Consider the following 288358-nt stretch of genomic DNA (forward strand, 5'->3'; position numbering starts at 1 on the left):
CAAAGCTATGGGCTGTGCGCTGTACACTGAAAACTGGATTTAACGTTTAAATCTGCTTGTTTTAATTTCTGTACTTTACCTTTTGATCTGAAGGGCTGTCGTTTACCTCTTGCAAAGTGGAAATAGCCTCCTTAGTCCAAGGTCAGAGTAATCATCAAAATAGCCACCCACCTATACTGCAGCTGGTCTAAAGCAGTCATTTTTTTTTTTACAGGATTAAAGCAGGTGAATATTTAGAATTAGCCAAATTGACAGATATAATAAGACAAAAACCAAAAAGTGAGTGAAAAAAGAATGTGAGTGCCTAAAGGAATACCTTAAAAGCCAAGGTTCGAGGACAGAAATTTGGCTGAGTCTGGAATAACCTTGTGAAGTGAGAGGATAAGAAAGAGGGATTTATATCTAGATGCTAGGATAGAGTTGATAAGGAAAACAGGAAGGCATAATGAGAGGTAAAAGAGGTGCTGTGGGATTGGTGGAAGTCAATGTTTGTTTTTCTTTTTAGTGCTTATATTATTAGCTTGTAAGATATGGATTTGGGTTTTTTTTGTACGCTGGTTTTTGTGTTTTGTGTATTGTTATTTTTTGATATTTTTCGTGTTGTTGAGTGGAAAATACTAATAAAATTTATTATAAAAACAAGCAGGTGATGTAAGTTCAGAGAAAGAAATGGCACACATTTAAAAACAAACCACCTCTTTAGCACTGTTATGTTCCCTGACAGGACTCCTCAAACTTTAACAGCTGTGCAACAGGCAGAAATTCAATAGGTGCAGATTTTCCCACTTTGGATCTATAGTGATGGGGAAAACTACAGCTGTTAAATTTGTGCATGATGATGACACAAAAGGTCTGTCAGAACAAAAGGTGACCAAGACCGCATACAAACTACACATTTAAAGGACATTTCTGCTTCAGGAAACCTGGGAGCTGCCATTTACCTCTAACACAGCTGCAATTTCCAGTACCCTAAACAAGCTACTGTTCCCAGGATTCTCTGGGGCAAAAAAATGTGTTTTCAATGTACTGTACATGCAGTCTAGGTTTCAGCCTCTTTATGTTTTTGCACCCTGCTCTTCCTTCAAGTATCTCAGAGCAGCATTTAGGTTGAAAGTAACACGGACTGCCCCAAATCTTCCATGGAGTTTTACAGGCCCATGTGAACCAGCTGAGGATTCTCACACAGGACACTGCAGGCATGGAGACAGTGGACTCAGCTATACAGTTGCAAAGAAAACATTTTGAGTGTGTTTTAAGTGCAATATACAATGTGACACTAGATGGCGATGGTGAGCCTTATGGAAAATTCAATGTACCCGGTATTTTAAAAACCGCTTTTAAAAAAGCATTTTCAGAACGTTTTTTTATGTGTGTGTATATTCCACCAGTCTTCATTTTGAAGTAAGCCAGCTGAGAGCCGACTAGCCGTCTCCCAGGCCTAGATAAGAAAATGTGGTAAATTACACTTTTTACGTAATATGGTAACTATCGATTATTGGGTTATATTTATGTATACCAATTATAAAATAAACCATTTGAAAATATGTTGGCCAGCCTCTTTCTTTCATGCCTGTCAAAAATGACAATATGAAAAATATACCATAGTATTTAAGGTCCACTTGCTAAGAGCTAGACAGATGGACTCCTGTGTACCATTGTACCTAAGGAAAGTCACCAGAGGCTTGGCTTAGGTTTGAAAGAGTCACATTCTGTTCCTCTTGAGCCTTGTACTTTGAAATCTGATGTGATATATTTAGTCTAGAAATGAACAGATGGGCTGTTTGTACTTGGTACTTTAAATTCCCACAATATTAAAAATGATTGTATAGGTTTTTGACATGGTTTAAATGAATGATTTCTCATTATATAACAAGAGTGGGGTTTTGCCTTTCCACTATTAAGATCTTTTAAATTTTTGGTTAAGAGTTGCTTTTCAGTTTGCCCCCCCCCCAAATTAACTTATATGGCCACTGCTAAACATTGTGATAATAAACATAAATATTGTGCTCAAGTGTTGCCCTTATAACCCCCCTCTCTTTTTCCAGGCAAGAAGGGAAAACATCAATTTCAACTGCATATGCCAAAATCAAATCCTGTTTTGAGTACCCAGCTTTGTGGTTATGTTTGGCTTTCGGTCACTTTGGAAATATCACAAAATATACACCGTATTGCATAGATGGGGAGCCTGTGGTCCTCCGGATGTTGCTAGACTACAACTTCCATCATCCCTGACCAATGGCCATATTGGGTGTCCTAACAACTCCCAGCATCCTTAACCAAGTAGGATTATTTGGAGGACGTCATAACTGTTAAAGTGGTATAAGAATGTTTTAAATGTAATGGTGTGGATGCTGCCTGTCTCATCTGCTTTTCTCGGGAGCAAGATTCCTTCCACTCTTCCAGCCTTTGCCCTTTTCTTCAGCATTACTACATTTCCAGAAATGCGCAGAGCGATATCAAGCAAACCAGCCAATACAAGGAAGAAAAGCTGGAACAATATACATTGAGAAAGGAGCTGGAAGGTATTTCATTAGTCATGCAGTCCTACTAATCTATACCTAAAGCACTTCTAAAACATACATTTCTAGCTTTTGCTCCAAGATCTCCCCGTAAGGCTACAAAAAAGCACCTTTAGGGAATTTATTGCGTTAATGATATTTTATGAAGAATAGGTTTAAGATCCAAGCCAATAGTTAGCAATATCTGTGCACAGAGCAATGTGTTGCAGTTCCAATAAATTAAATGTATTTCTTGGAACCGCAACACATTGCTCTGTGCATGGATATTGCTAACTATTAGCTTATATTCCTCCCTTGAATGGAACAGAGTTCACCTTCAGGGAACAGGGATTTCCTGCCTCCCCATTCCCTTTGCAACCCCTCTGGAAACCCTGGAAGTCAGCTACTAATGGTTGGTGGGACCAGTGGAAATAATGTGTGAAGAGTCAACAGAAATCAGCTGCTGAATGGAGGAACAGCTTAGGATCTGAGCCATTCCCCTGACATCCCTTTTGCCATTGTCTTGGACAGCCAGTGTGGTGTTTGTACTATGCCTGGGGAGACCCAGCTTCTAATTCCCACTCCCTCATGAAGCTCACTCATTGGCCTAGGGGCAGTCCCTATCTCCCAGCCTAATCTGTCTCAGAGAATTGATGATAAAGTATGTGTGTATATGAAGAGAAAACAATGCACGGCACCTTGAGCAAATGGGACAAAAGGAATAAAAGCTTGCATTTCAGTTCCAATTTGATATGTAAGTGGAATTTCTTCGGCTCCCTTTATTGCTGTTTTCATGTAGCTCATAGAAAGCAAATATGCTTATTGTACGCAATGTATCATTCTGAACAATATATCCTCAAAAGGCTTATTGCTAACAGCAGTAATGCTGATGGAACATTACTTCCAAGCTAGGTTAATCCTAAGAAGATGAGAGCATCTTTTCCCCAATTATTGAGATTATATTCCTGTATTAGGGGAGGATATGTGTAGCAGCAAAATCACAATGGAACTCGCAACAGAATAATCCAAAATGCTGAAAAAATAAGTGCTCTGCAGCACAATAACTCCGTTATGGAACTCTGAAGAACGCATTAGGGATAAAAATGCAATCCTGTAGTTCTGAAAGCTAATGGAATTTTAAACAAAAATGTTTTTCCATGCCCCCAAAAGCTGTTGGGTATTCTTTTGAATAAGATCCCATTAGTAAATAAATTATAGATGCTTTGATGAATGTTTAATCCACTTTGCACACATACACCCCCAATGTCATGGTCTTCTAACCATTTGTATGATTTCTCTTACAGGTTCTGGAACGTATACTTTGTCCAGGGAGAAGTAAGGTCAAATCCCTCCTCAGCTGTCTGTGGGGCAGTCACTTTATGACAATAAAGTGGGGTAAACTCTATCCATGAATGCTTTGGAAGATGGGTGAGATATATTAGTAGCAGCAGTATTAATAAATAATAAGCACTTTTCTAAGGATTGTTACCTGTTGGGGAATGAAATGTGAGAATTGTGGATATTCTGCAATTTCTGTGTTAATTTTCCACGGTAGTTTCCAAAAAGTTTGGGTAAACAGATAAAACATCATATTTTAAAGCAGCATTTTCAAAGTGCTGCTCAGTTTATTTTAACATTAGCTCTGCAGGACTGAGAAACAGACTGACTGTATGAGCAATCCAAGTTGTTGCTGGAGAGACTGCAATATTTCTATAGGCATCAATAAAAGTACCTTATAATCTCAGGATCCTTTTGCAGTGTTGCAAGATGGTAGAACATAGCATGAGATCATGGGGTGCAGCTCTCTATATAGTACAGCCAGTTTGGTGTGTCAAGATAGTTTTGAGCAGCACCTCTAGATGACATGAAGAGCAAAGCTTCCTTTGTTCTGAACTGGAAGAAGGAACATTTGTGAACTCAGCCTCCTGGGCCCTGACTGAGGTGGGGAAACACTGCATGCTGAAATAACCCACGTATCTGGATCAGGATGGAGAACAATGACTGCAGAAATCAAATCTGTTTAGAGGTGCTCTAACAATTGTTTCAAGATGCTATTGTGCTTATGTCCTGCTTCCAGGCTTCTCACAGGAATCTGGTTAGCCACTGAGAGACAGGATGCTAAACTAGATGGGATTTGTTTTTTTGTGTTCTTTTTGGTCTGCTTTAGAATGGCTCTTCTTTTGCAGAGATTGCTTACGAAGTGAAGGATTAAAAGTCAAATTATCTGCAGCTCATCTTCTGCCAGCTACTACTAGGAAGGGGGATAAAGTCTATGGTTGAACCCTTTGTGGCCTATTACAAGTCATTCTAAACCTTCAGTGCTGGAAACTGTAGAAACTGTTTCTACATTTATCTTTCTTTTATGTGGTGTGAAGCGCACATCCATTCTACCCCATGACAGAGCCAGTGGTGGGGGAGCAGGTTAGTGGTACCAAGCACTCTGCAAAGGTAACATATGAAGTCACCCTAATTATCCTGCATAGAAAATGAACACCAACAATCAGCTGGTGGCACAATTGCTGTCTCCTTCATTAACTCATTTCTCTCAACCTAACCAGAAGACAAAGGATAGTGTCACATGAGGTTTAAAGTAGCTCTACTGTTCTTGGTATGTTAACAACTATTGTGGGTGTTAACATAAATTGCCTGTGAGAGACTCCAAGGCAATTTAAGTCCAATGTGTGAAAATACCCAAAGCTTTTTTTAAAGCTCTGTTTTCTTCTTCTGCTGCTGACTCTTGAACTAGAACATCATGCAATTCTTTCATCGCTCCTCTCTCCAACTTAAAATCAAGAGTGAAAGTCTTTTCGAAAACTGTTTTAACTGCATCAGGACTGGTTTTTTTCAATATACTTAAATTTATAGTTCTAGCTTGAATCTCTATAGAGTATCTGTTACTTGAAAATCATATGTAAGAAGTGTGAAGTGTTATCTGAATTAGAAATATGAAAATTATGTGCATATTCCCTAGGCAATCTGTTATCTGAATGCTTAAAATTATAGGGTTGTATTTTAAATGATGAACAGTATGACCCATGATTCATTTACCAACTACTGTAAACCAAGAACTAGCATTGTAGGAGGCAACTTTAACATATTGGAACTCTTGTCTACCACTTAATTAAATTATGCAATCAGGAAACAGGTACTATATTGCAGCTTGGGGTGATTTGGAAGGAAATTAGCATAGGCAGCAGCTCCTAACAAAAATGGCACTCCATTAATTGTATCACACCAGGGACTTCAATTGCACTGAAACCCTGCTGTAACAAGTCAGCGTGATGGGTGCATTGTGGAAGTTGTTAGGACACCTTTGCTGCTTTTGTCCAGTTCTGAACTTCTTGCCATGCTCTTGAACTCCCAAACCATGGCTCTTGAGGCTCATGCCTGCTTCTGCTAAGCCTAAGTAAATATCTCTTGTTCACTTACAAGTAAGAGACTCTGCTTGTGTGTTTTGGGGTGGGAGCCAAGACACCCTGAAGAATTTAGCATTGTCAGCAAACATAGCCAACTCACTGCTCATCCCTAACTACTGAAAGTTTATGAACAAGTTTTAAAAGCACAGGCCCAAAAACCAATCCTTGGGGGATTCCACTTCCTACATCTCTCCAGAGAACAGTCCATAAATTCCTATTCCCTGCTTCCGGATACTTAACCAATTCCTGGTCCACATGAGCACCTCTCCTTTTATTTCATGACTGCTAAGCTTGCTCAGGGAACTCGTTTCTAACTGAACTGTCCATTTATCCATTTTAATCTGTTTTACTATCTTAACTTTTGTATGTTTTAAAGTATGGTTGTGCTCTGATGAAGATAAAAACTTAGTCCTAAGTTTAAAAAGAATTTCTAGCTTGCCTTAGCTAGGGTTGCCATATGTCTGGGATTTAACCAGCAAAAATAGCATCTGGGGGGAATTTTGGAAAATCAGCAAAATGTCCAGGATTTTGAAGTTGATTGCTCAACAACCTTGATTTTCATTTTCATTTTAAAAAAGGCTCAACAACTTTTCCATCCTGAATTTCACTTCTAGAACTATGGCAAAACAGCAGCAGTCCAGACACTTGCCTGGATACCTCCTCAGAATGCCTCACTCTGAGGTGGGACCCCTCTTGGCCCTTCCTCAGTGTGAGGTGGACAGCCTCATAGATTCCTCAAAGGCTTTATGGTGGCATCAAGGCTGCCGCAGCAGGTGAGACAACAAGCAAGCTTGCCTCAAGAGGGGCCATTTCCCATTCTTGCCACCTGAGGCAAGTGTCTCAGCTTGCCTCATTATACCACCAGTCCTGTCTTTGGGCATGCTAGCTCATCATAAAAGTAGGGAAACACATTTCTCTTGTATTTTGGGGAGGCATTTGGGTGAGTAAAGCACTTTTCTTCTTCCCATTCCCTGCCATCACACAAACTAGCACGTTCTGATCCTATAGCTACTTGCAAAGCTAATATTGATTTCTGTCTTTTGGCTACCCAATTTGTATCATAGTTCTGCTTCCATTTTGCTATTCAACATGGAACAGCACAAAAAGTCAGTTGGAAAGTGAGCCGCGCATTCAAAATGGGTAATAAGCTATGCTTTGCTAAACCACCTATCCTGAATCAAATCAGGAGGGATAAGCTCTGTAGATACACCACCCCTGCTTCTCTATCCCCACTAATTGAGTTGGTGTTTCACTTTAACGGCGGGTGGGCTCTCTGAGGTGCAGTTAGCTGTCCTCTTAGTTCCTATTAATAGGGAATGCGTTCAGAGACTCGCAGCTTCAGTTGGGAAGAGCACATCATATGAGCATACTGCTGGAGGCAGAGAATGTGAGTCAAAAGCTCCCGGAGAAGTAGCACGCGTAGCAGAAAAGTCCACAGTTCTGTGGATTTCAGTCAAATTAGTTTTACAAGAAGTCGCTTGCCTGAAATTTCCGAGCCTTTCCTTTCATGCAGTAGAATCCATTTGCGAAATCCTAGTATTTCTTGCGAGCAAAAAAACCTCTCAGGCGGCCTGAGGCCCCTGTAAAAAAAAACACAAACAAACACACACGCAGCTGGAGAGGGCTTTGCATTGCAGCAGCTCAAGGCAGTCATGCGGAACAGGTTGGAGATCCAAGACTGGGCACATTTCTGTGCAATGAAAGAGAATATGACATTTGTGCTACTATAAATAGAACATGCCTTTTTGGTCCAAATTAAAATGCTGAGCATCCATTTCTTCCCAACTCCTAGATGAAAAGGCAAACATAATCTCAGTAGAATCTGGTATCTACAAGTTGATGATAAAAAAGTATAGTCTTTTCATTATGACTCATTGTTCCTAAATGTGATTGCAGTGGGGGGGGGGGGCGCTGAGGGCGAATAGCATGATGTAACATTTGATAAGTCATTTGGGAATCATATAACCCGTTTGCATCACCGGACAAGAGAAAGTAGGCTTTGGATGTGACAGAGGGGGCTGGCCTGAAACATGAACTTGCCTCTTCTTTGTCTCTCTCTTCACTCCGTTCTCAAAACATCACTGGCTGCATTGACAGATGGCTGGAACTGCAGCTGCTGAACCAGCAGAAGAGCTTCCTTCGTTTTTCCATTGAAGGCAGCTTCTGCATAGGAAACTAGAGCTCTCAGGTTGAAACAGTGATGAGGGACCGACTGCATGCTACTTCAATATTGTGATTAGAAACAATATATTTTTATATATATAAAAAAAATACAAAGTGGGGGTGGGACAATTATCAGAATTCCATCCCGTTTCCCCATTGAATTGCGCTTTTAAAAATACATATAAAAATCTGCATGATTTGATCTCTGATTTCTGCAGTAATAGTCCAATGCTCTGTCTAGGATGCCCGACTTTTCTCTTGGTCAGAGTACTGAAATAAACTATGCCTGCTATCCAATAAGGTACAGGATCCAATATGGGATCCAGAGGGCAGCTTTTGCTTAGTTGCTTCAGCAAAGGTTGTTGAAAATTACCTGGTTCCAGTGGACCTGCTTTGGGTTGTCAAAACACCACTTGCAGAGCAATGTTTCTGAGGACTGGCCCTATCATTAGGCAGAGTAAAATGCATGTGTCGGGCCACAGAGACAGAGGGGTGTTGATTCCCCTGGCCATTCCTCTTGAGCTGTTCCCATCCTCCCAACCTGGTGCCCCAGCAATGCTGGTTCTTGCATCTTGCTATCCTTTGCAGCCTGTCTGTGTTGTCTAATCACCTTCTACCAATGCATTACAATCAGTGCCATTGGGGAACACTCCCAACTAAGTAAGCAGGCAGACTGGTAAACCTGCTCAGGCCATGTGCTCCGGCATGCATTGTGTGTGCACATGTTGCTATACTCATGCGATGCACACTGTTGCATAGGAGCAGCTGTTTGAGTGGGTAAAGAGCGCAGGAACCAGGTGGAGAGGCAAATGAATGGCAACAAAATGTTGGTGGCCAGAGCAGCTGTGTTTGCAACATCATATTATTATTATTTGATATTAAATTTATATGTTGCCCTTCATCCAAAGATCTCAGGGCAATTCAAAACATAAAACATAGTGTGCCCTGACCCTCTCAGCTAGCTTACTGCCCTCAGAAGGGTATGTTCACATTACTGCTTACTCTGCATCCAGTGTGCTCCTACTGCTAGTTTTTGAAGCCACATTCACACAACTTCAGCCACAATCCATACCAGTCCTGTAGTTTATTGCCAAAGGTGTTGCTTGCTGTGTTTTCCCTTCAAACCAATTGTGAACTTTTGAGACCGCCATTGCACACGTGAAAATGAGTCCCCATGTGTAGATCACAGCATCACAAATAAGATCTGGGAGGTTGCAGGGGTGGGGCAACCAAAAAGGTCATGTGGGTCAAACGAAGACATCACAAAGGCCCCTCTCTCAGGTGAACTGCACTGTGCAAATGTGGCATGAAATGCGGGGCAGGGGGAGAATGACCTTGCTGTGTTTTAAGCTGCTAATGTGAACATACCCTAAGGTTCACCAGGCAACCTGGGTGGCTGTATTTGTGTGTATATATGTATATGTGAGAGCGAGAGAGGGACACAATATTGTCCTTCACGTCCAGCAGTAAAAGAAAGTTGGGCCAGACCTGCGTACTGGTATTGTGCAGCGCTCAGGCTTGTGGAATCTTTTTTTTAAAAAAACAGCTAAAAAAATCTAGCAAATCCCTTACAGATCAGCCAGAGATATACTACCAGTAGACCCCAACCCACCTTCTCCTCCCCACCTTTCTTTTGCAGGGTACCCTGTCCAATGCCTCCAGTGGAGCTTCTAGGATAGGTTAGGCTGGCCTCAACTAGAGCCAGGGCTTTCTCGGCTGTGGCTCCAATCTGGTGGAACGCTCTGTCACAAGAGACTAGGGCCCTGCGGGACCTGACATCTTTCCGCAGGGCCTGTAAGACAGAGCTGTTCCACCAGGCCTTTGGTCAGGGCGCAGCCTGACCCCCTCCTCTGGCAATCTGCACAGAATCTTGCTTAATGGTTGCCATCAATTTGATTTTAATTAATTTTTATAATGAAAAGTTTTTAGAATGTTGGATTATTTTGATTGTTGTTAGCCGCCCTGAGCCCAGCTTTGGCTGGGGAGGGCGGGGTATAAATAAAATTTATTACTGTATTATTATTATTAGGAGCCAATGAAAGTGTCCAAGAGACAGGATAAAAAGGAAATGCCTCTTCACCTGGAGGCGATATTCACGCCCCACTTTTCACCCCCCCCCCCTTCTAACCTCTAACTTAGCTTGTGGGCTAGCATGAGTTGTGCGTGTCTGCCTTGTCTCCCGGGCCAGTACAAACCAGCGTCTCTTGTGCCCCTTATCTGCAACCAGCACCTCTTGATCCCGCCCCGGAGCCTTCCTCCTCTTCTTCTTGCACCTCCGTGAAGGCTGAGCTCTGCAGACCGCCCATCTTCCACGCTGACCCATCGCCGCGATCCTCCTCCTCCCCCCCCCCACACTTTTTGGCCAGCTGCCTCCAGCGAGCGCGCACGTGTCTGTCATTAATCTAATCACCCTCCCCCACCCCCGCCCCGTCAGTCAGCCGGCACGAGCCTGCGCGGTCCGTGTGACTTAGCAGCTGCGAGGAGCGCGAGAAAAGTCCGGCGCGCGAGACAAAGTTCGGTGGAGGCGCGTTCCTTGCTCGCTTGCGACGCCTCACGCGACGACGGCTGCTGCTTCCTTCTCCTCCTCCTCCTCCTCTTTCGCGCCCACTCGCGGCTGCCACCCTGCGGGTGGTGCACCCAGACTGAGCCGCAGCCGGGGCACGCCGCTGAGGCAGCCGCCTATCGCGGGGCTGAGGCGGCCAGCGCGCAGCCTCTTCCTTTGGCCGGCCTGGATTGAAGCCTCCAGGCTCCACCGGGCTCTGCTGCTGTTGCCTCCGCAGCAGTAGACGCCGGCGGTGGTGGCGTTTGTGGAGAAGCGGGAGGAGGCGGCGGCCAAGAGACGAGGAGGAGGCGGCGGTTATGGAGCCTGAGGCAGCAGCGGCGGAGAAGCCCAGCGACCCCGAGCCGGCGTCCTCCTCCTCCTCGTCTTCCTCCTTCCAGGCCCGGCTGTGGAGAAACCTGCAGCTGGGCGGCAAGAGCAAAGGCGGCAAAGCGGCAGCCGCCGAGCGCCGCAGTGCGGAGACCTCGCCGTCGCTTCCTCGCGCTCGAGCCGAGCAGCAGCAGCAGCCGCCTGAACAGCCGGCGGCGGCCAAGGGGGATTTGCTGAGCGGCGGCGCCGTCAAGTGGAGCGGCTTCAGGCGCAGGAAGCACGTGCTGGACCGCGTCTTCTCGTCGTCCCAGCCCAACCTCTGCTGCTCCTCGGCGGAGCCCCTGGAGGCCGTGAGCAGCGAGGCCGGCTCGGCGCTGCGCCGCCTGAGGGAGCACATCCTGCACCACCACCACCACCACCAGGGCAGGGGGCAGCCGCCGTCGCCTCAGGCCCGCCGCCCCGACGACGCGCGCCCCGCCGCCTCCTCCTCGGCGTCGTCTTCGCTCTGCCCGTCGCCGGCCGCCCCCGCCCGAGCCGACAGGGGGCGCGGCGGGGATGGCGCCCCGCAAGCCGAGAAGGGGGAGGAGCTTCCCCCGACGCCGCAGCCCCGGCCGGGGGCGCACCTGTCCCACCAGAAGAGCTCCTCCCTGCCGGGCACCGCTTGCTTGGAGCAACTGCTGCAGGAGTCGCCCACCAAGGGCAAGGCCAGAGCGAGGGAGGGCAGTGGCAGCCCCGCGGTGAGTCGCTGGAGGGGAGGGGGCGACGTTTGGCTCCCCGCTGCTTGCGTGGATGCTGGGGGGTTTCCCCCTTCGGTTTGGGAGGCAGAGGCTTTTGTTTTGGCAACTCCCCCCCCCCGGACTCGTGAGGGTCAGGAAAGGGTTAAAAGGTTCACGTGCTTCGCGTCTGAACCCGGATTTGTGTTTCACTTAAATGTGATGGGGAAAGGACAAAGAATTAAGTTATTTCTCCATGCATGCAAAGACGGGGTACTTGATTGGGGACTTCCATGACAGTACTAGATGGTACACAGGAAACTTTGGCCTAAGTTGGCCATGGATTGGTATCCATACTCAAGGGTGTACATGTAGTTGTGGTTTTGTATTACATAACCATAAAAAGTAGGCAAACTAGGTGCCTTTGTGTGAATGTGGCAAGGACCACGAGAGTCAATTTTTATCTTTTTGAGGAGAGGAGTGCATTGGTGGCTGTTGCTCCAGCCACAGTTTCTCGGTGTATCAAAAGTGTACACCCTTGGCCCAAGGGCTAGGTGTTAACTTAGGAGCAGTTCAACTTGACATATTTGGGTAGCTTGCTGGATGTTCAGCTTTTTCTGACCCCCCCCCCCGCATTTGCCCTGTAAAATAGCAACTTTGAGCACTAGTTTGCTTCCCCCCCCCCCCAGTAGTTCTGTGGTATCTTCACCAAGATCACTTGGCAACATTTTCTTTGCAAAGTTTTCATGGGGGGGGGAGTGGAGGAATTTTGGTTCAGGTGTTCTTTACTTCTGGAGAAAATGTTTCACACTTGGTTATGTAGGAAGGTCCAGGCAGGTGAAAGATGTTAACACCTGTACACATAAGAATATGCAGTTGGCTCGTTTTCTTAAACAGCAGGTTTGTACACTGGAAACTGGTCTTGACATTGAAGTAATCTACATGTGTGTTTACTGGAGTGCAGTTAGCTTGGATGTATAACGTCTGACACTAGAGAGATACAGAGTGTAGATTAGAGTTGGGAATATTTGCAGTGGTTGCAGCATTTGGATTTTCCCACCCTATATGATGTCAGAGCCTTTGTCAGCAAATAAGCTCTGAATAAGATTGATGTCTAAATCTGAATGAAGAAATGATGGCTCAGGCAGGACACATGCAGAGAACCTATGCTGCTTCTGTGCAGGTAACTTATTTCATTCATGCTTACTGTGAGATTGGTGTGAGATATTGAGTGCATATAGACTTACTCTGATATTTGCATGCAGCTACATGCATGATGTTTAAGAAAACGAGCCAACTGCATATTCTTATGTGTACAGGTGTTAACATCTTTCACCTGCCTGGACCTTCCTACATAACCAAGTGTAAAACAGCATGATGTGCAAAGTAATTTGTAGTGTCAGTATTTTGAGACAGCCGCAAGGCTACTTGTTCCATCCACTTGTGCAATCAATCCCCTTTTAGAAACAACATATATAAATATTTTGAAGATGAGATGATTTCTTATAAAAGGAGATATTTGTACTCCCTAGGTTAAATATTCCTTAGCTAAACAGAAAATGTGCACAAACCAGAAGGAGTACTACCTTCACTACCTCTGAGAGACATCTGCCTCTCCTCCCTCCCAATTTGGATTATATCCACTTAAATGCCAACAATATTCTTAACCTTCATAAAGGAAAAAAATGGCAGTCGTATTTGGGTAATCCCCCCCAACTGACTTTCATTGTATCTTATTTTATTTATAACTACAAGTATTTATAAACTGTCAGGTCATGAAAAAATGTTGTGGCAGTGATACATGTGCGCTTTAAGAGTAAGACCTTCTGAACTCAATAGGATTTACTTCTGAGTAAACATGCGATTAACCTGCTTCCCTCCATCACTTTTTGCTTGAAAAAGCATGAGTCAAAATTAGATGTATTCTGGGTGGGGGTGGGTAAAATGTCCTGAAATAAACCAATGGGTGGTGTGTTAGAAGAAAGACAAATCTGTTTCTTTGGGTTGGCTTTTGTTAGAAAAATCACATGGAAAATTTTTACTCCAATATGCTAACTTACATGGATTTTTTTAAAAAACGCCACCTTACCCCCCTCCATTTTTAAGATTAATTTGGTTGCCTTGTAATGTCTTTTGCCCCATGTGGTTCTTTGCAGAAAGAAAACTGTCAGTAGTAAGTGGCTGAACTATGGGTACGTTGTTTATTACTACGCAGGTGACAATAGATTAGAAGAACCATGATATTTTTTTGCAATGAAAACTATACCCCGGAGTGGATTTCAACCCTGTGTTTCATATAAAGAATTAATAACGTTGGAAATCTTGGTCTAGGACCTGCTTAATTGGTCACAATGCCTTGGAAATTAAGTGTATTGTTAACCTTATGTGCACAGTAACATGTACAAGTAACACTAAAATCTGTGATATTTCCTTTTTAGACTATTTGCTGTAGTTGTCACTAAATTTGTACACTACCCATCCATTCAAATTCTCTAAAAGCAAGATAAAATAAACCAAAACAGCATAAAGCTCAGCAACTCCCCTAAAAATATGTATAATAAACTATATGTTTCTGAAGTATAGACTTAATCCATTAACTCTTGATGTCAACGAGATTCTCATGGTCAGTTGGAATGCTTCAAGTAGCAATTGGAGGGCTGCTGTCTGAAAGCATTATTACTCATGCTCTAATTCTTAGCACATTAACTTGGAAGTTAGCTCTGTTGATTGAAATGGAGCATGCTTCTAGGCAAGTGTGTATAAGACAACATCCTTTACTTTGCTACATCATATTATCTATGCTGCAGAGTTGGTTTCTTAAACCGTACATATATATTTAACACTTCTCTTTAGATTTTAGAAATTCCACTCTAAACACAAGATTAAAGATGAAACAGTTGTAAAAAATAGGTGGTGTTTCTGTGCATTTAATTTAGTTTGTCCTGGAAGCATAGTAGCAATGGGAAGGCACATTATGGTAGGTTTGTATGATGGAAAAGCTGAAGCTCATTAGAAGGATTATGAGAAATCAATGTTCTTTTTGCAGTTGTCTTTGGGGGGGAAATCCTTTGTACACCTTGCTTGGCATAATTATGCCCTGATAAAGGGTACAATTATAAACAAATGGCACTAGTTGCATAATCTGTCTTCTGGAATCCACTCTTGCTGTTCTTGTGAGCATAATTTATTACTACTTTTGTTTACTCTTAATGCCTATGTGGTTACAAAAATCAATTATACTAGCTCCATCTGTGCACATACTTCTTTTTTCTTGGAGAAAACTTGATAGCTGAATACATAAAATCCTTGCAAAGCATTGTGTCTTGGAAGCTCTTTAGGGCACTGTCAAAACAATGGGAGTTGAACTTCAAGTAGCAAGCTTCCGAGGTCTCTAGACTCTAAAATAGAAAAAGTGAGAGATAATCTTAGGCAACAACTTTGAATACATTTGTGTTTTTCCCTTGGTTTCTGTAAACCTTCAATTTGCTTATCGAAGGTTCGAATCTCCACAACAGGGTGAGCTCCCGTTGCTCGGTCCCTGCTCCTGCCAACCTAGCAGTTCGAAAGCATGAAGTGCAAGTAGATAAATAGGTACCGCTCCGGTGGGAAGGTAAACAACGTTTCCTTGTGCTGCTCTGGTTCACCATAAGCAGCTTAGTCATCCTGGCCACATGACCCAGAAGCTGTACGCCGGCTCCCTCGGCCAATAAAGCGAGATGAGCGCCGCAACCCCAGAGTCGTCCGTGACTGGACCTAATGGTCAGGGGTCCCCTTACCTTTACCTACAGCTATACAAATCAAATAGGTTTGGCTGCTAGTAGTCATGGAAATGGATGAGGCAGGGGCAAGAACTCTGCAGGTGCTCAATTCTTGATTTTGAACTGTGTGTGGCAAAATAGCTGAGGAACATGGCTTGGTTCATCACCTGATTTTACTCCCCAGAATTCAATAATTTGATCTACGCATTGAAAGTGAGTGGGGCAACGAATAAGAAAAAAATGCATTGGTCAGGAATAGAACATATCTATGTGGCACTATTTCTGGAAGTTGCATTTGCAACCTTAGGATTGTACATCATGATCTGAAGACCCCACCTGCACGCTTCCTTCGTTATAAGTCTGCATTTGAGTTGTATAGCCTGGGAGAGAAGAAGTTTGTAGCTCAGGGTGATAGGTTGTTCCACCTCCCCTGAGGTGTACCATTCCTGTGGCAGAGAATCTTTCGCTGGCAGACTTGCTTTTGAGTATTCTTCACTTTCTTCTTGTTGGCATTAAATTATCTCCATCCAGGAAGCATAGTGGATGAGTTTTGAATATCATTGTTATATGCCTATCTAATTTGAGCTCCTTACAGAAAAAGTAGCTTACATGAGCTTTTTAACATCCCTAATTGTGTGTGCACTCAGACCATTGCCTACTTAAACATTACTGTGCGTGTGTGAATGTAATGGAAACTGACTGACTTAAGGAGAGAATTGGAATCTTAGCATATGCAGAAGGGCAAATCTCTCAGATGTGTTTTGGCATTTCCCCCCCCTCCTGTTGCCTCAGTTCAGTATCTTAATAATGCTGAAAGAGCCTTACTGGTTCAGAGCAAAAGTTCACCCAGTTCCACATTCTAGACTCACAGTGACTAACGAGATGTTCTGCAGACGGGACTTCTATGGCCATGAGAAGAACAGTGTTCTCCCCATTTGTGCTCCCCAGCAACTGGTATTCAGATGCACACATCTGTTCTGCCCTGTGCTCCATTTAGAAGAAGAGCTGGATGTAAATATAATGCCGCCTTCAGTATCACAAGGGGAAATCAGCCTACTTAAGGGTTATTGGCTTGCTTCTAGGGAGAAGAAAGTTGGATAATGTACACCGAGGTCTAATACTTACTGGGAACCAATCTTCTGAGTTGTGGTGCTGAACAAATTAATCTCATGTAGTGCCTTGGAAGGAATATTCCCACCCCTCCCTAGGAGAGAAATCCTTTATTTACAGACTGTGTGTGGCAAGGATTGGAAACTGATGATTTAGCAAGGATCTCTTAAGCCCCTACCTGACCTTCCAATCCCAAAGAGTCTTTACCACCCATGCTTAATGATGCATGCCAGCCTTTCCCCCTCAGGGACTTGTGCAAAGAAATCAAAACAGTTTCCTCTCCAATGTAAATTGCTATAGAGGTTCCAAAGTTTGCTTCTTCAGCACTCTGAGATTAAGAGCATCATGCTCTACCAACTGGGCTATTAGGGGGTAGTCTTCATTTTCTGTTGCCTGTGATTTTAACACCCCACCCCACCCCCACACAGAGTCTCTCTATATGTATGTATTTTTGGCCTTTCAATCTTCATTCAATTTGTCACTATTGTTAGTGTTGTCTCTTAGGACCTTAATGTAGCCCACGGCAGAAAATTACATAATACCCTTGCCATGTGCTCAAGGTTGACATGCTATGATCAACGCATTCAGTGGAATGAGACAGAAGATTTCTGAGTTGGCAGTGTGGATTGCACCACCAGAGTGAGGCTGAGTTATGCATTCCTTCAAATGTGGATCCTGTGGCCTTCACGATGCTACCACTCTTGTAATCCCTGACTATTGGTCATGCAGACTGGAGCTTATAGGACATGGGAGTCCATCAACTTCTGCAGGGTTGTAGGTTTCGCATTCCTGGTGTAGAATATTAGCATTGCCAATAGATGTTTTTGTGCTATATAGAAGGCAGAAAGGTTGTTTTTATATGGGGTGCATGTTTAAACTTTTGTGTATTTTGATACTTGTATGAACTTTAATTTGTAGTAAGTGGTTGTATACTAGCTCTCTGTTTATTGTGGTAGTTGACTATTTGTATGGAATTTCTTCTTTGTACAGGAGAATTTAAGAGTATAAACCTTCACCAGCACTTGGAAGGGATGCAATTTAATCCATCACCTCAGAATTTCACCTCACCATATTGCTGCATGTGTTGACATGACCTAAGATATTAGATAACACAAAGGAGGTAATCAGTTGCATGGAAAAGGAGAGTTAAGTAGCGTATTTCATATGGCAGTCAAGGGAACCGCTAGGAAGTAGAGCTCCAGTAACAGGAGACAATAAGGTGAAAGATCTTGAATCTGAGCATGTTGCACATCAAATTTTCACTTTTGCACATGCATATTTTTGTCAAACTAAGAATTTGGCAAGAGGGTTTTTTTTTGCCCACCCAACATGATTAACCTACCATAGGAAACTCAGTCTTAATGAAACACTTGGAGAGTGAATTCTGAAACAAATTGTGAACATGATGGTATTTTTCAGGATGTTCTTCAGGGATCCTTGTCAGTGTGGTGAAATGTTGCATACAAAATGTTACAGCTATAAATAGATTTTCTCACGAACACTCATTTCATTGCAAGTAGATGTGCCTTTCTAGCTCATTTAAAATCAGCACGTAGTTCTGAAACTGACAGCCTGCCAATCAGCGGATACAGTTCAGTCCTCTACTCAGAAGTCCCATTGAGTTCAGTGTAGTTTACTTCCAGATATAGGACTGCAGTACGAAACTTGCTGTGTTCTGTACATGACTAATGTGTTTGACTAATATATATATCACATTCTTTCCAGAAATATTCTCTTACATGGCAGAAACAAAGGTTGGTGGGGAGGGGCAGTTAAGCGAAATGGCGTTGGGGAAAACGGTGGGGAAATAAACAGCTTCCCCAAACACTACTTCTCTAGTCAGATTCGGTGCCCCCTGTGACTAATTTTGCGGGGTTTGTTTTTGGAGGCTTAAATGAGATATCTTTCTTGCTTCAGTGTGACTCTATCTCTGTTTTGTGGGAAGCCTGCAAGCAGGACATGAGCACAACGGCACTCTGCCCACCTTCGATTACTGCCTCTTGACAGTGAATGTAGAGCATAGCCATTGTTGCCCAGGCTCTCTTCTAAGATACTAAAAGTCAGGTGTGGGAGCCAGTGTGGTGTAGTGGTTAAGAGCGGGAGACTCGTAATCTGGTGAACCGGGTTCGATTCCCTGCTCCTCCACATGCAGATGCTGGGTGACCTTGGGCTAGTCACACTTCTCTGAAGTCTCTCAGCCCCACTCACCTCATGGAGTGTTCATTGTGGGGGAGGAAAGGAAAGAATGTTAGCCTCTTTGAGACTCCTTCGGATAGTAATAAAGCGGGATATCAAATCCAAACTCTTCTCTTCTTCTTCTTCACTTTATGGGGCTGATCTGGCCTGTTAAGCCTTTCCAAGTGGCCCTCCAACCCTGATCCATTGTTTTGGTATTATTGCCTTTGGCAGCAATTCTCTTCCCATGTCACCTTTGAAACTAATGATTGCTCTTTTCCTGGGTTGTCACTGGAGAGAAGAAGCATAGGAGAATGGAAACAAGGGGAAACAAGTAATTTTTATGTTGGGTGGGGGGGGGATTAGTTGTGCCCATTTTTGTTTCGTCCATGTCCACCACTGACCTGCAGCCTCATATGGTCAACCAAGAATCAATGTGGCCCCTGGGATGAAAAGGTTCCCCAGCCCTTGTTATATAAGCTGTAAAGAGCTCAGACCTGGATTTCCATTTTTCTTTTCCAACTGATGTTTGACAATCTGTGGCTGCTGAGGATGTTCAAGCCTCACTGGAATGTTTTTGGATGGACTTTCTCCTTAGATGCTGAAACATATATATTTTTTTACGTTTGCATACATGGTTCCCCTGATCATGCTGATATCTTCCTCTTGTTTCACAATGACCCTGTATTTTTGGCTCTGTTCCTATTGGCACTCAATCACTTGTTTTGGTTATTAGAGAGAGTGATAGCTGCAGTTCTGAACAGATTGCTTTAACTAATTATGTTATGCTGCTTTATAAAAAGTCCTGTCTACAGGTTCCTTTTTATTCTGTCCATACCATTATTTTATAAAATGATCCAATTATAGTGCCATATTGGAAACGTAATATTCAGTTTGGTTCTTCATGATAATATGCTTGGGGGGGGGGGGGAGAATTAAGATAAAAAAATCCCTGTGCCAAATGTTTGTTCTTAAAATATATTTCTTTCTTGGCTGCATTTTGCTTTAGGGCATTTATTCATTTAAAATGTTTCCTTTGCTTAAATTTTACAGGAAATCAATTAATAAATAGCTTTCATTTTACTTATGAAAGACCTGTCTAACTGCATCTGTCTGCAGCAGGGTTATTAACTGTAATGACACAGGTCAAAAGAACAATGAATAGCAATAACCAGAGCAGTGATTTTTGTAACTTTCGTATTGGATTTCATCTAGAAGGTGCCTGCTTCATTTTGCAGGATATAAATCTGTGAAATTGCTAAAGCATCATACTAAGTCTGATTTCCCTCTGAAATCAATAGGACTTGTTGGGGGGGGGGTGTCGGGAAATGATATAAGGGAACAGGGGAGCAAAATGTATTGCTCCACTTGCTCCTGTACTACAGAAGAGCGATTTGACATGCTTTCACAAGGATTCTGTGGTAGACTACAGTTACCCTTTGGCCACCCTCTGGCTAATATTTGTATAATCCACTGTGCTGTCATTGTTGTTTCTCTAGAAAATCTTCTGGATGCAGATTCTTGATTCTCCTTGAGGCATTTCTCCGATGTTGCAAGTGAATCTGTGGTATATGGAAATGAACAACTGCCTAGGTGTAATTCCTTGCAGTGGAGAGAGAGCGAGCTTGTGGACTTAAAGCACACAACTGCTTTCCATCATTCAGGTTGGGCTAGAATGATCCTCGGGGAGCCTTCCAGCTCTGATTCTATGATTCCAGTTGTGCTTTATGCTTCTGGCCCAGTGTGAGCCACAAAAGTGGTGTGTCTGATGCAAATAGAAAGCTGCTGATGGGGGGTGGGGGGAATACACTGGGGTGGCCTGATCTTTTTCCTACCTTAAATTTATTCTGCCTTCCCAACTTTCATTGTGGCATTTGGTTGAATCTAGAGCATAAAACCAATTTACTTTGGCTCCTAGCACACATTGTTTCCCATAATGATCAGTCCTTTGTAAGGTGCAAAGAGAAGCTAATCTTTTTACTTTCAATATTGTTTCTCCTTTGGGACCATTTTTATTGGATTTTATTTTCAGTATATTGCAAGCTTTCATCCTCTTTGATGGTAGGTCAGTGATGATGTATAATTTTATGTGAAAAGTTCAGTGTATTTGGTTCCTTTTATAAAGAATTTCTTTCTTTTTTGCTGAGAGCTGCTCTGGCTTCAGGGGTGGAGAAGGAAGTCCATATAAGAACTGTCAGAGCTGGCTCCTGGTCCCAGCTCACAGAGGACCAACGCTAGCCGGTAGTAATGCACAAAAGTCTTTATTGAAGTACAATTTCCATTTCCAAGCCGCAGCGCCCCAGCTCTACGTCTAGGGTTTAGACCGGCGAAGCTCCATCTGAATCTCCGCCCCCTGTACACCAGTTTAAGACTCTAGCCTTACTCCACCTCTTCCGTCTCTCCTTCCTCCTCTGGGTCCTGCTACCCCCCGGGGTCCCTTCCTTCCTGGACTCTTCTGACGCAGACGTTGACCCCCCTGACTCCTCCCGCTCTCTTCGGCGGGCTTTAGGACCTGGCTCCCTATCCGGGCTGCCAACTGTGCCACCCTCCTGTACATTTGAACTTGGCGCGCGCGCCCAGCCTTCAACCTTCCTCTTGACCGTTTCCTCGCTCCCCGACGGAGGCGTGGTCAATCCTGCCTCATGTTCTCCCGCTGGCAGCGCGCCGCCTGATCCCGATGCCTGGGACTCCTCCCCCCTACTGCACTCTGGTGTGGACGCTGGTCCGGATTTCCAACTGCTGCTCTCTGAGTCCCCTCTGGCCCCTTCTTCCTGGGGTGTCCCCCTGGGCACCCCCCTTGCCTTGACCATGGGAGCCCCTTTCTGTGAATCATCCGATTCACTGGAAAGACTCAGAGACCTCGGACCGCTGTCATCGCTGACATTTCCTTCGGACTCCTCCCCCTCGCTCTCCATTTCCTCCCTTTCCTGTGCCTCTGCTCCTGAACCCCTGACAAGAACCCTGCAGTATTCTCCTGTCTAAAGGGTAACACACATTATATTCGGCTTACATTGTGCATATCTGAATTTCACTGTAGATAATCAGGACCGAGGAAACTTGGGTCTTAATTACCTCTTACTAGTGAGCCTCGAGAGGGACACGGGTGGCGCTGTGGTCTAAACCACAGAGCCTAGGGCTTGCTAATCAGAAGGTTGGCTATTCGAATCCCCACAACAGGGTGAGCTCCCGTTGCTCAGTCCCTGCTCCTGCCAACCTAGCATTTTGAAAGCACGTCAAAGTGCAAATAGATAAATAGGTACCGCTCCGGCGGGAAGGTAAATGGCATTTCCGTGTGTTGCTCTGGTTCGCCAGAAGCGGCTTAGTCATGCTGGCCACATGACCTGGAAGCTGTCTGCGGACAAACACCGGCTCCCTCGGCCTGTAGAGCGAGATGAGCGCGCAACCCCAGAGTCGTCTGCAACTGGACCTAATGATCAGGGGTACCTTTACCTAGTGAGCCCTGAAATGTCAATAATAGATGCATAGCTTCCTCTCTCCCTGACTCCGTGGAGAAATCTGCCCCAGGAGTGGGTTGGGGAATAACATTCTCTCACATTGCTTGCAGTAGTTGGGTGCAGGGAATGAGGTGAGCTGCTGCCTGTAAAACGCCAGAATAATGAACTGTGAAGGTGACTTCATTCATCTCTTGGAATTTAGAAAGAAAAAGCAGTGCCTGTTTTCTAGGCAGTTGCTGTTGTGGTTTCTGTTTTGAAGCTGCATCCCTTGCTGTGGAATTGTCAACCCTGGTGTTCGTTGGACATTGAGGTGGCTCTGTAATGACAGTTGCTCTGAAGATCTTCAGACTTTTATTATGCTTTGTGGATTTACAGTGTAACCCTATGCATGTTACATTGAAGAATGGGACTTACTCTCAAATAAATGTGCATGTGTTTGCAGCCTTAGATTTCTTTTCAGAATAATAAGTGTCAATATTTAAGATAGAAATTCTTTAGCGAAACTCTGACTGTTGGATTAGCAGCCTCATATAACTAACATGCTTACAGCTAATTAATGCAAGAAGGGGTTAAGACCATAGAGTAAGCTGTTCTGCCAGGTCATTCCACCTCACCTTGATAAGGATGGTTATCAAGCCTTTGTTCTTCTCATTCCACCATGTGAACTCTACCAATAAGGTGGTCTTAAGATGGTCACTCCAAACTAAGACTCCATGGCTTAAGCAAGCTATCCTTGTGTTTCTATACAAATAATTTTGAAACATTTATCACGTTTGGAACCTGTGTTTTACTGACTATGCGTTCTTAACTGCTGTATGGAAAAGCACATAAATCTGACCTTGGTTTGTAAGTAAACCAATTTTAACTTACCAATGTATGGTCTCTTTCTATGTTAAGGGAAGAGTGGAACTTTGGAAGCAACTTAGCAGGGGATATTTTAAAGGTTAAACAGCCTATATTTTTGCATTTGACTTTGCTGCATGTTTGTGATTTTAAATCTCTGCTTGGGTTCTCTCACAAAAGAGCACTTGTCCCAAACCTGGATCTTGCCATCCAGATAATTCACCTATTTATACTCGGTTTTTATCTTTAACCAAGGAAACACCAGCACTAACTTAGACAGTACAAGCCTTAGACTTCTTTGTGGTGCCCCATGCTGGGGGATGTAACAAACAAGTCAGAGGCTCAAGTTGTTATCCAGTCCAGCCTCTCCTGGGTGTCAGGATGAGATCCTCATAGTATATGCAGTAAATATATTGTCCATGTTTTCTGACACTTGGTTTATAATTACTTGATTATAAAAACACAGGTTTTTCACACTGCAGATAACCTTATTTTAGGAGTGGTCTCATTTTGGTACTGCCATCCTTCTGAACACTGACTTCTAACTGCAATATAGGTATTTGCCTCCCCAAGGAAATTAGTCTAGCCAGATGCTACTGCAGATACTCTCTCTCCCTGCCCCCATCCTGTGTATCAGTGAGTTGCACTTGAGATCTTATCTTCTGCTTGTTTAGCAATTTCCACTTTAGCAATTTGCACTTCAAGCTCCTTATCCATTTTCTTGGATTGAGACCAGCAAGGAAACCATATGGTATTATTTTCAACAGGAAAAAACCCAACCCCAGCCACTTTCCATATATAGATCAAAAGAAATACTGCATGCCTTTTTAACTGAATTACATATGAGAGAGTTACTTACAGTTATGGCTTTGCCGCTCACATTTGCAGCAGTAGAATTGCTGGGCGAATGTACCTTTGACAGTGTAAGATGTTCATGTACAGGTAGATCTATAATAATTACTTTGGCTGCTGAGTGCAGCAAGATGTACTGAATTCCTGGACTAGTGATTCATGGTAATTTGTTTGGTGCTTTTTGGAAAGAAACTCAGGTGCAATCATTTAGAAGCCAAGCCAAGAAAAGTAAATATATAGATATAGATATATACATGTGTGCTAATTTATCTCTGCTTTCTTCTTCAGTGATTCCATTTTATGGGGTTGTGACGGAGCATTCTTAAAGCACATACCATTCTTTAGCAGATGCTGCATATCTTGCTGATTTAATCTGCACTGGATTTGTTTTAAATGAAGAGTGGCATATAAACTATCAAAAATGTGTTGAGGGGGGAAGCCTTGGCTTGGGGAAGCTTTTGGGACTGACATGTATTCTGAAAATGGTGTGTTGGTACTATTGACAAGATGTTCAGAAGCCAACCTTCTGCTTTCTTAAAAATAAAAAAATTAAGCTGCTTAGAGACATAGGTACAAAAGGGCTATCCATTCTTTCCCCATAAAATTGTGCTTGATACTTGAAGAGGGTGTATGCTGGTACTGATGCATTTCAAGGAATACCTAGTTTGCTTTTAGTTAGCCAATCCCTCTCTTAAAACTGGTTTATCAGTCACTTGGCTGACTCATTTTTGTACAGGGTATTTTACTGCTTATATAGAGCTACTATTCAAAAAGGCCTTCAACAACATTACATGTCTGGATTTCAAAGGCTTTCTAAATCAGAAATACACAGTCAGCAGTTTATTAATAGGCTTGCTATGTGTCAAGAACAATGTTCATTGAGAATACAAATGTCAGTGGTACCAGCAACCTGTGGTCTATTTTTATTTATAGGTGAAATGTTAGTAGCAAGTGTGTTAACTCTGCAGTAGCTGGCCAAGTGAAAAGCGTATGTAAAGTCGCTGAATTTATTCAGTGCTGAAGAGATCAGAGGTTCAGCAGGTGTTGGTTTAGGCTGCTCAGCCTCCCTCTTGCTCAGCCTCCTCACATAACAGCTGACTTGTGGGTAGTGCAGCCTCCACAGCCGCTTTCCTGTATGTCCTCCAGCCTGCAGTTGGCCCTGGAGCTTCAACTCTGGATATTTTGGTCTGCATTGGAGAGAGCGCAGGGGAGATAGCTGGAGAGCAGGTAAAACCAGGTGTTTAGAGGCTACTCACAACTTACACAAATTTCGCTTATGCACATGGGGGCCTGGAATGTAACCCCCACATAACTGGCGAGTCACCTGTATTGATAGGATTTGCCTTAGGGAACCATAATACTATTATCAGAGAAGTTCTTGAGTGTCTGTGTTGCTACTATATTAACCACCTCTGCTTTATTCTAGCCTTCATTTAGGGATAGAATTTGCCTCTCTGAAGAATTAAGAAACTGCTGATTATAGATAAAATCTCTCAATCCTTGCTCCTACATATATGCTTATACACACGTGTACTGCAGGCCATGGGATCGGTGTTCATGTATAGGAAAGGGTTCAGTGCATTTGGAGATTATCTCCCTTTATAAGAACACTGCTATTGCTAATTCCAAACGAGCAGTGCAATTTGAAAGGAAAAAGAAAACTTGGCGTGAACTGGCTTGGGGGTGGGGAGAAAACCTTGGGTGAGAAGGGGTCAGAAATAAAAATAAAATTCCGTCACTAGGCACAAGATCTGAAAGATTTTCTTTAAATGAAACAGGCAGGCTAAAGACTGCCTCCCACTTTATTACAGGTTTGCTCAGTTGGAACAGATTTACAGGGGACCCAATGATTCTTCACAGTACAACTCTTAATAGTGCTCTGCATCGAATTCTACACAGGAGACCCTGGGGCTTTTTTTACTTTGAAATTTGTCTTCACAGCTGAATAAATAGCTACAGAGGTGGCAATTGTATTGTACCAGCCCAGCACTGCAGGGTGTGATTTCTTGTGAAAGAGAGCAAATGCAGTTAGTATAACCACAATGTTTCAGTATTTATGTGTGCCTGTATTTGCAAGGAATATATTTTGGGAATAGAATTTCAATGGGGGGGGGGGGGGAATACAAAGGGAAGCTAACAGTTGGCCCTTAACCAAACTAAATCCCAAGGTGCCCTCTGTAGTTGACTAGCCATATGGCAGTTTGCTTTCGCAACTGCAGAAGCTGTCAAGCAGCCTGCACATAACGTACACATGGAATTGCAGCGAAGATGACAAATGAGGGACTTGTTCCCATCATGTTTGTGCTTTTGCCACAGGAAAGTTTAACAGAAATAAAAGTGTTATCTTCTCACGTTCAGTCTCCTAAAATACAAAGTCTGCTGAATAAATTCTGTTTCCAGTGCTGGAGCTTAAGGCAATGCAGAAATATACTGTATGGTTCTTTCAATGCCACATTAGATGCCTGGATATAGAGAGAGCATAAGGAATACAATGAGTAGGGGAAACACAGCGGTGTGTTACTGTGTGTCTGGTGCTGTTTTGTTTTGAATATGAATTAAGGAATTGAAGTAAACAGCCTCTCCTGCCCCTCCACCTCTTCTGCCACAAATCTTTCCTGCATTTTTGTGTTAGTGTGCAGCTAGCTATGCTTCTAGGGATGCTGTGTCAGAAAGGAAATAGGGGAGACTTGAGGCGCTTCCAGATGGCCCAATCTGCCAGCTATATAGACTCATGTTCCAGTTTTCAAGTGAGGAGGGGGAGCAGAGTGTACGGAAGCACATCACCCTCCCCTTCTTCTACTGTGCTAATTAGAGGTTTATAACAGTGCACAGATTAAGGCAAGGAAAATAGGGGGAACTTATCAAAAGGAGCTTTCCTGAGTAGAACTTCACCACTTCCTTCTCCCCCAAACTCATGGAGAGCTGTAGATGGGATAAAGGAGATGGGGTTTGGCAGCTTTTCCTTGACCCCCTCGTACGTTTACATGTAATTAAATGAATACCTAAACAGAGCTCTGCAAAGGCTCTTGTCAGTTTCAAGTCAGATACGGTAGTTGGGACAAGGGCCTTCTCCATGGCCACATCCAAACTTTGCAACTTCATGTCTAAGGAGGTTCCTCTAACCATCTCCTTGTTGGCCTTTCAGCGCAGTCTCAAGATATTTAATACTTTCTTGGTCCTTTAGGTAAAGGTAAAGGTACCCCTGCCCGTACGGGCCAGGGTTGTGTGCCCATCTCACTCAAAGAGGCCAAGGGCCAGCGCTGTCCAAAGACACTTCCGGGTCACGTGGCCAGCGTGACATCGCTGCTCTGGTGAGCCAGAGCTGCACACGGAAACGCCGTTTACCTTCCCGCTAGTAAGCGGTCCCTATTTATCTACTTGCACCCAGGGGTGCTTTCGAACTGCTAGGTTGGCAGGCGCGGGGACTATTGCCTATTCCTGTTGGTGAAAAATAAAGCATTATACTGGGGAGATAACAAATGGTGAGAAGTAAACCTACTCACCATTGCATATGCTGTGTGGCCTTGGCACCACTAGCAGAAACTTGACTGGTTGCTGGAGGTGATGGGTATCTCTTCTTCCAGTATTGAAAATCTCTGAGAGGACCAGTGTTGCCTCTTACCTTAATGTCCAAGCAGGAGCCAAGTTTGGGCAGGATGGGGGTGGGATTTGAGGGGCAATAAAAAACACTGAAGACTAGATTGTACAAAGGTGAGGTGCAAGTATTGTACTGTTTGTAAAATTGCAATTGTACAAATAGCTTCAATAAATAGAATTTATGGTGTGTGTGGGGGAATTCTGAGCTTCTGTGGTCTATGCACTGGTAACCTTCTACAGTGGTACCTTGGGTTAAGAACTTAATCTGTTCTGGAGATCCGCACAATTTCTGTTCTCATCCTGAAGCAAATTCTTAACCCAAGGTACTATTTCTGGGTTAGCGGAGTCTCTGACCTGAATCATCTGTAACCTGAAGCATCTGTAACCTGAGGTACCCGCTGTAGTTTGATGACTGCATTGTACTGTACATGGGCTGCCTTTGAGAATAGTCCAGAAACTTCAGCTGGTGCAGAATATGGCAGCTAAGCTGTTAACAGGTACTGTGCGCTCTGATTGCATTATGCTATTTTTTGCCCATCTGCATTGGCTGCTGATTCTTTTCTGGGCCCAATTCAAGGTGCTATATTAACCCTATAAAGCCCTGCCTGACCTGAGGCCCAAGTACCTGGCAGAACATCTCTTTCACATATGCATCTACCCAGGCCTTAAGGTTGCTGTAAGAGACTCTCCGCCACCTGCCAGTGCCTTCTGAGGTGTGAAAGCTGGCAACAGGAGAGAAAGCCTTCTCAGTGATGCCCACCCCCTCTGTGTAATATTTTCTCCAAAGAAACTTGTCTTGGTGCTCATCTAATGTCATTTCAGTGTCAGCAAAGACTTTACTCATTTCTCTTAAGGAGTGCTTTGGAACATTTTTGCATAAAATGCAATTGCATAGAATGTTATGTTGTACTGATCAGCTATATGATTATGCTGTTCTGTTAGGTTCTGTAATAAGTTGTACATTACCTAGAGGCTGTAGCAATAGGTAACTTCTAAATTTGTTAAAAAGTAACTTTAGGTTCCCTTATCAAAGTACATGTATACTGTGTGTACATTGTGAGACAAAGCCCTATATTCTGATGTACCCTAGGTGTCTGGGATTTGGAATCCCTACTCAGGAAGCAGAATTTTGGGTTTTGTCTTCAATACACTTTGCCAGTTTGATCCTATTTTTATAATAGGCTAGCTGGTCTAAACTGACTAGACTTTTTCTTCAAATGGAAGTTCTGAACCATTAAATGGAAGCACAGAGATGGGGCTTCCTTACACTCTAAGACATGGGTAGGCAAACTAAGGCCCAGGGGCTGGATCCGGCCCAATCTCCTTCTAAATCCGGCCCGCGGACAGTCCAGGAATCAGTGTGTTTTTACATGAGTAGACTGTATCCTTTTATTTAAAATGAGTCTCTGGGTTATTTGTGGGGCCTGCCTGGTGTTTTTACATGAATAGAAAGTGTGCTTTTATTTAAAATGCATCTCTAGGTTATTTGTGGAGCATAGAAATTCGTTCATTCCCCCCCCCCCCAAATATAGTCTGGCCCGCCTCAAGGTCTGAGGGACAGTGGACTGGCCCCCTGCTGAAAAAGTTTGCTGACCCCTGCTCTAAGAGACTGGTCTCAGATTTCCATGAATATGTGAGGCTTCTTCTTGCTTCCTTTGACTCTTCAGAACCATCCCAAAATGCAACATGATTAAAACTTCTAACTTGATAAACTAGGATAGCATTATAAAATTGATGATCACTGTTTATCCGTTAGTTTACCAAACACTAACTATTAAGTTGTGGGTGAACATATCAGACGACACAGCGATTCTTCAAACAGCTCTTGTTTATTCACAGGCCAGAACAGAACTGTACTGAAGGGCTCAGTCAGCCTGCTTATATAGAGCTCCAGTACAACGTAACTGTAACAATTTTCTAAAACTATCCAATCACTGAACGTCACTTTCGATCCCTTATTTGCATAGCTATCTACAGTATCCCCCTGCTGGCCCAGGGTGAGAACTTCAGTACATAACACTAACTGTTTTGCCTGGCCATAAACTTTACAAGATTCTAGTGGAGGCTGTTTGCATGTATCCTTCATCGTTAGAATTCAGTATGCAAAAGTACTCCACATGTAGTTCTCAGGGGCCAAATTGAGATTGGGAAATGGCTGGGCTAGCTCAAGACACCTTGCACCAGGCTACTTCCAACACTTCAGCACGGCTTGCTCATGGCTGGGCCTGACACCTGTATGCTGTACCACTAAAAATACACTTTACAATGTTGGAGTAACGGGACAGTAGCGATGGTGGCACCTGCATACATTATAGGAGCAGAACAACCTATGCACACTTGCTGGAATGCATCGCCTGGCATTCTCTCATCGCCTGAGAGACTGTGACTAGGCCAAGAGGACAAGGCAGGCTAGGCCAGCGACAAGCACAGACTCAGTCAGGTGAGAATGTCCTGAGGACTTGGGAGAACAGCTCAGGGACTCCCCATGCTTTCCACAGGCATTAGTTGCCCTGGGGCAACTTTCCAAATCTGTCTAATGATAGGAGTGGCTCTGTGAGCACACAAAACCCGCCTAGTGGCAAGGGATATCGGTGACTAATCCCTTCAGCAGGTAATTTCCAGAGTTAAAGCTGCACTGCTGTGTTGGATTTCTGTTGGGTGTGATCAAGGCAACCTGTTCCTGCCAACTGCAATTGAGAACATTGGGCATGTATGAAAATAAACCATGTTGTATGTTCAGGAACATTTGCCATTGTAATGTTGAACCATCAGGCAGGGTAGTATTTACATCTTAGGAAAATAACACGTGTTTTTCCATCACATATAACATCATTAAATCTCCAGTCACTCCTTATCTGGCTATAGGTATGCCAAATCTTGGTATCACAGGTTTTAGATCTAAAAGAACTTTTCTTGTTCAACATACTTTTTGTTTATAAAATGTGACTTCCATAAAATATCAGGGTGGTGTGCAGTATGTATACAGTATAATGTAAAAACATAAGCAGGCACTGCTTTCCTCTTTATTTGAGGCTGCCTGGAATAAACCACTTTTTGCACCTTGTTAACATTTGTCATGTTCCTGAAAAACAAATTTGTTGAACCTCTAATAATGAGAATGGAATAGTATTACCTTCTGTGAACCAAACAGGTATTCTTGCTCCCTTAACTCTACGGACTGGATTGTTGTCCTTCCATTTTCCCACAGTTAGGTTTTCCAAGTTATTTTATTCTGATGTATCAGCAAATTTTAAACAAATGATTGACTCGTTCTGAGTTATAGGTATGTTTTTTTCCTGATTGTAAAACATTTTGGACTATCAGAAAGAGAATGCATCCCTTTATTCCAGTAGTATATATAAGTAACTTGAAAGAGCTAAGCCAGGTTGTACACCTGTGCTATTTTTTGATGACTATTTGCATTAACTGCAAGAAAAACATGCAAAGTATTGCAAATCTTCCTTGTTGACAGCACAGTAAGTCTCATGTTCTGCAATCTAAGACTACTTCGTGTAATTTGACAAGATAAACACTTAACACACTCCTTTTGTGTTTTCTACAGTTTGTTCATCTGTTGATTTCATCTACATAGTCTTACTATACCTACTTGGTGTTGTTTTTTTTAATCTGTTGGTGTTATCAGTAATCTTTTAGGATTATTTTATGTAAATCACTTAGAGGCCTTTTTATTATTAAACAGCGGATGGTCTGGTTAAATAAATAAGATTTACTGTAAGCAGAAGATCCTAAGCCCCAAGTGGCCCAAAGGAGGACCTGCGTAGCTTGACAGTTCAAGGCAGTAACTGCATAATCAAAAGGTCATGGAGGTGCCCCTTTAGTTAAGGTGTGTTGCAACAACAACAGAAGTTACACCATTTAAAGTCTAAAATTCTATATCTTACAAAATGATGCCTGTTGAGCTTATATCTTGAAAATTCATCAAAACCATCTGCCTGATTAGGTCTTCCTAACGTCATTAAATTTCAAACTGAGCAAATTACCACAGGTTCAGCAAGTTTAAAAGGTCTAAAAATTGACATGTTCATCTTTTTCATTGCTGTTTATATTGGCTGATATAGTATATATTTCTTTCCCATTTTGGTGGAAACTACTGATGTACTTCCTTCAGGGTCATCAAGGAAGATACACTTTCATTGGTTTGGTAAGTTCTGAGCTCAAAGTTACTAAGGGCATGTTTGCATTAACATCTCAGAGAGCAGTGAAATGGGTTTCTTATCCCCCCCCAGTTTGCTTCACAGGGCTCCCCCCTCCTGCTATTCAAATAAGCCTGGCATTACTAATGTCAGATGCATTTCTGTTTATGTCTTGAGTTTGTTGTTTAACGTTCTTTGAAATTTCTGCTTTGCTAGGTATGGAAAAAGAGAACCTTTCTAAATCCTAACACTTTCTTTGCTTCACTTCATTCTGTCAGTCTCTGATGTATGATTCGCAAGCTGCCTTCTTGCTGAAGCCTTGCAAACTTGATGGTTCTAGCACTATCCTGATTTTTCTCAGTCCCTAATAAGTGCTGAACTTCAAGTCAAGTGATTAGTGCCAGTCTTGAGAAAACGTTAAAGTTTTGTTTGAGATGGGTATTGTCTATCCAGAATTAAGAAGCAGATGTTCAGAGAAAATATTTGTGGTGCGTGGAGAAATCACAAATGGAATATCTTTAGGAAAACAAGGCTTACTTTGGTTTAGAATTCTTTTTTAGAAAACAAGTCCTTCACTAATTTCACACACTAACTATGAGTAAAGGAATTAGTAAATGACTAGGTGAAGTTTGTTAACTGTTACATATGCTTCAGGTTACAGACTCCACTAACCCAGAAATAGTACCTCGGGTTAAGAACTTTGCTTCAGGATGAGAACAGAAACCATGCTCTGGCGACGGGGCGACGGCAGCAGGAGGCCTCATTAGCTAAAGTGGTGCTTCAGGTTAAGAACAGTTTCAGGTTAAGAATGAACCTCCGGAACAAATTAAGTACTTAACCCGAGGTACCACTGTACTGGGTTCTCTTTTCCCTTTTCTTGTGGGAAATGTGTTTTACACAGTTGCTTCCAGTACTCTTATGCGGTTTAAAAAATTATATCTTATTTACAGTACTTAGAAATTGCTTTTCACAGGAGCTCAAATCAGGTAATGTAAAATCAGCAAAGCAGAAACCGCCTTCAACATAATTAAAATGTAATATTGGCAACAATTAATTGTGTTTCCAGCTGAGATGTCCAATGCATCATTTCCCTCTGTCTTGTGGGATGATTGTCATTTTTTGCAGCCTGATGATGTGGACAGGATAGGTGTAGCTTTGGATCCAACCACGTGCTCTCTGGATCCCTGCCCATCTTAACTGTGTGGCTAGTTGGGTTCTGGGTGTGGTAAGTGGATCACATTGAAAAGGCATTTTATTTTACTGTTATTAGTTTATTAAGTTTGTATACCATCCTTCATTCGAAGATCTCAGGATGGTTCACAATGTAAAATTGCAAAATAAAAACACAACATGCATCATAAAAACAAGAACAAAACAAACCCATAGCCCTGCCTCCCATAAACACATTTAAATTGACATAGAATGTTGATCATGGTGCCTGCCATCTTGGAGGAAGCAGCTGTGTGTCTATTCTGTAAAAGCTTTGGATCTGATAGCATGTAACAAGTACTGTCCAGTTGCTAATACTCAATTTTGGGATAAGGTGGTAATGAGGGTCATGGTGGTACAACTATTGATGTTTCTTGAACCTGACTGTGCCTAGTGTTTCTGATTACAATTCTATGATTCTATTCCTTTAAGAAAGGCAGAGTTGGAAGGGGCCACGAGGACCATCTAGTGCAGCGCAGGAATGTTTTGCCCAACGTGGGGCAAATAGTTTGCCCCAACTGTGAACTTAAGAGTCTCATGCCCAACTGAGCTATCCCTCATCGAAACATGTCGATAACACAGGAATCTGCTTGGTTCCGCAGATTCTCCTTTTGGGCTGTAAAGTTTCCATTTTACCTGCTGCATTTGAAGCTCCTTTTCAAGTTGTGCTACCATGTTTACTTTTCAACCTAATTTCCCCCATTTAAAGAGTTGATTAACTCGTTTTACATGTATGTGAAAGTAAGCAATGTGTCTTCCCATACCATAGGTGTATGTGGATACAAGCCATTGTGGTTCCCCCAAAGCAAGGAATTGCATAGATGGAGAGCAGAGGTAGATACTGTTTGAGCATTTTTCTTGTTTTTAACTTGATTTCCAGATGATAAATTTAGGATTGCACTCTTAGGGGGGCCCTGTAACAAGGCATAGTACCGAAGGCAGTTTCTAAAGCATGTTCAGTCCTAGCCGATTGCTAGATGAGTTTAAACCTTTTTTAAAAAAACCTTTATAAATTATTATTATTATTATTATTTTATTAATGTTTTTAGAGTTATAACCATTCTTATAGTAGCAGACTCTCCTGAGCCTGCAAACATTTTGCAGCTTTACAGGGATAAATAATAGTTCATTCCTTTTACTTTCTGATGTTCTTCTACCCATGCCTAGAGCAGTGACACATAAACTGGAATATCTAACTTTTGAAATTTATAATCCTGTGAGAAGTACAGTTTGTTCAATTCTCAACTTGCTGTTTAAGCAGTGACTAAGATAGCATTTAGAATTTATTCAGTTTATGACTACTTCTCTCTGATTGTAGGATGTCCAATTCTACAGGAAGTTCAACTGGACTAGAACAGGATTCTTTTAATGTCATTGAATCCAAACCGTTTAATAAGTTTTGACTAATGTGTGCAGCCACCCAAAGTGTAATTAATCATAGAAACCTAAAGCAAATATCTAGGGTTCTTTATAGGTTTCTTTATAGGCTTCTAAAGGCTTTAGCCAGCCACCTCTGTTGTAAGGGGAACAGTTGACAGAATCTTTGTCCTTTGCTTTTAGGGCTACATTATTTCTTTTTTATATTAATAATAGTTTTTATTAAAGATGTTCTTTGTTTACAAAAGTACGTGCATTGTCTCTTTTTTCAGGTTGTGTTTTCTACAGACCAGTTACATTTGTTATAAAACATAAGTGTTGCATGCAGTATACCAAACAGCCCCTAGGCCACCCCCAACCTCTCCCACTTAACAAGGAAATATAACAAGCAAATAGAAAAAGAACCTACCCAAGTGATGTTGACTCTAACCCCCCCTCCACCAAAGTAAAAGAATATAAACTTTTAAGGCTACCTTCTACTTTCAAGCAGGCTGTGAAGATAAACACTGGCAGCAAAACTGAGAAGGGAGATATCATTTCTGTGCACTGTAAAGTGCCTCTTATAGCTGTTGGTGGGGGTGGGGGGAGCTTTCAACAACAAATTTAACAGCTCCAAAAGTTTTACCTGAAGACCAGCATTACACACAACACAGTTAGTAATGCTGTGTTCTCTTGCCTTTTGTGGTGGGTAGGCTTGCAAAGTTCCAGGCAGCCTCAATGCCCAGGCATCAATGTAGGAAGGAAATATGGGTACAGTACGTGGGTGCATAATTTTTGAGTAAGCAAAGGATTGTATGGCTCTTCTGCTGTAAACTGCTGTTGCCTTAAATGTGTCAATAGCCACATAAGGGCAGCATGTTCCTTATGGTTGCTCCTACCATGTTCCAAGTACAGTCATACCTCGGGTTGAATGTGCTTCAGGTTGAGCGCTTTTGGGTTGCACTCTGCGGCAACCTCAGAAGTAACAGAGTGCGTTACTTTCGGTTTTTGCCACACACGCAGACACTCAAAATGATGTCACACACATGCGTGGAAGTGGCAAAATGCGACCCGCACACACACAGACGTGCCATCACGTCTTACATTCCATTCCGGATGCAAACGGGGCTCTGGAATGGATCCCGTTCGCATCCCGAGGTACCACTGTACTTGTATGAGTTGAAGCCTTTCTGACGTTATTAGAGTGGGATACAAAAATCAGTATAAAAGGTAGTCTCTGTTCTCATGCTGACAATCTAAAATGACATGACACATGAAAAATGAATGGGAGGGAGAATGATATATTTAAGTAAAACAGTTTAAATGTATATTATGTGATAAGATGATAGCAGTATGTTCGGGAAAAGGACAATAGGGATTTTGAAAAAGAGTGGGAACCTTTTATATTATACTTACAGAAACAAAGAAATAATATTGACCTGATGGTAGGATTTAAATAAACATTCACAACTTTATGGATAGGGAGCAAATAATGTAAAAGGAAAAATATGATATTTGTAGAAAATAGAAGATTATACTAATGAGGTGAATAAATCAGAAATGGAAGTTGAGGGAAGTCCAAAAGGGGGGAGGCAGAGATGTTATGTAAGTTGTATGTTATAAGTATATTTGTCATGAGAGAAAAGAAAATTATTTTTTTTAAAAAAAAATGATTGCAGTATGAAATGCATTATTTTCAACTGCACATCATAATATGAATTGCATTTTAAAAAATAGCACATGAAACAAACTGGACTGGTTGGTTCTGGTTTATCAGACCAGACACAGCTGAAAAAATGGCAAATAATTCTTTAAAAGGAAAAACAAGGCTGAAGCAAGAAACTACTGAACCAAGCAAATGCCTGCCGATATTAGTCTCGTAGCCCTTATAAGAAACACTCTGATATGGGTTCTAATGTGTTTTGGTCTACAAATATAAACAATGGTATGAGGACTAGCAATAAAACACAGCTTTAATCTACAGAGTGACAGTGTGTATAGCAGTTTCAATCCTTCCTCTGCTGTAAAAGCCCACGTGACCTTAGGACATCTCCACAAGTTATTTTTAAAATATTAGTAACCCATAGTAAAGAATGGTTATGTCTCTAAATTATCAACCACTATGGCAAGCTGTTTCTCATGTCTAAGGCCTGTTGTTGCAAAGCCTAGTACCCACAGTAGTTAAAGAATCATGGTTTTAATTGCTTGAACTGAAGTACAGTGGTACCTTGGTTCCCAAACTTGATCCATTCCGGAAGTCTGTTCCAAAACCAAAGTGTTCCAAAACCAAGGTGTGCTTTCCCATAGAAAGTAATGCAAAATGGATCAATCCGTTCCAGACTTTTAAAAACAACTCCTAAAACAGCAATTTAACATGAATTTTATTATCTTATGAGACCATTGATCCATAAAATGAAAGCAATAATCAGTGTACTGTACTATAAAAAAGACAGTATTGTAGATGATAAAAATTCAAATTATTATTTTTTCTTACGTGCACTGATGATAGTCATTGTTTGGATGGGGGGCTTTTATCCATTTCTGCAGTCACACAATCAATCCGTAGCTGAACTGGGTTCCACACAGTCACGAAAACAAAGTCACAAGCCGCAGTCAAAAAAACGAAGTCACAGGTCAGTCCCATAAAATGAAAAACAAGTCGCAGTCAAAAAAATGAAAAAGCCACAAAAATGCAAAAAATAGCAAAAACAAAAGCTCCAAATATTCTGTGTTCCGTGGGTGCTCGGGACTCAACAGCTGACACTCAACAGGAAGCCTGTGATTAGCAGCGGGGGACTCAATTTACAAACTGAATACACTCAGCAGGAAACGGAACATGTTCAGCTTCCAAGGCAAAGTTCACAAACTGGAACACCTACGTCCAGGTTTTTAGCTTTCTATTTCCAAGTTGTTCATAAACTAAGCTGTTCTAAAACCAAGGTACCACGGTAATAAATCATTGCACAGTAAATGCTACACTGGCTGATACCGAGAAATATGTTCCCTCAGGTTCTAGAAATCTAATCCATCCATCTGCTTGCTGTGAACTGTTGGAGTCAGTATAAATACTTACTTGCACACAAAATTATGCCCTCACTTATATTGTTACTAATGCACATTTTTGGAAATGTCATAATTGCACAGGAGTGGAACATTTTATTGTGTTAACCTTAACTAGAGTACTTAAACACACTGCTTTATTTTGTATTTAGCCAAGAAAGGAACACAATGATTTGATTTTTAACAACCTTGATTTGAAATAACTAGCCAGATTGTTTGTGTCAGGGAGTCCCAACAAGTTTTGTTTTGTAATTCCTTAAATACTTAGTTCCAATAAGGTTATTAAAATACAATACTTGGTATTGGGTGGTTTTTTGGGGGGGAGGGGTACAATTTAATAATGCAATCCTATTCATGTCTCAGAAGTAAGTTCTGCTTAGTTCAGTGCTGCTTCCTTCCTGGAATGAGTGTACAGCATTGTATTATAAAACCATATTTTGAAACAGTAGGCAATTTTGTTTCCATAATATATATATATTCTTGCTGTTCTGTTTTTGAAGGCTGGTTTGGGGGGGGGGGGGGACACTGTGTTTTATTATTAAGCCTCTTGCACACAAACCCCAGTATATCACTATGTGTTGATTTTCCTTGTGGTCTTATCATTGGATTCATTCAGCATTACATTAAACAGGTAACTACTTGTTTCCAAACTTTAAAAAGGTTAAGTTGCATTTAATTCTAGATGTTTACATGCTTATAACCTCTGACATGAAGCCTTGGTTAGGACTCTTCCCTAATGCTTCAGCATTGCCAGTCATCAGATTAATTATGGTTCACATACCAGAATTAAGTACATGCAAGAACAATGAATGTCATTAATTTTAAAGAGAAAAAAATAAGCTTCTCTATGAATATTTATAAATACTCATATTTAAGCTTTGTTTATCTTAAAAATGGATTTTATCTTCTGTTGTTGTTTAATTTATATTCTGAACTAATTCTTGTAAAAACAGCAGGAGGACTCCAAACTATGGGTGATTTTATTTCATAGATGATTTTTAAAGGCTAGAGGTAAATGACAATATGCATGCAAAACAAAAGAACCTGCAAGGTAGTTTTATTAGCTATTCTAGGAACAAGACTTGAGATGTTACAGCTCTTTCCATTTACTCACATTTAATGCAATATTCAGTACCTGGAGAGCTGCATCAATAAATCTGTATTTAAGATCTGTCAAGGTTTAACTTAATTGTGCACTTTGTCTTTCAGTTAAGCTTTTACCGCCTGTGTATGTTCAGCCCTCTGTATGTTGAGCCTGAGCCTGACCCCCCCCCAGTAATTTCCTTGTGCATGTGGTTGCAACCAATTTAACCATGCAAATGCCCAAAGTTTAAATCTTTTGTTTCTTAATTACATTAACAGGCTTTTGACAGCTCAACTGTTTAGATACTCACAGAGTTAAATGGGCTTGAACTTCTACTCAGTTGGGTATAGAATTTCAGCTTTAACTTCAGCCGAGTTATGCTTTAAAGTGAACTGGTTATGCTCACCCACTTCATCATGAGCACCTCAAATTCAAAAAGTGGTGGTTTCCAAGTTAAGGTAAAGGGACCCCTGACCATTAGGTCCAGCCATGGCCAACTCTGGGATTGCGGCGCTCATCTCGCTTTATTGGCCGAGGGAGCCAGTGTACAGCTTCCAGGTCATGTGGCCAGCATGACTAAGCCACTTCTGGAGAATCAGAGCAGCGCACGGAAACGCCGTTTACCTTCCCGCCAGAGCGGTACCTATTTATCTACTTGCACTTTGACGTGCTTTCGAATTGCTAGGTGGGCAGGAGCAGGGACTGAGCAACGGGAGCTCACCCCGTCACGGGGATTCGAACTGCCAATCTTCTGATCAGCAAGTCCTAGGCTCTGTGGTTTAACCCACAGCGCCACCCATGTCCCAACAGGTTTCCAAGATACAACACCTTTAAAAAGAAACACTAATCTGGAACTCACATGTGAGTTAAATACCTTTTTCTGTGTAGCAATACAGAGAGCATGGTTCACCAAGGGTACCAGTCCTATCCCCCTCTTGTACCCCTCCTGTGGACACACATGCCACCAGGCTTGGCTTTTATTGGTTGATTCATACTGATCAAATAGCAAGATGTTCCTTACCTTGCAGCATCAATTTTAGCTTTATGTTTAAGTGAGGAAACCCTTGTGGTGTGGCCATTAATGCGTTTACCCCAGCAAGAATCCTAACACAAAACCTTTCTGCCAAGAAATAACCTTTCATAACAATCTATATACAGTGTCTCTGATGTCCTGTTCCCCTCAGTACATATACTGTAGGACAGCTCAGGGTTTTCTTTTGTTTTGAACCTTGAAACTGAATGGCAAATTTATATTTGATTAAAAATTTATTAAGGATGTGTGCCGATTTGTTCTTACTGTTAGATACCCTTCTGTGTGAGGACAACATTGTGGCTTTCATCTTGCATCTATAGATAGATCGAAAGGGAAATAAGTTGCATCCAGGCTGAAGTGAAGCCTTTAATGTCATGGGAAGGCTGCCATTCTATTAACAATGAAAAAACAAAACTAAGATTGAGACTTCCTATAGAAGGCAGTTCTCCTAAGGCACTTTCACTCAGCATAAAGATCTATCCCAGTGTTTCCCAAACTTGGGTCTCCAGCTGTTCTTGGACTACAGCTCCCATCATCCCTAGCTAGCAGGTGATGGATGATGGAAACTATAGTCTCAAAACAGCTGGAGACCCAACTTTGGGAAACCCTGATCTATTCAAACAAGTTGGATCTAGGGGCAGATGCACACCCTTGAAGTACAGGTGTAAGGAAGATATGGTTCTCCATGTACTCACATCTCAGTTCCCATCATTCCTAACCAGCATGGTCAGTAGGCAGAGTTGTAGTTGAGGAACATCTGGATGCCAGCAGGTTCCTCACCAATGCTGTAATAGATTAAGGAGAGTTCAGAACCAGAGCACTTCATATCTCAGGAACACTTTGGATCTCTTCCTAACAAGGTGCCATCTTGTTTCATGATCACATTGTCTCTTTCCTTACCTTTCCCTGGCCCTCACTCAATTATGTCTATTTGGGTCATGAGTGGCTAGCTTTCAGTTTGCCCCAATTAGGACTGTTCAACTCAATGTGTGATGTTACAGTGGCTCCAGGTTGCATTACAGCTATAGTATAGTAACACTTGCTTAGAGAAGAAATTAGTGTAACTATCTTGAGCACTCCAGGCAGGCGACAGTAAAATGCATAGGTCATGAAAAAAGAAACTGGTGGAAGGTTTCTTTTTCCGTTGAGGATCTTTCTGAACTTCTTACCAAATGCATATTAGATGTTGACTGAACAGAAGACCTCAAATTAAGCGAACTGTTAATGGCATTTTACAAACTATAACTAGCACCTTGGGATGTACAGTGGTACCTCGGGTTACATGCGCTTCAGGTTTACATACGCTTCAGGTTACAGACTCCGTTAACCCAGAAATAGTACCTTGGGTTAAGAACTTCGCTTCAGGATGAGAACAGAAATCGAGCTCCAGTGGCTCGGCGGCAGCAGGAGGCCCCATTAGCTAAAGTGGTGCTTCAGGTTAAGAACAGTTTCAGGTTAAGAACGGACCTCGGGAACAAATTAAGTATTTAACCCGAGGTACCACTGTATTGGCCACCAGTATAACTGCTGTAACCTTGGAGGTGTGCGCTCCCTGTCACCAGCCACATTCAGCAGCTAGTGTGCAGTGTTCTGAAGCAGCTGACATTTCTGAACTCTATTCAAAGGCAGCCTGTTGAACATGACCACGTTGCACTAATCTGACCCTGATGGAACTAAGGCACATGTTAGTATGGGCAGATCTGACACCTCCAGTAACAAGCATAGCTGGCACATCAGCCTCAGCTATGCAGAGATGTTCCTGAGTGCAAATCCATCTAAAATGGGTTGTGCCTCTGTTTCCTGAAGTGCCTTCTACCAACCAGAAACATACCTATATTGTTTGGATTTGGCTTCAGTTTAATTGTTCTCATTCCAGTCCAGTACTGACACAATGCATGGATTCAGGACATCATAAGCAAATTTGGATTAAGATGGAAAGGAGAGTTAGAGTTATAGTCATGTGCATATTAGTAGTACAGAACTCCAATACTTTGGGCAAGCTCAGACCAGTGGTTTCTTGTACACGTGAAATAGTATTTTAAACCACTAACAGAGAATAGCTTTGTAGGTGGTTATTTGAGGAGAAGTGATACACTAGCATTTGGTTTTTAGACAGCCAAGAACTAATCAACATAGCCACATCCTAGACCTCGTCACATAATAGAAAAGCAAAGAGGGTGAATGTTGACTTCTTTGAGTATGATGGAAAAATATAATTGTCCCATAATGTTATTCTACTTAAGAGTTTAGAATGAGCCTCACCATTAACAACATATGAAAATGTAAACCCAACAGGGGACAGTGATATGTAGGAACAGGTACTAGGAAATATGGACAGCTGCGGCATATGAGAGACTCACCCCAAAAGTCTGACTTATGAGTAATTCCCATTGAAATTAGTAATTGCCTTATATGAAGTCTGTTTGCCTGATACAAGTTTACCTGAAAAAAGTTTGAAAATGCTTTATTCAGCTAAAACTTTAGAGCTGAGGCACAATCATGACTATAATTTAGTTCAGAAGTCTTGGGAGTAATTATATTACTGGCAGAATGAAAAATGTCTGCAAGTGGAGAAATTATAGAACACAATTTTCTTTTTCCTATTTGAGCAGAGGTTCATTAAAATACAGCATTTTATCAGAAAGGAGGAAAGAATAAACTGAATAATAGATCCTAATGCAAGCTTCATCCTTATTTTGGAAGCCCAGGTTATTGCAGATGTATGAGTCAAATATTTCTATTCTCCAATTTATTTTAAAATATTCAATATTTTGCAGGAATCTGTGCCACAGAAATACTAAAATTGTGTATAAATTCTTCAGAAAAGTTCAAAATTATTCAATGCTAGTCATATTCATTGTACACCAATTTAAATTAATTAGTATGTTCAACATCAGTTCATTAATTTCAGTGTATCTACTCTGAGTAGAATTTAGTTGGATATAGTCCTCAGTTGGCAAACGTAATCTCCTCTTCTTCTTTTTAACAGTCTGCAGGCGTGTAGTTCTTACTTGGGTCCACTTCTGCTGTATTCCATCCTTGGCACACAAAACAGAGAAGTGACTGTTCTGGTTTGAAGCATTCACATAAGTGGCATATTGGGCATGTTGCCATGTTGCCACCGTCTTTCTGATTCTTTTCTCTTCCTGTCCCCACCCCTTTCTCTTCATACTAGACTCAACCGCCTAATGGCACAACTCATTCTTGGCTGAAGCAGTTGCCTTAATAATAGATGGAATGTCATTGTTTCATTTTAAAATGATAAACAGTCTTTTGAGAGAAGATTAAGCACTGAAGCTGATTTATATGATTTACATTGCCCTTTTTCATGTCTGTGAAGCCTAGCATTTGGGTCATACTTGACTTGATAGTCCATCCTTTTTCTTCTTTCTGATTCAATGACATAGACATGCATGTCAAAACAGTGAGCCATCATCAAGCCTCCATTTCCATCCCATAAATTTGGAGTACTGCAGTGGGGCAGGGTGGATGGAGAAAATATATTTCAGCAATTGTTCAGGTGACAGCAGTTCTGAGTGAGGAGTAGAATTCTAATTAATAATTCAGTTTTGCAAATAATTCAGCTTTTTTGGGATGGAAGTACCACTATAAGAAAAATCATATTGGGCCATGTTCAGCTAAATCATTGTGCTAGCAGAAGCTAGAGCAGCTATTCCCAGTAGTGCAATGGGACTACAGTGCCCTCCCCAAATCCCTCTGGAAGGGATTTGGGTTGGGAGAAACCCTAGAACCTTGTGCAGAGGAAGGAAAAGAGAAATTGTTCCATCGGGCAAGCAGAAATGTTTGCACTGATAGAACACTGTTCTCAGCACTATGAATAATAAACCACAGAGTTTTTGTTTGGGTGAGTGTTTCAACACCAGAGTTGGATTAAAGTTAGGCTTTTTCAGATTGGTGCATTTCTGTATCTGTCTGTCTCTCTCTCTCCCCGCCCCCCACCCCAGATTGCTGTCTCTTTGCATGTTGTTCTCTAGACTTGCATCACAAGACAGGGTCTTCTCAACTATGGAAGTCTTTCCCAGCAAGATACCTTCTTTGCAGGCCTTTAAGTGAACAGCAGAGGCTTATTTATTCCAGGTGCCTTTTGGGTGGGGTTTAAAATATTGCCCCCAAAGATTTTTTTTGTAGTGTAGTTGAAACATAATGATAACAGGAACAGTCTTTATTATCTCATTACAGAATGACATTTTGTGTGTGTAGCCAGGGTTTTTTTCAGTCAGAACTTATGAGAATTCTCATTGCCATTATAAAAGAACAAAGGAGGCGTTCATGGTGAGTTTTGGCACCTCTTTATCTAGAAAAAAATAGCACTATGTGTAACTTTTGCTGGTTCACTAAGCAAGCCTCTACAGAAGCTCAAGAGGGACAAGGTACAGTGGTACCTTGGTTTGCATACGTCTTGGTTTGCATACGTTTTGGATTACAAACACGTCAAACTCTGAAGTGCGTGTTCCATTTTGCAACCTTTTTTTGGATTGCAACCCAATTTTTTTGGATTACGAACAAATTTTTTTGGGAGGCCTCATTGCGAAAGCGTGCCTTGGGTTACAACCTGTTTTGGTTTACAAACGGACCTCTGGAACGGATTATGGTTGGAAACCAAGGTACCACTGTAGAACTGAAAATTACAGAAACCCTCCTAGTGGTTGTTTTTATCATGGCACCTCACATAACTGGCTTCTTAAGGCTTTGCTGATTTTAAATAATAGTATGCTGGTGTAATTATTTTTCATGATAGTTGGGTTTATGACTTTTGTGGTTTTGTATTGTATCATGTGTGCAATTTGTTTATTTTTTGTGTTTTAAATATCTATTGGGAAGGTAGCCAACCTAACAAGTTGGTTTATGAATCTTAAGCATTCATACCCTCTTTTGTACCGAAAGCAGCCTGATGCACTTTTATCACATCGTCAGTCAACAATTCCGCTGACGCTGTTTTAGAAGACTGAAATCATGAACTAGCATTGCCTGTAATGGGTGGTCAGTCTGTGGACTGGGTGCCACAAATGGTAGGTGTTGGTCAGTACATTTTTTGTTGGGGTACTCAAGGGTACAGCAGCTTCTCTCCCCTCCCCCTAATTTTTTTTAAAAGTGTGACACTTACTGTAACAACTTCATGCTGAGTACCAGTACCTTTTTATTTTTTATTTTAAAAAGCACTGGTGTTGGTGCAGACATAGGTTTATGCTGACTTAAGAGAGAGAGTTTCATGACAGAGCAGCAGAAGTTGGAAGATGTCTGCTTTCACTGTTACATAGTTAATGGGAATATTACATCCGCACCAGGTCTGAAAGATGGAAAGGTGGAGAAAGCTTTTAATGGAGAAACCTTAAATTGCCTTGCATTCCTCTAATAAGAGATGCATTCGTGAACTTATTTCTGGAATGTATATAATTTTACCTTGCTCTTCAACCTTAAAATGGGTAGTTCATACAGATTTCTTTATCGCTACCATTCTGGTAATTACCGGTTGGCAACTTAACACTGCCAGAAAAGGGAACACAGATTTGCATAAAACTTGCATATGTTAACTTGCATGTATAGCTGCAAATTTAGAAATCACTGTAATTTAAATACGTACTGTATTTCTGCTACCATACTGTGGAAGACTGAGGGCCAGGTAACCTGGGGATCTATGTGCCTGTATGGACTGCAATCTGGGTGCTAATTGTGGATGGATAACTTCAAGACACCTGCTCTCCCTTCTTATTGGGTCTTCATCTTTAAACCAGACTTGAATTGGATGACGCTTCAAATAGGGGGCAGTCCTCTGTAAATTAGAACACAGGGATGTCCTGGGTAATTAGTCTGCAGTAGTAATTAGCTTGCCATAATAAGCATGGAAGTGAAATGACATCTTTTGAATCAGATCCTCTGTGTTTTAGCCATATATTTTAGTGCATGTTAGGATTAAACCAGTGTGCTGGTACTTACCATGAAGTTGTTATAGTAAGTGCCATACTTTTAATAACGGGGGGGGGGGGGGGGAGCCTCTTGGGCTTGCTGATCGGAAGGTCAGCAGTTCAAATCCGCTCGATGGTTGCAAGCTGCCATTGCTCTGTCCTAGCTTCTGCCAACCTAGCAGTTTGAAAGCACACTAGTGCAAGTAGATAAATAGGTACCATTGCGGCGGGAAGGTAAACAGCATTTCCATGTGCTCTGGCTTCCATCACGGTGTTCCGTTGTGCCAAAAGTGGTTTAGTCATGTTGGCCACATAACCTGGAAAGCTGTCTGTGGACAAACGCCTGAAAAGCAAGATGAGTGCCGCACCCCATAGTCACCTTTGACTGGATTGTCCCCAGAAAAAAGCACTGGCTTAAACCATTATTTTTAAGATCTAATAACATAAGTAAGGTAATAGGCTATATTTGTTCATGGTAGGATATGCTGTGTCTTGGGACTTCTGCCTGTTGAATATTTATGTGAATATTAAGCATTTTGAAAAGTAATATTGTGTTCTTGCCCACCTGTTGAAAACATCCAACAAAACTGGTCAGCATCTCATGTTCAGTGTTTGGAGACGCTAAAAGATGTAGTACAGTGAGATGGGAGATTAGATTCGTGAGTCATATCCTTTTAAAGCTGTGAAGCAACTGTATTCGCACTCTATGGTTTCCTTTTACAGTCCCTCCCAGTGACTGCAGTTCAGAGCAGCAAGCTGTGTGCTAAGAAGTCACTGCTGCTAGATGGAGGCAAACAGTATGGTTGGGGGATAACCCATTTATAGGAGTAATTTTAAGTGTTGATGGATGGATATTGAAGCCCAAACATCATTGTTTGATTCTCCAAACTGAAAAGAGGGAACATGTTGCCATCTGAGAACAATAAGGTAATTTTTACTTTCCCTCCCTCCTACTTTAATCTGTTGCTAGTAATTCTAACAAGGCTATATTTAGGGATTAAATGGGTACATTTTATGTGTTCTTGGTTTTTTTAAAAAATAGTTATAAGAACAAAAGATTTAAAGGTGCTACGTCTGTGAAAAATTATAACAATGTAAATGTTTTCATAGTTATTAAGCCTCTTAAGAGAACCATGTGAAACCTACTTTTTACTACATACATTTTTTAGAGCTTTTCAGTACTGCGTCTGGCTTCAAATGTATTGATTTAAAAGATTGTCAGTTTAGGTTTTTTGCACAGAGATGTAAGAGTTCTTGCTGCTATAAAATAGTGATACTTCAAATAATGTCTCATCTGTATTTGCTGAGAGTTGAAATCACTAGGATGTTTATTATTTAAATGCATCTAAGGCTGCGGTCCTATATCACACTTAGCCTGGAAATAAGCCCTATTGGTGTGGCTTTCTTCTGAATAGACATGTGCAGGATATATGAAGTTGCTAGCAGGTATAGTTAGTATGCATTTAAGATACTTAGCCTTTTATTGAGCGGATTACTAGCAGTGCTGAAACAAAACAAGCTTCTCAGATGTCTATAGTTTACTGGCAAAATCTAAACATATGCTACTGACTACTGAATAGGCAATAGGAGAATTTGAATATTTTTAAAGTGTATACAAACTTAGCTGCTGGATGTTTTTAACATATTTTTGCTAGTTTGATTTTCTGATATCGTAGACCTAAAACTACTAAGATTTTTGGTTTTGGAAGATATTAGTAGAATTCATCTAAGCATGCCTGCAAAAAGCACTAGAGCATATAAGTAGGTTTGAAGAAGAGAAGGATGCACACCTTTAAAGAAGCTTTATTCCGAAATGTAACAATGACAGAATAATCATACTAATCTTCTAGATGAATCAGATATAGTGAATTCTACAGCTCTGACTGCTTGCCTTTTAAAAAATCATTGCCAATTAAAAAATAATGGTTCTGAATTTATCTTAACTTGATCAGTAACCTAGAAACTAGAAGTAGCTGTCAGATTGGGGTAATAATTCTGAGACTGTTCTAAACTCAGCTTTGTTTGGGCATTCAGGATTCCTTTATGGCTCTGATGCACTTAAACACATGCAAAGGATTGTGTATATGGCCAAATTCTGTTTTCTCGTGCTGAAGTGTGATTAAAGTATGGGGTGGGTGTAAATTAAATAGCTCATTGCTTTGACAAAGCTCATCAAGAGCTCAGCTGTTCACATGGATCATGCATCATTGGTTTGGGGCTTGGGTGCCATTGAACTGATAATGTGATAATATCATCTGTACAGTAGTAAGAGGATTGCTATGATAACAGCCTCAGTTGCTACATTTTGTACATCCTACTGACATGGGAACTTCTTGTTGTATATTGTTTTTTGACCCAAGTCACCCTCATTTTAAGATTATCAAATGAACTATCAAACAATACAACTTAAGGAAGAGCAGAATGTACCAGGAAACAAAATGTGAGCAAAGAGAGAAGTAATGTCTTCCCACATATTAGTTTCTAATAATAATATCCATAGTGGATTTAGGAAATAATTAGTGAAACTTTATACAATGGGTACTGACTGTGCTTTATAGACCTTTGTTCTCCTTCATGTTAGTTGCTGCTAGAATGGAAGTCGCTAGGAAGTGGAGGACAGCAAATACTTTAACTTATGAATCTTGGTTTTCACAGCTATGACATTTTACCCTGGCATGGGGGGGGGGAAAGACTTTTAAAATAAACTTAGTGAAGGGTACAGCAAAGGCAACAGACTATCATATTGTTTGGAACATGTTTGTAATGTATGTTTCAGGATAATCATGCTTCAGTATCCACGTCAGCTGCATTTCTTAAACTTTGGGATTGTGACTAATATTTTCCAGTAAGTAATAGCAGCTGAAAGAGATACTGATTAGGTGTTATTTTAATTCTCAAGTCTTCCCATTTGAATGACGATAGTCCTCCCTGCTCACCAGTCTATCTAGGTGAACTTGAGGTGGGGGAATGTATGCTACTATTGTTAGTTTCTGCTTTATCAATATTGAACTAACGTCTCTTTTTTTGCATCATTGACCTATGTATGCTCACTGCATTACCCACCTTGGACAATCGGCAGGTACTTCTACATCTCCACTTAATACTCTGCTTTTATACTTCTAATTAAAACAAGTATAACAAATATTTGATAAAGTGATGCCTCTGAAATTTCTCAGTACTGGGAACACACAACATAGATGAGGATATGATGGAGTAGAAGGACAGGTACCTGCAATCTGGGGGCCTGGCATCAATTTTTATATTAGCCGCCTTGGTTGTCTGCTTCACAGAAGGGGCAAATGGGGAATGGAAGTTATTAAAACCTGACGAAAAGGGGCTTAATCACTAAAGCCTTCTGTAACCTATTCTGAGCCCCTGGAACAGAATGTACCAGGGGTGGGGGATACTTGGTACTCTAGATGTTTTTGTAAGCAACTTCCACCCTCCCTGATTATTCAGGGTTCTGGCACACTTCCACTTGCCTAGAAAGTATAGGTCCAAGAAGTTTCCCACTTGCCATGTGCTTTATATGCACAGATCCAAGTGGTATTTTGTTTGTCCCCGGGAAAACCTCCTGTTTATTGCCAAATTGAAACAAATGCCAATCGACATTTGTTCTGATTCAGCAGTAAACAGCAGATTTTCGCTAGGTGAAAGTGTCGGGACAAGCAGAAGTGCAAATGAACACTCACAGTTGGAGTCCAGTAACATCTGAGAGCCAGAACTTCTATCCAGAACTGTGACTGTGTAGCTGAAGTGCAAATGTTGCTGAACTGTTTATGCAAGTTGCATCTATGAGTCAAGTATGGTAACAGATCGCTTTATGTTGCTGCTACAAGGCTCCAGCAAACAATACCAGGAAGTGCCATACCACTGCATGTTTGTCAAGCAGCAGTCTGCAACAGATGTCCAGGCCAGCATGACAATATTATCAGATTGAATGCTCACATTTGTGCTGTAGCTGATAAGTCTTTGGTTACACATCTGTTGATCCAGCAGAACTGTGCCTCCGGTGAGCTCGAATTTAACTCCACTTCCAGTCAAACTAGGAGGAAAAATAAAATATTGTTTCAGAGCCCTATGTAACATGTGCTGGTCTTGACTGGCCCTGCAATGTGCTTTGGTTTTGCTAAGTGGTTGAGCTTATTTTTAATTTTTTTTAAAAAAAGATTCCTGCACCGGTAAAGAAAACATAATAAAACGGATATTGGAAGATTGTAATAGCTGCTGGAATAGCACAGCCATTTGCTGCAAGCCTGTTTTCAAACACACAAATTTTGTGAATGAGGGACAAACAGCTGTCCAACTACAATCTTAATCCCCTTGATGTTGATGACTGGAGGAGGTTGAGATGGCATGTTGGTGCTCCTCTGCTGGCCACTACAAGTGAATACCAAGCTCCACCCAGGTGTCTAGAAGACTATCACTGGCCCAAGCTATACCAGCATGCAGCAGGTACAGCATAAAAGTAAGAGAAAAAGGCCCACCGCTTCCTTCTAGCATGAGCTGGAAGGACTTGGAGTGTTGTGTTGAATCAACCACTTTCTTCTTTCCCACCCCTACTTAATAGTTGCTCTGTCCTTTCTCCACTCCTCGCCTAATTAATGTTGAACTTGAATGTGTCCTTAATTGTAATAGACACTGTTTATTCTCAGTGATCAAGCACTTTAGATCAGGGATGGCTAGTCTGTGGCTCTCTCAACTACCACGAGCCCAGCTAGCATGGCCGGTTATCGGGGATGATGGGAATTATAGTCCAACAACATCTGCAGGACCTGAACTACTTAAGTTGCCTTCCACATCACATGACATAATATACTTTTTGCTTGACCAGAATTTTTGAACTGGCCAAATGTTATTTTTGACGGCTCCCCCCCCCCCTTTTAAAAAAGAGCCCTGCTGACTTGTTCTTACATATTGTGAGGGGTGCTGACCATGTGGATAACCAAGATATGGTTAATGCATCCTGGTGTGAGAGAATAATCCACTGCCTTGAATGAGTCCCATGTTCTTCATTTTAGTTTGGTACTGTGGTGTGAATAGTTCAAACCTCATACCTCTGGAATAAGTTGAATGTATTTTTGAAATTATATTTTTAATAAGAATTTAAAATTTCAAGAAGTATTTTTATATCATTGAAATGAGTGGGAGGAATAGCATCACCATGTTTGGAAAAGGATATTGAAAACTGGACCTAGCCAGTCTGTGTTCTATACATGATAGCTTGTATTATCATTAATGGACAGCCTGAACAAAATACAGGAATTCAGCGTTTAAACCAGTAGAAAATGTGACAAAACCTTTGGTTATCAATCAAGTGTAGAATTGCTTAATAATCCTTAAAATTCATTTTATAAATATATATATAATTTATAGCAAGACAATAACAAAATAAAGTTGCTTCTGAATGTGAATTCAAAAATTATATTCAAGTAATCTAAGTAGTCTTATAAGCTCTGGTATTGTGAATTTTTAAAAGATCCATGCAAAATACATTTGTAGCTTCCTGGATCCTGCTAGGTATGACTTGAGTAATTTGCACATTACACCTAATTTGCTTGACTGGGAGTTAATTCTTCTTCTTCTTGGATATTTTGTGCTACCCCTCACTTCCCTTCCCATCCCAGCCTTAGGCCTGGAGCTGGAGAGGGAAGCCAAGGGTTTTGTTGTCACCTTGCTCTAGGTTTAAGAATTTCAGTGTGAGATCAAAATCAGGGCTCCATCCTTTGGAAGAAGGACATTGTCCTGGTAATCACACATTTTAGTTGGCTGCTAAAGCCAGCTAAAGTCCATGTACCCTCCATAAGAGACCTTAAATGGTACAATTAATATTTATATAGAATTTTGGAGTGCTCAGAGTACTTGCTGAAATGGTTTATAAACTTTAGCAGATGTTTCAGTGGATTCTTTTTATTGCTGATCTGCTGCAAAACTGCAATATAATGTTGAATATGTCTAATGATATGTTGGCTGTGTACCATTACTACTATTGATATGCAATTTATATATGCAACTCTCACAATGCTATGAAACAAACAAGTCAAGACTACCTTATGTCATTTTATATTACAATGTTGTTTCTAATTCCCTCCTGTAATGATAACAACTTGTAAACAACAGCATTTATTACTCCAAGGTAATAAATTACTGTACCTTACTGCAAGGTACATAGCTAGCAGGCAGTGGATCAGACATACATTTCCTGGCTAGCATGTTGATTGCTGTTGTCACCAAGGCAGTCATACTTATATATAAACTCGGCACATCATTTGAAAGCTGGATGGTGAACAGAAATCAGAGTTTTAGTACGTACAGTATTAAAAAAAATTCTACTTTTATCTTGTCTATCCAGATTTTTATAAATATATACATATAGAAGTTCAATGAAGTAGTGTTTTAATTTTAAATGCCATTTTCACTTAATCAGTACTGACCAACTGAATAGCCTGGTCAAGACGTAATGTTAAACTTTGGTTTAGTGTTTCTGGTACTGGCCTTGGGTTTGCAAGCTGCCCTCCTCTCTGGCATAGGTGCAAGAAGGAACTGGGAGTGCTTGTTTTAAAATTAAATTGAGTTTTTTCATGTCCAATCCAAAGGAACTCTAATTGGTTTAGCCTATGACTGGTGAGCAAGCTGAGGTAATTTTAACCTGGGTTATTTCCCCTTTGTAAAGTTAGCAGATGAATTAACTTGCTGTGCCAAGTGGTAGTCTATCTGACCATGCTTTGTTGCCTCCATACGAAAACTGTGACTGCATTCAGATGTAAACCATACTTTGTTGTTATGAGAAAAAACTTAAGAGGTCTAACTCACACACTTCAATCCACCTCTCCTCTGGTGCTGCCACGGAAATTTCTGCTTAAGTTTTAGATGAATTGCTGTTGCCTGAACCCTAATATGTGGTTCAGATAACTACTGTAGTGGAAACAAACCAGCCTCACAGATTATGTTCTGAAGTTGGTTGGCTTCCATTAAACATAGCTAACCACAGCTTTTCAGAGGTTGCGTGACAAAGTAAACTTTAGTTACTTTAAGACGGAAGTGAATGATTCTGCACTGGAGAAGAAGGGCGGAGGAGCAAAAGTCTAAGCTCAAGACACTCTCTGTGGCTTCTTCATGTAATGTCTAATCAGTGGTTTGGTATAACAACCAAATCAGCCCACATTGTACTGAAGCAGCAAACTTAAGGCCAGAGGCTTAGAGTTCTATACTTTTTCAGGGTATCTTAATGCGTGCAAAAAATTATGTTGCTACTATGTTCTACTGTGTTCTACTTCTACTATGTTCCACAACCTACATTTTTTTATTATTGCTGTTTGTCCAAGCGCTCCAGCAGACTACAGGCTTAGTGGTGTTATGGAAAAATCTAGGTGCGAGGCTGCTCAGTCACCCAGCTCATTGGGCAGAGCCCACGGGTCCCTGAAGAATAAAGGAAGGAGTCCAGTCACCAACCGGAGCAAATATCTGTAGACCAAAGTTTATTGCGCTACAGGTTCAAAGAGGAATTTTGAACCCCGATGATGGGGTGACAAGGACTTTAAAAAGTTCCTATCTTATCCCAGCATACAGTTTGTTAAGCATCATTGCTACACTAGAAAAGGGGAGGGTTGTACATGATTAACATAGGAGGAATGTGCTGGGGCAACAGGATACGTATTGGGAAGTACATTCTAAGCACCTTCTAAAAGGTACAATAGATCTTTGGTTTGCAAGTCCAGAGGAGGAGTGCAAGTCTGGAGGAGTGCCTTTGCCCAGCAATTGATACCTATGAGTACCTTCCTGTGAGTACGTGACCTCCCGCTGGAGGGATTATGGCGGGGACCGAGTGGTTTCCAAGTCCTTGGCCAATGAAGCAAATTGGCAGTGGAATGAAAGAAACTGGCAAAGGAGTTGATTTTATATGATTTTTAAAGCTAGAGAACTTTCCTCAGCTGTCAAGTTGAAAGGATACATTTATCCATAATATTTGTAACATGTAACAACTTTAAAGATGTGCCCCCCTCCGTAATTTCCACAACAGTGGAGATTCCACTAGATCAGGTTTCAGATTCAGGACCTATTTTTAACCCAAACATGCACTTGAGGAACCATTTCTTAATATTTTAACATATATTTGCATGGTGGCAGTGTTCCTGTTTCAACCTACCTTGGATCAGGCGGCAATCACTAGTAGGTTCTGTTCCAATCGTAAAGATTAGTGTGAGCAACAGTGTTACTCAGATATGAACAACAGAATAAAATAACTACCGTATTTTTCGCCCTATAGGACGCACCGTCCCATAAGGCGCACCTAGTTTTTTGGGGGGGAAATAAAGGAAAAAAATTATTTCCCCCCCAGGCGCGGGGTTGGGGAAGCCCGAGCTTCCCCCGACCCCAGCCCCCAAACAGGCAGCTCTCTGCAAGCCGTGGGAGCCCAGTGCTGGCTCCCGCTGCTAGCGGAGAGGTCCGCGTAGACTGGACACGCTGAGCTCAGCGCGCGCAGGCTTCAGCATGCAGGCACCTCTCCGCCAGCAGCGGGAGCGCTCCCGCTGCTAGCGGAGAGGTCCGCGAAGCCTGGACGCGCTGAGCTCAGCGCGCGCAGGCTTCAGCATGCAGGCACCTCTCCGCCAGCAGCGGGAGCGCTCCCGCTGCTAGCGGAGAGGTCCGCGAAGCCTGGACGCGCTGAGCTCAGCGTGCGCAGGCTTCAGCATTCGGGCACCTCTCCGCCAGCAGCGGGAGCGCTCCCGCTGCTAGCGGAGAGGTCCGCGAAGCCTGGACGCGCTGAGCTCAGCGCGAGCAGGCTTCAGCATGCGGGCACCTCTCCGCCAGCAGCGGGAGCGCTCCCGCTGCTAGCGGAGAGGTCCGCGAAGCCTGGACGCGCTGAGCTCAGCGCGCGCAGGCTTCAGCATGCAGGCACGTCTCCGCCAGCAGCGGGAGCGCTCCCGCTGCTAGCGGAGAGGTCCGCGAAGCCTGGACGCGCTGAGCTCAGCGCGCGCAGGCTTCAGCATGCAGGCACCTCTCCGCCAGCAGCGGGAGCGCTCCTGCTGTTTGCGGAGAGGTCCGCGAAGCCTGCATTCGCCCCATAGGACGCACCCAGATTTCCCCTTCATTTTTGGAGGGGAAAAAGTGCGTCCTATAGGGCGAAAAATACTGTAAATATAGGAAATAGCTGATTGCGGGACTCCTGTAACTCTTTCATTCTTTGCTTTGAAAATAAAGGAGGTGTTGCAAAAAGGGATAAGCATAATTACTTAAATCTACCCACACCACAAAATTCTTCAGGCCTTAAATTCACAGTTTGGCTCCTTAGGTGTATTGCTAACTTTAAGTAGAAGTATTTATGAATATGAAACATTCATGACATATTAAGATCAGGAGTAGCCAAAATGGTGCCCCCCAAGACAATGTTGCACTCTTATCAACCAGTGGTCAGGGTTGATGAAAGTTGTAGTTCAGCAATATCTGGAAGAAGCCATATTGGCTGCCTCTGTCTTTGAGTTTGAACCTTGGGAAGAGGAAAGCACTTCAGGTGGGTGGTTTCTGTGTCTGGAAGTTTGGTCAGTTAGTTGCCAGTTCTGGACTCCCTCTGAAAAAGCCAATTAGTAGTTTGGGGGTGCTCCTGGGCCCATTCTTATCTCTAGAGGTTCAGGTTGCTTCAGTGGCTAGGAGTACCTTTTGCCACCTATGTTTGGCATGCCATCTACAGGCATTCAGGACAGGGATAAACCTGTCCATGGTGATTCATGTGTTAGTAATCTCAATACTAGATTACTGTATTCTAGATTCACGTGTAAGTGAAGCAGCTCCTGGGCCTTGTTTGAAAGCTACAGCTGGTACAAAATGCTGAAACTAGAGCACTGGTGGGAGCAGTCTATCATCAGCACATAGTGCCAGTGCTTAAAAGTTTGCACTGGCAGCCATACACTATAGGGCTAAGTTAAAGGTTCTCGTATTCATTTACAAGGGTCCATGATACCCTAAGGACCACTCAATGCTTTATATCACTTCCTAGTCATTTTTAGTGGTCCCTCATGGCTCAGACACATGGCTCATATTCACCAGGATGTGTGTGTTCAGTATTGTAGATCTAATTCTGTGGAAGTCCCTCTTGATTGGTCTCAGCCAGGCCCTCTTTCTGTTGACCTGGTGAAGATGTTTTTTTAGTTCAGCAGGCATTTTATGAGGGTTCCCCCTCCCTGATCTTATGTTTCATTTTAACTGACTTTATGGTGTATGAGAAATCCCTTTTGTACACTGCTTAGAAACTGCAGTATTGGTACATAACTTATTAAGATGAATAATAGTTACACGAATACATAACTTTGCAAAACGGCAAATCGGATTAATATTGTTGGGCATCATGTATGTATTTTCTTTGTTCTTTAGAGAGCCAATCCTACTGGAACTAGTAATGCAGAATTGCCTCTGGCTGAACCCGGAATGTACCAGTTGGACATTACGTTAAAAAGAGGTCATAATCTAGCAGCTCGTGATCGAAGAGGTAAGAATATGTTGATCAAGCACTGTTTTTACATAAAACACTCTGCAGAGGCTGGAAAGGTTAACCTACCTTGGCTAAATTTTATACATTTTTATTTTAATATTTGTGCACTGAACATGCTGCGCTTGTAACAATCTCCAGCGGAGAAGCTTTGCTGGTCTGTTGCACCAAAACCAACAAAAAGCCTTGTAATACCTTAAAGTGCACGTTAGCCTATGATGAAGCAGCTCCTTATTTATTTATTTCATACAATTTCCATTTGAGTGTAAAAAAATTCCCTGGAAGCAGTTTACAAAAAAATATAAAACGATAAAACTATCAATAAGAAGAATTAGCAACAACAGTTTACAACTTTCAAAAAGTTAAAATAACAATAGACTACAAACAGATTAAAACTTGCAGCTACTGTATAAATATCTGGGTAGGCTTGTCAACTAAAACATTTTTAGCAGGTACTAAGAAGGCCTAATATTGATAGGCAGGGAATTCCAAAGTATAGGTGCTGCCACATGGAAAGATTGAGTTCTTGAAAAGGCAGAACAGGTATTATTTGGCACGTGTAACAGTTCCCTGCAATTATGTAAAGGCTTCTACTTGCATTCAAACTAATTAGGTTGAATCAAAAGCTCCTCGTTTTCTGACAAATGGAGGGCATTTTTGAATCCAACCTTGTATGTTGAAGGCTCTGTGATGATGGAAACCTTTGGTTATATGAAACAACGAAAAGAAATATAACGGTTAATAATCAAGATGGCTTCCTGTTGAAATTTAAATATTAACCAAAATTAAATTCTGAATTCATAGAAAGATTTGATACTGTACTTTCAGATACAGGCTGAATAGGCGCTGGGAAGAAGCTAGCTCACCACAGAAAATATTAGCTGTTTTTAGATGGTCCTGAGTAGTATTTATTTTGCTGCGTCAATTTATTACTTGAATTTAGGCCAAAAAGGTTAGGCATCTCTGCATTTACCACTTCAGGATTTTTTTTACGGTCTTGTTTGCATTTGATTATGTATAGTAATATGACTCTTGCATTGCTTTCTTACTTTGAAATCATCTTTCTTTGGAATAACACCCCCCCTTCTGTCTTGACTCTACACCAGCCTGAGCTATCTCTCCCTCCTCCTGCACCTTTTCTTCATTCTCCGATCCTGCAGCTTATCCTGCCTCTGACTTTCATCTCCTGGCTGTTAAAGGCTCCCCCAGATCACTGATCCCTTCTTCCAAGTCAGACTCCAACTCTGCCTGTCCTGGTGCCCAGTCATCAGCATCCAGTATCCTCAGTGTCTAGCCCAGGTTTAGGCAACCTAAGCCCATGGGCCGGATGTGACCTAATCACCTTCTCAATCTGGCCCACAGATGGTCCGGGAATCAGCGTGTTTTTACATGAGTAGAATGTGTTCTTTTATTTAAAATGCATCTCTGGGTTATTTGTGGGGCCTGCCTGGTGTTTTTACATGAGTAGAATGTGTGCTTTTATTTAAAATGCATCTTTGGGTTATTTGTGGGGCATAGGAATTCGTTCTCTCCCCCCCCGCCCCAATATAGTCTGGCCTACCACATGGTCTGAGAGACGGTAGACCAGCCCATGGCTGAAAAAGGTTGCTTACCCCTGGTCTAGCCAGACCCTGATGCCCTGAAGCTTGTTTGCTAGCTATTCTGCCACCATCACCACCTGGAGTAAGTTAAAAGTGCTCCTCACCTGGGTGCCTGAAATGTAACTGGAAAGTGATGGAGTGAGGTGGTGTGCCAAGACCGAAAGCTTCAAATGGTATTTGCTTAACTCTCTTACTTGGGGTTGAGTACCACTGTGAAGCCAGGAAGAAATTGCTGCTTTCAGTCTTACTTCTGGATTTTTTTGTTAATAACATCTGTCTTGAAACCACAGTAGCCCTCTGAATTGCTATTAAAATGGAAAAGCTATTAATGTTTGTCACTGTAGCCTTGGATTTTCCGAATGTCACAGGCATGCAAAACATTACTTGTGAATATGTAAAATCTTATGTAAAGAACTCCTTGAACAAAAACAGTAAATCTCCTTTGAGTGGTAGTTAGATAATCCCGGTGCTCTGGGTTTCATTTGCTTCAGAGATAATGCTTTGGGCATATAATGAGGAATAATTCAATGTGATAGTCTAGTCATTGTAATAAGCTTAACACATTCTGAATCACTTTTTATCTGTATTGCAGCAAATAACAAATTGCCTCAAATAGATTTATTGCTGACCCTCGTTGAGTGGCACTGAAAGCATTATTTTGTGAATGCTGAAAAGGCAGTGTTTTGATCTTTTTAATGCATAACCACAGAACAGGGCCTGCCAGACTGCCTAGTAAATGAAAACACTTTTATACTATGCAGTGTGTGTGTGTGTGTGTGTGTGTGTGTATATATATATATATATATATATATGCAGGTTTTGGTGTCCTCGGGTGTCTTCCCGTGTAAAAGTTGGGGTGTCTAGGCGACGTTTCGACGAGGTCTCACTCGTCATCTTCAGGCTGGTGCTTTCGGCTTCTTGTTACTGGAACAGAGCAGGATCTCAGTGTTTGAGTTCCTATAAATACTGTTGAGGAGGTGTGGTGTATAGCCTCCAATGTTCTGGGCAGAGAGGAGGTTCCCAGGCTAGTGTGCCTTTTCTTCTTTTGTTCCTTAATTACTTGAGGGATATCTTGAGTGATTTCTTGAGTGATTTCCTGAATCCCACTTAGGTGGGTCATTAGGTGTGGATTAGTTGCTAAAGCCTTCGTGTCTTGAACTCTTGAACTTTGTGAAGAGTTTTTCTGAGAAGATGGCTGTACTGCACTTGGTTGTGCTCTGGCTTGGCTTCGTGTATAGGGGCGAGCTGTGGTTTTGTGGCCTGTGCCAGCCAGATCTGTGTAGGGATTGCAGGGGGGTGCAGCATCCGGAGGTGCCACCCTGGTTTGGCTACTGGATGGTGTCTGTAATTTATCTGTGGAGAGGGTCTGGGTTTGGGTCTGGTGTGGTTGATTGGTGATGGCGTTCTGTGTGCCTCTGGATCTGGTGTCAGATTTTGTGGGGAGGGCTAATTTCCAGATGTCTGGCAAGCGGGATGTGTCGTCACGCTTGTTCATGTTGTGAGGGTGTTTCTCTATCTCGATGGCTTCCATGATTATTCTCTTGTGGTGATGTTCCATGTTAAAGAGCAATTTGGAATCTGCAAAATTAATTTCGTGTCCTGTTTCTTTCATGTGTTGGAAAAGAGAGGAAGTTTTTTCTTCTTTTTTGACGGCATTCTTGTGTTCTGCGATCCGTGCATTTATTCGTCTGTTTGTTTGTCCAATGTACGTGGCTGGGCAGACTTTGCAGGGTATTTCATAGACCCCTTGGTTTTCCAACTGAATTTTATCCTTGGGGTTTCTGAGGATATTGGCTATTTTTTGGTTGGTGCAAAAGGCTGTTTTGATATTGTGTTTATGGAGGATTTTGCTAATTTTATCTGTAGTGCCCTTGATATAAGGAAGGAGGGCTATATCAAGGGCACTACAGATAAAATTAGCAAAATCCTCCATAAACACAATATCAAAACAGCCTTTTGCACCAACCAAAAAATAGCCAATATCCTCAGAAACCCCAAGGATAAAATTCAGTTGGAAAACCAAGGGGTCTATGAAATACCCTGCAAAGTCTGCCCAGCCACGTACATTGGACAAACAAACAGACGAATAAATGCACGGATCGCAGAACACAAGAATGCCGTCAAAAAAGAAGAAAAAACTTCCTCTCTTTTCCAACACATGAAAGAAACAGGACACGAAATTAATTTTGCAGATTCCAAATTGCTCTTTAACATGGAACATCACCACAAGAGAATAATCATGGAAGCCATCGAGATAGAGAAACACCCTCACAACATGAACAAGCGTGACGACACATCCCGCTTGCCAGACATCTGGAAATTAGCCCTCCCCACAAAATCTGACACCAGATCCAGAGGCACACAGAACGCCATCACCAATCAACCACACCAGACCCAAACCCAGACCCTCTCCACAGATAAATTACAGACACCATCCAGTAGCCAAACCAGGGTGGCACCTCCGGATGCTGCACCCCCCTGCAATCCCTACACAGATCTGGCTGGCACAGGCCACAAAACCACAGCTCGCCCCTATACACGAAGCCAAGCCAGAGCACAACCAAGTGCAGTACAGCCATCTTCTCAGAAAAACTCTTCACAAAGTTCAAGAGTTCAAGACACGAAGGCTTTAGCAACTAATCCACACCTAATGACCCACCTAAGTGGGATTCAGGAAATCACTCAAGAAATCACTCAAGATATCCCTCAAGTAATTAAGGAACAAAAGAAGAAAAGGCACACTAGCCTGGGAACCTCCTCTCTGCCCAGAACATTGGAGGCTATACACCACACCTCCTCAACAGTATTTATAGGAACTCAAACACTGAGATCCTGCTCTGTTCCAGTAACAAGAAGCCGAAAGCACCAGCCTGAAGATGACGAGTGAGACCTCGTCGAAACGTCGCCTAGACACCCCAACTTTTACACGGGAAGACACCCGAGGACACCAAAACCTGCATTCCTGTACCCGTGAAAATCTACGAAAGCATATATATATATATATATATATATATATAAATAAAATAAAAGCAGTGTTTAGATCTGGGCTGTGGGACTGAGTGTTAATTGTAGAGTGGTTCCCCACTCCAGCACCAACTCTGTAGGGTAGTTTCATAGCCCTAGGGAACCCAATGCCATCCTTTCTCTTTACTGCCACCACCAGCGTATGGGTCACCTAGGGACAGGGGTGTGGGACTCCAAGTGTCTTCTCAATAATGCAGGATCAGCCAGCTGAATTTCCAGGTCTCTGGCATGGAAACTCCCACTACCTCATTTCTGCTTTCCCAGGCATTTTAACAATCCGTAACATGGTACAGCAGCCTAAGCCATGCGGAGAGTTAACAAGCCTTTGAGCGTATTCAGAAACTGCTATAGCCCAATTAAGCATTTTATTTAAAAGGAGCATATGGAAAAGGGATTTGGGGCAGGGAATGGCAGGTAGGCAGTTCAGCATTGAAATAAAACACTACACCACAATATTGGTCTAATTAATCCTACACTTAATCCAAACTAACATTGCAAGAATTTACACACTGTGGTTGTCTCTGGTGCGGGAAGCTTCAAACATCAGTTGCAGGTTGGGAGTTTGAGAGGGACAAAGTAATATGGCCACCATTTTAAAGGATTTATTACCCATATTGGTTTGGAAAGGCAGCTGGTTGATTCCTGCCAGATGCCAAGTCAGGTAGAAGGGAACTGACACCATTTGAGGAGTGGGAATTGGTAGACCCTCCCCTGAGAGCAGAGGAAGATAAGGAAGATGGTTATCGTGCATGGAAATTACCACCAGTTTTCCCCATCTACCTGCTAAACAGACTTAATCAATAACCTGCAGATGTGACTTTGCTTACCTATAATGGAAGCTGGATATCCTTAAAATGACAGAGTAGGGGACTTCAGAAGTACTTAAGAGGCACTGGAGATACCTAGCATTGGTGTGAGATGAGAGATGCAGTAGTAAGGCTTGGCTAGGTGCTTAGAAGACAAGAAGGAAGAAAACATGGATGCTTAATGGGCAAAGTCAGCGAACTCTCCTGTTCTCCTGAATCATTTGGCTGTATAATAGGATGAAAAAAGATACTGAATGGAGGCATTCAGTACTGATACTTAATGTACTAGGGAGGTGGGTGGGAGAGACAAATACCATATTGGGAGAGCAAGGTAGATGTGTAAATAATTGATGATAGGGATGAACTGATTTGCAAACAGTGATTTCGTATGATAAATGATTTCTACACTTGTTGGTTTTGATTTCTTCTTACCCCTCTGGAGTCTCTAGTGTGTTTTGTGCCATTACAGAGGTTCGTGCTTCTGCAGTTGTGTCACGTTTTATTACGGTGTGCCTTTGAACTGGCTTCATGCTTATCCTAGGTGATGTCATTCAAGCAAAATTACTATCCTGCAAGTAGTAGTTTGCTCTGTGATAAGTTAGGATTAAAATATCAACAAGTGTCTGGGGACCCATCAATTTCTGTCAATTGGAACCTGCAGTTTCCCTTCCTATTCTTCTGAACCAATTGCCACTGGAAGTCGGCCCATATAATTGAGACGAGACCTGGATTTTATTCAATGGTTTCTATTTGACAACTTGAAACGATTGCTCTGAGAGTAATAAACCACTGCATATTTGAAGTACAGTATAAAAATTGGCATGAAATCTGAGAGCTCAGGTGTATGTTAAAGGAATTGTACCAGTCATAAAAAGGATGTTGGCACTTAACAAACCTTCGATAAGAAGGTCTTGTAGAAGTTGATAGAGTAAGGTAGAATAATTTTGTTCTTTGAAAACTGAGTTGAATAACAAAGGGATGCATAATGTCAGGTGGCAAATGTGTTATTCTTATTACAGATTAAGAGCTTATTTGCATGAAAAAATCCACACTGCAAGATATTTCAGTTTCTCTTCTGTATGATTTTTGTAAGCAGATATGTTCAGTGGAACTTGCAGATCATAATTTGGTAGGCATTATAGAGTATAGGGACGTGGGTGGCGCTGTGGTCTAAACCACTGAACCTAGGGCTTGCCGATCAGTAGGTCTGCTGTTCAAATCCCTGCGACGGGGTGAGCTTCCGTTGCTTGGTCCCAGCTCCTGCCAACCTAGCAGTTTGAAAGCATGTCAAAGTGCAAGTAGATAAATAGGTACCACTCAGGCATGAAGGTAAACGGCATTTCTGTGCGCTGCTCTGGTTTCGCGGCTGAGTCATGCTGGCCACATGACCTGGAAAAACTGTCTGCGGACAAACGTCTGCTTCCTTGGCCAGTAAAGCGAGATGAGCGCTCAAACCCCAGAGTCGTTTGTGACTGGACTTAACTATCAGGGGTCCTTTACCTTTACCTTTTTTATAGAATCGTAGAGTTAGGAGGGGTCCCAAGGATCATCTAGTCCAATCCCCTGCAGTGCAGGAATCTCAACTAAAGCATGCAGGCAGAAGGATATAAGAGTGGCAATTGACATTAAATTAGCATACGTGACCCACCCCAGTTTTTTGATGCTAGTACAAATGGAATAACAGGTTGTGGCAGGCATGGTAATTTTCATGCAAAGCAGCTGGTCTAATGTTGACTATAGATTTGTCTTTATTTTAATGCAATGTTGCATTAAGAAACCCCCATCTCCTTTGTACAAGATTGTAGTCTGTAACTGAGGTATCTGTTATAACGTGAAAATACTGCCACCATGTGCCCAGACTTGTTGTTGCTGCTGTAACTATTGTAGCAAGCTGAAAAAGACTTGCACTATTTAAAAAGAGCAGTGTGTTAGAAAGCTAGACCTTTTGTGTGTGCATTCAAGTTAGTATACTTAGTTCACTGATTCTGCTTATGTGCACTTTGAATTAGAATGTTTCAGGTAATTTAATTCATAGGGTATACTTGTTAAATGTTTCTTAGGTGCAAGTCCTTTAATCTAGAATTTAGCATTTTATGGACAAAGTCACACAGCGAACGCCATGCACTTATTATGTAGTTTTACTTGGGTCTAGATTCTGGCAGTTCCCTCACTGTGAGAAGTGAGGTTCCTAGAAGCCAGGCAGAGGGCCTGCCCTGTAAAACGCCCTCCTATCAGATGTCAAGGGATACTATCTGACTATCTGACTTTTAGGAGACATCTAAAGGCAACCCTCTTTAGGGAAGTTTTTAATGATTGATGCTTTACTGTGGTTTTAAATAGTTGGAAGCTGCCTGGACTGGCTGTGGCAACCCAGTCAGATAGGTGGCGTATAAATTGTTGTTGTAGTAGTAGTTATCATTATCATCATCATCACCACCATCTGCTGCTGCTGCACTTGCTAGTTTTCTAAAAAAGATAAGGTCTGCCATCTTGTTTTAAGGTTTTTCTTTATAACTTTCAGAAATCATGTTGTTGTTGTACATCATCTTGATTTTTGTTTCAGGGACAAGTGATCCATATGTCAAGTTTAAAATTGGTGGAAAAGAAGTGTTTAGAAGCAAAACTATCCACAAGAATCTTAACCCTGTATGGGAAGAAAAAACTTCAATCATGATTGAACATTTAAGGGAACAACTGTACATAAAGGTGAGCTACATGTGATTCTCCTTAAAAACAGGTAAGTACAATGTTGTTGTATCACTCCACACAGTTGCTGTAGTTTTTCAATGGAATGTTATACAGCTTGATATTGCCATAATAGAAATTCAAGTTATGAAAATATATCATAAAAATGCTTATTAAATTTATAATGTTGTGCCCTGACAATTCTCATAACTGTTCAGAACTCAAATATCTGGTACATTCTTTGAAACATAGGCCAGTGTTGTGCTTTGTTGTTGTTTAGTCATTTAGTCATGTCCGACTCTTCGTGACCCCATGGATCAGAGCACGCCAGGCACTCCTCTCTTCCACTGCCTCCTGCAGTTTGGTCAAACTCATGCTGGTAGCTTCGAGAACACTATCCAACCATCTCATCCTCTGTCGTCCCCTTCTCCTTGTGCCCTCCATCTTTCCCAACATCAGGGTCTTTTCTAGGGAGTCTTCTCTTCTCTTGAGGTGGCCAAAGTATTGGAGTCTCAGCTTCAGGATCTGTCCTTCCAATGAGCACTCAGGGCTGATTTCCTTAAGAATGGGTAGGTTTGATCTCCTTGCAGTCCATGGGACTCTCAAGAGTCTCCTCCAGCACCAAGTGTTGTGCTACCCAGACATAAAAGGGAATGGCAAAATAGAAATGTAAACCCTAATGAGGACAGTATACAAATAGACCTAATGTCCAAAACAGTTTGAGACATCACTGATTTTGTAGTTGGGATATTCCACCAGGGGATCTCCTTGTATAAGTATATAAGAAAAGCCTGCAGGATCAGGCCAATGGCCCATCAAGTCCAGTATCCTGTTCTCACAGTGGCTGACCCAATGCCTATGGAACCCCCCAAGCAGGACCTGAACGCAACAGCACTCTTCCCGCTTGTGAGTCCTAGAAGTCCTAGAAAATGCTTCTGATAGTAGAGGTAGTGGTTAAAAGTCATTGATATGTATAGGCAGGATGGATGCGTTATGTTGTATAATGTTTGCTTTCGCTAATATTCTCAAGTAATTGTTAATGGAATCCCCAACACTGAGAAATGCTATTTTTTTTGTTCACCTTAGGTCTTTGATTATGATTTTGGGCTTCAAGATGACTTCATGGGATCAGCGTTTTTGGATCTCGGCTCACTAGAGCAAAATAGGTATCATGTTTTAAAGCTACTGAAGTAGATAATGATGTTTTGGGCAAGACTGGAGACGAAGATCAAAGCAATGCTACACTGACGGTGTTATCACCAGTTACTGCTGTTGTGAAGGGACACCCCATACATTTTAATTCTTTTTTTAATGAATTTTCATAGACTCATCGTTCCATTGCCATCTTGCACCATTTTTTTCTATACCTATATGTGTATATATTAGGGGTTTGAACTGGCCACAAGATTAGGTTTGGACTGCAAGTTCAGTTTTCAGAAACAGCTTGCTTTGGACCAAGATGCTCTGCAGGCTGCTCAGTTTAGCTCAAGGTCTGTCCAAATTCACAAAAAGCCTTGTCATTGCTCCCTTTCCCTAGAAGGTCTCTGGCCAGGGATGTGTCAGTGCTCCTGGAAGAAGAGGCAGCTGCCTAAAAACAAGGGAGGTAGAGTTGCAGCTTCACCTGCATAATGGTCTTCTTGCTGTCTCCCCCAAACATTGTTGAGATGCAGTGAAGCCCCCCTCTCCTTTTGAATCCAGACAGGATGGAGATGGGACGCGGGTGACGCTGTGGGTAAAAGCCTCAGCACCTAGGGCTTGCCGATCGAAAGGTCGGCGGTTCGAATCCCCGTGGCGGGGTGCGCTCCCGTTGTTCGGTCCCAGCGCCTGCCAACCTAGCAGTTCGAAAGCACTCCCGGGTGCAAGTAGATAAATAGGGACCGCTTACTAGCGGGAAGGTAAACGGCGTTTCCGTGTGCGGCTCTGGCTTGCCAGAGCAGCGATGTCATGCTGGCCACGTGACCCGGAAGTGTCTCCGGACAGCGCTGGCCCCCGGCCTCTTGAGTGAGATGGGCGCACAACCCTAGAGTCTGTCGAGACTGGCCCGTATGGGCAGGGGTACCTTTACCTTTACCTTTAGGATGGAGATCAAGTGCTGTGTATTGCATGGAACTTCTGCTTTCCTCCCTTATCACCTTGCAAACCTAGGTGATAGCTTACAGGCAGAAGGTAGCAACAGGCACACCATTCTTGTCCCTTTTTAAACTGTATGACCTAATGGAGGCAATATGATGAAACTTTTGTTTATTTATTTCGTTTCTAAACTTGGTTTCCTAGGTCAACCGAAGTTACGTTGAGTCTCAAGGATCCACATTATGCTGACCAAGATCTTGGAACTATATTATTGTCTGTTTTGCTGACACCAAAAGAACAGCAACGGGAAGGGGTAAGTGTGGATTGAAACAAATTGTGTAGCTTCCCCCCTTTCCTAATGGGAAGTGTGTCACTTTCACAATGTTTCCATCAGTGAGCATTATTAAATGAAGCCATTTTCTTGTGGGTTTTTATATATTATTCCCCAGTAAATATTGAAAGGTACTGATCAGTTTTGGGATGCATTTGACTACCGATGCCTTGCTCTGGGTCAGCCCCTCCGTTTAATGATATTGGTACAGATGGGATTTTGATAGAATGCAAACATACAGTGGATTCACTCAGAATTTATTAAAGATAAAGAATTTTGGATCTAGTGCTGTGGTGTTCAAACTGCAACATTTCAGTCCTATTATAGTAAAATCTTACACAGTTATGAAAACTAGTCAGCTAATTGGTTCTGTGTAGAGCTTTGCTGCTGAAACAGGCATTTATTTGGAGTCGGTAATGTTGTTATTATGCCAGAACATTCCTGGACTAAGGGCATAAGTGTAGTCAGGAGCTAGAAGTTGATTATCGGTAAAAGCACCAAGAATAAATATATGAAATGTATTTCCAAGAGCACAATTTTAAGTCTAATGTAGCCAGTAAAGGCTTAACATTTTCTTAAAAGACAAATCAAATCAAAATCGCTTTTCATACATTGCCACTCTATACCTATGGTTTGGGAACCCAGTACCAAGTCAGTGCTATGATTTGTTTCTTCTTGCTTGGCAAAGGGAAGAGCAGATTAGCTGCAGTTTGAGCACTAGCATGCTGCTCTTTCATGGTAAGCCATAGTTTCTTTCAGACAGTGTCTTCTCTGATAAGCTTTATTGTAATGTGCAAAAGCTGCCTTAATGTGAATTAGCATGGGATTTCAACGTTCAAACTGTAAGTGTTGCTATTTGGGGTTGTGATGTTAAGTACTCAAATAAGTGTCTACAAATACATGATGATTCACTTTCTACCTCTGCAGATATAAAACCAAATTGTCCAAATTGCAGGTTATTTTATAGAGTTCAGTTTTACCAGATTGCCTAGAAATTCAAGAGAGCAACATTTCTTAGTGAATTTTTCTTTTACCCCTTGAAATGAATTGCTAGGTTTGTGTGCTGGAGTTTATGCAACCCCAACTCATCTTTTCAAAACTTGGCTACGTTTTTGTTGTTGCAGTATATTGGAATTGGAAATATGTAACATGGGAAAGCTTTCGTGAGATGTTTAGCATTCTGTCCTGCACTCTAAAATATTAGGTTTACTGTGACTGTCATTTGTGGACTGTAATAAATCTTTAAAATCTCTCTATATCGTGTAGTCAAACATTTTAAAATGGCAGCTTGAGAACAGTTTCAGGAGGCCCTGTTTTACACGTAGTATATTCCTAAATATGTCTACTCAGAATCACATTGAGCTTAATTGGGCTTAAAAGGGACGTGGGTGGCACTGTGGTCTAAACCACTGAGCCTCTTGGGCTTGCTGATTGAAAGGTTGGAAGCTCGAATCGGTGCACTGGGGTGAGCGCCCGTTACTCTGTCCCAGCTTCTGCCATTCTAGCAGTTCGAAAGCATACCAGTGCAAGTAGATAAATAGGTACCGCTGCAGCGGGAAGGTAAATGGTGTTTCCATGTGCTCTGGCTCTCGTTATGGTGTTCCATTGCACCAGAAGTGGTTTAGTTATTCAGGCCACATGACCCAGAAGGCTGTGGACAAACAACGGCTCTCTTGGCCTGAAGCGAGATGAGCACCACACCTCATAGTGTGGACTTTGACTGGACTTAACCATCTAGGGGTCCTTTACCTATTTACCTTTTACCTTAATTGGGCTTATTGCCAAGTAAGTTGGTATAAGAGTGTTGTCTTTAATATATGTGGGAGGAGAAGAAATTAAAATTTATTTGATGGGTGCAAAATGCTAGAAATTGATGCACGAGACCTAGCTAACTGGAAGGGTTTTGGTGCAGTTAGTTTGTTGTGTAGCATGATGAAATGTTTAAGCAGTGTTCTGTGAGTAAGTCAGTGTGGAAAGAAGGATTTATCATACAGCAATGATAAATTAAAAATAGATGCTGTATTACATAAGAACAGTTTAGAAAGCTTTCTAAGCTCTGTATTCCTTTTGATGACTATTAATTGAAACTCAAAACCAATAGTATGTTTTTTGAGGGGAAAGTATTTCTAAAGTAGACCTTAGTTAAACTTGGCAAATAACCTATTTTACTGTTTGTGCCATTACATACACTGAAATTTCCCTTTCTTTCTCGTCTCAGTCTTCCATGCAGCATCTTCATGTTCACAGGCTGCTCAGATATTCTATTGAGTTACTCTGTTTGAAATACCACATACATTGCATTTCACATAGGAGACACCTTATTTTCAAGAGGAAAGCTTGGTTTAGTAAAGATGGTAATCAGTAGCAAAGGAATGCACTTAAACACTGTAGGACAACATCCATCCTCTGGTTCAGAGGTTCCATACTATGGTTTATGAGGTTCTTTTGGGTGGTCTGTGACGTATCTGTAAAAAAAAAAAAAAAAAGATGGCTTGTATTTAATTTGAAAAGTTTTAAAGTCAGTTGGCTCAGTTGTTGATGTTAAGGCAGAGGGCCTTCTCGGTAGTGGCGCCCGCCCTGTGGAATGCCCTCCCACCAGATGTCAAGGTAATAACTACCTGATATTTAGAAGACATCTGGAGGCAGCCCTGTTTAGGGAAGTTTTTAATGTTTGATGCTTTATTGTGTTTTTAATATCCAATTGGGAGCCGCCCAGAGTGGCTAGGGTGGCCCGGCCAGATGGGAGGGGTATCCGTAATAAATAATAATAATAATAATAATAATAATAATTGCAACATACAGGCAAGGAGCATATTTGTTTTAACTGTTTTACTTTTATGTGGGCTTAGAAGCCATATATTTTAATTGGAGGACAGGCACATACTTTGCTGCCTCCATTGCATCCTCAGTGTACCATCCAGTGGAACCTTTCCAGGTACTGCAGGACCTCTTACAGTCTGGACCAAATGAGGTGGTAGCTCAATGTGACACGTTTGCAAAGCATTTTGAGGACAATGCATCCACCACAATCCTGACTCTGCTATTCAGCAGATGAATCTCAAGGGTTGTCCAGAGCACTCTCTAGTCCTGTTGCGTTGGATGAGTTTCAGTTAGTAAGGCTCAAGGATGTGGCCAAAGTGCTTGGATCAGTCAAGGTGACCGCTTGTGCTATGGATCCCTGCCCCTCTTGGCTGATAAAAACTAGTAGGGAGGGAATAGATAGCTGGGCCAGGGAGGTGATTAATGCCTCCTTGCCAACGGGGTGGTCCCTGCTTGTTTGAAGGAGGCTGTGGTAAAACTACTCCTCAGTAAACCCTCTCCGGATTCAGAAAATCTAAGTTAACTACTGGCCAGTTGCCAGTCTCTCCTTCTTGGGAAAGGTTCTTGAATGGGTGGCCATGGACCTAGATACAGGCACTCTTGGAGACAACTGATTTTCAAGATCCATTTCAATTGAGGTCACGCTCAATCTATAATCCTCTTATTTTAGAGTAAAACACGTTGGGCTGTTTGTTTCTGTAGAAGTACCACTGAATTATAAAATTGGTCTGTGGGAGGGAGTTGTAATGATTTTTAAAGGACTTAATTGGATGCAGAGCAGAATGAATGTGGAAAAAGATGTGCAAAGTTTATAGCATGGTTTCTTGTGATGTATAACTGGTTTAGTAAAACTTTGTGTTTGTTTTAGAACTAGCAAATCCTCAGTGGAGAGCTGAATGTAGATTTGGATCTAGTGTTTAAGGTACATACTTTGGCAATACCTACCTATAGTAAATTCTGGTCTGCAAAGAAAAACCTCATGTTGCTTAGTTTATTTAGGGTTCTACCAACCTATTGGCATTTGAGAGGTCAATATGTTATCTCTATAATTCTAGTATTTGTGCAATTTCTTTCCTAATTTTGTTTATCGTAACTTAGTTGCAGTAGCACTAGTTCCAATAATTCTCAATTGGATGTCTGGTTTTGCTTAAGTAGTATGAACACCAAGAAGATCCAAAAGGTACCTTTCTATTTGGATTGACTAATCTGTCCATTAAAAAATTGGTAAATTCCAGGGGGAATAAACTATTGTTTCTAATTAAGCAATGGAAGTAAAATAGGGAATAATGAACACACAATCTAAACTATTAAGGCTACTATCCTATGCACACTTACTTGGGAGTAAATCCTACTTAATTTAGCTGGAGTTACTTCTGAGTAGGTATGTATAGGATTGCACTGCAAATCTGGTAAGCAGGAAAAAAAAGATGTATTCACTGTATGTTATATATTGTTTATTGTTAACTAACATGTTTCTATATGTAAGAATAATGCATGGCATGCATTGTACTATTGCATGTACTGTTTATAGCTGTGTCTTGTTTTTGATTTGCTTATGCATACTTGTGTCTATTATGTGCATACTTTGCTAAAATGAGTGCATGAGTGGACTTTTTTTGTTTATGTGTTGGTTGTTTAGCAGAGTTCAGTGCAAAGATTTCATCACTGGAGAACTCGCAGATTAACAGTGAGTTCATTTGAGCAGCTTGCTGTCTTATCTTCTAGACCTATAATCTGCTTGATTAGCGTTAGAAGATATAAAATCCTCAGAAACATATGAGTGATACCTTAAATCCTGGGATATAACTAATTCAGCGCCACTGCATCTCTCAAACATTAAAGGGATTTCTCCCTTGAAAAGGGGAATTCAAAGCTGTTGCATAATTTTGGAAGGGGGAAAAAAGTGACACAATCCTTATTGAGAGGTGCCAGCCTTAAATCCAACACCTCTAAAATACATTTAATGTATTTATTTCTATACCATTTACAGGCTCCCAAAGTGGTTTGCATTAATATGTGGGTACAGGGCTGAATCCAAGGCAAGCATAATGGAACCTTTATTCCTTTTCACTCCTCTCTCCCCCCCCCCCTTGCATCATCTCCAGAACTGCTCCAGAAGGTTGGAGAAACCCCAAAAACAGATTTGGGGGCCATGCAGAGTGGGAGAGAGGGAAGAGGAAGTTGCATTGCACTCATAAAAGTGATTACTGCTTATGCACTGGATATAACCCAGTGCCCTGAAATGTATTGTTGCAAGCCACCCCAATCTCGTGAGTGGTGCAAGATTCCAGGTTTTCCAGCGCTTACCCAGAGTGTTGGTTTCTTTTTGGAATGAGGCACAGCAGAGACTCTGGAATTTTTAGGATATATGGTTTGTTTACACATATAAACAACCTGAGCATACAATGGTGGGATTCACAGCATTAAGGATCTTGTTTCTCCCATGGCCATAGCCTTGGATTCCAACAGACATCAAATATTGCTGTGTTTGTCTTCTACTTGCTCCTATTCTTCTAGGTCACATCACTGCAAAACTCTGTACTCCAAATTCTGGCTTTGTCTGTTGAGGGAGGAGGCCCCACCCATTTGCCCTCTCGTACCAAGCTCCTTAATGGCTCATCACCCCAGCTATCACCTCACCAGGAGGTTAGCCTGGCTATTCCAAGAAGTAGAAGACTTGATTAAATTCTAACACTTGCTGGATCCAGGGATTAGAAGGGTCTGGCACATAGCTTAACACCCGAAACTCATAACAGTATTACAAAAAGGAAGTGACCAGAATACCTGAGTATATGTTCCATTTAAAACAAAATGTTTTGGCTCTGAAGTTTCCTTGACTATTACTACAGCGTTTCTCTAATTATATTCAAGTAATCATCATATGTTTCTGTTGTTAAAATGCAAATTAATATTATCAAGGCTGAAATAGAATTAGATTTCTAGCTAGGCTACAGGCTTCATTATTCACCTGTATTATGGTTTGCAAACCTATCCAAGCCAATGACCATTACTTTAATCAGCTAAAGTGTCATCCTATGTGATGTACTTCCATTGATTTAACTAAGGACATTCTCTGTAATACGTACTAACCCTAATTGTCTACAGTGATTGCTCAAATTCAGTGCTTTAACTAATTTACTTTTCTGTAATTTTTTTGGCAAATAATATCTTGAACAATAAAAGAGAGAATAAAGCAACTCAGATGAAACCATTAAGAATTTGAAAACAATTTTTTTGTTTCCTCCAGCGTTTTTGCTTCCTAACAAACTTTTTAAATGTGTCCACATTTACAGAAGTGGTAGAATTTTGAATGTACTAACATTTTGCCCCCTGTTTACATGGAAGGTATTACCCTTAACTCCAGGTGTGTGTGTGTTTTTTTGTGGGGTGGTGGGTTTTTTGGGGGGGGGGCGGCAATCTAGTATCCAGAAGGAAGCACATTCTGCCAGTTTTCCTATGTACAAAATAAGGCCTCTTTTTATTCAGTCTCAGTCTGTTCTAAGTTCCCCGTGTTGAAAATTGATTAATTCCCACTCCAGCTGCCAGATAATCCCAAAACCTGCTTCACAGTCAACCCCCACAAAAAAAGCTTGTAACACAGCCTTCTCTCCAATGAGGAGCCACAGCTCAGGAGTATAGTTCATATTTTGCACATGTAAATTCCAGGTTCAATCCTGGCATCTCCATTTAAAAGGTTCTTAGATAGTAGAATGGGGAAAGGCCTCTTGTTTCAGATCTTGATCCGTCAGAGTACATAATTCAGAAGAGCTTGCATAGCAGGGCTCGGATTCTAAAGTATTTGTGCCACGAATTAAAAGGACAGGTTCTACTCACATTTTGTGGAGGTGCTTTTCATTCACGAAACCTTATGTTCTAAGCTTAGGTGTTAATTCGGGGGGGGAGGGGAATCATGCTTTTCTGCACTCTTTGCAGGACATCTAAGCAAGGTTATCAAATTTTTGTTCCCCTGCATTTTCTGTGTGGTTCTTCAGCCTTGTTTGAGATCAAAAAAATCCAGCAAGAACAATACAGCAGCATGATCTCTACTGTAGAGGTGGAGAGATATTAAAGGTAAAGGTAAAGGTACCCCTGCCCGAGGAGAGATATTAGAATGGCTCAAAATGACACACTCTGTGACTGGAAGGGCCTAATCTGTGAACATCTTTTTAATCAAACCCACTCATCTTCATTGCTGATGCATAACAATTAGCTACATTATTGTAATTGGAATAAGTGGCCTTCAGTCTAAAATCACTAATTTTAATAAAATCTAAAAATTGAGATAATTAGTTGAGTTCATTGACATTTGTACCTCTTTTTTTATTGATCCCAAACGTCTTCCTATTACTTTATCTTGTTTTTCTTTTTCATCATGAAATAATAGGAGGTTGGCATCTCTCTGAAATGTGCTGTAGTGTGAATGTTGCTTGTAGTTTGATTTCAGTCATATGTAGTTGTTTGGAATGTGTTTGGCATTTCTGTGTGTGCATTGCTCCTTTGGAAGACAACTGGCCTCCAGTGCAAATAAGTAAAAAGTTATTAAAATGCTCTATTTCATTTGCAGACAATGTTAATGAGGAAGAGTTGGAAAAGATCAAGTAAGGTAATTCTTAGTATGTGGTCTTTAGAAGAAATGTGGTGCTCTATATTGTGTCACTTGAATGGAAAGTTGTGACACATAGACTAGGTCCGCCAAACTCAGTTTATAATTTCGACAATGAGGCCTTTTTAAGTGAAAAGGATTTGTTATATAATGCAACACTATTGAACTTCCTTCATCATTGTAGAACACTGAAGTACATCTAACTAGGCAGTGGTCAGGGAAATCCATTTATATTAAGACCTGTTTCATATTTTGTGCTCATTTTTCTTAGTCAACACAACCTAAACTAGTGAATGCATTTTTCATCAGGTGGTAAGGAATTCCCAAAAAGTATGCAGTAGAAATGTAGGTTGAGATCAAATGGAGACCCAATTCTGCAAGCAGAATGAACTCTCAGTTGCATAATGCAGACCCCAAATCGTCTCTGGAGAGTTTGGTGACCTCCAAAGCACATTTGGAAAACTGAAAGGTTTGGAGGTAGGGAAAGAGGAAGGGGAATTTTGTGTGTCTAACACATCGCTTCCAGAATTCACGTTACCATTTTCCATAATGTGGTTTGTAGTATGAACAAGCTTTGAACAGGCAACTAAATATATTCACCTGAATAGGTCGGTGGTTTGGCCTTCTTGCCACTTCTTGCAAATGATACAAAACACACATGGTTTTATTTAGTTCTAACATTGTGCTGTGAGATATATACAAATTGATCAGTGGATTATAAACTATTAAGTAGTGTGTGCACCTGCACACACATTCATTCGGCCCTGCATCAAACTTTTCTCATGCTACTTGTTTTTTTAAATTCACTCTTGACATACCGGTAAATAATCTCATGCCATCCAGATGCATAAAATGAAGGCTAAGTTTTGTTACCAGTCCACAGACCTAATTTAGGAATAAAAATGGTGGTAGGCATGAGTCTTCATCCCTTCGTGGTGAAGAATATGAGGTTACGATGAAATGGGTCCTATGTCTGCAACCTCTGTTGCATATATTAGATATTTTGCACAACTAGGCAAGGATCCGCAAAGTGCATTATAGCTGCAGCTTCATCTTCGGTACTTGTTGCCAACGCCAAAATGTTGCATTTTTGTTGTGTCAATCTATATAGGGAATATTCCTCAATCTACTTTACTCTGAAGTTGCACGAACACTCGCATATAAGAGTTTGCGAGAGGTTAAACCAGGGATAGCCAACTGGTGCCCTCCAGATGTTGTTGGACTGCAGCTCCCATCAGGCTCAAGCAGCAAAGCCAGTTACCAGGAATGATGCTCTCCAGATGTCATTGTAGTCTTGCAACATCTGGAGGGAGGGACCACATTGGCTTCCCCAGATTAAATAATAGATTTGCTTACTTAAACCAGAAATCATGAACCTCAGATTTCTATTCATTTTTGGCTTTTAGAAACATTTTCTTGCAATTGCTGGTACACACTTGCAGGCCTGCTGCTTTTATTTTCATAAATGATCCCTTCTCACTACCACTTACAGAATTCTGTGGAGAAATGGCAGTATTAACTGGGCTTGTGCAATTCCACAATCATAGCAGCACCTGTTCCAATTACCATTGGTGCCAGTAGTGGTCAGCTCTGGGTTTATCCATGTGCAGCCTGGTCTTCAGAGACTCTCTTATGTACCTAACAACCGTCAGGAGGGATTATGGAGAGGGCAAATGCAACTGAGTCGCATTTGTGAGCCAAGCCTTAGAGTTGCTTCCTATTTTACCTTTTGCAAAAGAACATGCATTCTTCAATACTCAGAAATGTGCACAAAATGTGCAGAATGTGCAAAATGCACATGAGCTGGCTTTAAATTGTTTGGGACTGGAGTATCTGAAAGTCTGCCTCTTCCTATATGAATCTGTCTGTTGGTTATATGACACCCTGCTTTTTATCCCATTTAAAACGGTTTCCTGGTGAGGATATGAAATGGGGCAACGTCTGTGGCATTCCCTCCTGAAACGTTAAGACCAGTTTTGTTTTATCAGGCCTTTAATTATGATATATAAATTTTAATTCTTTCTCTGCCATTTCAATCACTGTTCTCTTGTTCATGTGAGATGACATAAGGTGGGAGTTGAGCTCCCCCTAGTGGTTGAATGCAAAATCACTGTTCGAAATTCAAATAAGCGTCTGGACTTCCATTCTGCCCAGAAAATAGTTCAGTTCTGCCTTCACCCAGTGGTTGTCATGCACTTTTTTGCAGCTTCGTGGCTCTGTTCTTTATTAATTGTATGTGTGTTAATCCTTCCACCCCACCCAGTTCCCTCTGTCTCCTTCCTGCTGGCTCCTGTTCTCCCCCCCCCTTAAGGTTTTTTTAAAACAGCAAGAAAGAGCCTTGTGTATTTGCTGCTTTGTTCCTCTACTCTGAAGACCAGTCTCAGTCTGGCCCCCAAACCCTCCACTGTCCTAGCTAGTCCTCACCATCCAACCTCCATCTCTCTTTTCAAGTCTCAAGTTTACCCCATTCCCACCCAAAACTGCGCTGTAGTTTTCAGCAACTGGCATTCAACTGACATTCAGCAACTGGCATACCACAGACAATTTTTATTTTTAATCTCTTCCCTTAAATAAGTGCCTTCTTTTAAGATGTATCTCATATATTAGGGCAGGGAACCTCTTTTGGCTCGTAGAAAATTAGAAATGCTGTCTACCTTAGTGCTGTGGACGACCACAGTGCTATGATCAGAGAAGTCTCTGCTTGCTGCCTTCTATTGTCAAAGAACTTACATCTGATCTTAGCACTGTGTTAGCGCTACATTGGAAATAATGCATCTCAGCACCTGACATCATATGATGTCAGATGAGTGGAGTTTGCCACATGGCCAAATTCAAAGGCTTAGTGGGCCTTATAAGACCTACAGGCTGGTAAAAGAATTGACAGCATTAACTGCTTGTTTAGATACAGACCTCAAAATAAAAAGATGCAATAAAGAGTTCCATGTTTACATGATGAGCTTAAAGTGGCGTAGATTGTGGTTTGTGGATCTATTAATCTACATTGTATTGTAGCTGTGAAAGTGAAGTATCTGATGAAGCAGGTGCGACAGCTGGCAAAGCTCAAAACATATTGGCAGGGTGTAGAGCAGGATGGCCCTCCAAATATTGTTATACTACAACTCCCATCATTCCTGAAAATTGGCCATGTTGGGTGGGCCTTATGGGAATCAGAGTCCATAACATCTGGAGGACCAGAGATTAACCACTTTTGTGTAGCGCCTCTATGGTTTGTAGCTTGAACAGTCTCTCATGCTGCAACTTACTCCTCAACTAAAAAAAATTACTCTACATTTGTCTATTCACTCTGGATTGGAGACTGTGGGGAGTGGGAAGAAGGTGCAGGGAGGAGGAAACCCTATTGTGCAGAGTGAAATTAGTATATCTAGTATATTTCATTCGTTTTGTGTGTAATCAGCTTTTGGGTTGGCAGATGTGAATTGACAGGTTGAAATGCCAGTAGAAGGGTTTTGGTTTTTGATTTTGGTTTTGGTTTTGCAAAAAACAACCCACCATGACCACTGTTAGGTTATCTCTTTCTGCATCATCATGTGGCCACCCAAGCTGTACTCATAATTCCTAATAGGAGTTTCACTTGGGACATTTTGACATGAAAAGAAACTACTGAAATATAAAAAGAGAATGTTTTAAGACCCAAATGGTGTCTAACCTTTAGAAATAATGCCACAGAACCAGGTATAACATCCCATCCCATGGAATATTCTTACCCCACCCTGCATGTGGTTTCAGGGACCAGCACCAGATCTCAGCAAACCCAGTGCTACTAGCCAGTCCACATCAGTCAGTGATTAGATAGATAGTCGCCCGGGATTGACTGGAATCAGTGTGGGTAGCCTTGGTTTAGATTAGTTTCCTTAGGTCAGGAAGAGAATCAGGGCTGAGGGCTGTTTGGTAGATATGATGGGAGAATGGCAAACTTGTTGAAAGGATTGCCATCTAGTTGCCTTCCTGCATGCTACATCGCTAACGAGACTGGGGAAGCTAGGCTCTAGAGAGAACATGGGAAACTCTTAATGGACAACCAAACAACCAAGCCTGTATGAGTTGGAGCTTTCTTTCTGGATCATAGCTGGTGGTAGCCCTTTCATCTCTCCCCTCCTCAGGAAAAGGGAAATTAGTGGCAGCCAGCTCTGCCTCTTAAGGGACTGTACTGTGTACAGTGATGTGGTAGCCAAAAGGGAAAATAAATCAATGTTATGTAATGAAACCATAGTCTGTATAGGGGTGTACATACATATAAGGTTATAATGCCCAGAAGAATGTGAATAATTTTGAACTGACCAGTGTGCTGGTGGTCTGAAAGCACGAAGTGCATGGGATCTAATCTTGAAAAGGCAACCGGGTATAGATTACCTGTGATAGGTATAGCCAACATGTTGCCCTCCAGGTGCTACTGGACCTCAACTCCTATTATCCCCTGCCAGCATGGCCAAGGGTCATGAATTATGGAAATTGTAGTCCAGCATCATCTAGAGAGCACCATGTTGGGTTTCCTCTGACCTATGATATAATTCATGGCTACATAAGCAGACAATGTACTGATGAGTTATGCCCTATCACTATAAAAATGATGATTACACTGTGCCAATTTTGCAGGGAAATCCAAGTTTAATATATATTTTAAATTTGTTCTTTGTAAGTTTTTGGGTATTCACTTATGCACTTTCTTTAAATAGCCATTCAGGTGGGAAGCAAATCACGGGGTTATGGTTTGCTTGTGCTCAAGCTAAATCAGAGTTCTCTCTATACCTAAAGTTTCAGACCCAGAGTATACGTCTGTCAGACCTGCACAGAAAAGCTCAGCTGTGGAGAGGGATAGTCAGTGTCACTTTGATTGAAGGTCGTGAACTCAAAGCCATGGATCCAAACGGGCTCAGTGATCCCTATGTGAAATTCCGACTGGGACACCAGAAGTACAAGAGTAAGGTAACTTTGTTGAACTGTTATTCCAAATGGTGGTGGTTTTAAATGTATTTGCAGCATTTTGAGTGTTAAACAGAGTCACTGAAGTCCAAGGATTCTTGTTCAATCAGCAATGTTGTAGTTGTAGTAGACCTAAATCTAGTTACTACATATACCTTAGGCAGGCCTAGCCAACATGAAGCTCTCCAAATACAATTGTCATCACCTGCAACCATTGACCATGTTAGTTCAGGCTGATGGGAACTGTAGTACACAAGATCTGCATGTTTTATATGTCTAATGGGGATTTCAAGTTTTTCTTTTTAAACCGCAGACACTTGGGCCTCTGTGTACTTATGTCTTGAGCTTCAAACTGGTTTGCCATGGATAGGATTCTGTAGTTCAAGAACCATATTCCTGAGCTACACCGGATGTATGCACCTAGCTTTATGGTTCTTGAACAGTGACCCTAGTTCTAAAAGGACATTTGGGTCTAGACTGGACAGGATCTAGAACAGTCAAACCTTGGTTGTCGAATGTAATCCATTCCGGAAGCCCGTTCAGCTTCTGAAATGTTCAACAACCGAGGTTAAGTGGTTGCAAGAGCTTCCTACACTCAAGCGGAACCTGCATTGGACATTCAGTTTCTGAAAAACGGTTGACAACCGGAGCATTTACTTCCAGGTTTTTGGCGTCCGGGAGGCGAAACGTTCAATAATGAAGGCGTTCAGGAGCCGGGGTTTGACTATGTATTACTTTAGTTATGCCCAAGAAAAATTTGTTTCTTGAAGTTTTGGGGAGCTAGACTGGGGATAGGTGGTCTTCTGATTATTGTTTATATGAAATAAGTTTTTTTAAAATATATATATATATATATAAATTTTTATGGATAAGCACTCTTTTGTTGAAAGCCTGTTTATGAATACTACAAACAAAAAAATCCTATGCTGAGAAAAGGAATTCTATGAAGGAAGGCATAGCATTTGTTACATTTTACCTGTATTCTTCAGGAAAGGTATGGTGTGGGAAGTCATGCTTGAGTCTATGCCTTTTAAAAGACTGGGCAAGAAACAATATAGAAACTCAGCAAACCAACTTCTTTTCCTATGCAAATGGTAAAAAGAACTGGTATATGCTGTAGCTAATCATTTTATCCTGTTACTTTTTAAAAGGTAGCTTTGCTGAATTTTTATCAGTAAGAAACTGACTTTATTAGCACACATCTAAGGGAACATTTTGGGGAACCTGAAAAAAATCTAAAATAAAGCATACTACATTTAATCTTTAGTGTACCTTATTTCCTACATAAACATTTGAAAATGTCTGATAAAGCTGTTGGTTTGCTGAACTATTTCTTAACTATACCAAAAGAATATTCTGTTGTTCCAGGAGGTACAAGTTTCCATAACCCCCTTTACTTTTTTTCCAGATTATGCCAAAAACTTTGAATCCTCAGTGGAGAGAACAGTTTGACTTGCATCTCTATGAGGAACGAGGTGGAATTATTGATATTACAGTGTGGGACAAAGATGCTGGCAAAAAGGATGATTTTATTGGCAGGTTTGTCTAATTACAAACAACTTGTATTCCAAGAATGAGAAATGATTATTTTATTTATTTGTTTGTTAAATTTCTATACTGCCCTTCATCTGGGCACCACGGGGCAATTTACAATACAAAAACACAAAAATGCATAACACAGTAACAAACAAAAACCAAAAAAGCTCCTCATACACAGCTTAACTATACTGACTCCAACTACAAAAGTTGAGGCTGCTGAACAGACTCTTGGGCTGGGGTGTTGCTTAGGGGTTTTTGTTGAGGGTCTGTTTTTTGCTGCTTTTATTGATATATATATATAGAGAGAGAGGGAGATAATCTTTTTAGATTTTATGATGGCGCTGTGGGTAAAACCTCAGCGCCTATGGTCGGCGGTTCAAATCCCCACGGCGGGGTGAGCTCCCGTCGTTCGGTCCCAGCTCCTGCCCACCTAGCAGTTCGAAAGCACTCTTAAGTGCAAGTAGATAAATAGGGACCGCTTACCAGCGGGAAGGTAAACAGCGTTTCCGTGTGCTGTGCTGGTGCTGGCTCTCCAGATGCAGCTTGTCACGCTAGCCACGTGACCCGGAAGTGTCTCCGGACAGCGCTGGCCCCCGGCCTCTTGAGTGAGATGGGCGCACAACCCTAGAGTCTGTCAAGACTGGCCTGTACGGGCAGGGGTACCTTTACCTTTACCTATGATTTATGTAGAAATTGTTTTAATTCGTTTGTTTACCTTTTGATCTTTTATTTATTGCTTATGACTACTTTTCTCCTCCTGAAGATGTCTCGCAAGGCAGCTGGTAAGGATTTCTCCTCAGGGTTTACTCTTAAAAGGCCACTTTGGTGCTGCAAACACAGCAAAAACGATACAGGAGGCAGCAGCAGTATGACTCATTTCATTATGTTTGTAATTATTTTTTCCCATGTTGTAGGCTGCCTTGAGATGCTTTTAACATGCAGCATACAAATAAAATTATGGATGTAAAAAGATCGTTTAATTAGAGAGGAAGTTTTGAATTGATACTGCAAACTGCCCTGTGATCCTTGGATGAAAGGCGGTATAGAAATGTAATAATTGATAATAGCAATGAATGATAATAATGACAGTGATTTCATATACACTTGTGCTACTTTTATGGGGGGGGGTACCCTAGAAATTATCTGTTGTTGACTTTTTCCATTTTATATGGGAAGAAATTTCCTTGACCAGTAGGTGGCAGATCACACCAACTGAAAGATGTCATTTTTCAAAACTCAGTTACAAAAGAATCAAGATGCAGGAAGTTCCACTGATGACATTTGAAGAGGGAAAGATGATTGGCTATTTTGTCATGACGACCATTAATATGCTTCAGTGAAATTGTTCAAAGCAGTCTACTTTGTTCAAAGCAATATTTTTGACAAGGAGGATTGTTTGAATGAGTGTCTATCTCTCTTCCAAGGGAACACACAAGAATCACAGGATCTGTGTGTGGGTTTTTTTTGCACTTTCCCAAACCATGCTTGTTGTGCTGCTTATGGTTTCCACACCTGGGTTCAGCCAGGCTAGGCTTTCCTAGGTCTCTATGGTCAGTGAAGTGATAGGTAGTGAGGAATCACAAATGTCTCTCACAGAAGCAAACTTACCACCACCACCAACACGTGTGGTAGAGGTCGTCATTGTAGTTCCTCTGTGTAGGGTTCCGTCAGTTTAACAATTGATAGAGGTTACTAGAAACAATGCTTTACTAGAAGAAGAAGAAGAAGAAGAGTTTGGATTTGATATCCTGCCTTTCACTCCCTTTAAGGAGTCTCAAAGCGGCTAACATTCTCCTTTCCCTTCCTCCCCCACAACAAACACTCTGTGAGGTGAGTGGGGCTGAGAGACTTCAAGGAAGTGTGACTGGCCCAAGGTCACCCAGCAGCTGCATGTGGAGGAGCGGAGACGCGAACCCGGTTCCCCAGATTACAAGACTACCGCTCTCAACCACTACACCACACTGGTGGTGCTGCATAGTTGTTAGTAAAATTCCCCATACTTACTGATTTGTTTTTGTTGTTGTTGTTTACTCCCACCACACCTGTTGTGGAGCTAAGTGGAGCCTGGAGAGGGAGAGCTTATTAGTAAGAAGGTAGGCAAGGAAAATAGTCTGTCGCTAAGCAGAGGGGGGAAGGAGGGTCTGCAAAATAGCCACTGAGCATAGCTTTCTTACTGTTCTTTCCTTGTATGTCTACAGCCAGATGGGTAGCTGGATGGAGCAATGAAACACTAGGATTAAGCCTGGATAGCTGGTCCATATAAATAAATATAAATAATAAATAAACATTTATTTATATCCCACCCTCCCCTGCCGAAGTCGGGCTCAGGGCAGCTAACATCAAATATATAACATTGGTATAAAATCAAACAATAAATTACTTCCTAAAAACAGGTCAGAATCAAATTAAAGTCTAATTACTGCTTCCCGCAGGGTTAGGGTTGGGAACAGTAAGTGCTCAATGACCAAACATGGTTAATGCACAGCAAGATTTACAGGCCAACATTGTAACAGATTATGTGATCTGTTAGCTGCAAACAAGTCATAGGTCTGAGAAACAAACCATAGCTAAGCTAAACAAGCAATGGTTTTACATTGCGTCCAAATGCAGCCATTGGGCATGGACTATTGAAAGTTTGTTGTGAATAGCACATGGCTGTTAGTCCAAAAACTAAGTATGGTTGAAAGGTATTTCATACATGAGAACTGTTAATTGGTTATCCCTTGTTTTCTGCTACTCCCTTTTGACCTGTTCTATCAGTGTGTGCGTGCATCTGTGTGTCTGTGTGTTTAATCTGGGAATTAAACACACTGTGAATTATTCACACTGTGAATAATGTAAACATCATGACTTGTTGTTTTTTTCATTTCAAATTTTTACTGTTTTGAAGTAACAGCCTGAGCACAGCCTCTTAATATTGTTATCCACTCTTGTGTTGTTAGTAGGCTTTAATGGTCGAAGCTCTATTTTAAAATCTATGAGCTGGAATTTTATCTTTCAGAATGAATTTTCTCTAATTTATACATACGGTTAAAGGTCTGAAACATCCTGCCTGTTTGCCATGAACTTAATTTTCATGCAGTACATAAGGCCAGTCTTGACTGCTCATTATGCTTTGGAGAACAGCTTTTTGCTGTTACTCGAACAGTGTTTCTTCCTGGGCAGGTTGAATTCTCAGGTGTTTTACCAGGCTGCTTTCCTATCCACTACCTCATGCAATTCTATCATTAGTATTCCTGTAGTTGCTTAAGAGCTTCAGAGAGAATCTCCATTCCCATGCAACCATAACAGTGTGATAGGCGCCTCCCTAATCCTAGCAGTTCTCCATTGCTTACCCTTTTTTTGGCTCCATTGTTATAATGGATCCAGTGGGGCTAGAGAGACTTTGCTTGTGTTGCACAAATGCTGATATGTGGCAATTGCTAGTTCCTGGCTCTAGCACTAGGGAATAGATGGTGCTGAAGCAGAGTTACACCAGTTATTTTCCAGTTTTGTTTCTACCCATATCCATTTGTGTATCTCAAGCACTTATTCTATCATCGGTAAAAGATGGGTCATCCTAAACCTTTTGCTTTCCAGTCTCTTGGCCGCCTTCTCCTGTCAGTTCCTTTTCTCTTTTATGTCAAGTACAGTACCAGCAGTGTTTCCACTGTAGTCTTATGGCACCTTGTTGTGAGAAAAAACAGACTTTTTGTCAGGTAAATAGTTCAAATGGAGCCTCATTCCAAACCCTTGTTATTTCTTATTTTATTTTTAAGTATTGGGGGTGTCTCCTGCCCTGAAGAACAGCCCTCACCTTTTGTACAGACAGTGTCAGCATAAATTACTGTGTCCACAAAAACATAATAATGGATAGCTATGCAGCCCAAAGAATGTAGTCACAAAGTATGGCTATATTATGGCAATTGTGAAACATACATCTCCACTTGCATTGTCTTTTAGGCAGCTAATTTTCATCTGCTAATATTGAAGTAAAATTTTCAAATGAAGGAGACTGTCTTAATCTCCATGTAATTATTTAACTTTCTGTCACCTGTGCTTTTGAACAATCGTGACTCTGCCACCTATACAATGATAAGCTAATAAATCCTTGTGATTGTTATAAATTTAACACGTAAGAGTAATCTGGCCAAATTGGCTGCTGACAGCTGCAATATATTTCCGGGAATGAGTGCTGTCGGTGGACAAGTTGTTTCAGCGAGCATACAGGATAAGTAAAATCCCATGTTGTGTAATTTTATTCTCTTGGAGTTATTTACAGTCCCATACTGCAGGATTTATAGTGTTGTTTATTAGTAGGAAACCATGCATGTTTATCTTCAAAATGACATTGATTTTTGCTCATATTTTTATGTTGAGGGATTACTGGTGGCTGATTCATTTTCATTTTCTGTGAGTCATCACTGTCCGTTCTCAATAGCTGGCAGCTCTCTGCATTTTGGCAAAATGTGTGACACATTTGTATTGTGTGTGGCGGGGTGTGTGTGTGTGAGGTGAAATAATCACAGACCACCATTAAATTTAACTGGTTTAGAAGTGTATTTCTATATGAACAAGGTCTTGCATCATTTTTGTCCGACTTAACCTACCGTAAAGGCTGTGGGAACCTATGCTGAAATAAGATTAATCACCCCATTTCCCCCTGCACTGTACATACTCTGTTGTTACGGTTTTACTACAGGACCATTTTCAGAGCAGAGGCTTTTGGCACACACATGAATGGAGTAAGAAATGTGTCTGTTTCATATGAATTATCTCACAATAATTGTTGTTCAATACCCTAAAATGAGCCTTGAGCATTGCTGCACCAGGGCTCCCCCCCCCCCATTTGTTTGATGTTACAGGTGGGGCAACCATTTATAGAAGGCAGGTGACAGACCTGTTCTATGTTCTGAATATATGCAAGTATTCTTTCAGGTTTTTTTCTGGACAATTAAACAAGCAGAAATTTGTTGCTAAGAATGCATGCTAAAGACAAAAATCCACTTGCTCTTAGTGCTCTGCTGTTTTGAAATGTGACTTTGAATCTATCTATCCAAGAAAATAAATATGGCTGTCGGGAACTTCGGTGAACCCGTCCGCTCTTTGCCCAGGTGTCTCCTACCTACGTTCAGCAATGGGTAAAAGACTGATCCTTTATATTTATTCACAAACCCCTTCCTATAGAAATTTTAGTGTGAAAAGAAGCTTGTGTGTATGTGTGTATTGTGCAAGTACAAATGCATAAGCACGCCAAATGGTCCGTGTATAGGCTTCACTGCATAGAAATGTTCTTTATGCAGGGCAGGGCAGCCAATCAAAGTGTCATCAATTTCAGAATATTTAAGAATATAATTTTTAAAAAAAAACAAACAATTCAATGATATGCTGCACGTGAACACTTACCAGTTAATCTCCCTTGAAAAATAATGTTTGACTTCAGCCCGGTAGAGAAATGGTGCAAAGTTTCACCATGTATGCTATAAAAAAGACACATGACAATGTCATCGATCCCTTATTTTAATAGATTTGGGGTTTTTTCCTGTTGAACTGTATTTTATGTGCTAGTCAGGTGGATCGGTGCATATGAGCACTTGGCTATGATTCTGAGTTGTGGAGGCTATGCTGTACTGTGTTTATATTATACATTTATGCTATGCTTCATGTTAATGGAAGTTCATTGTTCTTCTAGGCTTTTATGTTAGCTTTTAATATTCAGGGTTTCTATTATGTCTGCTTTGTTTAAGGATAGGATGGTCCTGTGCTGATTTCTCTGGCATGTTTTCTATTCGCCTCCTCCTCTCCAGCTGTACTAAGGCACTCCCAGTTAAATATACTACAAGTAGGTGTCCCAAATTGCCCTTGACCCTATTCTGTAAAATAACTAACAGAGTGATTAATCCATTGCTGGTGTCCGGACATCTTTTCTGATTAACAAGTAGAGCCTACCTTGTTTTCATGCTTGCAACTGAAAACAACAACTTGCCTTTCAGAGGGAAGTTTAGAGATGGGAAAATCTGTTCATTTTGGTTTCTCTCTCTTTTTTCCCTACGCTTAAGTTCCGTTCCGAATCAGTTGGTGTTTTTATATCATTGTTATGAACATTCAGTAGCCTTTTAGTGCAATTTTCTCATAATATATACATCTTTGTATGCAATTTTGTCTAATGTACACATTTTTTTGCAATGAATTTTCCCTTATGTAAAATAGTTTTGACTGTTATGTCACCAACAGATGCATTTTTTTATGGGCAGTCTACTCCGATATGCATTTTTGTACATGTTACTTTGCTGAAGAATTTCATAGGCTACTGTTTCATTTCTCATATTGTTTCAAAAAGTGTGAGTTAATAGGTTCACCTGAAATGCAAACTGAATAAACTTTCTCCACCATTTGTCTCTGCAAGCAGTTCAAACAGTTAAACCTTATTTGGGAATGCGGATGGGAGAGCTTCTCTTGGTTTGATTTGGAACTAGGCTTGGGAAACCAAGCTACCCTCGCCAAAATAAAACTATCAGGAAATTGCTCAGATTTCCAAATTCAGAGGCTTTTTATGCTTCCGGTGCTGACATCCAGAGCACAAAAAGCTGTCTGTCCTTTTCCCTTCCATCTTCTTAGCTTTCTTCCTCCCTGCCCCAGTGCCAGTAACGCTGCAACACAAGGATAGATAGAGATGCACAACATTGGAATATGACCCAAGATAGAAATGGTACTTGGTTCAGAATACAGTAGAGCATTACAACTTAGACATGTATTTTGATGGATTTTGCTGACATCACTAAAGATGTTAAGACATTATCTGAGTTGGTTAGAGTGTGAGGCTCATAATACCAAGGTTGCAGATTTGATCCCTGTACAGGCCAGCTGCATATTCTTGCATATTTTTTGGGGGGGTGGACTAGATGACCCTTAGGATCCCCTCCAATTCTATTATTCTATTATTTGGATAAGAAAGGTGCAACATTTCAGTTCTAGCATTGTGCCTTTTAAGCATCTTTCGCTTCAAAAGCAGCTATATAATTTAGTGTATTTATATATAAAGAAGAAGAAGAAGTTGTGTTGTCTTTCTTATGACGGAATGAGCTGAACAGCAAAAGAACAGGGTCTTGAAATACTGCCTTCTAAACCCCAAGACGGCTGCCTTTGTTTGTGTTTTGCATAGCTGAGTGCGTGTCATTCCACACTGCTCTTTCGAAGGCAGCCACATGCTAATCAAAACATTTGTTTCTAGGTGCCAGGTTGACCTGTCGACCCTGAGCAAAGAGCAAACTCATAAGCTGGAGTTGCCTCTGGAGGAAGGGGAAGGCTTTCTGGTATTGCTGGTCACCTTGACTGCCTCAGCTGCAGTCAGCATCGCTGACCTCCCAATCAATGCCCTGGAGGACCTAAAGGAACAGGAAGAAATACTAAAGAGATATGTATGTAGTGCCTCTCTCTTGCTCTTGCTACGTATGATTGCAAATGTGAAAAACCATGAACTATATATTCAGCGATGAATGGGGGAAATGGCCTGTTAGCCCTAAAAACCCATCCAAGCTGTTGCTTTTTCAGAATGTTTATTTAGTACTACAGATTTATACTAGCCAAGTTAATATCTGCAAGTAATGCTGTTTATAATGTCCCAGTGCATTGCCCTAAAGATTATTCTATTGGTTCTTGCCGATTAGTTTTTGTTCAGTGCTTTTCAATTCCAGTCACCACGTGAATTTACTTTGTTGCTGTTCTCAAATGAAAAATTAGTGCCATAATTAAAAAGTTATGCCACTGATTCCCCCCACCCCAACAGTAAGTCAAATAGCTTTAAGAGTCCAATAAATAAATGGACCAACTTTGCTATTGTTTAGAGAGTGTTATGATAGGTTTTTCCTTCATTAATGCATAAGAATGGTGGTATGACCTTTCATAAAAATAATTGTGCTAAATTTTAAAATTGTGCTCAGATATTTTGAAAACAAATATTTCCCAGCATCCTCATAGCATGTTGGCTTCTGTGTAGTTTTGGTAAAGCAACAGCAAGGGGAGCTCTTACTCCAGCATTTATGAATACTGAACTCACTAAAACTGACTTACTAGACACAAAGAATAAAGAAGAAAGCTATTTTCACCTAAAATTACAAAGCTTTTATTGTACAGTGCTGCCAGGTGTTTAGAGGGCTTCTCTAGACACTCTGCCATTAAACCCAAGCTCTGACTAACAAAGGGCTGTTTAATTTTTTTTAATTTTAAAATATTCCTATTCCCTTGCTGACATCCTTTCAATAACTGAATTTAATAAAGATGTACCTTATCAGGCTCTGCAGATAACATGAAGTGCTAGTACTAATGCTGTACAATATTCTTCAAACAGATTAGCAGGATGTGCGCTTCAGCAAATTTATTCTACCTATCTCCACTGAATCAGCTGTCTGCTGGTGCTTGTACAAATCATACACCAATAGTGTTATCATAAACACAGTTTAATAGAGGTGACTTAGCAAGGCTAAACATTATATTTCCTAAACCAACTGAGAGCTAAGATACAGTGTACTATGCCTGAAAACTAATAATTACGAGTATTATTTCAGATTTTGGTATCAACCAAGACAGACTGGTCTGTCAGACTACATCTTAATAGATATAATGCATTTCTGATGGATTAATTGCAGTGATACACATTTTGATACCAAGTAGTGAGAATAATATTTTTTCTGCATTATCAGGTTAATGTGAAACAAGTGATACTGTAGATACTGATAATTTTATAACACCACAGAAATTGTCATATATTTCACAACTTTTTTGAACCTTGAACCATTTTTTTTTTACCCCCAGAATTGTGTCTCTGGTACTGTTGTTATAAAAACAGGATTGCATTCTGTAAAAAAGAAAAAGAAAAAAGCCTGGCATGTCAATTTATCACAATGGTTATTTCAGGCATTGTTATGTTTACTTACAAACTTAACTACCCTTTTCCCTAACATGACGCATACATACATAGCTTCAGAAAGACAGATTAAAGAACACAGTATTGCACAGTATTTGTGGAACTCTTGCCATTCCTATATGTTGTCACCTGTTTTATTTCCAGCGTTCGTGCTGCCACCCTTTTAGGGAATATACAGTGAACTATTGCTGTGCAGCTAGAAAGATTCAGGAATCCTTTTATCATCTTTATTTTATAGATTTTTTTTAAGCTTTCCTAAAGAGACTTTTCCATTTTAAAATGTATTTTGTGTCTATTCTTGAGACAGAAACCAGTAAATGAGCTGACCTTGCCATCAGATCAAATAGCCTTGCAAAATGACTCTATTACTGTCATTTAACCATTTGTAGCTGAACATCAGAGCCCTGCAAATTAAACAGGCATTACTGTTTGAACCATTATTTTATCACTATTGTATGAAAAGCTTAATTCCTTTTGGGGTGGGAGGAAGGAGGGCCATAATGGGTAGCAGACCAAGAGAGAGATTGTATGACCTTTTCAGAACGGGTGTGCTGAACCCCTGCTCCCCCTTGTCACAGTTTAAAAACCAGAGAAGCTAGTTTAGTGAAGAAGTTGTTAGCATTCCATTTTTATTATGACATTTCACAGTCATCCGATTTAATGTCCCTTGACCGGATTGTCCACCGTGAGACGATGGGCTTGAAATGTTATTTAGAGCATTGATAAAAGGTGAGCAGTTCTAAGATGACAGCGAGTCATAAGGCTGGTGGTGTGACATTAATTTTCTCCATAACAAAGATGGAATAAGACGTCATGGTGACAAGCTGTCAATCAGTACTGGCCCCTCAGTGTATCTCAATGCCATAGGATGGGGTATTGGTTCTCCCATAATAGAGCTGAACTGAGATGCTCTCCCTGACAGCTGCTGCAGCCATACAGAAAATATATTATACAGCCTTTCATTAAAAAAATAAAGAGGACTCATCTCCAGAGCATTTCAATCTTTTCCCATCTATTGAGGGCTGAAAGGATTCACAGCAAATCATAAGATTTCACTGCTATGGAAATTTCAGGCCTTCGATACCATCCAGGTTTTGAAGCCTTCAATAATAATCATAAATAAGAAGGCTGACAATCGGCTGATAAATCATTACTTTAAGTTGCATGTTTAAAGTAATGTATTAAAGTAATTTGCTTTTCACAAAATCCTACAATAATATTCTATGGTATGTCACTGGCCCAGATTGTCAGAATGTGCAGTAAATTGCTCCAAATCAGCTGACTAGCTGAATCTAAGTTCAAACTATAATTACCCCATAGAGCCCTGACAAATAGTACCAAGTGAAATACTGCAATCTCTCCCTCCACCCCCACCCCGTGTGTGGGTAATGTGAGTGCAGGTGGAACAAAATTGAATTTGTGCTTTTGCTTTTATCTTGTAGGAAATGTGAGATAAATATAGTTTCAAAACCTACAGAACAAACATGTAATTTCCACATGCCTGCCACCCTTGTTCTACATATGTGAGAACTGGAAAATATCTGAATTTAGATGCAAGCTTGACAAAAAAAGGCCGCCAAACCTTCTTGAGAATTGTAACAAATGACACACTACCAGCAAAGCATCTGTATTCTGATGCTATCTGTAACATAACTTTCAGAATCAGGCAGTTTGGAATCCTATAAACAGTGTTTGTTTAGTTTTGGTCCTATGATTAAACACAATTCTGATGATAGACAAATGTTTTCAAAAATTTGTAATAAATGGGCATGTGTTTCCATAGAAAGCAATAGATATAAATGCATTTATATGTGAAAATTGATGTGCCATATAACTGCAGCGCTTCGGCTCAGTATGCCAAGGTCAGACCTTCTCTGTACGCAATAAGCGTCTTAGGGGATTTATATTGTGGGCTTTGTGTCTGACTCTTATTGGTAAAAATGTTTGTCTAACACTTTAATAGTTGATATTTCAAGCAGAAAATATTCCTTTTTTCTTGAGCAATATACCACTAATGATTATCCATTAAGCAGCAACATAGTAGAAAGGAAAAGTAATGTCTACTTCTATTAAATCCAACTTTGCTTTAAGTTGGCACATTAAAACATAAAGAAATCCTGTTTACTCTTGATATATCCGGCTTGGGTTTTATATATACATAATATACATATATGCACACAAGTCTTGTTTTGGAAAAAAATAAAAGTTTGTTATAAAACATGATGTTGCTTTTGGAAGAATGATCAGCTATTATATAGTTTCCTTTATCTAATATATAGTTTTATACAAAAAGTGTATGAGAAATTAATGTGCACAAAATTTATGATACTTTTTTTTGAAGAAGTTGCTCGTTTTTTCTCCCTATGTCTATTTATAGGTTAAATACAAGTTGTTCAATGCATTAGTGATATTTTTGCCAAGAGATTTGGAAGCTGTTGTGAATGGATCTGCTTTCTCTAGCTGCATAAAGATAGCTCTAGTCTTGTTTAAGGTATCCCCTAAAACCAGAAGACATTTGCCATTTAAACACGGGCTTCTGAACTGCATCTCTAGAACTGGATATACCTCTGTCTTAGGGTATACAGAAATATCTTTTGATGCGTTGTGACTTGGGGCATTCTCTTTCAGCATCATTTTGGTGCACTATTTATTACAATTAAATATTGATATATTCAGAATAAATAATGCACTAACATGAAGCTGAAAGATGAGTGCTGTGGTTTAGATCTTTTAAAATCAAATACTGGGAATGGAAATAGATATTTCCTACACTGAGTGGAAACTATACAGTACTGAAAACACATAGTTGATTTCCAAGAATAAGATTTAAGAATAATCAAACAACCATTATAAAATGTGATAGAAGACGGAATCGCATTTGCCTGTTTTCCCTCCCTTTGCAAGCTCTTCCTAACTTCATAGTTTTTTTGTGTGTGTTCTAGAGTCTAGTGCGGATGTTTCATAACATGAAGGATGTGGGATTTCTCCAGGTGAAGGTTATCAGAGCAGAAGGTTTGATGGCAGCTGACGTTACAGGCAAGAACTACTTCAATTTTTGTGGTGATAGTTATCCTATTGAAGCATTTCTGGTTTATAGCCTTTTTCAAAACTAGCACTCTCGACAGGGTAGAAAACTTAAGTTTGCTAGGATCTTTGCAAATGAACTCTATCTTCTCATATTTGTCTTTGTGTGCAAATTTGTTTCAGCTACTTAACGCTTTCCCAAACCGTATGTGAATTGAAACAGTCATCATTTGAAATATGCATGTCTTTGAGTTTTTGAGTGCAGTTCTCTAGTTAAATGTGTACATATACTAGGGTAAAGCGTGCATATAAATGCATATATTAGTGAAAATAACATAAACCACCTTTTATTAGGGGAATTTGCTTTACAAAAATGTGTGTTTTAAAATAAATTTCTGGTGAATTTCCGTGAGCACCTTTAATTAAAAAATTGCAAACTAACGTGGAAACTGAATTTAAGATTAGAAAATTGAGAAATCAAAATTAACGTATTTGCCCATCCTTAGTTTGGACTTTGTACAGCTCAGAACCTTACTGAAAATAGTAATGGAAAAGGATTTTAATGAAACAATGCATCACAGCCTCCAAAAGGTTTCGTGTTGTTAAGCTTCATTCCCAGTGGGCTACAGCAGATACAGAATAGTAAAACAAAATGGAGTCCAGTATTTTGCAAGATAAAATTCACTTGTTCTTGGCAGGGCAAGTTCATATGTTAGTCAAAAACAGTATTTTAAAAAATTGTAAAGCAGAGGAGGGCTAAAAATACAGCTTCAGAATAGTATGTTTCTGATGGATGTTCCTCTGAAAATGTAGGATATCTGCATCAGCACTCTGGATAGCATCATCATGCCTGTTGCCATATTTATTTATTTATTTTATTTTATTACATTTGTCTGCCTCCTTTCTTCAAGGTGGCACATGTGGAGTTCTCTGGTGGTTTCTCATCTGTGTTGACAAGGCACAGACCTGTTTGGGTTCTGCAGGAATCCAGAATCGTAAATCTTCTTACAAAGTTGCAAGCATCATGTATCTTTACATTTGTCCAGAGATATACCTACTTGCCAAAATTTCTAACACACATTTTCTTCACGGGCCTTCTTTAGAGGTTTAACAGCTAATTCCACACCCACATACCCACTGAATGGATGGATGGATGGATGGATTTATGGCACCTTTCTGCCAAGGCAGTCTGCAGTTTTAAAATACTAAAAACAAATTGACTTGAGTAGGCCTTGAAGTTGTCTTTGTCTCCTTCCCACAATGTTCACTGGTTGTATGACAGTGGGGCAAGTCTGCCAGGAGGAGTAAGCTTTGGGGTTGCCTTTGTCTGTCTGCATCCTCACAGGGTAGATTGTGTCTATTGCCCCTTCTTGGGCAGAGAACGTAATGATAGTAATATCATAATTAGTTATTTATGGCTTTACGTTTTAAGATTTGTTGCATTCAATTGTGAGTTAGCTTAAGGGTTTTCTGGTGCAAAAAGGCAGGTAGAAATATTGCATGTGATGGTGGAAGCAGGTAGTCTTCCATTACTGAGTCAAGTGGAGGTTAGTCTGTTGCAGTTGCCTGCTTCTTCACTGATGGGATATGGGATCTTGCTCATTTCAAGGATGAGCAGTGGGATTCCCCCCCCCCCCAATCTGTTGCAGTACTACTATTATCTATGCAGTACATTACAAGGTGTATTTCTGCATGCTGGACAGATCTTCTGTGTTTGCAGGAATCCCTAGCTTGTTCATGGTGGGCCATTTGGATTAGGATGAATTGTGTATTTCAATGTGTTTTGGTTTTAGCTAGGTTTGGTAATGGAATGGTCACATTGCTTTCTTTTTGTCTTTAGCGCCAATATGCAAAAATCATCCTTATGTAAATAAGCATTTTACATCACAAATGTAGAAACGTTGGGGGTGCATACATAACCATTCTAGCATGTGTTCTGCTTGCAGAAAATCTTCCAGCTTGGTTATTTGACAAATAACATCCATACATCACCTGATATACACAATAGAAATAGACAGAAAAATCATATTTCAAGATGCAGCATTTTTTCCTTCTCATATTTTGTTTTGTGTTCCATAAAGCATTGAATTCCAAATTATCACATTTGCTATGAGGTAGAAAGCATCAGAAGGACCTTTTGTGTGCTTTCAAGTTCAGGTTTGAACAATACTTGCAAGAAATTGATTATGTGTTAGTTTATGTTATTAGATTGGTTTCAGTGCTTTATGTTCACACCTGCAAGTGTTGAGTCTTACACAGTTTTAATGCTTCATCTTATATTGAGTATATTGGTAATGCTTCTATGCAAACAAGTATTGCATAGGCAATGGTGATGTTTTGGTTTTGTGTCCAGTCTTTCTATACAAGTATTTCACAGACAAACATAAAAAGAGTATATGCAGAGGTGTACATAAATAAATGTTGATGCATGATAATAAATAATATAGTTGTATGTATGAATTAGGCTGCAGTTCTGTGATAACTTACATGGGAGTAAGTCTGGGTTAGTTCCTGGTTGGGAATTTCATGTATGCTGCCTTGAGTTCTATAATGGAAGAAAGACAGAATATAAAATGTAATAAATATATCGGAGGACCTTGCTTCCCAGTAAACTAATACTAATACTAATTTCAAGGTTTTCCAGTATTTAAGAGCCAAAATATTAACCTAAAAATTGCATAATTTTGCCTTGGGATAGACTATCATATTAAATGCCTGAAAATAAAAAGTAAAAGCAAATGTAAAATTTGATTAGATTTTGCTGAATTCCAAAATATTCTCTCAGTAATCAAAGAGGAGGATTTTAAAAAATATTTTATTAAGCTTTTTTTTTAGCAGGGGGAAGCATTTCAAAATGTACACTTTTGTCACAGTTATATTTTCTAAATGAGTGAATAAAAAACACAAATTATAACTGAAATGGGCCAGTCTTCTCCTTTCCACAAAGCACACACCCTTAGTTAGCTGAATATTACTAGAGCCAGTTGCTCCAGTTCACTGTTACTAAAATGTTGCTATCAGTAGAAGAGTATTGGGTAGTGTGCTTAAATGTAATAGGCATATTTAAAAGATTCATTGACTAGTTATTCAACATTAAACTACAACAATAATTTTAATTTTTAATCAAGTAATACAGACTTTCACAGTCTCCATGTGTGGATAAAGCTTTTAAGGGATTATATGGGGTCATTATTTCATTTGGAAGAATGGCTAATGAAAATGAAATGGCTCAAACTATGGCTTATCATGACCAAGCAAACTTGCAAGCATCTGGTGCAAAGATCATGGATCCAGCAATCCTACCCTGGTTTTGCTTTAGCTGTGCTACCCACCATCAAGCTATGGTTTGGCTGAACCTGGTTCATGGTTTGTCCATATAAACCATGAGCTGTAACCAAGGTTTGTTCTTGGGTTACTCTTCATGGTTCAGGGGAAGCAAACCACAGGAACTTTGTGAACTCTCATGCAGTTACTAACAGCAAACCTTTAGCAGTGCAGTACCACAGTGTTTTGGAATTGCGTTACAGTGAACATGGTGATTAAGGAAGATACAGGCTAACACATATAAAAATTGGGGGTGGGTGACAGCAAAATCTCGTAGAAGAGCTTACATGAATGAAATCACTTTCCTGAATTAGGAGGAGTTGCTGTTCACACAGCACCAGGTTGGAATCACACAGGTTGGAATCAGCTCTTCAATCAGCAGAAAAGACTTCTCGCTAGCAGAACGTATCTCTGGATCCAAGCCAAAGCTATGAAGAACCTGGACTGCATTGGTTCATATGTAATGTGAAACTATGTTTTAATGCCAGGAGGGGGAAGCTGCTCAGGCAGTGGAGCAGAGGAGTTGAAGAGTGTGCATTCTCAGTTCTCAGTGAGTTTCCATTTGCAAATGCTATCATCAGCCCTAGGTTTTCACCATATCTTACAAAAACCATGCCCTTGTAGTTATTCATGCACATTTTTAGCAGATGGAAATACCATGCAATAGACCACATTGCTCTTCGTTATAGTATTCTTTTAAATGCTGCCATTATTATTATTATTATTATTATTAATAATAATAATCCAGCAATCCTACCCTGGTTCTGCTTTAGCTGTGCTATTATTATTATTATTAATAATAATAATACCCCACCCATCTGGCTGGGTTTCTCCAGCCATTCTCAGCGGCTTGCAGCACATATAGTAAAACGTCAAACATTTAAAACATCCCGATACAGGGCTGCCTTCAGATGTCTTCTAAAAGTTGTGTAGTTTTTTTCTCCTTGACATCTGATTGGAGGGCATTCCACAGGGAAGGCACCACTACCGAGAAGGCCCTCTGCCTGGTTCCCTGTAACTTCACTTCTCACAGTGAGGGAACCGCCAGAAGACCCTTGGAGGACCTCAGCGTCCAGTCTGAGCAATGGGGATGGAGATGTTCCGTCAGGAATTTTGTGACTATTTAAATATAATTTTGTGACTATTTAAATATAATTTTGTGACTATTTAAATATAATTTGGTGACCATTTAAATATAAATGGTCACAAAACAGCTCACAAAGTTGTTTTCAAAGTTGAAGGATGGGCCAGTATGTATCGTGTGAAAGACATGTTATACTGTGGATATTTCTGTCTGTGTTTGACTGAAACTTGAGAAACAGAATATATTATTTCAGTGATTTGATTATTCAGTTGCTGTACTTAAACAAAGGTATGTAGAATTAGGTGATACAAGGGAGTAGGTCATCACTAGCACCAAGCTCCATCTTCAGTATAGGCATAGCAGCAAAACATTGGAATTTTGTTTTAGATCTTTCCAACCTCTTATAGTTCCACTGCTAAAACATGATTCTGTGCCTCTGTTCTGTGGAAGTTGGCTAGTTTTAAGGCATTTCAATGAATGTTTCAGTTGTAATGGCATAGACATCTCATGGTTCCACTACAGATCCAGAGACTCATAGGACTGGGATGTTGAAAACAAGAGAATTCTAGTCCCCCAAAGTCAGGAAAATATTCAGTGAAAGGACCCTATATTCATCTTACCTTCAAATCTCATGGTCCTGAAACAGGCTGTGGTATTTGAGGAAGTATTTTATCCTTTTCTCATCTTGTCAGATAAAGAATTAGAAAATTATTTTGGGATAAATGCATCACTTTCCCCACCTTGGTAGCTAGTACAATCATGCCAATAACTATTAAATACACATTGCCAACATATGCAAATCCTTTTTTTGGGACACCTACCAACGTGTTGGCAGCAGAGAGATTCTTGATAAGGAGAACAATACAAAATGAATGAACATTATTCATTGGGTAATATGGCAAGAGAGTGAAAAAATGGTTATAGTTTATTCAGATAAATTTACATTGATAATCCTAAAGCAGGGTGTTCTTGAATGAAAGAATGTGGAACTTGCCTTTCTATAAAGTTGGCACAAACCACCTTAGGCCAATTGCATTCTGATGTGAAATAATTCTCTAGCCCTCCAGTGGGAGTTTGTTTGTTTAATAAGATGTAGATTTTTTTTATCAGGTGTTGTCATGATTTATTTATTTTTTAAAAAACCTAATACTTCTGACAGAAAATTAAGAAGTAACAGTAAAAATTATGCTGAATCTTGTATCCAATGTTAAGCGAATCTTATTTTTCTTAAGAAATAAGGATAACCTGGTCTCATTAGTGAAGTTAAATCTAAGTTGCATTTGACAGGCTGCCTGGGAAACAGTTTATTATTATTTTTTGCTATCTGTGGGTTTTAATTAAGATGTGTTCAATTATAGTCTCCTCACACACTCACTCCCCCTGCTTGCTGTGTCACAGACTGGTGATCAGGGCGCTTTCAGATGGTCCGGCCCATGACTTTGACCTTCTGCGCGGTCCAGCGTTCCCTGGGGAACCGTTCAGCTCATGAGGTCTGATTTCACACTTCCAGGATGCCTCGGCTCTCTTAACAATGACAGGGAGACAAAGCCCTTTAGAACGGGCCGCACGGGGACTTGTTTAAATTGGAAACTAGAGAGGAGTCAAGGAACAAGGTTATGGACTATAGAATAGTGTTTTTAATAAAGAGCTCACAGCTCTGGTTCAGCTCAAAGAAGGTTACCTCTGTACAATTAATTGAGCCATTTATTTTGGCTTCTAATTTTTCACAGAATGGTATGATAAATATTAGCTAAAAGGCAAACGAGATATGATGTCATGCATTTCAACATTAATGTGGGCTTTTTAAAAAGCAATCAAAGATATATTTGCTTGGATTTCCCCCCCATTTTCTTAATTGCCCAAGGTTTGGGATTTTCCTGGATAAAAGATGGAATTTGCTTGACGGCTTACTGTTCTTGGATTTATTATCCTTGATGTTTCAATGCTTCGTGTTAGAGGCCAAAGGGAATGTAGCATGAAAGATGCAGTCATCCTGAATGCAAGTAAAATTCCCGGAAAACTGAATGTTCTTACTGCTTAGTATCATACTTTTGACTTTCATTTACGCTATTGTTGATGAATCCTGCATAACAGTAGTGTAATTTGTCTCAAACAAAAAACAGCAGTCCAGTATTAATTTCAGTTACAAGGGTAGTGTGCTGTTCTAGCTGGGTGGGAGAGCCAGCAGGCATCAGACAAAACACCAGAAGTGGCAGGTGAGAAGGTTTTGGATGGAGATTTGGCAGTTAGCAGTGAACAAGTTTGTAGCTACCAAGGTTGTGAGCTAATTCTGCAGAAATGCAGTAGCTCCTTGACTAGTGCACACATTGCTCAAACAAAAGCCATAGTTTATTTGAGTCTGGTGTAGACTTGATGACTCCTGAAATCCTGCACCTTGTCTAAGAATGAGGAAATTTAAAAGGCAACTCATTCAGTCACTATTGAATGATTTCATACTGCATTGCACATCATCTCAACTGGAAGGGGTCTACAAAGAGTGAGTATTATTGTGTTTGAGTGTGGAGTTATGAGTTTTCATTAGAAAAATCTTAACAGTCCTCTTTCTGGAGAGGACTCTGGCAATACATGGACTTTGATGTTCCAGGAGTGTTCCTGACTATGTTTCAGACAGATACGATTTTTTTTAACTGGTAAGCAATGCTTCAGTAAAAGTTTTCAGGTTGGTTTACATTTAAAAGATACAAAATAATAAACAATAAAAGAATAAAACTAAAAAACAACTGCATAAAATATCTTATAGGTTACACGTTTTGGGGAAATGAAAAGGTTTTTTAACTAATGCCAAAATGAAATTGACGTAGATACCAGGCAAGCCTTCCTGGAGAGATAATTCCATAAGCAGGGGGCAATGACTGAGAAGGCCCTGTCTCCAGAAAGTGACTTCCAAAAATTATTGAAAAGGCCTCCGCAGCAGGCTCCTCTGGCTTTTAATGTCTGTCGGAAAGCAGAGTCACAACACCTGGGCATTTATGTTACTAAGAACAGTTCATTTTCCTAGTTTTTGCTGTATGCTGCCCTTTGCTTTGCCTTCTTTTTCAGTATGAAAACACTTGGGATATTAAGATGGCTGAGATATGATCAGGTTGTTGAAAGCAATCAACACTTTGTGGTTAATATCTGAAAATGTGAAGCTAACAAGATGCAAACTTGTTTTAAACACTGATGTTGACTACATATGTTGAATGGAAAACTCCTAGCCTATTTGTGTTAGGAACTTCCCAAATGTATTATTAGAAGCTCCCGTTATCTGTAAATGCTTTCTTTAATATCTGAAATGGAGCAGTAGATTTTTTGCATATATTCACACAAGTAGGGCAACCCATCCCTTAGGGTGTCTTCCATACCTGTCTCCTAGCCCTCTTGCAGTTTTGAAGAATGCAGAAAAAGTAGGTCAGCTAGATATTACCAAGTCACAGAACCTGTGATTCACTTAGAAATACCTACGCTCATGCCTCAAACCCCTGGAATCAATGAAATCAGTTGGCAGATCTCCTGTTACTTGAACTCTTCTTTTGTCCAGTGTAATCCTTTGCTTCCTCAGGGTGGATTTCTTTTCCTTCGCCCTGATCTATCATCTGTTGCTTTGAGCTGCGTATCTGAATTCCGCCATCTTCAAAAAGAGTTGCATATGAAAAAGTGGAAATGTCTGCCTATGTTTATAAATATAAGTGGAAAGCATTGTAAGTGTAGAATGAGATTTATTTTTTTTAAGGTGGTGTGGCAGTATTAAGCTTTTTTAAAAAAAATGTGGGGGCTTATTGGCAAGGAAAACCTTGGTACTGGGGTGGCAGTTACGTGGCGCAATTCTTTTATGTTTATAAGTTACAATTAAACAAGAAAGGACAACCTGTTGCCTCAATCACTTCAGTGCAACCTATTTAGTGACCCCTGCGATGACCAAGATAGCGAGGTCAAGAGCTTCATGTGCACTTCTGTTTCTTCAGCAGTGGCTCAGATATTCCACAATCCAGTCAACCCCACAAAATTATGTTCCTAATGCCTACATTTCCCTCATGCATCTTGTTTGTCTTGGATGCTTGGTCAATCACACTTCCTCAATTCTGCAAACACCTTTCATTCTCTTTCTGCTACTTATGGCAAGTCTCCACATCAGCAGTTAACTTTTATCTTCGTGCAGCACTCATGTCTGTGAACCTCAGTCCTCTAGTTCTTTGCTTCTAAAAGCTCCAGGTAGTTGCATTCTCCCATTGCCTGTGATGGTTATCATGCTGGGTTGGGTAACAGTGCCACTTTGTGGTTGAAGCCAGGAATTAGAACTTGAGGGAAGCTGTCAGCTCCCATAATTCACTTAGCTTCCTGCTTTCGTTTTTATTGAAGCTTTTTCATAAAACTATACAGTAAAAAACTAATCAAAATTTTTAAAAAATAGAAAAGAAAATGCAAGGGTAAATCTTAACCCTTGTCTCACACAGAAAGGGGGAGGGTCCTTCCAGCCCTCACCTGGGAACTTCCCTTTCGTCTCCCATCCTCCCACTCTGGGCATCTTCCCTTCCTGCCTCTCACACAGGAAGAGGCCACTCGTTGGCCATTTGAAATGCAGCTGCTGGCGGGAACTTGAGCCAACTACCCAGGCGGCTTGGAGGAATTCCCCCAATTGCTGCCTGGCCATGTCTGTTCCATTCTAGCTGCCCAGGGATAGACACTGAGCACCCACTGCCAGATCCAAAGGCATATCCTTCCTCTGTCCTCCTTTTGTCTGTTGGAGTCCCTCAGTGCTTGTGTTTGACCCTCTTCTAAAGAAGACCAGTGGACATTGCCTGTAGCTTTCAGTACCACACAATATGCTGATGACACCCAGCAATTCCTGTATGGTGGTACCTCAGGTTACGAACTTAATTCGTTCCGGAGGTCCGTTCTTAACCCAAAACCGTTCTTAAGCTGAGGATCGCTTTCGCTAAAGGGGCCTTCACTGACACCCCACCACCGCCACATGATTTTCATTCTCATCCTGGGGCAAAGTTCTCAACCCGAGTTACTATTTTCGGATTAGCAGAGTTTGTAACCCAAAGCGTTTGAAACCCGAGGTACCATTGTATTCCAGAACTTTATTCCTGCATTCAATCGCACATCTACAGCTGCCTGTCTCGTATTGTCACTTGGATGCTTCTGTCATTTTAACTGTAATACTTCAAAGACAGAACATCTTATCTTCCTTCCCAAGACCTCCTCTCCTTATACATTCTCCATCCACTCAATTTAACAGGTACAGAGCCTCAGTTTTCTTCTTCCTCTCCCTTTTTTACTTCCCATATGCAATTTGTGGCCAGCCTATAATTCTTCTTCCCTTTGCATATAGCGCTGCAAAATTATGCTTCTTCCTTTCAGTGAAAATTGGATAATGCTCTGGTCCTTTCTCACTTGCCCTATTTCACTTGCTACCTTATGCAGATTATATTACTGCAGTGCATTATATGTGGGGCTACCTTTGAAGGCAAATTCAGATTAGACAGACTCCTAGTCTTCTAGGGCTGCTGCCAGTCACTAGATAAATCAATGGCCTTGACTTGGTATAAGACAGCATCCTAAATTAGGAAACTACAGTTTGGAATGCACTCAGATGCAATGTTGTTATTGGCATCTATCTGTCTCAAGAGACAATGGAGCACCCCTCCAGAGGTGAAGTCAAATCACTGGAGAATCACAATGCTTGCTGTGGCCGAAGAGACCAGAAACTTGTAACTGCTGCCTCCAATGTTCTTTCTGCTGTATTAGCAGCACCAAAGTGACCTCTCCGGGACACAAGCCTGTGTAGTACATATGAAGGTCCTGGGCTACCTAGATGACAAGACCCCCCTATTGGCCTCGCTGATGTGGTGTACAGAAAAGCAAAGCAATGCATTTGGCATCACCTTTGTCACCAGCTTGGCTGTAGGAGTTGCCGGAATGACATCTCGTCCATTCCTATGCCCGTTTGAAGGTGCTAGTCTTTTAAAGCTCTTCATGACGTGATACCAGGGTACATGAAGGATCACTTCTTTCCATATGTCACACACTAAGCACTTCATCAGAGTCTCTTCTCTGGGTTGAAGTTCAACATGTGGTCACCAAGAAAAGATCCTGCTCATTAGTCTCACATAGAAGGTACATACATGTTGCAGTCACAACAAAGAAGTAAAGTTTCCAAATACGGTAAAAGATCGCACCTTAGGACAATTTGCTATACATATGTCTTTAGGTTTGTGGGATCATTTTTAAAGTAACTAGATATTTATATCCATTTTTTCAGAAAATATGCTTATTATTATTTATAAAATATATATACCACCCTTCATCCAGAGTGGTTCAGAATATTAAAAGACAATATAAAAAAACAACAAAATACATAATAAGAATAGGAGAAAAGCAAACCAGTCATCCCACCCACCCACATAATGAGAGATGTGGAAGTGATTTTGTGCAAATCTAATATTATTTTAAGGCTTGTAATAAATACTCATAATCATTTTCACATGGTGGAAGACCTTAGACATTAAGCCCCTGCATTATTGATATGCCTATTGTGCACCCCTGATTTAATCATGCCTATATTTTGCATGTTAAAATTATTAACCTATAATATTGATTCTCTTGTCTATGCACCGTGAGGAAGCTAAATTGATGTGATTATATATTTGGAACGCATGAATTTGTGTGTTGCCAGACTAAATCAACACAGTGAAGAGTATTTTCGTAACGGTAATGCTATTATGATATGTTAAAATTATTTGTGACCTTAACATTAGCTGCTGAGAGTTAATTATAAAATAGATTTTAGTTGTAGTAAAAAGATGAACTTTGGACTTATTACTACAAATATATAGGCACACACCCCCATGTGCATTTTTGCAGACAGCTTGAAATAAATAAATAAATAAATAAATAAATAAATAAATAAATTGGCTTTCCCTTGCTTGGGACTACTGCTTGAGCAAGGGAAGACAGCCGCCTTCTACTCACCTCCGTGCCCCCCCATCCTGGCACCAATTCTTCTGGACACCTTCCTTGGCCCTCACCCTGCATGGCCAGCTGTTGCTACTCTGGGCACTAGCTCCCCTCAGCCAAGCAGGAAGGCTTGGGATAGGTCGGTCAGTGGCCCTGAGTGATTTCCAGGTTGAGTTTCAGTCTCTCTCTCTCTCTCTCTCTCTCTCTCTCTCCACGCACCCTCCACACGTTACCTGATTTCACTTATGTGAGTGGGGCCCTGGAATGTAACACCCATGGGGGGGGGGCGCTGTACTGGCCTTTGTTGTTTGTTCAAGACCAGCACTGGAGGCCCTTCTCCAGGTTCCCCCTTTGAGAGAGGGTTGAAGGTTGTGGAAAAGGGAGAGGGCCTTTTTGGTTTTGGCCCCCTGGTTATGGAATACTTTCCTCAGTGAGGCCTGCTTGGTACTATCATGACCATATTTTTGATGCCAAGTTAAGATCTTTCTTTTCTCCCAGGCGCCTGTTGATTTGTGATATAGTGATTATACTGTTGTTTGACTGGTCATCATAAATTGGTTGGTGTGGTTGATGCTCTTAATCATGGGTAGGCAACCTAAGGCCCTGGGGCCGGATACATGAGTAGAATGTGTGCTTTTATTTAAAATGCATCTCTGTGGGTTATTTGTGGGGGCATAGGAATTCATTCATTCCCCACCCCCCAAAAAATAGTCCGGCCCCCCACAAGGTCTGAGAGACAGTGGTCTGACCCCCTGCTGAAAAAGTTTGCTGACCCTTGTAATACTGGTTTTATCTGGTGATGTCTTTAGGTATTTGTGATTATGTGTATTTTATTGTTTGTTTAAATTGTGATGGCTTTACTTTAAATTTCTTTTGTTTCACTAGTGGTGGTTGATGAATTCATTCTTCAAGTTTGGGATAAATGATATTTTTTGCAAAATAAAAGCATCAACTGCAGTTGCATATTTAAAATAATTTTTATTTGCCATTAAAATTCATAATGTGCACATTAACCTGTGATGGCGTTTGAATCAATATTGCCGTTTGGAAGATGTGATTCCTGGACAGCTTTGCTAAATATTGATTTAATTGTCATTTGTTTAAGGTATGAAACAAATTGCATGGCTTACTGATATTGTTAATCTGGCCCCTTTGAACTGCTGAATCTATGGGTTCATGTAATACATGGCATTACATTACAAAAATATTGAAATTATTGTAGAATACAATTGTCTTGTGCATTAGATTTGCTGGATTGCTGCAAGATCCATCAGGGTTTTCCCCCCAACCATTTTACCATCAATATTAGATCAGGGGCATTAGATCAGGTCTTACCACTTCTTCCCCCCCTCTCCCTTTCAATTTATGCCAACATGTTTAATGTGGTAAAATTGAGCTTGTGTCTATTGGCTGTTTGGCAGTGTATTGTGAATGGGAAGAGTTTTCTTGATGGAAATTCACTGTGTTGTCTGAAATATGAATTCACATGGAAATTGGCATTAATACATTGTTGTATTACGTTGGATAATTATAACACTTAACTTGGCAACATAGAGTTCAATGAGATTTACGCTCTAGTAAGTATTAATTTAAATATTTGTAGAATTGAAGTCTAAATTAAATTAAAGGCAACATGAATGGTGAAATTAGTTATTTTCAAAGGGAATTAAAATTGGTATATTACTAATGTTTTATTTCCCCCCCAGCACAACCATATTTCATTACTCCAAAATTAAACCTAAACCTTGCTCTCTGCATTGTGCAATATGGATTTGTTATCAAAACTAGGCCCTGTTTCCTTAGTTTTCTAACTGTCCAAATAATTTTTGATCTGTTGATCAGCATTTGACACTCTAAAACTTTAAGTATGTCTTGTTCCACTGCAGAATTAGTGAGTAAACATGCAGGTTGCTTTCATTGTTATAGTGTGAATTCAAGTTGCTGTACATAGAATGTAAAGATAATTTTAAGTTGCAAAGTATTCATAATATTGTTAAATGATCTTTTCCCAGGTAAAAGTGATCCATTTTGTGTAGTTGAGTTGAACAATGATAGACTGCTGACCCATACGGTGTACAAGAATCTTAATCCTGAATGGAACAAGATCTTCACATTGTAAGTCTTAATGTTTCGCTTTTGAATTTTACTTGTATACCTGGCTAATCATTTCAAAGCTATCAAGATAAAGCTAAATTTTTTTGATTTCTTAAGTGGAGCAAGAGATTTCATTGGAACGAACAGAAGTATAAAGTAGATAATTTCTCTCTTTGATTTTGCCTTCTGAGTGATGATACTCCAAATGTCAATATACTTTGAAGGTACCATAGTATACTGCTGTGCAGCTACTAGGCTGAAACTTTTTAATGTTCATTCCAATAATTTTTAGAATTTATTGGGCAGTTTTACCCATATTCCTGACCACCCATACTGCTGCTACCGAGTTGATGCTGAGGAAGATGTCCAATATAACCCCATTCATGTTATTTCAACTTTAAATGTGAGTAAGCAAACTCACCAATACTGGACTCAGAATAATGCTGATTTTCTTTCACAATGATCCTCTCTTGCATTTAGAACTGTAGGGCAGAGTCTGAGAATCCTGAACATTTGTTGACCCTCATAATAGTATCTTGAATGCTAGGCCTGTTGGCTCCTTCATTATATTGAGATTATTCCTCTGAATTAATTTTAGAGGGGAGGGGAGGAACCATAGAGGTAAACAAAAAGTTAGAGTGGATAAAGTGGCAGTGAGTATGGAAATATTATTGGAGCTTTTATATATTGTTTTCCTTGGTGCATTTATCCTGGAGGTGTGAATTTGGTTTATTAACTTTAAAAGGTGAGCAGGATGAAATTCTCATTGTCTTTACTAAATCAGTGGTTTATGGAGGGAAACTGAAGGCCTGTCGTGATTATAGGTGAAAGCCATTGCTCAGTAGTACAGCACGTGAAACCTTGCCTGATGACAGAGGGTTGGGCTACACAGTCTGCTGAACAGCAGATTGTTGGCACACAACCCTTCAGCTCTGTTACTGTGATTATTCACATAATGAATGGGAGCTGGATATAGGAAAGAATATTAAGAGGCTTATTCTTCTGTAAGATCTTATTTTCCCCCTCTTATTAATTATGCTCATTCCTTTGCTTTTTGTAATGTTCTGATCTCCGGTCTGTTGGAGTGAAGATGATATTTTAGATTAAAAGCCCTAATCAAAGGGGTTTCCTCTAGCATCGGGGCGCTGTGCTAGATGGAGTTGCATTACAACTTTAGAATTCTGTGAAACTTCTATTTATGAAACACTCTTTGTGATGGAAAATTACTTCAATACTTAATAGTTTCTCAGTGGCAATATTTTGAAACATTTAAAAATTAAAGAATCAGGCATCTTTTTTTTTCTATGGCTGCTCCAACTGCAGTACAACACAAAGCGAAAGTAAATCTGTTTCAGGTTTGTTTGTTTTTGCTGCTTCACTATCCACTAAATGTTCCCAGCTGGAAGCTTTAGTCTTATGTGTGTTCAGGCAGTCGCCTTCTACATTTTTGGTTTTATAAGAACCAAGTTACCGGTAATACTTACCATGTAGCCTGTAAGATCTATTTAACCCCCTTCCCCCACTTTCTTTGTGAGATTGAAGAAACACAACAATAAGCTATCAATTTAATTGTTATCATTATTGTTATTTGTTTGTTTGTTTATTATCTGCCCTTCACCTTAAGGTCCCAGGGTGGGGCATAACATTAAAACAGAATATTAAAACTGTCTAAAACACCTTACAATCAAAGAATAAGGTGAGTCAAAAATATACACCTCAAGTGTTCAATTCCAGGGTGAAGAGGTGTGTATTAAGGGGTGCATCCCCATTCAGCATTCTGTGTATTTGCAAAATATGCTGCATTCAGTGCTAATTTTGTTTATATGCAAAAGTTCCAACAATCAACCCCCATTATTTCATTATACAACATCTCAGTTAACTATTGCAAATTATCTTGAATGCAGTATATCATGAGTCACACATCTTTAATCTTTGATTTTTGTCCCACTCCTTACTTGTATATATTTTTCAAAGTTGATTATGCCACATTCCTCTATGTATTACCTGGATATGAAGTGCTAATTATTTTTCCAATGTAAATATCAGTAGCACCTAAATATTTATAAAAGTACACATGGAGCTTGTTTAGACATAAGGGCCAAGCTATAGTTTAGCGTAAACATGAAGGCTCCTGGGCAGGCATAGGAAAACTCAGCCCTCCAGATGTTTTGGGACTACAACTCCCATCATCCCTAGCTAACAGGACCAGTGGTCAGGGATGATGGGAGTTGTAGTCCCAAAACATCTGGAGGGCCGAGTTTGCCTACGCCGGCTCTTGGGAAGAAAATTCCATGCAGCTGCTTAGTTCTTCCTCTGGTCCTGATGGTGTAAGCTAAGTCATTGTTTGACTTAGTCATCCAAATTTGGGGTCATGTCTTCTCTAGACAAACCATGATCTTGGAACAAAAGCTTATTCTTAGGGTTTGTATGGAGAAGAAGCATAGCCGCAAGAGGCCTGGAAGAGGCTTGCATCAGGCACAATCTCCTCTTTGGGGACCCTCTCTCATTCACGCTAAGCCATAGTTTGGCTCAGCACTGCATGCCAACTATCTCATAATTAAACCATATTTAAAGGTTGAAAGACTGAACCTTACAAATCTTCAGGTTTGCACATTTCATCCCTCCTCTGGCACAGCCATGTGGGCTTTAGGAGGATTTACTTCCATCTTAGGTTAACTGTGGCTTGCAATGTCATCTGAATGTGGACAAGCTGTGGTCAAACTTAGCTATAGTTAGTGAAAACAAACCAGCTTCTAGTATTTAGGAAAATAACTTTTTTTTTTAAGCCATAATTAAGACTAACCACAGTTTAGGGGCTCATATAACTTGCCCAAGCGCAACATGCTAAACAACCAAAGAGAAGGGGGACGTGTGTGAACCTGGTAGCAGGCTAGACCTAACATTCTTTTCCTACTAAACCATGATTTATGTTTACATCTGAATGCAGCCTAGCTGGCATACAATTTAATACCAGAAAGTTGAAACTCTGTAGCAGTTTAAGGAATGGAGAAAGTGAGAACTCTGGAAACATCTTAATGGCATCTAAATCTGGTGGCGACAATTGGATTGGGTTTTTTTGGGGGGGGGTCTATATGAAACCCACCAAGGATCTGGTCATGTCCATTTTAAATTTCAAGTGCTTTTTGATTGTAATCTTACTTTCTAACTCTGCAAACGTATCACTTATTCAGTACACTAAATCAGGGTAAGTATTAATGAAAGGCTTTCTTGTGCTTCTTGTAGGTTGTATAATGCATGCCCAGTCATGAAATGATCGGTATCATGCCTGAGTCGCATTCCTGGACATTTCTATTTCAATTCATGCCCTCTTTTTAACTCCCTTTTTCTAGTTTACACTTCTAAAAATTCACACAGCTTTTCATTTTCCTCTAACTTTTTAATGCATTTGCCTTGATAATGATTCAGTTAGATGACTTTCCTACCTCTGTTCTGCCCTATCCCTTTCATAGCAATATTAAGGATATCCACTCAGTTCTTGAAGTGACAGTTTATGACGAAGACCGAGATCGGAGTGCTGACTTCCTGGGCAAAGTGGCTATACCATTGTTGTCTGTAAGTTTATTATTATTATTTGGTTAATGCACTGCTCTGTATATTTTTATGCTCGTGGAAAAAAAAAATCAGGGCTGTCTGTCATTTTTCAACCAAGGTCTGTAATAAGAACACTAAAAAATTTAACATACTCAATTCACGGCCATGTTGAATCCCATGATAGTTAATTTTTCCTGACAGACTTGGTCCTGGTAATGAACAGGTACTTGTCAGAATTGCCACAGTTGTTTTGGGTTCTCTGTCAGTTTCAGCAGCTGGGGGTCAAAGGTCACTGAGGGAGTGTATTCAGCGGAGACTGCGAGACAGACGGCTGTCATGTCCTTTTCCCGCAGATTCAAAATGGTGAACAGAAAGCCTACGTCTTGAAAAACAAGCAGCTGACAGGGCCAACAAAGGGGGTCATCTATCTTGAAATAGATGTGATTTTTAATGCTGTAAGTCTTAACTTTGCCTTTTTTGTACTGCTAAAGAGTTCAGTTTCATGAAAGCTTTTGTTCCTGATTTGTAGAGAATTTCTGTCATTCCTCATTTTCTCTAAACCTTGATGTATGCTGCAGAATGCTCTTCTGCCACTGGCTGAGACACCCACTTTGCTACTACTGCTGCTAATGTATACACAAGCATAAGTTTCTCTGCCTCACATTTCTGGATTATAGTCTTGGCCCCATGACTTTTAAATGCTACAGTGATGATTCTATAGATATTTGTGCAGTTCTCAGTCCCTAAACAATATATTTTGATATATAGGTGAAAGCCAGCTTCCGAACGTTAATGCCCAAAGAACAGAAGTATATTGAAGAAGAAAACAGAATTTCTAAACAGGTAAAGAGTTGGAAACTATTATTTATTCCCAATAGACAGAATATCAAGTGAAACCTTATGACTGTATTTTGGCAAGCATTGATAGCTAAGAGAATAGCACATCTCATTTATATTGAAAAACTTATCTGGAGTTATCAAAGAAAATTTGCACAAATGCAGATTTTTAAGTCTTCTAAATCCCTTTCTGCCAGATTTAGTTATTTGTAAAATGTGTGCATGATAACTCTAATTAAAGTTGTTAGTCTGCCCCCATGTATCAGGTTATAGCACAGGTGGCTGTAAACTTAGTCTAGCATAAATTTTGGTGGCCAACTTTGACCTGGAGGAACTCCCATATTGTTTTGGATTATGGTATGTATCAGCCTTTTGTTCTCTTAGTTCTCCTTTTAAGGTGCTTATTAGAAACTTAACTCAGTCAAATATATAAAATCCCTTTGATTCTGCAACATGATTGACAAGATTCTTCTTTTTCATGTATGTTTACTAACGAATTGCTGCAATATTTACCAGCAGTAACTGTTTTCAAAAGTGCAATCCTACTGAATGCTTTCAACTTAAATAATTTTTAAAATCTTGCAGCCATGATGTTCATGTTTCCTTCTGGAGGATAAGAATGTTGGTCACTGAAGAGTCAAACACTAAACAACTCTTCTTTGTAGAATCTTATTTGTGTGCTTTTCAGTGTTTTATAATTATTGCATGAAATCATCAGTACAGAGATTTTATAAGCAGCAATATAACACTTCCATTACCAGAAAGTAAGCAGGCATGCCTTGCGGTGTGTGTGTGGGAGGGGGGGGGGAATATACAATACCTATTCTTCCAGACGTATAGGTGCTGCTCAGAAATGGCTAGACTCATATGCAGAAAAATAGTAGCAAGGAACTTATGACTATTACTAATCAATGAATAGTATCAAATCTTGGTTTGTAGTATAAGAATCTCCTTAGAGCAAGTTCTTTTCTTAAATATCAGAGATCTTGAATTAGTGAATATAACCTAATACTGTAAAATGTAAGTTTAGTAAAAGTTAGTGAGTTCGTCTCCAGATGAACTTCGTGGTACTCAACTATTCATTTTAAAACATAATTTCTTAAAAATCTACTTGTTCATTCTTTTCATGAAACGTATTGTAGTTTCACAGCTTACATGGAAAAAGTTACTTCAATTTCCTCAGAGATAATTACTCAGAACTGCATACGTGGTTTCTCAGCAGTCATTTCTTTAGTATCAAAAATTGATTCAGCCAACTCCAGTGCAAAAAATCTAGGTTCATATAATAAATCTTTGGATCTCAGTTCTTAGAGTGTGCTTAAAGATTGGGAAGGAAACATTAGTAGGTACAATTGTACTGTCATTTAAATTATTTTCATGCTGTATAGCAGAACAGTGCAAGCCTACAACTACTGATAATACTGATAAAAATCTAGATAATGAGTTTTCCCCTTTACTGCAATACAAAATATTGTCTGTACAGAACAGTATTTTCAGTTGAAATGTGTTGTGAGCAATTTTCATAGCTAAAACGCACAAACTGAGCCGACACATTCTACTTTTCTTTCCTCCAGCTTCTTCTAAGGAACTTCATGCGGATGAAGCGTTGTGTCATGGTTCTTGTAAATGCCGCCTACTATATAAACAGTTGCTTTGACTGGGATTCACCACCAAGGAGTCTTGCTGCTTTTGTGGTATGATATTAACCTTAATATTAATATATGTGTATACAAAAAAATAAATAAATGTAATGGTCTCATCAATAGGACATATATGAAAGATCACAGTCAGTACCTAATAATCAATCTGTAGTTTAAAGCCAATATTAGAACATCCAGGGCTTCCTAGAATTGGCTTTCTTCTACTATCAGTGACCTCTAATACCCTAACCTTAAAACTCCAGGAAGTTTAATGCCAGTACATTCTTCTCTCTAATTCCAGTGGTATAGGAAACTTCAAAGTGCTTGAGTTCACCATGGCATCATAGCCATGCTCCCAATGATAATCTATAAATGTAGGCAGGTGTATTGATCCTAAATAAGCTCTGTATAGGCATACTTGCATACACATATACAGTGAGGGGGGGAAGTATTTGATCCCCTGCTAAATTTGCCCATTTGCCCTCTGACAAAGAAATGACCAGTCCATAATTTTAATGGTAGGTTTATTGTAGCTGTGAGAGACAGAATAACAACAGGAAAACCCCCAGAAACCCAGAAGACAGAAGACGGAGATGGATGTGCATTATAGTAAGTGAAATAAGTATTTGATCCCGTTGCAAAAGATGACTTAGTACTTGGTGGCAAAACAGTATGGCACACATACTGCCATTTTACATGCTGGTGGAACCAATTTTCAACTGATTAATAACAAATGATAGAACAACTGTGTATTCCCCATCACATATTCCCCATCCCTCTGCTATTACAGCCACCCCAAGTTAACAACACTGGTAAATGTGGTTGCTGCAGATGGGTGATGCCATTATCACTTGTTTCACAGTAGGAACAAAGTTCAATACCTTTGAAGTCATGTCCCATGTGAACATTGAGGACCTTTAATATTCCATTCTTTGGGTATGAGGTTCTAAAGCTAAGCCATTCATACCTGCCAGCCTTAGACGAAATATCTGACTGTGTGAGAAATGGATCCTCAGTTGTTTATGTTATACATATCCACCAGATCTGCCTCCATCCAAAAGAACTTCCCACCCAGTATTTTCTGTGTGTCAGTTTAATACAATTTTATTCAAGACGTCTTAACTTAGACGTTTTTCTTCTACGTCTTCACTTCCTTGCCACGACACCAAATAGGAGCATTTTGAGGAACAAAAACAGATGCTCCAAAAACTTGCAACTTCTTTACGTTAGTCATCTTGGACTCCTTTAGGAGGAAGGGTGAAACGGAAATTTAATAAATAAATAAATAGACAACTGATCATTTTAAGATCTGAGAAATGTGATAAGAGACATTCCAGAAGCCTTGATAAAAGGTTATGCCTGTATAGATAAGTTTCAGAAACCGTTGCGTAATAACTTTACTCAAAATGCTGCTGCTTTTGTGTGTTTACTTCCTGCATTAGCTCTGGGAGGTGCTTGTGACATAATGGCATAATGTTCCTTTTGCCTGATGAAGGGAAGCACTCGTATAGGGCATCCTCTCCCTTGTGGTCTCCTGAGCTGGAGTAATAAAGGGTGTGACCATTTGGCTTCTGTAACATTACTTCTTTAGACAATACAAGGTGTAGCTTAATAACAGAACCAATATGTTGATATAGGAACAATCTTTATTCTGCAGGATATACCCGTCGTGGCAGTACTTGTCATTATTTTATTTTTATTATTTAAACTTGTATGCTACTTTCCCACATAAATGTGCCCAAAGCAGCACATATGATTAGAGGCAGCATGCTTTGAATACCAGGGGCTGGGGAATCAGGTTCAGCATCAGCACATAGCACAGTCAGGCAAATGCCCACCACCACTGATACCTATGCAGGTGGGCCCTTTAGCTGCTTGGCATTGAGAAGAATTCCAAGTGATTGCAGTGAGGAAGTCATTTGAATCTTTTGCTAATGACTTTGAATGCAGCATTGTTCCAGAGTGGTTCTGCATTGAGGGTGCTGGGAAGAATTAAATTGATAGCTCTTGCATGCTGTAGCAGCCTGGAGATTCTGTTAGCCCCGAATAGCAAGGGGAAAACACCAGCAGCACAGGATCCTTTCTGATTCCTCCCTCTTCATTGATCAGCACAGAGAAGACTGCCAAGCAGTTGCAAAAAGGGACCATCAGTTGAATCCCTCCTCGCTGTCTTTGATGTTGTAGAAAACTGGGTTTAGGTGAGATTAAATTCACTTTAAGAAAAGCAGCCAACTTTGAAATCTGTACGAGTGACCTTCTAGATGAGAGCACAGTCAGGTCCTCCAGCATCTTGCTTCCAATAGTGGGCAAGCAGATGCCCATGCGCTGCCCAAAGGCAGGAAGTAGAGGCAACTGCCATCTCCCTCTTGTTCTCCACAGGACCAGGTCTGAGGTGACCTTGGCCAGAGTGTCCTCACTGGGCCCCCCAAATGGCCCTGTCTTGGGGGAACTTACCAAGCAATGGGGGCTATGAATAGTGGTGCAAGCAGTGCCTTGAGAAAGCCACCGTTCTTGAGCAAGCTGTAGTCAAAACAAAACTACTATGAAAGAAAATTAAATTGTATTTCCCCCTGCTCTTCAGATGTATCCATCTATCCTAAATATTTTTATGGTTTATACATGCCCTTTAGAATCTTATTCAAGATCTACTGTAGGATCAACTTTGTGCCTCAGGTGTAATGAACATGAATGAGTAACGACCTGTTCTTTCTTAGATGCTGCCTGTCCTTTTACAGGCACTGTTGCTTCAGAACTGACAAGCTAAAGTCCATCGGTGCAATGGACTGTATTTTTAATCTTCAATAAAGTCTCTTCTGATCCCTGTTCCTGCCCTGCCTCTTTTGAACCTATTAAGTAATCTGCTGTGATGTCACAGCGTGGCATTGGAGATATCACAGCCCATCTGTCTTCCACAGCCTCTGATGTCATATGTGGGTTGCCAGTGTTGGTCTAGGCAGAAGTGCTGAGAGGGTCTTGTGAAAGACACATAAGTTGACAGGCAGATTAAAAAATTAAACACTTTCATCTTTGCATGCCGTGGTCTTTAGAACCTCTTTACACCTTTTTGAGAGGTTTCAAAGCCTTTTAATAGAGGCAGATAGCACATGACAGCTTATACCCTAGAGTTTTGACCAAGATCGTAAACCAGAACTCAACAACCTACAGTGTTGTCAGAAAACCGCAACATGTACGTTATTATTGTTGTTGTTGTTGTTGTTGTTGTTGTTGCAGTTCTGCATACAGTTCCACATTGTGTCCCCCTGTGAAATTTCTGAATCTTAGGCAGGTTGATTAGCTCCAGGAATGTAACCTAAGGGTACAGTTGTGCAAACTAAAGGAGCACATCTTGAGGTTTGAGTTAAGGAGACATTGGATTTAAATAGTCCCTTTATCATAACATGAGATTTAAATGTTGCAGCACTTTGGGGCGGAGATGCTGAAAACCACCGGATTTCCTATTTTAATATCCCTATTGCCTACTCTATATTTTATTTGGGTGAAATCCAACATAGTGCATGCAGCAGGGCTTCCTCTGCTCCTGACTGTTGCCCTGCCCTCTGGATCAGATTTTGAAGGTGGACAGGGGGCTGCATCAGGGTGGAGAGGAAATAGTCCTGCTGCACAAGCAGAAATCTGTTCTGCCTGCTGTTGGGCACAACTGGATATCACCTTTTGTTTTTAACACTTGGAGAAAACAATAAGTAAAAGCAACTTGAATATTTCATTCATGAGCTGTTCTATCAAATGCATTGCGGTGCTTAAATTAATCAGTTTTCATTACTCCTACGTAATTTTAGCAAGAAATGATTATTACATAAATACTTTACGCAGTTTTCTCAACTGTGGAAATGGCAAGGTTTGTCTTTAGAACAACCTAATGAAGATACTGAAATGCTTTCTAAATTGGGTTCCGTTTTCTCCAGGCTCTTGATTCATGCACCTGTGGATGTGGGCAATTGCAGGGAGATACAGGGCAGGAGATGAGGGGCCGTATGCAACCTCTTTCACTGTCACTTCTTACTTTAATGAGCCAAAAAATAATTGGACAACTAAGCTATCAGTAAAAGGACACACTTCAACATGAGTCAGTGAATTATTTTGCAGGACAAACTTTAATCTTTATATATGATTGTGGATAATTTGTGGTACCATTTATCCAGCTTGAATTGTTTTAGCCTTTTCAGTTGTTATACAGTAAGTACTGCTATGTTAACATTAACATTTGATATTTTACACATTTAATTCCTGTACTGTTGTGTGTGGTCTTCGGGGAAATGCGCTCCGGTGCTACAAGAGAGAGACAAAGTATTGATCAGCTAACATTTCAGCTACATTTATGTATGTCGCAAAATTAATGAAAATGCCAGACAAAAATGTCAGAGTGCACAAAAAGGTAGGATTTGAATTTTGGTAGTTTAGTGAAAAGTTTAAGAGGAATGTTATCACATGTCTGTTAGCCTACATTGTGCAGTTCATAACACAATAGCTAAAGGGGAAACACACATTTTACTGGGGAAGCACTGATCATGAATCTAGAAGGAAATTTAGAAGGAAATATGCAGTCCTGAAAGTAGGTGATGTTCCCAAATTTGGGAAATGTGAGTTCATTTATTCTAACATGGCTCAAAATAACAAATAGTATTTGCAAAAATGGTGCCTACATTTGCCTCTTCAGTTGGGGGAGTTTTGCAGTCCTCTCCTTTCTACTGTAGCTTATATTCTTCTAAAAACTACTTTTGAAAGTAAAACAAAACAAAACCCAGTAGTAATAATAATCTTTCTCTGGATTTTCCTAACCATTTTTGAGGCATCTGAACAAGGCCAACTCATTCAATATTTTTGTTCATATTGTCAGAGCCAATGCGAGATACTGTTCTGTGTGAGGCGGGCATAACTTCTAACCGCTACTGCTGCTGCCCCTCTTCACCACTGTCTGCTTACCCATTTAACATTTTTAACGTCACTAATGCAGTGTCAGTACTGGCAGTGTCCCCAGCTTCAGTCTCCCCTCTCTCTGGGCAAGGTGTCCCAGGAGACTGAGTGCTTGTGCTGCAGTGGCTTTATCGCCATAGCTGAAAATTCTTTTTAAATTATAAAAGTTTAGAAACATTAAATTTAAGAGAGCATGTTTAACTGCTGTGTCAAAGCCACAGTGAGGCAAATGCTCTCCTATTATCAGTTGAGAGATAAGGTAGCGGTTGGTGGGAAGTAGTGGGGGCTGCAGTGGTGAAGGAAAGGGATTGGGCAGGGTATCGCTCTGGAAAGCCTATAGGACCCAGGTGTGCATGGATAGCTTTGTGGGCTGACTTCTTTGGGATTTCCAAGAGAGACTGTTCTGACACATTGGCAGAGGTAGTTCTGTTGTCTTCTGGGCTGTGAGCATGGACCAAGTGACATGCATCATTTGCTATATGATAGTCTTCTTTTAGTTATAGAAAGTTTTCCCAATCATGCAACATGAGTATAGCTTTGAGCTGCATAATCTGACAGAAGAGAATTCCTTTTGCCGGAATCTAAAGGGTTGCGTGTACCGTTTAACATTTTCACCATTGCCCTTTCCACCACCATGTGTGTTAGCTGAAAAGCTTGTGAGTCAGAGGCTCCTCCAGTGCAAGAAAGGGGGAGATATTGGAAGGGGCTTGGTAATGCACACACCTATGTTCACATAGAAATGCTTTCTGTTCTCAGACAGGAGGACTCCTTGGAGACACAGCTTTAAGCTGAAGAAAATGGCTTGCCATCAGTGCTGTTTTTCTAGAAAAATGGGTGCCAAAACTCACCATGAACACCTCCCTTGTTCTCTTATAACAGCAATGGTGCCTACCTGCGAGGTGCCGGAACTGAGTTCCGGTGAATTCCTGCTGAAAAAAAGCCCTGCTTGCCATACTGATTTTATCCTGATCAGTATTTAAATGCCCTATTGCCCCCCCCCCCCCCCAGTTCTGCTAGACGTTTTCTTAGGGATGACTGAAACAAAAAGTGCAAGCGAAGTGCTTCATGGTGCAAGCGAAGTGCACAGAAATTCTTTTTCCTTCAGTAAATTGTGTGCCAGTGACCTAACATGGATGGTAAATGATCAGATTTATGCACAAACAAAGCAGTATTTAATGGCAGGATTTGGAGACGTATTCCCAACAACTTTGGTGTGCCTAGTGGGATATTTGACTTTGGGCAGTAGAATTCTGTGCCATTTCACACATTGCATCTGCAGACAGGGAGGGGAGAAAGAAGAAAGGGGGGAAGTGATTCTATTTTTTTCCTGAAACAACTATTTAAATACATCTTTGTTTTGCACCATAGATTTTACTGGTACAGAATCAAACATTTTTTTCTAATCTAAACCCTTGTCATCCCCTAGAAATCACTGCTATCCTTTCCGAGAGGGGAAAGACAAAAACCTCTTTCCCCCCCAGAAGGCTAACACTAGGTAAAGGAGGCAATTTAGACCAGGGAAATACGTAATTTCATACAGTTTAAACAATGATCAGTAATAATTTTTAAAGCAGGATAAATGGGAGATGTGGCGTATTTTATTTGATTAAAGAGTATTTAATAACGCAAGTAGACAACTGGCAAGGAAACAGTTTTGAAACGTGTCATGTAAGGAAATACTTTTGCATATGGAATGTGTAAAGCTATTTCCTGCGTAATTACATCACTTTAATCTGCAGTTGATCATACATATAGTGATTGTACAATAAAAGATCCCATCCAACAATAAGCGTGCTTAATAGCTAAATATTCCAACCGAATGCAAAACAGTAAGATAGAGAAATATATATTTAATATGAAATCCCTGCTTGGTTTAGGAATAGGAAACATGCTCAGTCAACTCTTTTAAAAAAGGAATATCAAGTGTGCAGCCAAGGAAGAGCTTACTTATCCTTCAGTTTTTCAAAATGTTCTTCCCTGCCAAACCAGTGCTTCAGATCAGTTTCCTTATATATGAAGGAAAGAATTATCTTGATTCTCAGCTTAGGACATCTACCACAGGTAAACATGAGTGTTGAAAGCCCCCCCTTCCTCTGTTTCCAAGTCTTTCTGTGTCCCTTTTCAGGCTCATCTACTTGTTGCCCTAGGCCAATACTGCTTTGCTGACCCGGTCTTCTTTGATGTCCCTCACTAACAGTGTCGTTTTCCCCATTTGTTTTCACATTTCCAAGGGCTGCTTTTGTGCTGACTCTTCGGTCAGCAGGTGCAATTCCCATTGACAACAATTCTTCATTAAAAACAGAGTGCAATCTAGGCTGTATGTTTGCCTAGATTCCTTAATTAAAGAGTTAAATAAGTAGCCGGCGAAAGTTTTAGAGAAGTCTCTAGGACAGGCAATAGTCTTTTGCTCATGATGTGTGCAATTCTCAGTGTTAAATTAGACATTAGAGCTAGGTTATCATTGAGAAAGAGTAGATCTTGCCTTGTTATTCAAAGCAAGCACCCAACTTGCTTGAAAAGCCAGAGGAGCTGGATGTTGTTGGACAGCAGATTTGAAATTAATCTCTTTCCAGAAGAGAGTAATCTAATTTACAGTGTGAGAAGCTGGATGATTAGAGGTGGTTTTGTGGGGTTTTTTGCCTGAAATGGAGATTTCTTTCAGAAGTATTTTTCTGTAGAATGTAGAATTGGTGGGAAATGCTGTTTCGTGGGGAAAAAATGGATGTTTTCAGAACTGAAGATCTGCATTTTATAATCATTAATGCATTTGAAGGAGAGTACATATAATACTCTACAAAGCAGAATGTTGATCAAATTCATGATACATTTTTAAAAAAACAAACCCTAACAGTCATTAGCTCAGAAAAAGTGAACTTTCTGTTAAAGGGCAATGCAAAATTGGAATACAGTGAAACTGCAATTAATGTCTACCTCACAGTAGCCTTTATTGCTTTCCAGAACTATATTGTCAACATGATTAGGCATGTCTGTATTCATATTATAATAGATCACCTTCCTTAACTAGAAATAAGTCATTAATGGGCCAATTCAAGTTTTCTCTGCCTCATTAAAAAGATAAAGCTAAAAAACCCCACCTCTTTTTGACTAATCTTGTATCAGTTAAATCCTGCATATTTATTACTTACAACATAAATATTCCCTCATATGGAAGAAATGTGTAGAATCCATTCTAGGATGTATTTGACTTCCTAGTAAAATGCAACATTTGATAAAAATCCAAAGTATTCATGTTGGCCAACAAGGAAAATCCAAAAATCCATAATGGCATTGTCGTACTCTGTGTTTTGGATTGTTTGAGAATTTTGCTTTGAACAGCTTTTGTGTTTCCCCATGTAAACTTAAGCAAGTAAGAAAATGGTGTGTGTGTGTGTGTAACCATTGGATCAATTTCAGCCCCCTCCTCCTAATTTTTCTTCCATAAGAATCTGTATGTCACATGTCAATAAGTAATGCATATTACTCTGCTATAAGATTGTCACCAACTTTTCTCTGTTAATGAAAGCAGTGTGTGTGGGCAGCATCTCTCTCTCCCTCTCTCTTCTCTGCCTGTTTATAATGGGTGGGGTGGGGGAAGAGAGTCTTCTCTTTCATTCTCTGTAGTGTTTAATCCCAGTGATTCTCTCCACATCATCCCTGCCAGGGTGGTTTAGCTAGCTAGCAACATTTCATTAGCTTCATTTCCTCCCCACTTTTCCTGCCATAACGCTGTGCAACTCCCAACCCTTCACTCTTTCCTTCTCTGCATTCTTCCACTTGTTGTGCATAAGATCAAGGCAAAACTTGCACACTGGAGTGCTTTCAGAGCTATGATGGGATAGTAAAATCTGTTTATTCCCCCCCTCCTCCAAAAAAACCCAGGAATTGGTAGGAGGCTTGTGTGCCTACACCAACCAAATTGGCAAGCATACAATGGCTCTAGTTTAAAACAAAGCCTATTAGAGGTACAAATAATTATTATTTAATCTCCCTTGGTAACTTGTGGATTATTGGAATTCTTGATGAAACAGTCTGCAAGATTTTGTATTGACTGAAAGAAACTCTAATGCAAAAGAACAACAACCCACTATATGCTTAAGATGACTGCAGATTTGAGAAGTAGTCTGCCTCCCTCATGTCGTACCATTAGCATAGAAAGCATGAATTAATAAAAAATGTCACAATGTTACATAATGATAACAATTAACAGTGTGAGGACTCATTAACAGTACTCTTAGCACTCAACTTTTAAGTAAATTGTCACATTTCTAACCATGAATTTATAACACTTCACAGATTTAGTTTCAACCAAAAAATTAATTTGGCTAGCTAAATGCTGACACTTTTTTTATGGCTGATAGCAATTAAGCATTTTAGATGCATTGTATAGTATTCAAACCTGTTTATTTTCAAAGCTTAGAAAGAACTGTGAAACTAATAACAACTGAGTTATGAGAATGCGTTGTTTCTTTATGTGTCCTAATGCTACAGTTGTTGTTCACTGTATATCATCTTACTATCAGCCTTTATAAAATGTATCCATTTCAGCGATGGATCATTTGAGCATGCCTATGCAATTCACAATTGAAAACTCTGGCAGCCCTATCTAGTACTACCAAAATGATATCAATGAACTGGATGGAGTTACCTACCACAGGAACAATTACCCGATCAGGGTCAAATACCCTTCCACCTTTCTACCTGAACACCTGCAAATTGAGCTGTGTCCCATTCAGAATTTTAAGAACAGAGCCATTGTCAGGGAAGTAGTTTGTTTCTGGGAGAAAATTATGCCAGTTCTCTTTTAAATGAAAGACAAGTCTGTTGTTACTTAAGGGATATTAGGCTTCACTGCATTTTTGAGGAAAACAAATTTGCTGTAACTTTATCTGTAATGTAGTACTGAATAGGTGCAAATAGGCTCTACATTGTATGTAGCAGAGCAGGGGAAATAAGGGTTTGTTAAAACCATAAAAGGGATTTGTAACCATTATATTTCTAAGGAACTGCTTTATCAGAGTCTGGGTTATAGGGGAAATGTTTTAGTTACAGCCTTAACATTAAATGCTTGCCTTGTATTTTACTCAAATGTAGTCTAAAAGAAGCAGGATTTTGTCTGTTCTGCTCACTTTGTGAAATCACAAATTTCCTGAAAGTAAACAGGCTTATAGTCTTCCATTTAGTGTTTTTAGCTAGCCAAGGATTACAGCACAGACTAAACCAAATTAATCATTCGCAAAACTGAACATTGATTTGTTTTGTGCTATGACTTTAGTTTATTCATTTAGTAAATAGCTGCTGATTTCACTATTTCACTTTTTATTTTTTAAAAATACAACTTTAAGTGCAGTTAAAATGCATCAGCGCATTAATTTCCCATTTACTCAGAGAAAATATTCAAAGCTAAATATTTTCCTTAGTGTTTCACTGGGTTATTTTACTTGGCTCATTCAAAATGCCTTTTGTATCTAATATTAACAATACATCTTGACTTCACCATAGCAGTTTATTCTTATAGAAAACAAGACAAAACAAATGGTATAGAGAATACTTTGTCTTCATGAAAAGTGTGTTGCTGAGTCGTCTATCTTAATTTCTTTTTTTTTAAAGTACAAATGTGAAGTGAAACTACTAAATTTATTGAGAGATATTTGTGAATGGAGTCTACCTTATATATTTCAGGAAGCAGCCCTGAGAGTCAGAGGAAGGGCAGGTGAACAGTTGTACCTGCTAAAACCAAGGGTCAGTTAATTAAACTCAGCAATTTTTCACCATAGTTTTCAGGATCATGCATGCAGATCCTGTAAACCAAGATTCATGTGAAATTGCTGGTTATGAAATAAAGGTAATGGAGATTTGTACACTTCAAAAGACTGAACCTGCACTTCTCTGTACACTTACTTGGGAGTAAGCTTGTTGAAGTTGGTGGGACTTGCTTTTAAGTAAACATGATTAGGAACAACCTGTAACGGTGTGAATGTTTACTTAAAAAACAAATCTCACGGAGTATTTGAGTATTTATTTCTGGGTTAGAAGTTTATTTTAGGACCAAACTATTAATCTGTAACCTTATGGGAAAAAAATTGGGAGTAAATTCCACTAAAAGTCAGACCTGCAAGTAAACGGGACTTGGCAGTAAAAGTGCAACCCAGAGCCCTTTTAATAAGTGGGATTTCAGTATACTGAGAATAAAAGTGTTGGTTGCCTGAACAGAATCATGCCACATCTTCTGTGCCCTTTTCTGTCAGTAGCAAGATGCAAAAAGCGCTACTTGACTGACAGAATGGATCCATATTTACCATGATGTTGAAGCTGTCTGTATTTAGATCTAGAAATAAAAGTTATCCTTTAAAATGGCATTATATATGTTTCTGTTGTAAAAGTTAGAAAGTATAATTTAATTGCCATACCACTAAAAACCATTTTATGTCCAGGATGGATGAGGCACAATTTTAGTGAGATTTAAAGTACAAAGCAGCATAGGCAAACCAGATTAAAGAATGATTTATTATATTTGGGTTTTCACTTTTATTCACCTTTAAGACATCTATTTTAAAAGAAAGTTTAAAAATAATCTTGATAACCAGAACAAATGATAAAAATGAGACATCGAATTCACAAAGGCTTTATAACTTTATGACAAGTAATTCATCTTTTGGGGTTAGTATAGCATTCTGCACCAGCATATGACTCATAATTGACAATCTCAGTTGTATTTTTGTTCTTTTATGGATTTTAAAGACTGAATAATGCTAAAGATCAGAAATCTTTTGGAAAACCCATGCATTAATTATTATTTTTCAAGAAACATTGTTAAAAGTTTTTAAAGGTAGTGATGCTTGTTTTTATGCAGAGAGAAATTTTGTGGGAAGACAGAGTTGTCATTAGAAATATGGAAATAATTCATGTCTTAATTCATACGCATTCTGAATCATGGAGCTTCTGAGAACTAATGTAGAATTTCAGCAGAGTTTATAAGCACATTGAAGTAATCTCTAAAAATATGTAATTGGCCAAGATTTGATGTTCACATGTGAAATCCAGTTTTAAGGCTGACTTTTCCTCTTAGTATTTCAGTGGGCACAGTTCTCCCGTATAATTTAAGGATCTGTGTTGATCATTTTAAGACTAGCCCTATTCATTTTAAAATCTGTTAAAATATTTTTTTAGTTTGTATTTTGTATTTTCCTTAAAAAATAATAATTATAAATTGTTGTAAATTTCAATACAGTTGAATTGGTTTTTTTCTAATACAGTCCTTTTAAAAGCCTGTAATATTGCCTCCCACCAAATATATTCACCATGATTACAGTACAAATAAAAATGGCACTTAAAAAAAGTCAGCCCAATAGAGAAGTTTTTGCAAAGTAGGCATAATGCATTTTAAAAAATTAAATATTAAGTAAAAATGCATTTCTCAGTTTCAAATTGGAATCATTTCATTATAATGAACACATTTATGTATTTTTTTATTTTAAAAGTTTGCTCTTTAAATATTTCCAAAACATTTTTTTAAATTGTAATTAGATTATTAGGTCAAAAATCTGCAGATTTCCATCCTGATTTTTTTAAGCTGAATAGAATAAATTTACAGCAATATAAAGTGAATGTTTTTTTAAAAAAATATTCAGCAGTGTTTGCATTTAGATGGCACCCTTTCTTGATTTTAGACTCTTAAATAAGATTAGTGGAATTGAACTGTTACTGTAAAATCTGTATGCATACAATACTTCAGGCTGCAGTAGTCTTAAAACAAATATTAAACCTATTGATAGCTCTTTTGAATTATTTTAAAAAGAGTTTGTTTAATCAGTAATATGTATTGACATAGTTAATTTGCACATTTAATAGAATAAGAAATGTGAAGTGAAAATGTTGAATTCAGCTCACAGCTGTTTTACAGAGAAAAGCCATCTCATACCGATGTTGTAAACTAACGAAGTGGGTAAATTCTTTGGGTGATATTCAGCTAAGTCATATTCAGAGTAGACCCCCATTGAACTCTGAGCATGAAGGACAATGGATATCACCCGTTGATTTTAATGGGCTTACTCTGAGTATGGCTCTCATTGGATATCACTCTTCATCATTTGCACAAAAAGCCTCCAACACGTATAGATTTCTGCCCACCATTTAATAAAATTCATTATTATATGTAGTTTGGAAATATTTTTAAGATGCTACTGTGTCCGTTAGTGACAAAATGTAGTGATTCTGTACAATGCATTAATTGTCTTTCTGAAACAGGTGTAGCTGATGCCCTGATTATGCTTAAACTATTCTAGGAAATAGTATTTAGAAGTCAGCCTGATTCAAAGGCTCCTTTTGTAGTTGCAGGAATGCTGAGATATTCGTAGAGTTCTTCTGCATGTAAGTGATTTTCCCATTCACTTTCCTGTTAAGAGGAGTTCTGGCTAGGCATCTCCTCTACATCCCCTCTCCTTGATGGAATTTCAATGTAGAAGCATTAGATCATGATCAGTAAGCACCAGCGGCGGAAGAGTATCAGTGTCTTCCCCCACCCCCAATTTTTAAGCTTGCCTATATCTTTGTTGTAGAATGCTAGCTTGCCTTGTTTCCTTGAGTTCACTAACTGCACTTTTAGAAAATGCCAAATAAGAGAAACTCATAAAAGCAAATGTGTGTTAATATTGGATTAACGGGGATGGAGGGAGAGAACAGTTTAAATGTTGGGATGGGGAGCTAGACAAAAAATAAAAATAAGGCCATTCTAAAAACTCTGTATAATAAGCAAAACAAACCTTTTATACATCTGCTATGTCGATATTTTAATATGGGGCGTTGTGGTGATTTTTAAAATTTCCGTCTTGTCTGTTGAACAAAATAACCATTAAATGTTGTTCTTCTTTTGAGCCTGTAGGTAGCACTGTTGCCTCACAAAAGCAATGATCTGTCAAAGAGGCACGGCCTGTTTTATTTATTTATTTAATCTTGGTAGCCTAAATCCTAGCTAGCAGTACATTTGCATAATTTCCAGACTTTCATGATGATCTGTGCTATTACAACAAGTGGCCTAAATATTGTCTTGGCCTTGGTGGGTCTCTCTTTCAAAGATGTTGTGTTCTGTTCTTTCCCTCTGTGATCTGATGGAGCCTCAGCTCAGCACCAAAGCCCAGTATGCTATTTGAAATCCCGAAAGTTACAGTGATAAGCTATCTGAAAAGAAAATTCTTTTTTAATGCATTGCTTTTCAGATACAAATGCATCTGTGGGGTTCTCTCTTAACGTTCTGCATTCCATTTTCTTCTTTATACAAAACACTATTCAGCACTTGCTTTATTTTCAACTCACTAATGAGGTAAATGAAGTCTCAATCTCTTAATCTTGCTTTTCTTTTCATCTCCGGACACGGCCACCTACAGTATTTCCATTAACTTGTGTGAGAACTGGATTGGTTCGTATGAGAGTGGCATATAGCAGTAGTAAGCGGTCCCTGCACGGCGCTTACACCATTTATTAACTAGTACTCTGAAGTTAGCAGCATGTGTGAATAACAGTTGCTGTTTGGAGAGTTCCCTGGTAAATGCTGTGAATGACCGCTGTAGGGTGAAACAACATAATTCAAAGCTTGCACGTTCGTAATTCTCCCAGAAGGGATGCATTGTCTTAAAATTTCCCAGAATGGCTAGTAAACAGAACACCAGCTACCAAAGTGCATCTTTGTCCAAGGTTCACATGGCTTTACCAGTGGCACTTTGAATAATCAAAATAGCCTTTTTTTTTTACCAGGGGGTTTGTTCTGCCCCTTAATACGTACTTTCTTTTAGATCCATTATACCCATAATCAGTATATGCTACCAAAGGAGATTTAGTTATTATTCTAACTAGCAATCATAGCTTCCCTGAATGAAAATTTGGAGCTTTATTCTATTTTATTAACAACAAAGCAGAGAAAAATACTGTTTTGAAGTTATCATAGATTTGTTATATCTTGTCTCTAAGGAAGATGGCCTTTAACGATTACAATAGTTTCCTTTTATTCATTTGTTTTTTTGGTTAACATAAGGCAGCTGTGAGTGTAAAATTCATTGAAATTCACTAAGTGGGATTCAAAAAAAACTTACAAAGGCCTATTAATGTGCATCTTTATTATTCCTTTGTCAGTGTGCTGCACCATGGGAGACTTGAGAAGGGAACACTACAGCCTTCTATGAACAAGCTGTTTTCTAATCATATTATCTGTGCATTTGTGCGTATACTAGAACATGCAAAGTCAAATGCAGGTGGGAGGGAGCTAACCTTTGACTCACTGTAGCAGCAAAAATATTTCAGGCTATCAGCATGGGAGTTTTCAGCTTTTCATTGTCTCAATAGAATAGAAGGTATCTTTATCTTGAAGGCGAAGAGCACAAATAGATCCCCTGTGTATGCTGTACCACTGTTTGCATGGATTCTTATAAAATGTGAACCTTGCAATTTGAAAAATTAGTGAGGGAATTCAAGCATAAAAGAAGCCGAGAAAAAGTATTATGCTATCTTATCTGAGTGAATGCAATAAGGTTAACAACGAGAGCCTCTCTTGCCTTTTTGGGGGGTGTATGTGATAGGTTCTCCTTTCTCTTTTTCTTCTCCCCCTGCTGCCTCCGCCCCAATTTTCACTGTCACTAGCGAAGTTAGAACAACTGGTGTTCACAAAAATGTTCATAGCTTTATTAGTCAGAGAAGGGAGACCATTTCCATTGTAGAGGGCCCCAAAGAATGAATAAGAGCTGTTGAATGCCTGGGCTCCATTGAACAGGAACACAAACTGATGTAAAGGAATCTTCTATCTATACATAATGAAATCTTCACAATGTTTTCATTTTTTCTTCCTTGTGGAAAGCGCCCAATACAATATGCTCTAGCAATAATGATTTTTTGTGTGTGTGTCTACAAAGTTATAAAGCTTTTATTTACATGAGAAATAGCTAAGCCAAGTAGGTATCTTAATTTTGAAAATAAGTAAATAAAAAACTGCCCTTGCCTAGTAATTTGGCAAAGCAAAAAGAAATGGGGGGGGGGGAGGTCTGTTGGTAACCGTAAATGCTGCTAGGATTCAAAGAGTTACCAATCACTTTTGCCAGCTCAGTAAGCTTTGCTGCTTTCTTATTCTGCCTGCAACATAGATGCACTGGGTGGCAGTCCAGAAGAGGCTTCAACATTTCAGGTGATGCAGGAGGGCTTCAGTACGAAGGTAGTGGGCTCAGAAGCCCCTGACTCAATTGTGCTTTGTAGAAAATGTAGACTTGGATGTAATTTAAGCAGTGGCAAAACACAGGTGATATTATGATCCTATATTATTTAGCTGAAATAGTGGTCTTGTAGCCCTTTAAACATTAACAAATTGATTGTGACATAAGAATTCATGGTCTGGAATCCACTTCATCAGATGCATGAAGTGTTATCTTCAACTGGCAGGTGTATATACATATGGGTGTTGAGAAAGGAAAATTATAAATAGTAGGGTCAAATGGTAATGAAATGCAAAAATGCAACAGTCTGTGTACTTTGACCCTACTGTTTACATGTCATGCATCTGATGAAGTGGACTTGAGGCCACTAAAATTTATGCCATAATAAATGTGTTTAGTCCTGAAGGTGCTGCAAAACCTTTCATTGGTTTTGCTACAACAGATTTGCACGGCTACCCTTCTGGAAACATTTACATGGTGTGGCTGAAGGTGTTGTAGATGTGGTGGTGGTGGTAGTTGTTGCTGTTATCTTCACCAGGTTGTCCAGGGCTGGCCTTAGGGAAGTCAGTAGTCAAATGTAAAATGTAGAGTACTTGTGTTGCCACCCTCTGGACCTCTCAAGGAGGAGGCACACAAAGAAGGGTCTTGGAAGATGATCTCAGGGTCCAGGTAGGTTCATTTGGAAAGAGGCGGCCCTTGAGGTATTGCAATCCTGAGCCATTTAAAGCTTTATAGGTCAAAACCAGCACATTAAATTGGGCCCAGAAACTAATTGGTAGCCAGTGCAGTCGGACCAGGATCGGTATAATATGCTAAAACTCTCTTGCTCCGGTGAGCTGCTGAATTCTGCACTAGCTGAAGTTTCCGAACCATCTTCAGAGGCAGCCTTACATATAACGCATTGCAGTAATCTAACCTTGAGGTTACCAGAGCATAGACAACAGTAGTTAGGGTATTCTTTTCCAGATAGGGGCGTAGCTGGGCCACCAGCCAAAACTGATGGAAGCCAGTCAGGGCCACTGAGGTCACTTGAGTGTCGAGCGACACCAAAGGATCCAGGAGTAACCCCAGGCTACAAACCTGCTCCTTCATAGGAAGTGTAACCCCATCAAAAGCAGGCGATCTCCCACCCATCCGGTCTAGGGAACCACCCTCTAACAGTGCCTCAGTCTTATCTGGATTGAGTTTCAGTTTGTTGGCTCTCATCCAGTCCATTACGGAGGCAAGACACTGGTCCAGCACTTCCACTACCTCACCTACAGATGTAAAGGAGAAATAGAGCTGAGTGTCATCAGCATACTGCTGACAATGTACTCCAAAACCTCTGGATAACCGGGGTTGTTTCCTGTAGATGTTAAACAATGTAGGGGATAGGATTGAGCCCTGCAGAACCCCGCATTGAAGATTCCACTGGGCTTAAAAGCATTTCCCAAGCAACACCCTCTGGGAAGGACCTTCCAAGTAGGACTGGAACCACCGCAAAGCAGTGCCACCCACCCCTAGTTCGGACAGTCGCTCCAAAAGGATACCATGGCCAATGGTATCAAAAGCCATTGAGAGGTCAAGAAGAATTAACAGGGACATGTTTCCCTTGTCTCTCTCTCAGTAGAGGCAACCAAAGCAGTTTCTGTGCCAAAACTGGGCTTAAACCCCATTTGAAATGGATCCAGAAAATCAATTTCTTCCAAAAGCGCCTGGATCTGGTCTGCAACCACTCGCTCCAGAACCTTGCTCAGGAAAGGGAGATTAGCAACTGGTCAGTAGTTAGTTAGGTTTTCCAAATCTAGGGAAGGTTTCTTAAGGAGTGTTTTTACCACTTCCTCCTTCAAACAGGCAGGGACCACCCCCTCTCATAAAGAGTAAAGTTACCAGGCGTCCCCTTTTCCCGGGGACAGTCCCCGGATTTACAAATCAGCCCTCATACAAAATCCATTGAAGTTGAAAAGTGTCCCTGGATTCATCGAAAAAAATCTGGTAACCTTAATAAAGAGGCATAGTTCACCTTCCTGACCCAGCCAGCTGTTTCCTCCCTGCTGGTTTTTATCAGCCAAGAGGGGCATCCTGACTGATCTGAGCACCTTGTCCACATCCTTGAGCCTTACCAACTGAAACTCATCCAACAAGACTAGACTGTGCTCTGGACACCCCATGAGATTCATCTGCTCTAACAAGAGAGTAAGGGTCTTGGTGGATTCAAGCAATTTTATCCTCAAAATGCTTTGCAAACAAGTCACAGCAAATGTGGGAGTTTTTTTGGGGGGGGGCTATTGAGCTGTTTTTATTCTGGTTAAGTATTTTGTGGTTTTATATTTTGACTTTATTCTGTGAACCACCCTGAGACCTCCGGTTATATAGGGTGGTATATAAATTCAATAAATAAAAATAAAACAAATAAATACTTGTTCCAACAGAAAATAACCCCTCTCTTTTTCTAGATGAGTTTTCACAGCGCATCTTGTAATCATAATTCAGATACTTTACTGGCATAGTTATAGTATGCATATATGCCTGAGTATATACAAAGGGATGACTCCAAGCATTTGCTAGGATGTGAGCAAAGGACTATATGTTCTGCTACCCAGGACATGCTCAGATCACATGCTGTGAGTCCTTTGTGTCTCGTATTGGGGACAATGTGTTGCACACTCTGACCAGAGGCAACCAACTTCAGTGGCTTTAAAAGAGGATTAGATCAATTCATGGAGGATAAGACTATAAGGGCCTGCTATGCTAGCCAGTATATTCCACTGTTTGCTGCCTTGGAAGTCAGTATGCTCCTACAAAGCAGCTTCTGGAAACCATAGGAGGAGAGAGTTCTGTCACACTCAGGCCTGTTTGCAAGCTTCCCCTGGCATCTTGTTGGCCACTATGATAACAGAATGTTTAACTAGAAAAAGGGCACTAGCTGGATCCAGCAGGGATCTTCTTACTGTCTGTCTTATGTGAACACTACACCTCTCTGCTTTTGAGATTCTTGCTATAGCACGCTATTCAATTCCTATGTTCCTGTCAGAGTTGTTGGATATCCTTGTGCACTGTACTAACATTTCAGGAAGGCAGATCCTGTGGATGCCTGAAAATGTAATGTGCTTCCAGAGAGCTCCAGGAATACAAGTATATATATACAAATAACATACTGTAGTCATTGAGGCTTTAAATTTCCATTTATTTTAATCTTACACCTCCTAAGTTACGGAAGTATCAGAAATTGTGAAATGCCAAAATTTTGTTGGGTTGACTGTTGATATCAAGCTGAATTCCTGTGATGGCACACATTGGGAATTTCTGGTGTATTTTGGTAGGAGGACTGGGAAAGTACCCAAAATTACAGTGACTTTCCAAGGGTTCAGACAGGTATGGGTTAAATGAACCAAGGCAACTCTACATATGTTTGAGTCACAAAATTGTACCAAGCAAATGTGTTTGGGTTAGTGTCTCTCTTTTTGCCACATAGGCTATATACGACAAAGTAATGCAAAAATAACTTTTGGGCCTCCAGGGGGCCAAAAGTTACAAGTCCCGTCATCCCTGGTCATTGACCATGCTTCCTGGGGTTCATGGGAGTTGTAGTTCAGCAGCATCTGGAGGCCCAGAGGTTCCCCACACCTGATGTGTAGACAATTATTCTTTGTGCTTCAAACCCCAACACTGAATAATATGCCCACAGGGTGCCAAGAAGTTATGTGTGAAGACCCAGATTAGGCAGGACTGTACTTTCACCTGCTAGATTCATTTTAGTTTTCAAAAAGCAGGTCTCGTTAATCCAGACTTGTTTTACTGCTTTATTTTGAACATTCTGCCTGCCACCGACTGCTATATATTTCTGTGTTTGCTTGTCTGTCTTGGCGTTCTGATAGCACACAGTGATTCTCTTGGAATGATCCTGACTTTTCTCCTCGGATGGTGAAAGCTTGAATCATTCTAACCATTTCCTTTCTCAATTGGCTTTGCCTTTTCTTTTCTTACATTTGCATTTGCCTGCCTTCCGCAGCACTGTTGTATTGGCTAGGCAGATGATAGGAGTTATAGTCCAGAACATCTAGAGGGCACCAGGTTGGGGAAGGCTGGTAAATATACACTTGTTTTTCTGAGTCTGTGTAAATGCTGTGAGACCCGAGTGGAAGCTGCTTTTAACAATGCTAAGCTTGGTGTTAATTAACCAAAATAGATTATCCCCTTGCCTCTGCCGTTGCATTTGTGCTAACATTTGGTTATTACCCTTTGCTACGGATTTCAAGTTTTATTTTCATGTGTTGAAGCAAATTCTCACACGGTCTTCAAATTATCTCCTTGGGGGTGTTTTTCCTGAGTTAATCCTGACAGAATCTTCCTGCCAGATATGCCCATCAACTCTCTACATACAGGAACCTCTGTGCTTCAGGCTGTATGCAAATTTAATGCCCATCTCATTTCTGTTTCTCTTACATGGATGACAGATATTGTAACAATAACCTACACATTTCCCTATGGGGTTTCGATTGGATTTCCGTATATAAGAGTGCTTATATATGTTTTTGTTTTTTTGTTTTGCATGTGTGTTTCAGTACAATATTGGTAATGTATATATGGGGGGGGATGTGTGTTGTTTGCTTACATTTATGCATAGGTAAAATGTATATGAATGCATGTGTCAAGGCAGTAAACAGCCAAGGAATATCAGAAATGTATCTAGATCCCAGGGAGACTAATCAGTTACTAAAAAATAGATATGGTGGGGGAAAGTGATAAACAAGGAATGATAAACACGGGATGTATACTGGAAAATAATTCCTAACATTCGAGGGTTTCTGCCTTCATAAGGAAAACAAGAAGCAACAGCATAGGAAATGAGCTTTTGTTTTCTGATGTTTCAAAACCAGCATAGTGAGGGCAAATGATATACCAGCAATCACAGAGTTTTCTTTACATGTGTCTGCAGTCGTCAAGGCAGACTTCAAGTGTTTGTCTGAAACTAATTTTCATCCTAAGTAGCTTAGAAGGATTGGGATCAGTTTAACACCACCTGCTATATTATGTATCTTAAACGGGAATGGTCCTCATTAAAAAGAAAAGAAAGAAGCCTAAACTTAGATGGTGTGTGCGTGCGCCTAAGATGGGGGGAAAGGTTTCAAGTGGAGCTGCTTCATATTTTACTGTGCCCCTTGCACCAGCACCTCAGGAGAATGCAAGGTTGCTGTTGAACTCTCAGCTAGCCATGCTAGTGTGGTTTCATGCCACTGTACATTTGGGTTGCTATAATTGGAGTCATTGCTACATCTTGGGAAAAGAGCTGCTATAATGACTTCATTACAGCAGTGGCAAATGCAGCTCCCACAGTTAGTACACTTGCTGCTTCTGCTTGATCATAGTCCAGCTGCAAACCAGATTATGGTCTCACATGGTCTGAGGTGCTCATATCAGGTCCACCCTAGAATATGAACAAGCGCTGAGAGACTGGCTGAATCATGGAGACCATTCAATAGTGGTTCATATGCTTCGTAATTATACCACACTATAATTATGCAGATCAGGTGATTTGGGGAAACGAACAGTATGGTGCCGCTGTCCAAAAATTATCCACCATGAAGTTATCACCCAACCCCTAGAGTTTCTGTGCTTTTAAAAAAATGATGCTTCATACATATTGGCACGATGGCAAGTATACTTTGCTATTCTGAGGAGGAAAGTGGTTAAAGCTCATTAAGACAGAATTTGTGTTTTTTTTCCCTGATGAAAATGCTACTGATGGAATATTGCTTTTTGGTATTGGGAAAATGAGAAAGGAGCTTCAACCATAGTCGAACTGTGAAATATTTGTCACTAGCAACCTCATACCTAGCGCTGCTCGGGAATTCTAAGAAACAAAAAAATCAGTGCAGTTGTGAAAGGTTAATTTTGCCATCTTGATTCAAAATGGTGTCCAGATACTGATGAAAACAAGTTACTTGATCTCAGGAACCGTAATAGATCTAAAGAAGTATGTAAATGCATAGCAGACAAATAACTTTCTAAAATATATAGTATATATCTAGAAGGCACATGAATTGTAGATTTTTCACAAATACTGAATAGCCACATACATGGAATTGGGGGTGCAAGTAGACTATTTTTTATAAAGAAAGACAGTTGAAATACACATAACACCTTCTCTGTTGGTAAAGGGAATCTGCAGATATTTCTATAATTTGAAAAAACCTGCAATATCTGTGTATATACCATGGGAAGCAAAGCCTCTCTCTGATCACTTTCACCTCTTAAAAACTATTGTCTGTGTATAAGTAGTGAGGGAGAAAGCAGCAAGTTGCTACTGGATTTCGCAAAAACATCTTTGTAACAATTTCTTAGCTGTTCTTGGGTTTGCTCTTTTGCTCTTTTTGCTCTTTTGTGGTCACATTTTACAAATCGCTGATAGTAAAATTGTTACTGTGCTCAAAATCTGTCTTTCAGAATAAATATCTGTTGGTTTTGGGAGGGTCTGACTGATTAAACTGAGAGCAAAACCAAGAATGGGGATTTTAGAAATTTGTGAGAATCCCAGCACAAAATCCTCATTTCTAGTTTAATTAGATTTATAGGGAACAGATTCAATTAAAATATAATTGCATGTGTTGTGTATACTTTGAGACTGTTTTCAGTAATTTTCTTTTCCTCTACACCAACTTTGTGAAACATGATAAAAATATCTCATGACTGAAACATTTCAATTTAGTACATCTAGTCAGGACGCTATGTATGCATGTGTGTAATTCTACATTTGTTCATGTTGAATAATATATGAGTAAAATATATGGAATAGTAGTATGATTTAGAAGAGGTGCTTTTGACACTATAGATACACAGTTTGATTAGTGTAATAGTATGGCAGTATATTTTCATTAGAATATTTCACAATGCACTTTGATGGAACATACATTCTATCAGTAGAATTTTGCTTGTGTTATGTTTCTGTGCTTTCTACATCTTTTTTTTAAGCTGCAGGTAAATCTCTAGGTGCATATCTGAAACAATGTAAATATTCAAAAAACTAAAAGAACCTGGTTCTTGGGCAATTGTACTATATTGCTGCATTCATCACTGATTTTATTGCCTCCAACATAAATTGTACAAGTTTCAATGCTATTCGTGTAGTTCAAATTTCCAACTGGGGCTAGCCATTTATATTTCCTGTTTTGCAAAAATCTCTAGATTGTTTTCCTCTATCTCTGACACCATAGAGCTACCTTATATTGAACTGGGATCACACGGCATCATGCATGTTGAATTTTCTACACAGAAGTAGCTTCCATGTAGGGAATTGCGTGAATCCCTTCATTGCAGTGGGGGCAGGGCATTTTTCATCAGAACAACACTAGGAGGAAGAGTTTGAATCCCCACCTCTGCCCATCAGACTCCCAAGCATGATTGGAGTCTCAGCCAACTGTTCTTTGCACTTCTAAGATGATTTGTGCAACACAGACATTAAATATGTAGGCTCTAATATCTACTGCTCTGGCAAGTTCACCAGTCTGGGTTACCATCCTGTAGGGATTACCTGAATGTGAGCTGCTGAAGGAACCTTCCTCCTGGCATTAGTTGAGAGGTTTTAATATTGTATGTTGCCTCAGTTGCCTTTGGAAAGAGAGGCGACCTATAAATAATAGTACAGGAAGCCACGCAGAAGCACAGAATCAAAAGGTGTTTTGACAGCTGTTCCAAGAAGTGTAGCTAAGCCTTTACATCATATCACAGGTTCCCTTTCGACTGCTTTTTCAGTTGCTTCAAAAGCTCTAAAATCAACATTTTTCAGACACAACCCCTTTCATACACCAGGGATGGGTGAAATGATGTGGGATAGTGTCCTCAAGCTAAACTAGATTTGGGGGCATAACATATTTCAAACTCACAGGCAAGGGAGTGGGTTTGGGTACTTGGTGCTGCACTCTTTCCATTCAGATTCTTACAAAGTTGGGCACCACCTCCACTCTTTGCATGATTCCAGGGGATTCCAGGCACTCACCCAGGGTCTGTATTCCTTTGGAGAATTGAGACACGGCAGAGACTGTCGTAGCTTTAAGAAATGTAGTTTATTCACCTAATTACAGCTTCAGTGCACGTGGAGGGAGTCCAGATCTTACAGCATGGTCATTTCAAGAGGGGCTTGTCTCGCCCACAGCAGTGCAGCCCTGGAGTCCAAGCCATCTCTCCCAGCCACAGCTGAGATTTTTCAAAACTCTGAATCCTTTGCTTTTTACACATCTGAATATACACAATACAGGCTATATGGCTTGTAAAATGAACGTTTGTTGCTGTTCCGAGATGATCCTTGTACAGCTCTTTAACTGCCTTAATTTTCTGAATTCCTTTGTTTTATTCTGTAATGTGAAGAGATGAAAACTGGAAATCATTTGTAAGCAATGTAGAATTTCCAATTCTGGACATAATTTAGCTTAATCCAAAGACTTACTAGGAGAAATACATATTTGCATTTAAAAAGGAAATGGAAGACAATCAGAGTGACCCTGATTGGGACCATGGGGAATAGGTTTAATGCCTTGCTCCTACCCAGTGCACTCCATATGAATTTCCTGCCACCAGCCGCTATTTGTTTCTGGAGCGTTGCTGCTATTCATGGGGCAAACAGAAACTTCAAGAAGCAAGTTTTGGGTGGGGATTTAAGAGTGAAGATTCATCGCCCATATATCATCTTAATCCTCATCGCCCCCTCCCATGACTACTTTAAAACAAAACATCCAATAACACATTTCTTGTATCATCTAGTCGTCTTCCCCAAAGTATGTTTCTCTGAAGTTTGTGCTAAGTAAATAGTGTGAACTAATCAAGGAATAAGAAAACCATTGACAGTCTAGTCAGACTGTGCTGTCCAGAGAATGTACAGGTAATGTGGGGAAGGGGGAGCATATCAAGAGATCTCAGTCATATTCCTACAGATAATGTCAGGGAATCAGATCCCTCCCACAGTTGGCAGCCAAGAATTAGATAAACAAGGAGAGTTCTTACCAAATATTTTATTCAATATCCACAGAGAGAGGCTCAGAAAAAGGGCCTCTCACAGTAATGGCATTGCTCTGAGTAAAGCCCCTCCCCCTCCGTTTCTCCTATTATATGTCATCCCTACGTTGGCTGATCTGTGCTTTCTGCCTCTGAGCTTTCTGTTCTCCTACTTTCAATGCCCTCCAGGTTCTGGGAGAGGGCAGGTCTGGAATACTTTCTAAACATGCTGAGTCTGTCAGCTGTCTCTCCCCTGGTGGTGCTGCTTCTTCCTGCTCCTCTCCCAATATTTCCTATCTTTTCCCCTCTGCAGTCTCTGAGCTGTGACCTCCCACACACCACTGTTGTAAATCTATACTGTCTTTCTCTTCTCTGGAAGGTTCAGGCTGGGGAGGTGGTGTCCACCATTCCTCCCGCTCCTTTGCCCAGCCCCTGACAGATAAGTAGGTCTAGGTCTGTGTAATCAGATGAGAAGAATCCTGCAGGATCAGATCAAAGCCCCATCTAGTTCAGCATCCTGTTCTCCACAGCAACTAGCCAGGCTGTGGGAAACCCACAAGCAAGGCATGAGCACCACTGCATTCTCCTGCTGCTATTCCCCAGTGACTGGCAAGATCCTGGAAGTAACATCCAAAACATGCCACCCTGAGTTCCATGATAGGAGGGAAGAGGGAGGAGGAACAGAGTTGTCTAGCTGTATTTTTATAAAGAACATATTCCATATAAATTTAGCTGCAGAATTGGACAGAACTGGCTAAATGTACTGCCGTGTAGTTCTGAGTCAAATTCTTTGCTAATGTGCCACTTATATGTAGCATGTAAAAGGGTTCTAGTTTTTTCTGCTTTATTATTGTAAAGAATATTTGCCAACATATGTTGAAATGTCAAGTAAGCAGATGTAGAAATTAACTCCAGCATCGAAACAGTAATTTGAGAGGTGACATTCTTGAATAGTAAAGTACTTAAAAAGCAAAGGCTTTTACGTGAAAACTTGTATGCCACCAAAACTGAAGTTATTTGCAGCCGTTGACTGAATCAGTGACTTGCAAAGTTAATATTCTCTGACTCAACGCTAACGCAGGCCCTGTTTTAATACCTAAATGACTCAACAGACCAATCCAAGGCATACACTATTTTTTACATTAAGCAAACAATAAATGCTGTAAGTAAAAATTAAACACAATTTAATTGGAAGCACCTTACATGAGTTTCAAATGGAATGTCCAAGTAAGCATTCAGAGCCAGAAGAATCTGTTCAAGCATGTCCACCCCCAGGAATGAATCTGAAAATTGGAGGCTAAAGCTTACAGATTTGTGCTCATGACTTTCAGCTTTTTATTTTACCTGAAACTATCTTTTTTTTGTAATTTGGAACTAAATCAGTGTATGATGCCATAAAACAATTACTTTCTTGAATACAAAAGTGCCGCCAATTTGTTGAAAGTGCTCTTTTAAAAAACACCTAAAATGTTGCTTTGCATCAGGATCCTTCTAAATTAAAGAGAGCACTTAAGTTTTGTAACTTTGTTGGACAATTGTTAAGGAACTTTACAAGCCACAAAGAATCAGAAAGCTCTCCAACCTGAAAGGCATGGATAATGAGAGGGTTTTTCCGAAAGCTTAATAGGGACATAATTGAATTACATAATAACTTCTTATAGATTGTGATTACCCCTCACATCAGCACTACATTGAAAATATAACTTGACTTTCAGGGCGTACATAATAATAAAGCAAAAAACAAATTGAGAATGGGCTATAAGAGTAATGTGTTCGTTTAGCAAATAATTAATGTACAGAATGGTCTGCTAGGTAAAATGACCAAGACAAAGGCCCAAGAAACAATTGGCAACTCTGTTGGGGGAAATTGAGTACTAAAAAGAGATAAGCTTCAATGAACCTGAAACCTTTACTACTTAGACATTATTTGATCCAGTCATTAATGCAAGCCAGCTGCAATTTGATACTAGTGTATTTCTACCATGAAAAATAATGCCAGTGCCTCTTGGTTGGGACTGTAAATCTGAGTGAGTAAATGAGTGTTGAACTGCAGTTAAGTGCCACGTTGACTGACTTGGATTCTTTAAAATGTTTGTCAACTTAGTAATGTATGGAAGATCACTTACTCTTTGAAGAAATCATCTACCTGAAATTGCTGTGATGAGCATATCTTAATAGACTCTTATCCAACCATATGCATATGAAAATTATGTGTCTTTGAGTGTTTTCTTATGTAAATGTTAAGATTGTATCAAGGAGTATATCAAGAGAACCCATGGCACAAATCAGAAAGTGTGGTCTCGGATCAACACTGCCAGAACAGCAATACACAACATGGTTGTGTCCTTCCACAAGAACATGCATGGCACCATCCAGTATGATGGCTTATCCTCTGACATCTTACTTATAAAGAGCTCATTTGCCCCAGTGCAACAAAGCATGTCTCTCCCGTATTGGTCTCTACAGCCACAGCAGGTGCTGTAACTCTCCAACAGTTTGACTTCACCCCCAAAGATGGGCTCCTCTATTGTCTCCAGAGACAAATGGATTCCAACACACAAAAACTCTGGAATGTTGATAACTTGGTAACCTTTGTCATTGAACCAGTATTTTTCCTCTCTCCAAAGCAGGGAGCTATAGAAATTCTCAATTTGTTGTAAACAAAGATTTATCTATCTTTTTCAAAACAGGTAGCTACAGGTGGCACGAGAAGATATAGGAGGAATATTTGAAATTTGGAAAGCATTTAATCTCACCCCATTTCAAGTCATGTTCCAATGCACTTTTTCTTTAAACATGGTAGCCACTTTCCCCTTCAAACTTCACAATAATGAAAGGTTACATGTATGTATCAAGTGTTATATTGCACTTCGTTATATAGAAGCTGGCAGCCATCTAAAACTCTATGAAAAGTTTAAGAATAAAATAAATGCAGTTTATTAAAACTGCAACTTTAGTTTAAATATTGATAGCAAGTGGAACAGAATGAAACCTTTAAAAAAAACCCACATACAGAATACTTCTGGTTTACAATATTAAACACTAAACCTTACATGAAAAGTTCATGCTTGTCTTATACCTGATGTTGTCAATTAAGGCATGTGATCTTGGCTTAGTCAAGAAGAAAGTTAGATCCAACGTGAGCTTCAAGCGCTAGGCACAGTCGGCTTTTATCCTTAGCTAGTGGGCCAGATCAAGAACTTCCATGCTCAGGTCCACTGGCCAGACTCTGTCCAATCGGCTGCTTATGATTGGCCAGTTTAAACTTTAGACTAGGAGGGCTATCCCACCCTGCAATGCGATCAGACAGGGAATTTGCAACAGCTGGTTCCTGGGACTTGACTCCTTGCAGCCCTGGGAATGGAGGGCAGCCCGCGAGGGTTTGCAGCCACTGTCCACTGGAGCAGGGTAAGTGGCCATTATGTTACAACTAAACACATAAAATTTCCTTCCAGTATTAGGCAAGATTCATTTGATGTTCTTCGGCTTATCCAATTTTAGTATGAAACATTAACTGGAGATATTCCACATGAAGAACTGCAAAGTTGATGGAGCCACCTAATCAAAACAAATTTACCTTGGCAGATTTGTCAACATCAGTGAAGTCTGCTTTTAGCTAAGGCCCTAGAAGTTTTGCAGAATTTCTTGTTTTAATATAAATTTGGGTTCCCACCCCTTCCCTTTCCCCACTTACAATCGTGTAAAGACATTTCACATCATTTTATAGAAGTTAAAGATGAAAGTGCTGTGACTTTGCTTTGAAAATACTGACAATTCCACAATGCAAGCCCCAGAGTCTGTAGATACAAGCATCACATTAGCAGTCCACGAATTACCGATGAAAAATTCATGCCACTGTAGTAACTTTCATATTGGCAAAAGTCAGACAGAAGTGAAAACAGCATATTTAACAGAGAAATCTGTAAATATTCACATAATGATGATGATCTCTGAGACACTTCGCTCCCCCTCAACTGAGGATTGCATTGTACACAAAAAAGAGGAAGGAAAAGTCTCTATCTGCAGCCCAAATTAATGGTGCAGCTTTCTGTATCACTAATTCCTTGTCTGACTTCCATAAAGCAGTGTGTGCTCAACACACAAGCATGGTAGACCTTTACCTTGGTATTGGTTGTTAGCATCACATTCTCCCCAACCCTCTTCAAGAGGTGAGCCACTGCTGTGGCTGCTTTGACAATATGCTTGTCCAGCTCAGCATTGATGGAGAAGTTGCTGGTTATGGTGGAATCTAGGGAAACAAAATCATCTACAGCTTGGGCTGTAGAGCTTCCTGGAAGTGCACTGTAAATACTGTGCCAGGTTGAACAGACCCCCGTTGTTCCTTGAATGGAAGTACAAACCATCTTCAGTTGAGCTGAAGGCATAACAGAGCAACACGGCAAAGTATATGCCAAAGAGAGTTGGAGCAGAAACACAGCTCTGTTTCACAGCACTCTTTATAGAGAAAGCATCGGAAGATGAACGATCATATTGGAAAGTGCCATGGATGTTCTCGTGGAAGGACACAATTATATTGTGGAGCTTAGGTGGGCATCCTGTCTTATTGAGCAGTATGAAGAGTCCTTTTTGGCTGACAAGGTCAAAGGCCTCCATCAGGTCTATGAAGGTGATGTACTCCTACCACACTTAACTGTAGCACGATCTTTGATAGAGGAATATGTTTTTTTGCTGTAAGTGGCTAAGATCTTTTTGCTTTGAACATAGGCAAGAACCTTCTTAATCCAATGAGAATTAGGCTAAAGCTATTCCACTGTACGTTCCATTAAGTCTTTAAGGTGCCACAAGACTATGTCCCTTATTCTACACTTTTTTTAGTACTTTAGAAAAATCTCACAATAGAGACATTTTTAGAGATGCAAAAATTGCCACTATAGTGGGTTGAGCTGACAGAATTATGTTAAGGCCTAGTTTGCATGACACATGGAGGCTCCCAGAGAGGAGCTTGCAGCCACTGCCATGGGATAATGGCTGGATGGAATGTCAGCTCAGGTGCCTCTGCAAGAGGAATTCCTTCCTTCCTCCTGTACTGCGTTCAGGCATTGTTCCCCCCACCCCACAAACAGCCAAGTGGGTGACCTGCACTTGACTGCCACCTTAAATAGGCCAAGCACAGGCTGTGCACAGCTCCCAAGCCCCTGCCACTGATTGGCTCTGTGGGCGCTGCCCACCCATACCTGAGAGGATCATTGTGGCCGGGGGTGAATGGTAGCTGGTAACCATCTTCTCCCCTTGCTACACCAAATGATGAAGCCCTACCTGGACCCACCACAGCTGCATCATGCATCAAAACGTTTCCCACCCAGAGTCCCAGATGAGCTATTATTCCCTCCTCCTGTATTCCAGGCATTGTTTGACTCCAGTGATGTCACTGTATAATCATATCTGGTTTGACTGCATGATCATCACCAGGTTTACTGATGTAGCTGCAAGAAGGGAACACAAATTCTAAAAAAATAGCTGATACTAATCTCATAGAAGATTGAATCAAGTGCTTTGTGTGGATGGTTTCAGCATCAATTTTATTTCATTTTTTTCTCAAAGATGTTGTAATTAAATATATGGAAATGATGCATCTTTTATTATTAGCTCTTTCTCCATTGGTTGTGATTCTTCATTTAAAGTTGAAATCTTAGGTTGCCCAGCAACAATGCAGTCCTGTGTATTTATCTCTTATTAAAAACAAGGTAGCTTTCTATTTGCACAGGTGTGTTTAAAATGGCTGGACAAGAATCATTCTACAATTTTAAGAATTAAAGGGTGTTTTTTGTGAGTCTAGACTCCCACATTTTATACATTTTTTCCATTTTATACATTTTAGCATGTATGGTTTTATTTTGGACTCGGGCTTGGTGCGGATCATTTTGGATGTTCTAAATGTATTAGAATTATGTGATCATTGGTTCCCAGAAATATAATAAAATGAATCTGAACCCAGACTACCACATTATGCCTACGTTTCCATAGTGTTATAAAGGATATAGCAGTTACACTCCCTTCTTTTTTAAACGCCTATTTGCTTCATAGGTTATGGTCTACTTTATGGTAGTAACTGAAAAGGGTGAAGCATGACTGCTCATAAGGAGGCAAGTCATCTGTGCATGGAGTTGTTTTCTTTTTTTTAAACGTAGCTGTTAATTTTTTACATTTATTGGTCTTGTTTTTATGGGTTCTGTATGTTTTGTATTTTTTCTGATTATTTTTATTATTATTTATTTCGTTGTTACCCAATGTGGAATTGAAGAATTCAGTGAAGAGTGGGTTAACAACAACAACAGCAACATTGACTGTGAATTTCTGTTTGGAAATAAGGATGGAGGACATTCCTTGATAGAGATGATGCATTCTACTGGAAAGATCAGGCAGGCCTTTTGCCTCCTCTCTAGGAGGAGGAGGAATCCTCTTTCACCAGACCAACTGGCAGAGTGGACAACTCCCCGACCCCTAAACGATTATTCAACTGGAACCACATTGATGACTGGAACCTAACTGTTACAACGCTACGGATAACAGGAAAGAAAACGGAGAACTAACAAAGGAGACAGAAGTAACAAAAGAACTTGCCCTAACAAGAAAAGACAGAAATCTCAATTAAGGAGCAAAAACCTAAGGAAGGGAAAGGAAGCCCTAACAGTATGTAAGGCAGCAACAGAAGGCATAACCCACACTCATGCAAGATTGTCGGTAGAGGCAGGAGTGGAGGGTGGAACATACTAGATCTCCAAACAGAAATTCATAGTAAGAACACGTTTACATTTTTGTGAGATGAGCCTGGAGAATATTCCTTGACAAGGGACATATCAGAGCAGTTTCCTAAACCAAGGCAGACTTCCTCTGCCCCCCACCCCCATTCCTTGTTCCTCTCAGTGTTTTGGAGAACCTTTGCACTGAAAGCATTGTCCAAGGAGGCATCATCCCTATCAAGAGATGTCCTCCAATTTTGTCTCATAAACAGGCAGTAGTATAATTTTAGGATTATAATCTGCTTTATACCACTGCAGAGGTGTTATATTAATTAATTAATTATCCATAAGTTTTAATAGATGACTTCATTGATTATATCTGCAGAAACTTGCATATAAATAAAAGTCACCCTTAAATAAGATGCATGGCAGGTACCATGTTAAGAGACCTTCTCTGAAAAAGAGTCAGAAGAATACCTTCTAAGATAGCGTCTGTATATGTTTGTAATACATTTTCTCATTTGCTGTACACCACTTGCGGAAATTTATATATTAAGCAGTAATATTTTAAAATAAAATGAATCTGCCTTGTGGGTTTTTCCATGAAAATATGTTTTTAACACAAGTAAACATTTCTTTTAAGTCTCCTTCTTTAAGTCTACTGTGTGATTGGTAGTTATTATAATATTTTTGTTAATCGACTAATCTGTTCTTAATTACAGTGAACTGGGGAGGGGACGATATTTGTTTTCAAATACTTGTGCCTTGTTTCACTTCTGAAAAGATTCCTTATATCAGCTTACGTGAACAAATGAACTGTAACGTTTATAATCTCTTTAGTGTTAATGTGGCTACAGAAGACTCAAGTTTTATTTGCTAGCGTCTGCTTTGTTATCCAAGCTCAGTTGTTAGGGCGCCAAAGCTATTTTCCTATCCCAGTAGTAATCCAAATGCTGGTCTCAGTTGTTCCTTTTTACTTCTAAACCTGTGCTGTTTAAAGTACACTTCCCAAGAAGCCTGTAAGTTTCTCAATACTTGACTGCCCTCACATGAATCCTTGGAAGGATCATGGTGGCAAGCTGCTGCTGCTGCTACTACTAACGTTAATAACATTGAAAACATTGTCTTGCGTGAGTCCTTGAAGCTTTGGGACACTTCTTTGCCAAAATTACAAAATTCACAGGTGGCTCTGCCGCTATGAGAGAAACGGTGTCTAAACTCTAGGCTTTAAAAAGTATAATTTTTTTCTTTTTGCCTGAGAAAAAGTGGGTTGCCCTGTGTAAGAACTGCTGAAAGCAACAGATTTAAGGACATGTTTAATAGTTTTTTTCTGTGCCAGAAATGGGAAATTTTAGTGTATAATACTCTATTTTGCATATTGTCATTCAAGGAAATCTAAATAGCTTGTCGTTCTCTTTGGTTCCAGCTGTTCCTCTTTGTGACCTGGAATTTTGAGCTGTACATGATTCCTCTGACACTGTTGCTACTGTTGGTGTGGAACTACTTCCTGATTATTTCAGGGAAAGATAATAGACAACGTGATACGGTAAGCATCTCTTAAGCTTTTTTGCTGCGGGGGCAAGGAAACTGTGAAAAACACCAGAGACCTGGTGCAAAGTTGTAGATGCTGGAACATAAAATCTTGGCATGTACCTCCTTCCAGCACTTCTCTGATGAAAATGGGGACAATGGGTGGGGTTCAGGGCAGAGTCTGGGAACCCAACAGCACTGACAGTGGCAGGGCAACACAATCTAGACTTGGAAGTGCAAGGGGAAACTAAAAGCACATGAGAATATATGGCTCCGGTTGACAGAAAAACAGTGCTGTATGCACATCAAATAACAAATGCATATTTATTAAAGAGTATTGGTCTAATTTTATAAAACACAGCAATAAGTGACCAGCTGAAGTCCAGTTAATAGATGGTAGATAATAATTATGTACAGGCAGCTACCATTTTGCACAGGGGTTCAGTTCCTGATCCTTGCACGCGTTGGCAGATTACACCCTGTTGGCAGCCCACCCTGTTCTGCCACCATTCTGCCTTCTTCTGAGTCCAGAAAGACCCCTGTGTAGGCGGACACGTGTCAGTTGGGTGCGTGTAAAATGGTTGCTGCAATTAGAAGCATTTATGAGTACAGGTAACTTGCAGCTTGGGTGCATTTAACTTACACAATTTCAACTTTATGCACCTGATGGATGGCCAGTTGAAATCACACAAACTGAACACAAGGAAAGTGGAGAATTTAAAAATATTCCCAGTGTGGAAAGAGTTTTTAAGCTTTCCACCTTGCTTACTGGGGTTTAGGAGGCCTTTCTTGGGGGATGAGACCCATTCAGCGCACTAGTTCCGGAAGGTAAGATTACCCCTACAGGGGTGGTTCTAAGGGGTTATTTTGACATTCACAATAAGTTGCAAGTTACCTGTACCTTGGAGCACATGTACGTAGAGGGCTGAGTCCAACATTTCATTGGCCCAACGTACCCAAATTCATGGAGGTTGTCTTTATATTTCAGTGGCTGTTAGCCACAGTGGCCGTATTGACCCTTCATGTGCTTCCTGGAGTCAAGAATAGGAAACAGAAAGGTGGGCTAGATGAATCATTGGTTTGATTCACCAAGCTTCCTTTTCTGTTCTTATTCCTCTTTAACATGCTGATATGCATTAAAGAAAATTAAAATGCAGCATCTCAGAAGGCCTTTGCCCATAGAATGCCTCTCCTACATAACAATCTCAGTTTCCCAATCAATTCCAGCATGAGAGTCTGTAATAATGCTTCAGATCAATGACATTATTCACCAAGTTGCTGTCTGATTATGACAGATGGACCAATCTTATCTCATCACTTTTAAGTGGCAGGGAAACATTTTCCACCTATATGTATGCTTTGTTCTACTTTGTAGTATTTTTAACTAATTTTCTAATGGCTTAAAATGTTCTTTTATTTCTGAGTGTTACTACGTGTCCAAGAGCAAATACCATTAATCTTTTTTTGTCTCAGCCTAGAGACAAAAAGGTTGCCTTTTTACAGCAATTTATAAAAATAAAATAAATAAATAAATGATGGAGAGGGGTTTGCCTTGTGGGACAAGGAACGGTGCTTCTTCAGTTGTGGAACATCTTCTTTGGAACTCAGCTTCTCAAAGAAACAGTCTTTGTTGTGTATTACATAGGTGATACTGAGTTACGAGGAAGGACCTCAGTAGCGTGTTCTAGATAGGGATATTTCTATTTAGAAATATTTATTTCTCTTTATTTCTACTCTATTTATTTCTCCTAATGATAAAGCTCTTTGGCTTGTGAAGGGCCTCCCCCCTTTGTGGCCTCTTTCCCTTTCATTCATTCTAGAACAGGCATAGGCAAACTCCGGCCCTCCAGATCTTTGGGACTATAATCCCCATCATCTCTAGCTAACAGGACCAGTGGTCAGGGATGATGGGAATTGTAGTCCCAAACATCTGGAGGGCTGGAGTTTGCCTATGCCTGTTCTAGAAGGTCAGTCTTGGAGAAAAGGAAACAGAATGGAACTCAACTTAGAATAGGTCAAAAGTATTTATGAGCTGAGCTGAAATTGAAAGGGATATTTGACTCTAATTACAAAAGCTCACTATGTGTTTTTGAACTGTCACCACCACCCTCAGTTCTGAAACTCGACAATAAAACAACTGTTATATATTTTGGTCTTCTCCCTAAGTTTCTGCCACTCTTTCTTTATCATTCTGTTAGTAATGTAAATAGAAACTGCAACACAAAACAGTGGTGCCACTGATATAGCCCAGGTGTGGGTCACAGCTTCTCAGTTGAACACTATTTTTAAATTATTCATTTGTGGGGAGGGGTTTCAGTTTATCATAATAAGCTGCAGCTTTTCTGGTATCTCAAGGTAGTTATCAAATTAATAAATCAAATATTTGATTAGGATGCAGTTCTATGCAGAAAGGATGGCGATGGGCCTTCCCCATTTATCTTTGCAATGCAAATAAGGAAGTCCCAGTCCCTACACTTCTTTGGTTCTGCAGTTCACACAGAGTTCCTCATTCATGCACTACACTTCCCTGCCCCCCATATAAAGTTCCCTTTGTTGTTGTTCAGTCGTTTAGTCGTGTCCGACTCTTCGTGACCCCATGGACCAGAGCACGCCAGGCACTCCTGTCTGCCACCGCCTCCCGCAGTTTGGTCAGACTCATGTTTGTAGCTTCGAGAACACTGTCTAAAGTTCCCTTAGAGCAATTCAACTCTCACCTCCTGTGTTTATGCAGTGTTTTTCTCATGACTGAAGGCTAGTTTTCAAACAGGGCAGTCCCCATGTTTGAGGGCAGTCTTCTTTCAGGGCGAAAATCCTATATTGCTCCCACAAGCAATAGAAGGTGTAAACACATGGTTGAGGCTGACTGTGTAAAGCATGTCTCCATCCATATTATGACTGCTGGGCAGTCCATTTGTGCCCTCAGACTCTGAAGTCGTGCCATAGGTTTGAGCTGCCCAACTAAGGCCTGTAGTCCTATCCCTTTTATCTAGCCGATTGAATGCAATAGGACATACTTTTGAGTAGACATGGTTAGGATTCTCTTGTATTTAATGGTATTAATAGGAAGAAGTGAAACTATGTTTTCATAACTGTTTATGTGAAACATGCTTAACTGCTAAGGTCCAAGTTCCTAACCAAGGATCCCAGTGCCATGATTCTAAAATCTCACTTGATAAACTATATTAATTCATTTATCCCAATCATGCATACTTTGAAATCTCCCTTGAATTTATGGGTAATTGTAAATGTGCATTTTGAGGATATGTGTACAAGAAAATTACAATGGACTTTAAAATCCTTTAGATGGAGACATAGTTCAAATAAACATTCAATATACTGCATAGTTCTTTGTGAAAAATGTGAGAAACAGCACACGAACTCATTAAAGATATATACAAGTGTAGATTTGCAGTAGTCTTGGTATTAACTGTGCTAGCATAAAGAGCACATTAAGCTAACAATTAAAATTGCATATTGCAAATTATGTTGGATTTACTGTAGTGCCTGTTTATACTACATAGATCTCAATTGTTTTAAAAATCCGTTGATCATACAAGGCTATTATGTAATGAATTGAATGCATCACAAGTGAAATCCCCACTTCCTATGAGATGTCTGCCTAAAATTACAATATTAACATTTCCCTTTCCCAGACTAAAGCAATGAAACTTTTGAAAGCATTTCTTAAAAGATAAAGATGCCTGTCTTTCCACTGCAAAGTACCAGTGCTGCTTTCTTTCAACTTGCTGCCTTATGTAGAGCAATATATTCAACCTTTAGTGGCAAGCTCATCATATTAATTATGACATCTAATGGTTCAGTTACCTTGATGACTATGGTAGATGAGATAGCCCAAGGTCAAATGTTTAATAGCGGCTTGGTTTTATTCATGCTGCCATGGGTTTTCCAAATACTGTTGCAGATATGCTATGCAATTAACATCAATTGTTTATAAATGCCTTCTAGAATTTCTACCTGTGTGTAGAAGCAGGCTTTACATGCCTAGCCTGGGGATAACATTGTGCACAGGAAAGCACATCCTACATAGGTTGTGAGCCTGGTAACCGCAATACCTTGCTTAAGCAGCTTGAGCCTGCCTGTGCTCTGTCCACAGGTGCATATGTTTATCTTGAAGCTGCCATTCTGTAAGAGATGGATGTTTTGTTTCAATTACGGCATTTTAAAAAGTTCTTCCTCCACTGTTCTGTGTGAGAGAAGCAGATGCCCTGTTGTGAAAATGACCACATAAGACTCTGATATTAGGCTTATTGACTGTAGGGAATCTTCAGCTTGACCTAAAGTACTTTCAGATGACCTGCAATAGTCTGAGTGGTTTTACACATCCTCTTCAATCCATGCACATTCAATAATTTTATATTATAATTATGTGTAAGCATTGTAAATCAACTGACACGCAGACACATATTGTGGTTTAGATTTTGCAGAGACAAATGGGAGGGCAGGGAATTAAATCAGCTCCAGATTCCTCACGAATCCCTTTGTGTCCCTAGAGTAGAAACATTGACTCAGGACCCAGTTCTGTTCCCTTTATTGAATAAAAAAATAGTGTCAGGCCACGGTCTCATATTATTTTAGGTCGAAATAAATATACAGTATATGCAAATATTTGTTTTGGTAAGTTATGTTAACTTCTGTGTACTTTCAAAAAACAGGTGTGCTCTGAATGATGTCTGAGTGCTCCAGAATTATCCAGCATTTCACTAGTTCAGATGCCTACACTTTTTATTATTTTTCAACTATTGAGAATACCCACATGACTTGTGATTTTCTGTAGCTTTCATTCTTTATATTATGCAATTTATTCAGAATTGTTGTATGGCTTTTTAACTTAGGCATTTTTCTGTAGCTTCTTGGTAAATATTAAAGTCAGCACTATTCTTATTATATATGTGCAGGACCATGATGGTGGTACAACAGTTAATAAAACAGGACTGCCTATCTTTGTATGGGAAACATTTTTCTGTGTTGACTGCCAAGTGACAAAAAGGGCCATTCTGCATTTTATTCATTTCAGAGGTTTACTCGGGTTTGACACCCAAGTGAAGAGTCCATACAGAGTTTCTGTTACCCAAGGTTCCCTAAGAAACATTTCTTTATGAAAAATGATTGCAAATAAATGTTGATAGCATTCATATTCCATATGTTTAGGTGTAGGGCATGATTTAGCCAAAGTTAAGTTCTTTTAAGTCATATTGATGTCACAAGGAGAGCTAATCAAATGCCTTTTCTCTAATTTAACTATCATGACCATAAAGTGCTAAGTAGCCCTGTGATTCTGTAAAATTGCCATATTAATATGACCCTACCTAACAGGAATCTAGTTGCAAAGAACAATAATATTAATATACTAATAACCCTGACTACATGCAGGGGAAATATGCAGCCATGTGCTAGGTTACATAATAATCTGGGCTGATCAACATAGATATGACGGTTATGTGGAGTGAGCCTATTTTGTTGTGTGTCTGTTTCTACATATAACATTGCATGCATTAGCACACTTGCACATCTACAAACTTTCCTCTTTTCACATGTTTTTCGTGTGAAATATCCTTTCACATATTTAAAAGTGCCATTGGTTCGGGGTTATTAAACCGTATTACATTTCAATTGGAGTTATGTCAGCTCCAGAATTTAAAGTTAACTGTGTCCTTGGGGTGTTTGTTTGTTTGTTTTTTGGTGTGTAGGTCGACTCTGTTGCTTGAACCATCTGGGGCTGTTCGTTCTGCAGGGAGCTGCTTTCTGCTTGTAGTCTAGCATGCTGTGGTCTGGTTTGCAAAGGCTGATCTGTGGCAGGCCTACTTGGTTGGTTTTGTTTTCCCTCCTTGTGTCTTTGCATGACACAGAAGGTGAAACACCTAGAGAAACACCAGTGGAAGTATTGAGTTGAGGGCCATCAAGACCAGTTTGATTGCCATAGCCAATTCAAAGGAAACATAAAGCCAGAATTGAATGGAGCCAAAACTAGAGTATATTCAGGGTGGTAGGGAATTGAAGTTAGCACAAACCTAGGAGGCAGCCAAGGGAGAGGGATGGATGTGAAGCACCAGGTCCCACCTGCCCCTGAGGTTTGGCTGGCCAGACCTTTAGTGTGAAACCCCTTCTTGATAGAGGTTTGGCAGGAATCATTCCCAATCATTTTAGACATCTTTAAAAGAAAAAGAAAAACCTGTGTTAATCAAGCAGGTCCTTAAAACCCAAGATCTTTAAAACCTGAGACCTGCAATTTCAGTTGAATTTGGGGAAACCACTTGAAGCATCCATTGTGTCAAGCTATTTCAATTGCTTTTGTTTGATTTGCTCCTTGCAAACAGCTGAAAGTCTGTAAATTTTGATGATAAACCTGATTTGCAATGGGAGTTGAATAATTTCAATTACAACTGTATGAAAGTGCAATTTATAAATATTTAAGTGAAATAAATAAATCTTGGCTACATGGGTGGGGGGTCAGACAAAGGCCTGAGTCTCATCTGGAACCTTTTAACTTTAGGAGGGTAACCAGTGACCTGTAAAGAACAAATCCTTCAGTTGCAAATACCTGATTCAGGAAAATAACTCAGAGACCCAATGGTGTTGGTTCAACACTCTATGTATCTTACTGAGTATAAACTGGATGAACTTCTGTCTCCTTCCAACCAGTGAAGGCTGGTCTATTAAGGCAAATGGGGTGCTGCCCCGTCAACCTCAGTCTTCCTTCAGCCAGTTCACACTTGTCATTATAACCAGTTCAGGGTGGGGAGCTTCATCCCTCTTATTCTCACACAGTGAAGATGAGGATGGGGACAAAGCTAGAATTTGTTGGTTCTGCCTGTCAATTGGACCTGGCTCCACCCACTGTTGGGTTCCCTGCCTTCCATCTTCCCTGTTCCAATGGACATCAGTCACCACTGCTTCTACCTATATAATTACATGATTTCAATGTATTCTGCATATTTCAATTGCAATTATATCTGCTATGTTGGGATGGATATGGGCATCTAAGCAACTTATGTGTCATGTTGTCTGCTGCCTATTTCTGTTGCATTTGTTATGTGTATACTATGATGCTTGCATTCTGGCAGGAGGAAATGATATATGGTCTGAATGCTGTCATACAAATAATTCTGTCTTGCTTTTTTGTCAATAAATACCTTGCAAAGCAGAAAGGGAAGAGGGTTCTTGAGCCATATTGTGTAATTTATGGCTAAACAGTAAGCACAATAAAGAAACTCGTGTGTAATATGTGAGACCATCTTATGTGTGCTCTTAAGTGTCATCTATATTCGTATAATAATCATGGATCAGCACCAGGAATTAGGTTCTTTCAATATCTTCCACTGCTATGTGTCATATACATCTGTGACAAGTGACATTACAGAAGGTCATGTCACTTTTAACTGCTTGCATTAGAGCTTTCTGATTTCCCCGGTGCCTTTCCTTTGTTTGATTAATAATGCTGGATTTCAAGCAAGGTTGCAGACAGCAAAATTTAAAGCACAGATTCTGAAGCAATGTTAAGCATTCCCCCCCCCCCTACATAAACCTTAAGTAAAATACTGTTTCCTTAATGTTTGCCCTATAATATTTTTTTCAACTATTTAGATGCTATGCCATCCAAAGGTCTGAGAAGGAACAGCTGTGCCTTATAAAGCAAAGCTGAAATGATCCTGAATAACTACAGAATAAATGCAGTTGAAATGTATATGCTGTGGAATAAACTTTCTCTCGAAAAGTCGGCTGCATTACTTGCATTGCCCCCAATAACACATGAGTTATTTGAACAGAAAGATAGAACCAAAGGCAGAGGATGGAGGGAGTGTTGTTCTCTCACCCCTGAGAACCACACTTTGGTTCCTGCAACACCTTCAGGTGATCCTTTGAATCAACAATGAAAATGAAACATTGATGGCCTGCTCCAACACAAACAGTGGTAGAAGCTACATTAACACTCTTATTTTTGGCACTCCTCCTGTGCTGCTCTTTTCAACTTATAAGGATAAAAGGAAGTATTGCTGTTTAGTGGGAAAGCATTGCTAGGAAAGGGATGGGGGGAAACGTTAAAAAAAACACAAGTAAAAATAATGGTCTCTAAAAAGTATTTGTATAAGTTCTTCACACAACTCGATAGACTTCCAAACTGCAGTTCACATAGAAACCTAGCATCAGTGGCGTAGCGTGGGGGGTGCAGGGGGGTCCGGTCGCACCGGGCGCAACATCGGGGGGGCGCACTCGCACTCGCAGCTCTCTGCCCCTACCTGGCTCGCTCACTCTCTCTCACCCGATCCGAGCCGCCGGGTCGCCGCCCACTGTGGAGGGGGGGGTGCCAAGTGTGCGGTGCGGAGAGAGAGCGATGGACTATCTGGGGGAGGGACAGTGCAGCGGGGGGCGCAAATTACTTGCCTTGCCCCGGGTGCTGACAACCCACGCTACGCCACTGCCTAGTATATAAGGGCTTCAGTAGCGTGTGGTCAGTGGACTAGGGGGACTGGGCTAGTCCCCTAAATGTTCCCCTGGCACTTCCTTCCCAAAGCCTGGGAAGTTTCTGTCTGGCTTAGAGAGGAAGATGTGATGCCTCTGGCCTGAACTGTTCCCCTATGGAAAATTTCACTGCATGCGGCTGAAGGGTTCTTCCTTACTTTCTCCATGACATGTTCATGAATTCCATTTCCTATTAAGGACAAGCAAGACCTTCCCATCACCACTTATGCTCCCTTCCACTTCTCAGCAATATGGGGAGAGAGATGGCTGGGAAAGAGAAACTGAAAGGATAGAGGCAGGCATGCTTTATTTAGGTTTTTTAGCTTTCATCAAGAGTAGTTGGGAGGAAATGATCAAGGTTACCTACCCCCGCAGTATTATCAAGGAATGGGTAAAAAGACCAAATAGATTTTCAATGAGAGTTTGCTCATCACAAATAATGACCAATTTGGGATGGAGATTATTCATTGCCACAATTTATTTCTAAAAGGGGAAATACTTCTTTCCGTCTTCTGACCCTTCTCTAGCCTACGCTGTGTATATCCATTCTCTTGCAAGCCTTAGCACTCGCCCCCCCCCCAGCTATTTAATAGAGATAACTACTCACAAAGACTAGTCAGTTTAATAGGCAAACTTCTCTATCATCAAATCACATAGATGGCCCTGCTTATAATCTGTTCTGAGAAAATGGCTAGGATTAATCTCATGTGTAGAAACAACCTATGGTACAGATTTTCCTGAATCTTATACCTAGGTAGTAGTTACTTTGAATATTTTTAAAAAGCCTTCTTACACACAGAATTTAAGAAACCAGGGTATTTTATACGGTTATTGTTAGTAGTAGTATTTATTCATCTTTGTATCACAGGTCCATATCAGATATATCTGTGCCGTGCATACTATTTCAATTGGAAACCAAAACAATGAAAACAAAACAATTTTGAGGCGAAATACATTAAAGAAATAACCCTAGCCTTCTGCATACACTGTATTGTTCATGTGAGAGTGTTGTGATCACCTACCTTAAATCTAAACTGTGTTACAAGAGTTAAGCATGCAAAGGCTCTTGGTACATATTGGCTGTTAATACATATATCAGAAGTCATGATAAGTCATAAAACAAGCAATAGAGAATTTCTGGTTTGCACATTCCCCAGCCCTCCATTCGTCTCCCCATTTCCTACAGCCAGGAGGATGTGTTTGGGCTCTTTCACTTCCCCTTTTGATCAACTACAGCATGTTACTTAGTTCAGACTTGGAATTGTGCTTAATTTTTACTATGGTAGCTTCCAGTAGCTATGGTTTGAAGATTGTTTGAAATAACCATATTAATCTTAACCGCAGTTTGTTTGTCTTGATAGTATGGCAAAGCACAGTTAAGTAAAACCAAATGCAGCAGTTTCTGGATAAGCAGGGGGAGGGAAGAAGGGAGTGAACGAGCCTGATGCTCACTGCAGCTTGTTGCCACAACAGACAGTCGGTCATGGCCATATGGCCATAGTGTGATCATGCAAAATATGGTTGCAAACTGTCTAGTAACTGCAGTAATACTATAAATAATACAGTGTCAACATGCAAATAGTGTCCTGTTAGGTGAAGGTCGCAATCTTTCAGTGGTTGAAAAAAATCTACTGTTTCTTCAATTCCATTTCTATGCTTCTCAATGTGTGCCTTTTGTATATCTTAGTGCTCTAGCACTCAGTTAAGGAGTCCTTGTCCTTGGACTCTTTACCTTCAGGGACCACCTTTTACTTTGTTTTTGGTCTGCTATATATACAGTTGTACAGCTTGCTTTTTACAATGTTAGTTATGTTAGTTTCCACCCAATCATTGCAAATCTCCTTTCAGTTCAAGGATCAATTGCTTGGCAGGGCTATGAGAGTCCTGGAAAGGAGATCACAGCTGCTTCACTCCTTTCTGGTTGCTTTGCTCTAGGGCTGTGCTGACCTAAGCCATAGTTTGCCTTAGTGTGCCATCAAAATCCTAGTTTTGGCTCTAACCATGAGCCATAACGAAGGTTTGTCCTATATAGGTTACTGCTAATGGTTTGTCCAGAAGAACTAAACCACAAGTCTGGGTTCAGATGACATGCTAAACCAAACCATGACTTAGCTGAGTGCCAAACAGCAGCAAAGTGACAAGTGTGGACTCGGCATGCACATTCATAATGAGCCTTGCTTTTTTCTTAACATAGCATTCCAATCAGGGCACCACCTTGATGGGATTGTATACAGGACGAAGCTTTTCAGAGTATTACCATAGTTTGAATCTGTAGGCTAAATTTTCCTATTGTGCATTTATTTGGAAATATTTAATAAAGATTTCCAACCACGGAAGGCTTAATGATTTGGCAGAACAAAACACTACCTTGTTGACTCATGACAACTACTCCTGTTTGTGTCTGCAGGTAGTGGAGGACATGCTAGAGGACGAGGAAGAAGAGGATGACAGAGATGACAAGGTAATTATCTTTCCTAGCACTTGGGTACCTGGGGATGGGAGAATTTAGACATGACACTGTTCTTGCAGACAGTTAAAAAGGAGCTGAAGTGTTTTTAGTCCAGAAAATTGGACAGAGCTGTTTATCATCCTAACAATGCCAGTGTATATTGTAGGAAGGGAAAGAGGACTATAAATCCTCCCTTTTTTGTCCAGAGCTGGGTCAATTTTTTTTCCTCCTACCAGGAACAAAAATAATTCAGCTTGTCTGGAACTTGATAGCTGTTGTGAAGATAACTGCAGTGACAACTGTTTTTGAAGGACAAAAATTTGTCCTGTCTTGAGTATTACAAATAGGGCTGTACTTACTTGTGGGAAGAAATGTTGTGAAAATAGAAAAGCCACACTGTTTGAAGGTGGTCTATTGCCATCTATAATTTTCTGAGAATTACTTGGCAGAAGAATGTTTGGTGCGTGTTTCACTCCATATGATATTTAAATAATCACAATTCTCGTGGGCCTCTTACAGATGGATTTGGGATTGGTGTTGTGCAGCCCAGCATCAACCTAAGGGACTATGGTAGCTCTTTTAGCCCTTGAGAATGTTGCTCAGTTCCTAGGTTGCTGGTCAGGTTGAGGATTTGCCACCACAGTAAATAACAGCTAGTTTATACAGGTTATTGAAGCAAGCAATAGGACTGCATGGTTGTCCCTAGAGGGGAGGGAAGAGGCACAGAGAGGAAATTAGAATGACCTTGTAAGAGTGAAGCAATGTCATTAGTTGGCAGGACTGGTTTGTGGGGAAGTAAAAGTACAGCAAGATAAATGTTTTGTTGTGTTTTAAGTTTTGAAGTGAGGGCATTTATAGAGAAAAGTATTCAGATTCTTTTAAAGCACTTCACGTTAAATACAGAAAACATTGACCTTTACGAACGTTCTTGTACTTCTGTTGTAATAAAGCACTGACTTTTTTTAAGGCTAGAGAAAGAAAGAAAAAGTATCTTAATTTATGCCTTTGACCTTTGTTGCTAGTAGAGATGTACAGTTCTGTACCGCTATAAGAATTCGTAGGCTGGCAGCTACTAAACATTTCAAGTGTCAGAAAATTCACTGTGATTAGTTAGCCCTTTGAACAATTAAGGTCTGTGTTTTGAAAGATGAAAATTTGGACTATTTCCTTATTATCTTAACATTCAAGAGCCAGAGACAGCATTTTTTCCCTTGTACACATTTAAATCATTTTGATACAAGCTGCAATCATGAAATAACGTCATACCTAAATTTTCTTTGTGCAAAGCCACGTGTGCTTTCTTTCAGTAGTGTATATGTCTGGCAACAGAATATGTGATTTATTGTGAAGGTCAGCCATGTAGATGTAGTGAGCTTGTATATTAACTCAAAAGCATTTCTCCTCTGATAAACGTAGGTCTGCTATCCATTTGTGAGTATTTTCCTCCTCTTGTTCATATTTCATTATAATTATAGCATATTATATGGGAATGTCCAGTAATTTTTGTATCCATAGAAATATCTGCAACACCTGTAAAATGTATACACATAAGTACTTCTAATATACCCTTTGTTTAAATAAATCTTAGCTACTTAGTAATTAAGGAATTGACCCATTCTTTTTGTTACTAAGTAATCAAGAAAAGTATTTTATTGTCTTGTGTAAATTACTTAACAAGCAAACCATACTAAGCTAAAAATAGCATACTATGTGGAACGGTATTTGGCAGTCTGAATCCAACAAAATGGTTCCAAAATACTTCTTGAATATAACTACTCAAACCATGAAGATATGAATTCCGTGCTATTTATTCTTATGGGAAAACGTTTAGACTGAATATTCACAATATAATGTTCATAAGTGTCTGGGTTTATGTAACCCTATAGTTCGATGCAAATAATGTACACAGTATTATTTTGCAAAGCATTCCTAGAGACTAGACACTGTATTTTTGGAAGAGAACTTTTACATTTGCAGAATTTTAGAAGGATTAGTTTTAGTTCTCATCCATACCCTAAACTAGACTTGTATTGCATGGATAATTGTGTGTAATACACAACAAGAGTGAATTCACACATTTTAATGGTGTGTATAATACAGTTTTGAGAGAAAACAAATGTAAATTCTGCAGTGTTGATTGATGCTGACCTCTAGCTCTCATTACTTTTCTGTTTTCTCATTTGGTAAAATAGCAAAGTGAGGTCAGTGGGTCCCCTTATAGAATAAAAGTCAAAAGATTAATAAATGTGCCAAAGCCTCACTTTAATTGAAGCTGAAGCATATGTTGCAAGCATATAAAATATGTCCCAGATGTTTGACCATGCCAAGTAACTTAGTTTTCCCCGATTACCACAAGGCAACTATTAGTCCAGTAACCTTTGGACTTGGGGGTAAATAGGGTATTACATGGCAGACAACAAGAGCACCTGTTTTCCATTCAATAAAGACCTTTGGCAAGCTTTGCCTAAACTGCGCCATATGTTTTCACTTAGCAGATAGTTGGGTGATTATGAAAAGTGTCTTTCCTCAGAACTGGTATAGATATTTGCCTCTTACTCAAAACGAATGGATAACTCCTTGACTACTTCTAGAAAGCCTGTGTGGGCACTCCCTGAAATAGGTTTTCAGATGAAAAGGGTTTTCTCTTTGACGGCCCCAAAGAAACTGTAGACTCATGAGCAAAATAATTAACCTTTCTGTTTGTTAGTAGCCTATGAGGAGCTTTTAAGTGGCTGGAAAAGTGTAGTTCTGATAAATAATCTTGCCCACTCAAATATTACTTCAGCATTGATCGCATTACATTGTTCTGACTTGCTCTTCCACTGATGTTCAAGTCATGTGCCATGTAACACTCTTATCTTGTTTGCTGTTATCCTGTTTAAAACATTCTAAATATTACAGTTGAATATTCAGTTGGTTAAATTCAAATCAGTGGGTGATAACCAGTGTCAGTCATACTCAGAGTAGATCCATGGAAATAAATTGAGTCTGTTCATTTTGACAGGCCTACTCTGAGTATTAATAACATTGGATATAACCCAATAGGTAAAACTCAGTACTGCTAGACTAAGCCCCAAATGTTGCAGAATTCCAATTTCCTACATATGTAGCTACCGCTTGTTCTGCAAATTCCTCCCTCTGATCACCTATTCCAGCTGTGCCTGCAGCTTAAACTAAGGGGTGTGATCAGCTCTGCTAGTGTTTAGTCAGACAGTCAAATAATTTGAAACTCCAGATCACCTCATCAACATAAGAATACCTGCCTGCCTTGTGTGATGGTAAAGGCCATGACCTATTTGATGCCCGCTGGTTGGATCTGGAATCCTTCAGAAAGGACGGGATGGAAAAATCAGATGCAATAAAAGATAACAGAAAAATTGTTTGGTTTCCATAACCCCTTGGTCCAAACAAGCTACTCTTATAACTTTGACTTTCCCAATATGTACTTAAATTGGTGCTGGTTTTACTTGGGACAGTAAGGAATTAATCATGCCCATCTTCAAAGCCATGTCTCTTCACAAATTTTACAACCCTGTTTCTAGGGGCTGTCACTCAAATTAAAAATGTCTTGTTTCTTGTGTTAAATGCAGAATTAGCCATATTAACATTTTCTTCAAAGTATTAATAACTAAAAGACACTCTAAGCATCACTTTTGAAAGCAGCCTTGATCTATCATAATGCAGCAATCGTTCCTGATCTCACATTAAGGCAATTGACATCAAAAGCAGCACTGTATGGTTCTGAATTAACTTGCAGTAGCCATTCTGAGTTCAGCATTGAGAGATCACATTTGGACTTGTGTTAGTCTCTCTGGGACTGTGGGTTTGCAAACTATTGAATACATTACTCTGATTCTTGCAAGGAGCTTTTTCTCTCTCGTCAAATATAATATACATAACAGTGATCAATTTATTGAGTATTCCAAGTATAACACAAAGTCATATTGAAGGCAGTTCTTAACTTTATTAACTGTTTAGGAACATAAACTAAATTAGATTTCTCTCTTTACTAAAATGCCCCTGGATTTAGGGAACTTGTACTGAAATATATAGATAAATGTTCTAAGAATGGGTTTACAAAATAACACAATGGAAATATATTTGCTGGGATTTTCTGAATCTAACGAGGTTATGTAATTATTTATTATAGAATTAAACATTTCAATTACTGTATGTCCAAGCTCTGGACAAGGACATTTTAAAACTATAGCCCTGGAATATTAAAGAGAATATTAAAAATGAACTGCTTGTTAAAAATAATGCTCTGCCCATCTCTAGTCACGATAATGTTTCCTTAACACACACACACACACAAAAGGTCAGCACTAAGTTTGCCCTTGTTTGCTTTCTTTCCCATCAGTTGCATTCTGACACTTTTGCCAAAGGTACACATTTCCCACAATTTCAGATGTCCGCTTATGTCCTTAGTTGGCACTTAAGTTCCATATTCCAAGTGATCAACTTTCTGATATATAAGCACAGTGGCTTAGTTCGAATGTGATGCTAACCCAAATTATGGTCTAGCACAAGAATGCAAGCATGTAGAGAGATCACTGTCACTTTGCCACTTTGTTCCCCTCTGACAGTTTTGCTGCCATGCTGAACTAAGCCCTGGTTTGGTTTGGGGTGAAAAGGAATCCTTCTGTGGAATGTATTTGTTCATACCTCCCACGAACCTTCCACTAACCAGCTCCACCCATCATATCAGAGTTTCTGGCTTGCAGATGGGCCTGAGCTTATACAGGCACACCTTGCACTTTACAGATATTGCTCTTTACGAGGACATGGGTGCAGTTGTGGGCAGCTCAGCTCCTGCTGCCTGCTGCTCCTGCTGCCATCACCCCTCTTCTGACCTGGCTAGGGCTAGAGCTTGGTCCCCCCCCCCCCTGCAGCCAGCAAGCCTGGCTTAATAGACTATACTATAGTGTAAACATAACTTTTATATGCACTGGGAAACTTTAAAAAAATGGTGCGACTCACTTTATTGTGATACTTGTTTTATTGCGGTCGTCTGGAACCAAACCCGGCATATCTCCGAGGTATGCCTATACATTTTTCTTTTCGGAAATTAGCCATTGGCTATATAGGTGTAATTCATGCTGGTGAACAACCAAGATGTTAGAACTAATGGCCATGGAGGAAAGGAAAATTAGATCTGGTCTTAAGAATTTTCCTTCTCTGAAGTTTTATTTGTTTAACTGTGCTATATTCTTTGGCTTTCTTACTCTTCCAAATAGGGTCATATACTGGAAGATTAGTAATAACTGCTCCCATGCAAGCTAATTCTGTGGTGGTTCTGCATTGTGGAAAAAGGTGTGTTCTGGTTATTCTTGGAAGCTACATATCTCATGACATTTTAACTGGCAGGGACTTATTTAATTTGTTTGGGTGTAGTATTTTTTTAAAAATGGTGCAACTCTGATTCCATAACGTTAATCACTCTGCCTAATAAATGGTGAGTGCCAACAGGATTGAAGCTCAGTTGAGACCACAGACAAACAAGAGGGCAAAACTATTGTGGACTATGTTCAGTAGCCACAGAATATTAGAATGGCAGCAAGGAAGTTCAGAAATGGTTCTGTGACCAGCCAGGGGAGAATAGTAGAATGCCTTCCTTGGTGTGAACATCTGGTTAAAACCCGAAACAAGAGCATTCCTTTTAGTAAGAAGGATACACGGCAACATCTTGTTGTACGTCCCACTTGTTTCCTGTCTGTTTTTCTGCAAAAATATTTGTGTTGACTTAAGATGTTTTGTCACTATACACCTGAGAAAGGAAAAAGGGGGGGGGGTAACTTCTTAACATGCTCATATATAAATATGTTCAAGAATGGATGATCAATGGCGCAGTTGCTGATGTTTTCAAGGGGCTCCAGGCTCTGACCTTACTTTTCTTTTTTTAGGAAGTTAGGCAGCCCTCTCAGAAAGAAACTTAGGAGGCAGGCAGGTTCAGTCAGCCTCACTCCTTCCACCTTTCTGCCTTTTTAGCCAAGGAGTTTCTAATTAATCAGATTAGTTTGTAACTCCTTTGTTTGGGATATGACACTTTCAGTGACTTCCACATTCTATATACAAGCAAGCACTATAGCCACCGAGGGAGGAAAGAAGTCGTTTCTCTGTGTTCCTTCAACCGCCTGCTGCCCCCAGAACCGGGAATGTGCAATTGCAAGTGGATTTAGAATAATTGAAGAAGGGGGCAGAACATGTACGCTCATAACTTCTGGTCCCAGTTCAAATTAAGTGAAGGGAGTTCACTCATCTCTACCCAAAATGGCCTTGCTTGCCATCAGTGGTATCTGCAAGACCTGGCAAGATGCTTTATGTGCATTTTCGAGGTGGTAATTTTTTTTAAAAGAGTATCAATATGCGTAGAGGTAAATTACAACACTCTTTCAGTTTCTATATATCTTGTAGTGGCTGTTTCCATTCACTACTCAGCATTGTGGAAGTTACTCAAGAAGATACCTAATTCATATATTAATACTTCATTGGAATAATCAACAATTCTTTCTTTCTTTTTGAACAAATCAGTATAGTGTGTATGCTTACACATTTCTTTGGGATACATCATTCCCATTATTCTTCAGAAACTCATTCTTCTAAATATATACATTTGGATATATGATTTAGAAGATGAGCTATCTAGCCCTCTTGTATGGCTGGAGCACTTTTGTGAATAAGTAGGTTACGTTTCTTAATCTTTTCAAGGGTTTTTCTTTTTAAGAGACTTTCCTTTTCAGTGTCGCACCCTCCCCCACAAGTACATGTCTTCTGCTTTTGCCCTGTGGAAAGAAATTAGAACTGTGATTTGGTATGCTAAATTACCTGTACTAAAAACTGTAATTTGCAATATTAAGTCATCACTGTCATAGTTTTAGAGTTCTTTCCTCTTAAATCAACCAGCCCTAATTACTTTTTTATTATTAAAGATGTTCATAGTGGCAATGAAGCTAGCTGAAAGTGTTAGTAACAGTAAAGTGTATTGCCCACTTAAACCTATTCCAAACAAATTGTATCCTTTTTTGCATTATAAGTCCATAATTTCAGTTTAAGCATTCCCTCCCCCCCTTTTATCCTTTATCTTTCTAATGGCATCCAAGCATTATAATATGATATCATGACATTGCATCAAGTTGGAGGGGTTAGTTAGACATTGGTATGTGTATTGAGCTCAGGATAATGCTATATAACGTGCACAAATATGCAAAGCTTTTAATTCTACTTTCCAGCAATCCCCTCTATTGGCTGCATCACCCTTAAAACTGTTTTTGAAGGTAGGGGGATCCTCTGAAATGAGATATTGCATGGAGAGCTGCAGTCGGTACGGGGGATTGCTGAAAATTTGGTGCCTTGCCATTTGTGTGTGGAAGCTCTTTCTGCTAGCCCAAAACCACCCTTGGATACTACTAGAGCTGGACAAATGTTTCAGTTTTAGTTTCTCCTAGCTTCTCACTTTTCAAGTTCAGTTCACCTTTCCAAAGCAGTCTGCAATAAAGAGGGGTTCTCATGAAAAATCAGCCACTTGGGTGTCTATTTCTCCTAACTTACACCTCTTTGTATGCAATTTGCCTAATGTGAACATTTTTGCAATGCATTTTTGACTAATGTAATGCATTTCTGTATGTTATTTTCACTGTTATATGCATGCTTTTACCCTAGTATATGCATTTTCGTTGCACATTACCTGGCTGTGGAACTGCACTGAATAACTCAGAAAGGGGCAAATTTTGAAGTATGCCTATGTTTCCGTTTGCGTATCGTTTTGCAAAATGCAAATTAGGCGAGTTCGCTTTACATGGGGGATTTCTACCCCTTCTGCAGATACAACCTGTTAGGAATGGGCCTGAGTGAGGAAGTTCCCAACTGTTCCTACCATGTTTCTTGTTCCTGGTTAGAACAACTCAAGGAGCAGTTGAAGGTCCCACGTAGCCTCTGCCTCTGCTACACTAGCTATAACAATCAGCACTCCTCCCTTAAGACAGAAGCAGTTATTCTGTGTCCCTAAACAAATGGTAGCTTTATCCATGATAACATTGCATTCTGTATTTTTGGTGCTGCTTTGCTAATTCTTATTCTCCATTTAATAGACTGCCTATTTGTAAGATTTGTTTAATGCTTCTAAACATAGCTTCAGTGTGTTCTAGCCTTTTTCCCTCCTCCCCCTTCTTCTTTAGGCTCCTTTTGTATTTAGCTCATTCCTTCTCATGCTTGTGATCTGTGTCCTTATTCCAGGCAGGGCAAACCCCTGTATTTTCTAGTCTACTGAGATCCCATTCCTGCCAAAGGAAAGGAAGAAAGAGAGGACTATATTCCTTGTATCTCCCTTTTCTTCTATGAAAAATCTTGCAACAAAGAATACGGCTCCTTTTCCCTGTAGTGTGAAGAGATTTCAGACAAAACACTTAACCTGCATCCAATCAGGATTTGCTGCCTCTGGTTGCCAAGGGAACTTCTTTATATTCACATCATTTTAGCATAACTCAATGACTACAGTTATTTGCGGTGACTTGGTGGGAAAGCACTGCGCGTTGGTGACTTTTCCAGTGTTTTCTCTAGTGTTTTGGTTAAGCCTTGCTGGAGAATATCCATTATTTCTCCGTAACACATAGCTAACAGAAAATGGCCGTTGTAAGGAAACGATATAATACACACACAAGTGAAACATGCACAGGAATATTACCCATTGTCCAGAATATATAGTGAAAGTTGTTATTCATTGCATATTTGGTGAAGGATCCGTTTTCTAAAACCTAGTTCACCTTGAAGCTTTTTGCAGCAGCGACGAAACGATTCCTGAATCTATCCCATCTGTGGTGGGGAAGACCAAAAAGGAATGTTGTCTGTGTAATGTCAGAGATCAGTATCTGCCTCTGTTCTGAGTCATAATGAAAGTCAGTAGTGCTCTGTATAATACATATAGATAATGCATGAATATATCCAGTGGAAATCTGGTAGCCTTCCATATTAACTTCAGTATAATATGTTGTGGTTGTGTATTGAGCATTCCTTCTGAATCTCACCTGGTACATTTCGGAGAATAAGCATGTAGACTGCAGAATATATTTATTTTTCAGGTGTGGCTTTGTTAATAACTGTTAAACTTCATCCAAAATTGGCTAATGGGCAGAGAGAAAACTCTCTCCTGCCCAGTCTACAGTGCCATTGATCCTCATCCAAACAGCCCAAAAATCATATTAAGACCTCCAGCTGCCCTTGCTGCCTTTGTCAGCAGCTAGAAAAGACATTTATTAGGTATATGGCAAGCTAGTGCCATTAATTTTCTTTGTGTAGCTAGTTAAGAGCCCATTAAATTTCACAGGTAAAGGGAATACAGAACATGCCCTGAATTCATCTCTTTGTGGGAATGAATAGGCTGTGTATATAAATGGAAAAACGTGTTGCGTAAAATTATATGGGTCTCTGCTCATGAACAGATTTCAGATCATATTCTGTTTAGGCTAAAATTGTGCATCTTACATCCCAAGGGCTTGTTCACACATTCCTGTTAACTGTTTGATAACTGCAGCAATGCCTTGTATGCGTGTATGAACCAGCAGAGAGTTAGATACAATTTTAACATTACTAGAAATGTTGAGCTGAAGCATTTAGCTGCTAGTCATTCCATGTAATCAAGTTACCAAGCTGATGCTGCAACAGAATAACATGGTTGCCCCAATGAAAACTGTTCAAGTAATATGCCTGCATTTGTGAATCAGCCCTAAATGTCTGGAATCTGACAAAATGTCTGTAGCCATCTAATCTTCAGCAAACCTGCAAGCATCTTAGGGGTGTGTGTTAATAAAGTTGAAGCAAGCTACTAGGCTTGAGAAGAACAGATACACACACACACACACACACACACACATTCTTTTGAGGGATGGGGGAGAGAAAGTGCAGGAGGCTGAATATGTTCTGTCTTCCACTCCTGTTCCAAGGATCATAAAAATTTCACAACCCTCCCCCGCCCCGTTTACTTAGCATTGCTGTGCCCTAGATCTGACAATATATACCTCCAGTAGCTATAATGAAATCCATGGAAAGGAGGCACAAAGAATCGGGGGGGGGGGAGGGGGGAGGAAGACATCAAATGATGGCAGCTTTTATTCCCTGCTGTTGAACTGAAAATGGGTAGATAGTTTGCAACCAAGGCTGGGGGAAAAAGCATTTAAACTTTATTTACAAGACAATAAATAATACAAAACCTACCTGACAAATACTGAAGATGAGTGCTGTCATTGAATTCTTATATTGTAGCTGGTGATATTTTCTTTGAGACTCGCTGAAATGAGCCATAAGTACTATTTTGGGGAGGAAAATGTTTTTACAGAGGCCCAAACAGTGCCATTGTTGCGGAAACATTGTGTGTTAGATGTGCAGTCAAAATGCTTGCCTTTATCACATTTACGTGATGTATTAACTCCTCCATTTGTACACGGGGATATCAAATTTGTAGATTCAGACATTGTAGAGCTGCACATCTTTGTCCTGGCCTTTGTCCTGCTGCCCCAGATAGCTTACTCTGAGATCTAAATAGTGACGCGTTTAAAACACACAATAAGAGCTTAGTTTGGAACAAGGATTTCACCACAAATCTTAGCAAGATTAGCATTAGCAAGATGTGATTTGTGGGGGTCCCAGCCTGAGCACGTTCATGTCCCTTGCTAGGAGATTCCTGCATTGTAGGGGGTAGGACCATAGCTGTCAACTTTCAGATTTGAAAATAAGAGATCAGCAGCCTCACCTGTCCCGAGGATAGTCTACGGGATATCTAACAATCTGGGATAGCAACGGGAAGCAGCAGGAAATGGAGCTGGAATAAGGGAATTTCCCGCCAAAAAAAAAAGGGGGAAGCTATGGGTTAGACTAAATGGCCCTTCAGTCCCTTCCAGCTCTAAGATTCTGTGATTCTATGAAATGCCAGGCTATGTGCTACAGGAACTTTTAAAAATATTTGCATGACAATGCTGCTAGATTTTTCTTAAACTCAGATAGAGCTGACTGAAGTGCCATATCACATTAAGGAAAGTAAACTGCATTCCATTTCCAAAGACTTAATTTTCAAACATGTTACTCCCTCCAATATTGAACTCTGGTAGAGAGCAAACAGGATAGGAGGCAAAAGGGGAACCACTGAGAAACAGGTGAGATGTATTTACATACTTGGATGAACTCGTAAGGTGACATCTAGAAGATTTTTACTTTTTAAAAAAACCCAACAGGGAGAAAAAGCACACATGCCTAAAACAATTCATTGGGGAGTGGGAAGTAGTTAGGTCTGTTTGAGACATCTTAAAATGTGCTAGAGGGCACACGAGTGGCTTTTTGGAGCCCGAAACAGGAGCAGTCTGGATGTAGTTGGACAGCAGCTCCTGTTAATCTGTGACATGGACCACATGGGTTGACAGGGGCTGGAGTCCCAATGATTTCTGGGACGCCACAGGTTCCTGACCCGTGTGTTAGGATGTGAGGATGCACTTCAAGATTTTAGGCTACAGATTACCAGGGAGCAAGCCCATTGAACATAGCTGAATTTACTTCTGAGTAAAGCTATATAAAGTAAAGCTGTATAAAGTAGTGTTCTTAACTGTGTAATCTCAGATGCAGTTTTTCAGACACTTTTAATCATAGGATTCTTTCAGAATTAGAAAAACAAGTAAGGACTTAATCCTTGCAGCAAGATTTTGCATCTTCATAAACATGGCATTTAGAATATATCCTGCTCCCTTCTTACAGATTCAGAAGACTGGGATCTCTGGTTGTTTACATTTCTGATTGTTTTCTTCAGCGTTCTGTAGTTCCCATGGCTACAAAAGCCATTTCAGGAACTCATAGATTCCGAAGCCATGCTGATAGAATTCTGCAAATTCTGTTTCCACTGCCCCTCCACAGAAATTCTGCCTCTGGGACTAGATCTTCAAATCAAACCCTGAATTAAATGCTTCCAAACAGAAGTAACACTTCATTCAGCTATCATGACGTTAATCGTAGGCTAGAAATATGCATGTGACTATTACAACAGGTCCTCCAGCTCTCAGTGGTGTATGTCACTCTCTGGAATGCTCTGTGTCTGAAAAAAGGACTAGAACTTTGTGAACTATCTGGTAAGGCAGGCCAAATTCTGTCATTAAGGGGGGGGGGGAGAGAGAGCCTGCACTAGATGGTTTTGGTTTCTTTCAGCAGGTAGCCTTTCTGTAATATCACAAACTGCTTTAGAAAACTTTCCTCCATTTCATAAGCAGTTTGCCGTATGGAGAGTCTACCCCAGCCAGCCAATTAGGAGCCCTGCTTGGCCTCCCAGAGGAGAGGGCAAAAGTAAATAATGTGCATCACTTTTTGTTCTCACCTTTTTAATACATTAATATGTTTTGAGGGGAAATCATGACCTGCTGATTTATTTATGAGTAACCGAAACGGCAGAAGATTTTTCAGAATCTTGACGAAACACCCATCTTGAAACTTGCACTGTATTGGATTTAGAATTATTTGGGTAGTATGTGGAATCAACAAGGTCTATATATTTCATTCTGCTATGTAGCATATTATACCACCTTATAAAAGTTACTGCAGAGTAGTTAAAGGAACAAATTTTTACCTCACACACACTGAATCCCTTTTGATTTTTGTGAATTCCAGATAAGCAACAAGATTAACCTGATAACTCTTAATACTTAATTCCAATCTGCTCCCCTGTAAAAACAAACAAAAAAACCCCCTTGCTTTTGTTAAACTAACCACACACAAACATACAATGGAAATTAAATAGCTGTAAAACTGTTGTTTGCACTTTTGCCCAGTATTTAAAAGACAATTATTTCCAGAAAGTTGGCACTTGTAACCATACAGATGATAAAATTGATTCCAGTTACAGTCCATCTTTGTTTGGACAGGAAATACCAGTAGTGTTTGAAAAATGGATTATTAAGGACTTTTGGTTCGCTGACGGTGGCTCACACAGCAGCGTACTAGGAAAAAGTGTAGCATTTCTCCAGCCCAGATTATTTTCTCTGCAAATCTTTGGAACAGGAAATAAAAAACAGCTAATGGTTCATGGGGCATGTGGAATTAGTTTAAGCAAACCTCAACCCTTCTCCTTCTGGCTGCCTCCTCTTTCCTATGCTGTTTTGTCTATGCTTGCCTCAGAATATGTCAACAAATTTCCTTTAAGCTCCAAAGAGGAGTGAGCAGTGGGAATGCAGGCAGTATAGTGGTCCTTTCCATTAAGGGGGAAAATTTAGAACAGATGTGCATTCAAGAAGGTACAAGTTGGTCTTGTTAAAATATTTGTAAAGAAAAATAGCTTCAGGATCTTCCAAATAAATCTCTATTGAGCTCTAGAGATATGAGAAAGGGGTATGGTTTTTGTTATTCTGATAGCATTCTTTCCACACAATACTTGATGATGAATCAAGATACGCTTAGATCTGGGAATCTAAACTGAAGAGGCATAAGTAGGAACAGAAAACAGTTGTGACTTGAGGCTGGATTATTGTTTACTTAGTAGTTAATGAACAGAATAATTGTTTCATGGTCCTCTTATATCATCAAATTTGCTGGAAAGAATGCTGCAGCAGCAAAATGAGTAATTAAAATAAAATCCTATATATCCTAGAGGTCTACAGCTTTGGATACAACTACACAACCATGCTTACTATATGTAGGATTCCTGAATGAGGTTTTTCCTTAGGAGATAAACACTTAGGAAATATCAGGGTATAGTTTGATGTATGTTATCCAAGTGGCATGGATCATTAAGAACAGGGTTTTGGGGCTAGTATTTTCACAGGGAGCAAGGGAAACAAAGTGACCCTTGCAAAGTGTTTTTTTTAAAATGCATTGTAATTTCTAAGCATGAATAGTATCCAAATGTATATTGAATCATTACAATTAGTTCAGTAATATTTGGGTACTTAAATGCTAACTGATGATTCATTCTTCCAGTTCATTCTAAACAATGGTGCAAAAAATGAAGCCAGTATTATTTTAATAAACTATTACGTATTAGACCTTTTTAGACCTTTTTAGACTATTATGTATTAGACCTTTAGACATATTGAAACAGAACAGAACTTTTCTTTTTTTGTAATGTAGCTTTTATTCATTTTCATGTTTAAACTGTTTAACATGGTTGCATTGATATTAATCTTTGCTTACAGTAGAGCATATGACGTGAAACAATTACTTAAAAATAAAAATAAAACAACAATAAACATTCAGATAAACTTTTCTGAATATATTAACAAAGTTGTGGCAAAGTGTATATACCAAAATTATTACAGTTACTACAGAGAACATAACTTTTATGATACTCCTTGCAGTTTGGTCTTGTCATGTCATCGGTCTCTGAACATTTTTAAAGTTTGCATGTTGTGTGTTTAAAACATGCTGTGCATTTATAAAGCTTTTATCATCCCAACTAATGATTTGGCTCCATGTTTTGGACATAGAGTTTTGAAGTTGGGGAAGAAGGAAAGAGGAACAGGAGGAGCTCAAGCTTCTCCTCCCAAAACCCTATCCGATCCTGCTCATGACATCCATGGGCCTTTAACACATATTAATATGTTTTAGGCTTCATTGGAATGCCGGTTGATATAGTAAGGCATATCATAGTTCAACGGCGAAAGTCAATTAGTCTTATTAGTCTTAGTTTGCCAAATCAGTCATTTTGTACCATGATTCCACATTCTAGTTTATTGGCCAATTATGTTTGCCCATTTGACATCATGGATGGCAAACCATGTTTTGTCTGCACTGAACCATTGTGCATCAAGTACTGAAGTTAATTTATCTCCAAAATGTATACTTTTACTTCCCCATGATTAAGAACAACATACCACCACTCTTTTCTAATACAGTAGGGGAAAGGCACAGAAACATTGCCGAACCCTGGAAAATTGAAGTGCTTGTCCTTAGAATCCAGGTGTGTCTGGTTTTTTTACTTCACCAAAGAAGCTTTTATTATCTTGAAATGTAGATATACTCCTGTCAGCAGCAGAAAATGCATTTCAGAAATGTGAGCTGGTAATATACTGATACTTATCTCTTACCAAAGTGCACAGGATATGAAATTGGCATCCTCAACATATAATAATAATAATAAACCAAGTTGCTGAATTATTGGAACATATATCTAAGAAACTGATACAGTGACAGATGAAGGTAGCCACTATTGCGTACTCGTTTTATATGCCCTCTGTGCACAGAGTTCAAAGTACAGGAAAATAACCAATTCCACAATGTGTGTGTGATAGATACACACACACACAAAAAATTTTAATGGTGGCTTCCATGTGTTTCTAGGGAAAACTGTAATAATTCCAGTATGACCAGCAAAACTTGCCTTTGATTGCTGATTTGGCCTCTTTCTCATAATCCTTAGGACAGTGAAAAGAAAGGATTTATGAATAAGCTCTATGCCATCCAGGAAGTGTGTGTCAGTGTCCAGAACATCCTTGATGAAGTGGCTTCCTTTGGAGAAAGAATAAAGAAGTGAGTGTTGACACACTGGCGCTCAGTTGCTCTCAGATGGCGTTCACATGCCCGCGTTTCCCCAAGGAAGTTGTGAAAGGTTACCTGTTTTAATTTAGACAAAAAACATTGCTATGATGTACATTGCAAAATAACATTATACATGTTTCGCCGCTGTTTGTAATTTTTATTGGGATTTTACAAAAAAATATGTAGTACAGAACAGAAATAGCAGTGCATCTCTGAAGGAAGAAATAATTCTGAGTCATAGTTCATATGCTTAACACTTCGTGGCAAGAGAGACCATGCAGATGGCCAAGCTGCCCCTGACAGTCTTGGGAATAACTGGTATCATCCTGCCAAATGGCAAGAGCACATTAGGTGCTGATGTGGGGCAAACAGGTTATTTGTATGGGCTCTTGGGCAACTTCAGCATAAGAGCCTGAGAAGATGGGGTGGGTAGAATCAAAAGGATTTCAGAGACTTACACCCATTCCTAAAGAACTCACTTGAAAGCAGCACTGACTGATTTCAATGAAAATGGGTGTGTTTAAAAATCAGAGCCTTGTGCAAGGGCAGCAGGTTGTGTTTTATCTCTCCTGCCTGTCCCGCGGCACCGCCATCAGACCTGTTTGGGGCAGGATCTCACCAAGCTCTGAGCGGTGAGAAGTTTTAGGGGTTCCTACGTGTGCCCTGTGTTGTTTTTATTGGAATGAAGGTAACTGGCGACTTCTGGCATGTATGTGAAATCAGGTTTATTTATACAGAAACAGCATAAGATGGAAGGTTCACTCATCCTACTCTGCCATTTGGTTCTTAGGGGACTCCAAGATTCCATAGCACTGGGTTTTTCGTAGAGAGCAAGTCTTGCATTTCAGACTCTGTTCCAAGGCTACAAGTCTACTGTTGTCTTTCAGATGGAGAGGTTGCTGGAGGAGATGACCTCTAACTGGGGAAGCAGGGGGAAGAAAGACATAGCAAGATCACCTCTACTTCACCATCTCTTTAGTTATGCAAAGGGACATTTTCTCAACTAAAGGGAATCTGCCAGGCTAAATTTGTCCAATCATTCTGACCTCTTCAGTAGTCTCTCTTTCTGCAGAATACAACCTTGCAACTATTTTTAAAAACCGAAGGGTCCCAGAGTATTTTATTCCCCTTCCTCATTTCATTTCATTACAATACCATGTTCAGTTTGGCAGTGTGTCAAATTGCTAAGAAGTTGGTAGGAAGGGATGGGAGGAGACAGCATGCCTTACTTCTGTTAATTTTTTCATTCAGCACATTCAATTGGACTGTTCCGTTCTTGAGCTGGCTGGCAATCGTTGCCCTCTGTGTGTTCACAGTCATCCTGTATTTCACTCCACTGAGATACATTGTCCTTGTCTGGGGTAAGTAAAGCCTTTCCTTCCCCTCCAAACCTGTCTATGCCACATAGAACAAACTGTTTATAAGGGATGAGTTATATTGTCAGTAGTTTTCTGTATTTATGATCATGAAGCTACTACATGATGGAAACAGACAGGTTAGTTAGAAATCACAACTGTGTAAAGATTTAGACTCACCTGCAAAACACATTTTTCTTGCCCAGCATCTTAGACTTAATCATGCTATAAACATGTATCCATGAGGATTCTTCATATATCAAACTGTAGCTTTGTCTAGATATAACTCTGATTTATTTTCACCACTTATATAAAAATAGTGGCATTTCAATTTATATAGCACATTTAGGACAATATTCTTTTGTTTAGCCTTTTATCAAATGGAAATATATAGAGGCAGTTCCTATGAACTAGCAATGAGAGGTCACCTTTAAATGAACAGAAAAGATACATGTATATTACACAGGCTGCTTCATACATTTTTTGAAGTGTGCATTTGTGTGCATTTTAGAGCAGGAATAGCCTACATTGTGCCCTCTAGATGTTATTGGACTGCAATTTCTGCCATCCCTGACCATTGACCATGCTTGCTGGCCATGATGGGAGTCCAAAAGCATCTTAAGGACACCATGTTGGCTAGTCTTGCTTTAAAGTAACCAGCAGTGTAGAATGGCATGTGATGAGCGAGGGTTAAAAGGTGTTTCAATTAAACACTAAACTTGGGAGGCCTTTAGTTAGTAAAAAAATGTTCATTTGATTTACTGGTTGGGACCAGAAGGCAAAATCAAAATTCCCTCTGCCCCAAGCAAGAAAGGAAGAAAAGTGAGAATAATAGGAGCACTTGGCAAGAATGGGTTTGTAGCCAATTGTGTCTTAATATCATTGTAAGAGCCACTGGACAATGTATTAATATGATTTATCACTTTATTTAGGGATCAATAAATTTACAAAGAAGCTCCGAAGTCCATATGCAATCGATAACAATGAAGTACTTGATTTCCTTTCCAGAGTTCCTTCAGATGTGCAACTGGTATGCATTTGATTTTGATCTTATACTCATTAATTACTATTATCAGGCAGTGTTAATTTTACGTGTACAGTGGTACCTCGGGTTACATACGCTTCAGGTTACATACGCTTCAGGTTACATATGCTTCAGGTTACAGACTCCACTAACCCAGAAATAGTGCTTCAGGTTAAGAACTTTGCTTCAGGATAAGAACAGAAATTGTGCTCTGGCGGCGCAGCGGCAGCAGGAGGCCCCATTAGCTAAAGTGGTGCTTCAGGTTAAGAACAGTTTCAGGTTAAGAATGGACATCTGGAACGAATTAAGTACTTAACCCGAGGTACCACTGTACTTGCACATGATACTAAAGTTTCACATTTTGGCAATTTTTAATGTAATACGTTCAGTTACAGTTCCGACAGACAGACAGATAGACAGATATATAACAAGGAAGCATCTCAAAAGCTTCCATTCATTATTTATTGTCTATTGATTTTGTAATAGGCATAGGTTTCTTTTGCGGGTTTTTAAAAAATATATATATATCTTAAAACTAGTTCTGCATTCCAAATAGGCCTATGTATATGTCACAGAGGCCTGCTGTTTGGGGGTGGCAGCGGCAAAGCATCCCACTTGGCATGCCCCTGTGCCAGATATAGAGACAATGTAGTGTCAGGCTGTTTTGGCAGACACTCCTCTCTTCAACCATGCATAGCCTGTGGTAGCAAACAGGAAGATGAAAGCAGAAGGTACCAGCTTATAAGCATGAGCAGACAACTTTGCCCAGTATTTCATAGCAGCAAGATGGTCATTTGGAATTGTCGCCACCGTTCGCTGATGGTGGAAATTATTCTTGAACAGTTCGTTGCATGATGGGGACATTTTCAAAAATGTAAGGCTGCTGCACCCTCTGCACATAAAATCATATTTGCAAAGTGTGTGTTGTCTGTTTATATAAAACATTTTCTTTGCTATGAATATTTCCATTAACTGAGGGTTGAATTTGAAACTGTTTAAAACAGCTGAAACATCAGTAGAAAGACACCTGGATACCTGCAGTTTTAATGTTCCTGACAAGTTGGGCCACATTATTTTGAGAATGTCATTATACAACTGGGAGCTCTCTGTTGGTATAGCAAGAGACTCTTAATCTCAGGGTCATAGGTTGGAGCCCCATGTTGGGCAAAAGGTTTTTCCACTGCAGGGGGTTGGATTAGATGACCGTTGTGGTCCCCTCAAACTCTACAATTCTGTAAAGAAGTTTATAAAGTAGGTACTGTTCACTTTTAAAGTCATATCCCGTGGAGGAGACTTCACTGAAGTTTCTGCCACCATACTGCATTATTTCCTGGCATTATTTTCCTTGTGTTGCTTTTCCTCCTAGCAATACATAAAAGTATTTGACCTTTGGGGTGCAGGGCTCAAATAGCTTGTAGGTGTGATAGCAAGAATACTTCCTTACTCCTTTGCATGGATATTTTTTTTAAAAATCTTGTGGTTGTGTTGAGTTGAAATTCCTCTCTTAACTTTGTGTTTAAACAGGTGCAGTACCAAGAACTGAAACATGATCCTACCCACAGTCCAAGTAAGAGGAAGAAAAACAACCCTGGCTAGCCAAATCCGTGTGCTGAGGAGACCATCATCTGTTCAAGGGGAAAATAAAACTAAAAAGCTCTAGACCTAAGGAGCATTTCCTCTCTCTAAGCTTTATTTATTTTGCCTTTTATTCATAATGGGAAAATTTATAAATACTGTACAAAGGGATTTATCAGTGAAATTGCACTTGAAGTTGGACAGAGTTATGACGAAGGCTTCAAATTTAGTTTAAGCTGAAGTTTTGTTGGAGTCCATTTATAGCATGAATGTGAAATGGTAAGTGATATGATAGGCACACATGACTGGATAAGTAAAAGATACATTTTTAAACTCATGCTCTGGTTAATTTTTAAAAGCTAACTGAGGATTTATGCATGACCCATCCTTTTATCCAAAGAAGATCACTCTTTTTTATATTTTATACATTTTGCCAGAAGAACAGAGCAAAGGCACTTATTTGTGTGTTTCATCCAAAAGAAATAAAACTGTAATTAGACCCTGCTGCAAATAAACAAACTGACTAGGGCTTGCCTAAAAAGCAAGCCATATATACACTAAACGCAAATGTCTTACTGGAGCTCCAAAGATTTAAAGAAGTTCTTAACACTTTTATCATTCCACCACAAGACTTTGAAAAAAAATATACCTGTATCTAAAATACTGCCAGGTTTATAACGGATTGCATCTTTAACTTTTTATATTGCCACTAATCTTGATTTGTACTTACTTAGCCTAGTGGAGAACCTCCGTATCGTTCAGTAGTGAAAGAAATATTATCAGATTAAAACCATATTGCTTCAGGTGTCAGGCTGTGAACACCTTTTGTGCACATATAGTATGTCAATACTAAAATCTGTTTGCTTCCTAATCAAAAGGCCATTTTAAAAGGCTTTACAGCATAGCACTTGACCTAGTACTGTGGCAAATGAAAAAGAAACAATGTGGGCTGAATTTATATACCTGTTTTGTTTCTTCATTTGATTCACCTAATCAGTCCTCCTGATAGTTAAGTGCCCTGTTGCGTGGAAAGCATTTTTTAAATTGTGGCAGATGGGAATATGGTTTACATTTCAAAACATTGCCATTGCATAATGAGTGGCTGGGAATATATTCTTAAACTGTGACCAGTGGAGCTCTTGAGTTGAGTCTGTACACCTAAGGACCTTATCATGTAGTCCTTACAGAAAACCTGCAGTGGATGTCAAAAGGACCAATTAAGAGCTAATGGATTTGTGCCCTCAGGGGGGAAAGAGATGCCACACTCTTCATTACAGAACATTCAGTCTGCGTGGTGGCTGCTTACCAGATTCTATTGCACTACTTACTGTTAAAATAGTACTTTTTTTGAGAGAGAAATATTCAATAGTATATGCACAGGAAAATGTATATACATTAATTTACATCTAAAGGTATTCTTAAACTACATTTCTCATGAAAGCTGATTTTGAAAATTATTTTTATCTTAGAGATGTGTTGCTGTTTCTTACAAAAGAACTATTTTGAAATTGCCTATTTATACAACATGCTTGAAAGAATGCCAAACAAGTTATGTATCTGCAGGGAAGACTTGACCCGAACATGTTCTGGTTATGTAGCCAGGTGATCGTGACTTACTCAATATGCACATGTATGCAGGTCGTGTCTCTGTTTATTGCTGATGAACAAATATGCCATTAATGAAGTCAACCTATTGAATCGTATGTATTAATGTTGATAATTTCTTTTAGTCTGGAATATTTTGTTCACAGTGAAAACCTGTTACATAATACATGAAGACTTTTCTCTTTATTTGTTCACTTACTATTATCTATCATTCTGTGGGCTTTTTTCCCCCTGTACAAAATGCTGACCTAACTTATTTATGCCATTAAACTCATATGACAAACAATTGATTTACTGTGTGAAACATTATGGGATAAAGAAGAAAGAGTTCATATACTCCCCACTCTCCCATGCTCAGGGAGAGCAAATGTCCACAATTTGCATAACGGTATTGATGGGAAAGCATCTATAATGACCACTTTGGATTGGGGCCAGCAATTAAAAGTAATATTGGTGACTGCTTAGAGAAGTTATTTTCTCTCCTAGAGTTATAAATTCACTTGGAATTCCTGCCTTTGGATCTCCCAACACCCCATCTGAGCTCTTCACCTGCAGGGGGCTGTTGCCTTTTGGTTTCTGCAATGGTTAACCGGATCATAGAACCATAGAAGAGTTGGAAGGGGTCTAAGGATCATCTAGTCCACCCCCCTGCAATGCAGGGATAACCCTAGGAAGCCCACAAGGATGACATAAAGACTACAGACCTCTCCTGCTGTATGTTCAGTGGCATGCTGAGTACTGAGATTCAATCAGCTACCGTTAATGGCCATTAGAGCTTATCACGCATGAGTTTGTCTGATCCCCTTTTGAAGCCATCTAAACTCATGTCAGTACATTCTGTAAATGAATTGCATGGTGTGTGAAAAAGTGCCATTTGTCTGTCCTGAATATACAGTTAATCAGTTTCATTGAATGATTCCAAGTCCTAATAACAGGAGGGATAAAACTTTGTCTCCTAATTACCTCAAAACATGCATTTTTTTAATCGGCTTCATTCCTGTTCTCCACTTGTTATATGAAAGTTCCATCCACGTGGTAATTTTGTTTTCCCTTTCTGTATTTTCCCAGGTCTTTTTAAGATGAGGTTACCAAACCTGCACATGGTATTCCAAATGTGGACTACTCCATAAATTCATATAGAATTCAGGTGCGTGCCAAATACATATTCTGTGCTGCGTAATCATGAGACTCAGCAGTATCTTTTCATAGCACCAGGTAGAGTATCACAGCTGGAATTCAGCTGCTGAATGAGTAAATAAACCACATTTTTCCTGCCTGAGAACATGCTTTGCCTTTCCACACATTTATCAAGGGTTACTGCTAAGTTTACAAGCTTAGAATCCATGCAAGAGAGTTTGCATGAAATAATTAATACCAAGTTTTTCATATTTCTGTTAGTGACTTGTCTGTAAGCTGTTGATGTTCTCCTTTGGAAAGGAAACTTCTTTGGGGAATAACCCTGCCTTAAGCGTCAAGTGTTTCAAGATGCTCTGTGTGATAAAATTAATTCTGGAGTAAGCATCTACACCTGTTAGTGTCCTTATTTTGATAACTCACCTCAGGCATTTTTTAAAAAGGAATTTGCTTTCAGAAGCACATAAAGCTGCTTTGTAGTAGAACAACATTTGCTATAAACAATTTTAAATCTATTGAGGGAGACAAAAGAAATTTGCAAAATGTTTAGGTTTTCTATCTACTGCTAAAATCCATTCATAACTGTAATTTTCAAATATCACTTAGGGAGAAAAATGTTCATTTTTCACAGTAGATGTTTCATGAATTACTGTTTGAAATGCAATAAGAGAGAGAGATGGAAATAGTATTTTGGGTGTTTGTGTTTTTCTTTAATCCAGTAGAGTGGAAATCAGGTCACACTTTCAAGTCACATTTTCCACAGTTTGGTCTGAAGCGATCCTTTGAGCCTGAGGTTTATGTACTTTTACTTGGAAGTATTTCCCATCAAGTTCAATAGAATTTTCATCCAAATAAGTGCATATAGGAGTACAGCCTTGATGTAGTCTTAAGTTTGCACGGCTTCAGACATGGGAGCTTTAAAGTGCAAGCAACTACAAAGTTCTGAGCTTGGTACCCTGAGCAGACCTACAAGTTGAAGCTGTGAACAAAATGAAAAAGCAACCATTTTAAACTAGTGACCAGGAATATTTGGCTAGGTCTGCAGTTTGTGGAACAGAGAGTGCACTCCCTTCAGAGATTTGACAGGAACCATGCCCGTCAGAGTGGCTGCAATCTGCTCCCTCTACTTACGGGAAGCAGAATATGGAGATGCACCTCATCATAGCATGACTCTTCCCATTGTCACCATGCCACCCCTGTGCGGTTTTGCTAAGTGTTTTGTGATGTGTCAGATCAAGCTTCTCTCCACTTGCTTCCCTCCAGACGTTACGGACTATTTCTTTTATTTATTTGCTGCTTTTTACGCCAAAGTGTCTCAAAACAAGTTATATTGTAGAAAGAACAAGGGACATTAAAACCTAATTTAAAAACAAGATAGAAAATGCCCTTGTGTTATGTATGGCATCCTACATACCACACCACTTAAAAGGAGGGCACAAAGAGTCCACAGACATAACTGGTTATTCTCCCAATTAAAGACCAAGGGACTGAGTAAATAGAAATGCTTTTGCCTGGTGCCTAAAAACAGATAACAATGGTGCCAGGTGCTCCACAAATAGGAAGGAAAAAAAGAAAGAGGAGGAGGAATGTGGCAGTGAGTATAGGTCTGGCTGAGCAGGTGGTGAAACTCACCTCCTCCACTGATGGTCCCATCTGCCACACCCAGCAAAGCCTCCAGCTGGGGCCTACTTCAAGCTGACAAGCCTGACAGGGCTGTCAATCAGTTCAGGGGGTGGGGTAATAGTGAAGCCAGTGTTTTCATACATTCCGAAGCAGGAGGGGGGGGAAAGAGGAGGAGGAATAGAGCAGCAAGACTATCAGGACTGGCTGGGTAAGTGGACCAACAAAGATTCCATTTCCCACTATTGCTGACTATTGGCTATGCTGGCTGGGGCTGATGCAGGCAAAATATTGGGAGGGCACCAGGCAGAGGAAGCCTTCATCAAACTATTCAAGGTTCTTGGGCACCTCCAGGTGGTGGTTGAAGGAGGAAGCCGCTAGATGTTTTAAGGTGATATGCACTGCAGGTGGGCAGGTCTTGGCTTGCCATTAATGGATGGGTGCTTTGCAGCACATCTGAAACAGTGGCAGAATTGGGGACAGGGAAGAGAATTAAGCAGAAGTTCGAACTTTGAGTAGCCAGCAGTCTCTTCCTGTCCCTTTTCTCTCTCACACACCGCACACTGTCTTGAGAGCTTCCTGTAATGATTATGAATGTAAACATAGTCTGTTAACTGATGATTGCAAACAGAAATACTCATAATAAGGATGTTGTCAAGTACAGTATTAAAGCAGAGATGCTAAGGAAACTTTCAATCAGTCAAGAAAAGCTGTACTCAGCTTGATCCTGCAAGCAGCTGCCCCTTTCCCCCAACCAAGAATGGGGAAAACTGGTGGAAAGCGTCATTAAAGATTAATTTATGAAGCAGATAGAAGAACCAGTCTAGCTGAAGCAGAATCAGCATGGCTTCTGCAAAGGCAATTCCTGCCTCACAAATATATTTGTATTTTTTGAGGGCATATGAATCAGAAATGGTGAACTGCAGGCTTCCCAATTTGGCTCTTGCAGTTGTTTTCCCCCAGATCATGTCCACCTGTCCCACGCTTGATTGAGGCAGCTGGATCGGGTGCTTGGTTTTGTGTTTTTTTAAAAGGTACTTTTATTAAAGATTTTCTTGATTTACAAAGGTATGTGCAATGTCTCTCTCTCTTGTATTTTTTTCCCCATGTAACAATTTTTTTTAAAAAAATTACAAATCGGTTTCATTTGTTGAGACATTAGGAAGAATAGGGGGAAAGAGGTGGGGGTGGGGTCGGGTGGTGATGTTTCTATTTTACTTAATATATGTGGGGTTTTGTGTCAGCATTGCTTGTGCGGGTTCTCTGCTGTTCACTCGTCTTCCTTTGGTGGTGAGAGAGGTTGGGGTTGGCCTAGGGTGTGGTTGTTCATTTGTGGTTGGCCGTGGTGGTCTTTGATTTCTAATACTTGCTTGGTTATTTTACATATTTCTCGTATGACTGTTGTCCAGAATAGTCGGATTTTGGGACACTCCCACTACATGTGGAGGTGGATCGGGTGCTTGTTCAGCCCAATACTTAGTGAAAGCAAAATTGTCACCCCCACCCACCCCCATCAGCTGCACAGGGAGTTCAATCCTCCTTGACTTGTGTGCAAAATCATCAAATTTCAGATTTCAAAATTTGAGGCTTTTTCATTTGCAGAAAAACAACAGGAGACATGATAGAGGCACAGAAAATTAAGCATAGTGTGGAGAAAGTGGCTAGAGAAAAGTTTTTCTCCTTCCCTCATAACATTATAATTTGGGGGGTTCAATTAAGCTGAATGTTGGGAGATCCAGGGCAGAATTAAACAAAGGATTTCTTCATGGTTAAACTAGGGAATTAACTCCCACATGATGTAAAGCCATCTGTCTTATCCGTCATTAATTTGTCTATCAATGGCTACTGGCTCTGTTCTGTCTCCACTGCTGCAGTGAAGTCCCAACTTGGGTTGTCATTTGAAGGAAAATGGGGCTCAAGTTACGCAAAATATATTCCTCTGCCTATTTTTGTATGACCATTCGTCCCGTGTGAAAGTGAGGGAGGGGGTAATTGGTTGCTTTCAAAGGATGGGCAAATTAAAAGTAATTCTAATTTTACCTTTTTAAATGCAAGGTTGCTGAGGGTGGTTCTTTTCCTTCCCTCTCTTTTAAAAACCTAATGAATGACAAACTTAATGCCACTTTAAGCAACTTTTCTGGGATGGAATACCTCTGGGAATGGCGCCTTGTCGTGACACAGCATCATTCCCAGGAGCATTATGGGAGGAAGGGGAAGAATAGCCACAATGTGGCCGCAAGTTGATGCCACTGCTCTAGCGCAGCCATTAGATGTGGCAGCCATCATTTTGTGGATTACAAATGTGGGCAAAATGTAATTGTTCATGCTGCAGGGCTCTAAGCAAGAGCTGAAACTAAAATTCTTTTGTAGCAATCTCAAAGTCGCAATAGGGTATGCTCATTCCGTCATTTCCCTATTAAAACATAAAAGGTGCTGTAATTTTCAGGCTACGATCCAGGAGAGCCTCAGGAAATTCAAAGTCAAGCCTGTAAACCTGTCTGCAACCAATGTTGTTTTCCTTTTAAATTGGTTAATTCTGCATTCCTGAAACGTTGGAAATAGCCATCTGCACGAACATCTGTTCTAAACCTCTCCTTTAACTATGCACTAGTGGTGAAATCACTATCACCACATCATGCAAGAACTTAAGAGGAAATGACCATTTAGTCCAGCCTCCTTTTCTCCCAAGGAACCACTAGTTGTCCACGACAGCCCCACAAGCAGGACATATGTGCAACAGCAGTCTCTTGTGCTTCCTGGCAACTGTTAAAATATAGTCATTGTGACTAGTAGCCATTGTTAGGCTTATTAACCAAGAATTTGGCAACACCTTTTTCAAAGCTGTTCAAGCTGGTGGTTATTATCACATCCTGGGTTTATGAATTCCATTCTTTAACAATGCAGTATACAAAGAAGTACTTCTGTTCTCCAACATTCTTCTTCTTTGGATTGTCCCATGTTATAGAATTATGGCATCTAGAATCTGGTATTCTAGGAGATGGGAGAGAGAGAAACCTATTTCTATCCACTTTGTCCAAAACATGCAGATGTTGCTGGACCACAACTTTGACATCCCTGGCCAATGATGAGAGCTGGACTCCAGCATCTGGAAGGCAGCCAGTTCCCATTCCTGAAGTAGTCCTTAATCACACTCCCATCATGCTTCTGTATGTGAACTCTCTCCTATCGATTTACATGACTGCAAACTGATTATTCATACATTTCCTTTCCTTTTCAGCATTGTAATTGCTGAAATACTGATCTTGACTCCTATATTGTGTGGGTGCAACCTTCTCTGTGCAGAGGGCTATTGGGAAGCATCTCTTGGTTGGCTGGAGAAACAGGACATTAGATATTCTCTGTCCTCCTCAATCTAGGCAGCTTTTCACTAACATCCTGGAAGCATTGCATACTAGAGCCAGCAACCCCAAATAGCTAAAATGTCACCACATACTGTTGGAATTCATCTCCCATGAACCATTGTTAGGGATAATGGAGGCTTTCACTTAAGAATATGTTTAGAAAAACTGGAGCCATCGCAGCAAGTATTAAATGGAAAAGCCATAAAATGAGATGAACGCAGTCCATCTGGTTATAAAGCTTCTTTGGGGATAGAATATTTTTTGCTATGGACTCAGAAAGCATCATGATGTAGCCTGTCTTTGAAAGGATAGCAAAGCTAAGAATGGTTGGAACTTCTTGTAGGCAAACAGGTTAGTAATAGTTCAAAGGCTTGTTTCCTGCACCTACTTCAGCTTTTGCTGCAGTACCGCATACTTTCAAAAGCTGGGTTTTTTATGAATTTGCCAAGGGTAAAAAAAGTCTTAATTTAATAACAGGAGTGAACTCCCTATAAATACATCCATGACAGAGCCTTTGATAAGTGTACTCAGTCATTTAATCTTATCAGTTCCCTCCCTTCTTTTTGTGCTGAGTCTGAAAAGGCACATCAGGGAACAAGCAATTCTTCATGTTCCATGAACACTCCTAAAATCATAAGGGGTTGATAGAGGAGATAGACTACGTTATCATCAATCCACATGGTATCCATATGAAAAAAAATCCATCTTTAGCAGTTTAAGAGCCATTATAGATAGCATGTCCCCCACACAGAGAAGGTCTGCTTTGAAAAGGTTTAAACTAATGATAGGCTGACCACATCAAACTGACACATCACATTTATTCTTCTCAGAGAGTTTAGCACATAACAGAGAAATTTTAGGACATTTCAGATAATGTAATAAGACCTCATTATAAAAAAGCACATAAGGATCAGAGTTGTTTCGGTAACATAGACTTACTGTGAAGCAGAAAATATAAGCTACTGTACAGATAAATGGGGAACTCAGCATGGTCAGAAATGTCACCAACAATTAAAACTTGAAAATAATACTTTAAACGCAGTGTGGTTTTAAGATGCTGATAAGCACTTGCTCAAGTGAACATGGAAGAACTTTCAGTGGAGATACTGATTTAGAAAGCAAAATTTAGAGCATTATGTGGTTTATATTAACTAAAACTTTTTTTGAACTTACAGAGGCAAGTGTACTTTAAGCACTGTTAATAAATGAACTTTCACAATTCATTTTTATGAATTAGGATGTTTTCTGCAATTTACTCTCTACTGTTAACAGCTTGTGCAACCAGTCCTACGCATTAAAAATATTTAGTGTGGGACTGACATTTTTAGCAGAAATTGGTATTGAATCAGGTTTTTATAATCCAAATTTTAGTGGACATCTTCAGATGTGACGATTTATTAACATTGCTCTTGAAATGCTTGTGATATTTTGAACAATGCTTGAGGAAATAGGCTTGAATCTTGAATGGTTGTATTTATGCCTCGCTCATATATCTCTGTTCTGATGGTATTATAACACAAATTTGTATTTTTTTGGGTTGTACTGTAGCAGGACTTCAGTTGGTTAGTGTGGTGCTGATAATAAGGTTGCAGGTTTGATCCCCATATGGGACACTGGCATATTCCTGCATTGCAGGAGGTTAAACGAGATGATCCCCAGTGTCCCTTCCAACTCTGTGATTTTATGACTACTTCAGGCCAGTGTCTCTAGGTACTGTAGGTTAATGGTGATAATTATTTGAATCACTGTATTATACAAATGTCCCAGCATGTGAACAGCATGCTTCTATGTTCTCAACAACAGTACATAGCTCAGAGACCCTGATGGTAAGACATGGCCCTCCTTATTGTTCTCTTAGAGCATTACATCACATCATCAGGATGGCTGACATAACCTTACAATGCTTCTAACAGCACCGCAGATTTGTATGGGCCAAACTTCATCAAAATGTCTGGATGAGGGTTTGGGGAAGGGGAAGGTATTAGTGTTTGGTTATACGATTGTGCAAGCAAAAGCAACAAACCATTGTGTAAGAAAGTAGTATATTTTATTACATGGATGTTTCAAAAGATACACTTCTTCTACTGGTAAAGTTTGTTTTGTTAAAATAAGGCCACTTTTTGCTTGCTCTGTTAGAATTGAATGATGCTATGGTTAAGGCAGAAGGCTCACTGAACTATTCAAAATAATGTTTAAATAAGTTAATTATTTGGGATAGCTCAATCAGTAGAGCCTGAGACTCTTAAAGGTTGTGGGTTCGAGCCCCATTGAGCAAAAATATTCCTGCATTGCAGGGGGTTAGACTAGATGACCCTTTGGGTACCTTCCAACACTATGAATCTATGATTTACATAGATGAGTAGCTCCCTAATATTTACCTTGCAAAATCAAATCTCAAAACGCCTTGGGATTAAAGAATTCTGTACACAATCATTTGTAGATTTGTCCTCTGTGTGTTACATAAATCTATACCTATCTGATAAGGCTATTGTTGGCTACTATCTACAGTGGCTACGTTCTAGCTCCATTTTTAGAGTTGGGACAAGTGATGATGTGCTCAGCTTCTACACTTAGGTTTCCCATGGGCATATTTAGAAACTGAGTACATCTACTCTCCAAGGAGTTCAAGGCCCTGTGCCATTTCAGTCTCACAACAGCTCTGTGAGGTATGTTAGGCTAAGATCTGGTAACTGAACGAAGAGCACCCAGTGAGCTTCATGACAGATTTCAAAACCAGGCCTCTTCAGTCCTAGTCTAACACTACCACACCAGTCCCACTTATCTTGCAAAGTGCTGCTTTAGCCTAAGGTGCTCCTGAATTTTGTTTCAAATCAGCACTGGATTTTTTAAATACTTTTTTTTTCTCAAATTACAAAATGTTTGTTTAATGAACATACATAATGAAGCTATGCTTCAACCATTTTAATTTATTTAATGGTTTTTGGTTCCAAATTACATTTATAAAGCTTTAATAAGAGTGCAATCTTAGGGCATGTTTTATGGAAACTTCAACTTCCCCTAGATACTGTTGCCTCCTGCACAAGATAATTAACATGCCCAACCTTTTAGAGTGGCCTTAAATCTTCCAAATTCCCCCGCACCACCCAAGGTGGGCTGCTGCATAATTTGAGAATGACAGTATTAGGATCAAGAGCATCTGTATTCATTCTCAAATAAATTGTGAATGCAGTGTGTGATTGTGGTAGTATATTGCCTCCTAAAAGTAAATGAACCCAGTATACATTACTCTATTCAAATATTGATCACATTACAAAAACAATTTTATTAACAAAAATATTATACAGGATTAGTGATTGCAGACAACAAAATGAGGTAGCCAACAAAACGAAGTGTCGCTTGATAGGATGGAGTAAAAGGATCCCCTGAGTTGGTGCCACGATAGTTGCTAGAGCTCAACACCCCTCATTTTAAGAGACTATGGGCTGTTTCACAGCTGGTGGGAAACCAGTTTCCCAGTATGGGAATGTGCTGTAGTGCCCAAGTAAGAAGCATCCACTTCCAGTTTCCTATGATGTCTGAGCCTGGAGAGTAGTTTGTTTACGAACTAGTTGGTGAGGACAAGCCAGCATGTGAGAAAACAGCTTGCTTAATTAATTAGTGGGAACAAGATAGAATCAAGTAAGTTTCCCGAGTTCAAACAGCATAAGGGAAAATGTGGTTAGTGCAAAACTGGGAACAGACGATTCTGGTTTTCTCTTCTGGGAAAGGAAAGTATGCAAACCTGATATTCTATACAGCTTGTTCGCATTGTAGTAGGAAGCCAGTTTTGTGCTATGGCTAAATCAGGCAAATACAGTCTTAGTTCCCTTGTGGGGATCAGTAGGTCAACCAGGCAAGGGTATTATGCTTATATGTTGAAGATGATAAACATGTTAGACCAGGATCAACGAGGTCCTGCCAGATGCTGCCAAGACAACAACTCCCATCATCTTTTATCATTGGTCATGCTGGATGGAGCTGATGGTCCAAGGACGCATTAGCTACCCCAGGGTTAAGACCATCAGCTTTTGGCAAGCAGTCCTAGTTTGGAAGCTAGTTGGCCAAATAACAGTTAGACATTTGGATTTCCACTGAAATTTGCTGTAGTGTTGCTGCAAAAGCTTGCTGCTGTTCACCTGTGCCCTTTTTAAGCTCCTCAATCATCTTCTGAAGATACACTGGGAGATGTCGAAAGGTTTCAAGCTCTCTAAAATAAAGATCTAGGAACCAATGGCTAGAGCTAGCGTTAAGCTTGCAACAATCAGCTGTCATCAGCAACGGTTTGGAGCAGGCTAGCTTTTTAAAGCCTACAGAAAAAGGCTTAAATAGCTTATATACAGAACAAAAGTTTAGCAACATCTTGCAATATAAGACCGTCCAAAATTCTGTCTGTGTTTTATGAAAATTGCTTTCCACTTGTGCATGGAATTCCTCAACTTTCTCTTCTGGATTAACAAGATGCAAAAGTTGCTGCTTAGTTGTTTCACACTTTATGATATCCAGTGGCAGGTTCCCCTCAGAATCTTTCTGCTGTAGCAATATTGGTCCTGCAGAAGAAACAAAACATTAAAAAGAAAAAAGTTTATTTAGCGCAGCTAAACAACTGGCTGTTTTTCAGTATCTGCAGTTTTGTCTGCAGCATCTAAAGCTTTTTGATTAACAAATCACATTTTAATTCCCAAACGAATTAGAATTGTTAAGCCTCTTTCAGGCGTATACTATGTGCCTTAAAGATTATGGGGTGAAATGCCCTGCTAAGACCTTTTCTCCTCACCCTCGCAGTCATGTGGTGAGTCAGTCATAGGCTGGATGTTCTAGAACACTGGATCCAAATTCGCTAAGTACTGCAGACCCCTGTTTTTCAAAACTCCAAGCCATGGACCCTCTGGTTTTGAAAAGTTGTATATCTCTAAGGTAGTTTTTGTTATGCGAATGGCGCCACAAACCCTTTGGGGTCCGGAGACCACTAATTGGCAACCACTGTCCTAGAGCAAAAGCTACTTCCTGATCTCATCAGTGTACTACAGATTTCTTTTTGTTAACATAACCAGACGATTCAAGTTCTTTGTATATGTATCATGCTTCAGTATATTTAAAGAAACTGGTAATACCTATTAAAATACAGGTTTACAAAATGTGTTTTGCAAGACACACAAAATAGATGATACTGACAGATGAAGATGATAAAGAAATGAGGAAGCAAACTTTGGGGTACACAAATATAAAATGGGGACTGCTGCCATCCATGGTGACAAATTTATTTCACAATGTTTATATACTGATAGATTGTAATAAAAACTCAAAGTGGTTTACAAATCACAGTAACATTCAATTAAGTTGAGCGCATGGGCAGAAGGCTGTGCCAGGAGCTGAGTTACGTAGCATTTCACATGTCTCAGCCAGATGTATAAAGAATCCTAGCCTTGTTCATACATTTAGGGGGAATTCCTTATGTATGGCAGATAGCATTCAGTATGAGCCAGGCCTTCTATGTGAATGCCAAAGGATGGTAGTTGGTGGCATTTCTCTGCCTCCAAAATGTGGGATAAAGGTCTTGTGAGCTGGTCATCCTTACAAGTCAGCAGGATCTCTTACCTACTATTTTGGAGAAAGAAAAATGCCACCAACTAACTTTCTTTGAGCATTCACATGGAGAACCAAACTCAAAGGAAGGCCTTCCTGCTACTCTGTCACACTGTTTCAGCACTCCCTTGCCAAGTCAGGGTATGAACTGGAGTTTGGAACGTATTTTTAAGTTTAAACAGTGGCACAATAAGAAACAGCAGATTAGATATGCTAAAAATATAGTTTCCTGTTACTTTCCCTAAGACCTACAAAATTAGAAGAAAAATTAGAAGAAAAGGCGATATACCGTATTTTTCGCCCTATAGGACGCACCGTCCCTTAAGGCGCACCTAGTTTTTTGGGGGGGAAATAAAGGGAAAAAATTATTTTCCCCCCCAGGCGCAGGGTTGGGGAAGCTCGAGCTTCCCTCGACCCCAGCCCCCAAACAGGCAGCTCTCTGCAAGCCGTGGGAGCCCAGTGCTGGCTCCCGCTGCTTGAGGAGAGGTCCGCGAAGCCTGGACGCGCTGAGCCCAGCATGCGCAGGCTTCAGCATGCAGGCAGCTCTCCGCAAGCAGCGGGAGCGCTCCCGCTGCTTGCGGAGAGGTCCGCGAAGCCTGCATTCGCCCCATAGGACGCACACACATTTCCCCTTCATTTTTGGAGGGGAAAAAGTGCGTCCTATAGGGCGAAAAATACGGTAGCTTGCTTGCATAAAGCATTTTTTACATGCACCAAAAGCAACAAATGATTAGCATATGCTGTTTATCAGGAGGAGTATGTGTCATTGCACTGAATGCCCTCTAGACAAACAGCCTTGGCTGTCAGATGAACCTTGGGCTGTGTAGATCCACCAGAAGTAACTCTTCCTTAGTGGCTGAATAGGACAGAATGCAAGACTGCGGCTTCTCAAACAACCAGGGCTTAAGTTTTTATTCCATAAACCCCCTAAACATTCACAGAATCAAATAATGTATTTGCATCTAGGAAGGACACACAGAGAAAGCATGCCTAGATTACCCACATTTTTGCCTTTAAGCGGTATATAAATTAATAATAACAACGGTTTCCGGGATGGTGTCTGTATACAGAGAAGACTGCCGTGCACAGTTTAAATGCCCAAGCCTGTATCTAACACCCAAGCCTATGAGTGCAGCACTCATCACCTGCTTGGCAGATAGGTCAGAGGGATTTAATGATCTTGCTTCTACCTAACAGGTCATCAGTACTGACACTGTGTTTTATATTGGAGGACTTTTTATGTGCAGCAATGTGGTCTGAGCCTTCTGCTGCTGCTACTAGAGTGATAGATCAGCTGCAGCCTTTTTAAAAAATAAATAAATAAACCAACAATTCTACTGCCATAGATTACAGGTTGCACATGAAGAAACTGCAATGTACTTAACTGAAATACTTTAATGTGCAGGGGTAAATTGTATGTTAAAGTGACATATGGATCTGGGTGGGGGGAGAGAAGAGCAGCCTACTTTTGTGAAAGGTAAACTGCAAGACCATTAATAATAATGATGATGATAATAATAATAAATATTAATAATAATAATAAATGCTATTATTTGTACCGCACCCATCTTGACTGGGTTGCCCCAGCCACTCTGGGCAGCTGCCAGCATATACAAAAACCATAATAAAATATTAAACATTAAAAACGTCCCTATATAGGGCTGCCTTCCGGTGTTTTCTAAAGGTTGCATAGTTACTTATCTCCTTGACATCTGATGGGAGGGCGAATCCATGAAAACCTGGATTCAGATTCCCACTCAGCCTTAGTGCTCATTAGGAGACATGGGCCAGTCACTATTTCCCAGCCTACCCTACCTCAAAGGACGGTGGGGAAAATAAAAGAGGAGAAACATGGATGCCCCGCTTGAGCTCTTTAAGAAAAAGGTGGTATAACACATCAATAAAATTAACAGGTTGTGTGCCTACAGAGACAGGGCCATGCACACAAGAGCAATATTTTAATTTTCAAATGTAGATATTGCATCATAGTGTAGATTAAAAAAACAACCCAAAACTAAAAAGGGTGACTTATGGGTGAGGGACGTGCCAAAGGACTCTATAAAGTTTAGTTACCAACAATGAGCAATTGTATACTGAATGTGCAGCACAGTTCCTGCCATGCTTCTGTCAAACTGCTTGACAGGCGAAGGCCTGGCATGTGACAGCCAAGATAACTCTGCACACACCGTCTGCACCGTTGCAAGAGGACCTTGATGAATGAAAGTGCAAGCAGATCTTCTCCCCTAGGACAAGGGGATCATCCGCTGCCCATTCTTCACAGACACCCAGGAAAAATGCACATCTGTCAGTGTAATGCCACGTTCTATTGAAGACTTGGGCTTTCGGTAATATTGGCTCTTGCATCACTTAGACCGATTGAAGTGAGGCCAGGTATTGGCTTGGCGTGTCAGTCGCATGGTGCAGTAGATAAATAAAACACCTGGGAGACAGCATTAAGGTTCAGCACAAGCCCACAGAGGGAGAAGAGCAAGGGATGTATTGATTGTGAAAGAATGTCAGCCAGAGACAAAGAAAATAGCCTTTAGGGGGCAGGAGAAGACTGCAAATGCACAGAGGTCTTATAAAACAGACCAACCAGTGTAATGCTTCTGTTTCTGGCTGAGTTTAGCTAAAAGCTATCTAAGTACAGAACATTATTTTGCACTCCACACAGCAGAATTAGTATAGCCATAACAAATCTGAAAACATGAAATACATGAAATTAAACTGACATGCAGAGTAGTGGTATGAGCTACATAAACTCTGTGTTTATATATGGCACACACAAATGCTCTAAAATATATATGCTTTCTCTCCTTTGAAGATGAGTACTTTGTGAGGGGAAGACTCCTCATGGAGGGTATACACAAAATGTTGAAATTTTTGAACTGCTTTAAGTGGGTTTGTTTTTTTAAAAATGCAAAATTCTAAAGTAAGCTATTTCTAAACCTTTCCCCTCCAATTTTTAAAAGCCTAGACTTCTCAGAAGCAGAATTATCAGCCTAAATCTTTGGATAACCATAAATATAAGCAGAAACACAATGAAATTAAGCAGCACAAAGCAGTTAAGCTAACCGTTTCTGCAGTACATTGTAAAAATTAATTTAAAATCCAGATTTTGTGAAAAATGCCTGGTAGGCATGCAATCCACATCACTGCTTGTTCATACAGCTTTTACAAAAAATCTGCAATTCAGCAAATGTGAGAAAGCAGCCAAAGTTATGGGCTTACTGAAATAATTTAACTGACAAGATGAATGAGTATAAATATGGCATGATGCACATCAATATTTATGAAAACCTCTAGCTTTCAAAAATCACATCAAGAACACCCTCAAATTTTAATACGCTGCAGTTTTTACAGATTCAAATTTCTCTTAAGCTTATTTAACACAAACACACTCACCCCCGTGCTGAAGTAGAAGCTTGGCAATTTCTACATGTCCATTTCTCAGGGCATCATGCAAGGGAGTCACCCCATCCACTTGGCTGAACAGGTTTACCTCTGGACAATGTTGCAAAATTTCACGGACACACAGAGTGTTTCCATGGTTACAAGCTTCATGCAAAGGCGTCCAGCCAGCATAGTCTGAATTACAAATCAAGGGAAGTTTGAGAAAACAGTAAAATTAGTAGCAGGATGTTCATAATATTGTCGTTCAAATTCCATTTACCCTTTCGCCCCTCTAACTGGTGTTATGATGAATATTTTGAGAAATCAATATGCTAATTCTGTATTATACTTTTAAAATGAAATGAGGCTAAGATCTACTTCAGGGTCACTTTACAATGAAGCTGTTTCTTTCTTTCTGCAAAGCATCATATTTGTTATTGCTAAAGTAAGAACAAGGCATCTGCAGTCAAAACCACACACTGACCCGGGTCTGTTCGGACCAGAATTTCACATAAAAATCTTGACTATAAAGCCATTCACAGCTTTTATCCTCCTATCTATAAAAAGGCCAGAAATGAATTATTTTAAACCACGACTGTGCTTTAATAGAAAAACCATGCAGACAATTAAGTGCAATCAATAAGCTTTAGCCGCAAAACTACCCATAAAATCTTTGCTTTAATTCATAATCCCGAAGCAGGAACACAAGGAATGAAAAGAACTCTGCGAACACACAAGTATCACAGCTATTTGGGAGGCTTAATGTGTTTGTTCAGGGAAGAAAATAAAACTACTTACCTTTAACGTTAATATCTATTCCTGGAAGAGAGAGAAGATGAATCAATCTCTCCACATTGTTCCTTTTGCAAGCAGTATGCAGGGCAGTCTCTCCTAGCAAACAGAATTAATAGATTATACCAGTCTAGGCAAAATGGCAACTGAAGAAAATAATCAAAGCGCAGGGACTAGGAGATCTGGCTACACGCCAGAGCACTCAGTAATGAATAAGATTTCCCTTTGTCCTGTTTAAATACCTTTTAAGAAAACTCAAAAAGCCCACAGAGCTTCTGTTCCATCAGAGATCCAGCAATGGAACTGCACTGCTAAAGGGTTAACACAGGAATTATCTCTCCCTCTCCCCCACCCACCCGTTCAAGCTGTAAAGCTTCAACCACATTATAAAAGCACCGAATGATCACAGAACACCAAAAATGCTTGGTTTTGAAGCAATAAAAGTTTAGAGCGCAGTTGCCCTCCCTTAAATTTATTCATGAAGCTACATTAAGTGTATGGTTCTTTTTACACAGCATTTGTAGCTTAATTCAAATGAATGTTTCTGGCTAAGCACGAGTGCCTCTACACACTCAAGTATAATTCAGAACTTCAAATCCGTTAACAGATGGTTTGCTGTTTCTCAATAGGCTGTCTGGCTTGCCTACAGTACCAGAGAGAAAAGGGGGGGGGGTGGAGGAGGGAGAGGGAGAGAGATTAAGAAGAATGAAGCAGTCTTAAGAAGAGGGAACACACACACACACACACACACACACACACACACATTTAGACCTAGAAAAAAAGAGAGAAGGAAGACAGTGAAGACTGGCTGCAGTTTACAGGTAGTGGCTCAATTAACGAAGGCAGGCTGTAAAATTCTGATATTTGTTTACGTTTTTGTCCACTGATTATACCAGAACAAGAGTTGACAAAAAACACGTTTCCAAGTGAATGATGAAATTTACCCAAATGAGAACATTCTGCCCTCCCACCCCCACATTTGCTCATTGGGACTGGGTCAGTAAATTTCCTTATTTATATGCAACAGGATATTATTCTTATGCAGAGTGTCTGGTTGTTCGTTGTGGGCAACAATCAAGTCTATCTTTCCCAATGTATCATATTTTAGCCACTTCTTTTAAGAGTAATTATATATCAGTTTGTATTACCTCTCCAATAGCACACCAGTAGGGGGGAAATCAGATGATTTTTTTATCAGTGCATTTGCTGATATAGAGACTTTGGCATAGGGTGGGCATAAAATTTAAATCCAAGCAAAATGAGGGTTCTGCTGTTTTTGGCTCTACCAATAGCTTAGCATATAGTTCTAAAATATCCCTTCTTATATCCATTACCGTTATACTTCAGAGCGCTTTGAATGGCAATAATTATATATGTCTAGGTTAAATTCATATTAAAAATAGTTCCAGAAATTGATTTAAGACAGGTACAAGCATATAAGTACATTTTATTACATTTGTGTATTGAACAGAGCCTGTGTAAACTACTGTACTGTGCTATTTAAAACTCAAGTGCTTGGGTTCTAGTGTAGTTAAAACTAAAATCCAAATGCATTTCATAGCTTGGGCTCGATGCCTAGAAGAAAACAGTCCATATGCTTAATGGGGCTATGTAATTCAGCATACACTTCGGTCTTTGTTTGCAAAACGTCTAGGACGGAAAGAGATGAAGACTGAATTAGACTTTCAAATCAGAGGACGATGCTGATTCTTCCAAGCACAGGTTGAGGTGGATTAGTGAAATAAGGCTATGACTGGAATGGACTCATTTTAGGATGCATTCTCAATTTACAACTCAAGAGAAAATAGTGTGAGTGTGTGTTTGACTGATTAAAAAAAGCAGACAGTCATATCCCCAACTTTAAAAAAGGGCATTTAAAAAAATAGCACAAGAAAGCCATATTTGACTTATGGCAATAATGAGATACCACTCCATCTTCACTGGGGCCAAATGTGGAACTACGGATTGCAAACTTGTGAAGTACTAAGCATAAGTTAGGAAATCACAGTACCTTTAACGTTAACCTTGTTAACAGTCCCCTGCTTCCCTGAAAAATGATGATTATCTTTGCTGCGCATCATCTCAACTTCAGCTTTGTTTCCCAATTTCTTTTGAACACAAGCAGAGTTACCAGTGCCTTGTATACTAAAAGCAAGAAGTGGTAAAAGTACGTTAAAAGACTGAACTTTATTTACATTTTAAAAAACCAACAACATCCCACTTGTTCAGAAGTAACAAGTGTTCTAGCAGACAGATACATCTACATGCTTTCATATTTTGAAATTTAAGTCACTGTAGTTTTGAAACATTCCATACAGTATGTGCTTGTAATAAACCCACCAATCATTCAATATACAGGGCTTAAGCTCACTCTAAAAACATTATTTCTTGAATACTTCTATTTCTCCTGGGAAGCAATTTACATTAATAGTGGGAAAGTATGTATAGTCTGTGAAGTCTACATATATGCAGGGAAAGGGAAAAGGGGAAAAAAAACCTCACCATTCCCAGATGTGTTACAGGATTAAAACCGAGCTTTCTGCCAGTCACAGTAATTTGCAGACAACAACACAGGTCACATAAAGTTCAAGAAATGTGTCAGGTCAGAAGCTGTCCCCCAAAGCAGAATAAAACCGGTGATGTTATAGGTATTACTTACGGTACATCAGGCAGCACTTCGGCTTGGTTCTGCTTATCACCATTTAGCATCAGTAATGCCCTTTGAGACTTAGGGCAAGGCCATTGCCCTATTTTCCTTTTCTTTGCTTTGTGTATCCTTGGCTCACACAACCCAACTTGTAAAGCAGGCAGATAGGAACAAACCTGTTGCAAGAGTCAAACTTTAGTCCAGCTATGTTAAATATGACACATTAACACACATCTGGTAATTAGCAACGCTAACAGTTCCCTCCAGATCTTTATTGCATTTAAAGCTTATCTTCCAGATTATCATACCTAGACTTCACAAAAGCCTTTTAAAGTAAGGCTTATGGTGTGAAACTCTTAAGGACCCATATAGTTTCTCACACCCCTATGCAGGTTATGTTGTTGGGGTGCTGCTGGGAACTTGACTTGCTCTTCTCACACATATTTTGGCTTTTGAGTGGTTTGCTGTATTGTGGGCTACTGTGCTTTAGGGTTCAAGTACATGCTCGAAAGTAGCATCCATGTGTTGGAATCGGGGGGAATATGCTGCACTACAGCAGAAGGCAATTTGCCATGGGGAATGAGAGTAAGATGCACTGGGCTGGATCCAATGTTGCACCAGCGGAAGTCTAGTTTGTAATGTTTACCATTAAGTCCTGCAACACTAGTACCCAATCTCTGTTGATTGGAAAGAAGCAAAAATTCCCAAGAGGAACAGATGAAATATAGATATGTATAAAATTAGGGGGGCAGGAAGAGAGGTTGAAGCAAGACAGTTAGGGGTATCCTGACATTGAGGAACAAAGGAACCAGAAGGAAAACTTGCGAAGTTGTTTCTAAAGAGTCCTTTAGAACCCTCCCCCAATCCCAGAAGAATATCAGCTGTCTAGTTGCTATCATGGTTTGATACCTGATATCATGGTTGGAATAGCTCAAACATCAGTTTCCCAGTTCAGTTGCCACAAGAAAATTGGTTTAACAAACCAGTAAGTCTTGAGTTAATGTGTATGAGGGGGAGGGATGGAGGAAAGAAGGTCAGAGAGGAGGATGAAGCATGCCGGCACATAGTTAATTCCTGGTGCAAAAATGAATGGTTTATTGGACCAGGATCAATGCATTTGATCTAGGCCAGAATGTTTTTGCATTAAGAATGCTATTACTTAGTACAAATGACACTTACCATTTTTTGGAGAGACAGCAATTCAGTAGAAACAACAGCGTTGGTTTGGAATGGCAAGTTTTTAAAAACTGCTTCTGCAACAAACATTTCAAGCCACAGAGATGTTATGGAAGAAATGAATGTTTTTAATTCCTGTGGTGAAAAATCTGAAGAAAAGGGAGACAGTAAGAAAATGTTAGGGAGACAATACAGAGAATATTATTGCTGCATTTCTGTCCTTTAATTGCTATTCCTAAATTGTTAGAATTACTAAACCAGCTGTAGAATTGCTTGCCCAATTCTAGAAACAGAAAGATGCAGCACTCCCAGCAGATAACTGCCCAGCTTCTAGAGAGGCAGAGCTACTTCTTTTGGTTCTTCTGTCAGACTATTCTTAGTGTCAAGCTTATCCTAATGTTCAATTGAAATCTACGCTCCTGTAAATTGAACCCAGGGAACCTAGTCTTCCCACCTGTGGCAGCAGAGAACTGGACATAGTACTCCAGATATCAAATTGAAGAAAACACATTATGCAGTAGCTAAGAGGAACAGGTTTGCAAAGCTGAAGTACTTAAAATATTCGGTAAATGCCATTTTAAAACAGTATGTAAAATCTATGCTTGCATGGATTTGGGGTTTTTTTTAATGGAGAGATTTTTGTTCATGAAAGTTACAATACAAGAAACTTTAAAATCTGTACTAGGACAGAGATTTTCTACTGCCAGCATGCTTGTGGATACCCAAACTTTACATTTTAGCAATCAGGCTCTAATATGAATTATGTAATCTGTTTAGGTGAAATATATAATTAGTTGTTTACAGTAACTCCCTACACTACTACTCTTGGCAATGCAGATAGTGAATGTACAATTTTGTGTCCCCGTTTGCAAAATGACAATGGAATATATGGAAGATTGCCTGTATAGCTCTGGGCACTCTCGCAACCTCTTCCACCAATTGCTTATGATTTACAAACATGAGGTGCTTGATTTATTTATGGAAACATCCTAATCATTATTATTACCATCAACATTATTATTTATTATCTAGCAAACATTAATAATAATTACACTTTCTATGCATAAGTAGTGCTGTAAGATTACAGCGCAGAACCAGAACCAGTGGCCTATTAAAAAAAAAAAAAAGAAGAGGCGGCAAGGGAAGTATAAGCTGGTAGTTAAAAATGCCAGCTAAAGTATTCTGATATGGGAAGAACACCAAGAGAGAGAGAGATAATGAAGACGGGACAAGGATAAATTCAGGTATCGCAGATGAGGAAGGCTTCACACACCCAGTTGGAATAAGTGATGAAATAAGCAGCCAAATATTCCAACTACAATCTTCTGGTTTAGATACAGAGAACTGAAGAGTTTCTTCACTATGCATGTGTATGACAAAATATATTACAATCTTACCATTACATGAAATGGCAATATAAGATGCAAGATCCGCAGCTACAGGATGTAACATATTTTTGTCTATTAAGAACCCTGAAAGAATCCAGTATTCGACCACAACTCCCAAAATTCTGTTCAACAGGTCAGCTACTTCATGCTTGATGATCTAGAAGAGAAGATCGCCTTTAAAATCTCTCTATTACTATATTTTTTCTTAACGTAGAAATTAAAGTCTGTTTCATCCTTTTTAAACTGCTCACGCAAGTGGTCTACCCTATGAGCATCGTAACTCCAAGAAATTTACCAGGTCTTACTACAGTTTCCTTAACTATACCACAATATTGCCAGAAGATTATGACTTGTTTGTTCATGTGATTGGGAGCTGAAATATTTAATCTTATTGATCACCAATCTTTATCCACTAACATTCAAGAAGCACAAATTGCGGGTGCTTGGATGGAACAGATAACTGCTCTATTAAACATGCTGAGGCCCTGCTACCATGTGCTGCTAAATTCAACGCCAGGATTGGACCAAGCAACTCACTCTTGAATTCAAATGCCCCCTGCTAAAATATTTCGAGGAGGACAGACTACTCCCCTAGAGGAGCTAAAATGAAGGCCAAATTAATTAACCCTGCTTATGTATATTCCAATTAATATATTGTTTCGCCATGCTAATCCAAAATAAAACTACAGGCTGATACATAGGGAGAATTTACATTCTCCATTTTGTTTGTGAGGCTCTAGTATAGTTGATTATATGGTAGCTTCTAGAATACCTTTGCAGTTAACCAGGTCTTCCATAACAACATAAGAAACTGATTCAAATCATTAATTCCTGCATTTAAAACTAAATGGTTCTCTTCAATTGTTTGACTCATGAGTACAGGCAACTCCTCACACGACTACTAAGACGGATGCCGTTTTTGGTGCCAATAGGGGGCGGGGCAGAACAGACTGGAAGGAGCTGACGCATGCAACAGCAGGGATTCCCCTGTATAGAAATTGTCAGAAGGGCACTGACTCTGATGCTACAGAAGCCAGTTAAGTACGCTCCCATCAAGCTATTTCTAATTAAAGATTACAAAGTCTTGCTATGTTGAAATAAATAGCATAGTGTATGCCTCACTTAATCATGGCTCCGGGACATTTTGAACCTAGTCTTAGGCAACTGTTTCCCAGGAACCAAGCTCTCCATTTTGCATATTTTACTTGAAACCAGGGGGAACCCTTTTAGATCTATCTTTACCGACACAAAGGGTAAAGCGTCTGTTACTTTGAGGACATATTGGAGATTACAGAAATCTCTTATGACATAAGCTGTTAACCAAGATTTTCAGGTATCAGCTTCTCAGATATATCAGTTGTGAGAGAATTTATTTGCATTCATCAGAAGAAATTCACAATTCCAAGGATCCATTTTCAATAGTATTTTAAACAAACGTCAACCCATGGTTTCAAAACATACTTAAGATGACATTAAGTGGCAGTGCCAACATAAAGGAGATATTCAGCTAAGTCATGCTCAGAGAAGACCCACTGAAATCAATAGACAATAACCTTTAACCATGATTAAGGCCATCTGGGGAACATCAACGCAAAAGTCTTGTTCTAGGGAGTAGGGAACATATACAGTCATGGAACATTATTAAGAGTCCTGGGAGAAAGCAGCAAAACACAAAAGGCGTTATTGGGCTTTCTTTACTCTTCATAGTTGATAAATCACTCACATCATCTGTCTTGTACTTCTCTCTATAGGAATTTATGACCCAGTCTACTAGAATATTTATACGTTTTGTGAAAAGCACCGATTCACTTCCTAACCAGAATGTTTCCAGAAGAACAGTTTGTGGCATCACTTGTGCTTGCTGTGAATCTTCTTCACACAAACTGTAAAAGAAAAATAATTCCTAAATCTGTTTTTCTGTTTCGTTACAATGATTACATAACACACAGTATATCTTCTGTTAAAATCTGCAATTTAGCACGTTTTAAATTACAACTTTGATAGAAATGATAAACTTTGATAGAAATGATGTCTCTAGCTACAATCCAGAGTGATATTCAGGCATAATGAAGTATAATGAACCCCCCCAAACTTTGGGGGGGGGGGGACAGTGGATAGATTTATATCTACCTAGGTTCTGCTCAGAAAAGACCCACTGAAATTCATAGCCTGAAGTTAGTTGTGCCCGTAATTTCAATAGGTTTACTCTGAGTATGGCTAATCTTGGATACAGCCCATAGTAATGATAATTTTTAAAATTTGAATTTTTGCACTTTAAGAACAAAGAAACATACCACCACATAAAGGAAGAGATTACAAGCCTAAGGCTTTTTGCTGTTACAGTGTAATTTCCAGAATTGTCTCCAGTAAAATCTAAGTATTATGTGCACATTATGAAAAAAGGCTTTTAATCTAAGCCTAGACTAAGAAAAATCACAGAACTGCAATGTTAAACACTTACACACTTAAGCACGTGTATGTGTGTGTGTAAATTAAAGAACCAATGTGTAAAAGTAATTTTTGAAAAAAGTTTAGAAACATATCTGGCCATTTACCTAGAATCAGAATAGCTTTCTTAAAAACTGACATAAAAGTACAGGAAAAGTAATCAAGTGGGTAGTACAATGTACTTTGGGCACAACTTGATGGTAAGATACAAAAATGGGTTAGAAATTAAAAAGGTAAAAACATTCATTGACACACACCATCTTGTTAATGCTATTACTTCATCTTGGAACACATTCATAAGAAACATTAACAGTGTTTTGTGAAACGTTCTTGCCTCATCTGTGGTTTCTGTAACAGGGACTGAATGACAAATATTACTGCAGTAAAGGCAAGACCTGGTGGGGAAAGCACAAGCAATAGTTAAGGGTCAGATAAATCAGGATATTTTCTGATCTTCCTTTCTGTCCCCACAGCCCAAAGTTCACCAGCTCCAGTAAGGTGCCTGTGAGCTCCACATAGTGCTAAGCTTTTTTCAGCTCTGGGTGCAGCAGAAGACCTGTGTTTCCATAAAGTATCTAGAAGGATGTTTACAGACTGGCTACAGGGACTGAAAGTTTGTTTTTACTTTAAAAGTGTTGCTATTTTATTTTCTGTGCATTTGTTATTGTAACCCAACCTGCACTCTTCAGATAAAGGGCAGGATATTAAATTTTTAAAAAACGAACCAAATAAATACACAAATCCCCAGTCAAATAAGGAATTGTAAACAGAAAGTGTGCTTTGAGCCTGGTTCCACTGCTTGGGCTATGCATATGGAGCTTGCAGACAGGAATGATGAAATCCTATTGATTGAGAAAACCAAGGGCAGGATTCAGCACTCTGTGCTCCCCTATTCTCTCCAAAGAGCTAATTGTCTGGCTTCCAGCTTTTTACAACAGTCTTCATATGTACAGACCGTATATATCACTTTAATTGTTAGCTGTTTTAAATGCAAACATTCAAGTTCTGAGGACTTTACAATGAGCTCAAGAAATTCCTGAACCTAAAGAAAAACAGTGAACTTGAAAGTTCTTCACTGCATTTACTGACTTGGATCCAGTCTTGCCTCAGGAATAAATCCACTACAGTATCTGGAAACTCTCATGGGCAGGAGCAATTTCCTGCAATTCTTCGTTCACCCTGCAGCACCTGAAAACTTTCTTGGGAGGGTTGGGAGATCCTCCAGAAGTGTAGAGAGATGTTGCCAAAAACCACTTACTCTGGCTTTTGCACATGGGAATAACCAGTTAGCAGAGAAGGAGTCTCCACTAGATCAAACTCCCCTCAATGAATGGGGGAAAGACCTTCCTTTGGAGATGGAGATGCCTAGATCCTATCCATCAATTGCTTTATCTTCATCTTGATGTTCCACATCCAGAATTACATTTCCATCAAGTTTTCCACCATTATTGTAGCTAGGCAGATGCCTCTGTGATGCTCACAAGCAGAGCATGGGGGATGATACAGCAATTTGCAATTTATAACAGTTTATATACTTACTCATCTTTAATCTGTCTACGTCACTTTTAAAGCCATCTAATCTAGCAGTCAACACACTGTGTGGCACTGTGTTCCATAAACCAAAATTAATTATGCCTTGTGTGAAGTACTTTCTTTTACCTCTCCTGAATCCACTGCCAATCAACCTCATTGCATGACGCTGAGTTCTAGTACTATGAAAGGAAGAAAACTTATCTCTGCTCACTTTCTCTGCACATTGCGTAATTTCAAAAACCTCAATCTTGCTTTAGTTCATATTTTTTCTGAACTAAAAGGCTCAGAAAGCATAAGCCACTTTAGTCAAAAGTCAAATTAAAATCTTACAAATATGAAATATTTTTTACTTGAATATTTCAAGAGCTTTCTGAGCAACTGATTATACTTATGCTATACTGTAGTCCCGTGGGCTTGAGAAGTAATACACCTGACAGAGTGGTTTGTGAATACATACAAAAAAATAGGAAAAATAAAAATCATGTGATACATTTTTCAACCCAATTTTTCAAAGTTGAAAAATGCAAAATAAAACCTCATTGACTTGACATACACACTGATAATCTGCTGAACAATTCTGACACAGTGCTCCAACTTAAATCTGTGGAACATTGTGGAAGTGCTCTAAAGAGGCATGCTTAAACCCCACTGAAATTAATAGCAAGTAAAATTGCCAATATCCAGACAGTTTTATTATCTGGATTGCACCCAAACTTTCCTACCCCCCTTAAAGTAAGATTACTTATTTATTACATCTATATATCACCTTTATCTTCCAAGGAGCTGGAGGTAGTGTACACGGTTTTCCTCCTCCCCATTTCATCCTCACAACAACCCAGTGAGGTAGGTTAGACTAAGAGACGATAACTTGCCCAAGGTTACCCAGTGAGCTTCATGACCGAGTAGGGATTTGAACCTTGGTGTCCCAGGTCATAGTCCAACACTCTAACCTGATTGTAAAAAACAACAACCCAAGCCACCTTCCTTCCCTTTTCCCTAATATTGGGGTGGGTATATATGGTTAAGAAATAACATTGTACGTATTCCATGAGAAGGAGTTAATTTTTTCATAGTCTATTGTAATTTCAGTGCCTCATTCAAAAGCATGTAGTTTATAAATCTTAGTTAACATTAACTATAGGTTTAGTATTATGAGCAAACTTGGATTCCCTCCATAACTATGGTTATAGAATATTTACCATGCACAAGCTATAGAGCCGCAAGTGAACAGCAGCTCTTGTGTCTCCTTTAATGGAAATCAAGGTTTAAGTGATCATTTACTAGATGCATCAGCTTTAACTATGGTTTGTTAACCATACTGTAGTTTGTGCAAATCAGGCCAATGGAATTATTCCAGAGTGGTCTTACCTCACAAGCATCTCTAACAGAGGCCATGTTCCCCTCATGCAAACGGGACACTGAAGAACTTCCAGGTAGTACGTTAACATAGAAGGTGATTTCCAAGGAGGATCGTGTTGAAGAAGAGCATACATGATATGAAAGAACTGAACAGGAAGTGCAGGGTCTGAATTTCCCTGTAATCAAACATGAACACATCTCAGTCTATCACTTTGCTCCAATCTTACACCTGTTGTTCCTGCCACTGAAATTAACTAGTTTGAGACAAAGAAATGGTGTTTTAAAATACATACCACCCTTCAACAATGTTTCCACACAATATATATTTATCACTAAGCCATCTTTCTTTATTGGATCTGCCATTTAAGCAGCATTATAACCCACTTTTTTCTATCATGGAACTCAAAGTGGTGTATGTAGATTTCTCAGGTAATCTTTTACCTTTAATCCCAAACCATTAAGAATAATTTACAGTTACACAGTATGAATTAAAAGCCCATCAGTTTCAATGTGTTGGTGGGAATGAAGTGCTAGCTCTTTTCTATGTCAAAGACTGGCAGCCTAGAAACCTAGGGATACACCGTAGTGAAGGTCCTTAAATACAAAAGCTGCCTTATACCATTGAGTCCATCTAAGTCAGTACTGTTGCCACTGACTGGCAGCAGCTCTAGGTGTGTCTGCCAGTCCTACCTGGAGATGCCAGGGATTGAACCAGGGATGCTCTGCATGTAAAGCATGTACTTTACCAGTGAGCTACATACATTTCACACAGGGCAATCAGAAATGCTCCAGACTTGCATGCATAAATAGGAAGAAGGGCTGCTGTTTCACTTGAGCCTGGCACCCAGAGGTGGGTGGCTTGAGGGCTACCTGACAAATGTTGATTAGTTCTACCTATGTGGATATATATGGGATACGGGAGGTGCTGTGGTCTAAACCACTGAGCCTCTTGGGCTTGCCAATCAGAAGGCTTGCAGTTCGAATCCCCGCAACAGGGTGAGCTCCCGTTGCTCTGTTCCAGCTCCTGCCAACCTAGCAGTTTGAAAGCACACCAGTGCAAGTAGATAAATAGGTACCGCTGCGGCGGGAAGGTAAATGGCATTTCCGTGTGCTCTGGTTTCCATCACAGTGTTCCGTTGCGCCAGAAGCGGTTTAGTCATGCTGGTTACATGACCCAGAAAGCTGTCTGTGGACAAATGCCATCTCCCTTGGCCTGAAAGCCAGATGAGCACTGCAACCCCATAGTCGCCTTTGACTGGACTTAACTGTCCAGGGGTCCTTTACCTTTACATAGATATGTAGAGAAGTGACAGAGTTCAGTGGTACCTCGGGTTACAAACACCTCGGGTTACAAACACTTTGGGTTTGTACTAACTTTGCCCCAGGATGAGAACAGAAATCACACATCGGCGGTGCGGCAGCAGCGGGAGGCCCAATTAGCAAAAGCGCACTTCAGGTTAAGAACGGTTTCGGGTTAAGAACGGACCTCCGGAATGAATTAAGTTAATAACCTAAAGTACCACTGTGCACAGCTTTTTCTAACATGGAAACAGGGTATATACACTGTAAACAGGGAAGAATGGCAAGCCAAATCTAGCTGCTGGAATTTGGTTTTGAAGTCAGAACTCAGTGTTCTTGGCCACTAAGTAATCACAGCCAACTCCAAAACTTTCAGTTTCTAGGTCTGAGAGTGGTTTGAAAGGTCATGGCACCCCCATTTGCCCTTCAGTGCCATGGCATGGATATCAGAATTCACAAGGAAATGGATGCAATTGCCTCCTGCTCCTGCAAGTTCCTTATTCACTGCAATGGAAAGTGCCTCCCCAACACAGTCTGCCAAACTGGCTAGCATTTCGATACTACAGGAAAGATTCATGTAGCAAAATCAGTGTGCATTGTGTGCTAAACACATTAACTGGGATTTTAGTGTGGTAAATACTAAAAACCATAGCATCAAACTAGGGGGAAAACAAATGGGAAAATAAGGTTAAAAATAAAAGCAACTGAAAAAGGAAAAACAACTTATTAACCTCTTTTACACTGACATCATACTTCATATTTGACAATAGTATTTAGTACCTACATAGTCATATGAGTAAAATCCTTACAACAGCCTTGTAAGGGAGGTCAGTACAGTATTAAGCTAATTTTGAAGATGAGGTGCTGAAGGCACAAACAGTTGGCTAAGGTAAGGCAAGAGAAACCAGTGACCCGGCCACTCCTTCTTAGCCACTGCAATGTACCAGTTCTCATAAGCTGCCATTCTCACCTGAAGTATGTGCTCTAGAAGAGAGTGAACAAGTTTAGCAGGAGGAATCAGATCTTTTCCTGATAAAAATTCTGAGATTGCAATAGGAAATAAGTGGTCATCTACTAGTTCAAGTATATTGTTGGTTCCTCCAGAACAGCGAGTATTTTTTACCTAGGGAATGAAAGACTAAAAATTACAAGACTAAGCACTGATCAGATACACATAAACATAAGTTAGGGCCGTTTAAAGAAACTTCTAAGTTTGTTGGTTAATTGATTAAACTGTATTTGCATATGAATTGAGGCAATTCTAAAGCACAAAGAAAGCCTTTATTTTTAGAGAATGCACAAAGGTGTCAAACTAGGTATAGTTTTAGAAGTCACATTTCCTCCAGTGTGGCAGAGAAAGAGAAAACAGTTATCCATAGTTTTTATAAGTAGTTGTATTAAAAATGACTGTTTTTAAACAGTCTGTTGCTTGATTAAGTGGGACTCTTCTTTGGTTAATCAATTCTTTAAAAATTGATAAATCCAAGTTGAAACCCTAACACAAAGTCTTTACTTAAAAAAATATATCTATGGAAAAGAACAGCCAATTTTGTAACAAAAAATAAAATGCAGAGAACAGACTGCCTGCTTGCATCCCCCAACCCCACTAAGCCACTTTGACAGTTGATGGGGCCGTGCCCCCTGTCAATCACCCAACATGTCTGGTGACAATTTTTTCCCTTGTAGTGGGATGAGCTGAGAGAGGGTAACTCCAAGCTTGCTTTTAACAGGAATCAGCTGCACAGCCAATCCAGTGGGCTTGAAGTTATTGCTTATTACCATTGATAGGCACTGATAAGCCCACTAGAGTTCGACATGCTCTGTTTTGGGCAGGGGTCAACTGCACTACTAAGTTCCTCCAAAGCATAATCAAGGAGGGCACTTTTAAGGTTCCTGCATCTCTACCTGCCCCACACCTGACATCACATATGATGGGCATGGTTTGGGGGAAATGGCCTGATGGGCCAAACTGGGACCCCTGCCAGGCCCATTAGGCCTGTGAGCTGGAGGTTTTCCACCCCTGGCCAACTGGATTAATCCACTGGGAATAGCAACAATCCTTTCCCAATGTCATACCCCAGGTCTATCCCAGGTATTCCTCTAAATACTTTCCATCCTCGCATCCACCATATTTGCTGTTTAACACAGGATAGTAAGAAATAAAAATGAAAGTACTTTTTTTTAGTTAATCATTTAATTATGTTGTATTGCAGAACATCTATTATTAAACTTAATTTTCTTAATGGGTGATGTACAGGTGGGTTTCAGGATTGCAATGTCCAAGGAATAAGTTGTTGGGAGGATCAGTGCATGACTCACTGGGGGCTTTCATAAAACAAAATTATAAATCTGGCATGTACCTGACATCATTACTCTAGCTCACAGAGCTATCCCAAATCACAACTAGCTGCGTTCCAGATTTATAAATTGCATAACTCCCATCGTAAGCAAGAGGAGCAGCAAGTGCTGAATTACCATAAATTATACATTAAGCACTGGGATATCCCTTTGTGAATTTCAAAAGCTATAAAAGATAGATATGCTGTGCAGATATTTAAGCCTACCTAATTGCCCCATGCTGAGGATTCTGAAATGATCCAAAGGGTTGCTATGTAAAACATTTGCATGTGGCAATTTCTGTGGGCGTAGGATCTTTTAGTGTGAGCTCAGCTAATTCTCTGGATTGCAGACACTATCCAGCACACACAGATACGTTTAATTAAGGATGGAATTGCATTCTACATTGGCAGCAAAGCTTGTCATTTGAACACAAGGGCTTGCAATTCTAAAAAGAACAGATTCCCCAGATGGGAACCTGGAGTGCACCCAGTCAATATTTGTAAGCAAGACATGGGGGAAAGGGGCGGAGAGTCCATAGCCATAACCTCCTTCAGGTTTGAATACTCACACATATGTGGGAGTATCAATAGCTGCAATAGAAAGACTGCTTGTTCTGCATGCATGCCAGTGCTTTTTAGGTGTTTTTTTCTATTGCCCTTGAAAGCTGCAGCATTTGAAGTAGAATAAAGAAAACATGCATGAATGTGCTATATATGTGTATGTTGAGCATAGTGATAGACACACTATGAAGTCACCACCATTCGTAACCTTTCCTCTCTCCTTACTTAGCATAATATTTAAAGGTAAAGGCAGCATTTGTTGAAACCCGATCGCTGGCAAGAAACTAAAACTATTCCAGCATCATCTTTTTCTTTCTCTCTCTCTCTCCCCTCCCAGCCCAGTATCCATATCTTACCACATTTCTGCACTCAGTCATTTGGTCTATTTGAGTATATTTTCTTAGCATTGCCTGTAAATTAAAAGCAAAATATTGATTTAAAATAAGAATGTATGCTTACTCAAAATTTGTCAGTCATAGTACATGGTAACAATACAAAGGAAATTGTTTGATCCTAAAGCTGTTTACTTGGAAGCTAGTTTCACCAAGTTCCGGGGTGACGACTGAGGTTTACAGTCATAGGTTCATAGGGGATAGTTACTGAGGCATTTTGTGAACATCGTAAGAGGTAGTGGCAGGCCTTATCGGGAATTGCTGCTGAGTAAGCACACGTGGTAAAGAAATGCCATTGGATGCACGGAATAAGTTGGGAGGGTCCTTGTTTTAGTCACACAATATATCAACTGAGGTTCAGTATCAGCAGCATTTTGCAGTTCTTATGAGATTCACTATTCAGACAATGTCCTTTCCAAGATCATTACCAAGCTATGGGTAGAGAGTTACGGGTAAAACACAAAAAAGTAATCAAGTAAAATTTGCCAGATGTATACACAAACAGCTGCCTGTGTCCCACAGCACAGAGCCAAACACAGAGCCAGTGTGGTTCAGTGGTTAAGAGCAGTAATCTCGTAATCTGGTGAACCAGGTTCTTCCACATTTATTTATGTGGAGACTTTTTTCTTCAGTTGACCTATGCTATAAAAGTAATAAATGTACATAAGACTAGTTTTTACCTGTTCAGAATATATATGCTTTATAAGTTCATTTTTCATTTCAGCAAGATGCCTGCCAGTCATCACCTGTCTTGACTGTTCGGGTTTAAGATGGTTCTTCTGGTATATTTCAGTATCGCTTTTAATTTCCTTCTGGGTGATAAATGCAGCATATTATTGTCTATTCAAATATAGAGAGGCCATACAGCAACAGAGACAATTAGAACTAAAACACTATGGGTTGGATCCAGCCTGGTCTTTTGGTGAATGGAATGACTTCTTCCATTTGTTATAGGAATTGAGATCCAGAAGAAGCCTCCCCACTGGAAGAAAGTGCCCAGTGCCCTCTGTCATCCTGTTCCAGGGAATCTCCTGATTTTTCTGAAGCAGCTTTTTAGGGGCTCATTTTCAGGGGTTCCTTCTGCAGGTAGTCTGGATCCAACTCAAGCAATTTGGACTTTTCCTAGTGGTGGCTAAGCTGTGGCCCTCCAAATGTTGCTGAACTGCAAGTACCATCATTCCTGGCCATTGGTCCTATTGGTAGAGGATGATGAGACCTGGAGTCCAACAACATCTGAAGGGCCATTAGTTAGCCACCTCTGGCTTAGAGAGTACAGCTCTATTACTGAAACAGTTGTGAATATGTGAAAATATTAGAAAGAGAGCTTGTTCAAGCATTCAATATATGGGCCCCAATCTTCAGGAAGGCACACACAAGGCTTTCAGTAATATGCTGTTAACAGCCACAAGAAGAGGCCCAAGGAAGTGAATGATTTCCATTCCCATCTGGATCCTGAGTTGGATAGGAAGGTGCATTCTGCTCAAGGCTTTATGTTAATGGGATTGCAGACATAGACTAAATGCACCAATCATGTTCGACTACCAAGGGCAACTCCAAATCCAATACTGAAAAAAACATGCTTGCAACCCTGTTAGATGTGGGCATTCAGTTAGGTGATCAACATGCATAGTGTACTGATCCAGAGATATGGTCTGAAGTCCTGGCAAACATTGTCACAAGGTCTCCAACTGCAACGTTGCCAGGATTTGCTAGCCTTAAACACACAAAAGCAAATCATGGTCCAACATTTCCTTAATGCTGCTATACTTCACTGTCTTGTATGCAATCTAAGGAAGGTGATGGATACAATAGCATTCTGATAATTTTCACTGTGAAGTATTCATGAGAATTTAAATGCTTCGAAATAAAAATCAGAGTTGAAATATTAATCCAATGATAATTTGGCTTAAATTGGACTCTTAAATTTGCCACAAATCAACAGTTACATTTAAAATAATGTATTTTGATTATGATTCTCATTATATTAAGTGTACTTGCCTCTAAGAGATAGATTTCTAAATAGCCAACTGGGCAGTATGGCACACCAATGAGATGCTTCATTCTTTCTTGATCTAATGCTGGGTTATTAGTTAACACATGAGTAATGTCCTTTGGTGCACTTAATGCTGCATAGACTGTGGCTTTTCCTGCTTCTAGAACTCTGTAGGAATGAAACAATATAAACTTGATGAAAATATAAAATGTAACTCGTTTTAAAACCTACACAACATACAAAAAAGGAAACATAAATCTACTCTTTAATTCTGTGGTGGGGGTGAGGAAACACATACCTAAAATGCAGTTTTTAAAATTCCTATCAGAAACACACATATTTGCTTTGTCACTGCATTAGTTTAAAACTGAACAGATTTCATATAGTCAAAATGCTTGATTCGGTGGTTGTTGTTTTTAAACTGATCAACAGAAATTACTACCGGATTTACATGCAAAGAGCCAACTGTGTGAAAAAGTCCCATGTGAAAACCAGGGGCAGAAATGGGAATGACCATAATAGACAATATTCATTTCCCATTTTTTCTTCTCTCCAAGTAAGTTCATTGTTCTTCAGATGGGCGCAACCTAATAGAAACACCAAACCTAACACACACACACAAGGAAATGCAAATACGGCCTAGGAAGCACAGTGGACATAAGAAGATCCTTTCACACAAAAATTAATTCAGTTAGGATTTATCCACACTTTACAGGCACGGTAAACGCTTTAATGTTCTCCTTTTTTTGCCCCCGCGAAAACCTGCTCTTTAAAGTTGAATTGGAGCCAACGTCAATCCATGGAAAACCTGAACTGCTTTTTGTTGCTTGGGCACAGAACTTTGAAGCATGGACCTGTGCAGGGCACCTGTGTGGATAAGCCCCAAATCTCTAACGCCAGATTATTGGCTCCTGTGTGTAACCTAGGCCATCTTCACTCTAGTCAGTATGAACACCTGGCCCCATTCTGCAACCATATGATGCAAACTGCAATAGTGCATCCCACTACTTCCTTTTTCTACCTATAGTTTGTTGGGCAGCACAATGAGGCTGCTGCTTCCTCTCCTTCACTGTAGCTAAATGAGGGTGAAAGCACCACATGGACTCCCCCAAAGAGTTTATGTTGGAAAATCAGCACAACACAAATACATGTGGGAAAGGGGCTGCCAATTCTGCTGGAGATTTCTTATATGCCTTTTATCAAATACTTGAGGCTTGCAAGGGCCTACGTCTGTATGACAATGAGTGATTTGAATTGTACAGTTTACTGGGAAAGGAAACTAATTTTAATTTCATCAAGAAAAGGACACTTCAGGTACAACAGTACAGGTGGATTTGTAACACTGTAATACAAGTACCATCTCCTCCTGTTAAGCCCCCACAATCAACCATGATGGGGAGAGCTATGGGCAGAAAGACAGAGAAGCAAAAGAAAAGTAGTAAAATAACTGCTGAGTTTAGCAGTGAAAACAGTAAATTAAAAATAAATTCTGAAGAATGTACGGTATATTGAAGGTGCACAGGACAGCATACATGCAATTACCTCACTTTATCCTTACAATCCTGAGATCATTTGTCCTAGGTCTCCAACTGAGCTTCTAATAGAGATTTGAACCCAGGTTTCTGTGGACCAAGTCCAATACTTCCCAATGAATCACACTGTTTGGTTTTGGAATTCATTATTATATGTGTTCCAATTACTAAAAACATATTCAAGATCTTTGCAAGACAAAGTTGTAGACTGAAGAAAAGGACCTTTTGTCCACATGGAAGTAACCCTTGTGCAGATTCTTCTACGCAATCGGTTGTGGTATTGTTATTTAATTTTCTGTGCGGCTGGGTATCCCTTCTGACTCACAGGGGGGAAACCCCCAAACATCCAAAATGCACTTCACAATTCATAGCAAACAGTTTCTCCTACACCAATATTATCTCTATATAAATAAAACATTATCGTTGAAGCGACCCTGTAGCAGAATTGCTGTGGACCAGAGTAAGTGAGAGGGAGGAAAGCACCCACAAAACTATTTTCATCTAAATCAAAGTGAAATAACATATTAATTTCTTCAGTTTTAAGAAGTCTTATCCTACCTTCTCAAAGAATCCTCTAGTTTATCACCATTCATAACAAGGAGGACAACTTTCCATCTGTGAAAGGCCCCTGCAGCACCAGAGCGTATCAGCTCTTCGCGCCATCTTTTAGGTGCAGATTGCATTTGAGGTGAATAATGGGAGACTTTTTCGATTTTATATCCCCATTCGTAAGTTGTTTCATCAAGCCATCTGCCACTTTCGGCACTATTAATTATGTAGTCCTTGGTTAGTATCCACTTTCCTGGAAAGCAAATGAACTGTCATCCACAAAAGAATTTTTTCCTGCAGACAAATGGCAATCAAATGAAGATCAAATATAAAAATTAGTAACAACCTCTGTTAGGGCAGAAAAAAAGGGATCTTAATGTAATTTTTTACTACAGTAGCTGACCTTTTCTATAACGTTAATTTTTTTTGGCACATTTTCATTAAAAACAGTGATCCTAATTTTTTGGGTAAGAATTCTTTAGCTTTTTTAAAAAATGTGTCTATTCATTTTGTGAAACTTTGTACTAATTAACATTTCATGCTTATACACTAGTTTCTATGCATAATATATTCTCAAAAATATAATATATTTACTTCCAAGTGTATATGTATAGTATTGCAGCTTTAATCACGCTTTCAAAACACTAAGCATCCTTTTTGGGGTGGGGAAATGCTTTGAAAAATCAACAGATTTTTTGCAAAGGACTGCAAGCAGGAGAATAAATGCCTGCCCATTCCTACACATGGATTCTTTCTTTAAGAAACCCCCTCTTTTATTCTGCATTAGCATATTTCAGATATATTATTCTATGTTCTGTCAGCATGTGCTCTAAAATAAATATATAGCTGATAGACACTCATACTTCTGAAACTTTTCATCTTCAAAATGTGAACCATAAATATCACACATCCACCAGCTAACATACTCTGTAAAGTTTAACTACAGCCATGCCCACCCTAATTCTGGAGGCCCTATAACCTCAGTCAAACATTAAATTTTAGAGAGAATTGTTTTATACCAGCAGCTTCCACCTCCAAAATTGATTTCTCTTCTATTAGCACATCATGTACTCAACATGCTAGCTTAAATGTGATTTTGATGGTATTGTCCCATTTCCTCCTTTGCCCAAACCTTATTTTCCCATTCTTTCAGGGTTCAAATCAGTAACAGCAGCACCATACGCTTTACATAAAAACGAACTACAGCATATTTCATAGTGAAGCAGCTAAAACTGTGATCCTAATCAATTTTACAGCCGAGCTGAGCAGATTGTGCCATTGCAAGGCAACGTTTTACCAGATGGTACTTCTATAGGTGCTAGCTTTGCATGCCAGCAGTCATCTGATGGAAAGGGAGGGGGAGGGGAAAGGTACTCTCAGCCTCTTTGTTTAGGAACCATTACCCTGTATTCATATTTCTTGGTGAAAAGGTTCCCCATCACAAAGGCGTGCGAAAAAAATTCAGTCACAAGTTTCCTTTGAGTAGCTTCCACTAGTGTGCATTTGTAACAAGTTTGTAGGGAGTTAACATTCTAGGACAGAAGCGTTTTCTGTATTATTGATGCTGACACAAGAAAAATATATAAATAATAATTGACCTTTATAGTCCAGTGTGCATGGCACTTTATAAAGAACAGTTATAATAGGTCCCTACCTCAAGGAGTTTACAATCTAAAATAGACAACAGTAAAGCAGGGGAAGAAAGGGAGAAAGAGGCACGGGTACTTTGGTTTATTTACCATAGGGATTAGGTGCTTATCCATAAGCTTTCCAGAAAAGGTTAGTATTGAGGAAAGGCTTAAGGGAAATAAGAGACATGGTTGAATGGAGACATGCTGAAAGGCAAATTCAGGCATTAGGGCCAGCAAGGAAAAAGATGCAGTCATTTCATGGAGCTTGAGATGCCACAGTTCAAATAAGAGGTCTGGGTTCACACCCACATGAAGAAGAGGTTGAAAGGAAGAGTTTGTGTATCCACAGGTCTCTGAGAGCACGAGTTGCTATTTTTTTGTGAAAACTCGTGATTTTAAACTTATTGATACCTTCCATTTCTATCACGTTAGATGTTTTAATTAAAATCCAGCTGGGATCTAGAATAGCAAAAAAAAAGGTAAAGGACCCCTGGACGGTTAAGTCCAGTAAAAGGCAAATGGACTTTTCAGGCCGAGGGAGCCGGCATTTGTCCACAGACAGCTTTCTGGTTCATGTGGCCAGCATGACTAAACCGCTTCTGGTGCAACGGAACACTGTGACGGAAGCCAGAGCGCACGGAAACACCGTGTACCTTCCCACCACCTATTTATCTACTTGCACTGGTATGCTTTCAAACTGTTAGGTTGGCAGAAGCTGGGACAGAGCAACAGGAGCTCACCCGTTGTGCAGATTCAAACTGCTGACCTTCCAATCAGCAAGCCCAAAAGGCTCAGTGGTTTAGACCACAGCGCCACCTGCATCCCAAATTAGAATAGCCTAACCCAGCCTGATGCCCTCTTAGATGTTTGGGAATGCAATTCCCTGCATGGTCTACCCTCTGCCTTGCGGGACATATGTGGGAGGGAAAAAGGCTAAGGAGTAAACCCTACACAAATCTGGAGTAGAGTCCCTAAGATGATTAGATGGAGTCTTCTATGCCTCCTTCCTATAATTCCTGCAGCTAAGCTGGTGCCAAATGTATTGCCCTGCTTTCCTTTGGACCACATCAGTGAGGTTGAGTGGGGCAGCTCTTGGACAGCCCAGGACCTCCATACACACTGCCAAGGCTTGCACCCCGGAAAGGTCACTTCAGTGCTGATAACGCAGCAAAAACAAATGCAGGAGGCAGCAGTTACAAGTTTCTAGTTACAGCAGATACTCCATTATCTCTCAAGACAGATGGATGCCAACAATTACAAGGTATTTTCAAATTCGTCAAAATCTTTGCCATTAGCAAAAAATGTGTTAAACGATCAATGAGAATTACCACAACTATGAAAGCTAAAGAGAAGTTATTGTTGGGAAATTTATGGTGATATGTAAGAAATGAAAACCTTGTTAAATAGGTACAATACCCAAAGTGCTCACTAAGAATTAAGTATCTGCGGGATTTTTAAGGTCACAGAGATATAAAACAGAACCAACTCTAGTTATGTACACACATATGCGTAATTTTATTTGTTTGCCACCGATCTACAGTTCAAACCATGATCAAGGCAGCTTACAACATAAAAAAAATGCTAAGTACCTGTACAACATAACAAAAGTAGTCATAAACCATAAATAAACCACAAAAAATACACAACTAAACTGAAAAAAATTCTACATAAATCGCGACAAGATCTATAACACAGATACAAAAAACCAACAGCAACAACAGCCCCCAACAATCATACCCCAAGAGTATATATGTGGATGCCAAGAAAACATGTAACAGATTAGAATGGCCTTTTTAAAATCTTATGCATTAAAGTTTTTAAGGTAAGTAATTTGATAAATTGATTGTTTATACTCAGTGCATCTTCAGTAGTTAATAGTTACAATTTTAAAATGTTTAATCTGAGTATAGGTATTATTATTTAACAAACTTGTATACAGTTTACAAGAAAATATTCTTCCAAAAGCACTCTATAGGTTATATATCAAGATGTTACCAATTAAATGTAATTTAAAACCATTAAAAATACCCTAACCATTTTAACACACTATTATTTTAAAATGTTATTAAAGTCAACAATGGCCAACACTAATCTAGCATAATAAACACACTTAAAAGGCCAAAGAATGTTAATCAGGCAAAGATCTGGTTATAGAGAAATGCTTTTACTTGTCACCCAAAGATATGTAATGAAGATGCCAGGCAAGGGTCCCTGGGGAGGGCATTCCACAAACAGGGAGCCACCACAGAAAAGGCCCATTCTCATGTTGCCATCCTCCAGACCTTTAATGGATGAGTCACACAAAGAAGGGCTTCAGATTATGATCACAGGATCAGCTCATAAGGGAAGTGACAGTCCTTACCGTATTGTGGTCCTGAGCCATTTGAGGCTTCATAGGTAAAAACCAGTACTTTGAATTGGGCTCGGAAACTAACTGGTAACCCATGCAGTCAGGCCAGGATCAGTGTAATATGTTCAAATTATCTTGCCCTATTGAGCAACTTGGCTGCCAAATTCTGCACCAGCTGAAGTTTCCAAACCATCTGCAAAAGAACAGCACACTATACATACCTGCTGCGCATGCTGCTAAGAACTTTTCACTCTTGCAAGGCCTCTTTGCTATAAGGTGAGTGCAATCTCTGTATTCCTAACAACAAAAAGAACACACAACCATAAACTAAAAATTGCATACACATTTTCAAAAATAATAAGGTAAGAAGGAGAAGTTGCTCTTTTACCAGAGTGTAGCATGCACTCGGTTTTACCACTATGAATACCATATGTTGTAAAGTACAGTCATACCTCAGGTTACAGACGCTTCAGGTTGTGCATTTTCGGGTTGCACACCACGCCGAACCTGGAAGTACCAGAATGCGTTACGTCCGGGTTTCGGCCCTCGTGCATGCGCAGAAGAGCTAAATCGTGCTTTGCGCATGAGCGCCGAATCGCAACCTGTGTGCGCGCAGACACAGCGCTGCGGGTTGCGAATGTGCCTCCCGCACAGATCACGTTCGCAACCTGAGCGTCCACTGTAATCTAGGTGATAAAAATCCACAAAATATTTAGGCTTATCAATTATCATAATTTACCGTAGTGTTTAAAAAAACACATTTTAGTGTCTGAAGCAATTTGATTAGGGCCTTCTTTTCTTGGTTCTTAAATCCAGTTAGTTGGATCCTCCGTTTTTGGATGTCACTTTCCATCTGTTAAAAAAAAAAGAAAAAAATATGTACAACATATATTCTGGCACAAGCTGTTAAGATGCAGAGTAGATGCACTTAAATCATCAACTCCAAACTACGGTACTATACAAATCTGCTTATTATTACTATTAATTTCATTTCTATGACACTTTATATTTTTAAGGGGGAAAATCTCAAAGGAGTTTACAACCTACATTAAAATATCAGAGAGAAGGTCTTCCAGGACACACAGCTTAATGCCTAACTGTATCATTTACAATGTACAGTGGTACCTCGGGTTAAGAACTTAATTCGTTCCGGAGGTCCGTTCTTAACCTGAAGCACCACTTTAGCTAATGGGGCCTCCGGCTGCGCTGCCGCTGCTCGATTTCTGTTCTCATCCTGAAGCAAAGTTCTTAACCTGAGGTGCTATTTCTGGGTTAGCGGAGTCTGTAACCTGAAGCGTATGTAACCCGAGGTACCACTGTATATGTAAATGGAATGTTTCTTACCAGGGGGTATTTGGGGATTATTGGTCATAAGTATTTTCAGAAAAGGGGGGGAGCGTGCAGAAAGTTAGGCTTGAGACTTCAAGATTCACATACTTTTATTCCAGTATTCTACTTGAGTTATTTGAATTAGTCATGCTATGCAAAACCAATAACCTTTCTAGGATTTTACCGTTCTCTGTAGAGCGAACAAAGTTAAATATCTGTGCCCCAAGTTTGAGAAACTATGGAACTACCAGCCAATGCACATTTACTACAGCCATCCCCACTGTATTCAGTGGGACTTTGCTTCTGGATAAACAACGCCTAGGAAAAAAAGGCTGAGATTCTGCCACAATAGTGGTTAAGCCACTCGCTCGGGCACGCAACCTTCTTACCTGGAGAGACACGTCCGCAGGAAAGAGAAGCTACAAAAAGAGAACGCACCCGACGGAACATCAGTAAGTCAAGCGACTTTGAAATACAGTAGTTCTGGAACCCGCGCAGAGATTCCTACGGAGACTACGCCCGCTACGCTACTCGCGTAACGAGACCCGCCGCCGCGTTCGGAGCGCGGGAAAAAAAGGGGGGAAAGAAATCGCAAGGCAGAAGTACTGAAAGTGGGGGAAGAGGGGTGGGCTCTCAGGGAGTTTCTGAAGAATACGCTCCCCACCCCCCACAGATAGATACAGTTTCAAAAGAAGAGCGCGTCCTACGAGAGCCTCGAGGGCTATGCTGCTGAGCTGAGGAGAGCGCACCGTTGCCAACCGGCTCGAAGAACTCCATCTACCCGTATGTACAGCCCCGCGCGCCGTTTACCTCAGGCGATTTCCCCTCAGCGTCGCACGGCGCGGTCTCTCAGTACTTGGAGCGTTTCTCCCGCCTTCCTTCCTTCCCGCGTATAGGCGCTCCCTCGCTCGCTCTCTTTCGCGCGCGGGAAAAGAGCCTGGGCCTCCTCCTCCGTCTTGGTGGCTCCTCCTCCGGATGTCGGAGCCCGGCCATTCCGAGCCGTGGTTACTGACGCTCGTTTGGTCTCCGGGGCTACCAGGCGCCGAAAGAGGGAGCGGGGCCCGGCCTACCTGGTAAGTGACGTCGGAGATTGTCAGGGCAGCGGGGCGGGAAAGGGGCTCGGCCCTCCTTTCGGCCTCCGAAGCGCCCACCTGCCCGCTGCTGCCACCCTCGCCTTCCGTCCCTGGTTCTCCTCAAATGCCGAAGGGAGACGAAGGAGACGGAGAGACTCACTGACAGATGTGTTGTTGGTGTTTATTATTATTATATTAGTTTTCTGGCGAATGGGTTTGGGCTTAAAAAGATGCCTCAGGACTGCTTCCTTAGCTGAGGACGGAGTTGGCTGCCCCCCTGAAACTTAGTAGGGCACATTTTGTGCATCTCCTAGTCAAGGTGGCACAGGACTCTTTTTTTGCTACTACTGCTCCTTGGTTAGGTTTTCATCCAAACTAATGTAGTCCCACGCATAGGGGGAGCAGGGGGGCGGTTGCTATGGGCGTAGCCAGGAGGGGGCAGGGGCAGCTGCTCCCCCCAAATCAAGTAAATAAATAAAACTACTTAACTAACTGCCCTCCACCCCAAATAACGCTTTGCCTGCTCTAAAAATAAATTCTGGCTATGCCCATGGCAGTTCCCCCCTCCCCACCATCAACGAAATAAAAATACTTAACTAAAAGAAATTGTAGAAAGTTTGACAGGTTTTTCTGAGCACTTGGTCAAAAGAAAGTAATTTAAAACAGCTTGTTGAAACAATTCATTCTGAATCTGCTAGACAAAAGAGGATGGCAGGTGGGGGGGTCCTGCCCCCCCCAACATAAATCCTGGCTATGCCCATGGTCCCAGTTTTGTATCCTGTTTAGAAGTTCCTGAGCTTTGGTTTACAGTGGTACCTCTGGTTACAAACTTAAATTGTTCTGGAGGTCCGTTCTTAACCGGAAACCGTTCTTTACCTGAGGTACCACTTTACCTAACGGGGCCTCCCGCTGTTGCGGCAACACAACTTATGTTCTCATCCTGGGGCAAAGTTCTTAACCCGAGGGGCTACTTCCAGGTTAGCGGAGTCTGTAACCCAAGGTGTTTGTAACCCGAGGTACCACTGTACTACTTTCCTCCTCTTCCCCACATTGTTCTTCAATATTAACTCAGGTAGCAGGCTTATGTCCTTGGGAGCAAGACCCATTTTATTCAGTGGGACTTACTTCTGAGTAGAGAAGCACAGGGTTGTGCTGTCAGACTCTGTTGAACTAAATGCATGACGTGATGTGCAGCAAGAGATACTTCAGTTTGGGGGGAAATGGATAGTTCTAGATGGCAAATACCTTCAGTCTGAAAAACTTTTACAGTGTTGCCCTCTCTGCCACTTTTGTGTTCTGCTCCCTCACTGAAGCACTTGCTATATGTGTATGTACATGTGTGAGCACTTAAATATGGACTAAAGATGGAGTGGAATTCTTCTGAATAAAATAAGACCTCATGAGTAACTGTAGTAGACCAGTGTATACTGTTATGAGGTTGGGGGCGGGGTCAGTCTGGATGATATCCTGGGTCCTTTTCCTGTATCTCTGAGGGTAGAATGTATGAGGATGCTTGCCAAACCAGTTTGTTTTTCAATGTAAGTTTGACTGGCTACTTAAGTACCATGATTAAGCATATCCAAAGAAGTTGCTCTGTGCCACAGAAATAGATGGGTGGGCCTTTTCCCACCCCTCTCATCTTCCAAGTAGGTAGAAGAACAATAGTCAGAGTTGCTGTGTGAGTGAGCAGGAAACTTTAAGATGGAGAGACATGCCTTCCTTTATGCTGGACTTTGGGGCTCCCCTGGAAACCTAAAGGGGAAGCAAGATCTATGTGAATGTTGCTGTTGCAAGTCTCTCCATCCTATGCTCACATTTTACATAGTTGTAAATAAAACCATATACTGTATCCTAAAGACTCCATGGTCTCTTCTAACCATCATTCCAAGGAAACTGAACTTGGGTGAGTGCATGAACCCTTGGAGTTTTTGTGGTCTCTCACTGCTTGGAGATTGCGATGGTGTGTAAACAATATGTTCTACATGGGGAAAAAGGCGTTTTACCTTAAAACACAGTTTTTTAAAATTATTATTTCATAAAATTTATAAACCACTTGATTGTAAGCAACAAAACTCAAAGCAGTTTATAAGAAAGATAAAACAATAAAATCATCAATAAGAAAAAATAACTACAATTTAAAACTTTCAGAAAGTTGAAATAATAGACTGGAAACAGATTAAAACTTGCATCAACTTACTAAACAACTAACTAGTAGGCTTGTCTAAATAAAAATGATTTTACCAGGCATCAAATGGAACACCTAGGGTGCCTGCTTGGTATCACTAGGCAGGGAGTTCTAAAGTTTTGTTGATGCCACAATAAAAGATCAGGTTCTTGCAGATGTAGAACAGGTATTATGTCGCACCTGTACCACCTGTTCTGATGATCGAAGCAGCTGAGTAGGTTAACTGGTCCCAAGTTGTTAAGGGCTTTAAATAATAATAGTAACACCCTGAACTTGGCCAGGTAGCAAATCAGCAACCAGTGCAGATCTTTGAGCACCGGTGTTATATGCTGACAAGGCCTCACTTTTGTCAGCTATCATGCTGCAGCATTCTGCACTAACTGCAGCCTCTGGATCAAGTGCAAGGGAAGCACCACATAAGAGTGCATTGCAGTAATCCAGTCTTGAAGTAACCAATGCATGAAATACTGTGGCCAGGCTTTCCTGGTACAGCACTGGCCATAGCTGTCAAACCAATTGCAGCTAGTAAAAGGCAATTCTAGCCACTGAGGCTGCCTGAGCCTCCAGTGATAGAGCTGCATCCAGAAACACCCTAAACTGCAAACGTGTTTCTTCAGGGAGTGCAACGCCATCCAGGATGGGCAGTTGACCAATTTCTTGGACAAGGGAACTAGTTACCTACATTGTCTCCATCTTGCCAGGATTCAAGCTCAGCATGTTTTACCTCATCCATCTCACCACTGCATGCAAGTAATGGTCCTGGGACTGCACAGCCTCTCCTGATTGTGATGTTATGGAGAAATAGAGTCAAGTGTTATCAGTATACTGATGGCCCCTGGCCCCAAAACTCCCAGTGACCACTCCCAGCGACTTCATGTAGATATTAAATAGCACTGGAGGAGATAGTGTTCTGCAGCATCCCATAACGTAGCCTGCCAGACTTTTTTTTCTAAAGTGTTCTCTTTTCTCTTTATAGTACTATAGCTATATATTTCAAATCCCCACTCCTTTTGTCTTTCCCTACATCATACATCTCTCTATAGAATCATTCCTTTTTTTCTTCCTATACCTCATAGAACATCCCCCACTCTGCATTGTCCCTCAGCAATCCCTTATCTCTACTTTTCCTTCTGTACTTAAGTGATATAAATCCAAGATAAAACTTAAGATACCTTGTGGGTATACCTTTTGGGCTAGGAACCTTTGCTACCTACTAGAACACAATTAAGCACCATCTAGCATGAAGTAAAAGAGCAGATTATCATAAGCAAAACTATTTTCTTCTTTTTTTATTAAAATGTTGCATGAACTATAATGTCAGCATATTATTGAAAATTAGTCTTCTTTAGTACTTAGGTGAAAAAGAAAATATGTCCTAAATTCCTGACCGCCTGAGAATGTTACTCTAATACCTTACTCCTTATCACAAGGCAATGCTTTATACTTGTAATCTTGTACTCTCTTTTGACCTACTTACTGTTCTAATCCCTTTCGTTGAAAAGTAATTAACTAAAATAGCTTTACAATGTTCTTATATATGATTTTGTAGCATCCCTGTTGATACATTAATACAGTGAGCTTTCTATGTTAAGTGCTTTCTAATATTTATCCTCTTCAGCCCCACAGTATCCCTGCAAGAGAGGCTATTAATATTAAATGATAGTAACTTGTCCAATCCCACCATATGAATTGTGGCTTTGCTGCAATAGTGTACTGTTCTTATAAAATTTCCTATTGCTAATCAGTTAATTGGATGCTTACAATAAGTTTGATAATAATAGTATTTAGTCTTTGTATCCTTAAAATTGTTCCAGGTATTATGACCCAAAATAAGTATCAGTCTTATTTACAGCTTTGTTTCAGTTCATTCAGTCCAACACCAGTCAGACCTTCCAATAGGATCGCACTAGGCACTGTATAATAATAGAAAATTATAGGCCCTCGTCTATGGCTTACAGTCTATGAAGATACTGTTTCAGTTAGCGTAATAGGAGGAATTCTGGATTGTTTTACTTAGAACAAGTATGCTCAAAGTATTGGGGTATGTGGTCTACATAGAATATGCTCATAGAAGTATGTGCTTGCTCCTCACTTGCATGGCACATGCACATACATGTCAATTTAAAATAACAGAGCCATCTAAACCTCTGTGTTGGAGAGAATTTGGTGGCTCTGCCTGGATCCATTGTGCTCCACCAGCAGGGGATTTGTGCCACTATAAAGGTTTCCTTTGTGTGTGCCAAAAATGCTATCAGGGTGTTTATGAGATGAGGAAGAAGTGGAACTGAGCTGTCCAAGGAGCCAGTGGATCCTAAGCTGGTTCACCTGCCGACAGTGGGCTCAATCAGGGCTTCTCTGTTGTGCCAGCAAAACCTGGGATGAAACTGTTCACCTTCCATCATGAGCTCTGTTCCACCCAGCCACTACCAGATGGGAGATATGATTGGTCCCTAAGGCCCTTTAAGTTCAATAGGGCTTATTCAAGTTTGAATATGATTTCAGTCTTATTAGTGGCCTTCTATAGTTCCTTCTCTACTTCAGACAGTGTAAAGGCAAAACAACATGTTATATGCTTTTTCACATTCTCTCTCTTGTTTTTTCAGCTTTTTAAATGCAAAACAGCCATTTGAAGGGAAGATAAGTATAGGAGAAGTGGGGTTTCTTAATGTTGCAACCTGCTCTGGAATGCCTTTTTAGTAATGAAATCAAGCTATATATTTTAAAACTTTTTATTTTTGCTCAGTTTTCTCATGGAAATTTTGCCTTCTCACGTGCTTTTACCTTGCATGAAAAATATATGTGGATGGTCTGTGATTCTACTTTGTTATTTGGTACAGGAGATCAGTTGGATGGCTACCTGGTACTCTGCTATGGTATGTGATGAATGCGGTTAAGTTACACAGCATTGATCCATCTTTTCTATCTCTTTTCATCTGGTCTGGCTCTATGCCTAGGAAGACTGAGCTATGCCAGTTCATTTGTTGTTTGAGTTTTGTTTGCTGTAGTTATATTTGATGAGGCTCAGCTGTGTAGCTGGGAATACTCAGTATGGCAGATTGTAAGAACCATATTGCAGAGGACAAGTAATTGATGTATTCACTATTTTACATCCTGAGTTTCCAAAAGGTTGTGTAACAGTTCTCCTCATTTTATTCTCAGAATCCTTTCTTATAGGTTAGGCAGAGAGCTAGTACAGTGGTACCTTGGGTTAAGAACTTAATTCGTTCTGGAGGTCCATTCTTAACCTGAAACTGTTCTTAACCTGGGGTATCACTTTAGCTAATGGGACCTCCCGCGCCACCGCCATGCGATTTCTTTTCTTATCCTGAAGCAAAGTTCTTAACCTGAGGTACTATTTCTGAGTTAGCGGAGTCTGTATCCTGAAGCGTCTGTAACCTGAAGTGTCTGTAACCCGAGGTACCACTGTACTTGGTCCCAGGTTACCCAGTAGGCTTCATGGCTGAGTGGGACACTGTAACTACTAGACCATGCTGGTGTTCCTAGTATAGTAATACTGACCATAGTTATGGGGTGCTCTTACGTTGATCACTGATATTGGAGACTCAAGTAACTTTTGTAGTGAGGAGTTCCCTCTACCCAGTCCAGCTGGTATGCCAACTACACCTGTTCCTGGGCAAAGATAACTTCATCACTGTGACCCATACATTAGAAACCTCAAGACTGTAGAATTGTAATATGCTCTATTTGGGACTACCCTTAAGGTTGGTTTCGAAGCTGTATCTATTGTAAAATGCAGCCAGTAGGGGCAGCCTCTCATGTAACATTGTACTGCTCTTACAGGAGTTGTACCAGTTGCCAGTAAAGTTTTTGCATTTACATATAACAACTTGGGACTAGGATAGCCAAAGTAATGTCTTTCTTCCTGTTACCCTACAGCAGGGATGAGGAAGTTTATGGCTTCACAGACCAGATTGGTCTTGTTGGCCAAATTTGACATGTGGGGTCCGCTCCCATTGTCAATTAGTTGAAATCACAATGATCTGGCACTTGGAAGCTTCAAAGTTGAGACTGCAAAGCACCTCACAGGCAGCAAGTCACTACTAAAATGAAGCGGGGAAGCATGGGTTTGGCAGGGGCTTCAATGCAAACCCATTGGAGTGATGTCAGGTGATAGATAGGTGGGTATGGTTTTGAGAAACTGGCCTCATGGACCAAATTGGAACACCTGGCAGGCTAATATTGATTCTCCACCAATGCATTGGATAATATGACAATCAGGTGGTGAGGCCCTTCTAGTTGTACTGCAACCTCTGTAAATACAATAAACAGCCACTAGAGGAAGGACCTTTTTCTGTGATGGTAACAGCAATCAAAACTCTTGAGGAATTAAATTCAGTAGTTTCACTTTGCAGTCTCTGTTTTGAAGTTCAAGTATGGCCACTTTAAGGTCAGTTAATTAGATTTTTGCCCATTGGTCCTTTCATGTAGAGACTGGGTGGTTTGTACTATGTAGAATGTAAAAGGACATTGTTGGCGAATCACATATATCACATTGGAAGATGATCAGATAAATGAATGTGGATGACATTATTAGGTCCTGTAATATGGTAATTTATCCAGAGTAGACAAATCCAGCATAGTCCAATAGTGAGGGGACTTCAAGCATCTGTTGAAGTGGACTATAGTCCTTGAGCATAGTCTTTAAGATGCCACAAGATGCTTTGTTGATTTTGCTGCAACAGACAAATATGGCCACTTCTTTGGAAATTGTTTAAAATGTTTGCTTCTGCTTAAAGAAAGTAGCTTATTTGACTTCCAACTTCTCTAAACAAGTCTGATGCACAAGATTCATACTCTGAAAAGTAAATAGTGACAAGTTCAGTCAAAAGGAAAAGAGTAATAATTTATAAGGGAACTGTAGATAATGATGCCAGCCAGTCGTTTTAAAGTGCATCTATCTCACCTTTAATGAATTAGATTTGTCAACAATGTATGTTTTATGCACTACTTCTAATGAAATGGCATACCAGTAACGCGGTGTACTTTGAGGTTTCCTCTATCAAAGCTTTTTGCTGTCTTAAAATAGACCTTTTAAATAATAGATACTAAAAACTACATTTAAATAACATTAAGGTTGTGACACAGACACCAAATGACAAACTTCAGGCAATTCAAAGTCTGACATCTTGTCATTAACTCATATTGTTGTTTTTTAAAAAGAATAAGCACAATAGCATGATTTAAGGTTGACTGTCAGCTTAACTTTATATATCTTGGCTTTTGTTATTGGTGTCACAACCTTAATGTCATTTTCACTTAGGCTTTCACATTTCTTTTGCTAAATTCTTAAAGGAAAAATAACTGAATGGCACATCTAAAACACATAAATAGCTTCTTCAATAGCTTATTCTGAGCCTCAAACTAAAAATCTAGAAACTCTATTTTAGGGTGGGGTGCTTCCAGCTAAATTGCCAATGCTTTGTTTGTGTGTCTGCCCCTACCAAGCACAGAAACAGATTCCTATATTTAATTTCCTTCTATTCAAGGCAATTAAGATTTTAAATGTTCATTATTTTAAATATAAACCCCATTATATAATAACACAACACATGCATAAGTGCTTAACATTTGTTATTTGACACATTTTATTTGCCAACCAATTGCACTTGCAATTCTTTTGCATTTGTTTTATGGAAATGTTGTTTATTTAAACTGTATTTGATTAATATATTTCTGTCTTACCATTCTGCTTTCCCAAAAGCACTCAAGTCAGCTAGTGGGATAAAACTAAAGTATAAAAATCAAACAAATCTATCTATCTATGAATGAAACATTTAGCAAGATCACAAAACCAAAAATCAGAAAAGCAGGCAAAATGATGAAAAACCACTGCAGCTTCAGAATCGGGATCATTCTAAAAAGCCTACCTCAAATGCCTTCCAAAATAAGAACATTTTAATGGATCACCAGAAGGCAAGGGGCAGTTTTGCCAAACAAGATCCTTGAGTTATTTGGCCTGGGTATAATGTCCCATGACTTGGCTTCCTCACCTCAAATAGCGAGGGGACTCAAATCATGGCCTCCTCTGAACAGAACAGAAGATTCATTTAAGAGGAGGCAATCCTTGAGATGTCTAGGTCTCGGGCTAATAAGAGCTTTGGAAATGAAATATTTTCAGTATCTGGGTGTATTTAAATCTGGCTTCAGACCTGGTTTTGTTACTGAAGCATTCTTGGATACCCTGATGGATAACCCCTACTGGGAGAAGGATGGGTGGAGTGTGGCCCTGTTAATTCTGGATTTCTTTGTGGCTTTCAGTTCCATTTACTATAGAATCTGGATAGGCTGGCTGGGGGGTTGTTATGCTATACCTCTGTGGTTCTGGTCCTGCCTGGTGGACCAACTCCAGAAGGTGGGATTTGTGTTTTGGAGGTCACTCAGGGTTCAGTATTGTCTCTCATGCTGCTCATAATGTACAGGAAATTTTGGATGTGGCTATCGAAAGACTAAAGTAGCAGCAGTACACAAATGACACCAACATTCAGTTCTTTTATTCATCTGAGTGCTGGTAGATTCAGATTTGAAATGAGAGGTTGTGGCAGCCATGGCATGCAGCATCTTTCACTTGCCAAGGCAGTTATTGTTGGGATACTGCCAGGGAGACAAAGGCCATCATGCCCCCACGCCGGTGCCGGACGATCCATCGATCTCCCATAGATACGCAATATCAGTCAATTAGCAACACAAGCCTCAGAAATAACATGCCACATTCCAAGGCTGGTGCACGCCCTTTCAGCAGAGTTCGCACAACGGAAGGTGCACTCAGGAGAGCATTATTTACAACTTTATTCAGCGTTGATCAGAACAAAGAAAAAACATGACTGCCTGCTTGCGTGTCCAGACGCAGAGAGAGAACGAAAGCAATTAACAAAAAAAACCTTCCTGTGAACAGGAAATACGCAGGCTGTGACACAACAACCTGCTCCCTTTTTAAGGTGGAATGGAAATATCCTAACAGTTATAACCACCCCTGGACAGAGGGTGCCTGGCCATGGTTATCCCTGCTCTGGTTAACTTCCAGGTTAGACTACTACTTTAGTGTCTGGGTTACATGAAAATTTCAGTTAGTCCCAAATATAGCTTTTGTAGTTAACTTGAAGTAAGTTAAACGGTGGAGCTCCTTGCCCCCGAGAAAATCACAATGGCAAATAATTTTGAAATTTCCAAAATGGATTAGATATCAATACAAAATGATGCTGGTAATTACTAACTAATTATGCCAAACTCTGCCTTTACCTGCCACTATTTTGTCATTGGATTCACCCCTGTACCTTTTGACTGAGGCTCATTGGTTTTGTGACTGTTGGGCTCATATTTTTCCACCTTCTCAAGTGGGAGAAAATGAGAACCCTTGTTGCAGAGAATTGCTCTTAGAAAATTTGGATATGCTTTCTGAAAATAACTTTCTGTACTATGTCTCTGTAGGAATATTGTTTGTTACATGGTGTGACACTGGAAAGTAATATAAATCAGATTCTTAGGTTGTCTTCCATTCAGATACAGCAGCCTTCTGGGCAGTTTTGTGATCTCATTGGTTGCTTAGCAATTTAAGTGGTGAAGGAAAACTTTAACAAATAGCAGAACTAGAAATGTTGGAAATAGTTGTGCTGTCCTAAAAAATAAAATAAAGAATTTTTACTCCCTTGAAGGCAGTGGTGTTGTACATCCTCCATGAGCAAGGGGAGACCCACAATCATATCTGCATGCATGGTGTGAGCCAAAACATTGTTTTGTTTTGTACTCTAGATTTTGTGATTGAGCTGTGGTGGCTGGCATCATGTGTAGCTAGTATTACTTGGTGGTAAAGGACTTGAAAGCATATGCTGTAGCTCATGGGTAGGCAAACTAAGGCCTGGGGGCCGAATCTGGCCCAATCGCCTTCTAAATCCGACCCACAGACAGTCCAGGAATCAGTGTGTTTTTACATGAGTAGAATGTGTGCTTTTATTTAAAATGCATCTCTGGGTTATTTGTGGGGCATAGGAATTAATTCACCCCCCCCCCCGAAAAAAATGTAGTCCAGCCCCCCACAAGGTCTGAGGGACAGTGGACCGTCCCCCTGCTCAAAATGTTTGCTGACCTCTGCTGTAGTTGTACACAGAGAGAGCATTTTCTGTAAGCTCTACCCTCAGGTGGCTGGGACTCTGCTTCTTTGCACCCCAGGTTGCAACCAGATACCAGAACTTTGTTTTTCAAGAGTTAGTAATACTGTGGATTTCAATTAGAGAACAATTCAGTTCACACAAATAATCTCTTTCATTCTGCCTCTCCATGTTATTCATTTGCTAGCAATGATGTGTGTCATTTGGGGAGGGGGCACAATGCTATCACATCATCCCTCAGCACTATTGGTGAGGCAGGTATTAGGATTGAGCAAAGTAGAGAGTTTGTAAAATATTTTATGGTTTCTCTCCTGAAAACGTAAGTTTCTGAAATTATTTCTGATCTTCCCCTTTTTATAAGTTTTTATATATGATGCTTCTTTCATTCTGTAGTGTTTTTTTTCCTGTGCAACTCATTTTATTTGGTCTTACTTTTTAAAATACAGTCCCAGTTGTTTACCTACTAATCCCATGAATCTACATTAAACAAGCAGTTTATATCAAACTCCTGGCAGCCTTGGTTTAAAATTAAAATACATGATTTACTGTTGAAGTTGTCAAGACTGGAAATAATATTTGTCCAGCTGGACAGCTTTCTTTTGTACTTACTAAATGAAAGTTGAGATTCTGTCTCCTTCATGAAAGCTTCTGTGTCAAGAAGGTAATTTGGACAGTTTGTGCCTTGACAAGGATTATTAAAATCAGATGGAGTGAAGGGAAGTGAGTGTGAGAGAGCAAAATTGACACTGACACTCTCTATTATTTGTGGCTAAGATCATGATGCCTAAGTTGATAGATTTTAAATGTTAGATTTATTCAGACACATTAAGCAGTGAACACAGTACAACTGAATTACAGTTGGGTTCTCAAACACTAGGAGATGTACTCTTTGTTTTAAAAAGTCAATTTCAGTAGTTGTGAGTTGATATACACCCATAGTCCATGTTCCTTCTCTATAACATAACTAGTAGCAGAAATGTCAAAGGAAGTGAAACTGATGATTACATAGGGAAGGAAATTATGATAGTTTATTTTTCTGCTTATGTATTCTGTGAGGAATTTGGAATACAAAAATTCATGAATCTGAATATTATGATACAGTGTTCAATAGTAAAGGACCAAAGAAGAACTATGAGACAGAAACTAAAGAGGCCTCTGAATGCATGCAGCTGCTTATGCATGTGCACTGGTGTTCTATGGATTCTCTGTTGTAGCTGTAGCTCCCTGTGCTGCATCACAGGCTGCCCCAGAGTCTACCAAGTTTTTCTGTAGCAGTTTTTGCTGGAGGAGATACAAAGGTCTATAGCAGGAGGTGGGGAGGAATGGCTCAGGAGTTCTGAAGTGCATGCAGAAACTTTGGGCCATTTTCACTGCTGCAGCTCTATTGGCTCAAAGGACTTGTATGTGTGTATGTCTTCCTTTTCCTCTCTTGTACCCTCCAGCTCCACACACTCTCAAAATCAGCTTCAGAGGTATGGGAGACCCTCTGTAGCAGATTCTGGGAGCACAGGGGAGAGAAGGAAACAGAAGTCACATTGCATCAGCAGAATCCTGCTGGCCCAGCACTAAATGGCACCCTTCATCTCTTCAAATTATTCCCATGCAGAAGAAGGAAGTTTTAAAATCATGCTGCTTACTTTGTATGATTTAAGGAATTGTTCATAAATATGAATAAAATGTAAATATGATACTTTATAATGTACAAAGTAGTTAATTGTTTCATTATTCATTGACAAAGTTACAGGAGGGTGCCATTTGAGGCAACAATGGCTTGATAACGATAAAGAATTGTCTTACCCCATATGTTCCCACTCAGCTGCCTCAATCTGTGGATGGCCGCTTAAATGTGCCACATAGTTGTCTGAGACATGGGCTCATACAATAATAGGAGGAGTGCAAGGATCTCTTCTTCAACCTTGCTTTCTGTATGGTTTCAGAGATGTTAAGAAAGAATGATTTCAACACTGAAAACTTAGTGCAGCAGAATATAACATAAGGGCATACTTTTTCTAATAAATACAGTGGTACGTCTGGTTATGTACTTAATTCGTTCCGGAGGTCCGTTCTTAACCTGAAACTGTTCGTAACCTGAAGCACCACTTTTGCTAATGGGGCCTCCTGCTGCTGCCACACCGCCGTTGCGCGATTTCTGTTCTCATCCTGAAGCAAAGTTCTTAACCCAAGGTATTATTTCTGGGTTAGCGGAGTCTGTAACCTGAAGCGTATGTAACCCGAGGTACCACTGTACAATTTCGGATATAATATCAGGGATTAGTTGATAGATGACAGAGCTTCATACTGTGGTCAGGAATTGGCAGCCATAGTTTAGTATGATCATACTTGTCAGTAAAGTGGTATGTTGAGGACATTATTAATAAATCTGGCTAGACAAACAGTAGCTTTTAAAATAGTTGAAGGTGATATGATAGATAACATTGCCTTTGGTGCATATGCTCAAGTATATTGTCTCATTGTTTCTAATAAAACAGATTTTGAAGCATTCCAGAAATCTACAAAATGTGAGTGTACTGTTGGCAGTGATGCCTCTACCATACCACTGGTCAACACTCTGAGAATGCTGTCATCTCCAGCCTAAAATAACAACTTCTAAAGATCCTCAGAGTTTTAATGGGCATGCTAATTTGGTACCTATTGTTCTATGTTCGCTGCACTTCACTGAATTATAACCTGCCAAGCCTTTCTTTTAACATTCCTGGGATTGTGGACAAAGCCATAATACCTTATTTTGATTCAGTTTCTTATATCCAGTCACAGAGCTGTCCTGTGCTTAAAGAAGAGCAGATAGTTTTACAAATCTGCATCTATCCTAATTTAGCCTCCTTTGTTACTTCTTGCCACTTCTTATCTCTTGCCATTTTTAAAATATTGGAAGCTGACGTGAACCTGCAGATGGCAACAGGGTGTAAATGTAAATTGATACATCTTATTAGGTCTCCTTTGGATGATTGTGCCAGAGCATGAGCTGATTCTCACGTTACTTTTTGTACTTTGCTTCCTGTTGCTGAATATAAAATAAATGTTTGGCCCATCAAGTATGAACTTTTAGAATTGAGTATATATCCCTACTTTTGAAAAAGTTTAGAAACAGTGACCTGAATCTTTCCCTTAGATTTGTACCTTGCTTGAAAAAAACATTTAAATGGATGAATGCAGATTCTGGGGAATATGTTGGCTAATATTTACTGATTACTTTATTAAAATGACACGCTCTGAAATTCTGTTTTAATTCCCATAATAAACCAAGGAAATTGCATGAACCTAACTTTGGCAAATACAATGTTTGTATTTTCACAATAGATTGTAATTCGTATTGTAGAAAACACACAAATGGGATGCTTTCTTTTTCTTATAATCAGCAAAAAGTGTACGAAAGCACGAGCACTTTGCAGAATTCAAACATTTGAAAACAGTTTTGTAGCCTATGTTGAATATGAATTATTTTTGGTGGCTAATTATTTAATATGAATGTGTTCTGTTTTCTGTAGAGAATAGTATCTGATCACTGATGTGACACCTATGCTCTCTGGTGAGTCATTGTGGAGGACACAGATGCTTCTCCAGCCTTTAGCCACCCTTTTGCCTTGGTTCTGCCCATCAGGTGAGTTGGACTCTTGTTATGCAGGCCCTTCATTCCAGAGTGATCTACATGAGATCAGTAACAAAAAATACAGTCCCTGTTCTCTGTTACCAGATCTGCTTGTGTGCTAGTACACACACGTGCGAATTTATATCTTAGGTATGTATGCAGACAAAAGATTATTTGGGGGAATTAGCTATACTGACCTTTGGATCTTTACAGGATATGAATGTGTGCTACAGACAGGATTGCATTGACTAGTTTGCCTTGGGGAATTTTGCAATAATTAGTAAGAAACCAATCTTAGTTTGCTGGCTTTTGAGAGCTTGCCATAAGCACACGAGGGAGCCTGAGGTAGCTGCATAGTCAGGGGTCAGCGAACTTTTTCGGTGAACTTTTTCCACTGTCCCTCAGACCTTGTGGGAGGCTAGACTATATTGGGGGGGGGGATGAACGAATTCCTGTGCCCCACAAATAACCCAGAGATGCGTTTTAAATAAAAGGACACATTCTACTCATGTAAAAATGGTAAAAACCATCTGCAAGCCAGATTTAGAAGGCGATTGGGCCGGATCTGGCCCCCAGGCCTTAGTTTGCCTACCCATGGCATAGATGATGGATTCCCCATCTCTCCCTCTGCTGCATTTTGACTGTTGAGGGAGGAGCTCACTATACATGGTCTTGTATATCTCAGTATGCTTCATTTCTCTTATCATTTAGCATTTCTGCAATCAAATTTTCAAATATATTTAATCTTAATATTTATCTTCTATTTTTATTATCTAATTTAGTATTTGGAAATGGAGTGGGGAGGTGAATATTCTCTTGATTCTTCCAACTTGGATTGTTTGTTAAACATACTTCCTGGAGATCTGGAGTTTCAGCAGATACTTGGTGACATTGATGAGAAAATAAAGAAAAATGCTTCTAGGTAAGTTGTGTGGTATTGGGGCAGAAGTCAACTTCAGTTGCATTTATGCTGATTGCTACTGCTTTTGTTAGGTGGTTTTCTGCAACCTGATTTTAAAAATTTTATCAGTTACTTATATCCTTATCCTTATTTCATTCTAAAAATGAAAGATGTACTTCCCTGGATCAAGAAACTAGTACCAGAGTCAGACCTGATAAAAAAAATACATTGAGAGAGTATACATTGTATTGCTACCAAGACATTCAGGTGAGGGAAACTCCCTCAATATAATTGTTCCTCCGCTCACTATTGGTTAAAGGATATAGTGCTGAAAGCCCCGTGGAATGCATGGTTCATTAAATTCAAAAACATTTCAGTGCTATTTGGCAAGACTTCAGCCTTGAGACTGCTATGCACCATATTAAGTCAGAAATTATTTTGCTAAATTAGTTAGAAGATTTTGGGAATATACGGTACTTATTGAAATTTGGAGTTCTGTGGCCTATTAATAAACTGGAACTGAACTGATATATATTTTGCTATAATGAAGCATTGTGGTTTTTACCAAAGTGATGTCTCTGTGCCTAATCCTAATCCTTCTATCAATGTTAGGACAAATTATTGGAAACATTTTGTTCTGTAAAGGGTTGTAGTGGCTTGTAATAATTGGTTATCACTTATCAGGTAGATTAGTCTCAAACCTCATTTTTAATGGAACCAGGTTTAGGTAACAAACAATAGTTGAGCCTTTACAGTTCACAAAGCTATAATTCATTAACTTTGATTAAGTGAGACACATTAGATACTACAATAGAAGTCTTTGACAAAATGTCCCAGAAACCAAAGTCTATCACTAGTGCATTGAGTTTCAGATTCCTAAGACAGGCTTAAATAAGTTACGAAGATACATCCTGGTTTTTTATCACATTTAGAACTAGTGTTGGAATGGTATATTATATCTGGAAGTTGAGTGTGGACCATAGGGTATTATTTTCCATAGTAGTCCTTGAATTCATGAAAAGGTTCTTTGATAAAGATAAGATATTTGTTTCAGGGGCACCATTTCAAACCCATTCTTTCTCTAAGGTTTCTTGAAAAGGCCTTTTAATATGCTTGGTAGGCCACCCATATTTGATTACTTTTTAAATACACTTTCATATATTACAGTCATTAGTATGGTTTCAGAGGATGACCCAGTAGGGGAAAATTGCATCTTTATCAGGTTAGATAGCATCTGCAATGTTTAGATATTTTTAAACTTTGTTTAAAATGATACAATCAGCACATCAACCATGGCTTCCCAAAGAATCCTGAGAGTTGTTAGAAGACCCCTAGTCTGCCACAGAGCTGCAATTTTCAGAACGGTTTACCCTTCAATTTTCAGGAAACCCTTGAGAATTGTAACTCTCTGTTGTAGACTGGTTGGACGCAGAGGAATGATGGGGGAAACTGCTGGGGAACCCCCAAGGGAAGAAGGCTGGGAACAGGAGGTGTTGAAAGCTTAAGGAGTAACAGGGCTTAGTGAGCTGGGAGAGTCTGTGGCAGAGAGGTCAAGAATTGGAGGCAGAAGCTGAAGTAAGTGAAAGAAGGGAGGTCAAGCAGCAATGATGAGTCAGGCGGCTGAAAAGCCATGGGTGTCAAAGAGCCAGTCGGCAATAAATCACACCATTCAGAGTTGGAGTTAACTCTTTATTAGCAAAAACATGATATTCACAGGGTTGACTGTCATTAGTGAGACCTAATGAACACAGCAGCTAATCCCCATTAGGTCTTACCCCATTAATCAGTTGACAAGACTGAAAGTCCCCACCTCCCCACAGCTGCATAAGTCTCCTCCTCTCCAGGGCTTTTCCCAAGCAATTGGAAGCTGCACTTGTTGCTACTGCGCTCGTTTCAGCCCTCTTCTGGTTCTAGCAGATGGGAGGGACAGGAGCGGAGCTTGTCTCAGCAGGAAAACACTGTGGCAAAGAATTCAGCCTCCAAATGGATTACATATTAGCAGAAAATGGTGTCGGTAATTACCAGCTGATTAATCCTGCCACCATTTTGTGACTGGCTCTGCTCCTTCACCACTGTTATATTACTAGTGAACTTCAGTAATTTATTACCCCTGAGGGTAGAAAGGATAAAATAACCCCTGTTTTAGGAGTGATGGAAATTGCTGATACAAAGCACACACATCCAATTGTTTTTAAGGTTGTAAGGTGGTGATTAACCCCAACTGTATTATGGCACGTGCACAGTGAAGCCTGCTCACCCACACAGGCTTCTGCATTGATAGTGTCCGTAAAACTAAATTACTGTTAATATGGTAAATTAAAGTGTTATATAATATAATGCTATTTAATGTTGAATACTTTGCCATAAATGATAAGTATTCATTTTTAATGTTTGCTTCTTTTCTACTTTAGCATGGAACAGTGTCTTAAGGAGCTGCAATCAGAAATAAATGAAACTTGTCCTGATGAATTGCTACAAGACACAACTGACTGCCTTCAGTGGTTAAATAATTGCAGTTTCAGCTCAATCAAGCCATCTTCAACCCCTCACAGAGAATTGATCAAGTTTCTCCAAACACTGGTAAAAATGCTACTGTTTTATGCCATAGTTAAAAATTATTTTCTTTTATAAAAAATTGAATATCATACAGTGCAGTAAGAAACAAACTAATTAAATGATAAAAAAAGAAAAAGAAAGATAGAGTGAAGAAAATATAAAGTCCTTTCTCAAACATTGATCTTAACCCTTGTCTCACATAGAAGGGGGTGGATCCTCCCAGCTCTCACCTCAGAGCTTCCCTTTCTTCTTCCAACCTCCCAGCCTGGGATATCTTCCCTTCCCTGCCTCTCACATAGGGTCCTTCACCAGCCAGCCATCAGCTTCATGTGTGCACAGTCCTCTTAATGATAAAAAATAATAAAAGAATGAGAAAAGAAAAAAGGGGAAAGCGGAAGATATGAAAAGTGCTTCTGCCACAGATTAGGATGAAGAATCAGCATGGGGAAGTTGGTGTCAGCAGCAGATCCCTGGACTGGCCACCTCTTCAAGCCTCCTTCCTGTGGTGCTTCTCCTGCCAGGCTGACTCTTCTAAGGGGTTAGTGGGGTAGGGATTGAGATCTAGGGGGCAACAGGTAGAGTATCTGCAAGGTCTTGGGAGTGGGGTTGTTGGAGCTAGTGAGCCAGGGGTGCAGCCTTTGGTATTTAAATATTTTGTTATTGTTGATCTTAATGTGTTTAATTATATGCTTCTCGGGTGTCCCCCCCCCCATTTTTTGCATTTTATGTGTTTGTATTTTACTTGCCAAAGTTTGTGTTCCTCTTCATGCTGTTCATTTGCACAAGGCTTCTGTTTTCTGAAGGAAGCCTTCTTTCCTCTTTTAGCTTCTTTGTCTTAGCTCATTAACCTTGTTGGCATTCTCTTGAAATTGGTGGTACTTTTCTTGGTCTGCAGTAAAATTCTAGATGAACTGTTAATATGGCTTTAAATAATCACAAGCATTTTAAAGAGATTGAACCCTCTTGATTAAGTGGCCTGTAATTTCCAAGTTTGCTCCTCTCTTTATTACGTCATAAAAATTGGTATTATATTTAGCTAAAGACTAAACAATTAAAATGACTTTAAAACCATTAGTATAAAGACTATTTTAGTGGCAATTTCTTTTTTTAAAAGTAAACCTGTAATTTCACATTGAATTCCCGAAGAGCCCCTGTAGATGTCACTTGGATCCAGTGATTTGTTAATTTTCAAATTGTTAATTAGCCTAGAGCTTCAAATCCCATCACTTCTATTTGACTCATTTCTTCAGACATCTTCCTTGAAAAAAATGATTCAGGCATGTGTAATTATCTTTTATCTTCTGCAGTTGTTCAGCTTTTTGATCCACTGTATACAATATACAAGACAGAATAAAAAGCATAGGTTTTTGTCACACACATATTGAAAGCTATTACTGAATTTATGTAATTAAGTTTTATTTGCTGGCATTTTGTTTAAACATTCTGAAATCAGTTAAATCAGAGTTCTAGATTCTGAGTGGGTATCAGCTAATGAGTCCTGTCAGTGGAAGCTCCATGCAAGGACTGCCTCTTGCACAATGGGGCTGTCTCTCCTCTCCTCCTTCCATGCACGCCCCCCTTAAATTGGCAGGAATCAGGAGAACCCCTAGAACAGCACACCAGGGGTGGGATCATTCCATCTGGCAATCCAAAATGCACTTTAGCACAACATTGAATTCATTCCTCTGATAATATTTTTTGGAAAAATGAATATATTCTGATCTGTAATCCATCAAGATTAAATGTGTAAAGTGATCAGTTAAGAAGAGACAAGTACAAATAGTCTGTAAGGTACTATGTAAATTCTTAGCCTGAAAATTCTAACACCTTAATAAAAATCAGTACAATTTTTGTTTGAACTGTGAGGAGCTTATTTAAGCATTTATAAAATTGTGGTATAGTTGCAAATTAACTTGATTGTGTTTGGTTACCACCAATAAAATACACTCGTAGGATATGTATAGTCTACTCTGAAAGAGCCTGCGTCCACCATTTTGGATACATTTCTTCCGATAGGCACCTGCAGCACTGTTTGAAGCCTTTTGAAACCTTGACTTTCAAATACAAAAGCCTGCCTTAACATAGGCAGTTTTCAAAAAGACTTTGAAATGGGAAACTAAGCTTGCAAAGCTTCAAAGCCAGCTGCAGGAACTCTTCTTTTAGGAGTACCAACTCCAAAATGGTGTGTGTAAACCACCTGGTGACCATTTTAGGGATGTATTTTCAATTTGAAAAGACTTTGAACACTGCTTAGGTTTAGGTAGGCTTTTGTAATTGAAAATATTTCTGTTTAAGCTTCAAAAGCAGCAGCACTTTCTTGTGGATGACATTTTTGGATTCATATTCCATAAGAAAGAAGCCCATTGGCTGGTTTGAAAGCTATTGAGCTTTTATGCTATCTTTAATAAAATATCATATTTGACAATCTCATAGAAAGTTAAGATTGTTTAAATGTAATATTTCTCATAACTTCCCATATATCTTGAAGATTAGTAATTTCTCTGCTAATCTGCTCTAGGAATTGCAAAAATAGTGAGTGGATTAATTTGTATCTGTGCATTTGTATATTACGTACCCACAAATACGCCCTGTTATTTAAAATTATATTATTGTGGGTCCATGTGTAATATAATGTAATATTACACTATTCTCTCCTAGAGTACAAATAAATATTGTACTTTGAGAAACCAATAGGGGGTCCTTTTTATTAAGACATATTACATGTATAACTAAACACAGTAATAAAATACATATAATGAAACAGAATTCAGAAAGAGATTGTTAAACTTCTGGCACCACCCTGAGATCTTTAGATGAAGGATGGTATACAAACAAACAGCTTTCCTTCCTTTCAAAGTCCCTGGTGGGCATTGAACACTTTCAGGATGGCAACTGCTACCACTGCTCCCAGGTAGAGCTATTCAGAATTACTTCTTCCTCTAAAAGAAGCCACCCACCATCGGGTCAGTGCTCCTACAACCTGATGTGTTTTGGGACTGGAGTGTGACAAGTAATCTGGGCTTTGTTTTATAGCTGAATTCATTTTTGAGGCCTTTGCAGAGTTTCAAGAGAGTGAATTTAAGCAACCTTTTCCAGCCATGGGCCGGTCCACCATCCCTCAGACCATGTGGTGGGCCGGACTATATTTTGTAAAAAAATAATGAACAAATTCCTATGCCCCACAAATAACCCAGAGATACATTTTAAATAAAAGGACACATTCTACTCATGTAAAAACACGCTGATTCCCAGACTGTCCACTGGCCAGACTGAGAAGGTGATTGGGCCGCATCCGGCCCCTGGGCCTTAGGTTGCCTACCCCTGATTTAAGCTGTTGATGACACTCATGCACTTGTGATCTTCTCTAGTTTTGTCTGGGTATGGTGGGCTACTCCTACAGGAGGAAGCAAATTGCATGGTTATGCCTTTGAGCTCCAATAGGAACTCAGTGGTGTTCAATGCCCTATGGAGATAGAATCTTATAGGTAGGAAATTTACATTTTCTCCCCTTGAGGGACCTTATTTTAATTCTAGAAAACTTAAAGTTACCTACGGCTAGTCATACAGTTCATAGACTAACTAGTGTATGAGTCACGTATAAACTAAAACAGTCAATTGTGAGTTAAATGAATTGTGTCCATTATTTTTTATTTTTGTTCAGCTCTCATAATCATGGAAATTGCTGTCAGCCATGTCTGTGATTTCCAAAACAACCCATTTTGTTTGTCTGCATTGCCAGGGGGCCAAGACTGCTTGCACCAGCGAAAAAGTACTACGTAAATCCGCTCATTTTCTTTAAGTTTTTCAGAAGCTCTTGAGAAAGTTTATTTAATCCTTCTGCCCTAGTAGGCTGGAATTTTGCATTTATTCATCCATGTCTAATTTATTTGAGTTAGATTTATGCACATGTAAATGAGTGCATATTGAACTCCTAATATCTAGGCTCCATCCAGAACAAATGGGAAAGAATTCCATTTAGTTGTAGGAATTAGTCATAACTTACTTTAAAAAATAAAATTCACATTTTTCTTCCAGTTTTCAAGGCAATTATGTTACCCAGCATAATATGAAATGTACAACCTCCTCTCAGCCTTTTGTGTCCATAATAGGATGAAGTTGGACTATGAAAAGAGTGACTACTGTAAACGCTGTTACATTTAGCATTAGAACAATGTATATTTGATCTTATAGAATTTCAAATGCATTTAAAAGTATATAAAATGTTAATCAGCCAAAGCCAAAGGCCTGAGGAACGTTTTCACCTGGCACCTAAATATATACAATCAAGGTGCTAGGCAGGTCTCCCTGGGGAGAGCATTCCACAAGCGGGGAGCTACCACAGAAAAGGCCTGTTTTTGTATTGTCACCCTCTGGATCTCTTGTGTACGAAGCACAAAAAGAAGGGCCTCTGATGATGATGATCACAGGGTCTGGGTTAGTTCATATGGGGAGAGGTGGTCCTTGAGGTATTGCAGTCCTGAGATGTTTAAGGCTTTATAGGTCAAAATCGCCCCTTTGAATTGAGCCCAGCAACTACATAGCCAGTGCAGCTGGGCCAGGATTCATGTACTATGCTCAGATTGTCTTGCCCCAGTGAGCAACCTGGCCACCGCATTCTGCACTAGCTGAAGTTTCCAGACCATCTTCAGAGGCAGCCTTACGTATACTGTGTAACATCAACTACAACAATTTTATTATTTATACCCCACCCATCTGGCTGGATTTCCCCAGCCACTATAGGTGACTTACAGCATAAAAAAATTGTAAAACATTAGACATTAAAAATTTCCAGATACAGGGATGCCTTCAGATGTCTTCTAAAAGTCAGATAATTGTTTATTTCCTTGGCATCTGATGGTAGGGTGTTCCAAAAGGCAGGTGCCACTACTGAGAAGGCCCTCTACTTGGTTCCCTGTAACCTCAGTGTCTGGGCTGAATGATGGGTGTGGAGATGTTCCTTCAGGTATACTGTGTTGCAGGTGCTGCAGTAATCTAACCTAGTTGCAGTAATCTAACCTAGAGGTTACCAGAACATAGAAGACAGAAGTTAGGCTATCCCTGTCCAGATAGGGGTACAGCTGGACCACCAGCTGAAGTTGATGGAGCGTTAAGTGACAGCAGATGATCCAGAAGTACCCCCAAAGCTATGTACACCTTTTTTCTCTGAAGGTGAATTTTTAGAGGTGTATATTATTTCCTGTGTATTAACGCAGAGACTAAGTTTTACATGCCAACAGACTTTATTAGAGGGCTTACATAAATGTATGTAGGTGTGTGTAGATATTGTGGTTTATGGTATAATTAACCTATCAAAATATTATACCACTATTAATGTACAGGCCATTCATTCTTTTGATCTAATAGCTGCTGTTTCAAGTGTTCCTTAAAAAGGTCCAGGAAGTCCCTTGTGTTGAATGAATGACAGTTTTTGCCTTCTCACTAGTAAAGAGAATTGGATCAGCTAACTGGAGGAATATTGGGGGAGGGGAATTCTATATTAGAAAATTTCATTTTGTAGGCAGTAATTAACAGTAATTTGCTTAGTTTTTCAAGAGAGCCATTGTTTACTTTAAATGGAGTCATTCACATAACTTAGCATATTGTTATTTATCTTCTCTTAGCAAAGCTTACTGAAGGATGAACAAAACCAAGAAGAAACTATTCTTCACTTTCTTCTTGATCTCTCCAGTCAATGTGGTGTCTTATTTCCCTGTACTCCAAGTGGGACATCTTTTGAGTTTATATCCAGTGCTTCCCTTCATGGTGTTGAAGATGATTCTGCAATGGATACACAGTATATTTGGGATGATGTAAGATTACATCTTCGGCGCTTCTTAGTAAACCAGCTGCAAAATCATAATGAAACAAAAACTGGTACCTTACAACAGCAACTGCAGTTTAAAACTCGGTGTCTACAGCAGCTTTTATTTCTATATCCTGAGGCAGAAGTTCTGGGGAAGTATCAAAACATGCAGAATAAATTGGTTAGTGATCTTTTACAGAAATGTGTTCTAGAAAGCATGGGTGAAACAAACTTTGAAAAGATGGTTCATGGTTATGAAAACTCAATTCCTGCATTGTGTGCAATGATAAAAGAAGATTTCTATGTACTGAGCGGAATTATCGACCCTTCTTCAACACTGAAGTTTATTAATGAAACTTATTTGGATACCATCACGGAAGAAATGACCGTTCTTCTTGAAACACTTTGTGAGCTTCAGTTTAAGGAAAATGCATTACATGGCGTTAAAGCAAGCAAGAGCTCAAAGAAACACAGAGGAGTACCTCATGTTGGGGGTTAGTGGCATTTTTTCCCATGAATTGTCTTAATTGTTTTTATCTTTTCATTTATCTTAATTAATTATTAATTATTAGTTATTTAATTATCTTATTTAATTATCTTAATTGTTCTTATCCTTTCATTTCTCATACATGTGTTTCATACATGTCTAGTGAAGGACATAAGTACATTAATACGGTAGCCACAAACACATAGTGGCAAGGCTTAAGCAGCATCCATCTATATTCTTCTATTCCCAATTGTAGGCTGTGTTTGTCTGCTTGAGTGTAGGCAGATCATAGAGATAAACCCATGACAAGTTGCTTCAAGTTACTCCCCCTCTTGTCTTCTTGTGAGCAAAGGAACTGGACATACTTTGTTACCTTCTTACTAGTGCAAATTAGGTCATGTTGGGGTGAGCAGGGGTGAGGCAGCTTCGGAGATTTGGGCAGTTCTTATCCTTTTCATGTTTGCATCTGAACAGCCAGGTGCAAGAGGAGGATTTGGAGGTAAGCCTCTTTCTAAGCATCCTGCAAAAAAAGAAAAGTGAACTGTGTATTTATTGTGATGAGGTTGCTCTGTTCTTCCACAAGAAGTTTGGTTTTTTTCACTGCTGGGTGCACAGATATGCAATGATATGCTGCTCTCAAGAAGGAAGGGGCAGGGGGGGAGGAAGAGACACTATGGGCCAGATGAGAGACCACAAGGAGCCAGATATAGCCTGAGGGAGGGACTGTCTTAAACAGCAATAGCCCTTTTACTTAAATATTAGTTACGCTTTTTAAACAAGGACTTAATCTTGAAGTTAGTTTTTAAATAGCTGATAGGTGTTGTGTTCTAAAATACGTCTTCTGAAAATGCCATCAAACAGATAAGGCAATGGATGAGACACATTGCAGATGAGTTCGGAGAGTCTGTATTATTTTAACTTCATTTTCATTAAAATAATATTTATCTTATTATTAATAATAACATTTATCTTACTACCTCAGTGCTCTGTCCTCTCCTCCATGCTTTTTAACATCTATATGAAGCCCTGGGGTTGGGCTGGGTGTTCACCAGTATGCGGATGATAGCCAGCCCAACCTCTCATTTAAATCAGAACTAGTGAAGGTCCTGTGCGAGTGTCTGGAGGCAGTTGGGGGATGGATGGCAGCTAATGGATTGAGGCTGAATCCCAACAAGACAGAAGTACTGTTACTGGGGAAGAAGGGCAGGCAACTGTGGGGGACTCCCTGGTTCTGAATGGAGCAACTATGCCCCTGAAGGACCAAGGGGTGCAGCCTGGGAGTCATTTTGGACTCACAGCTGTCCAGGCGGCTGTCTACCAATTCCATTTGCTACACTGGGTGAGACCCTACCTGCCTGCTCACTGTCTCACCAGAGTGGTACATGCCCTGGTTATCTCCCACTTGGACTACTACAATGCACTAAATGTGGGGCTTACCTTTGACGGTGACTTGGAAACTACAACTAATACAGAATGTGGCAGGTAGACTGGTGACTGGGAGTGGCTGCCGGGACCATATAACACTGGTCTTGAAAGACATACTACATTGATTCCCAGTATGTTTCCAAACACAATTCAAAGTGTTGGTGCTGACCTTTAAAGCCCTAAATGGCCTTGGCACTATATACCTGAAGGTATTTTAAACTGTTACATTTTCATTCATTTAGCTTCTTTTTATATTACCAAGATATTTGTAACCAAATTTTGTATTCTCTTCCATGACATTACTTGGGCATTTAATGATAATGAGGCAGAAGAATACTGATTAAAAATGACTAACAATTTTATTTATTTTTATTATTTATTAAATGTGTATACCACCCAAGGCAGTTCACAACAGACAAATACAAAACGAAAATACACAATACATAATAAAACAAAAATGAAATTAAAACAAACCAATAACTCCCCTTCCACAAACACATTAAAAAAACCATAGAATGTTAATCATCTGAACACTTGGTTGAAGAAAAACGTTTTCATCTGGCACCTAAAGGTATGCAATGAAGGTGACAGTAGTCACAAGAACTAGGTCACAGGTTCCTTATGCAGCATGTAGAATTTTATCAAGAAGAAAGTCAAAATTAATTAACACAATGACAAATCACAGCTGATGCACTAAGTTTGTTGCACTCCCCTGAGCCGCAGTGGAACTGATGAGCACAGTTAGAATCAGACATAGAAAAGAATAACATTTACCTGGATGTTACCAGAGGGCGGTACCTTGTTCCATCAATGCAAGGATTTTTGCTTGTGGAATTGAACTCCCTTTCCCTCCCCATAAGTACCTTGTGTCATCCCACAAACTACCCCAGCATTGGGGTAAACCTCAGAACAGATTTAAGGAGTGTACAGGGATAGGAGAGGGGAGGAAGTTCTGCTGTGCAAGCAGAAATCCTTGCTCTGATGGAACAAGTTAGTTGCATACTGTCCACAATTTCTGTTAACTTTTACTGGCAACAGTTTATAATATTATAACTGTGTCTGAAATATAGTGTATGGCTTGGGAATATAAGGATGAATTCTAAATAAATAATGAAACAGAGGCTTGAAGGTTTCCTATATATAATACCCTAGGGCCGCATACAGTATTTGTTTCTAGAGGCACCATGACACTTTAAAAATATTGCAAAAGAATTAAGCTTGCTACTTTTAAATTTATAGTAGGGGGTATGATGATACTAGCTAAGTTACCGAAATGTCAATTGAGTTGAAGAAATTTCAAAGCTGCTAGCATGTCCAAAAACCTTACTGTTGCTTCAAATCAGTTATTAATCCCATAACGTGAAGTTCAACAGTATAATTTCATTATTGACCCCTATTATATTTAAAAGATGACTTCTTAAAGGCTTTCTTGTTCTTGCATGTATTATTTGAAAGAAACAAAATATTAGATGTATTAATATTTGTCATTTAAATATCTATTTTTACAGATGCATTTTTATTTTTGCATCATATGTAATGTCTGTTTGAATCCTGCAGAAGTTACGAAGATTCACGTCTGTGATTTGATTTTCTTATGCACACTCTGCAAACAAAAAAAGCAATATAAATTTTGAACATTTTTTCATTTGTTAAAGAATATTTCCAATTAGGAAACACTAATTATTTTCATCTCAAAGCTTCCTTTGCACACCTGGGTGTTCTTCCTAAGGGTGAAAAGAACATTTAACTCACCATGCCCCCTAATTATTGCATTCTCCTCCCAAGTATAAAAGATGAAAGTGATTTACTCTTCAATCCATTTTCTTTTGAGCGGTCAAAGGTCAGTCTGAGATTTATATATTAGAGTAGTCTCTTTAATAAAAGAGTGTGACAAAGAAGTTGAGAGGGAATTATTAAGTTGGTTTTTCTTAGAAACATACAGTAGTGTGTAAAGGAAATAATAGAGGGCTATGAACGTCAAAAGAAGGAGGACTTCTAAAAGGTCTCCTGAAGAGGTTCCTAAGGCTCCTACAGTATTGTTTGACAAGGAAATTGATACATGACTCTTTACGCGACTCTTTTCAACACACACAAGCTGTCTCCTGAGCAGAATGTAATTAGATGCTCCTTGGTGAGATACCATTAAGTTGTGGGGCATTTTGTATACCTTCATTAGTGTGAGGCTTGGTTAGATTTATGATTTTTATTTTTATTTTAAAGAAATGGCTCATTAATTTTTTTGTGCACGTTACGATGGTTTCTGTGAGAAAGTAATATTTAAATATATAGGTCTTAATGCATCAACCCTGCCCCACATTTATATGTTCACTTAGCATAGGTTGCTATTTCCCACGTTGTGCACTCTCTCTCTCTCTCTCTCTGTGCAATAAAAAAGTATAATTGGTTTTATTTAATTTGCAGCAATCATTTTTTTAATAGACAATGATCTTAAACATTCATGCTTACTAAAGCATTCATAATGTTTCCATAAACCAGAGGTTTTCAACCTTTTTGAGTCCACAGCTCACTTGACCAACTACATTCTTTCTGTGGCACCCCTGTGGGGCTCAGGAGCCCAGTTATGTCACCCCTTGCCTGCAGAGCTAGCAGCCTCTCACCCTTTGTTGAACACCCTCCTTTGTGGAGTATTCCCTCAGCCTCCTCTCCTCTTCCCTCTCCTTGGGAGTCCTCTGGGGAGTCGCTACTGTTGTCCCTGGTCCCTGAGCTGCCCCCCCCCCCCCCCCCCGCAAAGAGAGGTGCCTTCTCACACTGCTTCACAGCAGCCTGGGACTTGTCTGTCCATTACCAACAGCTAGCACTAACTGGCTGGGCTCCCTCGCTTGCTTGCTTGCTTGCTTGGAGGCTGCCTCAGCTCCTGGCAACCAGCACCCCCTGAGGCACCATTTGCCTTCAGAGCTTGTAGCCAGGCAACTGCAACAAACAGCTGTGCAAGCCTTTGGGAGGCAGAGACGCAAGAGGGCATCAGAGGAGGGTGGGCAGGGAAGAGGGGCAGAGGCCAGTGTTGCCTGTGATACCCCAGATCATCATTCATGGCACCCCAGGGTGCCACGGCACACTGATTGAAAATCACTGCCATAAACCATATCTTCCCACCCATGCTCCTGTGTGAGTCACATGATGTGAGATTATGTAACACATAATATTTCCTTTTTTCAGGGCCATGCTTTACACTGCCCAAAACATGTGTTTTGGGGGGTTGCATGAGATTGCAGCCCCCCAAAACCTGCATTTTTCAGGGTGAGATCTCTGTGCGAAATCGCATGAGGTCACAGCATCCAAAATGGCCACCCTGCTCTCACATGAGAAAACAGGATGTCCACAAAGCTCCAGATTGTCCTCAATGCTATTTTTAACAGCTGTATGAAACTGTAATAAGAAAAACTATCTTCCTGATTACTTCTGTGCCCTCCATAATTTTGCCAATGTTCTGTACCCATCAATTTGCTTTTGAATTGTAATATTGTTCCTGAATATCAGCAAGGGATTCTAGAAGACTTGTTAGTTCACATTTATTTCCACTAGCCTTTTGAAAGGCATGGCTAGTGATATTTTTTCATTTATTTGAATAACAAACCCATGTCGCCTCAGACTCTGCTTTTGAAACACCTCTCATCTTCAAAAGAAGCTTGCCATGTGGCATGGCAGCTGTTGTTCGGGAAACACATGCTCAAAGCCCTCTTGAGCGCATGGAACTAATTGTACTGTTCTTTGGATTCCAGCCTATATTTTCACTGATAGAGTTTATGAAACATAGTGCTTTATGATTAGTGGTTCCCTTAAAAGTGACTTGTGTCATCTCTTACTGGGTCTCTTTGCAGTTCATAGCAATATGAAATACAGAACATGCATATTTTGTGCATGTTTTCCATGGTTGGCGATCTTTCATAGGCTTTTATAATTTTGACATGATGAAGTATTGGGCACACAGATACATATCTAGAATTACAAGTAGGAAAGTATATACTTCTTTTTATTTTGAGAGGAATAGTGTAAACTGCAAAGTGTAGACTGGTTGCTTGGTTTCATTTGAATCTATTCTCCCTGCCCCTCAAGATATTTTCATATCCCTAGATTGTAGCAGAGCAAAAGGGAACTGAGAAGCTGGCCACTTTTTTTTAAAGCCTTAAACACTTTGATAATGGTTTGCATGCTTGTGGTTTCCCCTGGTGTACTGATAGTTCTTTATGATTCTGTCATTTTCAATCAGCAAAAAGTACATGTGATCAGTATATCTGATAAACTTGTCAATGCCTTTTTAAAACAGGATTCCCCAATCTATTCTATTCAGCCCCCTTCTTCATCATTTCAAGTATAATCTTGATAAGACGGAGATATGTAACAGACAGCTGTGTATAGCTAGCTCAGACTACAACTAATTTGTGCAGGAAAAAATTAAATCAGGAGGTAAATTATTTCATGATTGCTCATTCCCAACAGAGTTGGGCATCATTCTGAAGAAAATATCAAATAATTGGTTTCAGGCCGTGTCAGACACATGCAATTCCCTTCACTAATGGCTGTGTGAGGTAGCACCAGGCCTCAGGGGTCACAAAAGAACTGGAATAGCTTACTGCTAGGCACAGCAATAGAGAGACAGTGCACATAGGAAATGAAGTGGCAATAAGTGCAATCCATAGGGGAAATGTGCTTCACTTGGAGTTTAATATATTGGCTCAGAGTCTGGCAGTAAGTCATGCAACAATTGTTTACCTTTTTGTTAGCATCTGCATCTGTTCTGTTTTGTAAACAGCACTTAAACTCAGTCCGTAAATGCTGGAATCAATAACAACTGTTAAGGGATTTCCTTCCTTTTTCATATTTTATAACAAATGCAATCTACAAACAATGTTTGCCTTAGATTAACAAGGAGCAGACATTAACAAGGTCAAAGGGATTTGCTTGTGAACATTTTATAGCTTCTTGGATGTGCAGTAATTATATCCGCAATTTGAACATATCCTGTTACCTAGTCAAATGTAACTGTTTTGAAAACTGCTGGTGTATAGTAATGAAGCAGATTTTAAGTACCTTAAGTTCTGTGCATGAAAAACTGCTGGCATTCTAGCACTTTAGGTTGAAAGAGTATTGCAGCTGCTATTCAGAAATACACCTTTTGAATTCATAGGTGTTTCTTATGCATCTAACATTTAATGCATTAGTATTAGGTTGCAGTCCTGCACATACAGGCAGCTTAAATCCCAACTAAGTCATTTGTTTGCAAAACATAATATTTTAAATCTACAGCTGTAGTACCATTAACAGTGTTCTAGTATAAAATGAACGAGGGCTGATCATGTCTAGCGTGTATAAAGTGAATACAGCATTATAGAAAACATGTGGAAGCATAATCTTCTTCTTTGGTTTAAAAGAGACTATGCAGATGATGGATGACTTAATTGTAAAGTGACCATTAGCTTTGGCATCACAAAAAGATTGATATAACTGAGAGCACAAAAACCATTGTCATTTGTATTTTTGTTTATAAATCCCCATTCAGTGTTTTGAATATTTATATAGCAAATAATTGCAATTATATTTTTTGCCAGATATTAGCTACATGCTGAGAGCATTATAATCACTTAAATATAATGTGCAATTGACCTTTGAAAAATCTTTGGCCAGAATCCAAAGAATGGAAAGATGTGTATGTATGGCATTAAACTATATGTGGGGCTGGATCTTTGTTTTGTTTCCCTTTTCACTGTGGATGTTCTAATTGCTGAAAATCAAATCTGCTTTTTAAAGTTCAAAATCAGGTTGTTTCTTGGGCAGTAAGAACTACTATGGAGAAAGGTGCGCTGCTGCTGTTTTTTGTGGTTCCCTCACATGCATGCAATCTCAGCTTTCTCATGCTCACCCGATAATAATGGGGTTGGTCAGGATTTCTTTTCAACAGCTGACAGAATTATCAGAATATTGCCCACAGAGCTGCTGTGAAAGTTGGTCCTTTCTCTTTTCGGTGATGCAAAGAAAATGTGTTTTTTTGTAGGTTTCCCCAAGTGTTTCTCACAAAAATCTTTTTGTTGTCGTACCCTACCTGTTTGGGTTATTAAATTCTACTTACATTGTGTGATCTGACTGCCCTAGAGTAGACCTACATCTGTTTTTGCGTAACCAAGTAGTTTGATTTGTTTGTCCCTACAGCTTCTGAAATGCTATTCCCAAATGCTATTCACAATAGGCCAAAGAGCCTCACTACTCTCAACTAATGAAGCGTGATGGAAAGGGAAAAATAAATATTAAGAGGGATCTTTCACAGGTTCACAGTGCAATTGTATCCATACCTACTCAGAAGAGCAAACCTTATTCAATTGAATGGGACTTACTCCCAGGCAAGTGTTTATAGGATTATAGCAGGCTTAATTTCTTTCACTGAAGTTTAGAATGTAATCTAGAAGTGCATGTGGAAATAAAAACAAAAAGCAATTTGAGGTTTGTGGCACCTTTGAGATTTATTTTTGCATGAGCATTTATGAACTTTTACCAGACGTTATAAGCATCAGTCAGGCATTCTGACAAATTTCACTGTCTAATGTGTGGATGAATTAAATGTTACTATTCAAGAATATAAATTCAACAGACAGTCATTCTGACATATTAAGCGTGCGCGCGCGCACACACACACACACACTAAATACTTCAATGTAAAACACACATTAGATTGCAGTCACTCACTGACAGGGTCTATCCCAAATCACATTGAGACTTTAGAGCTCAGAGGTCAACAGTCAGCATGATTTTCTCACTGCACCAGCTGCAGGATAAATGCAGAGAACAGAGACTTCCATTGGACATTGCCTTCATTTACCTGCCAGAGGTCTTGGATATCATCAGCCATAAGAGACTCTTCTTCACACTGCTCAACAAGAAAGGATATCCATCTAAGCTTCACAATATGATATTGTCCTTACAGGACAACATGTGTGGCACCATTCTGTATGATGGTGAATCCTTGGATGCCTTCCCTATAAAGAGTGACATGTAGCAGGGCTGTGTTCTTGCCCCAACTCTCTTTGACAAATTCTTCTCCTTGGTGCTTTCATATACCTTCAGCTCGACTGAAGATGGTATATATTTTCATTCAAACAGTAACAGAGTTCTGTTCAACCTGGCACATCTCTGTGCCAAAACAAAAGTGTGGCAGATCTTCATCCGAGAGATGCTTGCAGATGACACAGTCTTGACAGTGTACTCCAAGGAAGCTCTAGAAAGACTCATAAACCATTTTGCCCAAGCTTGCAGGGAGTTCGGCATTACCACCAGCCTGACAAAAACCAACATCCTGGGTCAGGACATCACCAGCACTCCACACATCAGTATTGGTGACCACAAGCTTGAGATGGTAGACAATTTGGTCTCCCAGGGTTCCACCGTAATCAGCAACCTCTCAATTGATGCTAATCTGGACAAGAGTATTGGCAAAGCAGCTACAGCAATGGCTAACCTCTCCAAAAGGGTTTGGGAGAATGTGATGCTAATGACCAATACCAAGATGAAGTTCTGCCAGGCTTGCATGTTGAGCATGCTACTTTATAGAAGTGAGTCATGGGCAGCTTACAACCGCAAGGCGCGGTGTCTCAATGCCTTCCAAATGCTCAGCATCAAGAGGAATTTGGGTGTAGGAGTGCAAATATCCAGAGATGTGGTGATCAGGTGGGATTGCTATGAGGAATTATAACAAATATAGAGTAAGCCATCTGTGTCAGCAATGAAAGCATTGCGTTGACTGGGTTTAAACTATTTTGATATGATTCTTGATCAGTCTACACCTCTGCATCTCTGGCCATTTCCTCTACTGCCCATTTCTCTTGTCACGTACACAGCAGTTGCTTCGCCAGGCAGGCATCCTGGGCCATAAAGATAGTGGGCAAGTTTCTTTGAAGTAGTTTCTTATATATTTATCTTAGGATGTTAATCTTAGGGCCAGGAAATAGATCTCACATTAAGGGGATAATGGTCACTGTCCTCCTGGCCATCCTTCTTATCATATGTATTGATTGTTTATTACTTCCGGGGTTGCCAGACGCTCTTCTTTGTAGTTCTGTTCTTGTTTACCCCAGAAATACTTGTGCTTAATTAGTTTTAGTAGTTTAACTTTCTCCCCACGTGGGTTTGTGGAAATGCTCAGAAGAAATCTGATTGGTTCTTACGAACACTCTGTAAAAAGCTCTTTTGTGAATAAAAACTACCTGGGCCAGGGGGCTGCACTCGAAAAAGGCACAGAGAGACATGATTATACGCACCCTTCCCAGAGTCTTGCTGGTTCAAGCCTCTGTGTGTATTCTTATTAATCAGAGTTCAATCCTTCCTTTACTTTGCGAACGCAACATTTGGGCATCACGTGGCAGGACAGAATCTCAAACAAAGAGGTCCTCTCCCAAGCCCACATTCCCAGTATGTTTGCACTCCTGTCTCAGCAATGTCTCTGCTGGCTTGGTCATGCCCACAGAATGGAAGATGGCAGGATCCTCAAGGATGTGCTCTACAGGGAACTGGCTTGTACAAGCCTTTGTTTGGCTTGTTAATATTTGCTCATTAGCAAACTTCCTTGTTTCCCTTTTCTATTTATTTAAAGCTGAAGAGATAGCCTCTCTTTTCACTCAAATGTATTATCTGTGTTATTCAGTGTGAAAATGACAGGGTGACTTAGAGTGACAGCATATTTATGTGATTTGAACTATTAAAACAGAAAAGGGTGTATTTGATTTACTCAGCCAGCTATTTTCACTACAGAGATTTTCTACATTTAAAATGTTTTTATTAACTGCCTTGAAAATGAGTAAAAATGTTAAAATAAATGTTGTTGTTGTTTAGTCGTTCAGTCGTGTCCGACTCTTCGTGACCCCATGGACCAGAGCATGCCAGGCACTTCTGTCTTCCACTGCCTCCCGCAGTTTGGTCAGGTTCATGTTTGTAGCTTCGAGAACACTGTCTAACCATCTCATCCTCTGTCGTCCCCTTCTCCTTGTGCCCTCCATCTTTCCCAACATCAGGGTCTTTTCCAGTGAGTCTTCTCTTCTCAGCAGTGAGTCTTCTCTTCTCACTTTCTGGGGTAAACAAGAGTTAAAATAAATACTCTTCAAATAAAAAGAAAATCAGGGTAGTATCCAATGTTTTGCTGGTTTAAGAGACTTGACCTAGTGGAACGGAACTTGCCCCTCCTCTCCCCTGCATGCTCTCAAAAGGGCCTCCAGAGGGTTAAGACACTCTCTGCAGATTTTGGGGGGCTCACAGGGGGAGGAGAGGAAACTGCCAGTGGAACTCCATTAGCAATGCTTGGGATACAACCCAAAGAGTTTAAAACAGTTGATAGTATAACATAGCTGCAGAAATCATTAGTAATTTATATGCTGAAGTGCTGATTTTAACTTACTTTCTTCCCTGGGAGTTGGTTGTGTGTGGGTTTTTTTAAGGACTTTGAAAGAAAGAAGTGAGAACAATGCAAAACAGAATGAAGCACCTTACTGTGTCAACTATGTTAACTTTTCTGTTCTGGTGGTATTTAGAATATGCATGATCTTTATTTACACACACACACACACAGAGAGAGAGAGAGAGAGAACATGCCATAGCCAAAGTCATTAATAAGGTATAACGAAGGTTTCACTACTTGCAGAATGTAAACTAAGTCTTAGTGCTGGAATTACAAGTTTCAGCAGGAGTAAGAACAGAGTCTAGACCATGGGTAGGCAAACTAAGGCCCGGTGGCCAGACCCGGCCCAATCGCCTTCTAAATCCGGCCCGCGGAGGTCCAGGAATCAGCATGTTTTTACATGAGTAGGATGTGTTGTTTTATTTAAAATGCATCCCTGGGTTATTTGTGGGGCATAGGAATTTGTTCCTTTTTTCTTTTCTTTTTTCAAAATATAGTCTGGCCACCCACAAGGTCTGAGGAACAGTGGACCAGCCCCCTGCTGAAAAAGTTTGCTGACCCCTGGTCTAGACAGAAAGCTGTGGCAGATCTCATGAAAGAACTAAGACAAAGTTGAGGAATAATTAGATCCATATCTTGCACAAGTAGGGGCAGCTTAGAGATGGCAGCCAATTTAGGGAGGCAGGAAAACCAAAAGCAGAAATGTAGTTAGATAAATAAAAATAAAGGAAGACAGGAGAGAAGCAGGTATAGTGAGCCCAGAACATAAACTGGCAAGTTAGAACACTGGAGCCTTCAGAGGAAAATATTGCTTTGACTCCCTCTAATGTTAGTTTTGAGTGGCTATCCTCAAGAGACAGCAGTGCACATGTCAGAAAATTTCTGGACAAAGTCCTCATTTAAACTTGATTGGGAATCAAATATTGAGGCCTTCTCCTCCTCTCCTTTGGGAAACATTTTAAGCTAAATCCCAGGCTGCATCTAGACACATCAAAGAAGCGTTTCAGTTAAACACGTAAATTTACACAGGGAAATCCGGTAGGGGAAAATGGTACTCCACAGTACTATCTGGTGATACAGTGTTATATCGCATATACAACGCATATACTGTATATTGCTTTTTCTTTTCCAATCTAGCTGAATCCCCAGATGGAAGCAGAAAGTACTGTAAGAATAATAGCATTTATACACTGGTTGTTAGCTTCACTTTCTCTGCTTACTATAATCTCAATGACTAACAAAATATAAATGCATAACTCAGAGGGGTAAATCCCTCAAAAATCAATTATTTATCATTTAATAATTGACTCCATCCTTTTGTAGGAACTGAGTTGCCACCACCAAATAACTTCTGATCCTGATCCACATAGATTTCACCAACCACATAGACAGAACTTCATCCTTTTGGGTTCATTTACAAAACTTTTAATGGACAGGATTTTAATTTTCATATGAGTGTAGAGTTACTTACTGAATGCACTGCAGCAATGCTTCTCAAGGTTACACAGTACTAAACTACAGTTGCGAGATTCCAAATCTACAGAAAGGATCACAGCTGTCATATCAGATGTTATCTCTTGAGCCTCCAGAAGCCACATACTGGTTACAGAAATAATTCTGCATGGATATCCTTGAATAGGAAACCTCACTATCCCCATTTTGCCTGGATTCAGTCTCCATCTACTTGCTTTCATTCAATCTAAGAGGGGCCCTAGACAGTTATTCTAGGCTGTGATCTGTGGTTATGTAACTTTCGAAAATTAAAAAGAGAGCTGGGTTTCTTTAGCATATTAACATCTCACCCCAGATGTTTGGATAATTTATTCCAATGATTTCATAGATGCTCAACTGTTGAACAGTATCAATGACAATATACAACTTTGTTGTACATCGTAAGACAATTCTTGTGGATTTGAGAAATCAACACTAATTTTATGAACTTGCCTGATTAAGAAAAATAGACCCTTCTCAGAGGCATCAAAAAAGTTTTAAATTTTTATCTATAGTGACCTACATTTCATACAAGTATTCTTTATATAGACATCATTTTTAGTAATGTTTATGTAAGAGATAATATATATCACATCTGATGTATTTTAGTGCACTTATATACATATGCTACTATATAGATATTGTATGAAATTAATTTCTCCCACTTGTTCTGCAGTGGCTCAAGAATGTTCTAGAAAAGGGAGAAACTTCTGTTTGACACTACATCAACTCAGATGTCTTTCTGAGCTTATAAAGCTTTTTTTGTTGATGGAAGAAAAGGTTGAAGAACTATCTTCAGAAATGCTGTTATTACCATGTTTTTCTGAGAACAGAAATGTTCAAGGTAATGTACATTTCCCCCACTTACCTTATTTTTCCTTCAAAAGAATTGCCTTGTAGAAATTCAGTAGATAGAATAATTGGGATGAGAAAATAACATACCTCTTTATCAATCCCGTAATGTCAACTTATTTCTGGTGTACTCTGGAGTCTTTTGAAATATTTTTTCTCACTTTTTTCATAATTAACATAAACATGAGCTTACTAGCTATAAGATGATGGAAGATTTAATAACCGCCCAAAATTATAATTAGTTTATTGCTCAGAGTGGGGAGATCTGGGTTGAAAGTGTGTTTTAGGAAGCAGCAACTCATTGGGAGGGGCAGCAATATTTTTTGCAGCGCTTATGCCAGAAGGAAAGACCTATTAGTAACCTGCTAATCTGGAAGCAATATAGAAGTGCAATGGCAGAGTACTTGATGGTGCCACCATATTTCTTGTCAAGGTATTGCACTTCATATCAACTAGGCTACTTTGTCTGTGGGCTGGGTTTTCTCAGCATGGAATAAATTGGAGCCCTGCACTATTTTCATATTAGCATTATACTGAAGTTAGTTAGACAAATGAAAAAATAGACACTAGAACAGAAAGTTTAGTTTTTCTTTGTTCAGGATATCATGCGGAACCTTTAGATTTGATGTACAGAACATTTGTAAAGCTCCATCAAAAATAAAGTGGTCCTTTGAGAAGTTCCTCATATTTTATTTTATTTTGCCAGAGGTGGTATCGTGAGTTTCAGCTAAGCCAGAAGGTTTCTTGGCCATCATTTTTTTCCCCTAGACCCAGCGATGACAAAGAGCAATGGCTGCATAAATTGGATGTAAGAAGAACACTTAGGGTTTATCTCAGAAAAATCAAAGATTTCAGATCTTCTGACAGATTGTTTGTACTCTTAGGGGGTCTTAAGAGGGGTCAAATGGCTTCTAAGAGTTCCTTAGCTAGATGGTTAAGGAACTGTATTAGGGAGGCGTATGTAGTTAAGGGTAAAGTGGCTCCCAGGGTTTGTAAAGCTCATTACACTAGGACTATAGCTGCTGCTTGGGCGGAGAGGTCGAAGGCTTCTACATCGGAAATTTGCAAGGTGGCCACCTGGGCTTCTCTTCATACGTTTTCATAGCATTATCCCTTGGAAGTAGTCTCTTCTGCGGATTCTGCTTTTGGTAGGAGGTTGCTTGTGAACCAAAAAAAAAAACCCTGCAAAGAAAAGAGAGATGCGTAGTTCACACTACTTCTCGCTGCCATCAAGACAAGTTCCTTTGCAGTTTGCACAATGGAAACCTATGAAGGCCAATTTAGGTGGCAGAAAATAGAAGTTACAACTCAAGGAAGCACTGCCTACTGATGCTCTCTGATTGTAATCCCATGGCAGACAATAGCACCAAGGGACATAGTGGGGGGAAATGAACATTTATCAGAGAATATATGCTGAAGTAATTAGGACTTTTTTTTTATCTCAGTTTAAATTCTCTGGAATTTGATTCTTTTACATCTGCTTCTATAAAACGCAGAACGTAATTTAGAACAATAATTTCAAAAGTGCTCCACTTGATTTCAGTATGCTTACTTTTCTTTTTACATTTAATTCTTTGTCTTTATACTAAGAAACACAACTAGTTCTCATTGAGGGCCATATATACGTGAAGTATCAGGAAAAAACATTGACCGAAATGTTAAAAAGAGCAATCTGAAAGAAGTCTTCAGTTGCATGAATGCAAAAACAGTTGGCTTAGAAAAACATGGATTGAAACATAATGCACAATGAATTCTTAACCTAATATGAATTTGATTTGAATAATGGAAAAAGTTAAAATGTTTTTCTTCCCACCGTGAATTCTGTGTCATCAGCGTAAGGGGTTATATTTGTCGTTTTCAGCTAAGATTTGGGACTTTGAGTGTATTCTGACTTCGCTTCCTTGTTTTTCTAGAACTAAAATTGACCAAAATTTGAGTAATACATTGATTTTGTCAGGTACCAGCTGAAAAAAATTAACCTTTTCTTTCTCCATTCCTTTCTCCATTCCTGCTGTTCCATTCTTGCTATACACTGCAATTAAATTAGTGGAATGTTCAGACGTACCTAGTACGTTCATTATCACAGGCAATATGATCCTTTGAAGGAACCTGGAACATTCAGCAGCAGTCATGGATAAAGCAGAACATTCTTATTTGGAATGAAGAATACTTGGTCAAATTATATTCTCCTTCTGCCCTTCTGGTGTGATTTCTCTTTCCTCTGGTCCTTCAGAAGTCTCTTGTTGAGATTTTCAAAAACATCTAACACACTTTTCATCTTCCTCTCACCTTTTTTTTCTCCATTTCAGCGAGAAAGGTGAACTTTAGACAGATCTGATAATGAGTGCCAAGAAAAGCTTTTTCCAGTGGAGCTCTTTGAAACCACTCTGGGCAAACTTGTCAAGGCCTTAGGTTTTCAAGCTTTGCCTCAGGGGACTAGAAAGATTTGCAAAGGTCTTCCCTTCACAGCTTAAGAAGAAATCTATTACTTCATATAAATCTCTAGAAAGCACTGTAAAAGAATAACATGATCACGTTTACAAAGTCACTGCTGTAATGGATAGCCTTTTAAATCATATAATGTTAGTTTTGTCTCTGTGTGTAGATCCTAAAAATAGCAGCAGCAGCTTCTTTCATAAAGATTATTTTCAAGAAACATGGTGATGGGGAGATGGAATGTACACTGAGAACATAGCAGCTGGAAATACTTTATTTTCATTAACTTGTTAGCACTTTATTGGAATGGACTAACAAATAAAATTCTCACTCAAAATGTTTGCAAATCTCTCCTCCCCCACTTAAAAATAATAATTTATGTGGTGCTAAATTTTCTTCCAGATCCCTTTTCTCTATGACTATCACACATTGCCCTGGGCAAACTATGGGAAAGAATACTGCCTTGCAGATCCTTTTGGATATTTATTTGACTGCTTAAAATACATATAGTAGTAATACTATATTAGCTTTTAAAAGAGTGAAGTGTCAGTTTTAAATGTGTTTAAGGGATCTCTCTTGTTAAAGTAGTGTAGAGATTCATGTCCTTTGTTTACCGTATGCTTTTGTATATAATGTAAATCATCTGGATCTGGATTCCTTGGCAAACACAAGCATTTGCAGTTGTTGATTTCCTTTTTTCTATAAATGTTTATATATTTCTGGGCAAATAAATGACAGAAACTATAAATCACTGAATGGTATAAAGTGGCGCAAGCCACCATGATTATTAACAGTAGCCAGAGTGGATTTCAAAACTTGAATTTCAGAAACAGTAAATGTTTCCTTAAGGGAGGGCATAGTCTCTGTTGCCCTTAAAGAATCAGCAGATATTAGATTGTGTGTGTTTAGTTCCCGAAATTGGTACCAGTCCTTGCTGGTACCAATTTCAGGAACTAAATCCCCAAGATTAGACCCTATGAACTCAGACATTTACCTTCCAGTCTAACCTCTTTTGGAGCAAGATACTAGAGAGGGTGGTGGGCTTTCAACCCCACTGGTTTAGGAGAAAACTGATTAGTAAACCCATTCCTATCCAGATTCAAGACTTGAAGGGACTGGCTTTGAGACAGAAAGAGCTTTGGTCGTTGTGATGAATGTCTTAAAGCTGGCGACTGAATGATTACAACACTTGGTTCTACTCGACCTCTCTGAGGCTTTTGATATAATCAACTATGGGTGTCCTTCTGTGACTGGATTGTAGCCAGGATGCAGAATATTACAATATTACACCCTTCCTGGATGGCTGATTACAGAAGAATGAATGAATAGATTTATTACAGTCACAGATCAGAAATATAACTGATGGCAGAATGTAGTGCTGGGTGATAACTGTTCCACCCTATGCCTATAGGTTGTATCTTGTCCCCCATGATTTTTAAGCATACACATGAAACCACTGGAGGTTTTGTCTCCCCCTCCCCCAGTATTTTTTCTGTCTTACCCTTCAGTATAAGTGCTCTCAAGGTAAGGCTCAACTGTTTTAACAGTTGTGCTGTTTTAGTTTGTTTGCATTTTTGTAAATTTTAATCATGGATGTTTTTAATGTTTTGATGAAATTGTTTTGTTGCACATTTTAATTATGTTTGGATATATATATTATAATTGGTTTATTCTTGTGGAATAACCATGTGGAAGCCATTTTGGTGTGTAAGTGGTATATATTTAATAATTCTAACAATAGGTTTAACCCGCTGCCCCATTTATCCTCACAACTACCCATGAGGTTGAGAGAGACTGGCCCAAGTTAGCGTAATGTGTTGGTTTGCCAGATCCTAATACCACGTTCTAATTAATACACTACATTGGATCAGCAACATTGCCATTATGCAGATGACAAGCAGCATTACTGCTCTTTTCCACCACTTAATCTCAGGGAGCCTGTGGAACTCTTGAACAAGGGCTTGTCCACACTTGGCTTGCCTCATGCCTAGAAAGCATGAGTTCAAGCAGTATTCCATTTGCCCCACCGCTTTCCCCAGGAAAACCCACTCGTTACCATTGAATCGGAGCAAACGTCAATCCACAGAAAACCCGATTGTTGTTTGCTCCAACTATGCGGTAAAGAGCAGGCTTTCTCAGGGAAAGTGGTGGGAGAAGCAGAAGTGTGCATGAGCCCCAAATTCCTTGAGAGACTATGGGAGAGCCTCTGAAACTTAATCCAGGTTAGATTGCCAATGTGTAGGTTGGAAAGTTGGCTGGTGTGAAATCAATCCCAGATGAGCTTGTACTACTCTTTACATACCAGGTGTGCAATCTGAAGGTGCTCCATAACAGACTATTATCTGGAGAGGCATCCTTGGGCAGGTGTGCCTCCTGCTAGACTCCAATTTGTGCTCTAAAGTGCACAACTCCTACTTTACATTTGACAAACATTTGTTTAAAGATATGGGTCTGTCACTGGCAGCCCATAAACATGTCAAATGTCAAATGCTGCAATGAGCTGGGGAAAGATTTGAATATTTTATTTTTAACTAAGCTTTTCTAAGCTACTAATATTTTTATGTAAGTATCTTAATAGACTGTTGATTCCAACATTTAAATATCTAAATATTGTATATACTCTATATACCATTAAGTAAAACAAAAATGGAGTTATCAAAAAGAGAATTTTGTTTGCAACCTGAATTTTACTTTTATTTCATTACTAACATTCCACTGCAGCTTGCTGAATATCTTTATAGTATGTATTGATATATCAAGTTTTCCACAGCCTTAATCTTAACTTTGATCCCATTTGTCATACTGTGCAGGAGTTCTGAAGAAAGCTGGTGGGGAGCTTTTAATAGGGGAAAGTAGAGCAAATGAAACCAGTGTGCTTCCTGAACAGTTACTTCAGGTAAAAGAGGTGAGTAAAATAAAGAGTCAAACTCTCTGGGAGCCTGTTTTGTCTGCGCCATCAATACAGATAAGGACCTATTAACATATTCATTACAAATCCCTTATGCTAAGATGCTAATAATTTCAGTGCTATTAGTAATTTAAACCTGCAAAGACCAAGGCTGGAAAGAAAAAAGACCATATACAAAAATTTGTGAATATAAAAGAAGCTGTTAAACCATTTGTGGCATCACTATTAAAAGAACAAAGTCGCTATCAGAAAGGCATTGAACATAAAAACATATAAAGGTGCCATTGTAAGTTTTTATTTAATGTCCCCTATGTTTCCAAAAGTATTTTCAGGTGTGTGTTGAAAACTGAGGATCTATTTTTACATAAGCTTGCTCTTACAATTTATGATGGCCATTTGCACAGTCTCTTTTCATATTAATATATTCCATATCATCCTACAAATAAAAAGCACTCATATCTATTTCTCATAGTCTAGCATAACCAAGAAACAAGCCACTTTCTGTAGTTAATGCATAACTACACTGGTGCTGCGATCTCCGTGGAGCATATGAGTGAGGGGAGTTCTTCTCCCACTTTGTCTGAGCAGTAAAATATATTGCTTTTGAGCTGCATCTCACCAAAATTAATGAATCAGTTCTATCACATTTTAAATATAGTTTTAAACAACTATCAGCAACTTAATAAGTCTGAATAAAGAACACAGGGGAGTAATCAGTTCATCTAGAACCAAGTATCAAGAGTCCAAGTTATATACATGTACAACATTTTAGATCATTGATGAAACAAAGCTTGGCATCAAATGGATTACAAAGCTAATTACTAAAGAAATGAACTGGATTGCTATTCTCAGCTTTTAGGGCTGGGATCCAAAGAACTGTTGACACTGAAGTGTAAGGGTTTACCAGTGAAAATGTTTACTTTTTGTCTTTACATGGCAGATACCTATTGCACCTCACAAAGGTCCCTCACTTTCAAAAGCAAGTTTCTGTTTGAGAAAACAGTTCTTACCTACGTTCCTTTATTTAAACATCATCAAAACATAATGAATCTTCAGAGTTGCATCCAACTGCTGTCCCCTGGTGACAGAAGACTGATCTAGCAGACAATATTGTCAGCTGAACAATGTCCCCCTCCTCCAGAAGCTTTGGGTGTGTGGCGGGGTGTGTGTGTGTGGCTTTGGGACAGCATGGGAGGTGGCATGGAGAGCTGCAGAGGACAGAGGCAATTTCCAGAAATTGCCTCAATCCCTGTTTCTGCTGATGGGAGCCTCAGTTGGATCAAAAAGATTTCCCTTAGTAGGGACTCAGCTGGATACAATTATTTATTTTGTTTATATCCTGTCTTACCAGGTTTGGTTGAAACACTTTATAATGAATAGGAATAATCAGTAAAACATTTAATATACAAAAGAAATATAACAATAAAACTGACTGCAATGGCATCTACAGCAACCAGAGAACACAGATATTACAGCAAGTAGAATCTCAGTTCCATGGCATTAAAACACTTTACATTATTTCTCTGAAGAAGTGCAAGTTGGCATAGGCAACAGCAACAGCCTTTAATTAATACCCACACTACTGAGAAGAAAAACACACATCTGGGTCCAGGACTTGGGTGGCTTTCCTGAGTTGTGAGTTTAGTTTGAGTTTCCCATTTCTGGCTTGCTTCTCTTTGTAGTATATGTGAACTGATCATTTTAAGTAAAGGAACCTGAATAAGGCAAAGAAGTCACTCAGCTGTAATCACTGGGTTTGTTTGTACACCATCCGAAGCATATTCTGGAACTGAGGGGTAATTACTAAAGAGGCTAAAAGGAAATTTTGAGCAGGCTGTTGCCCTTAAACTTTAAAGAACAAGGGGTGGGGTTATGGGAATGAAGAGCAAATTAAAAGGCTTGACCATCTAAAATTTTGCAATGTTAAACGTTCCTGCTTTGCCAGCTAACCCTGACCTCCCATTTCCCAAGCCAGTCACCAAACGCTTCTGACAGTTGCTGAAGCTTGGGCTCTGGCAAGTTTACAAAAGCACTTTCATACCAGTGGGATGAGGAGGGACATGATGTGGGGTGGTGGAGAAGGTGGGTAGGGAAGCTACCTAAAATGTTTCCTATATGGGCCCCTGTGAAATGACTGGGAGAGGAGGCATAACACAGCAGCACAAATTTCAGCTTCACACCACATCCAGAAGAAAAGAGTCAGTCAGTTCCAAGTATATTGTGTGTTAAGTATACAAAGAGCTTTAGTAGACCATTTGATCAGCTTAGGTATAATTGAAACAGAAACATTTGACTGTTCAGTTTTTGTCTGTATACTTCTATATTTCAGACTACCATACTAGATTTCGGCTGGAGAAAAGCATTTAAAGACCTGTCCTCTTCAGTAGCTCACTGTATAACAATTGCAGTTGAAGATTTTTCCAATAAAATTCTTCAACATGAGCAGAATGAACACACTTCAGCTGCCTGCTATGTGATGCATATTGTAAAGGTACAGCACATGAAGGAGCTCAGGGAAGTAGTCCATGAGGAAGAACAACCAAAGCAAATTTCAAAGGCATGTATCAAAAGATCTGAAGTTTTAAGGGGATTACAGAATGTCGGGTTTGTTTACCCATAAAGCATTGAAGTACTTGCACTTCCAGTATTTTAAGAGTCAAATGCATGGAATGAAAACCTATGCTAAATTATTTAATAGTGCTTTATAGATCTCAACATATATTCTAAGAAACTTTTAAAATGTATCCATTTTAATACTTTTAAAATGTATCCATTTTAGTAAATAGCCTAGATTTCTTCTTTCGAAGAAATTAATTTTTTAGGTGGAGATGCATTGATGAGACTGAGACACATTAGTAGTTCACTAGGGAAAGTCTAAAATGCAATGAATATAAAACCATAAAAACAAACAGGGGCAGAAGGGGTTCAGATCTGAAGTTACAGTGGGAGAAAAATTAAAGCCTGATTCATGGAGTTGTGTATAGGGGATTGAAGATTAAAAACAACTCAACCCAGAGTAGTCTCTTCTACTCCAGCTCCTTCTACACTTTTGGTCAGTTTAAATTGCAAAGCTTGTCTTGGACTATATTATATGTTTGAATACCACCTCATCTTTAAACAAAAAACCTCTCTTATCATACAAAGCAAGTGCCTCAAGGAAAACAGTTCAGCCCAGCCTTCCTCCTCATGTCCTTTAGCCATGAGTTGAGTTCAGGGAGATTTTCTTGTGGGATAACATTCAAGCATTCAATTTATCCAACTGCAGCCTGAAATGATACTGTCCAGGTAGAGTTTTACCACTTATATGATTGAATGAATAAACTGACTCTTTTTGATGCTTTCTCTAGAACAAAGCAGTCTGCAACCACATCACTTGTTAAAACTGTGACTGCCACTTCTCTTCTGAGAAGCATGTCAGGAGGGGGCAATTTGCAGTAAAAAGGGGTAGAGAGTATGTTTCCCCACCTAGTTGGGGTTCCAGGTACATGCTTATAATAAGATACTTTTGTTTTTATAAAGTGAAGGCAAGAGTTACGGCAGCAGTACTTAGAGTCAACTGTGTGACCACACTACAATATGTGTTTAATGCCCATACTAGAGGCTACTGCCCTGCCCTGACTGAAGCATTCCGTAAACAGTGCTCTTCATTCACTTGGTGGAAGAGGGAGTAAAAAAGCATTAAATATCTAGATGCACAGGACTCAGTCACTTATAACCATTATATGAAAATCTCAATCAAATCAATGAGTTTCATGTAACATGCTTGGACTTAGAGGGAGTTGAGCTCAAAAACAACCACTATTATTGTCTGTTTTGACACTTGATTAGAAGTTAATGTGTGCATCTATGGAGATCACAGAGTTCTTCATATAGGAACTATGTCAATGGAGGAATTCAATCTGGTAAGGTCATCATTACATCAGGGCAAACATTTCAGCTTGCCAAAGGAATGATCCCCCCTTTCTTCCCCTGTGTGCTCATACAGGGCTTCTGTTCATTAGCTGAATTGTTCCTAGGGGTTTTTTTTAAAGATAAATTTGGCAAATATTAGCTTCAACTTACATGGTCTAAGCTTTTCACGTACACATGTCCATTTTAATATAATGAAGTAAAAACAATATGAAGCTTACATTTGTCTTTTGCCAAATGCAGTATTTGTCGTACTGTACAGGTATAAATAATGCTGTCACATTTATTTTCCTAGTTTTGTTCTGACATCATGGAGGAACTTGACATGTTGCTTCCCCTGGCTCTGGCATGCAGAGATGAGTCTCTCCAGGAAATTAGAGCAAACTTTGTAGAGGCCTGCTGCAAAGTAGCAACAGCTGTCCTGACAAGGTTGGAGGAGAGAAGTAAAGATGTCCCTTCCAGAGCTCCACTGCAGAACTTGTATACTATTCTCTCCACAGCAGTTCATGTCTATCAGCATTTTAATATGTATCAGCATCTAATGAAAGATACCGCTAGAAAGTGAGTCTGTTGTATTGATTAAAACACCCATAAATACCAGTAAATCAAACAATTCCATTTCAGTGATACAACAAATATATTTAAAAGAAACAAAACAATGTGCTGTTTACTGCCAGTGCCTTGAATTTTTCTCTTTCTATCCTGGTTTACTATGATCTTGCATTCACTATGTACACCACTGTAACTTCAAAGAAGCATCTAAAACTTTTGTCTAAGACAGAACAGTTCCAGCCCTGTCTTTCTTCATCCAAACCTTTAAAATTATTCCGGTAGTCTGGACCACTTTGGGTTTCAAATTGTGTTTGAATGTTGTGAATGTGGTGAGTTTTATTTTCCTTGTTATATTTTATTGCTTTGGAATATGTGGTTTAATGTTTAATTTTGTCTTTAAAGCTTTTTATACTCATTTATTATATGCTGCCCAGAAAACCTTTTGTCATGGAGCAACTTACAAATAATATTATGCACATGCACACACCCACACCCACCCACACACAAATACATATGTTACATATAAATCAGATTTGGGGAGAGGGTAATGTCATATCAGGGATGTGGGTGGCGCTGTGGTCTAAACCACTGAGCCCCTTGGCCTTGCCGATCAGAAGGTCAGTGGTTCGAAACCCCGCGACAGGGTGAGCTCCCGTTGCTCGGTCCCAGCTCCTGCCAACCAAGCAGTTCAAAAGCATGCCAAAAGAAGTGCAAGTAGATAAATAGGTACCGCTCCGGTGGGAAGATAAACAGTGTTTCCGCACACTGCTCTGGTTTCGCCAGAAGCAGCTTAGTCATGCTGGCCACATGACCTGGAAAAACTGTCTGCAGACAAACACCAGCTCTGTCGGCCTGTAAAGCGAGATGAGCACTGCAACCCCAGAGTCATCTGCGACTGGACTTAACTGTCAGGGGTCCTTTACCTTTACCTTTTTTTAATGTCATGTCAATTCCCCCATACCACTTAAGTCAAATGCCATTTTATTACTCTATTTGCCTTTTCCTCTCCACTTCTGTTGTTACTCTTCCTTTTTCTCAGCTGTTCAAATCATTCACTTCTCTTGAAATTCAAACCATGTGATGTTCTTCTTCTGCAGCTTCTGCATTCAACACAAATTCACTGGATTTTTTTCCCCTTTTGAAGCTCTCCGTGGGCTTGACTTACTGTACTTTTCTGCCACAATTTTTCACCAGGTCCTTTCCTGTGGCCTTGACTTCTTCAGAAGGTTGCTTCTGTCTCAAAACCCTTCTCCCTTTCTTCACCTTAGAATTGGAATTCCTACCTGAGAGTTTCTTTTGCACCATCCTCTCTAATTTCCTCCTCCAAATTCACATTTTCACTGCTGCCTTTCACTTAATCCACATCCCCAAATAAAGCTAAGCCTATGTGTAGTTGAAATAGCTGATATTGAGTGTTTGATAACCTTGCCTCACTTATTTTTATCCCCTCCCCTTATTGTGTTGGGTTATAAATTGGATTATAAACTTCCTCTGTTGTAGCAAGCTATGGTGTTGGCATAGGCACTCGCTTTGCCACTGTGTCTGAAATGTTGTGCTTTCAGGAATGATTTTCTTGCCTCTTCCTCAGAACAAGACACTGAGGCAGAAAGAATAGGCAGTGCGGGTGGCCAGGGGAAGAGGAGAACAGCTCCACTGCTGGTGCAAAGAGGAAGATGGGGTGGTGGGAATAGAAGGCAAGGGGGTAGCAGCAGAACCACCACCCTGGTCAGAAGAGGCTAACCTTTCTTGGGCTAACCTTGATAATAGTATATATTTTTATAATAATTGTGCATGTATCAAACAGTTTGGTATTTTTCCTACCAGACCACTTTTTTAAATAAAAAGAACTATCCCTTAAGTATTGTTTAGAAGTACCACTTATAATTCTGCATTGCATTTCAATAATAGCGACCCAATCATTTATATGTGCATTGTTTTAGCAGTAGATTGACAGTGCTGTTTGCCTAAGTAGTATAGTACACATTTGTAAAACAGTAGAAGTAGATTTTCAAAGAGCCTCTGTAACAAAGACCAGATTTTAACGTGAGTGTGGGTTTAGATTCAAGAATCAAGAGGAAATGAATGATTGATACTTAATAATGCAAACCATTTGTACAACTGTGGGTTGTTACCTCCTACTGCACTGGTCTTAAATCTTTCCTTCTTTGATCATTTGAACAGGTCTGTATTCCTAATGCCTCTCCAGCAATATCAGGAATTGATCAGTGTTCTTCAGTTTCAAATTACAAACTACTGCATCAGAATTTGTGCTACAACTATTTTACAGGATGCCGAGAGTCACTACTGGGATGACTACAAAGCTTTTTATGAGGTGTGATGTTAAGTTTACTAGCTTTTCCTTTTACACAAATTTTTCTTTCTTTTGTTTTCTTCTTGATTAATTTGAAACATAGGTTTAATACTACCTGAAATCAAGGTTACATTTTAAGGTTGCTGACCTACAACAACTATGTGTGCATATGCCTCATTGAGTTCAATGGGCTTTATGTGCATGCAGCAGTGGTCAAGAATAAAGGCCAAGCTATAATATTATGTAATTACAAAACAATATCGAGTCCTTCTAGATGTTTACATTCTGGTATGAGTACATCTTTATGTGCTTTTTAGTACTCTTCATCGTTAAAACAGATGAATTCATTATTGTCTTATCTACATTCCTGTTAAATGTCCCCAATTGGTTGAATCAAGTAACTTCCAAACTTTGTTCCAAACTACTGTGCCATAAAAGAACCGCAGTGTTGCAAGAAGGTATATACATAAAATAACTATAGTTTACTATGATCCCAAAATATGCACCCATAGAAGCAGCTGCCTGCTTCCTCTGAATGATTTCCTGCTTGGGAGCAGGGCTGGCCTGTCACATTTTGACACTTGAGGAAAAATACTCTGCCATGTTGGGTGTGCCCCATCATAGGTATAGCCCTACTGTGTTGCCATGCCCCCACATGGTGCACCCATGGCAGAGGCAGCAGCAGGACGCACCTGCAGAGCAGGAGGCAGCATGGGGGGCACCCACGAGGTGCAGTGGCAGTGTGTTCATCAGGCCCATATCTGCCCCCTGGGGCAACTGCCTAATCTTGTTTCATGGGTGGGCCAGCCCTGCTATCAAGGATGCATGACCAATCAACACTCACTGGAGCAATGAATTTTTCCATGGCTATGCACTGAGCTCAGTATTTGTTGGTGGATAAAAGAATTAGCTAGTATGTGAAGTGTAGTAATTCTGATATTGTCTTCGTTACAGAGTACAGTGGTGCCTCGCAAGACGAAAAGAATCCGTTCCCCGAGTCTTTTCGCCTTGCGGTTTTTTCGTCTTGCAAAGCAAGCCCGTTAGCGGATTAGCGCTATTAGCGCTATTGGCAGTTTAAGGGCTATTAACGCCTATTAAAGGCTTAAGGGATTAGCGGTTTAGCTGCTAAAATGCTTTTAGCAGCTTAGCGATTCAGAAAAAGGGGTTTTGGAGCGGAAAAAAACCTCAAAAATTTTCGTTGATTTTCGTCTTGCGAAGCAAGCCCATAGGCAAATTCGTCTTGCGAAGCGCCTCTGCAAACGGAAAACCCTTTCGTCTTGCGGGTTTTCCGTCTTGCGAGGCATTCGTCTTGCAGGGCACCACTGTATAAATATTTCAAAATGACAGTGAACCTTAATTTCAAACTCTGGATAGCTGAACCATAGTTAATGCCACAACCAAGGTGGGCAATGGGGATTTGCACTCTAAAACAGATACAGTTTGCAGTAGCTTGTGGTGTGATGTGAAAACAATCTAGTGCAGTATCTCACCAACTAAATAGATGAAATACCTGCTTGGCTACCAAACTGAAATAAAGCTTTTAATGAAACAAACATCTGCTGCAATCTCCAAAACGTATGTTTTCTAGTTGTCAAAAATAAAGTTGTCTATTTGTAGATAATACTGAGTGGCTTATGTAGTACTGCCCAGCTGCCTGTTACTTGACATACAATTTAAATAAAAGCCCACATCTGTTTTATTGTATGAAGCTTGCAAAAAGAGCAGATGTTTACCCATTCAGATACTTTGACATAACAACAAATAGCAAACAGGAAAAGGTTCCCTGTAAATCTCAATGAGGATTCTATTTATTACCAAGAATCTACTTTGATATGAAATAATATGAAAAATTTAAATAAGAAGAATATATATTCTGGTATATTGGAAGTTTCAGATAATTAAATATCAAATAACTACATAAAACACAATGTACCGAGTATAGGATATATACGCAGTAGAACATATATTTAAATGTATTTTAAATACTTTAAAAAATAAATAAATACTGAATTCAATTAAAAAGGCTTCAAAATGGTTCATAAATTATTAAATAGTTTCTAAAAAAAGGGATATCCAACCAAGTCATACACAACATAGATCCATGGAAATCAGTGTTCTTAAATTACTGAAGGTCACTTATTTCGGTGAGTCTATTCTGAGTATGATTAATATTGGATATCACCCTATTTATTTATTCATATTACTATTATTTTAACAATGTTTACTCATAATGCCTACTGATAATTTACTGCTATTGCAGCAAATGTTCAACAGTTAATGACTTTACCTGTATATTATAAAATGCATGATAAAACATTAATAAAATGTCCACATATAAATCATTTAATTTGATGCTAATCTTGGAAGCATTATTTGCAGAGCTCTTCACTGGTAAGGTTTTTTCAAAAATAGTTACGCTTCATTATAGTGACCCATAATAATAGAACTTCATAGTATGTTGCATATCAGACAGGAAATTATAATAATCTCTGCTATATAAAAAAAAATCTGCAGAGACATAAAATTGTCACAGAGTTTAGATTGTTACTATATTTGTTTCTGGTATTGTTAAAATATAATAAAAAAGCTAAAGGATCTTTAAAAAGAATTCTAACAATGAATGAACATTTACATTCAGCAAGGAACACTGGGTGTATTTTCAACTCTTTGGCTGTATTTATAGGCTGTCGGATTATAATAATGTCTATAATCTATCCGTGTAGGCAAATAAGTGTGTACCTACAGTTGGTCTGTAGGTACTTTCTCTTTATATTGCGATAGGATTAAGGCTCTCAGCAAGGATCCTCTAATTTTTTGCCACGTGTACCTCCAAAGGGTACTTTAGTTTTATGCATGTCTACTCAGAAGTAGATCCCATTTCGTTCAATAGGGCTTGTTCCCAGGTAAGAATGTGTACAACTTCAGCCTGAGTTACCCGTGCTACGTAAAACATAACTCAATTTGTAATGTGGATATAAATGCCCCATTTGGAAAACATCTACTTATGGCCTTCAGTGAAGAAGTTGGAGCACCTGGAGATGTATTAACTTGCTGGTGACAGCCGCATAGAAAGTTATTCTCAGTAGCAATTAAGAGTCTGAATAAGAGTAACTGCTTCAAGGTTGGTCAGCCTTTTACAATGGGATTTGCCCTTGATCACAGCAGAGATGCTGAGTACTTGTACACAGTTTCGTAAATTAGTAACTACACAGTACAGCATGCGTATCCAAAACAGGTTTGGGGAAGGTAAGTTTATGGTAGGTCAAATGTTTGTGGTTTTGGAAGAAAGCTGCTTTCCCAGCTGAAACAAGACCTGAGTTGTTTTTGGGAGGGGAAATATGTTTTGCATCTTGCAAGGTTTCTGGTCTAGTTATTCAGCAGTTCATACTTTTCAACTATTTCCTCTCAGCCTGAATGGATTAGATTCACTGAATCCAACCTGACATTCAGGAAGATGGGTTTCTATTGTTTAACATTTGTTGGTTTTGCCAGGGGGAAAGATGCTCATTCTCCATCCAGATGTGGCATTATTTCTGCTGTGCTCTTCATCATGATCTATGGACTGTTCTACCCCCTGTGCTAGCCCAGGAGATTTTAACAGAAGTGCTGGAGGAATCCTTGGCACTCTTGGCTTGCAGATATTTTCAGGCCCAGCCCAGTTACAAGAGAACACCGCAGATAAGGTAATGATGGATTCAAATTTTGTGCTGTGGGTGATGTGAATGTATTATTATTGTTTCCTGTTCTGCTTATTGAGCATTCCGAACAACTTACATAAATTAAGATGAAATAATCATGAAATAACATATTAAAGACAATACAGGCTAACAAAACTATACAATTTAACAAGCAATGAATATAAAAACTTTTTTAAAAAGCAGCAGAAATTACACATTAAAAGCCTGATGAAATAAATTTTCAGTGTTCACCAAAATTGTATGCCTTTGATCATTCCTACTACAGCTTTTAACCTTTAAGTTCAATATGCGATATGTTTCCAAGGTTAGTTGTGGGCATGATATTCACCAAGGAGATGATAAAAATGGCAGGAAGCAACTAGCAATGGAAGTAAAATAAATATATATGGTGCAATATACAAAGCTTTATTTTCACAGAAAAATAATAACATGGTAGACTGAAGCCAAAGCAGAGGAGATCCATCCTTCAAATGCCACATATTTTCCAACCTCTAGGTACAAACTACAAAGGAACTTATTTTTCAAAATGTTGCTTGTGTGTATAACCTCATTATACAGAGGATTTATAGATTTCAGTATTTATGAAAATACTTAGACTATTGTCTGTAAGCATACATAAAGAATGGAAACACCCTAGTGATTTCTAGATTTAATTTTATTTATAATTAAGAAGAATGAGAACATACATACTCTATTGTGTAGCAGAGCAGGCTTTTAATATTAATTCTGGAATTAGAAGTATGATCAAATTCAGCTGCTAGAGTATTTGAGTCCTGATCGGTTTCTGCTGTTCTCTGCAGATTCTGTACTTTATTTGCTTTTTGTTGAAATCATGACAATTGATTCATTCTTCTTGAAAATCTGATAGGCAGATGCATACATTGTTTGGATAGCAATCCTGCCCTATTACAATCAAAATGTGAGCTTTGTCATTAATGCCAGTGGGATGTAGGTTGTATCCATAGTCTTTGCAATCCTTTTTTACAACTCACTGTTCCTTCTTTGTCATGCCAAAGACATTTACAGTGCCACGTTAACTGGTAGCTATATAACTCTTAAACAGCTTCTGGCACATACTAGTTATCATAATATAGCAAGCTCATACAAAAGCAAGAAAGTAATAATAGAGGAACCATAGTGAAACAATGGGAGATGGGGAAAGTGGTAAAGAAATCTTGGGAGAAAAGAGAGGGTGCTCAGAAAGCACATCTGGAGCCCATGATGAGAAATCAATATAAATGGAACTTGTATACTAAAGGAATGGGGAAAGGGCACCAGTTTCCAAAACTCTTTATATAAAATTGTGCCATGAATATTTAAACTAATGTCTTCCTTTTGCGGGTGGCGCTGTGGGTTAAACCACAGAGCCTAGGACTTGCTGATCAGAAGGTTGGCGGTTCGAATTCCCGCAACAGCGTGAGCTCCCATTGCTCGGTCCCTGCTCCTGCCAACCTAGCAGTTCGAAAGCACGTCAAAGTGCAAGTAGATGAATAGGTACCGCTCTGGCGGGAAGGTAAACGGCGTTTCCGTGCGCTGCTCTGGTTCGCCAGAAGCAGCTAAGTCATGCTGGCCACATGACCTGGAAGCTGTACGCCTGCTCCCTCGGCCAATAAAGCTAGATGAGCGCCGCAACCCCAGAGTCGGTCACGACTGGACCTAATGGTCAGGGGTCCCTTTACCTTTACCTTCCTTTTTGGAAAAGAAAATATGTGTGTCTAAATATTATAAAGCAAACAATCAAATGAATATATAAATTATTTAAAATGTATTCCACTCATATTCAGTATTGTTTCTGAGATTTGTTAAGAACCGGGGATAAAAAGTTCTGAAGAAAACAGAAAAAGAACATATTCAATTTTCATTTTATAACAGGTGTAAGGAACAGAGAAATTAAAACATATTTAGTTGTAATGTTTTATTTGGTGTATTCAGAATTGGATAAAATTGCAAATTATAGCAAATTATAATCCTAGCTTGCACATGTATAACAGTGCAAATGGTGAATTCCTTCCTCATTCATATCTATGGAGGGAGCTAATCCACAGATAATCTTCATTTCTTGAAATCAGTGGGGAAAGTGAAACATGAGAGCTCTGTGTATACTTAGGGAATGTTGTGCCAGGGACAAGATTACATTATTATTACTTAAAATTCCTTATGATTTTAAATAATGTAAAAGAGATCATTTGTATATAAAAATCCTTTCTGCATTGTAGCAAATTACTTGATGGAATGGGTTGAATTGCATGCCTCAATTGATTTCAGGGTTTTTGCTTTGTCTCTTACAGAATAGATGTTATAGCAATTCTGATGATCTGTGAAAGCATGCTGTGGTCAGTTTGCAGTTCTGTGCAAGAACTGTTGATCCCACAAAAAGACAGAAATCGTCGTATTTATAAAATACACAAGTATTGCAATAATTTACTTGCAGCAGCTGTCTTTTTAACTGCACCATTGGAGAACCTGTATAAGTAAGTGTGATGTAATATTTTAAGACAAACAGACATTTATCCTATAGAAGGAGTAACAATCGTATATCTTTGTGTAATGGCTGGATTCCAGTATGGTAATGATGCACCAAAATCTGAACATTGGTTTCAACTGTGGATAGGAAGCGGTGCTTGAATGTACATTATTTTACCCTGCAGCAGATTTGTTTGAGGAAAATGGTGTCATTAGAATCTGGTAAACTTGAAACCAGTCTATATTCAGTACTCTCAAGGCTGCAATCCTAAACATGCATACTAGGGAGTAGTTGAACACAGAGAGACTACTTCCAAATACACATGCATAAGATTGCGTTGTTAAGAATTTGATAATAATAGCAAAGCCTCTAGCAATATCTAACTCTACTGCCTGCTTGGTCACATTCACACCATACATTTAAAGCACATGGCTTCTTCCAAAGAATCATGGGAACTGCAATTTGTACAGAGTGTTGGAAATTGTAGCTCTGTGAGAGGTAAACTACATTTCCCAGGATTTTTTGTGGGAAGCCATGTGCTTTAAATGTATGATGTGGATGTGACCGAGGGTGGGGCTGGGGCTAAGCCGTCAGGAGGGCTGAAGCTCATTGCCCAAAACTCTGGAGAACTCCTGCCAGAGCTAGATGGGCTTTGCATCCTGTGTTCCTAAGGGCCTTTGATCTGTTCTAATCCTAACAGGAGCAGGCCAGGTGAAAGACTGAGGGAAGAAAAATATTTTTAAAAGTCATTGACCTAGAAGATAAAGGTTGATCCTAGACCAGGCATAGGCAAACTCGGCCCTCCAGATGTTTTGGGACTACAACTCCCTTCATCCCAAGCTAACAGGACCAGTGGTCAGGGATGATGGGAGTTGTAGTACCAAAACAGCTGGAGGACCAGAGTTTGCCTATGCCTGTCCTAGACAATAAGGAGAAGAGGACAAGGAAAGAGGCAGGAATTTGAGGGGGGGAAGGGTAAGTGGGAGAAAGAATAAGCACATAACCAGAAGTCCCGAATGGAAGGCACATGATGAAATGTACACATGACCAAAAGCCCCCAAACTGAGGAAGGCTGTTAATGAACTACAATATAACTAAACAGTATAGTATCAAGATTGTTCTTTTTTTAAAAAGGGGACTTCAAGTTTGTAACCTGTTTTGAGCCTATTATGTTAGGTGGAAGGTGAGATGCAAACTGAGATCTTTTAAATACATTAATAAAAAAAAATCTCTCGGTTTATCTCGTAGCTTTGTGATACTTCTCAGTATAACTTCATAACATTGGAGGGAGCAGGCACGCTGATTTTAATTCAATACACACTAAGAAAAGGAACCATATTTCTTTGTGCAATTCTAACTGCTGTCATCTACTAAACTCCATATTTTAGCTGTTGGGAAGAATATTTTTTCTTCCAACTCTTTGTGCATTCGTGTCCTGACACACAGCCCTTTGAGACTGTAAACAAAATAACACAACATGGCTATTTCTAAGCTTAAATCCAGAGGGTTTTTACATATTGTATCCAAGGAAAATCACAACAAACTTATTATTGATCAAGCAACAGTTGTACATCTAACATTCCATAAACACATGCTAGTGATAGCTATCTGTGTTTCCTTGGAGAACTGAAACCTGCTTTGCAATCAATAAACTACATCAAGTAAGTGACACACACAACTCAAGACTATCTGTCCTGAAGGCCTTCAAAATATAGAATTCTTTCTATTCTTTCAAATAAGAATTTGTGGTGTTTTTTTTGTTTGTTTTCAAATTGTATATTTTAATACATGAAGGCAATAAACAAAATAGAGACAGTGATATCTGCTCTTCCTGAAAAAATTGAAATGTGTTCACTAAGGTTCCTACAGGTTGAAAAGTAGCTCATCTTTGAAAATAAGATTTATTTAACTGACATGCTAGCTCAGGCCATATATAGAATATAGCCATTTTGAATTGTTTCCTATGAGTCACATACCATTCTTTCCTAACACTGATATAAATATTTTTGACTTGCAATTTTAAACAAACCCTCCTTCTCTTTCTTGCCAATCCACATTTTTTTCCTGGCCTTTGTTCCCACCCACCATTTTGTTTGGTCATTTCCCTTGCTGTTCATCCTCCCTTCTTTTTTGCCTATGGATTGTTTCTCTTTCCTCCCTTATCCATCTCTGACTTGGTGGGGGGTGTGTGTGGAGGCAGGTGGTCCCCATTCTTCGGGGCTTGGTTTGCTGCTTTTCCAGCCACAGAACCTAATCCACCACACCCATATACCGCTGCATGTGTTGGCAGCAAGATCTGATACATTTTCAACTATGACAGCCGATTTTTCTTCAAAGGATTCTCCCAATCAGCCCTGGTTTTCAGTACAGCAAGCCTTATCAGCCACTGATGCTTCTGTGCTCTGTCAGTCCTCTGCCTTAACTGCCCAAATGGCTATAGCCCCTAAAATTCTCAGGACACACACACACCCCGTGCCCCCCAAACCCAAAAGAAAACCACTTCAGCTACTGCAGCAGTTGCTGATGCAATTAGTACCAAGGCAGTGCTGGATCAGCCGCCACACAGGGTGCAATATATGGGACATGAAAAATCTACCAGCAGCAGTGCCTATCTCCCCTTCCCTGTTCTTTGACTGATCACTGCATGGCAGAGACAGTGATCTGGAGCTGATGGATGAATGGGAGCCAGAGTGGCAGAATTGTTTAACTCTTCCCAGCAATTCTCTGAGAAGGAGTCTTGCAGCTGCCCTTTTCATGCTTTTGGCTTTCAGTACTGCTACTGTTGACTTGACAACAGGCATCACTTACCTCCTCAAACAGTTTCAACTGGCTTTTATTCCCAGCCAAAGTGTTTCTTAAAGAGGGCATCCCTATATGTCCTCCTGTGGTGCATAGTTTTCATTTGAGGACCTTAAAGAAGGTTCTGCAGAGTCTTGTGTTCAAACCATTCCAAACTGTTCCTCTCCACATCCTTTCTCATAAGGTCCTCCTTTTGGTGGCCATCACATCAACATGGCTTATTTTGGAATTGAATGCCTTATGCATATTCCTGAAAGACTGTGTGGAAAGACTGTGATTCTTTGTATGGATCTATCATTCTTGCCTAAGGCAAATACAAGTTTTTACTACAACCAGAACCTCCTTCTGGCCTAACCGGATTCATCCCTTAGAGAAGGCCTGACACATAGTGGATCATCTACTGGGTGCTGAAAGTCTGTATCAGCCAGACTAAGGACTTCAGGTTGACAGGGCTGTTGTTTCTTCCTTTCCACCCTCTTGGGGTAAGAAAAGCTAGCATGCTGGCTAAGGGTATGTATCATCTTGGCTTATGACTCTCTCTCAAGCTGCCTGCCCTGCAGAATATCACAGCCCATTCCACAAGGTCTACTTTTACTATGGCAACATTTGCCATCAATGATCTTTTTATTGGCATCCACAGAGCTGGCACTTGGTCCACACCAAAAACTTTGGATAAACATTATAAACTGGACTTCTATGAATCTGCTGGCGCCTCTTTTTGAAAATGGGTTTTGCAGCAAGTAGTTCTGTAGACTTAGGTGTCCTGGAATTGCCTGTATTACTGGGACTCCTTTGGTACATCCCACCTGCTGTACTGTCACTCAGGGAAAAACACCTTCCAGGGGAGACCAAGAGTTCCTTCTGGTTCTTGGCTTTAGTGGAGGTAAAGCCAACAGTGTTGAAATGAGCAGCTTATATGTGCCAGTGAATGTAATTATCTGAGACGCCCATCTACAAGTATCATGGAAGTATTGCCTGAAGTTGGAATCAACCTTGACATCATTGGACTGTCAAACATTCCTGAAAATTCATTCTGGCGGTTAATAAATTATCATGACTGCAATCCACAACAATTCAATTTTGCTGTCAATTTTAATAGGAACCTATGTTACCTGTTCAGTTTTATTGCCAATATGTTGCATTCCATTAAAAAATAAAAGATTTTTATTTAAAAATCTCATAGAACGCTCAGTTCTCCTAATTCGTTTTAATGCTATCAGCATGTATGTGCTGCTTTTCATAATCTTTGCAGACACTCAAATTCTAAAGGAATTTAAATGAATTTAATGTTTATACTATTCACATATTCTTAGTACAAAGTAAGCCCAGTAAAAAGCATATTGATGAATAAGTCAAGGTGTACCAAACTATCTCAGCTGTCTCCAGTATTAATTTCCAGTATATTTTTCAACATCAAATTATTTAAATTCTATAAAGCAACAGTGTTGGGAATTCATCATTTATGCATCTCATCATTTCACACTAGCACTGAGATTTACAAAATCAGTTCTCACCTTGTCATACGATACAGGAGAATAGCACAACTCAAACATGGAATATTGCTCTTGTATCAAATACTTTCACAGATGCTTTCCCCAGCTTTTGAGACAAGAGGCAGCTGCTATAGGATATTTTATACATAAAGAACATTTCCTAATAGCTGTGGTTATGCACTAATGATTAAAGTAAGAAATTTAAGCTGAATATATTTGTCTGTTAGTAGTATTTTCATTACTAGTAATGGACAGTGGGGGCAACCAGGTTATTCACTGGTGTTTAGGCTGCATATCCATTTGAAAATTACTTTAGAAAAATGTCTGGAATGTATTCCAATTAAGAAAGGGGGGCATTCAGTATCCTTCAGTTTATCACCTTCCATCTAGCCAGGGGTGAGAGCACTCTTATTGTTTTTCCTTTTTTGAGACAATGGCCCCATAATCTTCAAGATGAGCCATGCTTCATAGCCAGGAATCAGTTCCACATTTAAAGGTTAGCGCCACCACCTAGAATCATACAAAGAACCAGGAATCAGTGCAGTTATTTAAGCATTGACAAAATACGTTCCCAATGATCAGTCTCAGTTAGTAGCCCAGCATCTGCATTTTGATTTACTTGTATTTTATCTGCAGTGTTGTCTGCATTCTTCAAAGTAGTCTAATCTGCCAGACTATTTTGTCCAGGACAAGTTACTGCTAGGGCACCAGATGAAGTTAATGAAAGGCGCCTTGGACTACTAAGGTTGCTTGGGCCTCTAGTGACAAAGTTGGATCTTTGAACATTTCTTGACTGTGGACTTGATCCTTTGGGGGTGCCACCTACTCAGGACCCCACTTCCCTGGACAGATTACCTACTCACAAACAGTACTTTCATTTTGCGTGGCTTGAGCTTTTGTTCATTGGTTCTTATCCAGTCCATTACTGTTCTCAGATAGTGATTTTAACACCACCAAAGGTCAGATATAAAGGAGAAGTATTGTTTCTTCACTTTCATCACAGTCATGGTGAGGCTCAGTAATAGGTCTTAACTGTGTTGGGTCACCACACAGTAGTTTCCTGCAACTTTCATTACAGCTATTCTGCTTCCTACATCACAATTCCCAACACACCAGTAAACCAAGGAATTAAACAAGCTTTACCTGATGAAGGCGATGTCAATCACCTCACAAAATGCCTACAGTATCACCTGGCATTTTGGCTAGAAATTTATCAAAGTCCACCACCCCTGCAGAGAGAAGTGGTTGCTGCCAGTCTGAACCTTAGCAAAAAGTGAAATGACCATGAGAAGAGAGACCAAGAGAAATCCTCCACAACCAGATAGCCATCTTCTGCCACAGTTGAGAAGGTGGCCTCCCACATTCATTTGACTGATGACATGCTGAGAGAATGTATGGTTGTCATGGCAGTCATGAACCTCTGAGCCTCACTATGCAAGGCAGACAAGAACCACAAGCCTAGTAAGTGCTGCTGGGCTAGAAGCTGGCATGCAGAGAGCTGCTCACTGCTGTAAGCATACTCAAAAAAAGTTTTTTAAGATCAACAGAAGTTGCAGAAAAATACCTCCTTAGTTTGCAAGGGAGCAAATGGCTATAAAATGTTTATTTGTGGCCACTGAACTATCCTGTGTTGGGACATGGAACAAAGCAGAAAGAATATTAAGTGTAAAGGCTACACAATAGCCCAGCTCTAGAGAATGCCAGTCTCTGTGGAGCAACAGCAGGAGAGGGTTGTTACTGTCTGTCATTCTCTGACTAGTAGAAACAGGAATACATTAAAATGTAAATCATAGCTTAAATCTGAGCATAAATCTTTTATATTGTACTTTGACTTGAATCCTAAGAACAGCAAGTGGAGTGTTGCTTGTGCAACAAGGCTTTCCCGCCACTGTTGTGGGTTTGGAGACACTATATTCCACCCTGTTCAGCAACTGTAATTTTTAGAAACTATTTTTAACTTGCATTTTAAATTATTGTAACCCACATCCTGGGACGTCCTGGTAAAGGGCGGATAATAATAATAATGTGTGAACAGTGACTGTGACTTGAAATTGGAGACCCCCTTGTGTTGAACTGAAAAACCTTCTATAAGTAGCTCATTGATTCCAAGCCAAATACTTGTTTGCTGTTCAGAAGCTGTTAAAGAAGTATGATTATTGAACTAATTCTACTTGAACTACTTGTATTTTTCAGGACATTTCATAGTAGTGTTGGTGATCCCTTGCCCTCAGATTTTTTGGAGCCTACTGTTGACCAACCATTACGCTGGTTATCTGGCATCACAGAATTTTCCCCTTCTTTACTGAAGTAAGTATCTTTATATTAAAATGTAGATAAGAAACTGAGATATAATCTATTGATTTCTCAGTTCAACGTTATTTATTTATTTAATTTTAATTTTAGCCTGCCCTTCACCAAATGAGCGTGTTACAGGAATATCATAAATAAAGTAAGTTAAAATCATAAAATAAAACCACAGAAATGACAGTATCAGAATAACAGAGCAACTGTTCAAGTCACTTGCAATAGACTAATATACAGATATCAAATATAGTTTCTTCATACTGGTTTTCTCACACAGATTCCATGTGGGGGCTGTGTAGACTTAATGTATAGACTATACATTTTTTTGCCCAGCTGATGGGATCTGAAATGAGCCACACTTCCTCATCCAGATGCTCCACTCTCTGATACAAATTTCCTCTATTGCTTTTCTAATGGGGCGCTGACCATAAACATGGTTTTAAGCTGCTTTGCGATTTCTGCTTTTGTTTACCATGTTTGAGACTGATGGTAAGAATGTGGGCCAAATAGTGAGCAATTGTGCTCACACATTCCCCAGCCCACGTACCCAGGGCTAAACTACAGGCATCTTATATTTACACCAGCTCCCAATTCAAACTATTTTAGTGTGATGGTAATTGTTGTTGAAGAATGGGTAGTTCTTCTTTAGCAGTATCTAATTATTTTAACATTGATGTTTGATTATAGACATAATCTCTTGCTTTAGTAATATATAAATGTGCTGTTCTTGACAATAAAATAACTCAATCTAAGTTTTTCTTTCCTGTTTAACTATTTTGACTTTAAATTTTGAGTATTACATGAAACTTTGTTTGTATCTGGAAAAAGTAGTAACTTTGGGCATTAGAAAAGCTAGATAATTCTATAAAACTAAACTTCATTTGAACAACTGATTTGTTCATATTTGGTATTTTTAGAATTTGTTGCATGTTTGGAAGCAATGCATAATTTCCTTGCCATTTCAGTAAGTGTAATGACAATTTACATATGAAGCATATGCCATCAGCTGTACTGTCATTATTTTTCTAACTTTGGACCAAAATTCCTCCCACGCCCGTTTTAGCAGGCTATCTATGCTCCCCACAGAATTTGTATCCTTTCTCAGTAACCTGCGTATTTAAATGAATGCTATGATTTTTAATACTTATTCTGAAAAAGTAAATCTTTAGCTTCTGCTACATTTAATGACTATGTCTTTAATTTCAACATGCCATATTTTTCCATGTATAACACACCCCCATGTATAAGACAACCCCTATTTTTCTGAACCCCAAATTGAGTCAGAGCCTGAACCTGAGACCAGCCTCCCCACGCCAGAGCCTGAACCTGAGACCAGGCCACTTGCACCTGAACCCGGGCTGCCTGTGTCAGAGCCCAGACCCGAATCCAAGTCCAGACCGCCCACACCAGAGCCCACACCCAAGCCTAGGCTGCCCGCCACAAAGCCCAAGCCCAAACACCTGTACATTCACCATCCTTGTATAAGATGACCCCCCCCCCCCAATTTTTGACTAATTCTTAAAAGCAAAAAACATCATCTTATACACAGAAAATTACGGTAGCTTTTTCTACCATTCAATATATTAATACAGAAAAAATAAGAGAAAATTGCACTTCAGTTTATTAATGTCCAGTGTGAATGGAGGTTCTTTAGAGGCAACTATAAAACAAATATATAGTCAGCATATCTGTGTAAACCCGGTTATAGAAATAATCATAGATCCATTCAGATGTCAAGTGCCTTGTAGAATTGGAATCATATGAGGGGTAGAACAGGGGCCACACTTTCTGTCCCCATCCACTCCATCAGGTCCCTGTCAGTTGGCCTTGCTGCCCTCTGTAAGGCCTATTCTTTATGGGTGTGCTCCCCGTGTAATTGAAAACCCTAAATCTTGTAAAAAGACTACTCAAATAGTGCATGCTTCCCACTTCAGGCCTTTTCGAATGCACAGAGGAAGAGGGAGCAGATTGTTAGGGATTCAACAAATGGCCCTGTGAACATTGACACATTTCTAATCATGTATGACCTAGAATACTCCGATAAGGTTCATGTCTTTATCATTACACATTAGTCAATATTGCATGAATAATGTGTTGAAGCTTATAAAATAAGGCTAAGTAAACAGTATAAATGTTTTGACATGAGAAAGAACCCCATTGCACAAATGGACTTCAGTTTGTGAAATGCTGGAATCAATCCTTTAGATTAGATGTTAAGCTTCCTGTAATGTAACTCAAAGTAGGATTGAAAAAAAATTGATGTTGATGATATGCGTACTTAGTTATTTACTATTTTTAATTCCCTTTGTTCTCCAAGAATGTCAAGACAGCATACATGGTTCTCCTCACCCCTGTTCTATTTGCACAGCAATCCCGTGAATTAGGCTGAGAGTGTGTGACTGGTCCAAGGTCACCCAGCCAGCTCTGTGACTGAGGATTTTAAGCTGGCCTCCCTGATCCTAGTCCAGCACCCTAACCACTACATGACACGACACGACATGACACTGTAAACCACTTTGATATTTTCGTGATATAGCAGCATATACATATTTTCATAACTATTTAAATAAATAAATGCATGCATGCATCTTTAGTTAATAAGAAATGATTTTTCATGCATGTTCATGTTGATTTAGTGGCTGAATGCCCAATTTTAAGCTTTGGTGATTGTGCATAAAAGGAGGAGGTTGAATTACAGGGCTATACCCTGATTGCTGGTGCTGCAGTTTCCATTGGCATTGCCGTGCTAGTCATTTCCTCCTACCTCCAAAACAGCTCAGTGGTACCATGTAAAAGCATCCATATATTGCTGGAAAGGATATGAAAAAAGTGGTAAGTTTGCCAACAGCTCCTGGATGAGCTGGCCTCCCAATTGTAGTAGATTTGTAGAGGTAGATGCAAACCATCACTTGTTCTTTTCTTAATACCAAATTAAACATTTATATGTGTCATATTTTATATATAGTTCACCTTTTCCTCTTTACGTGGCTAGCCTTGTGTTCACAGCTACATGAGCTTGTAAGATGAGAGAACATATGCTTCTCCATATGTCCAATATAAAACTTTTCAGTGCATTTACTAGTGTTAGTATAGTGGCTTCGGGGAATGTCTGTAATACTCTTATTTTCCCTCTGAGTGAATCACATCAACTGTGCATTTCAATTTGCATGATGCTCTAAGAGCCAAGAATTGGCAAATACTGAAAAGCAATAACATCCCATCTGGTCAATGATAGTTGAGCATTTTCTCTACCTCAATATTCCATAAGTCACTTTAGATATTACTTTAAATACTTAACTGTCCAAAGGCCTTGTTTTTCTTATGTTTAGAAATTGAAGGGAAGTGTTGCTTTAATTTGTATAGTTAGATACCTAATTACATAGCATGGTAATGGTAGCATGGTGAAAAGAGCTATGATTTCCTGAACATTATCTGAATACATAGAAATGTTGGGAAATGGAGTAGGGAACTGGGCTAATATGAAGCCTTTGTACTTAATATATAATCCATAGAATCATAGAACTTCCATAGAGTTGGAAGGGACACAAAGGTCATCTAGGCCAACCCCCTGCAATGCAGGAATCTCAGCTAAAGCATCCATGACAGATGTCCATCCAACCTCTACTTAAAAACTTCCAAAGAAGGAGAGTCTACCACCTCTCATGTGAGTCTGTTCCACTGCCAAACAGCTCTTACTGTCAGAAAGATTTTCTGAATGTTTAGTCGGAATTTCCTTTATTGTAACTTGAAACCATTGCCTTGAGTCCTACCCTCAAGAGCAGGAGAAAACAAGCATGCTCCCTCTTCCATTTGACAGCTCTTCAGTTATTTGAAGATGGCTATCATCTCTCAGTCTCTTCTTTTCCAGGCTAAACATACCCAGCTCCTTCAAGTGCTCCTCGTAAGGCTTAGTTTCCAGACCCTTGATCATCTTGGTTTCCCTCCTCTGCACACGTTCCAGTTTGTCAACATCCTTCTTAAATTGTGGTGCCCAGAATTGGACACATCTGTTTTATGTTACCGAATATACTTTTATAATTCTGCCTTAATTATAGTGTGACAAGTAGCTCGCATCGTATTTCCCACCCAACCGTATTTGTTTCTTTCTTATTTCACAGACTTGATTTCAAATATTTTATAACATCACTCTAAACACTTAAATACAACATTGAACTAAAATATAATCCCTCAGATTTATTCAGGCATTAAAAATGATTTTTGCCTCATGAAACAAGAGCATATCTGGCCCCAATGAAAGAGATAAGTGAGGTTACTTTGTATCAGTTAAAATTTGGCAGTCTACCAAATGTTAATTTGCTTTTTAGCTAGTTGAGATTAAATGTAATTCCTTCCCTGAGCAGCCTTAAAGTAAGCAACCATGAAAGCATTTTCAGAGTAATCTGGGAGGAATTGACATTTAAAGGAGTTAGCATTACATCTGCACTTTAAGGCTATTAATTTCATAGATAAATTAACGACATTATTCTGTCTTTATCTTACATTTTGAAAGGACTCCATCAGCCAGAGGAATGGCAGCCCAGGGTCAACTCAAGCTGCTCTTATCCCAGCCATGCTGTAATTGGAACTTGCTTTTGGAAACCCTGCTACATCACGATTGTCTCTTAGTGAAACTTTTACTGAGGAGTTCCAGTAAGTACTGACACTTTCTATAGTTGCAATATTTTACCGCTGAAGAAACACAAGTAAATTGTTCAGGATTGCCACATTGTTCGCTATTTAATATTAGCAGAAGGATCGTGGTCATCACTTCACATAATTAGCATTAGGCTCGCTCAATACTTGCAATCTAATTTTCTTTCATTTTTTTGCTCAGGATTTTTTGTTTGGATAGGAATTCACATTTATCATGCTAATACTGTTTAGAATATAATGTGTTTGTTATTTACTAAAATGTTAGCTGTAGATATTCTGCAGTTCTCTTGGTCCAGCAGTTGGTCTAACATTTGTCAGAAGAGCACCACAACTAAACTTCTGTCCTGTTTTTTATTGAATGTTGCAATGCACTCATTTACCTATTCAAATGCATGTCAGCAAGACTGAAAGATGTCTGAAGATCATATTCTCCCCCTGCTGTTGGATTATATTTACTAGTGTGTTCAAGGATCACAAGGATGGAGTGACAGCATTTATTAAGATTTTGACTGACCATTACCCTGAGCTTCAGCAGATTGCATCCTGCCTAGACACGCTGAGCTGTAAACAATTGTTTCTCTAGCACAGAACACGGAAATCATTTAAGAGTTTGTTTTTGTAAGAAAAATCCCTATTGTGTAAGAAAAGACCATAGATCTTAGCCTAAAAGTACTATTATATGCCACCACAGTCTCCACGAGCAGTGTGAGAATCCAGGGGTTCCAACTGCTTACACAGGTTTGGGTTTCCTTTGGAAAGATCGAGGCACAGCGGCTAGTGTCTTTAAGAAATATGGTTTTATTAAGACATAATTACACCTAGAAGTGGGCAGTGGAGGCTGTGCAGCAAATTATACCCCAAGTGTGTCTTCCATTTCCCCTCTCATTTCCCATTGTCTCTCAGTGCAGCTTCCTCTGACCATTGCTGCATGGAGTGCTGGCCTGCCCTGCAGCTCATAGAGGTCTGGCCTCTGGCCACCTCCTCCTTCCCAGCACACCTCTCAACAAAAATCCAAGACTCCTGTAAAATGACATTCTTTCCTGTCACCTTTCCACCACATCAGCAACCCTTGCTTTCCACAGAACTGATAAGGTTCTTTGACATGTAGATGCATTGTCATTGTTTGATAATGGCTTGCATTCAATAGGCTGGTTTGCCCAGGGATTCCTTATCTGGCACAGTTCTGTAGCTTGTATTTTCCTTCTTAGCCCAAATATTAGCTAGATTCTGACATTCATTATACTACAAAATTTTGTTGTAGGTCCCACTTACACTTTCACTACTACCTCAACTTCTGAACTTTTCTTCTTTCTTTATTCAAGAATCTGAATTATCAAAAAGTGGAGAACAAAGTACTTGCCTAGACATGAAGAGCAGCCAAGAACCTAGTCTGACTGAAGCAATCTTTGCAGTACTTTCTTATTGTACTTTATCTCCCAAATCACTTGGTGGTGTTCTTGAAAACTACATGGAAAAAGAACAAATGTGGGATTGTTTATACAATATATCAGGTATGAAAAACGCAGTGAAATTTTCATTCTTTCGGGGGTGTATCCAGTCTTGCTGGGAGTGGAGTTCGGTTTATGTGATTCACCAATTCCTACCCCTTGTAGTTACCTGTACCACACTCCCAATTTGCCCCAGAGGTCTTCTTCCAGTTCTAGGTGGGCAGCAACATATGTGTGGGATGCTTTAGGAAATATAAAATTGCATCTGGAAGAGGATCTTAGGTTTCAAATTGAGAACCAGTCGTAGAAATTTCTTATAATACCACAGAAGTTACTTTCATTCTTGGATGCTCTAGGAAAATCTCCACTTAGCTTCATCTGTAGCACCACATCAGGTACTTCCATTTTGAACTTCATTTCATGTGCCTCGTTCTTGCAGATTTAACTCAGTCTTTTCTAAAGCATTCATTCGTTCAGAGTATATTTATCCTGCTCTTCAGCCAAAAAACGGCTCCCAGGGTGGCACACAAATGTCAGTGATAAGACAGTTCTTGCACTAAGGTTAACAATTTAAAAGACATGATGCAAAATGAAAGAGAGGAAGGAGGGGGATAAGCAATCCTGGGACTATTTCTTAGTTATCTAGAACTCTGGTAATGAGCAACTGAAATGGAAAGATTTCAAAGAGAGCAAGACCCAAATGTTACTGGTGGAAAGGCCTGTGTATTCCACTTCTTTTTATAGCCTGATGGAATGGCTGCTAATGACAGTTGAGGAAGGAGCCTGAACTGGTATTTCCTTCTTCTGTAGCCAGGACCAGAACTCAGTCTATTCCACCATTTAAGAAACTAAACCACCCAAAGCCATAACTATACATTGTTATATTATCACACAGGTCAAGTCAGTCATGATAATTTGTCTAAGTGCAAAGATAAACAGAAGTAGTATGTTGGATAGTAGTAATTATCCACTTCTAAGCAACAAACAACAAAGGCATGGCAACTGAGCAAATAATAATTTATAAAAGTGTTTCATTGATAACATAGTATTGTTACGTAGAAACTCTGGTTGCTTTTTTATTATAGAACTGTAACATGGAAAAGTATAAAAAACTTTCTAAAATAGTGACGTTAAATGTTGCTAAAGAGGCTCAACTTAATGTTTCCTTTTAAATTAATATTATTACTATTTTGTCTCCAAAGTTTCTAGCTGCATTGAGTCAGAGCCAGAGGTTATTAGATGCTTGAAGCTGACTTTGATTAATTCAGTTAAGGGTATTGTGAAGCAGATCATTTCTTTGATGCATTCATGGGAAGCAACAGAAAACTATGGAACCTATCAACACAAGCAAATTGTCCCTGAAAGTTTGCTGAAGACTGTTCCAAAGGAGTGGAATTACACACCTAGAGAAATGAAGAGAAAAGAATCTGGGAAATGTAGGTGTGCTTATATAATTCCTGTCAAAATAATAGCTATACATTTAACGAGGACAAATCAAAACTGAAAAATTAGAATTAAGTGGTATGATTTGATAATGAATACTATAGTGATACAATTTATGGTATTTTAGAAGACTATTCATGGAATTGCTTACATACTTGGGTGCAGTACTTTGTCTTACTGAGTTCTTAGCGCAATCCTTGTCATTGTGGGCTAGTGGAAGGCCCACATTCAGCAAGGTCTCTTTGGGAAAGCAAATGGCTGACAGAATAAATATACTAGTAATCCTGGCATTGGTGACTTCAGTATTGGATTACTGCAATTCACTTCATGGGAGGATTCCCTTGTGCTTGGTCTGGAAACTGCAGTTAGTGCAGAATGCTGCAGCCAGATTCCTGACAGGAGTGAGACCCTGTCAACATATTACTTCTCTACTCAGAGATCTGCACTGGTTGCCAGTTAGTTACTGTGCCAAATTCAAGATGTCACTATTAGTATATAAAGCTCTTAACTATTTAGGACCCATTTACTTGAGGGATCGCCTTATCCCATATACACCCAGTTGGCCACTTTGAACTGTGACACTGACATTTTTACAAGTGTCCATTCCACACTTGCAAGGAATCAATCTTTGCATTTGGCAGCACATGCACTCTGGAACTCCCTGTCTATTGGCGTTAGGCAGATACAGTCAATGTACTGTTCTTGGTACCTGCTGAAACCCTTTAGTTTCAGAGAGCCAGTGTG

General features: G+C 39.8%; 3 protein-coding genes across 18 annotated transcripts in view; 2 read left to right on the forward strand and 1 right to left on the reverse strand.

Moving 5' to 3' along the window:
• Positions 1–10263: 10263 nt before the first annotated feature.
• MCTP1 (multiple C2 and transmembrane domain containing 1) lies at positions 10264–177175 on the forward strand. 11 transcript variants are annotated; one of them, XM_083403796.1, is made up of 23 exons: positions 10264–11683; positions 55635–55749; positions 63744–63886; positions 64952–65031; positions 66140–66248; positions 70726–70773; positions 73651–73689; positions 78463–78633; positions 80039–80169; positions 87380–87566; positions 92014–92107; positions 105479–105581; positions 109031–109133; positions 109466–109567; positions 109881–109955; positions 111524–111643; positions 112112–112198; positions 144805–144924; positions 155794–155847; positions 171212–171321; positions 172582–172691; positions 173618–173715; positions 175234–177175. In XM_083403796.1, the coding sequence occupies exons 1-23, from the start codon at positions 10937–10939 to the stop codon at positions 175303–175305; spliced, it is 3018 nt and encodes a 1005-aa protein (XP_083259922.1). In that variant the 5' UTR covers positions 10264–10936; the 3' UTR covers positions 175306–177175. The 11 variants fall into 11 exon arrangements, with proteins under 11 accessions (XP_083259922.1, XP_083259926.1, XP_083259925.1 ...); XM_083403805.1 differs by lacking the exon at positions 10264–11683 and adding an exon at positions 46037–46196; XM_083403800.1 differs by lacking the exon at positions 112112–112198.
• Positions 177176–186268: 9093 nt separating this feature from the next.
• SLF1 (SMC5-SMC6 complex localization factor 1) lies at positions 186269–218192 on the reverse strand. Of its 3 annotated transcripts, none has more exons than XM_083403850.1 (18): positions 218110–218192; positions 216710–216823; positions 216192–216267; positions 211999–212242; positions 209914–210076; positions 208596–208724; positions 207880–207933; positions 205594–205746; positions 203334–203500; positions 200690–200827; positions 199708–199867; positions 197994–198141; positions 196600–196745; positions 195433–195596; positions 194785–194918; positions 192780–192872; positions 191994–192176; positions 186269–187552 (listed from the first exon to the last, which is right to left on the reverse strand). In XM_083403850.1, exons 2-18 carry the CDS (start codon positions 216821–216823, stop codon positions 187059–187061), a joined length of 2760 nt encoding a protein of 919 aa, XP_083259976.1. In that variant the 5' UTR covers positions 218110–218192; the 3' UTR covers positions 186269–187058. The 3 variants fall into 3 exon arrangements, with proteins under 3 accessions (XP_083259976.1, XP_083259975.1, XP_083259974.1); XM_083403849.1 differs by having other exon boundaries at positions 208596–208727; positions 218049–218182; XM_083403848.1 differs by lacking the exon at positions 218110–218192 and adding an exon at positions 217689–217790 and having other exon boundaries at positions 208596–208727.
• The window catches only part of KIAA0825, a 179876-nt gene continuing 109484 nt past the window's right edge, over positions 217967–288358 (forward strand). Inside the window, exons 1-17 of one of the 4 annotated variants that reach the window (XM_083403672.1) lie at positions 218271–218372; positions 230123–230358; positions 232187–232299; positions 233070–233209; positions 235600–235768; positions 241366–242041; positions 255021–255188; positions 260443–260537; positions 262870–263097; positions 264745–265010; positions 267183–267333; positions 270805–270995; positions 273299–273481; positions 279960–280073; positions 284581–284720; positions 286046–286234; positions 287374–287607. In XM_083403672.1, the coding sequence (XP_083259798.1) occupies positions 233079–233209; positions 235600–235768; positions 241366–242041; positions 255021–255188; positions 260443–260537; positions 262870–263097; positions 264745–265010; positions 267183–267333; positions 270805–270995; positions 273299–273481; positions 279960–280073; positions 284581–284720; positions 286046–286234; positions 287374–287607 (2935 nt within the window). In that variant the 5' untranslated portion in view covers positions 218271–218372; positions 230123–230358; positions 232187–232299; positions 233070–233078. The other 3 variants (XM_083403670.1, XM_083403669.1, XM_083403671.1) reach the window with 3 other exon arrangements.

Source organism: Podarcis tiliguerta, assembly GCF_965153285.1.
Source record: "Podarcis tiliguerta genome assembly, chromosome: 11".
NCBI classification, from domain to species: domain Eukaryota; kingdom Metazoa; phylum Chordata; class Lepidosauria; order Squamata; family Lacertidae; genus Podarcis; species Podarcis tiliguerta.

What these genes read in the sequence shown, in the direction of transcription:
- MCTP1 (XM_083403796.1), top strand. Translation starts at nt 10,937, where the DNA reads ATGGAGCCTGAGGCAGCAGCGGCGGAGAAGCCCAGCGACCCCGAGCCG. An exon ending in AAAACAGAATTTCTAAACAG is followed by an intron (nt 109,956 to 111,523) that starts GTAAAGAGTTGG and finishes TCTTTCCTCCAG; the next exon opens with CTTCTTCTAAGGAACTTCAT. An exon ending in TTTGGAGAAAGAATAAAGAA is followed by an intron (nt 171,322 to 172,581) that starts GTGAGTGTTGAC and finishes TTTTTCATTCAG; the next exon opens with CACATTCAATTGGACTGTTC.
- SLF1 (XM_083403849.1), bottom strand. Translation starts at nt 216,823, where the DNA reads ATGGAAAGTGACATCCAAAAACGGAGGATCCAACTAACTGGATTTAAG. An exon ending in AGAAGTACAAGACAGATGAT is followed by an intron (nt 198,142 to 199,707) that starts GTGAGTGATTTA and finishes CTTCTCTTCTAG; the next exon opens with ATCATCAAGCATGAAGTAGC. An exon ending in GCTTCTACTTCAGCACGGGG is followed by an intron (nt 187,553 to 191,993) that starts GTGAGTGTGTTT and finishes TTTCTTCTGCAG; the next exon opens with GACCAATATTGCTACAGCAG.